Here is a 288,358-nt window from a genome sequence, read left to right as displayed (position 1 = left end):
ATTTCCTTTTGCATTCATCTTCTTAAACACCCATGTGTTGCCAATGGGTTTCCTTCCAGTCGATAAATCCACCAAATCCCACGCCTCATTTCTGTCTAAGGTTTCCATTTCTTCAACCATGTCCTTTTTCCAAAGTTTATCGTCCTCTGAATCCACTTCCATGACAGTTCTGAGATCATTATCAATAATAGATAAATGAAAATCTGAATAGAAAGAAAATGGACTATACCTCTTTGGCTACCTTCTCTCTCGAACTGATATCATCAAAATTGGAGTGTGTGGCTCATCCTCTTCTGATTCATGTTCTGTTATAGATTCTGATTCTTCCTCCTTCAATTCAAACTCTATCTTCTCTGGTTCCTTTTCCTTTGATAGGACTTAACGTTTAATAACATCTTTCACCTCTCTAGATACCACATCTCGGTTGTACACAAAATTCCTTATTTTTGGGTCCCAAAGCTTATAACCTTTTAAACCATCCTTATACCAAATAAAGATGCACCTTTTAAATTTACTATCCAACTTTGTTCTTTTTTCCTTTGGAACATGTACATATGCATCACAAACAAATACCCTGATATGTGAGAGAGAGGGTTTCTTAATAGTCGATACCTCATGTGGAGTCTTATCCTCCGACGTTGATGAAGGTGATCTATTAAACAATTAAAATGTAGTATCTACTACCTTTGCCTATAATTCCTATCCTAACCCGACACCACTAAGCATGCTTCTTTCATGTTCCATCAACGCCTTGTTCATTCTTTCTACAATTCCATTTTGCTAAGGTGTGTATGAAGTAATATTCTATCATTTTATACCACACTTCTTAAAAAAATCTTCAAATTCCTTCTTGTATAATGCTCCACCTTTATTTTTCCTTAACACCTTAATCTTCTTCTCTATCTAATTTTCCACTAGAGCCTTAAATTATTTAAACCTATCAAAGGCTTCATATTTATTCTTGAGGAAATGTATCCATGTATTCCTTGATAATTCATCTATAAATGAGACATACTAGGCAAACATACTCAATGATGGAACCAACATAGGTCCAAACACATCAATATGCACAAGCTCTAATATCCCTTTCGCCTTCTTAGTACCAGAAGGGAAACTCACCCAATTTTGCTTCCAATATACGAAATGTTCATAGAAATTGAAATCTAGAGATCAATCAGACATACCTTCTACCATACCATTACCATGCAATATTTAAAGGCCCTTCTCTCTAATGTGCATCGTATTTGATGCCACATCATAGTATTTTCACCAGAGACTATAACATTTTCTACTCCACTTTCAAGAATCACAAAAATATTGCACCCCTCAATAACAATGCTACCTAGAATCTTGTACAAAGTTCTAATTTGAACTCCCCACATCAATATCATTGCTCCTTGAACCATCTTTCAGGTATCTATCTCAAACACAATTTTTATACCTGCATCATCCATCTTGCTTATAGAAATTAGATTTTGGCCAATGCAGGAATGTGCATAACACTAGGAAGTGTTATAATCCTTCCACCTTGCAACTTCATCTTGAATTTTCTACATCCTATAATTCTCGTTTTCCTGTCATCCCCTAGGAAGACATCACCACCATCATATTTCTCGTACTCGCATAACCACTTCGTATGGGGAGTCATATGAAAGGATGCACCTGAGTCAATCAATAATGCCTTATGATCTACATGTTTACTTGAAGAAGAAACTAAGTACACATCCCTACCTTCATCTAAGGTGATTTTCAACTCTGCAGAAGGAGCATCATCAGATCCATTTCCTTTCTCAATGATTTTAGATCTACAGTCCTTTTTGTAGTGCCCTTCTTTTTTGCATTTCTAAATTACCTTTACATATTTTCCCAGAGATTTAAATCTCCCTCTAGATTTAGATCTCCCTCTAGATTTAGATCTCCCACTTTACGACTTATTACTATTTTGGTGATGGGATCATCCTATTACAAACAAGGCATATCCATTTTGGCTCTCCATATTTTTCCATATCATCTCCTCTAACAATAAGGATGAGACTATTTCATCAAAATTCAAGGTAGTTATAATGCTACCTGTAACAAAAACCAAGCTATCCCATGAGTCTGGTAGATAACACAAAATACTGATGCATTTATATTCATTTGGAATTTTAATATTAACATATAACAACTAACTTACCACAATATTGACAGAATTTATATGCTCCGTCACCAAGTCTTTGTCCTTCATCTTAATTTATATAGATTTTTTTGCAGGAATAGTTTGGTCACCAGAGACTTAGATTGATACAAAGTCCCTAAGTTGTCCCACAAATCCTTTGTTTTAGCTTCCCTTGACACATTCAACAATACTAAATATGAGAGACACAATCGTATTATTATCTTCGCCTTCCAATCTAACTTCACCCAATCTTTTATCAACATTCCCATTGGTGTAGTACTTAGATCTACAACAATCCACTAATCTATATCCACTAACAAATCCTCCTTCTCGAGCTTCCACAACTCAAACCTTTATCCATTAAATTTCTCGATCTTTATCTTTCCATTGTTCACCATCTTCTTTCACCACAATAATCAATCCCACATAACTCCCATTATAATAGGGTCTACCCCATGTCTAAGAAAAACCCATCAGCAATAAAGGGATCCCCTTGAAGCCGAAACAACTCTAATACCACATTAGGTTTTAACCCTTTCCAAAAATTACCTACAAAAATATTCTTAAAATATAAAATATACAATGACAATAACATAAAATATACATAGATATTTTCTTCCGGAACACAAATCAGGAAAGCCAGATTTATTTTTCATTATATTCCTTTCAATGTTACAGTACATTATATACATGTTGAAGAATTCATAAACCACAATCCATTAAACCTGGATTAGAACATAACTTTATTTTCCTTGACCATATCTACAAAATACCATGGGAAAAAACCATCATACCCAAAACCATGTGTGTAGAAATTTTGAATAATATGACACTTATTCACATAGATTATCCTGATTATACACTATTGCGGAATGCATGCATAATACATAACCTCCTCTACGTTGATCATCAATTTTGCGGAATTAAAAACAATGAAACATCAATCGCATGCGCACATTAACACAGTATGTAACCTGGGGAAAGCATACAGCTGAAAACCCCACACTATCTGTATATTATAATGATAGAGAAAATGCAACAATACATAGTACAATACTCCTCACAAGTACTCAGTACTATCTCCACCTGTTACACACAAACTAGCTCAGATCTGAATCAAGTCACAGGTTCAAATCTCCTCCGCTGTCTGCCTGCCTCTACTGCACAATCCAAAACAAGAATAGGAATGATCGAAGCTCATTTTCCTTGGCTTGTACTGCGCAATCCTAATTGGCAATCTCCATCAATGCATGTGCAAATCTCATGCACAACTATAGTCACAAATGATAGCAATCCCAACCTCTAACACCTGTCTCCACTAAACTGTCCATGCACTGAGTTAACTGATGTATTCTTTAGTTGCTTTATGAGTTAATAATTAGTGAATTAATTAACAATTAATTCACATCACTCATCACTAGTGTATTTGCAGTTAAACTAAATACAACTAGTTCAACCAGGTCAAACTGAACACAACTCCATCAACTCATCAATCAACTCCACCAAACTCAATCACTTGAGTTCTAACTGAAGTCCATCATGCAATAGCTCAACTGACCCATAAGAAAAGTGTATTTCCTTCTGGCAGTTGCATGTGCCACATCTGTAGCTCGAGCTAAAGTTCTCCAAGAGGATAAGATAATGTTTATAGTCCAAATATTATTATGAGCTAATAATATTCCACTCTTCTATTTTTAGCCTGGCAGTCTAAAAATAGACTCCGCCCATATGTCTAAAAATAGAAGTCCATCTATTTTTACCAACATGACCAATCATCCACAAATAACATCCTGCAACTCATAGACCATGATCCATATGTCTAAAAATAGACATAGTCTAAAAATAGACTTTGCGCCAAAAATAGCTTGCGGGCCCACTTAGTGAAGGCGACTCCTTTCCACTAAGCTCCATCATTTTGTTGCATTTTCAACACTCCCTCTCAACAAGATATGGATTATCTGCAACCCCTATCCTGCCTCGGTGGTATTCGAATTTTCTCCTGGCGAGCACCTTCGTCAAGATATCAGCATCCTGATCCTCCGTTGGAATGTATGAAAGTAACATGATTCTCTGCTGCACACAATCTCTGATATGATGGTACTTGATGTCAATGTGCTTGGTTCTATCATGAAATACTGGATTAGCCAAGAGTTTAATGCAACTCTGGTTATCACAATAAATCATAGTAGGCTCCAAGTGTGAACCGAACAACCTGACCAGGATATTCCTCATCCATATAGCCTCACATGTAGCCAAAATTGCTACCATATACTCGGCCTCTGCTGAAATGAGTACCACGGATCTCTGCTTCCTGCTATACCAAGAAACTGTTGTCGACCTGATATTGAAAATCCCTCCAGGTGTGCTCTTTCTGTCCATTGGGCTTCCTGCCCAATCTGCATCCATGAAGCCACATAGCTTCACCTCATCCTCCTGTCTGTACCACAATCCATATCCCGATGTGCCTCTGAGATAACGCAGTACATGCTTTCCTGCCTTCCAGAAGAGCTTGGTTGGCTTAACCATAGCTTGTGAAAGCTGGTTAACAACATAGCATATATCGGGTCGTGTATTGACTAGATACATAAGCGACCCCACCAACTGTCGATAAACAGTGGCATTCACTACCTCCACTGAAGTAGCATCCTCCTTCCTCCAACCTCCAGGAAGAGGAGTATCAACAGGCTTACAACCATGCATGTTGAACTTATCCAGTATCTCCCGAGCATACTTACCCTCAGAAACAAATAGTCCATCACTGCGCTGCCAAATTTCCAATCCCAGGAGATAATGAAGGAGGCCCAAGTCCTTCATCTCAAACTCCCTAGCAAGATCATCCTTGCATGAAAGTATCAACAACTCATCACCTGTCAGAATCAAATCATCTACATAAAGTACAATGATAAGCAACTTACCCTCCACCACAATCTGGTATAGGTTAGGATCCGCCTCACTCTTGGAGAATCCAAGTCCGGTGAAATAATTGTCTATCCGTGTGTACCAAGCACGTGGTGCTTGTTTCAACCCATACAATGCTCTCTTGAGCCTGCACACATGCGATTCGCTGCTGAAGATCTCGAAACCTTCGGGATGCTCTATGTACACCTCCTCCTCAATGACTCCGTTGCGGAACGCAGTCTTCACATCCATCTGATGAATGTGCCAACCCATCTGTGCTGAGAGAGCAAGAATCGTCCGTATGGAAGAATACCTTGCGACAGGTGGAAAAGGTCTCCTCATAATCGATCCCCTCTATCTGTGAGAAGCCTCGGGCAACAAATCTTTCCTTGTACTTCTCCACACTCCCGTTAGCTGCCTACTTCACTTTGTAGATCCATCTCGAACCCACCACTGTTTTCCCCTCCGGTCTTGGGACAATCTCCCATTCACTATTTTTGACAATCGAATCATACTCTTCCACCATGGCATCTACCCATGCGGGATCCTCCACAGCTTCCTCAAAAGAGGATGGCTCAGTCACGACACATTTTCTCACAATTTCCATGTATCCAATGTACCGATCAGGTGACTGTCTCTGTCTTCGTTGGCCTGTAGGTGGTCCTACAACCTTCTCTGCATCTTGAGCTAGTCGCTCAACTTCTGTAGTGTGCTTTCGCCCTCTAATGGTTGGTGCTGCATGAGTGGTCTCTTCCGCTCCATGAACTTCATCTTGTGGCTGATCCACGTCCTGAAGCTCATCCTTAGGAACTAATAGCTCCTCATCTGCATGCAAGTGTGGCTCCCTCTCAAGCGAACACTTCATGGCTTTCTCCTCCTGAAATTTGATATCCCGTCGCACAACAGTCTTGCGACTGTCTGGAAAATACACACGATAGTTATGGGGCGTATCAGTGTACCCCACAAATATCCCAACCTCTGCGGTCAGCTCCAGCTTCTTCCTGACATCCTTCGTCACATGCATGTAAACGTTAGAACCAAAAATCCTCAAATGAGAAATATCAGACCTCTTACCAAAATAAGCCTCCTCGGGTGTACTCATGCCAAGTATCCTATGAGGACAATGGTTCTGCACATATACTGCAGTATTGCATGCCTCTGCCCACAAGTGAAGGGGTAGGCTCTGATCATGCAACATTACCCGTGCAACACCCACGATCGTTCTGTTCTTCTGCTCAACAAACCCGTTCTGCTGTGGGTTATGGGGAGCTATGAGCTCTCTTCGAATCCCTTCTGCATTGCAGAAGTCCTTGAACTTGCCAGAGATGAATTCACCACCATTGTCACTCCTAAGGGCCTTCACCGTCTTCCCCGATTTTTTCTCGAATAGTGCTTTGAACTCACAGAACTTTGAGTATGTCTCGCTCTTCTTCTGCATGAAGAAGATCCAACACTTTCGAGAGAAATCATCAACAAAGATCACATAGTACCTGTGCTTTGCTGTCGAAGCTACTGAGAAAGGTCCACACATGTCTGTGTGAATTCTCTCAAGGATTGTCGTGGCACAACTATCCTTCTCGTGAAAGGTGGCTTTCAAAAATTTTCCCAAAGTACACCCCTTGCGCTGATCTGACTGCGCAAGAGTGCCTTTGGGAAGCCCAATAGTAATCTACTGCAGTATCTTCAGGGTTCCATGGTGAAGGTGGCCCAATCTCCTATTTCACAGCTCACCATCATCCCGGCTCACCAATCCTTTTTCCTTGAATGCCATTGCTGCGCAACCATCTACATGCAATTGATAAAGGTTCCTGACTCGAACCCCTATCTTCTGGGTTTCTCCAATTGTCTTACTGCGCAGGAAAGCCTTTCCTTCATTGAAAACAACATCATATCCCTTGTCTTCTAACATCGCCACAGAGATAAGATTCTTCTTCAATCCTGGAACATGCATCACTTCCTTCCATACGAAGGGTTTACCAGACTCCCTCTCGAAGGAAATGGTACCGATACCGGTTGCACTGTATCTACTATCATCGCCCATCTCGATGTGCACTCCAAGATCTTTCTCCTCCAGATCAGAAAACAAATCTCGATCTCCTGTCATGTGAAAAGATGCACCACTATCCAAGAACCATACCAATCCCATCACACTTGATACCAAGCATGCGATCAACGAAAAATCCAGCTCAAACTGCGAGGCTAAGGCCTCTCCCACTACATATCTAGTAGCTTGCTTATTTTTCTTCTTCTGCGGACAATTTGTGGCATAATGTCCGTGCTGGTGACAGTGAAAGCAATTCACCTTGGACATGTCCTGCTTCTTTCCTTTCGCACCGGAATGAGAAGCTTTCTTGTTCTTCCCTTTCTTTGCTTTGGCAGCCAAAGCACAATTTTCTTCATCAGGTGCCTTTGATGAAGATCCGTCCCTGGTATTCTGCCTGATCTCCTCTTGCACAAGATCTGACCAAAGTCTCTCCCATCCTGACAATTTCTCCCGACCATTGACAGAGTCCTGATAGGAATGCCAACTCTTCGGAAGACCAAGAAGAGCCAAGCTCACCAAGTCCTCATTGTTAGAAAATTATATATTACAGAGCAATGGAACACATAAAATATTGCAGAAATATAAACACAGAAAACACACAAAAACAAGAGAGACACAGATATACGTGGTTCACCCAGTTTGGGCTACGTCCACCCCGAACAGCCAGTCCTTCCTTTCTATTATCCAGCAAAATGAAGAGACACAACCTACAGCAAATCCGCTGTAATATCCTCTGTTTTCTCTCATAGTCTCACCTCTCTGTTTTTCACTCACAGAATACACATCTATTTCATAGCCTCAAATACAATACCCTCATACAAAGAGAGGGTTGCCTTCTAGGGCAAAAAACCCTAAACTAAACATAAGTTCTACCGTCAGACCATCTGCCTAATGAATGGCCCAGATTGACTAGAAATTACGATACTTTTACAAGGCAATTTTACATTTGTTTTTAGCTTCGAGGGCGCTGCCCTCGAGCCCCCGAACCCCCCAGCCAAGGGGGATCGGTCCCCCCGGACCCCCGCGGGGGGACAAGTCCCCCTCACACCCCCCCGCGTGGAGGGGTGTACAAACTTCCTGGGGTATACATCCGGCTGAAACAAAGACCTCTGAACAATCATGCTCCACACACAACAATCTCCCACTTGGAGAATGATTTGTTGAAACTCCACCGCTGCTTCATTTGCTGGACAATGACTCCTCTTTGGACCTGGCTATTTCTCATCTTCATCGTCATCCTTGAAGACCAATTGAAACTGAGCATATTCTCAGTTTCTCCATGGTTACAACTTTTGTTAGCATATCTGCAGGATTCTGGCTAGTGTGTATCTTTTCCAGCTTCAACTCTCCATCTTCCAACACTGATCGTATGAAATGGTACTTGAGCTGTATGTGTTTAGTCCTGGAATGAAACGCTGAGTTATTTGCAAGATGAATGACACTTTGGCTATCACTAGATAACGTGCCCATATCATGCTCCTTACCCAACTCACCCATAAACCTTTGCAACCAAATCATTTCTTTACTAGCCTCTGTAGCAACAACATACTCTACTTCTATTGTTGAAAGTGCAACAACACTTTGGATTTTTGAAACCCAACTGACAGTTGTTCCTCCAACAGTAAATACATATCCTGTAGTGCTCCTCCTGTTATCTCTGTCACCTGCCATATCTGCATAAACATATCCTTGTAGGGAGATGTTTGAACCACCAAAGCATAATGCTTGATTTGTGGTACCTTTCAAATATCTGAGAATCCATTTCACTGCCATCCAATGTTCCTTTCCTGGATTGTTCATGTACCTGCTTACAACTCCCACTGCATGTGCAATATCAGGCCTTGTGCAGACCATTACATACATTAAGCTTCCAACTGCTGATGCATATGGAACTTTAGAAATATAATCCATGTCTTCTTGGGTCTTTGGGCACATTTCCTTGCTAAGTTTGAAATGACTAGCAAAAGGTGTACTCACTGGTTTTGCATTGTGCATGTTAAATCTTTTCAACACCTTTTGTATGTACTCATTCTGGGACAATGTTAATTTATGATTTTTCCTGTCTCTAGTTATTCTCATACCAAGGATTTATTTTGCAGCTCCCAAATCCTTCATTGCAAATGAATTTGCCAATTTTCTTTTGAGCACATTTATTTCCTACATGTTAGATCCTGCAACAAGCATGTCATCTACATACAATAACAATATAATATAGCTGCGATCATTTTGCTTTTTCAAATAAACACAATGATCAAAGTGACATCTAGTATAACCTTGTTCAGACATAAACTTGTCAAATTTTAGATACCACTTCCTTGGAGCCTGTTTTAAGCCATACAAGCTCTTCTTCAACCTACACACTAGTTTCTCCTTCCCTTTCACCTCATATCCTTGTGGCTGCTGCATATATATATCTTCCTCCAAATCCCCATGGAGAAAGGCTGTCTTTACATCTAACTGCTCAAGATGTAAATCTTCAGCTGCTACAAGACTTAAAATAGTTCTGATTGAAGTCATTTTAACAACAGGAGAAAATATTTCATCAAAATCAATACCTTTCTTCTGTGCAAACCCCTTCACCACAAGTCTAGCTTTATACCTCTGTTTTCCTCAAATTTCTTCCTTCAACTTGTAAACCCATTTATTCTTCAATGTAGTTTTTCCTACAGGCAACCTGACTAAATCCCAAGTCTGGTTATGCATTAAGGAGTCCATCTCTTCTTCCATGGCTACCTCCCACTTCTTCCTGCTTTCAACCTGCATTGCTTCTTCATAACATTCGGGTTCACCGGAATCAGTCAACAATAAGTAATATAATGAAGGAGAGTATCGTTCAGGGGGTCTACTTATCCTGGTAGATCTTCTAACACCACTTTCAGGTGTTTGGGGTGCCTGTTGTTGTTGTGGTGGTTGCTGTTGTTGTGGTTGTTGATTATTATTATTTTCAGGCACCTTTCCTTTTTCAGTGATTTCATCAAGAACTGCGTATTCTTTGTTTTCCTTTTCCTGTTTCTTTTCCTGAAACTAATTCTTATACAAGACCTTTTCATTGAATATTACATCTCTGCTCCTAATGATTTTGTGATTTTCGTAATCATATAAGCGATAACCAAAATCATTAACACCATATCCAATAAAGGTACATTTCTTTGACTTTGCCTCAAGATTTGTTCTATTTTCTTTATCAATATGGACAAAGGCCTCACAACCAAAAGGCTTTAAAAAAGAGTAGTTTACCTTTTTACCTGTCCATGCTTCCTCCGGAACACCACCATCCAAGGAACTTGAAGGCCCTCTGTTTATTAGATAAACAACAATATCTACAACATCTTCCCAAAACTGTAAAGGCAATCCTGCATGCAATCTCATGCACCTTGCATGCTCCATGATTGTTCTGTTCATCCTTTCTGACACACCATTTTCTTGTGGTGTTCTTGGAACTGTCTTCTCTCTGCGAATTCCATGTTCTGAACAGTACCTATCAAACTCTTTGCTGCAATATTCACCTCCATTGTCTGACCTAAGACACTTCAATTTCTTTCCTGTCTCAATCTCAACCAAAGATTTCCATTTCTTGAAAGTATCAAATACATCAGATTTATTCTTAATACAATAAATCCAAGTTTTTCTAGTTGCATCATCAATAAAAGTAACATAATAACGAGAGCCACCGAGAGATGATACCTGAGCAGGTCCCCATACATCTGTATGCACAAGCTCTAATTTTTCGCTCTTCTTTTCTTTCCCAACTCTGAGAAATCTGACTCTCTTCCGTTTTCCATAAATGCAATTCTCACAGAAATCCAAATCAACATTCTTCAAACCCGGCAACAAATTCCTTGAGTGAAGAATCTTCATCCCCTTTTCACTCGTGTCCGAGCCTATGATGCCATAATGCTGCATCTGCTCCTTTGGAAGTTAAAGCATTAACAAAGTTAGAAATACCATTGCATAAATACAATGTACCAACGTTTTCGCCTTTTGCTATTACCAGGGCTCCTTTGGTGACCTTCCAAGCTTTATCTGTGAAAGTTGTCACACAACCTTCATCGCCTAACTGCCCTATTGAAATCATATTTTTCTTTAGATCTGGAACATGCCTTACCTCTTTTAATAGCCATTGGTTTCTATTCTGCTGTTTTACAAGAACCTTACCCATTCCAACGATTTTACAGGGTTTATCATCACCCGGACGAACTTGCCCAAAATCTCCTTGAACATAGTCATGAAAGTATTTCTTATCAGGTGTGGCATGGAATGAAGACCTGAATCTACCACCCAGGAATCAGTAATATTTTCGAAAGAAAGAATCAAAGCATCTTGTAACACCTCACCTATCACATTTGCTTCATGATTGTTTTCTTGCTGTGCATCTCCTTCTTTTCCCTTCCGAGATCTACAGTCTTTCTTTAGGTGTCCTTTCTTTCCACATTTCCAGCACACTATCCCCGATCTGGACTTGGATCTGCCTTTCCTTGATTTACTGCGATATCCTGAGCTCTTTCCTCTTTCCATTTTTCTTCCTCTAGACTCTGCACTCAAAGCATTTCCCGATGTCTCACCGAAGCTTTTCCATCACATTTCCTCGCTAAGGATAACATCGACAACATCATCAAACTTTAAAGTACTAGATCCAGAAACGGAGTTACTAATGGCCATTACCAAACCATTCCAACTTTCTCGTAATGAGCACAAGAATAGCAGAGCTCTAACTTCATCATCAAAGTTTACCCCTACAGAACTTAACTGACTTGTAACTGTATTAAAATCATTTAAATTTTGCAACAGATCCACCTTCCGACATATTCATATTAAATAACCGTTTCATAAGAAATACCTTGTTTGAGGCCGAGGGTTTTTCATATAGTTTCGACAACGTCTGCATCAAACCCTTTGTCGTGGTTTCCTTTGAAATGTTGAAGGCGATTGACGCAACAAGGCACAACCGTATTGTTCCAAGTTCCTTTCTATCGAGAAGGTTCCATTCTTCGTCTTTCATACGCGTCGGCATCTTTGTTTTTCCGCCCAATGGTAGGTATAGATATTTCTGATACAGATAATCTTTCATCTGCATCTTCCACAGCGAGAAGTTTTGGCCGTTAAATTTATCGACCCTAAACTTACCATCTTCTGCCATTGCTCCCACTCGAACCAGGAACCCTTCTTTCCTGCGAGTTTATCAGCCAAATAGACCTTCGGCTTTGATACCAGTTGTTAGAAAATTATATATTACGGAGCAATGGAACACATAAAATATTGCAGAAATATAAACACAGAAAACACACAAAACAAGAGAGACACAGATATACGTGGTTCACCCAGTTTGGGCTACGTCCACCCCAAACAACCAGTCCTTCCTTTCTATTATCCAACAAAATGAAGAGACACAACCTACAACAAATTTGCTGTAATATCCTCTGTTTTCTCTCACAGTCTCACCTCTCTGTTTCTCGCTCACAGAATACACATCTATTTCACAGCCTCAAATATAATACCCTCATACAAAGAGAGGGGTTTCCTTCTAGGGCAAAAAACCCTAAACTAAACATAAGTTCTACCGTCAGATCATCTGCCTAATGAACGGCCCAGATTGACTAGAAATTACTATACTTTTACAAGGCAATTTTACATTTGTTTTTAGCTTCGGGGGCGCTGCCCCCGAGCCCCCGAACACCCGCACCCCCCCGCGTGGAGGGGTGTACAAACTTCCTGGGGTATACATCCGGCTGAAACAAAGACCTCTGAACAATCATGCTCCACACACAACACTCATCATCGACAGTCACCCCCACACTTCCTAGCTCATCCCTGCATTGGGTGAACTTCGTGAGATACTTGGGCATATTGTCACCTTTCTCGCACTTAATGTTTCTGAGTTTATCCTTGAGCGCCAACTTCCTCTGGTCGCTCTTGCTTTGGAATAAATCTGTCAACGCTTTCCACATCAAGTATGGAGAAGCTTTTCCATGCAGGTTGGACACAATGTGATCCTTCACTCCCTCCAACAGAATCCTTCGACACTTTGTTGTCTTCTTTTGCCAAACCTCAACGTGAGCAGCATTAGTAGGCTTTGGGACCTCAGCCTCTATGAACTCCTTCAGCCCATTGTCATCTAACACTACCTCCATCCTGTCTTTCCATGCAATATAATTCAAGTTTCCTTCAAGGGCATACTCCAATTGCAATCCGTTGAAAGACATTTCAACTTTGACACCAAGAAAACACTACTGCAAATTCGAATTCCACCAGCTCAAAACTCAACCGCTTCTGATCTAAAATTCGTGAGAACAAAGTATTTCTCGTACAGAGATTGAATGTATGGGCTTTTACCGGATATCTTACCTTCCAAAGGAAGGATGAATCCAGAGGCTACCTGGCGCGATTACAAACTCTGCCTGAAGAAATAAAATGTAAACACTTTCTGAATAATAGATCTGATGATAAACTCTGCTTTGATAACACGTAGAAGTTTTGAATAATATGACACTTATTCACAGAGATTATCCTGATTATACACTATTGCGGAATGCATGCATAATACATAACCTCCTCTACGTTGATCATCAATTTTGCAGAATTAAAAACAATGAAACATCAATCGCATGCGCACATTAACACAGTATGTAACCCGGGGAAAGCATACAGCTGAAAACCCCGCACTATCTGTATATTATAATGATAGAGAACTTGTAACAATACATAGTACAATACTCCTCACAAGTACTCAGTACTATCTCCACCCGTTACACACAAACTAGCTCAGATCTGAATCAAGTCACAGGTTCAAATCTCCTCCGCTGTCTACCTGCCTCTACTGCGCAATCCAAAACATGAATAGGAATGATCCAAGCTCGTTTTCCTTGGCTTTTACTGCGCAATCCTCATTGGCAATCTCCATCAATGCATGTGCAAATCTCATGCACAACTATAGTCACAACTAATAGCAGTCTCAACCTCTAACACCTGTCTCCACTGAACTGTCCATGCACTGAGTTAACTGATGTATTCTTTAGTTGCTTTATGAGTTAATAATTAGTGAATTAATTAAAAATTAATTCACATCACTCATCACTAGTGTATTTGCAGTTAAACTAAATACAACTAGTTCAACCAGGTCAAACTAAACACAACTCCATCAACTCCTCAATCAACTCCACCAAACTCAATCACTTGAGTTCTAACTGAAGTCCATCATGCAATAGCTCAACTGACCCATAAGAAAAGCGTATTTCTTTCTGGCAGTTGCATGTGCCACATCTATAGCTCGAACTGAAGTGCTCCAAGAGGATAAGATAATGTTTATAGTCCAAATATTATTATGAGCTAATAATATTCCACTGTTCTATTTTTAGCCTGGCAGTCTAAAAATAGACTCCGCCCATATGTATAAAAATCTTAGTCCATCTATTTTTACCAACATGACCAATCATCCACAAATAGCTTCCTGTAACTCATAGACCATGATCCATATGTCTAAAAATAGACATAGTCTAAAAATAGTCTTTGCGCCAAAAATAGCCTGCGGGCCCACTTAGTGAATGCGACTCCTTTCCACTAAGCTCCATCATCTTGTTGCACTTTCAACAATGTGTAGGTCCATCCACCATCCTTGTGTGCACCCCACATCCTTAGGACCGCCTATCATGGAAATAATATAACGCACACCTAAAATTAAGTACCAATTGTCTACTTTTACTAATTAATTTTGAGACTCATCATATTAGCTACTTAACTGAAATAAGGAAAACCATATAATATGTGAAAACCTTTCACTTATTATTTTTCTTGAGGAACCAACTCATATTGAAGCCAATTTATGATGCATGCTATTGCTGATTGTGTAGATCCCCCTAAGCTTATGCACCAACCTTCTTTTTGATCTCATAACATACAAATTTCCTTAACACTACCTAACATATGTTATATTTCCTTTTCCCTATAATCCATTCCTACAGACTTGTCTCTTCAATTAATACTCGTTCATAGTTCTTCTTTGGTAGATCACCCTCAAATATTTGTATCTTCCTTCTATGTCTTGAGGTGTTGTTATCCCTTGCTTTTATTTTTTTGATAATATAAGAGAGATAATACTCTATTACTTCATTATTTGGGCTTGTCCTTATCAAGGACACATGAATTTCTTGTGGTCCTTATTGCTATTGCTACCAATCTTCTAGTTTATTCCTTCCTTATTTTTTAGCCTTTAGAAGAAAACATGACTTCATGTCCCCTATCCACCATTTGCATTATACTTCGAGTATTTTTATTCATACCTTCAACCAATAGGACACCTTTAACCTTAGCCTTTTTATTGTCAAGACCAACTGAACCTTTTCCAAATACTTTGATTGATGCAACATTTTCAAAAATATATTTTCCATGCTTAAATTCCTTTAGATGAGGAAACTTGTTCTTATCTATTTTCATGTGATGAGAGCTCCCAAAAATCAAACCCTTGTTATCTCATTAGAACCAACCAACATATTTGATCATGATTCTCCTCCATATTTCCAAGCTTGCAAAGTTTTTCATGAGGAAAATACTTGGTGCTGGATACTTATATGTAGTTGATAACAAATCAAATAATCAAAATAGAAAAAATACTTAGTTGTAATAGTATGTTTTAAGGGAGGAAATCTTACCCTTTTTCCCACTAAAATACCATGTCACAAGTCCCTAGGACATTATGAATGAGTTGGTTTTCTATGAATCTCTTAGAATCTATACCCTTCTACCAAATTCTACAACTTTGAAGGACAATATTAACATAATGTAGAAAATGAATTTTGATGGAATTCATTCTAGAACAGGGTTGGTGTGAGAATAGTTTTCATATTCCCTTAAAGAGTGTTTTTTTATACGATTTTATATTATAATTACAATGAGAAAATAGCGTATTAGAATATGAAGTCCTCCTTTTCGGTTTAAATTTGGCCACAAACATGAGAATTAGATTTATAAATATCATAAGTGATTTTGAATTAGTAATCAAACAAGTAAAGGAATGTTTCACTTGTAAGAATGATAGGTTAATAAGGTATAGGAATTTGGTTTGAGATACAATGAAACTTTTTGATGCCCCAAATCTAGAGGCTAAATAGAGATTTTAAAATGAGAAAGACAATGCCCTGGAAATTGCTTCCTAATCCCCCTAACTTTATAAGGAGCTATTAGGATGAGGAAGAATGTAAATTATCTTTAGGCTTTCTATCCCTTATAACATTGAGCATTGTAAAGTTTCCATAAATAACTCGAAAACTGTAAGATTTATGAATAACCTATATGAATTCATGGAATATTATAAATATTAGAGGGGGGAAGGGAAATAATATCCTCAAGAACCTAGATTAAAGGATAACAAATTTCCCATTAGACTTGTCCCTTAAAAAAAAAACTAAACAAATAAAAATCAATAGACATGACATGTACAAACAAAATAAAGAGGTAATCAAACCTAATGAGTATATGGATATCAATATCTTGAAGCACATAAATCTAAGTAAAGGCACTTCTAATGAAGAAAGAAGAGAGATTGAAAAGCTAATAAGAAAATACAAGGATGTCTTTGCCTGGACATATGATGATTTGAAAGGCTTACAATGGTGGTATTATCCAACATACCATTCCTTTAGTGTTTTCATTTAATAAAAGTTATTAAGCTCTTTTAATATAATGTTTTCCTCTACATTATCTATTTTATGAACTTTTGATGTTTTCTATTGTCAAAATTTAGTCTTGTTCCTTAGACAATTTGGATTAATGATATAAGAGAAATCTACTTCTTGTCATTTTCCAATGCATGTCCCTAATGAGGTCATGGTATGTAGAATTGAATCTCAAGCTAGTTTCATTTGAGAACAAACACTCTTGGTGAGAGCCAGTATTGACAGTGCTGTATACACAAGTAAAAGTGATGGTTCTGCCTGTTGTCACTGTTCATCTAGTGAGAGACCACTGGGGTTTTCAAGCCAGACATTTATGGATTCAGAAGAAGCTTGATTTATTGATGGAAGAAAGGAAAATATACTCTAAGAGAGAGCTACTCTACTGCAATAATGGAGAAGACCGAAATTCAACGCTAAATCACACCATTTCCTAATTAACCGCTAAGAAACTATGCTTTGTAAAAATGCTAAATTAACATGAACCTGTTGAGGGCCCCGAGGTTGGGTCAACAACAAGGGGGATACCCACCCGGTCCGGAACCTGGTTGGCGGCTCCTTGCCCGTTTGGAGTAGCGGGTCCGACTGGGGGTAATGGGACCAGTTTCCCAATGTGATGGGTGTGTGTGTGTGCGTAGAGTCTGATGGTATTAATCTAAGGAAGGGGGGAAGGATTCTTCTAATCTAGTCTAAATTCTAACTGCTAAATTAACTCTATGCTAATGTAATCTAATGAAGAAGGATACATCTAATCTACGCTAACCCGGGGTGTTTTTCTTTTGTTATGCGATCTAGAAAGATTTCTAACAGCAGCCGGTAATAAAGATCATTCAACTGATATCAGAATATAAATCAATAAAGATGAACCATTCTGCATAAGAAGTTAGGCAGAGTAGTTGTGAACAGCATATCACATAATCAGTTTTCTATATGTTAAACATAAATAAATTACCCCACCGTACAGAAGTGCCAAATGGTAATACAGACATTCATGCAATAACATACAAAGAACTCATCCACATATCACTTTAGGAATACTAGCAGAATCTAGCCAAGAGATAAAAGTACCATTTATGACTAAGTTCACTAATAAACTTCAAGTAACAATGATTTATTTCTACTTGTTCTAACATCTGCTAAGAGTACAGAAGTGCAACATCAGTAACAGATATTAAAATGCAAACATAAATAAATCTCGATCCATCCATTCATCAAAAACCTCCTCTGAGGGTGCAGAAGTGCATGTTCTGAGGATAAGTTTTTTGACAGATTTCCGGACCCTTCTCCAAAAACCATGAGAAGGGTTAAATACTACTAACTAATCAATATTAATTACATGAAATCAGGGAATCGGCCTCAAATGACCGCCCTTTTACTAAAAGCAACTTTATTTCTAAACTTAAAATCTAATTTCTGACCGTTTCTGTATATTCTCTTTAGTGCTGTCAACAATGTAATGCTGTCCTGGGAAGAGTCGGCTAGCCGCCTTCTTGTTTCGCTCGGGAGATAAAAGTGGAAATAGTAGGAGCTGGCACTTCCTTCCGGCAGACCAGAAGATATTTTCGAAAACCTTTCTCTAGCTGGGTGTATTCGCCGTGTGTATACTTAGCGTGTCCCAGTTTCTTCTCGAACTGATTTTGCTGTTGCCGTTTTCGGTTTTCGGTCGTGCGGTGGATTGAGTGGGTTAAGAGTCGTGCTGTATGGGCAACTCCCTGTGTCGAGAATTTCTTCCGTTCTTTGTTCCAGGTTTCCCTGAAGCGTTCTCCTTCTCATGCGCTTCTTTCTCTGCTTCACTAAGTCTTAGCTTCAGGATCTTTTCTGAATATGCTGCTTTTGTGCGCCTTTGACTCTGAGTCCCGGATAGTCTAATTTCATCAGTGCCGGTTGGCTAATAGCCTGGAATCCGCGGTTCTGCTGCATGCGGCATCCATTTTGCGAAAGCATTCTCTCTTTGCTGATTGGCGCTTTCCTCTTTCCTTCAGATGTTTCCTGCATATAAACTTATATCAGTTGCGTGTCTTGCAGTCTACGCAAAGGAGAAGTGAAATGAAAAGACTTGACGTGAAAGCATTAATCTCTAACGAACGCATAATTCTGACATCCATCATCACTTGACTCTTCGATAAATGTAACGCAATCATTTCTAGATACTTAAGCATGCGGTCATTAAATTCTTTCAAGGCGCGCGCTTAATGCATGGGTTTATCGTGTGGTAAGTCTTTTCAGATCGCAGGTCGCAGATCGCTGCCATCGCAGATCGCAAATCGCAAATATCGCAAATCGCAAATATCGCAAGTTCTCGTTTAATGGTTACGTCGTATAGCGTAATGCTTGCGATTTGCGATATCACATATCGGCGATCGCATTGCTCGAAGGTTTTTCTTTTAAGGGGCGCGTGTGAAGTATGCGATGCGATGAACTTCGCATCGCAATTTCGCAGTATTTGTTTTTCGCGCTCGAGTTATGCTTTGGCCTTTCCTTGCGATGCGATTTGAGCCTTAGGGAGAGAAATACAAAAACTTTAGAAAAAAAATATATTTTTTGGATTTTCGTTCAGGGTCCCCTCTTCACTTGACGTTATTGCTAATGTCAAGTGAAAAAAGGGGGGTTGTTGGTGACCACAACAATGGCGATTCACTGTGAAGAACCAGTTATCTCTGCTTGTTCTATTGCATTTTCACTTCCAAAACAGAAAAGTTTTCTTATGCCTAAATTTTGTTATGGACAGATAGAGTATTACCTTTTATCCTGTCAATAATGCTTCGTCACAACTTCTTATTTGATTTTGATTGTTTGTTTCCCCTGGGTTATTTTTTTGTATTCATACCTAGTCATTACTCAGTCTCCTCAAAGACAAAATAAGGTCTTCTCCGCGTACTGGCTTTGTAAAGTATGCTCATTTGTCGTAGGTAGAGCCTCTGCTGCCCGCAGGCGTCCATAGCCTCGACAGGGTTACCATGTTATCCAGCAATGATCCTTTTTCCTGCTTGAGGTCATTTACAATATTCCAGAGAAAAATCCTTTTGACACTTTTTCTTTCTTTTTTGATTTTTTATTCTCTAAAGAACAATGTCTTGGTTTGGTGGCCAAATTATGACACATTCATTCACTTGATTTATACTTTTTGCTGAACAAGCTGGCTCGTGATGAGACCCCTTGTCTTTCGATTGCACAATCTTGAGTCGTTGCCCTGTTTTGGTAGACAGTAGTGGCAAAGTCAGCAAGTTATAATATCTGTGATCATGATAAGCCGGCTCGTGATGAGACCTCTTATTCTTTGAGATATAGTGTTTTCTTGGATTGTCTCTCTGGATGCTGCGATTTTCCTTAGCAGGGAGGAAGTCATTGTTTTTCCTTAAGAAAGCTCTGGACGACAATAATAGAGTTTTAAGAACAGCAGTTTTGCAGAGAATACCTATTTTGTTATCGATGATACCTTTCATAGCATTGGCATAAAACAATTTTTTCCAAAAGTTACTCTCATCCCAGGTTTCTTTGTGAAGTTTGAAACTAACATCATATTCAGGTTAAAGCTGACTCTATTTGTCAATAATAAAAGTCAGATTTTTCGAAAAGTTTTGCTATTTATACAAGTGAAATCAAAATCTGATACAAAAATGGTATGTTTCTTCATGAATACTATTTATGATCATTTACAACCAGCCCTATCTATGAAAAATGAAAACTAACATGAAAATTTAAAACTATCCTACAAAAACAGAAGGATGACCTTCTATGGGAAATACATTTTGAGGATTTGTCCGTTTACAGGCAGAGAATCTCTTCTACCTGTCAAGTCCTGCAACACAAAAGTCGACGGGCCTATGACTTCTACGATTTGAAAAGGACCAAGCCATAGCTTCTGGAATTTCGTATGTTTGCCCTTTTCTTCGTGAGCCTTATCCCACTTCAAAACTAGATCACCCATCTGGAAGTTTTTTCTGGTCTTTATGTTCGAGTCAAAAGAGGATTTTATCAACACTTGGTGGTGAGCATGGGTTTGCTTGGCCTGTTCTCGTCGTTCTTCTAACTTGATTATCTCCATTTGCCTTAGTTGTAGGGGAGAAGTAGGTACTTCATCAATGTGTTGTACTAAGGACAAAGAGGGAATGATTAAGTGGGTAGGAAGAACTTCTTCTCTCCCGTAAACCAAATTAAAGGGAGAAGTCCCGATAGAGGCTTTCTTGGTAATTCTGTCTGCCCATAAGGCGTTTACCAGCGCTTTGTGCCAATTCTTTTGGTTTTGGTCAACTGTCTTTTTGATAATCCTGATTAGGTTCTTGTTTGTTGATTCAGCCAACCCATTACCTTGCGGATAGTAGTTGGCAGAATACATCAGTTTGAACCCTCTTTTGAGCGCGAACTCAGTCATGGTATTTCCAGAAAAATATGAAGCATTATCAAATATTAAGGCCGTCGGCAATCCAAACCTAGTAATGATAAATTGATCTATGAATTCAACAATGTTTTCAGAATTAGCTGTCTTGAGCGGAACTGCCTCTACCCATTTAGTAAAATAGTCGGTTGCAGTGAGGATATACCTATGCTGTTTAGAGGAGTGAGGAACGATCTCACCTATTATGTCCAGGCCCCATTGGCTGAACGGCTGTTCGATGTTAACCGGTTGCAGTGGCATGGATGACTTCTTTTGTTTTCCTGCAGCAGTTTGGCAGACTTGGAATTTTCTCACGTGATTGTACGAGTCTTTGAACAGCGTGGGCCAGTAGTATCCCGCACGTAAGATCTTGTGTGCGGTGGCTTCTCCAGCATAGTGTCCACCTGCTGGTCCATCGTGGAGCTCCTGCAAAACCTTTTCGGCTTCAGTTTTCTCAAGACATCTAAGAAGCACAAAATCATAGTTTCTTTTAAATAAGACATCATTTACGAGTTGGTATTGTTTAGCTTTTAACCTCAGGGCTCTCTTTTTTATGTGACCCAAGTGAAATGGAGCATATCCGTTCTTTAGGAAATAAATGATGTCGGCATAAAATGATTCTGCGTCGTTTAGGCTTACCTCATACGCGTGTACCTCTTCAGGTGACTCTTCGGGGATTTGCGATGCTACAGCTAACATCTTGCAGAAGCCTTGGCCTCTTACGATGTGTGCCGGCTTGATTTCCAGGTCGTATTCTTGCAAGGCGGTGATCCAATTCGCTCTCTTTTCACCCACTTATTTCTGAATCAGGAGGTTTCTTACCGCCGGGAATGGTACTATGACCTTGGTATGGGCCTTTAGCAAGAAGGGTCTGAAATATTTGACTGCTTTAAAGACGGCATATGCCTGTTTTTCTACGTCCGAATATTTCAGCTCAGCACCTTGTAAGTTTGAGCTAAAGAATACGATTGGGGCTTCTGCCTTTTCTTTGTTTGCCTGGGTCAGGATCGCAGCATAAGAATGCTCTGAGGCAAATGTGTATAAGACAAATGGTTCTGAAAAATTTGGGGTTGCTAGGGACGGAGCGTCGACGATGGCTTGTTTGATTAAGTTAAACGCTTCGTGCTCGTCTAGACCCCATTTAAAGTTTGAATTCTTTTTTATCATTTTTTGTAAAGGAGAAATAATACGTGAAAAATCTGGGACAAATTTTTTCACAAAATTGATCTGTCCTAGGAAAGATTGCATGGTCTTTTTGTTATGGGGCATGGATATCTCGGAAATTTCTTTGATTCTGGCAGATTCGATGTGAATGCCCGATTTGGACACTATGAATCCTAGCAATTTTCCTTCACTCAACGCGAAGAAAGATTTCTTCGGGTTAAGCGAGATTCCATACCTTAAACATCTTTGAAAGATTTGCTTCAAATCTCTGAGATGGTCGCTTCGTTTTTTGGAGTACACAGTTATATCATCCAGGTAAATCACTACTGATTTATTGATTAACCCTTTGAACGCAATATCCATAGCTCTTTGAAAAGTAGCGCCGGCGTTGATCAGACCGAACGGCATCTTTCGATACGCGTAGGTACCCCATTTAGTTCGAAAGGTGGTTTTTAGCTGATCGTCTGGGTGTACCAGCACTTGATTATATCCTGAAAATCCATCCAGGAAAGACATCAATTCTGAGCCTGCTACAGCCTGTAATATTTGCTCCATAGGTGGGAGGGGAAAATTGTCCTTCTGACAGGCTTTGTTGAGATTCCGGAAGTCAATGCAGATTCTAATATCTCTGTTTTTCTTCCTAACAGGTACCATATTGGATACCCATTTGGAATGTCTAACCGGGAAAATTATTTTGGCTCTCAACAACTTGTTCAGCTCAGTTTTTATCTGATTTTCCAGGTTGGGGTGGATTTTTCTGAGCTTTTGTTGGACGGGTTTCTCGTTGTCGATCATAGGGATAGTGTGCTGAATGATAGAAGTGTTATAAGTTTTCAGCTCATCGTAGTTCCAGGCAAAGACGTTCTTGTACTGTCGTAGAAGACGGATGTATGCTGATTTTTCTTCAGGAGCTAGGCCTTGGCCTAGATTGACATTTTGGGGTTTCTCGTTGGTTCCTAAGTTCACTGATTCGTAGTTCAGAGTTGAACTATAAAGTTTGGCATTAGCTGACCTTTTGAACCGACTTTTTAAGTCATACAAATCTTCTAATTTGACCACTGATTTGGGTATAGCGTTATCAGTGCTACTTTGTTGTATTTGGTGGTCATGACAGTCCTCGTCGATTATCTGGTTTGAGTAGGATCCTTCGGAGGTAAGGAAACTTACGATGTCTGGGTCGTCGTTGAATACTCTCCAGTTGGTGATGTTGTCAGGAATAGACGGTTTAAAAATTAATTCTATCGAAAACCTATCTGGACTAAAGTCTTCGGAGGGAATGAGTCTGGAGGCTACGTTTGCTAGCAGGTTTGCGCTTGCATTGTGAAGTCTTGGGATTGATGAAATATTAAATGCTGTAAAATGCGCAGTGAGATCTTGCACTAAAGATTGGTAGTGCTTTAAATGACTAGACAGGCAATGTATGGTGTTACGTACCTGTTTGACGACGATCTCGGAATCTCCAAAGACTTGAAGATATTTGACGTTGGAGCCGATTGCTTTGTATAGGCCTTGCACCAAGGCTTCGTATTCCGCTGTGTTGTTCATGCAATCGAACTCTAGTCTGCATGTGAGCATGGTCTTATTTCCATCTGGGCTAATCAAGACGCATCCTGCTCCCGCTCCCTCGTTGGACTTAGAGCCATCAAAATATAATTTCCAAAATAAAGAAGTATTTACAGGGTTATCTAAGAAACTAACACATTTTGAATCATCAGTCTGGGAAAAGTTTTCTACTTGGGACACGACTGAATTTTCTAAATATGGTGATATGTGAGCATTGAAATTTCCAAGGAAAGAGTCTACCGAATAGTTGCCTATGATGCTGCTGTTGTATGCTATGGCTTCGTTCTCTCCCTCCAGGTCCGTCACTATGTACTTTTGGTGCAGTTCTCGTTCAACCGTTATTTGATTTGGCTTCCCGTTGAAGGGTAACCACATGTGCGACCAGTCAATAGAAAAATATCCGTGGAGCTTCTCGGACCAATCCCTGCTAAGAATTAGACCATAAAATTCAGGGATGTCAGCAACTAGAATATCGATGACCTGGCACACCTTGGGTTTGGACGGTAGTCTTATATTCACTTGATTTAGTTCGCCTATCACTTCGACTTGTGATCGATCAAGTTGAACTATGCGTACTGCGGATTTTTGCGGTTGAACATTAAGTTTGGCACATATTGACTTGGGTAGAATATTGGTTGAAGCACTAGAATCAACCAAGTAGTTATGCACGTTTCTGTTAAAGATCTCGTAAGTGAGGAGGAAAGGGGGAGTGTGAGATCTAGACCTCCCTCCAATCAAGGCGATGTCATTTGGATCGATTTTATTGATCGCGTTGATTGGGGGTCTTCCTACATTATGAGAAGCTATAGCTGTAGGTAGAGGCGCAGTAGGTACGGCGTGTAACTCTTTCATCATGATCTTCTGTTGGTGTTTCAATTTGCTCAGCTCATACAGGGTGATATTAGCCCTAGTCTTCTTCATGTCGTCGATGATGTTATACTCCATTTCATCCGACACTATTAGTGTCTTTGATGGAGGCGATTGCTCTGATTGGACTGGGCTAAATGAGGTCGCTTTAGGGGTTGTCTTCTTTGTTGCGACCTTTTCTCTTGCTGGAGGGCTTGCGCCCTTCTGTTTTGGGGTAGCCTGGGGAGGATCAAGTTGATTTCTGCTTCTTGTACTAACCGGAAGTGCTTCTTGATCTTCCTCTTGTGGGAGGATGAAATCCCACATTCCTTGCAGTTCCACCACTTCTTCATCGTCGGTATGCGTTTCAGCGGTGTTCTCTTCTTCTTCTTCTTTAGATTCCACGTTAGATACCATGCTAGGTGGCCTCGTCTCCATTGGAGGATTTCTCTTAAAACTCCTAAAAGGCTTTCTTGGGGACGATTCTGCTACTTGTTTCCTGATATCAATCATCTCATTTGACATGGCCTTTAATACCTTTTGTAATCCTTCCATGTCGAAAGGATCTTTCGTTTGCTTCTTCTTGGTTTCTTCTTTGAAAGAGATTTTCTTAGATTTACGCTCTTCGATTGTAGATCTCTTTTCTAGGGCTACTACGTGTCTTTCGACTGCTAATGCTTCAGCCAAATTTTCGACTAAGGTTGTCTTGCTTGCCCTATCTACGAAGATGGCCAAGTTTGAAGGTAAGGCGGTGATGTACCATTCGCATCTTATTTCCTCGCTGGGTTGGGAAGCAGCGGGGATTTTATTGAGGATCTTGTTGAACCGCAAGTTAAAATCTTTAATGGGTTCCCGAACCTCAGCTTTAAGATTGGACAGATCATTGATCAGTGTCGCTGTCGATCTATCATCGCCGAATTTAGTGAGAAATTGATTTTGAAAAATATCCCAGCTGGTGATAGATCCGGAGGGTAACGAGAAGTACCATGACCCGGCCGTCCCTTGCATCGTATAGGGGAAGAGTCGGACCACGACTTCTACGTTGGTAACTCCGTTGAGATTAACAAAAAGCATGAAATTATTGATATGTTCTTCAGCTAGCATTCTAGTTTCTGGATTGAACTTTGGTAACCACTTCTCGGGATGGGCAGGTATTGGACTCAGGGGTGGAGGCATTAGAACCGCCCCAGGGTTGTTTCATGGAGATTTTGCCATCGCTGAGTTGCTGGTTAGTAAAAGTGTAGAAGATGATCTTTGAGGTTGAGAAGATAGAGATGTTATGATCTTTGACGATTGTGGAGGAAGAGTTGCGGAAGATGGATGAGTGATTTGAGGTGGAGATGTGGGTGGTCGACTTCGCAGAGAGGGAGTTGAAATGGATGAGGTGGATGAAAGAGTCTCTCTGTCAGACTCTTGAAATGTTTTCCTTGCTCTTTTCCTAGTGGGGAGAGGGATTTCAGTTGGCTGAATGCCAAACTTTTCACTCTTCAATCGGGTCAGGGGATGAGCAGGGTTGTATTGCGAAGTCAGGCTGCTTTTAGATTTATCAGATTTCTGATTAAAAATAGAGAATCCCTGGAGTTTACGGATCAAGGTTTGAACTTCAGGGGGATCGACAATAAGTTGTTCTGATGTATCGGGATGTATAGCAGCGGTGGATGTCCGAGCGACTTCCAGTTCCGAGTTTAGTCGTATTGGGGAAGTCGAGGAAGTTGGTGAGGGTGATTTGCTCTTAGAATGGTATTTGGGTTTTGAATTATGTGCCATTCATAGCTGTGCCCTCCTTCTAGCGCCAGAAATGTTGAGGGCCCCGAGGTCGGGTCAACAACAAGGGGGATACCCACCCGGTCCGGAACCTGATTGGCGGCTCCTTGCCCGTTTGGAGTAGCGGGTCCGACTGGGGGTAATGGGACTAGTTTCCCAATGTGATGGGTGTGTGTGTGTGCGTAGAGTCTGATGGTATTAATCTAAGGAAGGGGGGAAGGATTCTTCTAATCTAGTCTAAATTCTAACTGCTAAATTGACTCTATGCTAATGTAATCTAATGAAGAAGGATACATCTAATCTACGCTAACCCGGGGTGTTTTTCTTTTGTTATGCGATCTAGAAAGATTTCTAACAACAACCGGTAATAAAGATCATTCAACTGATATCAGAATATAAATCAATAAAGATGAACCATTCTGCATAAGAAGTTAGGCAGAGTAGTTGTGAACAGCATATCGCATAATCAGTTTTCTATATGTTAAACATAAATAAATGACCCTACCGTACAGAAGTGCCAAATGGTAATACAGACATTCATGCAATAACATACAAAGAACTCAGCCACATATCACTTTAGGAATACTAGCAGAATCTAGCCAAGAGATAAAAGTACCATTTATGACTAAGTTCACTAATAAACTTCAAGTAACAATGATTTATTTCTACTTGTTCTAACATCTGCTAAGAGTACAGAAGTGCAACATCAGTAACAGATATTAAAATGCAAACATAAATAAATCTCGATCCATCCATTCATCAAAAACCTCCTCTGAGGGTGCAGAAGTGCATGTTCTGAGGATAAGTTTTTTGACAGATTTCCGGACCCTTCTCCAAAAACCATGAGAAGGGTTAAATACTACTAACTAATCAATATTAATTACATGAAATTAGGGAATCGGCCTCAAATGACCGCCCTTTTACTAAAAGCAACTTTATTTCTAAACTTAAAATCTAATTTCTGACCGTTTCTGTATATTCTCTTTAGTGCTATCAACAGTGTAATGCTTTCCTGGGAAGAGTCGGCTAGCCGCCTTCTTGTTTCGCTCGGGAGATAAAAGTGGAAATAGTAGGAGCCGGCACTTCCTTCCGGCAGACCAGAAGATATTTTCGAAAACCTTTCTCTAGCTGGGTGTATTCGCCGTGTGTATACTTAGCGTGTCCCAGTTTCTTCTCGAACTGATTTTGCTGTTGCCGTTTTCGGTTTTCGATCGTGCGGTGGATTGAGTGGGTTAAGAGTCGTGCTGTATGGGCAACTCCTTGTGTCGAGAATTTCTTCCGTTCTTTGTTCCAGGTTTCCCTGAAGCGTTCTCCTTCTCATGCGCTTCTTTCTCTGCTTCACTAAGTCTTAGCTTCAGGATCTTTTCTGAATATGCTGCTTTTGTGTGCCTTTGACTCTGAGTCCCGGATAGTCTAATTTCGTCAGTGCCCGTTGGCTGATAGCCTAGAATCCGCGGTTCTTCTGCATGCGGCATCCATTTTGCGAAAGCATTCTCTCTTTGCTGATTGGCGCTTTCCTCTTTCCTTCAGATGTTTCCTGCATATAAACTTATATCAGTTGCGTGTCTTGCAGTCTACGCAAAGGAGAAGTGAAATGAAAAGACTTGACGTGAAAGCATTAATCTCTAACGAACGCATAATTCTGACATCCATCATCACTTGACTCTTCGATAAATGTAACACAATCATTTCTAGATACTTAAGCATGCGGTCATTAAATTCTTTCAAGGCGCGCGCTTAATGCATGGGTTTATCGTGTGTTAAGTCTTTTCAGATCGCAGGTCGCAGATCGCTGCTATCGCAAATCGCAAATATCGCAGATCGTAAATCGTAAATATCACAAGTTCTCGTTTAATGGTTACGTCGTATAGCGTAATGCTTGCGATTTGCGATATCGCATATCGGCGATCGCATTGCTCGAAGGTTTTTCTTTTAAGGGGCGCGTGTGAAGTATGCGATGCGATGAACTTCGCATCGCAATTTCGTAGTATTTGTTTTTCGCGCTCGAGTTATGCTTTGGCCTTTCCTTGCGATGCGATTTGAGCCTTAGGGAGAAAAATACAAAAACTTTAGAAAAAAAAATATATTTTTGGGATTTTCGTTCAGGGTCCCCTCTTCACTTGACGTTATTGCTAATGTCAAGTGAAAAAAGGGGGGTTGTTGGTGACCACAACAGAACCAAATGCCACTATCTAAGTATAGAAGTAATAAGCATCAAACATCACTAATGTGCAAGTAAAGAGACTAAAATAAATCTGTTTTTGTCTTTTTATCTTTTATGCAAAATCAAGTATGCAAACTAATTTCTTCTGATAATGTGGCAGGTGAATTAAGGATGTTTGAGGATGGATGGAAGGGTTAGGAGATGGTTGGATGGTGTGGGAGACCCTTGGGAGGCTTTTGGTGACTTACTAGAGGTTCTCCCTCAATTCGGCCTCAAAACAAGCCATTCCAGGAAAACCAACAGGATGTACTAGAAACCATATAATTATCCAATGATGAGGCTCATCATCACCCCCTACTGAAAGTTTTCTCATCCTCTGAGAAACTAAATCAATATCCATATCCTTCATAGATCTAGTGGCCTCCTTGACATCCCATGCCTCTGCTGTGGTTTCCTCTTCTTGTTCATAGAAGCCTGCTTTCCTTTCTACCTCCTCCCACTGCCTCTTTTCTTCTTCTTTCTTCCTTCCTGCCTTCCTTCTTTCTAGCATTCCTAAGAGTAGTGGTGGACTGAGTTTTAGGCCAATCCAATTGACTTTCAGCCTTTGCATAGATTGCTTGTACATGGGTGTCCTATTTAATGCTTCTCTCAATCTTTGAGGAGAGTGGTACACTCTTATCTTTAAGCTGTATGGTAATGTGTTCCATCTCCTTAGGCAATCATGTAAGCTATCATCCCCTAACAACCTAAACATGTCCTCAAAATGTGAAATTACTTGCTCTTGGGTAGCAAGATATCTAGGCACAAGATGAGGATCATTTGCAATCAAATTATGGGTACTGATGAGGGCCATGGGATCTGACTGTTCATCTCTGATCATAAGAGGTTCAATTTTCTCTCTTGCCAATATCTTCTTCATCTCTGTAGCCCTTGATTCCTCATGGTTCATCCATGATGCCAAAGGCATGAATTGTAAATCTCCTAGCTTGGAATTAGGGTCCTATACATTCATGTCTGTTAAGGCCATGTTGTGCAAATAAAACTCAGACATCTTGGCCCTATCTTCTAGTGTGCTATGATCACAAAGATCAATGAACTGCCTGTAGTCTTGAAATGGCAAGGTGCCTCTCTATGCTAGGGTCTTGATCTGGAACTGCAACCACTGTTCCTTGAGGTATAGGGCATAATATTTAGTTGGCATCATATGTGAGAGCTTTGATGTCTTCCTCTGCCTGCATGTCTCTAAAAACTGACCATTGTATAGGAATTCTAAGGTTTTGGAGGGCATCTTATATAAGGATTCTAATTAACCCATGGTGAGCTAACTTTTGGGAATTTCCCTCTTACGCTTTGATGCTTGAGTCTATTAGCGATTGCAGTAGAAAGTATGGTATGTTGAGCCTGTGGTGAGGGGGTGTTTCTTCTCCAAATCTCAATTCTTCAAGAATCCTAAAATGATAGCCATAGACCACACTATACCTACCCTCACATGAAATGTATTTGGTTAGTTGTAGCTTACCTCATTCCAGGGATATGGTAGAATTTCTCTCCTTACTACATTTTTTTCCTCTGTGGGTTCCTCACCTTCTAAAAATAATTTCCTTTTGGAAACCTAGCTATCTCCTTTGTCTTCCTTCCTCCATGGTACTCCTAGGGGAAGTGTGGTAACTCTGCTGATAAGTTTAGGGGTGAGTTCTATGGAGAGGCCTCTTACCACAACAACGGCATGGACTTTGGTGAGTGGAATGAGGGAGAGAGAAAGATCTCGGGCCATCTCATCATCATACCCCCTGAATTTTTTGAGAAACCCCATCCAATTATGCCTTGCGAATATTTCTACTACCTGAGGGTATTGTTGGATTCTCACAGTGTTTGTGGGCTCCCTCTTATTAAACCCTCTTGTCATCTTGGTTGGTGAGGTTTTGTGGAGATGAGATGGTTGATACAATTTTCAAATGCAGAAGTAAAAAACTGAGATGAATGTGTGGACAATTCTCTTGCACAGTTGCCAAATTCACTCAAACTAGAGGTTTTTTTGATCAATTTACTTGGAAAGAGGAATGTAATTACAAATCCTACCTCTTCATAATGTTTGCTATGGTCAACCCCCGAGATTTCCCCTCTGAAACTCCTCTCGACCTATCTTGTAGACTGTCTCTGTGTATCCTGTAGGAATGCCTGTGCACGATCCTACAGGAGTTCCTGTGAAATCTTGTAGGAATTCCTGTGCAGTGAAATGATGGAGTTTTGCTTTTGGTAAGTTTCCTAGGTATGAGAGCGACCTGTGAGAGTGAGCATCAAGGAAGTGAATGCATGAATGGATGGGGACGATGATTATTTCCGCTTATGGTCATTTGGGGTGAGGTGGTGTGCTGTCAGCCGAGGTACGTTTCCATTTTTGGACCATTGGTCCCCACTACCACCTCATCACTCCCCACTCCTTGTAATCATCTGCCACCTTATGCATCTGTAGCTTTAATTTCTTTTGTCGTTCTCCTTCTCTATTTTTGAGTTGAATGCTGCCACGTGTGAGAGGACACCCTATTTTGTCTTTGTTGACTAAGCGAAGGTGGCCAAGTTAACTGGCCACCTTTTCGCTTATAAACCAACTTACTCATAACCTTTACATTTTTTTGACTACATGATGCATATGAGAGAGTGAGCGGGATACTTACCTGTGGTTCCAATACCTTGCTGCAGTTGTTGAAGACAAAGGTGCTTGCTGTGTGTATTGGCTACATGCTATTCTTCTTCCCTTTCTTGTTGTTTTCTGATGATCCCTTTGTTTGTGTAGGTACCTGTTGTTGAAGATGGTGGTGGTGCTGCTGCTTTGGAGCTCCTTCTGCCCTTGGATCATCATGATGGAGGCTTGCTACTATTATGATTTGTATTCTGTGGGATAGGCTGCTATAGGATTTCCTACAGGATGTCCTGTAGCTGCTTCTCCCTCAGAACTCTTAATCATACACTTTTCTGGGGTTGTGAGGATGGTGACATGGATGGAGAGAGAGACTAGGAGTGTGGAGAATGAGGAATACTCAGGTGATGCTCTCTATTTCTCCCTGTTTCCCTTCTTTTTGAAGACTGTCATTTTTTTTTTGAAACTGATTTTGTTTTTAAGGGTGAATGCAGGGGTGATGGAATGATGGTGAGTAAGGTATGGTGATGGAATGATGATGAAGGGGGTGCTATTTCATTGACATAGCAGGTCATTTTTTCCTTTCGGGTTGCTTCCTGTAGGATTTCTGGGTCACTGTGATTCCTACAGGATCATCCTGTAGGTTTTCAGGGGATCCTGTAGGTTTACAGGGGATCTTGTAGAAAACACAGTCCCCTTGTAAACCGAAGGAAAGGAGTGGAAAAATGAGAGAAATGGTAGAGTGATGAATGAAAATGAGTGGAAAAATAAAATGTGAGTGAAATAGGTCTCTTGGTGATCCTCCTTTGCTTCTTTGACCGTCCTTCTTACTGACCTACAAAAATAGAAATTTTCATGATTTTTATCTTTCCTTTTTTCTTTCTTTTTCATTCTTTTTTGAAAAAAACTAGGCTTCCTCTGAGAGGTTTTCATCCTAGCTGTTTTCCCTGGGCACCTCAAGAGAGGTTTTCACCCGGGGATATTTTTATTCTCATTTTTTTCTCCTTTTTTTATTGACACCATTGGACCGCCCCAAGAGGTTTTCAACCCGATAGTGGGACTCAGGCGCCTCATGGAGGTTTTCACCTAAGTCCTTATTTTCTCTCTTTTTTTCTCAGTGATTTCATGAGGCAGGAGCTGAAACTTGCTCCACTATCATCATTGTTTTATTGATATCATCAATGAAATCTTGTTTTGACAAAGGTCTCTTGTAAATTTTCAATCGGTGTCCATTAATAAGTAAAGGAATGGCCTCTTCATATATGGTTTTGATCTACAATGAACCATTATCATGACATATTTCTACAACATAAGGTCCTAGCAATCTTGTCCTTAACTTGCCCTTGAAGTCTTTATACCTAGAATCATATAAAAAATCCCAATCACTTTCTTGAATTTGTTTTTTCCTTGATGTTCGTATCATGCCAAATATTCCTCTGAAGTTGAATTACCTCTGTATGTAGGAGGGCCTGCATTCTGAACTCATCTAAACCATTCAATTGGAACAATCTCTCTTTTTGTGCACTGTTGAGATCTAGATCTAGTTGGGCTGCCATCCTTAATGTGTTATACTCAAATTCAATGGAAAACATGTCATTTTTCCCATAGACCAGCTCATAAGGTGTGAACCTAGTGGTGGTCTTCCAGGTGGTATTGTAGGCCTAGGTGGCCTCAACTAGTCTATCTGCCCAATCCTTCCTGCTGCTTCTTACCACTTTGGTCAAGATGCCCTCCAACGCTCTGTTGGTCACCTCCACTTGCCCATTAGCTTGTGGATGATAGGGAGTGTAGGTTCTATGCTTGATCTTGTGCTGGCTGATCAAGTCTTTAATCATGTTGGAGGTAAACTGGCTGCCTTGGTCTGTGAGCAGCTCTCTAGGGTACCCAAATTTGTAGAATACATTCTCCCTTAGGAACTCAACTACCTTCTCTTATGTTGCTGCATTAATTGCCTTGGTTTCAGCCCACTTAGTCAAATAGTCAGTGCACACAATGATGTACTGTTTTTTCTTGGAAGGAGGGTCAATAGGCCCAATGAAATCCATGCCCCACTTGTCAAATGGATCGAAAGTCGCTTGAGGCTGCAGAGGCATTTCATCTCTTGGAGTAGGCCTTCCCATCCTTTGGCATCGATCACACTGACTAGTATATATTTTCACATCTCGATGAAGAGTGGGCCAATAATAGTCTGCTTGTAACACTTTGAATGCTGTCCTCTTTGCTGCAAAGTGACCTCCACAAGGCCCATCATGACAGGTCACAAGGATGTCAAAGACTTCCTCCTCCCTGAAACACCTTCTCAAGATTTGATCTGGGCCAAGTTTGAAGAGATTTCCCCCAATCCAAGTGAAGGGGGCGCTCTTCCTCATTATTTTCTCTTCTCTTTGGAGGACAAGTTCGATGGGAATTGTGCCGATACCAAATAGTTTTCTATATAAAAAAAACATGGAGAGAGAACTGAAATAGCAAATAAGTGCTCATCCGTTAATTGGTCATCAACCATTCCTTCTTCACCAACAGGCAAATTTAATCTGGACAAAAATTCTGCAACAACATTTTCCTTACCAGGCTTATCAACAATAGTTATATCAAATTGTTGTAATAAAAGTAACCATCTTATAATCCGAGCATTCACATATGGTTTATTCATTAAATATTTGATTGAAGCATGGTTAGTATGCACAAATGTTTGATAGCCTGTAATATAATGCCTAAATTTGTTCAATGAATGCAAAACAACCAGGAATTCCTTTTCGGTCACTGTGTAATTTAGTTCACCCTTTAACAAATTCTTACTGATAGAGTAGATAACATAAGGCAAGTTTTCATCTATCTGACCTAGGGCTTCTCCTATGGCTTTGTGTGAGGCATCAACATGAATATGAAAGTGGAGGGCCCAATTTGGGCCTCAGAGAATCGATGCAGTGGTTAACTTGTCCTTTAGGGTGTCTAAGGCCTCTTGACAACTTTTTGACCATATAAACACAAAGTCCTTGGACAACAAACCAAATAAAGGAGAGACCAACTTGCTGAGGTCCTTTATGAACCTTCGGAGTATCTAGCTAACCATAGGAAACTTCTAACATCTCTCTGCTTTTGAGGAGGTGGGACCCTTTGGATTATAGCTATTTTGTTTGGGTCCACTTGCAGTCCTTGCTGAGATATTGAATGACCTAGCACGGTCCCTGCAGTCGTCAAGAATTCACATCTTTCGAGACTGAGAGACAGGTTCATTTCAATGCATTTGTGCAGTAATTTGCCTAGGTTGGACAGAGCCTCTTGAAAATCATAGCCATAAGGTGTAAAATAATCCATATAAATTTCGACCGCATCATCGACCAACTCGACGAAAATACTCAGGACTGCTCTCTAGAAAGTGGCAGGAGCATTGCATAGGCCAAAAGGAAGGACCCTATAGGTAAAAGTACCCCAAGGACAAGTGAAGGTGGTTTTATCCTGGTCTTTCAGGCTGATCTGGATTTGGTTGTACCCACTGAAACCATCTAGGAAAGAGAAATTTTTTTTCCTTGCCAGGCCATCTAGCACTTGGTCGATGAAGGGTAGAGGGAAATGGTCCTTCTTTGTGGCTTTGTTCAACTACCTGTTGTTTAGTCAATTTAGTGTTGTCTAAATTTCTATCATAAATTGTCAACCCGGGGCTCGTAAGCTAATGAAGTGAAGGTGTACAGTATGTACTTAAGTAACCTCTTAGATCTTTTTGTCGTTTGGGGTGTTGTGGTCAATTTAACTTCCTAAGATGGAGTGATGATTTTATAAACAGATGAGTGATAGTGTGTGTAAGGTGATTTCTAAATGAGTGAGTGTGTGTTACTGGTGGTTTCTAACTGAGTGAGTGTGTGTTACTGGTGGTTTCTAACTACCTTCTAAACTTGCAAAAAGAAAAGAGATTGAAAGAAATAACTTGAAATGAACTGAAAGCAAAGAACCACTTTCTAATGGCACTAGTCACTACTCATGCTGCTGCAAATAAAAAGGTAAGAAAAACCACTTTAAAGACCAATGATAATGTTCATCTCTTCCTAACACTCTGCTTCCAACATATAGTACTATGTAAAACACGATTAAGAAGTAGTTAGAGATAAGTCTAAAAAGTGATAAAGCTCTAAATGACAAATTATAACACCACTGTGCCTTTCTCCAGCATTCTGCTTCCAACATACATTGTTATGTGTAACAAGTGAAGAAAGAGTTAGTGATATAAGTCAAAAGCTACTCAAAGCAAGCTGTAATTTATTAGTATTCTGATCTCTTAAAGATGAAAAACTTATGATAAGGAGACCATCAATGTGTTAGCATACAACTTGAGAAACTAAACTAGAAATTAAGCTAGAAAAACAGAGTAAAGGCAGCAACTATGAATATGACAACTGAAAATACCATCAGAGATAAAGCAAATACAACAAAGACACACAATCCTGGGCTAACACCTGCAGAAAACAATCCTGATCAGTTTAAAATAAATGCTGGAAATGAAAGTAAATCAAAACTGTACATGTGTTAAATAAAAGGAAAATTGCTGAATTCGAAAGAAGGAAATGGCAAGAACATAAAGGTAAATTTACTGTACAAAGGCTGTTATGAATGGGGGCCCTCCATCCACAAAACCCAAAGAAAGATCAGCTACTGGAAAGAGTCAAAACAACACAGTCTTCTATTAACTCATATGCAGAAATTACAGTAAAAAGTGCTGAAACAACAGCTTCAAAACAGAGTTTCTGAATACGCTAAAATTGCAGCAATTACATAAACAAAATAACTAAAGACTAATCCTTAAGCGTGCGCAGACGCTGGATTTTATAGGCGTATGATCAACTGCCTACTGCGTAAAACATGAAACTGGAAATTAACTGTCAATCATGCTAATTAAATGGTTCAGCAACACGTAAACAGGTCCGTGTGCGTTCTGGAGGGTACGGTCGTCATGGAGGTTGAATCCAAGGTTGGATCCTGTCTCCCATAACCTGCGTAGCGTGGAGGAATCGCCATCTGGAGTGACGTGACCTTTCAGCTTACGCAGCACCGTTTGAGCTGGCTCTGTTGACCGAAGTTTGATCCACGTTGACCGGAGGTGTGCGTGGCGTTGCTGACTGAACCAATAGCATAGGAACCTTTAACACCTTCATTCCCACGTGCCCATGTGATTCGTTTTGCAAAATGACACGTGGAACATAGAGATCAATGAAAAGGCTGCGGAATGACCAGATAGTTGCAGAATTGCTGAATGGCTGCGGAATTGCCAGACAACTGCGAAATCTCTGTGCATATGTCAAAAATCTAGACAAACAGTCAAACATTAGCAAAGTTAACCAATCATGCTTAAAGACATCAAATGTAATGATCTGGATAGGTTTATGAGGAAAATAGGGCAAAAGAGAGGGATAAGTGAGGAAAAGCTGTAGGTAATGATAGATAACTAGGTGCAAGTTAGAGGCTCTACACCTGTAATTGACACATATCCTCCACTTACCATTTTTCTTTGGAATTAACACCAAAGGAGATACCCACTCATTGTCAGAGATAGGGTAAATGAATCCTGCATCTAGCAATTTTTGTAGTTCTTCTTTGACTATATATTTAAGAGCTGGATTCATCCTCCTTTGGGGCTGTCGGACTAGATTGAAACCCTCTTTGATGTATATGTGGTAAGTACACACTAAGGGGTGTACTCCCTTCATTTCTTTATAACTCCAAGTGAAGGCATCTAGATGTTCCTTTATCATGCTGCATAACTTCTCTTCTTGGAGAGCAAAAAGAGATGGATTGATTTTCAAGGTTCTCTCAGGGCTGAATTCTATGGTTTTGACATGGAGGGGGTCGAAATCAGCAAAGAATAGGTTAATTGGATGATTGTTATGGGTTTCCTTTACTACATCTTCTAAGGGAAATGTACTGGGAGCTCGACTTTGGAGTAGGTGTTCAGTCAAATCATATTCATCTTACTATCCTCCTCCCATGTTTGTTTCTAAAGTATAAAGTTGGGTTGAATAAACTTCATCTTATTCCTCCTCCTGCAATCATAAAGGTAATCTAGAGATGGCTGAGCAGGAGGGTATAGGACTAACTTCTTGGACATATGCCCATTCTTGATGGTCATATTCCCAGCTCTGCAACTAATGTAAGCATCAACAGTGGCAAACCATGGTTTCCCAAGGATGAGAGGGTAACCAGTAAGATTAGCCTTAGGCTGGATAACTAGGAAATCTATAGGGTACTCCCAAGAGTCAATGGAGACCATCGCTTCCTCTACAATCCCCTCAGGGGTTACTGTGGAGCGGTCTACAAGTTGCAGAATTGTTGTGGTCTTCCTCAATGGACTTTGGAGCTTGAGCTTGAGCATGGTGTCCTTGGTCATCACATTAATGGCAACCCCAAGTCAATCAAAGTGTTTGGGACAATGGTGCCATTGATGTGCACATCTACTATAGGGCTTCCAGTGTCCAAATAATTTGGACAGGTTACCTGTCCCAGAATTAAGTTGGACAACTGTCTAGTAACATTAATGGTAGGGGGATCCCTTCTTCACCTCCATGGATGCTTGAAGCACTTCTCCTTAATCAACTTATTGTAAATAAGAACATCTTTTATTGCTTGGAGAAGTGGAATCTTTACACATATTTTTCAATTCTCCCAGAAGTTCAGTCCCTTCTGAGGTGGGCTGGAGTGGTTGGGTTAATCTCTTAAGAAAGGGTGGATTCACTTTAATAATGCTTTCCTCTCTTTCTTCCTCAACCTCCCTAGGTGGAGGTGGAGGTTGGTTATTTGGGAGAACTCTCCTAGATCTCAGGTTAATCCCCTGGATTTCCACAACATAACCTAGATATGATGTCTCTCCACTGTATATTTGCTGAGCCTGTTCGTTGTTCGGGTTCGGATTTGGTTGGGTAGGCATCTGGGGTTGCTTTGGTGGAGCAGTTGTGGTTGGGGTAGGTGGTGGAGGCAATAAATATGGAGCATTGATGTATTGGGGCCTCCGCCCCTGGGGCAGTGCATTCCACTAAGGTTGTGGTGGAGCATATGGTTGAAATGAGTGGATGACTTGCTGGGAGTGATACTGAAATGCAAAGGACCAAGGAGAGGGTGTAGACCAAGAAGGATGAGTAGGGGGTACCCAAGAAGGTATGGCTATGGTTTGGTTGGGGTTGTAATATGCATGGGATAACCCTTGCATGCCTTGCTAGTATGGTCTAGGCCCATGAGGTCTCCTTTGGTTTATGTAGCAGAGCCGCTCAGTGACCCCTTTAGCTCCTTGATATACAAATTTGAGTCCAAGAAAAGAAGGGCACTTATCTGTGGAGTGGTTTTCTTCATAGGCTGAGAAAATTTCAATAGAATTCAATGGACATTCATTCCTAGGATGCCTCCTGGTGCATCTAGGACAAAAAATGTCCAAGGCTCTCTCTGCTTCCTCCTGCTTTCTTTTAATGTGCATAGTGTCCATTTGCAAGGAAAGGGTTTGTAGCATCTCACTTTTGAAATCTTCTAGCATGTTTCCAATTTCACCCTTGATGGATGAGTTGGAAGAGGATGTACATACCATAGGTTGACTACCCCTACCCTTTTTCCTAGCTACCATAGAATGGTTTCTAAAGACAGTATTGGTATCCTCATAAGGTAATTGGTAGATATATCCTCTTGCTAACAAGTGTAGGGTATCTAGAAGATCTTCCCTTACTCCCCTAAGCAGGACCAACTTTAGTGACTCAAGGTCAAGTGTGCACCTGACCCTTTTGTAACTAAGCTGGAATATTTCTAAGTAATCCTCTAGGGAGTCATCGTTGCCTATGGTCATCCCGAAAATTTCCTCTTTAGTATCCTTTGACCGACAGTAGTCTCGATATTTGTTGTTAAAGGCTTGCTGCATCTGATTCCAAGTTGTGATGCTATCCCTAGGTAAACCCATGAACCAGCGCAATCCTGCATCCTTGAGGGTAGATGGAAATAGTTTTAACTTCTGCTTATCATCTGTATAGTCATAGGTTTGACATATAAGAACAAACTCAAATAGGGAAGTGTCGGGGTCTTCAGTGGTCAAGCCATGGAAATGAGGTGATCTAGGTGGATGTTGGAACCACCCACCTATCCCACTTAGACCCCCACAACTGTCTCTTTCATTCTTTTAGTTTCCGTAATTGTAGCACAATTTACTATTTTTAGCAGTTTTTCGGGTGCTGAACTTCCGGAGCCGTTTTGAGTCCCTAAACGACGTTTTTCGGAAAATCTGGGAGCAACAAGGGTCCATGGACCGATGTTTCTCTTCCCAAAGTTGTAGTGCTCGGATAGATCTTTCTAACGAGCTATTGTATGTGTCAAACGAAGATCGGGTGCCAAAGTTACGGCCCCGAGAAGTCGATGTACCAACTTACCCAAAACAGGGCCCACATTTGGCATTTCATCTTCTAGGGTTAGGTTTTTGGATGTTAAGGGTTTTCCATTATTTCTCAACAATAAATAGGCCTTCGAGCCTCATTATAACACAGTTCAGAGGCATTTAGCCGCCACATATCTTCTCAAAGATAAGCTACCATTGCCCTAGCTGGTTTATTTCCATTGCTATTTGTAAGCATATTTCAGTATTTTACATTAATGAAATGAAGTATTATTCCTGCTGCATCTCTGTGTTTATGGTTATCTCTATAATTTGTTGCGTTCCTGTTTAAAATCCAGATCAGTGGTATCTGAGCATTCTATTTTTCTCTGTTTTTGTTTGCATGTCCCCAACGGGGTTGGGATATAAGGAGTTAGGGCTTGAACTAGTCGAACCTTTGTAAGACCAGCCTTGCAATCCCGATGGCCTCCCATGGCAGATGAGAAGAAAGATGAGGGGGCAAGAGATCCTATCAAAATATTGCTCGAAGAAGCCCTCGAGCAACAAAGGAACGCGATGATGGACAACTTTGCGCAGATCCTTCAGTGGCTACCAAGAGGCGACGCATCGACTTCCAACAACTACTCTGGGAATGCCACACCATCTAAGGTACAAGTCAATTTTGAAATCCCCATCTTCGAGGGTCAAATAGACGCAAATGTTGTAGATAAATGGTTAAATTTGCTAGATGGGTATTTTTCTGTTCATGAATTTTCGAGTCGGGAAAAGATTGTTTTCACTCTTCTCAAAGCAGCCCTCCACGTTAAGGACTGGTGGGAAACCTACTGCGAGCAGAAGAATGAAAGTACGGGCTCACTATTTTCAGCTGCACCCACTTTGGATTCATTCCGGGATGCCGTCAAGGAGCAGTACTACCCTATCAAAAGATATGAGGACAAATACATCAAATGGACCACACTATGGCAGGGAAGGGACCAAGATGTGCCAGAGTTCACAAACATTTTTCATACCCTTCGCACACAGTTGGGTATTAAGGAATCTGAGCTGAATTTGGTACTCAAATACCATGGCTGCCTACACAGATACATCTAGGAAGAGATGGAGTTCCTGAATATCCCCTCGCTCGGCACGACATACCGATACGCTGTCAAAATCGAACAAAAGTTCAAACAGAAGAGGCGAGACTTTGGATCTGCAAATCCGAAGACCAAAGGACAAAGCCAAGGCGGGGTGACCCAAGACAACTTGTTGAAGCCGTAAGAAAAGAAAAACACCATGAAGTTGAAGAAGGACACATGAAAGTGGTGTGAGTTCCACAAGAGTCCCACTCACAACATAAGTGAGTGTCGGACCAAGCAGTCGTTGGTGGCTGAGTTAAAGGCTTCAGAATTAGATGCATGTTCCGACCCTAAGTCAGAACCCAACAAGGGGAATGGAAAAGGGAAGCAGATCATTGATGTGGAGCCCAACGTCACTGTTTCCACTGCCAAGATTTAGAAGAATAATCCTGAAGACCCAGATGAGGGGGAGCGCCTTTTCCACTCACAGATGTGGGTGAAGGGTTCACCGCTGCAATTCATTGTCGACAGTGGCAGCCAAAAGAACCTCATTTTATCAGAGATCGTGAAGCGGTTGGGCCTACCGACTACACCACACCCGCAACCATATAGTGTCGCTAGTGGCTTCAAGAAGGATGAGATCTCAAAGTTCACCAGCAGTGCCACCTTCCCTACAACATCAAGCCCTTCACAGATGAGGTATTGTGTGATGTTACACCTTTGGATGTTTGTGATGTATTATTAGGCTAGCCATACTTGTGGAGGCAACATGCTGTGTATGAGTCTCGCATTATCATTATTTCTTTGGTTAATTCATTACACAGGATACCGGAGGTAACCCCACCTACCGCCACCTCTTTGGTCACTACCAAGAAAGGCAGCAAGCTCATCTCATAGACTAAGAAATTTATTTTATGTCTGGTTCGCTCCCAAAGTAAGGGGAAGATCGTTGCTACATCCATGACCCCCGCGAAGGGTTCCTCCATGGAGCAGTAGCGACAAAGGGATACGGTCATGACAAAACACAGGAACAACTTCTCCTCACCCACAGGGGTACCACACAAGTTTCAGGTGGGCGAAAAATTTCGGTTACATTTGTAGAAAGAACGCCTTACAAGAGCCCATTAGAAGCTCAAACCACTCCGACATGGTCGTTACAGTAGTACCAAGCCTGTGGGGAACAATTCTTTGGAGCACAACATTCCTCCATTCCTTCGCCTGCACCAAGTGTTCAATGTGGACCGTCGTCGACCATGCTTCCCACCATTACTGGACACATCAGAGATTGCAGAACAAGTTCAACAAATGGAGGAACTCAACGCAATAGGGACCATTTCTTCCTAAGGGGGGAGGAATGATCCAGGTGGATGCCCCACAACTGTCTCTTTCAAATTTTCAGTTTCCGTAATTGTAGCACAATTTACTATTTTTAGTGGTTTGTCGGGTCCTGAACTTCCGGAGCTGTTTTGAGGCCCTAAACGACGTTTTTTGGGAAATCTGGGAGCAACATGGGTTTGTGGACTGATGTTGCTATTCCCAAATTTGTAATGCTCGGATAGATCTTTCTAACGAGCTATTGTATGCATCAAACGAAGATCGGGTGCCAAAGTTACAACCCCGGGAAGTTGATGTACCAACTTACCCAAAATGGGGCCCACAGTTTGGCGTTTCATCTTCTAGGGTTAGGTTTTTGGATGTTAAGAGTTTTCCATTGTTTCTCAACAATAAATAGGCCTTCAGGCCTCATTGTAACATAGTTCAGAGGCATGTATCCGCCACATCTCTTTTAAGAGATAAGCTACCATCGCCCTAGCTGGTTTATTTCCATTGCTGTTTGTAAGCATATTTCATTATTTTACATTAATGAAATGAAGTATTATTTCCACTGCATCTCTATGTTTATGGTTATCTCTGTAATTTTTTGCATTTCGGTTTAAAATCTGGATCATTAGGTAGGGCAGAGGGGCTTATATTTTTCATCTTAGTGTCCCCATTAGTTTCCGTGATGGGGAAGGCATCCTCAACTCTCTCTCTATTCCCTCTGTCATTTCCGTTTTCCGCCATTGGTTCAGTAGGAATGGGTTCTTATTCTTCTTATTCCTTGGAAGGTTCTTCAAATATGTTAGGATGCTCACCTAAGGGTTCCTCCAGTTCAAAACCACCAAAGAAGAGGGAAGGTTGGTTGTTTGATGTAGTGGGGGTATTTGGAAAAATTTTCCCTAAGTTATCCCTATTCCTACGAGGCATGAAAGGAAATGTTTTTGGTATGGTTATGTGCTTTTTTTTCAAACTTGGAAAGTACTTTGCAGAATTGAAATTTCTGATTGAATGAAAACTATTGACTGAATTAAAAAACTACTTGCTGAATTGAAATCTTGCTTGCAAAATGGAAAGGAAAGAAGAAAATGCAGAATGAAAAAAGGAAACAACTAAATTACTTTTGCAGAAATAAACTAATGGCAGAATATCGGAGACAAGAAATAGAAGAAAAGAAAGCAGTAAACAGATTTTACTTAGACACCTCCCCTCAAACGACGTCAAATAGTGGTGAGCACCAGTGTTGCTGCAAGAATGCTACAACTCCTGGGCTACCAACTTTACTTTATCAACCCAGGGTTCGTTTAAACTTGGAGGTGACAGTGCTGTATACACAAGTAAAAGTGATGGTTCTGTCTGTTGTCATTGTTCAGCTGGTGAGATACCACTAGGGTTTTCAAGCTAGACTTCTATGGAGTCAGAAGAAGCTTGATTTATTGATGGAAGAAAGGTAAATCTACTCGAAGAGAGAGCTACTCTACTGCAATAATGGAGAAGACTGAAATTTAATGCTAAATCACACCATTTCCTAAATAACTGATAAGAAACTATGCTTTGAAAAAATTCCAAATTAACGTGAACCAAATGCTACTATTTGAGTATATAACTAAGAAGCATCAAACATCATTGATGTGCAAGTAAAGAGATTAAAATAAATATGTTTTTGTCTTTTTTTCTTTTCATGCAAAATCAAGTATGCAAACTAATTTCTTCCGGTGATGTGGTAGGTGAATTAAGGATGTTTGAGGATGACTGGAAGGGTTAGGAGATGGTTGGATGGTGTGGGATACCCTTGGGAGGTTTGGTGACTTGCTATAGTTTTTCCCTCAATTCGGCCTCAAAACAGGCAATTTCAGGAAAACCTACAAGATGTACTAGAAACCTACTGGATTCCTTGTAAACCTACAGGATACAATCAGGAGAAAAATGGAAGGTGTTGGAGGTGATAGAAGGCTTAGGGAAGGTGGTAGGTGGGTGGAATTAAGTGAGTAAAGGTTTAGGATCACTCAGAAATCAACAACAAATATAGATGATGGTTGGATCCGCTCAATGTGCTTGGAATAATTTCTATGAAAAACGATGAAAACTAGTGAAGGCAATGGTGAAACAAGGAATGGTTATGGTGGATGAAGTGGAAGGTGGGGGCTGGCTATGAAGTCTTTTTCTACTCCTAGAGTACCTACTCTACACAAAACATGTATATTTTCTAAAAAGCTATGTAAACAAGAAACATTCTCATAAACTAGAAAAGCAAAATTAATGAACTAATTGCCTACATTATGCATGAGGAAAGTTGCTGAAAGGAATGAAAGCATGGATGAGATCTACTGCAAAAATGAAGATGAAAAATATGACAATGAAGTCCTACTTTGCAAAACTGACCAAATGCTAATTTAAAGACAACAAACTCCAAAGCTTATAAAAGAAATAGAAATCTGTGTTTTTGGGGCTGCATAAGGGTCCCTTCCTCAAGTCATGATCCTAGAGGGAGGAAGTGAGGCTGAGACACCTGCTGAAAACCTTGTGGTGCTCCTTTTATCCCTACTAACCTGCTACTGAAGTAAGGCACAAATGGAAGCAAACTAATAAACAACCAATCCAATCTACACTACTTGCAATGGAAATGCATCTAAAAGCAAATTAACAATGAAGCTATGAAACTAAAATAAACATACATATACAAGAAATATGAGCCTTGGCTACTAGGGTTGGTCCCTAACCCAAGATCTTCCGCCCTCTGAGTTAACTCAGTGTTGGCTCAAAACAAAACTCATTGTTATTACCAAAACAGAAAATTGCATCAATAAAACTTTCACAAGTTTGGAGCTTGAAAATAGCTTAGAGTTTTACAACAAAAATTCAAATCCTAATGAGGCTCTAGGCCTCTCTACTTATACAAATGAAGTCCCCAAGGACTTCCTTAAAATCAGGGAGGCTCGACTCTCGAACTCGAGATAAAGTAGCTCTTTGTCTCTCACTTGCTCGACTACTTTCTAATCCTCATGGCTTGGATCTTGCACTCCGAGCTGGTGTGATGGATGGAGGAATATTCGAATGGGGGATAAGTAAATGAGGAGGATTTACATCCTACAATCCCTCTCCCTTGTCCCATTCAAGTTTTAACCTTAGTATTTGCAAAAATTCCTTGATTTTCTCCTTCGATCACGCATTCAACGCATATTAGTCCACTAGGTATAATATCCAACTCTAACTCATCTCATAAAAAATACAATAAAAAACATGTAATAAGTTGTGAGAAAAGTTGGTTCGACTAAGCGAGGAGGTGAATTAAGGCCCATATAATTATCCAATGATGAGGCTCATCAACTCTCACTAGGCCAAGTAACCTCCCATGGGAAAACAAAAGAGAAATGATGGAGCAAGAGTGATATGACCTAAAAAATGATCACCTAGCCATTTCTTACTAGGTGGATCGAAATACACCATGTAGGATTACTTTTACCATAGTAAAATCACTTTCACCATAGGAAATGATTTAGTAAACTATTTTTATTAAATTATTTCTGATTAGAATTAGAAAACCCCATGAGAATAATTGAATAAATCATTATTTAATTTAATTTTCCCTAGGAATAATTATTAAATCGTTATTTGATAATCATTCCTTGTTACATTTGACTAAATCACCTTGGAATAATTAAATAAATCACTATTTATTTATTGTTACTTAATTTTATTTTTGGAACAATTGTTCAATCACTATTTAATAATTATTTTGAATTCACACCTTTCTTAATCCTCGCAAAGCGATTAATAAATCATTTTATTTGTTAATTATTTCTAAATAAAGATATTTGACCATTTTGAATATCTTTTCCCTCTCCAAAAAATATAATAAAGTATTCCTTATGGTTAGATCTTGATTTGGTCAATAATATTTTATTATTTTCCATTTTCGAGTTTAACCCAATGATTTGCTATAAATAAGAGGGCTTTCCATTCAGTCTTCACGATGATCACTATCATTGTCAATACTATCGTCTTCTCACATTTGAGCTCCCATTTTATTTCCACTTTTTCTTTGAGTTTTCCACAGATTGAGAGAGAAATGGATTACTGAAGCACAAGGACATCAAAGGACCCATCCCACGGAGAGGGATTTGTAGAACCATTTTGTAAATATCCTTCACCAAGTGTTTCAATAATAAAATTATTCATTCAAAAATTTCTATTGGGTTATTACGCTGGTTATTTCTTGTTGTTCTATGTTTTGGGTTGCATATGATCATTTTATTGCAAGTTTTTCTTCTTTTATCATTGCAGATCTGAAGTGTAAACAATGATATCTTATTGTTAGACTCACCTGTCACCAATTACTTAAGCGAAGCATTTTTTGTACGCAGACTAAGAATTTTCATACTAACAAAGAGATCCTACATAGTTGTTTCTTAAGGAAGCACTCATGCAATAGAGGAATGAGGGGATGGAATTTTTTTCCCAAATCCTTTGACGACTTCCAACAATGGTTAAAGAACCTTCAACAAGTGGAAATTTTAGAGGTGCAACACCCTCCAAGATATAGGTTAAATTTGATATCCCCTTATTCTAAGCCCAATAATATGCATGTGCTTTGGAAAAATGGTTCAATTTGTTAGAGGTATATTACTATGTCCAAAAATTTTCTAGTAATGAGAAGATCACCTTCACTCTTTTGGAATCCCTTCCCTATATTGAAGATTGATGGGAAGATTATTGGGAGGGTTGTGATGAAGACAAGTCTATAATGTTCAATTCAAGACCCACTTGGGATACTTTTGTTGATTCCCTTAAGGAGGAATTCTACCCTGAAGGGAACTATGATGACCAACACATGAGATGGAAAATTATGCAACAAGAGAGAGACTAGAGGGTGCCATAATACACTAATAATTTCCATACCTTGTAGTCAAAGTTCGGTATCAAATAATCTTAGCAAAAACTAGTTGTGAAGTACCATAGTGGCCTACATAGGTACATCCAAATAGACATGGGTTTCCTAAACATCCCCTTACTAGGATTTACTTATCATTATGGTTTTAAAATAGAGAAAAAATTTAAGCAAAGGAATAAGCAAGAGTTTGGGTATACAAATACACTACAATAAAATCCTGGAAAATGAGGTCCTTACTCATAAAACAAGGGACAAATCAAGGAGATCAAACCTCAATATAACCAACCCAAGTCACAGGAAAATAAGGGTAATGGGAAGTCGAAGAAGGACACAAAAAAGTGGTGTGAGTTCCACAAAATCCCTAACATGCACAACATTGATGAATGCAACTTGAAACAATCAGTTTTGGCTGAGATTAAAGAGATAAAAATAGACTTTGGATAGATTTTGATTTAGATGGGATGAACGAAAGTTGACCATTAATGCAAAATCCATTGCTACCATCGAAACAACAAATATCTAACCAAAGAGTTAGGGGAGCTTGATTAGGAGGGCTAACACCTATTCAATTCATAGCTGTCGGTGAAGGGGATGCCACTACATTTCATTGTTAATACTGGGAGTTAGAAGAACCTAATCTCAACCAAGATCATCAAGAGATTGAATTTTTCGATAGTGCCACACCTCCAACCACACATCATTGGTTGGTTGAGCCATGGATGAGACATTTGTTTTGGCCAAAAATGTTGTCTGATCTACGACATTAAGACCTTCAAATATGAGTTAGTATGTGATGTTGTCCCACTTGAAGTTTGTGATGTTCTTCTAGGAAAATCTTATATGTGGAAAATTTATGATGTTTATGAGTCTAAATCCCATAGTAAAATTGTTTCTTCGGGAGATCATCTCTACAAGATACTAGAGGTAGTTCCAACTACGAGAAATTCATTAATCTTGGAAAATTAATGTTAAAAAATAGTCTCTCATATTTCCAAGTTTGTCCTCTTCATGGTTTGACCATAAGGACAACAAAAGTTCACTACAACCACCACAAATTTAACACATGCTCTCTCTACAACATATCTCCAAGTGGAAAAGCTTGTAGAAGGTTCCAAATACATATTCACCTCACCTACAAGGGACCCTCTACACTTCCATGTCAAACATCCACATACATGGATTGATAAACTTCCATATTCTTAACATCGCTACAACATAGCTCTTCACAACTCTATTGGCCATATCACTTTTCAGACATGTTTGGGGATCCAACCAACAACCCCCATGGATGTCTCTCTTCTGACTACATTCACATCAACAAAGTCCTCCCATGCTTAGGTCAAAGTAGATCAAGCAACCAAATTTGTTGAATGGATCCAACACTTCCAACAATAGGTTCATGATGTCTTACAAAAATCCAATGCCAAGTATAAACACTGACAAGACTGACGCTAGGTTCCACACAAGTTTTAGGTTATAGTGCATTGAATGATGGAAAACAAGATGAAGGATATTTTTCAGCAAAGCATACAACTCTACTAGGTTGTCAAAGTAGGGAAACTTATTCACCAAGGAAAGTGTCACACCATGATCCAAGCTCAGTAGAACTTTCTCCATGTCATGAGAGAACTTGATGCAATGAAGACTATTTCTTCCTTGGGGTGGGGGTCAGGAGGGGGTGAGGGGTGGGGATTAATATAGGTGGATGTCGATGAATCACCACATTCAATAATTATTTTTGACTATTAGTGGTTTCCAAGCCCATTGTTTGCATAAACCATGGTATCCACCCATAAAATTTCAAAGGAAGAAGAAAACAAAATAAAAATCTAATCACACAATTAGCTTTTACCATATAGGACCATTCGTTAGTTTTCACCATAATGATTTATGATATTCACCCATAGTTTTTTTATAACCCATGATATTTGAAATATAATGAAAGTGCATGACTCTAGGTGAAAAGGCATCATAAATAATATAAACACAAGCCTTTGTCATTCTAAAAATCATTAAGTTTCTCATCATGTAGCCTTATGACATCTTTTACCATTTAATAAAAATTATTAAGATCTTTTCATATTATTTTTTCCTCTACATTATATATTTTGTGCACTTGAGATGTTTTCTATTATCAATATTTAGTATCATTCCTCATACAACCCAGATCAATGAGGTAGAATGGAAATTATCTTTATGCCCTCTATTCCTTATAAATTCGAGCATTGGGGGGTTTTAAAAAACGGCTCAAAAATTATAAGATTTATGAAAAATCTATATGAATTCATGGAATATGATATGGATTGGAGGGAGGGAGGGAAAGAATACCTTGAAGAACCTATAAGAAAGGATTAAAATTTCCCATCAGACTTTTCCCTTTAGAAAAAAATTCAATAGACATGACATGCAAAAAAGAAAGAAAGAGGTAAGCAAACCTAATGAGTACATGGAGATCAATTTAGGATCACATGAGAGCTTGAAGCTCATAAATATAAGTAAAGGAACTTCTCGTGAAGAAAGAAGAGAGATTTATAACCTAATAAGAAAATATAGGGATTTTTTTGCCTACTCATATGATGATTTGAAAATCCTACAAGGGTGACATTATCCAACATACCATTCCTTTAGAAGACGATGATAATTCCTTCAAGCAAAAGCTAATGGGTAAATCTTACATTGAAACCTCTTATTCAAAAGGAATTAAAAAAAATTCTCAAAGCGAGGATCATTGCTACCAGAAGACATTTGGCCTAGGTGGCAATTCTTAAGGTGATGAGAAATAACAATAGAGATATTTGACTATATGTCAACTTTAGGAACCTAAATACATTATAAAAAAATGATAGTTATCCATTTCCAAACATGGAACATCTGTTATAAAGGATCACTAGATCTATAATGATATCCATATTACATGGATTCTCTAACTTTAACAAAGTCTTGGTGAACAAATATGATTGACATAAGACAATATTCATCATACCTTGGGACACCTTCAAATATCTGATAATTCATTTTGGATTAATTAATGAAAATGCTAAAATTTAAAGAGCCATGGATTATACATTTAGGTGTCTCATGGCTAAAATAATTAGTATTCATCAAGATAATATCATTATGTTTCCAAAGGAAAGAAAACCCCATCTGACATATTAAGCAACTTCTCAAGAAATGCCACAAATACGAGATCTTGTTGAACCATACAAAATACATATTCAAGGTTCATGAGGGTAAGATCCTTGGACACTAGTCTCAATTTTAGGGGTAATGGTTGATCCTAAGAGAATAGAAGCGATTAATAAAATTCATTTACCCAAGAATAAGAAACGGTCTTAGTCATTATTTGGAAAAATAATTTTTAATAGAAAATTTACTCCTAATTTTGTCAAGATCACTAATCTTGTATGTTGGTTTCTTAAGAAACATATTTATTCAAATAGCATAACAAAAATGAAAAATCCTGTGGAATTATCAAAAAAGTAATGGTGAAAAACCCGAAATTAGTCCTAATCCCTGAAAGGTAAATTTTCCCATTCACTCCAGAAACACCATAGTCGATGCCTTACTAAAAAAAATGATTACGATAAAGATCAACCGATAGCATTTATGAGTAAATCCCACAAGGATGTTGAATTGAAATATGCTATTATGGTGAAACAAGATTATCCACTTTTTAAGTCCTTAAATCATTTTAGGGTGTATGTCGGATATTCTACAATAGTGGCCTACGTTCCCCACTTAGTAGTAAAGTATATGTTTCTCAGCAAGATTTCTTAGGAGTTAGAAGAAAATGGGTGGCGAAGATACAAGAACATGGCTGGAAATTAGGCCAAATAAGTTATTATAGGGGAATGGGTTAGCATAATGTATAATTAAAGGAAATTAAACTTCTTTGGTATGAATCGTGAGAATTTCATTATGTTTCTAACGTGTTGGATAAATTAAAGTACGATAAGCAATATGCCAATATCATTTACTATTAATATCCTCACATTTCCTGACCACCTAATAGATCATAAAATGAGATATTTAAGATTACGAGCCTCTAAGTTTTGCTTCATCCATCAAGTTTGTTGTGGGCCAATCCCAAAGAATTGGTTCAAGTAGGGTTTATATTCCAATCCTAAAATGCATATATATTGAAGGATCTAAGAAAGTCATGGATGATTTCGTAAGGAGCTATGTGAAGGAAATTCTAAGAGATAATTACTATTATCTCACCATATTCTTCAATTTCCACAACTTTGTGTAGTCTTGTAAACTTTGTAAAATTTTAGAGGTGGATAAAAATTAACATCTTTATCTTTGCAACTAGTCATAGTACAAGTGCACTTCCAACAAGGGGCCTTAAATTCATAACAAAGTTCAAAGATAACTCTATCAATGATCACTAATGGATTGTCACAACCACTAAATACATTACCAAATGGGTTGAAGTGATACTGATCAGTGAAATGTTGTGGATATTTGATTGGATAATTTGTCACAATAAATCTAATAAATTTGTATTTATATCCATAATATATGCTAGTAGGGCTTTTTTTTCTCTTTAGATTTCTGGATCTATATATTACTATTAATTGTGTATGCATGTAGATTATAATTATGCATAAAATAGAGAACAATGAAATAAAAAGAAAACTCACAAACTATGATTTGACATAAGATATAATTTGGGCAACCTTTTCAAGAGAAAACCCAACTAGAAGGTGAGGTTAATCTACTCTCTTTCTCTAAATAGAAAATGGTTGTGAATACAAAGAAGTATGGCATGTGTCTTATGGACTACTATAGTACACACACATTCTCTTTCTACTCTATCTTTTATCCCTCTTGGCAATTTTTGTCATATATGGAACACATTTACTTAAAAAGAAAGGAACCTCTTTCCCTCCTAGTGGTCTGATTACAACACAACTGGATAGCCTACTAGGGGCTTGGTTTGACTACCTCAACTCTTAACCACACTTACAATATGGACTCTTCTAGAGTCTTATTCATCATAATCACGTGGTTGTACCATTTTCCATGAATAATGGGGGTTAATGGGGCATCCTCTTGAATTATGGTGGTGAAAACAGGAAGGTCAACTTCTGAGTGGAAGGAATAACTTTTGCATACAAACTCCAATTGAGGTGATGTTTGCGTGGTTGGAAAGGTATTTGTGTGTTGAATATGAAAATAGGTGCCACACTATAACAACAAATTATCACCCCCAAAAAACATTGTTTGATTCCTAAAAATGCTCAAGGAAGGTTTCAAACCCCAATTTTCCAAACTGGGTCTCATCGGTAAAGATGGTCCTTTGAGCTTGTTGTCGCACAGATTGTCACGACAACGCTCAGACCGGGGGCTGTCACCCTAATCCCTGATCTCTCCGTTTAAGCCGTCTCCTAAGGCTAAGGGGGGTAGACCCTATGGGATGAAAGAAAACCAACTGTAGACCAGTTGGGTTGGGAGACACATCAAGCACCTGATTGATTTTAGAAATTATTGTACCAGTGCCTTATGGAGTTAATGATTAAATGATTATTTATTAGATGTTGCAGTAATATGAACTTTGTAAAACAATCATTTATCATCAAATAACCCGAGCAATGCAAGATAATCGATAAACGCACAATGCTTTAACAATGTTCCAACAATTAAACTTCAAGAAAAATCAAATGCTTTGAGTGATCATAAAATTTAAATGCTGACTAGTTACCACTTTCATATAGCTAACTTTAGACGAAAATTTAAGCACATCTAACTGTACAAAAGTGGAACATAGATACCACGAAATGCGCCCAAAAAAATGAATTTTCAATTTTTCAGCTAAGCTTTTCAATTTTTTTTTTTAATAATAAAATTTTAAGTCTAAAAATAAAACAAAACTAAAAGCCTAAATAGAAATGAAATCTAATCTAAACTAAAGTCTAATAAAAATAAAAATAAAAGGAACTTTTTAACTTTTTATGATTTTTTTTAATTTTTAACTTTTATTGATTTTTTGATTTATTTTAGAATAAAATAAAACTAAACTAAACTATAACAAAATGAAAATTAAATCTAAATTTTAAGAATAAAACTCAGACTTAAATATAAATCAAATAAAAATCTAAACTAGATCTAAAATTTAATTCTAAAAGAAAGCCTAAAAAAAGAAGAAGCCCTTTTTAGTTTTTTATGATATTTTTAAAATCAAACTTTAAAATTTTATCTAATTAAATCCTAAGAACTAACCCTTTTTAAACTTTTTGGTTTTTTGTTTTTAATGAAATTTTTATTTTTTTATGAATGAAAATAAAAAATAAAACAAAACTATGGTAAGCAGAAACTAAACTAAACTAAATTCTAAAAGAATTTTTTTATTTTTTAAATTTTAAACTTAAAGAAAATCAAAATAAAACTAAAATCAATTCTAAACTTAGACCTAGATTAAGAAAATCAAAATTCAAATAAATATATACAAAATCAGACCTATACGCAATACCTAACACATTAAAAAAATGTCTAAACTTAAAACCTAACAACTAATCTTAAAAAATGAAAATCGATTAAATTTAAAATCTAAAACTAAAAAAATTAATTCTAAAATCTAAAACTAAACTATACAAAAAAAATTGCATTACCCTAACCTATGTTAAACCATACAATCAAACCGCAACATATAGAAAATCGAATGTTTTGTTTATCGTTGTGCAGGTCGGATGACGAAAGAGAAAATGGAGTTTTGCCGAGGGAGGCTCGATGGATTTGTTGCAAGTTTGACGGAGCTCAAGCATGGAAACGCAACAACGATTGCATGAAGAGGGAGGGTAGATCTGCGGGTAAGGAAAGAGGAGCAAAGAGGTGTAGTAGAGAATGGAAATACACAGGTTGAAGATAACAAAGTTACTCGCTGTTGTATGTATGGAGGAGTTTGCAGCTGCGGTGAGGGTAGGATTGGGCAGCGTGAAAGAATGGAGTGAGGGTGTTGGCTTAAGGGCTGCGTATAGGCAACGAAATTACACGCAGCAAGGAGGACGCAACACACAGAGGAATGGCAATGGCAGAAGGGGATTTGCAGATTTTTGGCAGCGGTGAGTTGAAAGCTGATAGGATGGAGGGATGAGCTGAGCGTTAGGAGCTGCGTGAGGCAGCTTGGATAAAAGCAAACGCAGGTGGCTTGTGAGGGACGCAGGGAGACAGGCAGCGTGGGTTTGCTGGGCATCATAAGAAAGGCTGCGTTTGACAGAGTGAAGGATAGAATTAAGGGATCTGCTGATGATAAGAGTGCTGGGTAGATTTCGAGAGGGTATTAAAAAATTTGAAATTTCTCTACAACCAAAATGAAAACCCACGAACTCAGAAAATTCCACAAAAATTTCGAGATCTGAAGTAAATATTCCTGCCAGAGCTTATCCTGAGGCCAGATCTTACCCTCTAGGGCCTAGATCTAGGTTCAAACAAAAATTTCCTCTCAGACCTGCAACCTACAATGGCAAAAACAGAAAACCTAGAAGTAAAATGTGTCAGAAAAAAAATTGAAAACCCTAAAACCAGTTAAAAATTTACAATATTTACAGATTTTCGACTCTTAAGCAGCCAGATTTGTCAATAATCCACAGTAATATTTTCAGAATTTTAAACTTAATGTGAGATACTTCAGAAAACCCTTCATGCATTCATAAAAAAATTTCAAATGATAAGCCTGGGATTAAAACTTGCTGGGCTCTTTCAGAAAATTCAATCCGGGAGTTGGCTAGTTCAGCCGAGAACTTCCCCTAACGCCCGGTAAACTCAAAACTAAGATTTCTTGCACAACTTAAAATCAACCATTAACATAGAGGGAGAAAACAATAATGAAATTCAGATCAAATTGAGATAACTGCCATTATATTTCATAAATTAAACTATCATTCAAACCCCAGAGATCAGACAAGATACCTGTGCCTAAATCAATCTTCATCAAGCTATTATCAATGGCCGAAAAAAAATTTATGAAGAAAAATAAAACATCTTACAACATTTCTAGAAGAGTAACACCAACAAGATTTTCAACTCCAAATTCTTTCTTTATTGCACAAAAAATGACTACAAGAGAGCTTTCTTTAACATCAGACTCTAAGATCGAATCTGATCTCAAATGACCCTTGACACCCTATTTAAAGGAAAATTTCCTAACGGCTAGTTCGAGCGATCCATGTCAAAATGATCTCGACCATCGATGAGGATCAAAATCCCTTTTAATCTCATCCGTCGAATTTTTAAATATTAAAAAATTAAAATCTTGCATTTATTTTCTCAAAAATTTGACTTTTTATTATTTTATTTTTTTAGTTATTTTTAATTTTTAATTTTTTATTATTATTTTTTTTATTTTTGGATCCTCGAACTTAGCCTTTGGAAAAATCACCTAGGACCTAGGACTTAGGACTTATGAGGGGATTAAAACATTTTCTAACCCTCAAGACACTTTACATCATGACTTTTACAATTTTACATCTCAAGGGGGAAAACCCATTTGACATAGACCCTCATAGACCACCCAGTTCTGCGACACAAATATAATCTAGCAGATCAAGCAATTTGTAATAACCTAACCAAATAGTTAGAATTATTTCCAAATTACTTTTACATAGACTCGAAGCACACTAGGATTCCCCTAAGATTCTAATGACAAAATCCATTCCGGCTTTGGGGTTAGGCTGAAGGAAAACTCTGTCGATCATGGATCGGTGAGACAAAAAACCTTCTGGAACGTATATTATCACTAGAAAATTAGGTTTGCCTAGGCAATTTACATACATGACTAAGATCTGCTAAAATTATTTACAATTTACACATGCAGACTTGGTTTACAACATGACATAATCAGGCAGATGATGACAGTCGAATGGCACGGACACGTCGATCCAGCGCTATCCCTTTTGTGAAAAAGGGGGTGTACTGTTATGGGTAGTTGACACGTAGTGGTCAACATCTGGCTCTACTTGGGGACACGTTGCTGCACTGTAGGAATGTGAAAATCCAGAATCTGTATACATGCAACACACAACAAAACATAAGTAGCGTCCATCCAAAAATCATCATATAACATTAAGCACAGGAAAGATATAAGCTCTTCATTTATTAACTAGTCTAACAACATGAAAAAGTAAATCTAATCCTAAAACAGAAATGAAAATGTGGAAAAAACAAGGAGTAGGGTTAGAAATATAGAGGATGCCCCATGGCATCAGATGTGTTCAATATAGTGTATACTGAGCATTTTCTTGATTTCAGGCAAATCTGTCGGCTGCTTATCGGATGTGCCATGTCCAATTCTGCATATGGTAGGACTTTTTCCTATCCGAAAGTCAAGCTGCTCGCGGCCGTCTGATGCATCAAATCTTTTTCTCATTTTCTTTTTCTTGCTCTTTTTCTTTGTGGCAGGCTGTATCACTGATGATGTGGAACATTCTGCTTCAAAACCCTTAGATGAAGTATGTAAGATATGTGTGACATGTCTTTCTTCATTTTGCATCTGATCTTTATTGTTTTTAATTTTATCTGGATCACCTTCAATTAACCACTTTTCAATCAAACCAATGACCTCCTCATAGTAAGATGGAGCTTGTTGCAACAAATAAGGAGGCTTCTAATCTGTTGATGTTTCCTGGTTTCTTTCATCCTCTGACCGCTATTGAAATTTATGTACCTGTATTGTAATGGCATCTAATTGGCTAGAGTGTTCAACTTTCATAGTACTAATTTCCCTGGCATGGTCTTCTTCCATGGTCAATAACTTATTTTGCATAGAATTAATTTCTCTATCATGATTAGCTTTCATGGTCGTCATATTTTCCTCTAACCCTGATAACTTGCTTTGCATAAAAATAATTTCTATGTCATGATTAGTCTTCATGGCCTCAATTTCCTCAACATGCTGATTTTGCATGATCTCCATCTCCTTATTACGTTTTTCCAGGTGGGTGCATAAAGTTCTCACATCATTGGCGTAATTAGTTTGATTGATCTCCATATTTTTTACTAGCCGCATTAGTTCTTCTATAATTTGCTTCTGATCTTCCTTTTCATTGATTTCACAATTCGTCCCTGCTTTTCCATTCTCATGGATTTGATCTGCAATGGTACAGGTGGATGGCACATTCTGATATGAAGAATTGTCTTGAAATCTTTTATCGACAGTTGGACCTTTTATAAGATTACTTTCATTCTGTCACACAATTTTAGGGGCACAAGGCAAGCTATCTGGATCACCATATCTATCTTTAAAAGCATCAACAATGTCTTGTAAAGAAGTGAAAGAATCCTTAGGACAATTGTTAAACCAATTCAAAGCATCACCCTCTAAAGAAAGGACAAAAAGACACATCTTGACATCTTCATGATTATACTGAGGGGGTCTACAATATATTATCATTATAAGAGTAAACTTGCCTAGATGCTTTTTAACAACGACTGAATCACCACCTGAGAACAAAGGTAATTTAGAAATGGCCACTTCCGGTAAATCATGGAGAACATCAGTAAAATGACATGGTTTAAACGAATAATCCATGATGAATAACAAGGGACCAAATGGATGATAGAAAGAGATCTCTGCTCAAGAAAATCAAGAGATGAAAGAAGTGGAGTCGCCACTTGAACAATGAATCTAATTCTAGAATCCAAAAAGCAACCAACAAGCATATATGAGGGAGGCTTCTTGCCTGGGAAAAATAAAAGAAATAAAATGGAGTCACCACCCAAACAAGAAATGAACTGAAGAGAAGTTGCTGATATGACGAAAGATAAGGTGATGAAAATATCCAAATGATGCCAAAAAATGTTGAATCTGCCAGCTCAAACGAGAGATGAGAAAGATGAAAGAATGATGAGAAATAAGAAGATGAATGTCGTTGAAACGCCAGGGACAAAACTCTATCCCCGGCAACGGCGCCAAAAAATGTTGGCGTTTCTGGCTGAAATGAAAAGATGAGAAATGAGAGGAATGATGACGAAATGTCGTTGAAATGCTGAGAATCAAATATCCCCGGTAGCGGCGCCAAAAAATGTTGTTGCATAGATTGTCATGACAACACTCAGACCGGGGGCTGTCACCCTGATCCCCGATCTCTCCGTTTAAGCTGTCTCCTGAGGCTAAGGGGGGTAGACCTTATGGGATGAAAGAATACCAACTGTAGACCAGTTGGGTTGGGAGACACATCAAGCACCTGATTGATTTTAGAAATTATTGTACTAGTGCCTTATGGAGTTAATAATTAAATGATTATTTATTAGATGTTGCAGTAATATGAACTTTGTAAAAAAATCATTTATCATCAAATACCCCGAGCAATGCAAGGTAATCGATAAACGCACAATGCTTTAACAATGTTCCAACAATTAAATTTCAAGAAAAATAAAATGCTTTGAGTGATCATAAAATTTAAATGTTGACTAGTTACCACTTTCATATAGCTACTTTAGACGAACATTTAAGCACATTTAACTATATAAAAGTGGAACATAGATACCACGAAATGCGCCCAAAAAAAGGAATTTTCATTTTTTTTTTTTTTAAATAAAAAGGAGCTTTTCAGCCTTTTATGAATTTTTTTTTGAGTTTTTGATTTATTTTAAAATAAAATAAAACTAAACTAAACTATTACAAAAATGAATATTAAATCTAAATTTTAAGAATAAAACTCACACTTAAATATAAATCTAATAAAAATCTAAACTAGATCTAAAATTTAATTCTAAAAGAAAGCCTTCAAAAAAAAAGAAGAACCCTTTTAGTTTTTTTATGATATTTTTAAAATCAAACTTTAAAAATTTATCTAATTAAATCCTAAGAACTAACCCTTTTTAAATCTTTTTGTTTTTTTATGAATGAAAATAAAAAATAAAACAAAACTATTCTAAGCAGAAACTAAACTAAACTAAATCCTAAAAGAACTTTTTTATTTTTAAAATTTTAAACTTAAAGAAAATCAGAATAAAACTAAAATCAATTCTAAACATAGACCTAGATTAGTAAAATCAAAATTCAAATAAATATATACAAAATCAGACCTATACGCAATACCTAACACATTAAAAAAAATGTCTAAACTTAAAACCTAACATCTAATCTTAAAAAAAGAAAATCGATTAAATTTAAAATCTAAAACTAAAAAAATTAATTCTAAAATCTAAAACTAAACTATACAAAAAAAGTTGCATTACCCTAACCTACGTTAAACCATAAAATCAAACCGCAGCATATAGAAAATCAAATGTTTTGTTTATCGTTGTGCAGGTCAGATGGCAAAAGAGAAAATGGAGTTCTACCGAGGGAGGCTCGATGGATTTGTTGCAGGTTTGACGGAGCTCAAGCATGGAAGCGCAACAATGGCAGCGTGAAGAGGGAGGGCAGATCTGCGGGTAAGGAAATAGGAGCGAAGAGGTGTAGCAGAGAATGGAAATACGCAGGTTGAAGATAGCAAATTTACTCGCTGTCGTATGTATGGAGGCATTTGCAGCTGCGGTGAGGGTAGGATTGGGCAGCTTGGAAGAATGGAGTGAGGATGTTGGCTTAAGGGCTGCGTATAGGCAGCGGAATTACACACAGCAAGGTGGAGGCAACACACAGAGGAATGTCAATGGCAGAAGGGGATTTGTGGATTTTTGGCATTGGTGAGTTGAAAGCTGATAGGATGGAGGGATGAGTTGAGTGTTAGGAGCTGCGTGAGGCAGCTTGGATAAAAGCAAACGTAGGTGGCTTGTGAGGGATGTAGGGAGATAGACAGCGTGGGTTTGCTAGGCAGCATAAGAAAGGCTACGTTTGACAAAGTGAAGGATAGAATTAAGGGATCTGCTGATGATAAGAGTGCTGGGCAGATTTCGAGAGTGTATTAAAAAATTTGAAATTTCTCTACAACCAAAATGAAAACCCAGGTACTTAGAAAATTCCACAAAAATTTCCAGATCTGAAGTAAATATTCCTGCCAGAGCTGATCCTGAGGCTAGATCTTACCCTCCAGGGCGTAGATCTGGCTTCAAACAAAAATTTCCTCTTAGACCTGCAACCTGCAATGGCAAAAACAGAAAACCCAGAAGTAAAATGTGCCAGAAACAAAACTGAAAACCCTAAAACTAGTTAAAAATTTACAATATTTACAGATTTTCGACTCTTAAGCAGCCAGATTTGTCAATAATCCACAGTAATATTTTTAGAATTTTAAACTTAATGTGAGATACTTCAGAAAACCCTTCATGCATTCATAAAAAAATTTCAAAAGATAAGTCCGGGATTAAAACTGGCTGGGTTCTTTCAGAAAACGCAATCTGGGAGTTGGCTGGTTTAGCCGAGAACTTCCCCTAATGCCCGGTAAACTCAAAACTAAGATTTCCTGCACAACTTAAAATCAACGATTAACATAGAGGGAGAAAACAATAATGAAATTCAGATCAAATGGAGATACCTGCCATTATATTTCAAAAATTAAACTATCATTCAAACCCTAGAGATCAGCCAAGATACCTGTGCCTAAATCAATCTTCATCAAGCTGTTATTAATGGCTGAAAATAAAATTATGCAGAAAAATAAAACATCTTACAACATTTCCAGAAGAGTAACACCAACAAGATTTTCAACCCCAAAGTATTTCTTTATTGCACAAAAAATGAATACAAGAGAGCTTTCTTTAGCACCAGACTCTAAGATCGAATTTGATCTCAAATGACCCCTGACACCCTATTTAAAGGAAAATTTCCCAATGGCTAGTTTGAGTGATCCATGTCAAAATGATCTCAACCATCGACGAGGATCAAAATCCCTTTTAATCTCATCCGTCGAATTTTTAAATATTAAAAAATTAAAATCTTGCATTTATTTTTTCAAAACTTTGACTTTTTATTATTTTATTTTATTTTTCAATTTATTTTTTAAATTTTATTTTTTCAGTTATTTTTTTTTTTTAATTTTTTGGATCCTCGAACTTAGCCTTTGGAAAAATCACCTAGGACCTAGGACTTAGGACTTATGAGGGGATTAAAACATTTTCGAACCCTCAAGACACTTCACATCATGACTTTTACAATTTTACATTTCAAGGGGGAAAACCCATTTGATATAGACCCTCATAGACCACCTAGTTATGTGACACAAATATAATCTAGCAGATCAAGCAATTTGTAATAACCTAACCAAATAGTTAGAATTATTTCCAAATTACTTTTACATAGACTCGAAGCACACTAGGATTCCCCTAAGATTCTAATGACAAAATCCATTCCGGCTTTGGGGTTAGGCTGAAGGAAAACTCTGCCGATCATGGATCGATGAGACAAAAAACCTTCCGAAACGTAGATTATCACTAGAAAATTAGGTTTTCCTAGGCAATTTACATACATGACTAAGTTCTGCTAAGATTATTTACAATTTACACATGTAGACTGGGTTTACAACATCACATAATCGTGCAGATGATGACAGTCGAATGGCCCGGACACATTGATCCAGCGCTATCCCTTTTGCGAAAAAGGGGCTGTACTGTTATGGGTAGTTGACACGTATTGGTCAACAGAGCTAATTCCTCCATTTTTCCACCCTTAAAACATCAAGATGGATATAATGATCCAATAGTATCACAAATCCCCTTTTTGGGAGGCTTTTGGTCCCCAAAATATTCTATTTTATGAGGTGAGAAAAATCTTCCTCCACCTTCTCTTCAATGTACCATTTAGCTTTTCCTAGAAGTTGTCCTTTTCAACCCAATATTCCAAAGGTCATGCTGTCCATGTCATGTTGTTTTGGACCTGTTTAACAAAGTTGTATATTTGGTTATAACTTTGCTTGAGCATTTGGTGAAAAATCATTTACATTAGGAAGCGCTTATTCCTCTTCTTTGTATAACATGGAAGGCTCATAAAGATTCAGATTGTCCACATTCACAACTAAGTAAATTCACATGTATGGGAGTAGACCGACTCTGTAGGCATTATATCCCACCTTTTCTAGTATCTCAAAGTGACCATACTGCAAAGCCTTGATTTTCTTACCAAGACCATGCAACCTCTCCTTGTTCAATTATAACCATTCTCTATCTCCCACCTTGAACAACTTCTTTGTCTTATGCTATTCAAGTCTAGCCTTATATTTTTCATGTGAATTTTGTAGTGGCTCTTGTACCTGTTGATTAGGTGATCAATTTTTAGCTCAAAAATGAAAGTGCCCAAAAAATCTTGAAACTGGAGCCAAATCAAAGTTCTCATCATTTTGAATCCAATGACATTCGTTTCACCTCAATCCAACATCATATACTCCAGTTATCACATGCTAATCGTTTGGCCCAACAACTAAAATTTGAGGAGGGCAATTGACTAGGCAAGTAACAGGGATTCTGTATAGCTGAGTTAGCAAGGGTGACTGTGTAGGGTACAAACCATTCAAAGGCTGCCAAATTTCATCTATTAATTCGTCAATTTATTGTCAAATTTGATTGGTTGTGCTTGATTGAATGGACCTATGAATGGGAGCAACGTGGCCCAATGGGAGGCCGTCATGTGGCATCCCGGTTGGTTTAAAAATTTGGCATGGGTTAGTTGAAGGCCTTAACAGATTCGAACATGCAGCCTCCTATCTACTGAAGAAATGCCTTACCACTAGGATGTATGGTGGTTCTTATTATACATAGAACCGAAAAAAAAGTTAAGGTTTACCTTGGTGACCTTTCGAAGGAAGGGGTTGGGCTTCTAGCCCTGACCCCCAGTCACGTTGATTGACATATGACCCTCAGTGCAATAGGTAGAGGGGCTCAGAACCTTTAGCCTGACCCTAGGTCAAAAAGTTAGGCACATGACCACGACATTCAACGGAAGGCGTCAATGGTGGAGGTTTTCCAGTGGTGGCCCCGGGTCAAGGACACATTCCATCTCTTGAGACTGTGTCAGAGGCTAGGAAGGAGGAGCTTGCGGCAGGGGGCCATCCCTAGGGTCAGATGTGCGCTCGCATAACACTTCTTTGGCAATGTTTGAGAAACAAACCAAAGGCATATGTATGAAGTTGCTTTCGAAGATGAGTTATGAAGGTGTAGGGCTCAACATAAATGGCCAAAGTATTACCAATCCAATTATGGTTGAGGAGTGATCAAAGTATCAGGATTGTGATATGGTTGAAGGGAGTTTGGTGAATGATCCAAATGGCTTGAGGCACATCAACCATATGAGGGTGAGATGTCACCAACTTGTGAGAATGTTCATTCATCTCCCAAGAAAGATGAATGCTTGAAGGGACCTTGCATGACAACGTCCACTACACTTCGTCAAAGCTGCAACCCTAGAGACAAGTATAACTCTGAAGAATGTTTTCCAATGCACCAAAATTTTGAATACTTGTGGAATAAGTACCCTTGTACATTTTGTGATGAATTTGACCATTGTGTGGCTGTATGTGAGCAATGTATGATAATGGTTAAAAGAATGAATCAAATTCTAGGGATCAAGCATAATGACTCTCATTCGCATGAGAGAACTTCTATGTCAACAAACAAGATGAAGTTCTTTTGTACTCATTGCAAGATGCATGGACATGACATTGAACGATGTTGGAAGTTACATCCAGAGCTTCGTTCAAAGAAAGGTAAAGAGATTGTGCTACATAATTCAAGGGAACCAAGAGGTGGCAAGGACGAATTGAAGCAATCCTAAGTGACCTTCAAGACAAAGATGATGCAAGAAGAGAACCCATAAGCCTAGGAGAGGAAAAGTTTGGGTAGACTTATTGTAAAATTGTTTTGTAAATTTTGTAATTACTTGTTGTTGTTTACTTGTTTAGGTATTTTTGTAAAGTGAAAAATCATTGTCATTATGTTAAAAAAGTAGATGTTTTTCATTGATGTAGATATTGGCTTACTTAGTCCACATGTTCAAGGATTTTTGTGATGTACAAGATTTTCGTTCAAAGTTGTCTATAGGTTTGTCATGTATTCAATAATACAAGTATTCGATATGAAACTTGTGTGAATATAATCTTTTCTTTCAAGACTGTACAAGATGACAAGGCCAATTATATCATGGAAAATTTTGCAGCAATATACTTTTGATGTACAAGCTTAGCTTGAAGACGTTAAAGCAAGTTTATGTTGTTTCTGAATTCCAATATGGAATCAAGTTTGTCTTAAAAATTTTAACTTCAAGATGAATTATTGCCACCCACTCAGACTGGAGGAGCACGGGCACTGTGCTATAGGGTTTTAACGTTTTCTGCAACGACAGACAACTACAAACAACTGAAGACCTGAAAATACTGACGGAGTCTCAAATTTTTACTTCCGTCCAAAGAGTTCCGTACTCCATGGACCCTCCTCAGGGGGAGGACGTTGCACCTCCCCCACAAGGCGATGCTGGGCGGCAAAGGAATGATGGAAGTGACAAGCTAGCAAACCAGAGTGAGGACAGAGTGGATTTGGACTCACAACAGGCAAAACAAGACAACAAAAATCAACCTAAGGTCAGCTCGGCAACATGCAAACCCGTAGCCTCTATGCGTCCGCGGGTAGAACTTCCAGGCCACATAATCAATGCACAGATTCAGTATATGAGAGACCACGCTTTGATAGGAAATTTTATTGGGATTTGGCCAACTGAGAAGGCGCTGAGGAGCTAGATCGCTACGAAATGAAGCCCAAAGGGACATATAACCCTGCAACTGGGGCCAAAAGATTTCTTCATTGCCATTTTCAACTGCCTGGAGGATCAGAATAGAGTGTTGGATGGAGGGCCTTACTTATTTAACGCAACCGACCTATATATCAAAGGATGGGTAGAGCGTTTTAACCCTGACAAGGAGGATCTCAATTGGGCTCCAGTATGGATCCGACTATACTCACTTCCGTGGAGTATTGGGAGGAAGAATCCCTACAAGCGATTGGAAATGTGCTGGGAGAATTTATAAAGGTTGCAGAGAAAACAAAACTCCGCAGATATACCTCCTTTGCTCGAATATGCATCTACATGCACCTCAACCAGGCACTCTCGGACGCAGTAAGTGTTTCTCACGATGATATTAAATGGGTTCAGTTGATTGACTATGAACATGTACCATTTAGATGCCGAAGATGCCATCCCATGGACACTTATCCAGGGACTGTCCTTTAGTTCAAAAACCCTCTCCTGCATTTGGACCTGATTCATTTGGGGCAGATGGATTTACCAAAGTAGCCAATCGTAGGAAAGCCCACAAGAAACAGGCCTCAAATGCTAAAATGCCTCAAGCCAGTTCCTCCAAGCCTTCAACAAGTAAAAGATTTGAAGCTGTAGCTCACCAAAATGATCCAAGCTCCGAAACTCCTGCTCCCACAGAGATGGAGATATTGCAGGACAAACATCCGAAGCCGGCAGATCCCAAAGTGCCTCAAGCAGAACCTCTGTTTAAAGAAGCCTCTACCTCAGAAAAGCAAAAAGTCTCAGCATGGAATATTCAAGGAATGGACGTGGACAACCTACAATCAAACTCCAGACTAGCAGAAGAGCCATATGAGGAATTAAATGATTCTTTGAGCATGGAGGAGGAAACAGAGGCTATAGATATTGGGGATCTGGACATCCCAGGCCTAGAACAGGCTTGTACTACAAACTATTTTGACAATATTCCAGATAGACAACTTGAGAATTTGGCAGAGGTCCTACATCGGGCGCAACGACAAAAATCTTTAGGTATTCAGACTGGCGGCCCCTGGGATGGAAAATTCATTACTAAAGATATAAAAAAGCATGGAAGGAAAACAGACCTCCAACGAACAATTAGGATAGGCAAAATGCTAGTGGAGTCAGGCACGTACTCCAAGCTAACTAAGTACTACAACTCTGATCACAATCCTTTCCAATGAAGTTAATATCTTGGAACATAAGAGGGCTTAATGGCCCCGAGAAAAGAAGAATTCTTAAAAACATGATAGGGGCAAGAAAAACATCAAATCCTTTTCTTGCAAGAAACTAAATGCAATTCAACTGCTCTGGAAAGAATTGCAGAAAATTTTTGGCCAGGGAGTCTCAATGCGGCAGTGGATGATGATGGGGCGTCTGGAGGTCTGGCAATCTTATGGGACTCCCAAGCTATTAGACTAGACAATATCCATGAAAACAAGAACTTCATCCAAGCATTATTGCACATCATTGGGACAAATGTACACGGGCTCTTAACCAACGTATATTTTCCCCAAGAGGCATTACATAAAGCATAAATCCTAAATACACTCTCTGCTATCAATAATGACAGGCCGCACCCTCTATGGATTTCTGGAGCAGACTTTAACATGATTACTAGGATGGAAGAGAAGAGGGGTGGCAGGTGCAGAGGGAGTCAGGAAGGGAAACCTCTAAAAGACTTCATTCAGAATAACTGGCTCATGGACTTACCTTTCAATAATGGCTTATACACTTGGAGCAACAGAAGAGCAGGGTCACAACAGGTTGCATCTCGATTGGACAGATTCTTACTTTCAGATAATGCTATTCATATTGGCGGAGACTTTGCAGCTTCCATATTGCCTTTTCGGGATCTGATCACTGGCCCATCTCCCTTCAGTGGTCGCGTCCTGGCAACGTGACTAGGAGACCATTCTGATTTGAGGTGTTCTGGATGTCTCATCCGGATTTCCACAGTTTAATCAGCTTAGAATGGAACAATTTCTCCCCTCCAACAGGATCAAAGATGTTTCAATTTCAGCAGAAGCTAAAGCATCTTAAAAGCAAGATCAAACGAGGGAATCACAATTCTTTTGGTAATATTTTCCAGGCTCAGGGCGCCCTCAAGCTAGAAATGAAGCAATTGCAGTAGAGGATTATAGCTAAAGGCCGATCAGATGATATGTCAGAACAGGAAAAAGTACTCGAGGCGCAAATCACAGAAAGGGCTAAGTAGGAAGAAACGCTATGGAGACAAAAATCAAGAATAAGATGGCTCAAGGATGGAGAGAAAAACACAAAATTTTTTCATAGTACCACACTCCAATGCAGAATGAATAATAACATAACTCACATACATAATGAGTAGGAAGTCAAGATGGAGACGCACGAGGAAACAAAAAGCGAAGTCCTAAACTATTTCAAGCAAATGCATAGTGAGCCAAATGTAGACAGATCGCGTGCCATTGACAAAATTACTCGAGACATTCCTAAAATTATTTCAGAAGAGCATAACCAACTTCTACTCAAGCCTGTTGACTTACAGGAGGTGGAATTGGCAGTTTGTCAGTTGAAAGCAGGAAAAGCTCCAGGCTCGGATGGATTCACATCAAACTTTTTCCACAACTTCTGGGATTTGATCAAGTTGGAAGTTTCGCAGGTGGTTGAGGAGTCGTGATCCTTAAGATGGATGTTTCCGGGGGTGAACGCCACATTCATCGCTCTAGTTCCCAAGGTGGATATGCCTAGCAAGCCTGACAAATATAGACCTATTGCTATGTGTAATATAATCTACAAGATAGTCTCCAAGATCATTGCCTCCAGGCTCAAACTGCTGCTTCCTCTCATCATCTCGCCTGAGCAGTCCGGATATGTTGAAGGTAGGTAGATTACTGATGGTATCGTCCTAACTCATGAAATAATTCACTCCCTGAAGCACTCCAAGAAGCCAGGTATGCTCCTCAAACTAGATCTTTCAAAGGCTTTTGACAGCCTAAGTTGGACGTACATTAAAAAAGTTCTAATTGCTTTTGGCTTTGCTCCTCCTTGGGTTATATGGGTTATGAGCCTCATCTCCTCCTCTTTTTTTTTGGTCAATGGCATCCCCTCCTCTCCTTTTCATCCTTCCTGGGGAATTCGGCAGGGAGACCCTCTTTCCCCATTCTTGTTCGCCATAATGGCTGAAGGATTAGGCTAAATTATTAAGCTAGCTCAACAATCCCACCGTCTCAGAGGCTTGTCTTTTCACAACTCTTCAACCTTCACTCACCAGCATTTTGTTGATGACAACATGATTTTTAGGCATCCTTCGGTCCAGGAAGCTCACCAGCTCAAATCCCTTTTGTCGGACTTCTCCGAAGCCTCAGGCGCTTCTATCAATGAATCCAAATCTCAGATTTTGTTTTTCCATACCCGTGCTACCACTCAAGCTGCCATAGCCCGCATTCTGTGCTTCTCCATTGCTAAACTTCCATCCAAATATTTAGGTGCTCCTATGATTGCCTTGGCCCTAAAGCACTCCTCATGGAAGGTCCTCTTAGAAAAATTAGAGACTCGTCTTACCTCTTGGACGTACAGATCTCTAAATATGGCGAGTAGGATTTTCCTAATAAAAGCAGTTCTTCAGGCCATGCCACTTTACCTCTTCTCCATCCTAGCAACGCCCAAATGGGTTCTCAAAGAAATCAGGCTGCTCCAAAGATCTTTTCTATGGGGCAGCAATGGTCTCAGGCGCAAGTGGGCTCTTTTTAAATGGGAAACTACATGTATTCCAAAGAATGGGGGCGGTATTGGATTAAGGGATCCTTCTCATAGTAACGAAGTCATGGGAGCCCGAATTTGGTGGAAGTGGCTCACTGAACCTCTCACCCCTTGGGCTTCTCTATGGACAACGAAGTATGCAAGTAATTGCCCAGCGGAGGAACGAATAAGAATTTCAGAAGTTAGCATGGGCTCCCTTATATGGAACTCGGCCAAGCAGCATAGAAGTCTTATTCAGCAGCATAGCTTTTGGGAAGTGAAGAATGGCAACACTGCAAGGTTTTGGGAAGATTCATGGCAACAAATGCCCAAATTAAAGGATCAAATTTCTCATATGCAACCTCCAGAGCAGGACATGCAAGAAAACGATAGAGTTAAAAACTTTTGGAAGCTTTCAACGACCCAAGAGTACAGGGAATGGCTCAAGGCGAATCAGTTCTCAAGACAAGGAACGCCACAAGTTCAATGAATTCTAGATACAGAATTAATGAAAAGGAGAATACTGCCCTCCGATGAAAAGGATATCTTAAGATGGGGATATGAAGAAAGAGGTACCTTTAATACAAGAGAGGCTTATAATTTCATTATCAAGGAAAATTTGGTGAAAGATCCTATCTGGAGCAAAGTCTGGGACCCTTCCATATGGCCGAAAATCTCCACCTTTCTTTGGATTCTATGTCATAAAAAGATTCTCACGTGGGACAATCTTAGGAAGAGGAACTTTCATGGGCCCTCAATTTGCCCCAACTGCAAACAAGAGGAGGAAACCATAAAGCACCTCATGCATTCCTGTCAAATTGCGCAAAATCTATGGGAAAAGTTTAGTTTCAGATGCCAAAGGGAAGGAAGAATTCATGGAGATATCATCACTGTAGTGCGCAACTGGGAGCGGAATCCTTATCAAAGCAAGATTTTAAATTTCCTTTGGAAGCTCATTCTGGGCTTTCTCCTATGGGCCATATAAAAGGAGAGAAATAGTAGAATTTTCAAGGATCACTCAGTGCCTCTGGAGAATATCTGGAAAATAATTCGCCAAAATATTGAGGAAACTATTTCTATCAAAACCTGGTACGAGGACCTTCCAACTAACCCCAAAGAACAATCCATATGGGCTAATTGGAACCTTCATTTGAAGCAAGAACAGATCATCACAGGAGGTCGGCCTCTGAGAAATCATTCACCTGAGAAATGGTTACCTCCCCCAATGTATATGTACCAGCTAAACTTCGATGGAGCCTCGAAAGGTAACCCGGGCAATTCAGGCTTCGAAGGAATCTTCAGAGATCATAAGGGTGCACCTCTTTTAACCTTTTTAGGTTCAAGGGGATGGGATACCAATAACTCGGCAAAATTGGAAGGTCTTTGGCAGGGACTTATTCTTGCACAAGGTAAAGGATTCTTTCCGCTCATAATAGAGGGTGATTCTTAGATCATTATAAATATGATCTCCAAAATCCTGCAAGGAACTCCCTCTTGCAAAGTGAGTAATAGCTGGAGGACGACGAAAAGGCTTGAACTCATTGAATGCTGTCTTTCCTCTCACAGGGTGGTCACTCTGAAGCACATTCATAGGGAAGGAAATAAAGTCACGGAATTACTTGCTAACATTGGGGTTGAAAGTGGATTGAACCTCCATGCTGGATCATTTTCCAGGATAGCCTCCGAGGCACAACTCTTGGATTATAAAAACCTTGTGAATAATGAAATGTATCAGGAAGGAGGCGCACACCCGAAAGCGGGTGAAATAAATGAAATTTAATGTTAATCAGGATAGGCAGACGAGAGTGGTACTGCTAGATGTAGACTAGCGTGGCAACCCAGGATTTCATCTGGCTCATGTTGGATAAGCTGAAGCGTAGAAGATTTGGCATGATCTCTAAACTAAATGCTCACTTAGTCCAAGGCTGGCCTCCACAAACAAAGGACGCTCTTAGAGAGGCTGGCAGTCAAAGTAGTGAGAAATTTATGACAGAGGGAAGCCAGGAGACCGGGAAGGGGGAGAGGTTTGAAAAGGGCGGGGCTCACAGAGTCACTCTGCGTCCAGAAGCCTTAACCTTGAAGATCAGAAGGCCTGTACATCATCCTTGATATCAATTGAACGACTGGGATAGGTTTGAAGAAGGTGCGATATGCAATAGCTAACAGATCGCATCGCAACATCGCATCGGCGGGAGCAAAAGGGCGGAGCCTAAACATATGGGTGCGATATGCGATTTGCGATCGGATCGCATCACAACGTCGCATCGGCAGGAGCTAAAGGGCAGAGCCTAAACATATGGGTGCGATATGTGATTTGCGATCGGATCGCATCGAAACGTCGCGTCGGTGGAAGAGAAATGGTGGAGCTCTAACATATGGGTGCGATTTGCGATCGGATCGCATTGCAGAATCACAATCGGCAGAAATTAAAAGTATCGACAGAGGTAGCAGGCATGGAGGTGATTTGTGAGTAGTTCGCATCGCGAGAGAAAGAAAAACTGTTTGCAGTGGTGGTTATACCACCTCTTCTTCTTGTCATCTTGGTTAATTTCTGGTTTATATATATGTTCTCTTGCTTACTGTATTTGGTTTTCCCTGGGACAGTTTTGATGTGCTGAGTGCTCTCGGATGATGATACCCGAGGCCTCGAACCCTTGTATTATTATTTTGTTTTTTCAGTTAATAGAATTAGTCTTTGCCGAGAAAAAAAAAACATTTTAACTTCAAGATGAAGTGCTTTTGAGTCATATAAAGATTAGATTAAAATGAATGTTCAAATTCCACTCATCAGTATTTTATTCCTGCAACAACAATAAGAATGTTGGTTCAATTCTTAACATGATGGTAGGTCTTCAAGAAGAATAAAGGTGAAGTGCCTTGATTAGGGCTTGAAGGGCACTAATTGGAAAGAATGCATTTTGGATTGAGTTTTTGGGTCTTTTTTTGAGTTCCAACCTCTTTATATTAACTAGGGAAGTAAAATTTTCGAGTTCAAAAGTTCCTAGTGGGGAGGTGTGATTGATCAATTTTTAGCTCAAAAATTAAAGTTCCCAATAAAATCTTGAAATTGGCGCCAAAGAGAAGTGCTCGTCGTTTTGAATCCAACGACGTTTTTTTCACCTCAATCTGACACAGTATGCTCTAGTTATCGCGTGCTGACTGTTTGGCCCAACAACTAAAATTTGAGCAGGGCAGTTGACTAGCAGCTGACTGGGATTCCATATAGCTGACTGTGTAGTGTATAGACCATTCACATGTTTCCAAATGTTGTCTCCTGATTCATTGATTGATGGTCAAATTTGATTGGTTGTGCTTGATTGAAGTGGACCTATGAATGGGAGCCACATGGCCCAATGGGAGGTCGCCACATGGTATCCCAGGTTGGTTTAAAAATTTGGCATGGGGTGGTCGGAGGCCCAAACCGATTCAAAACTACAGCCTCATATCCACTAGTGCAACACCTTACCACTAGGATATATGGTGGTTCTTATTGTACATAGAATCGATAAGCCATTTAAAGTTTACCTTTGCACCCTTTCAGAGGAATGGGTCGGGCTGCCAACCCTAGCCCCTGATCATTTTGATTGACATATGACACTCACCACAATAGGCAGAGGGGCTCAGGATCTTTATCCTTGCTCCAGGTCATGGAGGTAGGCACATGACCACAATGTTCAACAGAAGGCGCCAATGGTGGAGGGAATTCGGTGGTGGCCCCAGGTCGAGGACACATGCCATCCCATGAGACCATGTTGGAGTCTAGAAAGGAGGAGCTTGTGGTAGGAGGCCATCCCCAAGGTCACATGTGTTCCCATAGGACCACAACTCCAGGTCAAAAAGCTAGATGGGAGAGCGCTTTGGAATAGACACTAGCCCAAGTCTTATGACACACTTATGTGACTGTGTGTCAAAGTTTGAGGGTCCCGACGAGAAGGACGGGCAATTAGCCAAATCCTTGGACCCATGGCACCCTAAGACCACGTCCCCGTGTTAAGGGGCTTAATTAGTGGGAGATGGCGTTAAGGCCTAGCCCTCGGCCCTATGTGGTCGATATGGCCATAATTTTTGGAGCTAAGGGGTTATTGGGAAATTTAATGATCCTACAAAATGCAGCAACGGAGGGTAAATTTTTCTCTTGGTTAGTAGAATTCGAGGTAGAATTATAGAACCATTAGACATACGGTCAAATTTGTAGGACGATTAACACTTAAATTCATATGGAGCTTGGAGAGCCATAACTTTTGGAGTTTTTGGCCAAATTGAGCTCAGAAAGAGTGCACTTAGGGGTTTTTGGATGTTATGAATCCATTGGTGACCTCTAATTTTTGATTTGAGCATATATAAGTAGTATTTTTGTAGGTTTTAGGCTAAGGGTGTATGGATCAATCAGGGTTTGTAAGTAGTTCTGGAAGGTGTTTGGGCATGGAGAAGTCCTTGTATGTGAATTCTCACCTTCAAAAGTCTACTACAACAATTGTAACTTGTGGGGTTCAGCTCAGTTTTGATTTTCTCATTATGTTGTGTTGAGAGAAGTTTTATTTATGTGCATCAATGTGGAATTGAAGTGCTCTCATGCTTATTTTAACTCATTTCAATTATAGTATGACATCTTTGTAGGAGATGATTTGAGTAGCTGATATTTGTGAGTGTTCTTTGTAGGAGAAGGTTACCTTGTAGGGGTAATAGCCACTTGTTTATCATCAACTAACTGTTTATGAAATCAATTTTCTACTAAAAATATGAGTGGTATAGCTATGTTGGTAGGCCTGGAGATGTAGCCTAGGAGGGGTGAACTCCATCAACAAATATTTTGTTATCTCTTCATTATACCTGCATGAGTTATGCTGTTATGTTTCTTATGTTAAGTTACATGTGAAGACTAATTATTGACTTGAAGAGACATTGGAAACCTATTTGTTGAAGATCCATTTTATGTTGCAAAGTGTCAACACAGTGCTATTTTTGTTTTTATTTGATTTGGGAAAAGAGGAATCAATCACCTACTCCAATTTTGAATCACATGTATATGGATGATGAGTTCCATCAATAGATATATCTTTCAGATCATTATGCCACCATCCAGCCTTAAAACTATCATTTTCTCACATTACTTCGCATTTTTTGTTACAATATGCTTAGTAATAAGAGTAAAATGTGTTTTTCATAGTATGTGGCCTAATATGGTATAATTGTAGGAAAAAGAAGCATTTTTTAGGAATTTACTATGCAGGGGCTTGATGGAGACAACCAAGAGAGAATCTAGGGGCTTTTCCCACCTCCTTAAATCCATAACTTGTCTTGGGATCACAACATCCTCTCTCACTAGTTTGAATTCATTGACAACCGAGTAACTCCTAGTACAAGTGAAGCTCAAGAGGGACTAGGACCACCATTTTTGAGATCAAGGAGGGAATCACTCCTATTTGTAAAGGAGCTGTTATCAAGTACCCTTTTGTATAAATAAAGAATATGAAAATCTCATTAGGATTCAAAGTTTTTATTCAGCTAGGTGTAGCTAATGAGCTTAGAGCTTGACATTGTTATTTTTACTTTCATGTAATGTATGATACTTTTACTTTATGATAAAAAGAAGTTGGTTATTCAACTACATATAAGTTAGTTTTAGAGAGCTAATAACCTTGGGTTTGGTCCTAACCCAGAGGCTTTGGTCCCTCTTTTGTAATTTTGTTTTCTTTGTACTTCCAAGCATTTCATATCTATATTTCATTGCTGTAGAGGTTAAGCTATAAAAACATGTGATTGTAAGCTTCTACATCACCTCTCTTGTGGGAGAATGGTTGAAAGGATTCACAATCTCAACACAAAAACATTTTGTTTATGATTATTTGGAAACAGATAGATGTTAGTTGTCCTTATTCATATTTACTTTCTTTAACTTAGGAGTTAGTTCAGTGATCAAAGTAGTGTTATAGCATGAAATATATGTTATTGAAATTCAACTCATCTTTTCCATCATAGTTTATATCACTGTGTTAATAATCAATGGATGTATGTATGTGGCTGGTTGTAGGGCTGTGTTGATATGTAAGGGAAATAACCTCTTTCACCTCCATTTTGGAATTCTCCAATCACCTCTTTCCATCCCTCAATTATGCCCCCAAAACTCTGTTTCCACAGTCACTTTTCCTAGGAAATTTAGGACACTGTGGGCATTCATCCTGGTGCAAGACAGACCTCTAAGAGGTCCTGGGCTGGGATAGGAGGCTTCCCTAACCTTATTTCATTCTCTCCAACCTTAATCTACCCATTCATGCCCTCAAGACATCATATCCACCCTAAAAAGGCTCTCAGAACCCCTCCTATAGCAATACAGGACCTCTTGTAGTAGGTATGTAGCACCACTTTTATTCACTTGATTTGTTCCCCACTTCAACCTTAACTCAATAAAGATGAATAATGACCCCAAGTTGTGATTTGATGATAAAGGGAAGCTCCTAGACCACTCCAACCATGCCTTTTCCCCACCGCAAAACAAAGTAGAATTAGTGTTTTTCCATCACAAGCATGATGCGAGTTATATTTCTGATTTTCAAGCAAGTGTGAAATAGATTAATGGTACATGAAATTATGTTGTTGATTTTATGAATTATGAAAGATAGATTAGCTTTTGTTCTGCACATAGATTATCCATTTTCCTTTCATGAAATGATTAATTAGCATCTACAAGTTGAGCAAATGGAATTTTCACATTCATATCTAAAATCAATTTTCAATTGTGCTTTCATCAACAAGCTTTCACTATAGTTCAGAAGGATGAATGGTCTCTGAACACCTTTATACCATGTCATGGTTGAGGGTGGCATGAGTAGAATCTAACCTATTTTTCATATAGTATTTCCACCTCTAAATTTGTACAAACCCCAGGTTGATAATTTTAGTTGAGGAGCCCTTGGGAGTTGCTACATTTTTGGTGCAATACTAGGAATCACCACTTTTTTGCGTCGTTGTCAGGGAGGTGTCTAAGTAGATGTTGTTTCTGCTTAAGCATTTTTTATTTTATTTTATTTTATATTTTATTATATATATATATATATATATATATATATATATATATATATTTATATATATATTTTAATTTTTAATTTTATTTATTTATTTATTTATTTTTCTTTTTGTATTGCATTCAATTTGGAAAAAGTGAAAAAAATAAATCTTTCATGCCTCGTAAGAGTAGTGATAATCAAGGAAAATTCTTACCAAAAACCCCCACACCCTCAAGCAGTCAACCTTCACTCTTCTTCCTTGATTGTGAACTTCCTTCTCTGACTGCAAGGGACTTAGAAGACCCTCTAGGTGAGCAACCCAAGATTTTTGAAGAACTTATTGGGGAAGAAGAAGAACCCACTTCACCTACCCAAACTACAGTTGAAAACATGAACAATGAGGTTTTCCCCATCAAAGAAACCAATGGAGAGGCTATAATGAATAATATAAGCCTTTCTGCCCTTCCACAATTCCATGGATTAACCTATGAAGATCTTGACAACTTCATTTGTTGTTTTTTGTAGGACCTATGACTATGCCTATGATGAGCATAAATTTAAGTTTTTCCTCTCTACCCTTAAAGATGCATCATTGTGCTAGTTTATGGGTCTTCCTGGGGGTAACATCACTACTCGGGCCCAAATGCAACAAGCCTTCAATAGAAAGTACAAGGACTACTATAGGTCCTGTTTTGGAGAATTTGGTATCTACGAATAAATACTAATTCCCTAGATAAGTAGCCATATCTAGAACAACAATTTGAATCACTTTAACCTTTTCCTATAAGCAATAGATAAGACAAAGAAGATGAGAAGACCTTCTTGTAGTTCTGCTTTTCTCTTATCTCCTTTGTATCGATCCTCTCACTCCTTACCCTACTTAACACACTTGACAAGTACTCGTAAACATCAATAGAAGACAAAGAAACGATCAAAGAAAAAGATATATTGAATACAAGTAAATGGAACTAGATACATTCACACATATAAGCATCATATAACAAGATAAGCATATGGGAAAAAGGTTCAAATACTTTATTGAATAGAAGAAGGAATTACAACCAACAAGTCTGATTCGAAGTCACTCCTCCAACTTGGATCCCATCCACATCACATCAAAAGCATGACAAACTTGTAGCATAACAATACTTGTCTAAAGTCAATTATCATAGCAACATTATCTCCTTACAATTCAACACAGTCCAGCCCCTTGATCACTTAGATGAGTGTTCAATTTATAGGAAGATGAAGGAGGTTATGTCATAAATGGGGGTATTGAATGGCCTTCCATACTTAGAATTAGTTCCATGGAGAAAGGGATGAGAGGATAGGATGCATCTTAACTCATTCCTCATCCATTTTCGAGCTCATAGGAGTTGATAAGTGAGGGAAACTTTTAGATGACTCCAAGAGATAAAAATATTCCCCAAACCCTATGTGAATTTCGCTCAATTTCACGTAGTGTAGGTGAAAGAGGGCCTAAGTGCTCTACAGAACACCCTGGAATGGACTCAACTGCTCTGCAACACACCCTTACATGGGCCTACCTGTGCTGGTCCCTTTAGAGGTCATTCCAGGATGTCTTCAAGTCATGAAACTGTCTAGGAAGGAGGCATTCAAAAGGGTGACTTGTTTAGGGAATGTAGAAACTAAAATTAGGGTTTGATGAGCCCTAAAACACTGATCTGGATGATGGGAGTGATGTGCCCAATTGGATCTATAACAGTTGCCCCCTAAAGCATGAAGTCAAAAAAATGTTAATGTCGAATGAAATGCTTTACGATGTGATGAGGAGGTTTCAAAGTGGAAGGTGACCTGCATCAATTACAATACATATATCATGATTTTTTGATTTTTTCATGAATTGCTGAGGGAAGGCATACCCATGCTTAGCATATAAACTTTCATTACATGTACACAGACAGTTGTCTATAGATATAGACCCATGATCGGAATGACCATCAATGTAAAGCCATTGTACATATGATTTAGTACTCCTGAAATTGTAGCCTGGATGGATGAAACTAGATCCGGGGTCTTTTATCTCGTTCAATCGTTCACTCAAGTACGAGTATAAGCATGTGAATATGTGATCTGAAGTTGAATATAGGAAGACACCGTCTGATTACCAGCCGATGATGTAAGATGTTAACAGATGCAAGAGAAATCATCGATAATGATAATGATCCTCAAGGTATTACAGTACATTCTGCATGGTGTGAATGAATTATTTGATGTCAAACACCATACAAAGTCTTTCGATCGAAGGCCATTGATGTCAACCTATAGCTGAAAGCGAGTAACCTGCCATTGATGTATGCAAGCCTCAAGGTACTGGAAAGGTGTTTCTATGTCAACTTCTTGGATAATGTACTGATGTTGACAAGAAGCGACTCGTCACAGGAGGGCCTTGATGTATCCCACATCAATGACATGAAACAAGTGTAATGATTTGGAGACAAAATTTAACTGACGACACAAGGTTTAGGAATGGTTGTCATGAAAATGAAGGTCTATGGTATTGCAAAGGATGAATTTAAACTGGATGACTTCTCTTGAACATGTTGGTGACACTGAAATGAATTGGTAGCATTGACCCAAAACAAAGTTATGGGTGGTATGATAGACCAATGGTATGATAACCATCTAGCTGATAACCCAACCCAAGTAGTCACAGCGATGAAGTGAAAGTGTCATGTTCAAGAGCGACTTGCTACCATAAAGTTGTTTTCCCCTTTTTCCCATTTTCCCCAGTCATTGCTGACTAATACCTCTTTATTTTTTAACAAGCTTGAGGAGGATAACATATGATTGTTGTATAATTCCACCCTTCATGTGAATCCATCGCTTTGTGATGTTTTAACAAGTCTAGTGAAGGTGAAACTCGGTCTTGTCTAGATGAACAAGTTTGTTGCTATTTGATGTTTTAACGAGTTTAACGACAAAGATAACTTGGTCCTTTTCATGTTTAGAAATTTTGAAAAGAGATAAAAAGAAAACTCCACAAGTTTTTTTTCGTAGATTTGTCTCTCAAGCCCGAAAAAGCATAAAAAATACGAGAGAGAACCTATTGACCATGTTCGGTCAACGTATTCCTTTTTCATAGTTAATCTATCTCAACCCGAAAAAGGGTTAAACTTATACTGAGTAGATGTCGTTTCCAATCCATTAATGAGCTGAAAAGGACAAGCACTTGACAATCTTTTCATGTTTAGAGAGTCTAAAAAGAGCTTAAAGAGGACTCCTAGGGGGTTCCTTTTTTGTTATTTAATAGAGCTCGAAAAAGAGATAAAAGTATGCTCTGTGGTCAAAGGTACAATTTACAATTGAGCACGTCAAATTCTATAAGTCAGCTGCAAAACCTGCTCAAAACATCACCAAATGGATTAAAAATACCTATTTCATAGGTAAAAATAGGCAAATACTAATGTTTACTCGATTAATGAACATGAAATAAACATAAAACAAGTTTTTACCATGAAATTTTTACCATTTGATACTTACCATTCAGTTTTGTGCTCTGGGCTAGTTTTTTACCTCGAACTTCATCAGTTGATTGTGAGAGATTCTGTGGACCATTTCTCATGCCGTCCGGACCAGGTAGGATATCTACCCCTCCTCTTTCTTTTTAGGTCATTCTTTTATTGTTTCATGCAAGTTTTAGGGTTTTTGGGGGCCTTTGGGGTTTGATTTTTTTTCCCTGGGATCAATGTAGGCTTTCACATCAAAAACTACACTAAAGAGAACCCTGATAGAAGGTTTCCTACTCTTAAACACACTATCTCTGTGCCTTGGTTGCGCTAGGTGTGTTTCCCAAACTAGATTTAGCTGTTTGATCCAAAATTTGTCCTATTTTTTGCATGGAAAGGATCCTAACTAAGCTTATGATTGGATTTCGGGATTTCATCGGATCAGAATGTCGATTACATGGTGGGAAAGAGAGCATGAAGAACAAGACATGGTTTCCCTAAACAATGCAGGTATAGCCGAGGCCCTCAAAAACTGTGGGTTACTCAAATACTTCAGATTGTTCAGAATGAGGCAACAAATAGAACTATTACAGTTCCTTGTTCATGCATGGGATTCGATAGATCAGAATTTTCACAAAATGGACAAAATGGTCCCTATTACCATTGATGATATTTAATTTCTTACTGGATTGTCGAGGTGAGGTTCCCCCATCTCACTTTCTGGATTTTCCTGTGGAGGTGAATTTGTGAGGGATTACATTAGACAGTGTTGTCAGCCAGGTACACAACCTAGCAAGGATGGGAAAATAAACATCAGGGATGTAGGTGATTTGCCTTTGAGAATGATCTTCTTCACAATCGCAAAGTTGGCTGGTAGTGTGACGCTTCATCTGGCGAACAAATCATATATGCAATATGCACTTGAGTTTCTAGAGCCAAAAGTATTCAACTCGTGTGAGGCCATGCTTTCTTCACTGAAAGAACAACTGACTAAGGTAAAAAGTGGTAAGATGAAGATTTTTTGCTATGGTTCGATCTTAATCCATTTTACCTTAGAGATAATCCCATTGATGCAACCACAACATGTATCACTGGGTGTCGCTGGTCCTAGAGATCCACGTATGCAAAGGTGGGTCGAACTGATGGCTCGAAATGCGGGTCAGCCAATAATCATTTTTTCCATTGCATTCTGCAGTTGGCTCGATCGATAATTCCTTATCATCGAGGAGCATCCATACTCAGGGATGGATTTTCATAGAGATCCAGACTTGATTCTACCAGTTGGAGCATAATGGGGTGCTATAGGTAAATTGTTTGACCAAAGTGTTTTTGATTTTTCAAGTTTCTACATGTTTTTGTGTTTTCTAATTTTTCCAAGACTAAACTAAAATCATTCTCATGCATGCAGATGTGGGTATTATTCGACTTGTGGGACACCAATAGGGTGCAGGTGGGTCAGCGCAGAGAAACATTAGGAGAACAGTTCTCGAGGACTTGGATTTGGCCGAGACCTTGGTAGAGTTGCAGGATCACATAGAGGGATTAACCCTTGGTATTCCAGATGTCTGGATCGAGGAGTTACCTATGCTACAGTGCCACACAATTGGTGTTCCTAGCCGTTGGATGAGGCTCTTACACATGATAGAATAGGCTGTGACTTGTTATCATGAGCATCACTAGGTCTACTTAGGATATTTTGCATGCATTTTGAGTTTTTGGGTCAGATGACCAAAATTGTCTTGGACACAAATTTTGTAAAAACTTTTAAAACATCTATATATTTTACTTTTAGAGTTTTCTATGGTTATGTGCATTCCTACTCAACTAATGACGTGAATTAAAAATGTTACTTTTACATGTGTCGCAAATGTCTATTGAACACATAATTCACTAGAGAATCAGTTAATGTGTTAAAGTTTATGGAAATATGTTGATATTGAATGTATTCAAAATTCATTTTCAAAATATGAACTCTAAGGAACATATGAATAATTGTTGGGTTTCAGATGGCATACACACTTATAAGATGTAGTACGATGAGTTGTGAATCTAGCCTACCAATGATTCAACGAATTCCAAGTGAAATGGCATCAGAGAGAAGTTCGATCAATGCGCTATACTCAGCGATATTGTTTTTTGAACGAATGATACTAATCCCTTGAAAACTCACTAACTCGCCACTTGGACCGAAAATAGCCCATGCTATAGAAGATAGGTTCTATGTACTATGACTAGCACCATCGACATAACGAACAAATGGTTCCGAAGATTCCGACATCTGCAACAAATGTAAAGCAGATTAATAACCAGATAAAAAAAACTCTAGAAGGTACACACTGACACACACACATGCAATGAAAGCATATATACAATGACTTTTACTACACTGAATTAAGCATAGTAACATTTGAGGTACAACCCATCTCGAGGCTGCGACAATGGAATCCTATCATAGTCTACTAACTCGTAGGCACATTTTTCCAAAACATGCTTGACAATATAAGGACCCATCCACATCGGTTCAAATTTCCCTTCTCCAAGTTTATCAACTTCCTGATCATAAAGCAAGACTAGGTCTCCTTCTGAGAAGGTACGAGGCTTGACATTTATATCATATTGTGCCTTGATTCATTTCTTATGCACTTCGTTAGCCAATGTGGCATCACGACAAGTTTCATCCAGATGGATAAGTTCCAAGAAATGCGCTTCTTCTTTAGAAGTGTCGGGTAACAGGTCAATCATGAGTTTGAGAGATGAAATTTCACATTGTATCGGTAAGATTGCTTCCAAACTGTACACCAACTGAAAGGGTGTGAATCTAGTTGCATTTCTCACCAAGTTTCGATATGCCCACAAGGAAGAGTACATGATTAAATTCCAGTTTTATTTATGAACCCCTATCATTATTTGAAGCATTCGCTTTAGGACTTTGTTGATGGCCTCAAATTTTCCATTCGCTTGTGGATAATAAGGGGTAGAACTATCATGTGACAGTGCTAACTTAGCAGTCAATTTAGCCATCATGTGATTGTGAAAAGGTGACCCATGATCTGTAACTATGGCCCATGGTACACCAAATCAGGCAACCACGTGGTTGAAAAAGAAAAGAGTAGCCGTTTCGCCACTGTTGTTTAATGTAGGCATCGCCTCGGCCCATTTGGTAAACTAGTCAACGACGACTATAATATACCATGCCCCCTGGCCGAGGTGGGGTTACATGTCATGAAGTCAATGCCCCATTTGGTGAATGGTCCAACAATAATGACTAGATGCAATGGTGCAGGTGGTAATGTAACTTTACGGTCATAGATCTGGCATGCATGACAACTTCTGATGGCAATTATGCAATCTTTGAATATACTATACCAGAAGTAACTGACACAGAGAATTCTCTGTGCAGTAGCATAATCAGATTAGTGTCCACCAAAATAACCTAAATGGAAATCATTCAATGCTTTCTCATATTCCTCATGTGTGAGGCACCTTCGTAAAACTGTATTGATACCACGATGGTAAAGAGTGTCGCCAATGATCAGATAACCTTTGGCTTGGTATCAGATACATCGTTGTTGCGAGTGAGAGGTATCAGGCTGAAAATTTTGGGTCTGGAGATAGATCAGTATATCTCCATACCACTGGTCAGATGACGATACCAGGAATAGAGACTCATCCAAAATCGATGGTTCAGATGTTGAATGAATGGAGGTCGAGGGAAGGTCACAAAGTAGCTCAACGAATACTATATATTTCTTTGATTTAGACTTGATGAATTATAGATCAAACTCTTGAAAATGACAATCCATTTTGAGTGTTTCCCCCCAGCAATTGACATGACAAAATATATGTCATAGGGTTGCAATCCAAAATGACAGTGGTCTTCCGGAGCAGGATGTATTGGCAAAATCTCTGAAGAGCTTGCACAACTACCAAAGTTAACTTTTCGACATAAGAATACTTACTTTCTATATCATTGATATTGCAACTCAAATAATATATTAGATGTTCAATTCCATATTCTTCTTGGACTAAAACCATGCCAATGGTTGTATCTGAAGCGGCGAGATACGGTAATAGTCGTTTTCATAATTCAGAGAAACATTAACGATGCTCTAATCAAGGTATATATTTAAGAACATCAAAGAAAGATTGCGCAACCTGATACCAATGGAAGGGTATCCCTTTTTTCAAAATATGTGTAAAACTTTTAGCCATTTCAGTGTAATTGGGAGTGAACCTCCTCAGAAAGTTAGCATTCCCTTGGAGTCTCTATAAATATAAAAGATTTGAAGGTGTAGGCAAATCAAGAATTGCCTGAACCTTTAGTGGATTGAGTCAATTTACATCTCAAGACACTACGAAGCCAAGAAATCGACCAGAACCAACGCAAAACACACATTTTTGTGGATTGATTCGTATCTTGTAGTGTCGGCACTGTAAAAATATTTCTCTCAAATGTTGCGTGTGATCAGTCCGCTTTCGTGAATGAGTAGGTAAATCGTCAAGGTAAGGTTGAATAATGTGCTTGATGTCATGGAAGGCATAGTTCATTGCCCTCTGGAATGTGGCCCCTACATTCTTCAAACCAAAAGGGAGTTTCCTATGCGCGAATGTGCCCCATGGACAAAATAAAAGCTATTTTAGAATGGTCCTATGGGAAGATATTGATTTGATTGTAACCGAAAAAACCATCCATAAATGAGAATATTTCGCATCTGACACATTCATCAATTATCTAGTTGATAAAAGGACACATTTTTGGACATGCCTGATTTACATCCCTATAATCGACGCACACTCGAATTATCCCTTGTTTTTTCATGACAGGAACAATGTTGGAAACCCAGCTAGTAAGAGGTACAGGGTAAATGAAACCAAAATGGAGAAGCTTTTCAACTTCTACTTTCATGGCAACAACTTTCTTTAGATGAACAGGTCAAAGCTACTATCGTACTAGTTTGACATCAGGATACATTTTGATTTCATGTTCAACAATACTAGAGTCAATGCCTGGCATCTCCTTGTATGACCATGCAAATATATCTTGAAATTCACGAAAGAGAGTATGGTAATTATCAAGTTCTGATGGAGAACAAGATTTTCCGACATTAATGTTTTCTACAACATTAGGTTTGGTCGAAATATTAATAGAAATCATTTCTTCAATATTTGATAGGTTTCATTCGGAATCTACTGTGTCTATGAAAACAAAATTTGAAAGGAAATCAACAACTGAAGGGTGGTTAAGTTCATTTGAATAATATTTGATGTCATATGGAAGATGGGAACGATGATGATAATCTTCCCAAGGTTTTTCTCCTATCATCACTGATTGGACGATTCCTTCATCTGTAGAAAATATATGTGAAAAAGGATCCAAGGAAGTACCATATTCTAATGAACAGTCTACCCATACAATTGGTGAAAGTGGATTTGGGTTTGCTACACAAGTTAGAAAAATTGATTGCTATGCAAGCTCAATGGGGCTTAGTGGCATAACTTCAGTATTACTATCAACTTCAGAATTGTTGGTAATCCTCCTTAAATCAGATGAGGTAGAGGAAATCATGTTGCAAGTCTCTACTCTTGCCACTTCCGCCAAATGAGATGGTGATGGTAGCGTAAAAGTACCCATTAGGGAAAGATCTTTAAAGAGACCTATACCAACACTTTGAAGTGACAACGAGGGTCTGTGTACCAATGGAATGCTTCTAGTAGCCTGAGAACTAGATGCAAAGAAGGAAAGCTGATCGATAACTGTGATTACACCTTTATGAGGGATTGTAATCGTACAAAAGTACATGGAAACCACAACAACCATAGCATATACCCATGGCCTTCCTAGTAAAATGTTGTATTCGATAGGTCTATCAACAACCTCAACTTCAACAGTAATTGTTTGCCCCCTAGTTTAATTTGAAGGTTACTCAAAATCCCGCAAGGCGTGTATGTGTGTCCGTCGAAAGCTTTTAACGTTGTTGGTGATCATGACAATGACAGTGAACCAAGTGTTTTCCAACAGCTCATTGACATAATGCTAGTAGATGTCCCCTCGTAAATAATACTTTGGTGAACATTTTTATTGAGAGCTTTTACTTGAATTAGGAAAGATAATTGTGCCAGTAACTGTGGTGTATATCCCGCATGGTTAAAAGCTACAAGATTGGAATCCATAGAGTTTATTCCACCAATTGCTGACAGTAAGGCCTGCTTCTGGGAGGGACAATTTTGTAACATCTCGAGCGTCAACACAGCAGAAGGTGATTGAGCAAGGTCTTCTACTATGTTATAATTCTAAGCTGCTCGAGCTCAAGGGTTAAATGTAGATTTATTCACAACTCCCTTTGGTGGTTTTATTGTTAATTCTAGTGCAATAGGTGGTGGAATATTTTCATATGAAGTTGAAGTCGAAGGATTAGGTTGATTAGTGGCCTGATTATTCGATGATGACAGTGGATTTCCATAATCTTTATTTCGTATCGATGCCAAAACTTCATTTTTAGGCTTTGCAACGGATAACATAAGTACTTGGGATATGGAAGCATGGTTTGTTGCAACTAAATGTGTGTCCGGGTTTGGAAACATATCAGTCAACACTACATATATGTTAGAAGTCTTTAAAATCTTAGAGACTTTCGAGCGGTGTGGACAATCTCTTGTAAAATGCTCGTCATTACAGATTAGACATGGATAACGAGGTTTCCTTGCTGAAGTAGAGGAATCAGATGATTATCTTGCTTCTTCTTATTTTTCTCCTTCTTCATGCCTCCTGGTTGCTTTTGATTCTTGCCTTTGTCAGATGACATGGCATTGACTTCGGAAGAAAGAGTGTTTTTTGATGCATTGGAAGTTTGATTGGAAATGGAAAGTGTTTGACCAGATGGTCTACCTGCCATTTGCATGCTCAAAGAACCAATCACACCGTCGCCAGCATGAGAGTCCTTAATCAATTGTGGAGGAGGAGGAATAGTGAAAGATGGTCGGGGTGCATTCAGAATCTTATCGTAGAGCGTGCCAGATTGTGTATAAATCAAATCCAAATATTGGGCACGAGAAATTACTTGATCTTTTGTGACAACTCCACCTTTCGCCACATACTCGGTGATTGATGGTAGCAAGGATTTTATAAACCACTTAGCCAAAAGGTGATCAGGAACATAAGTCTTAACCATTCAACGACGCCGCCACTACTCATGAATATGATTTGATATATGAGTAGCAATTGTCTGTTTAAAGTTGGTTAGGAGTTTTGTTCCAGTCTCATATTTGATAGGTAATTGGAAGTGTGTCAAAAATGTGGTGGTTAGAGTCGTAAAGCTATCGAAAGAAGCTTGTAGTAACTCAACGTACCACTTTGCAGCCAGACTAGTAAGCGTTCTTTGGAAAAGACAGAGTCTAATTGAGTCATCATTTAAGGAGTTTAATGAACACCACAAATGAAAAGTCATGACATGATTTGATGGGTCTTCTCCGGGATTTCCATTGAATTTCAGAATGTCAGAAGGTAACTTATGCAGAATCACCAACCACCAAGGTGCATATAAAATTCGATCATTAGTGAGCCAGTTAAAATATGGTAATCTAAGAGTTGCTAAAAATGTCAATTGTCGATTCAAGTCAGGTTGAGCATACCCAGGATATGATGGAATTTCCTGAGAAATTGGTCTTTGAATACTAGCATAGAGCTTCTGTATCTGGTAACCTTGATATTGTGGTTGTTGAACAAATCTAGTAAAAGGTGGTTGTTGATAACCAGGTTGAATTTGTGGTTGTCCATAACCAACAAATCCTTGTTGACCAGGACCTTGGTAAGCTTGATATTGTCCAAACCCAGGTTGAGCTTGTTGGGCAGGTCCAAATTGGGGTTCGAATTGTTGGAATTAGGGCTGTTGATATTGGGGCTTCCACGGTTGTTGAATCAAATGTTGTTGTTGGTACAATTGTTGTTGATTTAACGGTTGTTTTTGCCTAGCAATGTAAGGTTGACCAGGTTGTGAATAAACTATACTAGTGTAAGCTTGAGTCACTCTAGATAAAGGTACACTAACCGAAGGTTGTTGGACCCTAGACACAAGCGGTTGTTGTATAACAACCTAAGAAAATTGGGCCTCCTGACCTGAAACTTCTAGTTGTGGGGTAGAAGGACCATTTTTTACAGGTTAAGATACAACCATTTGAACTTGTGATTGCAGTACAATGGTAACAACAGGTGTAGTAGGAACAACTGAAACAGTTTTCATTGGTTGTGTTGGATACACAAGCCTTGGTTAAACTAGAATTGTTGGTTTCCATTGAAAAACTCACATTCCAGGCTAACCTGAATACGAAAGGATACTACCATATGATGGTCCTCCAAGATATAGAGGATAAGGTGAATAAGCATATTTCTCTCCATATGGTGGCAATATAGTATGTAATGGATACATAGGTCATTGTTGACGAGATTGCCTAGTTTGATATTGATATGCAGGATCAGAATGTTGAGTTCCCCTAAATAAAGAACCAGGTAAAATTCCAGTTGAGGACATGGATGACGACCATGGCGTAGAAGAAACCCCTGAGGGGATTCTTGATAAAGATTGGTAACCAACCGATATGGACGGTTCACCATATAGATGTGATTGAGGAGTAATAGAAAACATCGAAGAGGTTGTGACAGAAGATTCTACCGCAATTACATCAGATGATACAGTCTGGGATGTTGACGGTTGTTCAACCATAGTTAACTGACCCAATAGATGTCCTAAATAATCCACGGGTACTTGAAAAGAGGCAGGATCAAAAGGAGCAGCAAAATGAGGAGTATAAGGGTAAAGACAAAGCCGGGTTCCAAAATGGAATGGGGTTCCAGGTGTAGTATCTTCTTCAAATTCTTCCTCAACAAAAATTAAGCCAGGTGGAAGAAATTCACTGTCAGATCCGTAATAAACTTCTGGTGTTGGTAAATTGGAAGTTTCAATAGTTACTGATGTCTAAGGGTTAACCGGTTGATTGTCTTCCAATAAAGTAACAACTAAATGTTTAAATTCGAAGTCCAGATGTTCTGGTAAAATAAAAACAGTTTCAAGGAGAGGTTCCTGAACAACTTTAGGTTCAAAAGTAACTTCTGTTTGAACTGTGATAGGTTCTGGATTAACTTCTGGTTGAACTGATTCAAGTTCAGAAGTAATTTCTTGTTGAGAAATTTCAAGTTTAGGATCAACTTGATGTTGAACAACTTCAATTACTGTTTCACTAGTATTAGTTATAGTGTCCTCAGGTAATTGTGAAACTTCTTCTTCAGTAATAGATGTACCATAAATAGTTGGAGTAACTGGAGTCTCAGTACTTACTGAAATGGATGATTATGGTAATTTAGATGAAGAACCAGGAGTTCTTGATGTACTAGACTTAGTTAAACGAGACCGCTTTGACCGAATAGGTGTAGCTGCGGGTGGCAAAGGCGGTTTTCTCGCTGCTCTCTCTGAACGATGGGGTAAGGGTTGATGTTCCTACATGATTGCTGATTAATTTTATTACAAAAAAGAAATATAAAAAGGGGTAATCTAGGAAAAAAAGTTTACCAAGCAACTGTGAACTGCAGAATACCTCCCGACGAACCGAGAAGTATGGGTAGGCAATCTCCCCAAATGCTGTGTTTGGTGTATCACAATGGACAAGGTGGCTGACTCGATTACCTAAGGATGGATAGCAACCTAGTTTTTTCCTCCCATATATACCCGAAAGTACGTGGAGTCCCAATCCATATAAATGCTGTCTAATGCAAAACCGCACAGTGAGAGCATTCCCATATACTTTACGTACTGTAACACCACCCTATATACCCAAAGGTACATGGACAAGATACGATATACTCACGTACGTGGAATGAGGAATCACACTCGGGATGTATTACAGAAAAGTTAGCGACAATTGCTTTGTTTTACGACGTCGGAACACGTCTCTAGCCTAGAACCACTAAATGTTTTTCATTAGGTGACAATGCTCCATTAGGTAAATTGATGTTAATTTTAAGTTGATCTTGCATATGAATTTACCTTTCAAGTTCACCACGTGATATATTATGAAATTCCTAGGAATGAAACTATTATGATAAGCCTTCTTTCCATTCAATTTAACAATGAAAATCTTAGCTAATAGGGATAGAGCAATTAGATCTCTTTCGATCAAAGAGAAAAGAGCACAATCTCATGCAATTTCCCCAAACTATTCCTATGAGCACACACAAAATTTTTCAATGCAAAATGCATGTATTTCTTTTCGATTTCCTTAATGTGAATATGAACAAAAGTAAACTAATGCACATACAATCAATCAATCTTTAACAAGAACGAAGACTTTACAATAATTATGTTTCGAAGGAAAATAAGACTTTTACGACACTTTCTTTCGAACAAATATTAATTGACTATAATATAACTTTGACTATGGATCGATAATGACAAAGAAAACATTTAAGAAACATTAATCAACCAAGTCAAAGTAAGGCTAGCAAAGGAGATAAAAAATTGTTTTATGAGACATGACATTCATTGATTAGCCAACAAGCAATACAAGAGAGGAAATTCGGCAAAAGCTAAATCTAGAGGTGGGAATCTGACCCTAGGAGGATCAACACAACCCTGAATGGGAGACAGTGTGCTTCAGAGCACTGTCCCTAATCCAAGGTGCTCTACAGCACACTGTGTCCCTCACAAGCCTGCGTTGGTGACAGTAAGCATTTCAAGAGGCAATTTGACATAGTTTTGACCAAAATTCAATGCAAAAGAGCCGAAATACAGTCAATGAACACAAGTAGCATCTGCAAGAGTGTCCTAGGAGGTGGATAAGCTACTAGGAAGTATGATCTATCTCCTCTATGGTCACCAATTTGTTTTGGAGAATTTGGTATCTACAGATAAATATTAATTCCCTAGATAAGTAGCCATATCTGGAACAACAGTTTAAATCACTTTAACCTTTTTCTATAAGCAATATATAAGACAAAGAAGATGAAAAGACCTACTTGTAGTTCCACTTTCCTCTTGTCTCCTTTGTATCTATCCTGTCGCTCCTTCTTGTACTTAACATGCTTGAGAAGTACCTGTAAACATCAACATAAGAAAAAGAACCGATCAAAGCAAAAGATCTATTGAACACAAGTAAATGGAATCGGATACATTCACACATATAAGAATCATATAACAAGATAAACATATGGGAAAAAGGTTCAAATACTTTATTGAATAGAAGAAGGAATTACAACCATCAAGTCATATTCGAAGTCACTCCTCCAGCTTGGATCCCATCCACATCACATCAAAAGAATGACAAACTTGTAGCATAACAATACTTGTCTCAAAGTCAATTCTCATAGAAACATTATCTCCTTACAATTCAACATAGTCCAACCCCTTGATCACTTAGATGAGTGTTCAATTTATAGGAAGATGAAGGAGGTTATGTCATAAATGGGGGTATTGAATGGCCTTCCATACTTAGAATTAGTTCCATGGAGGAAGGGATGAGAGGATAAGATGCATCTTAACTCATTCCTCATCCATTTTCGAGCTCATAGGAGTTGATAAGTGAGGGAAACTTCTAGATGACTCCAAGGGATAAGAATATTCCCCAAATCCTATGTGAATTTCGCTCAATCTCGCCTAGAGTAGGTGAAAAAGGGCCTAAGTGCTCTATAGAGTACCCTGGCATGGAATCAACTTCTCCGCAACACACCCTTACATGGGCCTACATGCACTGGTCCCTTTAGAGGTCATTTCAAGATGTCTTCAAGTCATGAAACTGTATTGGAAGGAGGCATTCAAAAGGGTGACTTTTCTAGGGCATGTAGCAACTGAAATTAGGGTTTGATGAGACCTAAAATAATGATCTGGATGATGGGAGTGATGTGCCCAATTGGATATGTAAGAGTTCCAAAGAAACCAAGGAAGAAATATTTAGGATGACTCTTAGACCTGATGAATTCATAGAGGACTATGATGAGATATTTCAACTAAATTATAGGAGGGCCAATTGTACCCTTGATGCTAAGTCACCCAAGCTAGTTCTTGTTCGATGGATCAGGGAGGATATGTTGGAAACTATCAACATGTTGTTTGGAGAGGTCTATCAATTACCCTATGATGACATCAAAACTATATTCAGGAAACAATCTACGAATGTTAGAAAAAAGTGTAGGGCTAGTCAAGGCTTGGTCAGTTCCTCTCCCTCCACAACATCCATCAAGAATGAGTTAGGGAACATGCTGGAGGATTTCAAGAGTGAAATGATGCATACCTTTTCATTGCAAATGGATACCATGAAACACTAAAGAAAGTAGGAGGAAGCAGAGAGGGCACTAGATATTTTTTTGCCCTAGATGCACTAAAATACATCCTAGGAATGAATGCCCATTGAATGTCATAAAGGTATGCCTAGTCTATGAATAAAATCATGCAATAGACAAATGCCTCTCTTTACTAGGCATAAATGTTATATAACAAGGGGCATAAGGTGGATCAGAGAAATTTTTCTTCATTAGTCAAAGAAGGCCTCAAGGAACTTTACCATATAAACAAGGCATGCAAGGTGTACATTACTCTTATTTACAATCCAAACCAAAATGCACCTTTCTAGCCTTGGTACCCTTCCACTTATCTGTGATGGTCCTGTTGAAGCCTCAAAAATCGGGTCTACAACAAGGGGGATACCCACCCGATCCGGACCTTGGTTAGCAGCTCCTTTTCCGTTTGGTATAGTGGGTCCGACTGGGGACATGGGACCAGTTTCCCAATTTGTGTGTGTGTGTGTGTTGAGAATTGATATTTCCTTTCTAATAATTCCTAAGTAAAATGCTTTTATTCTAAATCTAATCTAACAACATGCAATTGTATTCTAATGAATAGAAATATCTAGTTCTAAAACTAACTCGGATGTAATCTTTTAGTTATGCGATCTAAAATAATTTCAAATAACAATTGGTAATAAAGATCATTCAATTTCTATGAGAAAAGAATTCAATAAAGATAAACCATTTCACATAAAAAGTTAGACGAAACAGTTGTGAAAAACATATCGCATAATAAGTTACTCATATATTAAGCATAAATAAATAGCTATCACTGTACAAAAGTGCCAAATGATAATTCAAGCATTCAAGCATTCATATATAAATAACTGAACATGAATATCACCTTAACACATAAGCAGAAATAGTTAAGATATAAAAGTACCATTTATAACTAGTTCTACTCATAAGCTCCAATAATAATGATTTATCTCTTCTTTATTCAACATCTATTAAAAGTACAAAAGTGCAACATCAGTAGTAGATATTAAACGCATATATCAATAAATCCTGTTCCATTCATTCATCAAAACCTCCTCGGAGGGTGAAAAAGTGCATGTTCTGAGGACAAGTTTTTGACAAATTTCAGGACCCTTCTCTAAATGCATGAGAAGGGTTTAAATACTACTATCTAAATCTAAAAATAATTTATTACAAAAATGTAGGATGCAGTTTAAATGCCCGTCCTCATTTTAGGAAAAAATAAAGCAAAATTAAAACTAAAACTAAATCTAAAACTAAAACTGGCAACTAACTATCTATGTATCTATTCCTTGTAGTCACAAGCGTTCAACATTTGCTTGAGGAGAGTTGGCTGGCCGACCTCCGACTTTAGCTGTCCTGCGAAAACGAAATCGGCAAGTGCTGGCGCCATCTTCTTGGCAGAATTAATGATACATTTGAAAGTCATGCATTGGCTGTGTGGTTTTACAAAGTACGTTCAGTAAGAATCTCAATTCAACTTGGTTAACCTTTTGTTGGACTCTGCCCTTTCTTGAGCCTTTCGTCTCCAGCTTGCTATAGAAGTTGTAAATTTGGTAGAAATTTACATACCACTTGAGGATATCCTTGATAAATACCACTGGTTTTAGAGTTCAAGTTTTTCCTTTCGCCTTTAGCACTTTTTCCTACAAATTTCCGGGCTTACAGGCGACTGATTGATTAAAGGCTTTCCTTCTCGAGGGGTTTTTCCCAGAGATCGGAAACTGCCTCCGTTTCTCGATCCAGGCTTCCCTGGTTCGATTTTCGCCTCTTGCGCGCTTTTTGTTAGAGGATAAAAACCTTAAATTTTTTGGAAAGAATGACTCCGTGAGTTCTTGGCCCTGAGTTTTAAATTCTCTATTCATGATATCAGCATTGTCTAGTACCTATTTGACCATGTCTGTGGATGGAAGAATTTTTGGCCTTGTCGCTATCCAGTGCAATGATCTGAATTTGAAACTACTTGAAATTTGTTTGCAATGTATTCAATTCAGAATTAAACATGTTTAAAAGATTTCCATGTCTTGCAGAAAGAAAACAAATGAAATTTTCAGCTGTTCATGACCCATTTAAGCATAGCAGAGTTATTTCCTTTTACTATTTAACACATTAAAATGAATTTGTTCTGCAAAATAAATCAACCACAAATACAAAAGAAGTTGATAAAGCAGTTCACCCCCTCCAGGGCTACGTCTGCTGGGTCCAAAGCTCCCAACCGAGCTTGTCCTTGTTTTTATTAAATGCTCAAATTGAAAATACAGCTGAATAGAAGCATCTACAGGAGAAATATATGGTAAAAATGGATTCATAACACTTGAATCCGTCAGGATTGACTATTGGATCACCTCCAATGGATACCTGCAACCCGATACAGTCTTCACAAAACTGGGCCCTAGTGGCTTCTAGAACTTTCACGGCTATAAAACCTCTTCAAATGACTTTATATGGATGTAAGACCTGCACCAATGGCTTCAAAAGGTAGAAAATACCCAAAATCAAAAAAAAAATCGTCCAAAACCGACTTTCCTAGCCAAAGTTATGGCCATTTAAAGTTTCTCCAGTTTGCCCCTAGAAAAACTCCAGCTAACTTTAGTTAACTCCAGATAGCTCCGCCAATTATGGAGGGTCCGCCAAATTTGGCGCTCCTGCCAAAATTCCGCCAACTTAATTACAGTTACATTTAATGTTTGGGTGGTTGCCTCGGATTTCGTGCTGGCGGAATATTCCTTTTTTAATTTTTTTTTTTGAAAAATTAAAATTTCTAATGTTATGGACAAATTCTTCTTTTTGCCATAACTTCCTCATACGGCGACCGTTTTTCGAACTGTTTACGGCGCCGGAATTTGGAAGACAAGAAATTTCCAGTCATTCAACTTTGAACTAGTTCTAAGCACTTTAAATTTTGAGAATTTTACGACACTTAGGACATGAGCACCTGATCACGCCTCCCCATTGGGAAGCTTTTGGACCCCAAAAGCCTTCAACTACCTGTTAAAGAGGTGAGGGTACATCTCCCTCACTCTGTCCACCTCCATCCACTTTGCCTTGTTCGGTTTGCTGCCTTTGAAACCAACCCGAACATAATCTACACTGCCCCTCCTTGAAGTGCGTGTCCTTCTGTCAAGGATTGTATCTTCTTTCAGCTCATCTAAGAATTCTGGCGAGAAATTTTCTATAGATGGCAGCTGAACAAAATTTAATGATTAGCAACCAAAGGAGGTTCATACAAATGTAAGTTCTCCACATTGACAACAGAATACATTTGCATGTAGGAAGGCAAATCTAATTGAAAAGCATTATTTCCAACCTTCTTGAGGATTTTGAATGGACCATAACGAATAGGCTTCAGCTTTTTACCTTCTCCTTGCATCCTTTCCTTACTAATGTACAACCATACCTCATCTCCTTCTTGAAACTTGTGATCGAATCTATGCTTGTCGTGTCTTTCCTTGCACTTGCCTTGACTCTTCTCAAGCTGTTCTTGAATTTGCTGATGTATTTGCTGAATTCTTTCAATAAATGAACGAGATTTGTCAATGTCACTATGTCGCTCAATGGCAACATCTTTCTCAAGAATGAAATCAAGAGGTGATTTTGGCAAGTAACCAAAACAAGCTTCAAACAGTGAGGTGTTTGTGGAAGAGTGCTTGGCACGATTGTAAGCATGTTGTATGTAGTGAAAATGTTCATCCCAAAGCTTGGGATGCTTGCTGCAATAACCTCTTAAGAGGTGCACAATGGTTCTGTTCACAACTTCGGTTTGTCCATCTGTTTGCGGATGGAAAGTAGTACTTTTCTTCAACTTTGTGTCCATCATCTCCTATAGGTTGGACCAAAAATTCCCCACAAATCTGGAATCCCTGTCACTAATAATGGAAGTGGGCAAACCAAAGTGAATCCATACATGATGAAAAAATAATTTAGCAGCTATAGTTTTCTTACAAGGCATAAGTATACACATTTTGCTGAAACGATCAACTACTACATATAAATAATCATGTTTCTTTCGAGATTTTGGCAAACCTCCTACAAAATCCATAGAGATGCTCTCCCATGGTCTAGAAGGTACCGGCAAAGGAGTATACAAACCAAGCTTCCTGTTGCTAGGCTTGCTTGCGGCACATAATGAACAACCTCTTATGAACCTAGAAACAAAATCTACCATGCGAGGCCAATAGCAATACCTCTGTAGATGTGCAACTGTTTTGCTCACACCAAAATGGCCAGCAATAAGAGAAGAATGAGCTTCTCTTATGACATTTATCCTCTCCCCCTGTGGTATACACAACTTGTCCAAATGAAACAGCAAATTGTTATGCATGTGATAGTCATTTTCCTCTACATGATTCCCTTGACTCAAGTTAGCATACACATCTTTAAAGTCATCATCAGATGCATATTGTTCTATGTAACTATCATGTACAATGGAATCATTCTTAAGTAAAGTAACAACACCAATAATAGGCCTTGAAAGCATATCAACAACCTTATTCAAAGTACCTTTCTTATACCTTATTACCAAATGGAACTGTTGCAAGAAGCCCATCCATCTGAAGTGGCGTGACTGTTGTAACTTGCTTTGTGATTGCAAGTACTGTAAGGGCTGATGGTCGGTATGTATAACAATTTCTTTGCCCATCAAGTAGTGTTTCCACTTTTTGATGCTTTGTACCAACGCATACAACTACTTATCATATGTAGGATAATTTACAACAGTACCATTAAAAGTTTCAGAATGAAAAGCAATAGGCTTACCATGTTGTAGAAGAACTGCACCCATAGCATAATCACTAGCATCAGTTTCTATCTCAAATGGCTGTCTCAAATCCGGTAATGCAAGGACTGGAGCTGAACTAATCTTCTCTTTCAAAGATTCGAAAGCGTTTTGCTGCTTGCCTCCCCATTGGAAAGCATGCTTCACACTTGTCACTGCATGCATAGGAACTGCTATAAAAGAGAATTTAGAGATAAACTTCCTCCAATATTGAGCTGCACCCAAAAAACTTCTTACCTCTGTTATGGATTTGGGAGTAGGCCACTTCACAATAGCCTCAATCTTAGCAGGATCAATTCTCAAAGCACCTCCTCCTACTATGTGTCCCAAATAAACCAAAGAAGTCTTGCCAAATTCACACTTTGACATTTTAAGAAATAACCGATTCTTCTTCAAAACATCAAGTACTTTCCTAACATGCATGACATGATCTTCTCTAGACTTGCTGAAAATTAAGATGTCATCTAAGTAGACAATAATGAAATCATCAAGAAAAGGACGCAAGACATCATCCATTACCCGCATGAAAGTTCCAGGTGCATTGCACAAACCAAACGACATCACAAGCCACTCAAAGAGTCATTGTTTGGTTTTAAAGGCTGTCTTCCAAAGGTCACTTTCTTCAATTCTTACTTGATGATATCCACTGTGCAAGTCTAGCTTAGTGAAATATCGAGCATCTTTCAGCTGGTCTAGCAAATCATCTATCCTTGGGAGTGGGTAACGATTCTTTACCGGTATCTTGTTCAAGGCCCTGAAATCAACACACATACGCCAAGTGCCATCTTTCTTTGGAATTAATACAATCGGTGACCCACATGGCGAAGTACTTGGCCTTATGAAACCCTTGTCTAACAAGTCCTTGATTTGCTTCTTTATTTCAGCATTCTCCATAATAGACATGCGGTACATGCCTATGTTTGGAAGAGGACAATCTGGATGCAAATGGATTTCATGCTGAATCTCCCTCTTAGGAGGCAAACCTGTTGGCTCCTGAAACATCTCATGATATGCATCAACTACATCATACAGATCTGATTTAAGTTTTGGATCACAATTGTCAAATGACTCATGATTCACATCAACCTTGGGCTTAATCATAAGAAGAACAAAATTCTTACTTGAATTGACCAGCCTTTTTACCTGTCCTGCATTCACCATCGCTATATTTGTCTTCTTGCGATGAGCTCTAACAATGAACTCCTTGCCATCTTTGAACCAATGATATTTGTTTTCATGGCAATGAAAGATAGCTTTCCTGTCAAACAAGTAAGGACTTCCCAAAACAATTCCTGCTATATCAAAAGGTACCACATCAAGTTCAACTGTGTCAATAAAATGTGCAGTAATTGCAAAGCGTAATGTGCACTTTCTTGAAACTTGTAAATTTGCATCCTTGCAAATCCATCCAAGTGGATATGGCTTCGGATGTGGAATGGTCTCAAGTTTAAGCTGCTTGACCAAGTCCTCTGATATAAGGTTTTCTTGTGACCCACTATCAAAAAGTGTGTCAATTTTAGTATGTTTTGAAATCACCCTCACATGAAACAATTCAATTCTTTCTTCCTCGTTAGGAGCTTGTACATGGCAGTTTGAGGTACTAGTGTTGGCTTGAGTTTCAATTTCTTTTCCCTTCAAGTTTTTCAAACCCATGGCTGTAATTTTGGTTTCATCACCTGAATCTTCCCCTAAATCTTGTGGTGTAGATGTAGCAGCAGCAGTTTTCTGTTTCCCTTTGGATTTGTTAAATTGAGGTCTTTTTTCAGGATATAATTTCCAACAGGTTTTCTCCTCATGACCTGGTTTAGAACAGTGTTTACAGATCACTTTCTCACTCTCCTATTTGACAGATGCATTCTTTTTTCCCTTTCCCTTGGAGGTTTTCTCTTTGTTTTTCCCCTTGGGGGGCTTGTTTCTACCCTCTTCAAATGTGTTTTTCCCCTTGCCTCTAAATGGGTAGATTGGACACAAACCTCGTCCAGGCTAGTAGGGTTAAACATCAAGATGGTGTGTCTAAGGTAGCTATGCAAGCCACCGATGTATTTCAGCAAGGTTTCTTGGATCTGTAAATCTACCCCTAACAAGAGAGCTCTTCTCCTGAATTCTTGGGTGTAGTCTTGGACACTCTGACCCTTAAGTTGTCTGAAATTTTGCCAATTCATAATGGCCTTCTGCATGTGAGCAAGAGGATAATTTTTTTTTTTAATGGCTAACAGAAATTCAGGCCATGTTAAGGTAACCTTACCAAATTTCTTGATCTCCTCTTTAGTCTTGGCCTCCCACCAGACCAATGCTGCTCCATCCATTCTCAAAGAAGCCAACTAAATCTTTGTGGCATCATCATGCATATTTTGGATCCTCAAGTAAACTTCCAACTTCCTAATCCAGTTTTCAAGCTTTTCTGCATTCACTTCACCATTAAACATAGGTAATTCGAATTTTACATGAAGCTTCAAAAAATGACTTTTTCTAGAGGATCTATGCTTATGAACAGAAGAAGACGAAGATGAAGAGGAAGAAGGTGAAGATGGGGGTGGTGGATCACCATTTCCTCCATGTCCTTTCTTGGAATGATCATCATCCTTCTTACCTCCTGAAGAGCCCTCTCCTTCATGTGGATGTTTGGACCCTTCTCCAGCCAATTTCTCATTTCTTTCTTGGTACAATATCCTCACCATTTTAGTGAGGTCCAAGAAAGCCTTTCTGAAGACTCTTTCTTCTTCTCTTGGATATGTCTCTGTAGGAATTTCTCCTTCATGTTCAGACATCCTTGAAGCTTCTGCTGAGACTCTTGAGGGTGAAATTGAAGGTGGAGGTGATGGCTCTTTGGCCTTCCTTGACTGAGGATTCTCTCGTTCTCTAGTCAACTGTCCTTCCCATCTTTTAAGTTTCAACCTGGTAAGCATCAATACTTTGCAAGACAGTTAGAAGATATTTGCACAAAACCCTGAGCTCTGATACCAACTTGATCTGAATTTGAAACTACTTGAAATTTGTTTGCAAGGTATTCAATTCAGAATTAAACATGTTTAAAAAATTTCCATGTCTTGCAGAAAGAAAACACATGAAATTTTCAGCTGTTCATGGCCCATTTAAGCATAACAGAGTTATTTCCTTTTACTATTTAACACATTAAAATGATTTTTTTTCTGCAAAATAAATCAACCACAAATGCAAAAGAAGTTGATAAAGCAGTTCACCCCCAACAGGGCTACGTCTGCTGGGTCCAAAGCTCCCAACCGGGCTTGTCCTTGTTTTTATTAAATGCTCAAATTGAAAATACAGCTAAATAGAATCATCTACAGGAGAAATATATGGTAAAAATGGATTTAGAACACTTGAATCCTTCAGGATTGACTATTGGATCACCTCCAATGGATACCTGCAACCCAATACAGTCTTCACAAAACTGGGCCCTGGTGGCTCCTAGAACTTTCACGGCTCTAAAACCTATGAAAATGACCTCATATGGCTGTAAGACCTACACCAATGGCTACAGAAGGTCGAAAATACCCAAAATCAAATTTTTTTTATCCAAAACCGACTTTCCTAGCCAAAGTTATGGCCATTTAAAGTTTCTCCAGTTTGCCCCTAGAAAAACTCCAGCTAACTTTAGTTAACTCCAGATAGCTCCGCCAATTATGGCGGGTCCGCCAAATTTGACGCTCCTGCCAAAATTCCGCCAACTTAACTGCAGTTACATTTAATGTTTGGGTGGTTGCCTCAGATTTTGTGCTGGCGGAATATTCCTTTTTAATTTTTTTTTTGAAAAAATAAAATTTCTAATGTTATGGACAAATTCTTCTTTTTGCCATAACTTCCTCATACGGCGACCGTTTTTCGAACCGTTTGCGGCGCCGGAATCGGGAAGACGAGCACTTTTCAGTCATTCGACTCTGAACCATTTCTAAGTACTTTAAATTTTGAGCATTTTACGACACTTAGGACATGAGCACCTGATCATGCAAGAACGAACATGCTAGTTCTGTAATTGACGCCTCAGACGACCCGCATGAATCTGCAGTCATTGTAACCTCCATTACTCTGGTATTTTCTTCCTCGAATAGGCTGTACATGCTTTCCCAAGTAGTAACACCAACATCTCTGTTGCAAGTGGTGTCTGTGTACAAGGGCGTCATTTCTTTATCTTCAGAACTCGGAGCTTTACCCTTCTTTCCCATGATATTCAGAACACTACTATTTATACTTTTCTGCACTTCGCTCCTGCAGTTTACAAATGAGGTAAGAGTAATGATAAGAAAAAAGGTGATGGGAAAGCTTTAAATGCCGAAAACATATAAAGTATATCACCCTACGTGAAATGGCTCTTCGATCAGATCAAAACCATATTTCATTAATGATTACCAACTAACTCATTAATTAACATTAACGCGCATAACTGGGCATCGGTTTATGGGAAATTTTTTTTCGAACGACAAGCCCTGTAGATCTGTGATAAGGTGATTTTGCGATTTGCTTCACAATATCGCAGATCACAGATTGCAATATCGCTAATCCATTGCATGTGTCAATCATCTATTAATGTGTTTTCTACGAAATGTGATTTGCGAGCTGCGCCATCGCATATTGGCAGTTTGAGGCATTTCAGCTTAAGTGATATTTGAGGCATGCGATGCAATGAGTGTCTTTTAGATGCTTGATTTCGCATCGTGATTTCACAATCTTAGGATTTCGCTTGTAGGAAGGCATCCATTACCTTTTTGCGATGCGACTCTCTTTATTAAGAGAGTGGTTTTATTCGAAATTTATCATAAAACTTAAGTTTTTTTATATTTTTCGGGTATTCTCCTAAGTTTATGATAGTAAGTTTTATTCAAAAAGGGAATACAAGCACTAATTTATTTCTTTAAATTTTTTGAATAAGGGTCCCCACTTATTTAGTATTGGTGATAAAACTAAATGAGAAGGGGGGTTGTTGCTGGCCACAATGATTGGCGATTCACTTGGAAGAACCAGTTATCTCTGCTTTTCTTTTGAATTTTCTAAACTTCCAAAACAGAAGATTTTCTAGAAAATCAAACTTTATTATGGAAAGATAAAGTACATCATGCTTTTAGCTATCTATGACAATTTGTTTTCTTCTATGTTAACTTTGGTTATTTACTTCCTAGAGCTAGTCATTGTATCTACATCAGTCACTACTTGGTTTATAAAGATAAAAACAAAGGCTTCTCTGTAAATCAGTTTTAAATATGCTCATTTGTCGTAGGTAGAGCCTCTGCTGCCAGCAGACGTTTATAGCCTCGATAGGGTTACCTATTACCCAGCAATGATCCTGTATCCTACTTTGAGAAATATACGATTTTCAAAGGGAAATCCATATCCACAATTATTGCTTTTGCTTTATTTTAATCCTTAAAGAACAATGCCTTGGTTTGGTAGCCAAATTATGACAGTGCCACTCACTTGATTTATAACTTTGCTGAACAAGCTGGCTCGTGATGAGACCCCTTGTCTTTTGATTGTAACAATCTCGAGTCATTGCCCTGTTGTGGTATGCAGTTTTGGCAAAGTCAGCAAGCTATAATATCTATGATCATGATAAGTCGGCTCGTGATGAGACCTCTTATTCTTTAAGTTAAAGTGTATCACTGGATTATTCCTTGAAGCTCGTAATTCCCTAGGTGGGGAGGAAGTCATTGTTTCCTTAAGAATAGCTCTGGACGACAATGGTAGAGTTTTTGGAAAGAGCTTTTCTACAGAGAATCTTCGTTTTGTTATTGATACCTTTCATTTGACTGATATAAAACAAATTCCCACTAAAGGTTGTTTTTTTTATCAAAATTTACAAAGTTGAAACTAGTATCATTTTCAGACTTATAGCCTTTGACTGTATCATTCAATAATAATGACCAATTTTCTAAATCAGTTCTATTTATACAAGTGAAAAAACAAAATATAAAAGAAATAATTGTCTTTTTTGTGAATTCCAAATGTAACCACTTACAACTGGTTTTATTATCAAAGTAAAGGAAAAAATAATTTACAAAAATAGAAGAATGATCTCCTATGGAAAGTATTTTTTGAGGATCTATCCGTTAACAGGTAAAGATTCTCTTTTTCTTGTTAAATCCTGTAACATAAAAGTAGATGGACCTAATATTTCTGTAATTTGGAAAGGGCCAAGCCACATTCGTTGAAATTTCGTATGTTTTCCCTTTTCCTCGTCAGCCTTATCCCATTTTAAAACTAGATCTCCAATCTGAAAGTCCTTTCTGGATATCATGTTTGAATCAAAAGAAGCTTTTACTAATGCTTGGTGATGAGCATGAGTTATTTTAGCCTGTTCTTGTCGTTCTTCTAGCTTAAGGATTTGCAACTGCCTTAGTTGTAAGGAAGAAGTTGGTGTTTCATCAATATATTGAACTAAGGCCAAAGAGGGAATCGCTAGATGAGTTGGAAGGACCACTTCTTTCCCATAAACTAAATTAAAGGGAGAAGTGCCAATGGAGGCTTTCTGCGTTATTCGGTCTGCCCATAGAGCATATATTAAGGATTTGTGCCAATTCTTATGAGTTTGATCAATGGTTCGCTTAATGATTCTGATTAGGTTTTTATTCATTGATTCAGCTTATCCTTTCCCCGGTGGGTAATAATTGGCAGAGTATTTAAGTTTAAAACCTCTTTTCAGTGCAAATTCAGTCATAGCATTGCCAAAAAAATACGATGCATTATCAAACATTAAAGCAGAGGGTAAACCAAACCTGGTGATTATGAACTGATCTATGAAATCAATGATGTGTTTGGCATTAGCTGTCTTGAGAGGAACTGCTTCTACCCATTTAGTAAAATAATCTGTAGCTGTAAGGATATACCTATGCTGTTTAGAAGAGTGAGGAACGATCTCACCTATTATATCCAATCCCCATTGATCAAAAGGTTGCTCAATATTGACTGGTTGTAAAGGCAACGATGGTTTCTTTTGTCTCCCAACAGCAGTTTGACAAACTTGACATTTCCTTACATAGCTATGTGCGTCTTTGAATAGTGTAGGCCAATAATAGCCTACACGCAGGATTTTATGTACTGTAACATCTCCAACATAATGTCCACCTGCTAGTCCATCGTGGAGTTCCTGCAACACCTTTTCAGCTTCAGATTTCTCAAGACAGCTAAGGAGAATAGAACCATAATTCATCCTAAAAAGTACATCGTTCACAAGCTGATATTGCTTAGCCTTCAACCTTAGAGCTCTTTTCTTTGTATAATCTAGGTTTGAAGGAGCATATCCATTCTTTAGATAAAATATGATATCAGCGTATAATGATTCAATATCATTTAGGCTTACCTCATACATTTGTACTTTTGAAGATGGTATTTCGGACATAAGCGATGCTCCAGACAACATTTTGCAAAAGCCTTGACCTTTTACAATATTTGTTGGTTTAATTTCTACGTCATATTCTTGTAAGGCAGTAACCCAATTGGCTCTTTTCTCAACCACGTCTTTCTGTACTAAGATATTTCTTACTGCTGGAAACAGTACTATGATTTTTGTATGGGTTTTAAGAAGAAAGGGTCTGAAATGTTTGATCGCTTTAAAAACAACATAAGCTTGTTTTTTGATGTTTGAGTAATTTAATTCAGCCCCTTGTAGATTTGAACTGAAAAAGGCAATTGGGGCTTCCGCCTTGTCTTGATTTGCTTGAGTGAGTATCGCAACATATGATCTATCAGAGGCAAATGTATACAAAATGAAAGGATCGGGAAAATTTGGGGTTGCTAGAGATGGAGCGTTAACAATCGCTTGTTTAATCAGATTGAATGCATCATATTCGTCTTGGCCCCATTTGAAGATTGAATTCTTTTTAATCATTTCTTGTAAGGGAGATACAATTCTTGAAAAATCTGGAACAAATCTCTTAACAAAATTAATCTGGCAAAGGAAGGATTGCATAGCTTTCTTGTTGTGAGGCAAGGGTATTTCAGAAATCTCCTTGATTCTGTTAGGATCAATATGGATTCCAGATTTTGACACTATAAATCCAAGAAGTTTTCCTTCACTTAATGCAAAAAAGGAATTTTTGGGTTAAGTGAAATTCCATATCTTTGGCAACGTTGGAAGATCTGTTTTAAATCTCTGAGATGATTACCTTGTTTTTTGGAATATACAATTATATCATCCAAGTAGATTACTACTGATTTGTTTACTAATCCCTTAAACGCGATGTCCACGACCCTTTGAAATGTGGGGCCAGCGTTGATCAGATCGAAAGGCATCTTTTGATATGCATAAGTACCCCATTTGGTTTTGAATGTGGTCTTTAATTGATCAGCAGGATGGACCAAAACTTGGTTGTAGCCAGAGAAACCATCCAAGAAAGACATTAATTCTGATCCTGCAACTGCCTGTAATATTTGCTCCATGGGAGGCAAAGGAAAATTATCCTTTTGGCAGGCTTTGTTAAGATTTCGAAAGTCAATGCAAATTCTAATGTCTCCGTTTTTCTTTCTAATAGGAACCATATTGGAAACCCATTTAGAATGTCGAACGGGAAAAATGATTTTGGCTTTCAATAATTTATTGAGCTCAGATTTGATTTAGTTTTCTAGATTAGGATGGATCTTTCCTAGCTTTTGCTGGACAATTTTTTCATCGTTTATCATTGGGATAGTATGCTGAATGATAGAAGTGTCGTAAGTCTTAAGTTCATCGTAGTTCTAGGAAAAGACATTTTTGTATTGTTTCAAGAGACAAACATACACTAATTTTTCTTCAGGGGCTAGGCCAAGACCTAGGTTGATATTTTGCGGCTTGGTATCAGTTCCTAGATTTACTAATTCATAGTTCAGAGTTGAACTTTGAAGTTTTGAATTGGTAGATCTTTTGAATCGATCTTTCAAATGATATAGGTCTTCCAATTTGACTACTGATTTTGGCATAGCATTATTAGTGCTACCTTGTTGCAATTGTCTGTCATTTTGGTCCTCATCAATTATTTTATTGGTGTAAGATCCCTCTAATGTGAGGAAGATTACAATATCAATATCATCGTTGAAAATTCTCTAATTGGTAATGTTATTAGGAATCGAAGGTCTAAAGATTAATTCGATTGAAAATCTATCAGGGCTATAGTCTTTTGAGGGAATGAGCTTGGAAGCTACGTTTGCCAAGAGGTCAGCACTAACATTCTGGAGTCTAGGAATTGATGAAATATTGAATGCTATAAAATGTTCAGTCAGATCTTGGACTAAAGATTGATAATGCTTTAAATGACCTGATAAACAATGTATAGTATTTCGTACCTGTCTGATTACAATTTCAAAATATCCGAAGACTTGTAGATACTTGATATCTAATCCAATTGCTTTGTATAGTCCTTGGACTAAAGCCTCGTACTTTGTTGTATTATTGGTGCAATCAAACTCGAGTCTACATGTTAGCATAGTTTTGTTTCCCTCTAGACTGATTAATATGCATCCTACTCCTGCTCCCTCGTTAGACTTAGAACCGTCAAAAAATAACTTCCAAAATAAAGATTTATTTATAGGACTATCTATAAAATTAATACATTTAGAATTATCTATTTGAGAAAAATTTTCTACTTGAGATAAAACAGAATGTTCTAAATAAGGTGAAGTATGAACATTAAAGTTTCCTAAGAAAGAGTCAATAGAATAGTTGCCAATTATATTGTTGCTGTATGCTACATGTTCATTTTCTCCTTCCAATTCTGTTACTATGTATTTTTGATGTCTTTCTCGCTCAACCTTTAGCTGATTTGGTTTACCATTATAAGGGAGCCACATATGTGACCAATCGGTTGCAAAGTATCCATGAAGTTTTTCAGACCAATCCCTGCTAAGAATTAAGCCATAAAATTCTGGAATATCTGAAACTAAAATATCGATAACTTGACATACCTTTGGATTAGATGATAGCCTTATGGTAACCTGATTTAGTTCGTCGATCACTTCAACCTGTGACCGATCCAATTGAACTATGCGCACTGCATATTTTTGAGGTTGAACATGCAACTTTGCACATATTGATTTAGGTAAGATAATAGATGAAGCTCCTGAATCTACTAAACAATTATGAAAATTTTTGTTGAAAACTTCATAAGTAAGAAGAAATGGGGGAGTATGAGATCTTGACCTTCCTCCAATTAAAGCAATATCATTTGGATCAACTTTATTAGTCACATTAGTTGGAGGTCTTCCCATCTTATGGGAAGCTTGAGAGATTATAAGGGCGGGCAGAGGTGCAACTGGAACTGCATGTAACTCTTTCAAAAGTACTTTTTGCTGATGTTTTAACTTGCTCAATTCGTAAAAAGTGATGTTAGCCCTAGCCTTATTCATGTCTTCTATGATATTATACTCCATCTCATCAGAAACAATCAACGTTTTAGATGGAGTTGGTGAATCTGTTTAGACTGGGCTTGTTTGAGTCGCTTTGCGTGATGTTTTCTTAGCTGCAACTTTATCCTTAGGTATTGAGCTTGCGCTCTTTGGCTTAGGAGTATGTTGAGGAGGATCGAGTTGATTTATACTTCTAGTACTAATCGGTGATGCCTCTTGATCCTCTTCGTCTGGGAGGATGAAATCCCACATACCTTGTACTTCTACAACTTCTTCTTCATCAGTAGGTTCTTCGGTAGCAATTTCCTCTTCTTCTTCTTTTGATTCAGCATTTGTAATAGCATTGGGAGGCTTTGAATCAGTCGAAGGATTTCTTCTATAAGTCTTGTATGGATTTTTAGAAGAAGTATCTGCTACTTGTTTCTTAATGTCAGCCATTTCGTTAGACATGGTTTTCAAAACTTTCTGCAATCCTTCTAAGTCGAATGGGTCTTTCAATTGTTTTTTCTTTGGATCTCCTTTAAAAGTAACCTTCTTAGATTTTCGTTCATTAACGACGTTTTTATTTTCTAAGGCTATGATACGTTTCTCTACTACTATTGCTTCCTTCATATTGTCAGCTAAAGTTGTTTTGTTAGCCCTATCGACGAAGATTGCTATGTTTGATGGTAGAGAAGATATGTACCATTCACTTCGAACTTCTTCGCTAGGCTTGGAAGCAGTAGGAATTTTGTTCAACATTTTATTGAAATGTGAGTTAAAATTCTTGATAGGTTCCTTTGACTCAGCCCTAAGGTTAGACAGGTCATTGATCAATGTCACAGTAGACCTGTCATCACCGAACTTAGTCAAGAATTTTTCTTGGAAAATATCCCAACTAGTGATAGACCCTGATGGTAATGAGAAATACCATGATCCGACTACTCCTTGCAAAGTGTAAGGAAGAGCCGGACAACAAAGTCTTCATTAGTAACCCCATTGAGATTTATAGATAACATAAAGTTGTTTATATGTTCTTCTGCTAGCATGCCTGCTTCAGGATTAAACTTAGGCAGCCATTTTCAGGATGGGCCGGTATTTGACTCAAGGGCGCAGGCATGAAGACTACCCCTGGATTATTCCATGGAGTTTGGGCCATCGTTGAACTAATAAAAGAGGAAAGCGCAGAATATGATCCTTGCGGTTGGGAAGATGAGGATATTGCAGTTCCAGATGATTGAGAAGGAGATGTGGAAGTTCCAGTGAACTGGTGGACAATAATTTGAAGTGGAGGGGTGGATGATTGACTTCACGGTGGAGAGGTTGAGATGGATGATGATGACAAAAGAGTCTCGCTATCAGACCCTTTCGGTGATTTCCTTGCTCTCTTCCTTGTAGATAGAGGTAACTCAGTTGGTTCAATACCAAACTTTTCGCTCTACAATCTAGTAAGAGGATGAGCAGGGTTATATTGCGAAGTCACACTACCTTGAGATTTTTCAAATCTTTGGGGTGATATAGAAAATCGTTGAAGTTTATGGATAAAATATTCAACTTCAGGAGGTTCTATAGTAGATTTATCTGAAATGTTCGGGTTTGTGGCAGTGGTTGTTTTTTTATCGAATTCTTGCTCAAGATTTAAAGATTCTAAATGCGATGCAGAAGTCGGGGGAGATGGTGAGGGTGATTTACTCTCAGAATGGTATTTAGATTTAGATTTACTTGCCATTCATAGTTCGGGGGCCCTCCTTCTAGCGCCAAATATGTTGAAGCCCTAAAAATCGGGTCTACAACAAGGGGGATACCCACCCAGTCCGGACCTTAGTTAGCAGCTCCTTTTCCGTTTGGTATAGTGGGTCTGACTGGGGATATGGGACCAGTTTCCCAATTTATGTGTGTGTGTGTTGAGAATTGATATTTCCTTTCTAATAATTCCTAAGTAAAATGATTTTATTCTAAATCTAATCTAACAACATGCAATTGTATTCTAATGAATAGAAATATCTAATTTGAAAACGAACCCAGGATGTAATCTTTTAGTTATGTGATCTAAAATAATTTCAAATAACAATTGGTAATAAAGATCATTCAATTTCTATGAGAAAAGAATTCAATAAAGATAAACCATTTCGCATAAAAAGTTAGATGAAACAGTTGCGAAAAACATATTGCATAATAAGTTACTCATATATTAAGCATAAATAAATAGCTATCACCATATAAAAGTTCCAAATAATAACTCAAGCATTCAAGCATTCATATATAAATAACTGAACATGAATATCACCTTAACACATAAGCAGAAATAGTTAAGAGATAAAAGTACCATTTATAACTAGTTCTACTCATGAGCTCCAGCAATAATGATCTATCTCTTCTTAATTCAACATCTACTAAGAGTACAAAAATGCAACACCAGTAGTAGATATTGAACACAGATATCAATAAATCATGTTCCATTCATTCATCAAAACCTCCTCGGAGGGTGCAAAGTGCATTTTCTGAGGACAAGTTTTTGACAAATTTCAGGACCATTCTCTAAATGCATGAGAAGAGTTTAATTGACCGTCCTCATTTTAGGCAAAAGTAAAGCAAAATTAAAACTAAAACTAAATCTAAAACTAAAACTAGCAACTAACTATCTATGTATCTGTTCCTTGTAGCCGCAAGAATTCAGCATTTGCTTGAGGAGAGTTGGCTGGCCGACCTCCGACTTTAGCTGTCCTGCGAAAACAGAATCGGCAAGTGTTGGTGCCATCTTCTTGGCAGAATTAATGATACATTTGAGAGTCATGCACTGGTTGTGTGGTTTTACCAAGTACGTCCAGTAAGAATCCTAATTCAACTTGGTTAACCTTTTGATGGACTCTGCCTTTTCTTGAGCCTTCTGTCTCTAGCTTGTCTATAGATGTTGTACATTTGGTAGAAATTTACATACCACTTGAAGATATCCCTGATAAATACCAGTGGTTTTAGAGTTCAAGTTTTGCCTTTCGCCTTTAGCACTTTTTCCTACAAATTTAGCACTTTTTCCTACAAATTTCTGGGCTTACAGGTGACTGGTAGATTAGAGGCTTTCCTTCTTGAGGGGTTTTTCCCAGCAATCGAGAAACAGAGGCAGTTTCCGGGCTTCCCTGGTGTGATTTTCGCCTCTTGCGCGCTTTTTGTTAGAGGATATAAACCGTAAATTTTGTGGAAAGAATGAATCCGTCAGTTCTTGGCCCTGAGTTTTAAATTCTCTATTCTTGATATCAGCACTATCCAGTACCCATTTGACCATGTCCGTGTATGGAAGAATTTTGGACCTTGCCGCTATCCGGTGCAAGAACGAACATGCTAGTTCTGTAATTGACGCCACAGATGATCAGCGTGAATCTGCAGTCGTTGTAACCTCCATTACTCTGGGATTTTCTTCCTCGAATAGGCTGTACATGCTTTCCCAAGTAGTAACACTGGCATCTTTGTTGCAGGTGGTGTCTGTGTACAAGGGCGTCATTTCTTTATCTTCAGAACTCAGAGCTTTACCCTTCTTTCCCATGATATTCTGAACACTGCTATGTATACTTTTCTGCTCTTCGCTCCTACAGTTTACAAATGAGGTAAGAGTAATGATAAGGAAAAAGGTGACGGGAAAGCTTTGAATGCCGAAAACATATAAAGTATATTACCCTACGTGAAATGGCTCTTCGATCAGATCAAAACCATATTTCATTAATGATTACCAACAAACTCATTAATTAACATTAATGCGCATAACTGGGCATTGATTTATGGGAAAAACTTTTTCGAACGACGAGCCCTGTAGATCTGCGATAAGGTGATTTTGCGATTTGCTTCGCAATATCGCATATCGCAATATCGCTAATCCGTTGCGTGTGGCAATCATCTATTAATGTATTTTCTGCGAAATGCGATTTGCGAGATGCGCCATCGCATATCGGTGGTTTGAGGCATTTCAGCTTAAGTGATATTTGAGGCATGCGATGTGATGAGTGTCTTTTAGATGCTTGATTTCACATTGCAATTTCACAATCATAGGATTCCACTTGTAGGAAGGCATCCATTACCTTTTTGCGATGCGACACTCTTTATTGAGAGAGTGGTTTTATTCGAATTTTATCATAAAACTTAAGTCTTTTTATATTTTTGGGTATTCTCCTAAGTTTATGATAGTAAGTTTTATTCAAAAAGGGAATACAAGCACTAATTTATTTTTAATTTTTTTTTTGAATAAGGGTCCCCACTTATTTAGTATTAGTGATAAAACTAAATAAGAAGGGGGGTTGTTGTTGGCCACAACAGGTCCACACCTCCTTTTACATATGCTTCTCCATACCCTCCTCATCCTGTCAACCATCCAGTTCATCCATATCCACCCCAATCTTCTCAAAGGGGAACCCATCATAGGGGTGGAAGCCTCAAGCCAACCATCCTCTTGATTTACTGCCTCCACCCAACCTCAGACATAACTCACTCATCCTACTCCACTTAAGCCACCTCAAATGCCTACTAAACCTAATCCAAACCTAAACAACAAGAATGTACAACATGTATGCAGTGGAGAGACATCTTATCCTGCTTATTCTATGGAAATATAGGATATCAACCTTCAGGCTGTGAGAGTGATCCCAGAAAATCATCCACCTTCTCCATCTGAAGATATTGAATAATAGAAGGAAGAAATTTCTTCTCAAGTCAATCCACCCCTATCCTGAAAGGTTGATCCACCCTAGCCAACAAACTTAGACGAGGTTGAACTTTTGGGAGAATTGAAGAATTTTTGTGATAAGATACCCCTTCTCTAGGACATTAAAGATGTTCCAATCTATAATAAGCTTATCAAGGAAAAATGTTTCAAAACTCCTTGGAGAAGAAAAAGAGACACCCCCACTATCAATGTTTTTGGGAAACTATCTAATCTGATTCTTGGGAGGGTGATCTTCCCGAAATACCTAGACCCTGGCAACCCAGTAGTGAATTTACACATTGATGGAATTATGGTCCCTAATAACCTTATTGATCTTGGGGTTGCAATCAATTTGATGACTAGGGAAACCATGCTAAAGCTCAATCTCCAAGGGGATTTTAGGAAGACCACCACAATGCTGCAACTTGTAGACAGATCCACAGTAGGTCCTGAGGGTAATGTTGAAGATTTTATGGTATCCATTGACTCCTAGGAGTATCCTAATGATTTCCTAGTTCTCTAGCCCAAAACAAAGTTTAATGGATATCCTCTCATCTTAGGAAGACCTTAGTTGGCCACTACTGATGCATACATCATTTGTAGGGTTGGGAACATGACTATCAAGAATGGAAATTTATCCAAAAAACTCGTGTTTCATCCTCCTACTCAACCTTATATTGAACATGATTGTTGGGCCGTTAATATGCCATTATTATGATCACTTTTGAACACTTATTCCACCCATTTCTACTATTCTTCATCATGTCATTTATTATAATGTATTATATAAATCCATTTTATGATGATTTATGCTTCTATGAATGAATATTATTTATTCTCCTTTATTTCTAATAAATTGATGATTATGCATGATTTTATCAATGATAGTTTTAATAAATCAGTTGTAACATTATTCACCATTTTTAGCCTCCAAGATAATTTCTAGATTGAAGATTTGATCATTAAAAGTGCCAACTCATAAATTCGCTGGAATAAGAAGTGACGGTTTTGCGGTTGAGATTCTGAGCAAATGAAGCAGAATCTGGAAAATCCGAAACATGGGTTTTGTCCAGAACGAACCCAATTAACTTAATCAAAGAACAGTTTGCCCAAATTTAGCTTGTACTGAGAGAAACATAGGGTTATTTGAGCACGATTTTCTCAGATTTGTTGTTGCGACCGTCCTCCAAATCTCAGCTGCAAAGCCAATTTCGTCTTGCTCTTGTTGAAAGCTGGATGGAAATATATATTCTTTTTGATCAATTGGTTAGAAGCAATCCAATTTTTAATAGAAATCATGTTGTAGTTATCTCTATTGTAACTGCTCTCTGATCTCTCTCTATTTAAATGAAAACAGAGATCAGAGAGGGGATGATTTGGGGGGATTCGAATGATGGAAAAATGATGGAATTGATGATTTAGAATTAGAGATTTAGAATTAAGGATTCATGATAGGATAGGAGGAAGAAAAAATTGTTTCAGGCTGTAAGTCTCAAAGCTACTGTTGTTGTAATGATTTTACCATTTAATGATTAATACCTGATTTGGGAGTTTTTGTTTATTCTTTTCATCTGAAGTAGCCCAGCAGCATCCGCTGGCGGCTAAGGGCCCAGCCTCTGGTGGAGTATGCTGCTGCTGTGTATCATATCTTTACAGTTGCTGCTGTGTGATGGTTTGATTTATTTCCTATTCTTTTGAATTGCATTATTTTACAGTTTCATGTTTTTATAGTGTGTTGTTAGAATATTTTATGGAATTGTTTTATTGCACAAGTTGAGATTGAATCGCGCGGCTGTTATTTTCCATCATAACAGAGATTATTATCATTTTCAACTTATATTTCTATGCTGTTAATTTCAAATGTAAAACTTCGCTGTTCATTTCAGATTGTTGGTTATTCGATTCCACTAATCAGAGTTTGTTGTTCAGACTTATTAAATATGATTCGTTGTTTAATTCCTTTAATTATAAGTTTGCTGTCCATTTACTTCGCTGTTCAGTTTGGTTGATTAATTGTAAGAGTTTGCTTTTAAAAGAGTTTTCCTAGTTTACTTTCAAAGGTAGCTTTAGTTCACTTTCTATTTCCTTTTAATTGCTTTAAAGCAGGACTATCAACTGTGGAGAACATTGGTTATTGCTTCCTCGTTCCCAGATTGATTGTCTTGTTCCGGTTTGATTTCGATTGCATCAATATCCATAGGAATGAGTTATTGCTACTGTATCCTCGATTGATGGTTGTTTGAGTGAATGATTTAGTTTAAGAACATTTCAGTTTCTTGCTATTCCATTTCTTAATTGTTGTTCCATTTCTTATCTGCCGTTCCATTTCCTGTTATTCGCATTATCTTTGCTTTGGTGTGAAGAACGATCTGAAACTGTAGTGGGCATTGGCATTTGCTGTCTAGTCCCCAGATTGATGATCTGTTCCTTGATTACTTTTGGTTACATCAGTTTCCAAAGGGATGAGTTATTGCTACCGGACCCTTGACTGATACATTGCTTATTTTTCCGAATGCGTGATTTAAGTCTTAAAGTGCTTTGTTGTAAGTAGATTTTATTTCTAGCTTTCATTTACTTTTGGATTTTGAGCACTATACTGCAAAACATTACTCTTGAGTAAATAACCGCCTCAGACTGAGTACACTCTTGAAATAAAAAGTCGTCCCTGGGTTGATAATTAATGTGAAGGTAATTAGGAGTTCAAAAGACACCTTTTTATCGCTCCACATTTTGGCGCCGTTGCCGAGGAGAGTGTAGCCATTTTTAAAAGAGTAGTGTGCATCTGATGAGTGCCTGTTAGGAAAGAGTTGGGTATTAAAAATGGAAGGTAAGAACTTGCGTACGGAGCATGTAAAAGCCCTGCTCCCCTGCCCGCTTTCCAACAGAATTGTTAACAAACATAGGGTAAATGTTTGAATTTTTGTGTGAATGACTAAAAAAAATAAAAAATAGAAATTTTGAAAAACAAATCTCATGATTTCATTCAAGTGGTGATGTAAGCACCACCCATTTCACTAACCAATTGACAGGAACATTTGAAGAAGGAGCCTCGAAGAAACACATGAAAAACATCTTATATTATGGTAAGAAATGGCTCACGTTTCTACTTTTGAATTTCCTATCAAAGATCTAGGAGGAGTGACACAAATGCACATAATTCCCCCATCTTCTCTACCAAATTTTCATGGCTTGACAAATGAAGATCCAGATACATTCTTATTTGAGTTTGAAATACTTTGTAGAGGATATGATTATTGTACTGATGATCAAAGATTGAAAGTGTTTCCTCTTACTCTAAAAGAAGCAGCTCTCCGATGGTTCATGAGCCTAGGTGGGAACTGCATCCAAACATGGGAGGACATGAAGAACATATTCTTGAAGAAGTACCAAGACTATTGCAAGGCCAATGAAGATATTTTCAATATGATACAAGGGGAAGATGAAAGCTTGGAAGACTATGTAGATTGATTTCAATACAACCTTCAAAAATCAAAACATAAGTATTTGGAAAAAGAGATCCTAAAAACACTCCTACTCAAAGGAATCAAAGATGAATTTTTAGAACTTTTAAATTTGATAGGAAAAGGTGATGTTTTTCAGTTATCATATGATGATGTTTGTGAGTTGTGCATAAGGTATTCAAGAGGAATCTTCAAGGCTGGTAAGAGTTCTAGAGATGTTTGTTCCTTATTTTCTAAATATGCTACAAGAATAGGAGACATAAGAGCTGAAATCAATGCTTTATTTGAAAATTTTAAAGTTGATTTTATTAGCTCTCTAAATGAAAAATTGGACGTTTTGCAGGTTCATAAAAATGAAGAATTTGATGAAGTGTTTTGCCCTCATGACCGAAAGGAGCATCTCATAGATACTAACTCTTCCTTATCTAGGATGGAAGTGGCATATCAAAGAGATGGGAAAGCTGAAACAAGGCCTACAGGTATGGTTCAAAACATTTTTTCTCCATTTTCATACTTGCATAATCCATTATGGAATAGTAATGTGTTAGGGTATCCATGTCAATTTCAATATAACAACCAATCTTATCTACAACTTTGGCATGGTTCACCTTATGATTGCATGACTACTCTCCCTCATCTTGTAGCACAAGCACATTCTCCATATTCTCCACCAGCTCTTCCACAACATCCTGCTTGCATATCAAATTTATCCACTCAACCCAATCAACCACATCATCACAATGCTCCATTCCTTACACATTTTCCTGCTCAACTAATTCCACACCCTCACCATAATAAACTAGTACAACATGCTTACAATGTTGAACTGCCAAATTTACCCACCCTTCCCACCCATTCTATCTCACATGCGCTATTAGAGAAAACTTATAATGAGATTCAAAATGTTTCAAATTCAAAAATTGTAGAAGCTATGGAAGAAAATGAGGTTTCTTATAGTATGTATCAACAAGCTATTTTAAAAGCTCAAGAACTTTATGATCTGATGGATATGAGAAATCAAGAAAGTAACGGATACATTGAACATTGGTTTCACTCCATCATTTGTTAGCAACATCACTTTATGCTTCAACAATTTTTGATACCATTTTTTGAAGGGAAGTTGGCTTCTCATACCCTAATATCCATTAACATGCAATTTTCAAATTTGGGTATGTGCATACATGAAGCCCTATTTCGAAAATGTTTCCATTGGAAGTACTCCTATACGTAGTCATATTCATTTTTCAAAACAAAATAGGTTAGTAGAAAATAAAATAAATAAGGGAATAAATAAATGCATTTTTTTTTTTTTTTTTTTTGTAAAACTAGTTGTTTCTTTTGTTGCAACACGCTATTGAAATCAACATCGATGATAAATGTTTCAATACATTTGTGTATGTAGATGATTTATAATAGAAATAACAATTCTACAAACACTTATATTCATCTTTATCATCAATATGAAAAAATGGTTGAATATCATTTTTTTGGCTTGCGGGCTTGATGAGATTTCTGGAAAAACAGTCGGGACAGTCATGTTTTGAGAGACCAAAAGTGAATATTTTTAAAACCTATTTCTACCCTAGGTAGCCCTTGATGTCTACTTTCTAACCCAATTTTAACCACTCAATTTGGATTTGAAAAGAAAAAGTGAGAGCCAAAACATTGACCGGATGTCTAGTGGGCAGCTCAGGAACAGAGTTGGGACAGTCCGTTTTTTGAGGCCTAAATGAATGAATTTTTAAAATTAGTTTCTATGGTATATTCCCCTATGAATCTAGTTTACAATGCAATTTGAATCACTCATTTTTGATATTGTATGGGGAAGTTATGATCAAAATACTGATTGTCTATCGAAAATCAGCACCCTTAAAACTATGTCTTTCTGGTTGTTCCTTAAAGTATTTGACCTATCAATTCTTCTTGTCTTCAAAACATGTTTCTATTGAAGATAAATAAATGAATATAATTTCATTTCCAATTTAAATCATTCGAATCTGACATCAAACGAAAAACCTATGCTTAAAACATTAACTGTTGGTCTGAGCTGGGTAATCGAAAATGACTCTGTTATGCAGGTTGTTCTAAGCAAAATTGACATATAATATCATTTAATTTTTAAAACCTGTTTTTATTGGAGATATACCTTTGAATTCTCTCTCATCTAGCTTTGAAATCACTCAATTTGGACGAAAAATAAAGAAGTTGTGATTAAAACACTGCTAGTTAGTATGGTCGACCACTGCTCTCGCAGGTGACAAATAAATTTTACTTTGTTATTTTCTCTGTGGATTTGTTATACAGAGTAACTACTTGTTATTTTTTTGCATAATTCTTGGATTAGGAGAGCCCGATCACCTCTCTTTCTCCATGATTTGATGTTTTATTACAGGTAGACACTCATTTTTTGCAGGTCTTGGGAAAATAAAGAAGGTCAATTTATGGACGAGTGATTTTTGAAAGAAATTTTAATGAAACAAAGGAATTTCATCCAAGTCATTACCCAAGGGATTCATAATAGAAGAAATGAAGAATTGATTTCGATTTGAAGATTCATGTCTTGTCACTGCTGCCAAAACATTTTTCAAAAAGATCATTTTTTTACATAATATTATAGCTGTTGTAACTTAATTTACATATTTTTTTTAAATAAAATGTTGTTTCTTTTCTAATTTCTCTTATATTTTGTGTTTCAGGTATTGCTTCATTCAAAGTGTAACTCATCCTCAGCATCAATGCCGTGAACAACTATTTTTTTTTTTGCATGTTTGCATTTTATGATTGTCCATTTTGTTGTTCCTTTATGAATGGAACAACACTTCTACACTTTCATGTTTTGCTGTTCCTTTCTGAATGGAACAACATTTCTGCACTTTCACGTTTTGCTGTTCCTTTTCGAATGGAACAACACTTCTGCACTTTTCATTTTTTCTATTCCTTTTCTAAATGAACGACACTTGCGTTTTTGCTGTTCTTTTTCCAAAGGAACGACACTTTTCATTTTTGTTGTTCCTTTTCCAAAGGAACGACACTTGCGTTTTTGCTGTTCCTTTTCCAAAGGAACGACACTTTTCATTTTTACTGTTCCTTTTCCAAAGGAACGACACTTGCGTTTTTGCTGTTCCTTTTCCAAAGGAACGACACTTTTCATTTTTGTTGTTCCTTTTCCAAAGGAACGACACTTGCGTTTTTGCTGTTCCTTTTCCAAAGGAACGACACTTTTCATTTTTGCTGTTCCTTTTCCAAAGGAACCGCACTTGCGTTTTTGCTGTTCCTTTTCCAACGGATTGACACTTTTCATTTTTGCTTGCGTTTTTGTTGTTCCTTTCCAAAGGAACGACACTTTTCATTTTTGTTGTTCCTTTTCCAAAGGAACGACACTTGCGTTTTTGTTGTTCCTTTTCCAAAGGAATGACACTTTTCATTTTTGTTATTCCTTTTCCAAAGGAACAACACTTTTCATTTTTGTTGTTCATTTTCCAAAGGAATGACACTTGCGTTTTTGCTGTTCCTTTTCCAAAGGAACGACACTTTTCATTTTTGCTGTTCCTTTTCCAAAGGAACGACACTTGCGTTTTTGCTGTTCCTTTTCCAAAGGAATGACACTTTTCATTTTTGTTGTTCATTTTCCAAAGGAACGACACTTGCGTTTTTGCTGTTCCTTTTCCAAAGGAACGACACTTTTCGTTTTTGCTGTTCCTTTTCCAAAGGAACGACACTTTTCATTTTTGCTGTTCCTTTTCCAAAGGAACGACACTGCGTTCCTTTTCCAAAGGAACGACACTTTTGATTTTTGTTGTTCATTTTCCAAAGGAATGACACTTGCGTTTTTGCTATTCCTTTTCTAAAGGAACGACACTTTTAGTTTTTGCTGTTCCTTTTTCCAAAGGAACGACATTCGCATTTTCACACTTTTTTTGTGTGTATTTTTGCTTTTTGGTGTGCATTTCCTTTGTTGTTCCCTACAAAGAACAACACTTTTTTGAGTGTCTTTGTTGTTCCTTCAAAAAAGCAACACTTTGGGAGTATTTTTGAGAGCAACCATTTTCTTCCTCTTGTGGGATTATTCCTAGTTCATCTCAACCACATTTTCTTGATTCTCTTTCATGGCATGAAGTACACTATTTTTATGAGGACAAAAATTATGGATTCTTTTGAAGCAAGTTAATGTCATTCACGTTATGATCTTTAACAGGACAACTCCTTGATGATAGCTTATTTTCAAAACGGACACAATTATTTATATACTACTTTACTGCATTGTTTTTTACTGTACATGATACTGATTGATCATCTTAATACCATGTTGGTTCCACCCTTCCTGGTTATAATCTTCTCTGTCTGTAATGAATGAGATTATGGGTATATTTTTTCTATTGACATGTTCAACTTCTTCCACCATCCCTGCTCTTAAGGAGTACTGAGCCTCCCTCTTTTTATCATAAAAAAATGTGTAATAACAACAAAATTTTGTTCGCAGATGGAGGATAGGGGGTCTCATTTCGAACCAGCCTACCATGTTCATAAGGCTGTAACAAAGTGACATTCCCATTATGGCCACCACACCAGGGTTATGATCCACTAGATAGCCAAATTATCCTTGGAACAGGAGGTCTCATCACGAGCCAGCCTGATCACTTTTGCTACATCTCAGTGAATGGCAGTGTGGTTATCTGGTTACCACGCCAACGCACTGGTCTCTTCTGTAAGAACAGCACTGAAACTCTCGAGTTATAAATTGAGGATTCTGGCTCATATGGGTTAAAAAGCAACCCTGTCGAGGCTATGGACACATGCTGACAACAGAGGCTCTGCTTATGGTATTGAAGTTATATCTTATCGTCAATTATTATTATAATACCCTTTTCTTATTTTTTTCTTTTTATCAGAGAAGTTATTTCCTTAACTTTTTCCCTGTTTTGAACCTTTATGCATGAGAAATTGTTTTATGATCAATCACATCATTTTCAGCTAGCATACTATCAGTAAAGCATCTTTTTGGCATTTTGTTGTTCTTTTTCTCTTTTTCATCACCTCTCATCAATTCAAAGCATCCTATCTCTTATTCATAACTATCTTTACATACTCTGCTCTCATTATAACCATAACTCTCGCTGTCCTATCATTGATAAGTGTACTCTGCTTCATTTACTGATATATTGTTCATTCCTGTGCCTTGCCGTCAACATAACCCCTCTCATACGCTTTATGGTCATGGAATCATTTTCCAATTGGAGGGGGGCGAATGTATGCATTATGGGATTGCATGCAATATGATTACTGCACTCTGCCATAACTTGTTGATTTGACAAAATATTAATATTGCATGTATACAAAAATTTTTATGACTGAAAGTTTTGCATGCATCTTATCTATTTCTCTTCAAAGCTAACACTATGGATTCAAGAACATTGTATGCAAAATAGTGATTTGTTTACAGGAGAACAACAAGTATGGGGGGAAACTCTATTTGCAGCATGACCACACCATTGCAACTAACAGAAGAGGCTCGAGTAACTCGCGAACGTGAATAATTCTTCAGACATGATGTGCTTACCTGGATTCCACCTTTTGTATCACTTTCAACACCAACTCTGCCTACATTAGCTTCAAGAAATGCCAGTCCATATATGTCATTCCACATTTTTCTTTTTGGAGGTAAAACTTGAGGTAAAATAGCATAATTTTCTGATTTATTAAGAATTTAGGAGAATTTAATGAAATCCATTTTGAGCATTATTTATCATCCTTCATTCCACATCTTTACCACTTCCCCTTTTTCAGCGGCATATCATCTTTCAGTTTAGGGGAGTGTTGCTTTCATTCATTTCTTCCTTATAACCATGTTATTCATATTCTTTATCATCCAGTGCTATTCTTATTCATTCTCAACACCTCCCTTATTCCATGTTGTTTTACACCAAGCATAGACTTCAACAGATAGTAGCAACCACCTCTATTTGTTTTCTAGCATCGCATGCGGGCATGCTAATTTTTCAAAGAGGGGGAGGAATTGCTACGCATGATGGATGTTTGAATTGCTACGCATGATGGATGTTTTCTATTTTCTTTCTCATTTAAGGCATACAATTTCAGTGTAGAAATTGGTTTCCATAATATTTTTAAAAGCTATGAACTCAATTCTTGTGATTTTTGGAAAACACAGACGTATCATTAATAAAAACCTAGACAATTTCAAGATAAATTGGTTCATAAAATTTTGGAAATCATGCACTCTCCCCTACAACCATTTTGTTTATATCTCATGATCCGTGCATCAAAACAGTCTGATTTTTTGGATCATAAAGGAATTCATATATTATAAATTTACTTGTCAAATTTCAACAAAAGTTGGTTTGTAGTTTTTGAGAAATTGGTTAATGAAGTTTGTTGTTACTTATATCATATTTTGTTGCAACTTCATATATACATATAGTTGAATGTCAATGTAAAAATTGTTATGCCTTCATCAAGATTACTAAAAGTGAATATTTATTAATTAAGGAAGAATTCATTTGTTCTATCCATTTCATGAGTTGAGATGAACATATTTTTTATTGCTTGGTTAACACATGGGTTTTTGTCTTTGGGTTGCATGAGGACATGCAACATATTGCAACATATTGAGTGTGGGGGTATGTTGGGCCGTTAATATGCCATTATTATGATCACTTTTGAACACTTATTCCACCCATTTCTACTATTCTTCATCATGTCATTTATTATAATTTATTATATAAATCCATTTTATGATGATTTATGCTTCTATGAATGAATATTATTTATTCTCCTTTATTTCTAATAAATTGATGATTATGCATGATTTTATCAATGATAGTTTTAATAAACCATTTGTAACATTATTCACCATTTTTAGCCTCCAAGATAATTTCCAGATTGAAGATTTGATCATTAAAAGTGCAAACTCAGAAATTCGCTGGAATAAGAAGTGACGGTTTTGCGGTTGATATTCTGAGCAAATGAAGCAGAATCTGAAAAATCCAGAACATGGGTTTTGTTCAGAACGGACCCAATTAACTTTAACATAGAACGGTTTGCCCAAATTCGGCTTGTACTGAGAGAAACACAGGGTTCTTTGAGCAAGATTTTCTCAGATTTGTTGTTGCGGCCGTCCTCCAAATCTCAGCTGCAAAGCCAAATTCGTCTTGCTCTTGTTGAAAGCTAGATGGAAATATATATTCTTGTTGATCAATTGGTTAGAAGCAATCCAATTTGTAATAGAAATCATGTTGTAGTTATCTCTATTGTAACTGCTCCCTGATCTCTCTCTATTTAAATGAAAACAGAGATCAGAGAGGGGATGATTTGGGGGGATTCGAATGATGGAAAAATGATGGAATTGATGATTTAGAATTAGAGATTTAGAATTAAGAATTCATGATAGGATAGGAGGAAGAAAAAATTGTTTCAGGCTGTAAGTCTCAAAGCTACTGCTGTTGTAATGATTTTACCATTTAATGATTAATACCTGATTTGGGAGTTGTTGTTTATTCTTTTCATCTGAAGTAGCCCAACAGCATCCGCTGGCGGCTAAGGGCCCAGCCTTTGGTGGAGTACGCTGCTGCTGTGTATCATATCTTTACAATTGCTGCTGTGTGATGGTTTGATTTATTTCCTATTCTTTTGAATTGCATTATTTTACAGTTTCATGTTTTTATAGTGTGCTGTTAGAATATTTTATGGAATTGTTTTATTGCACAAGTTGAGATTGAATCACGTGGCTGTTATTTTCCATCATAACAGAGATTATTATCCTTTTCAACTTATATTGTTATGCTGTTAATTTCAAATGTAAAGCTTCGCTGTTCATTTCAAATTGTTGGTTATTCGATTCCACTAATCAGAGTTTGCTATTCAGACTTATTAAATATGATTCGTTGTTTAATTCCTTTAATTATAAGTTTGTTGTCCATTTACTTCGCTGTTCAGTTTGGTTGATTAATTGCAAGAGTTTGCTTTTAAAAGAGTTTTCCTAGTTTACTTTCAAAGGTAGCTTTAGTTCACTTTCTATTTCCTATTAATTGCTTTAAAGCAGGACTGTCAACTGTAGAGAACATTGGTTATTGCTTCCTCATTCCCAGATTGATTGTCTTGTTCCGGTTTGATTTCAATTGCATCAATATCCAAAAGAATGAGTTATTTCTACTGTATCCTCGATTGATGGTTGTTTGAGTGAATGATTTAGTTTAAGAACATTTCAGTTTCTTGCTATTCCATTTCTTAATTGTTGTTCCATTTCTTATCTGCCGTTCCATTTCCTGTTATTCGCATTATCTTTGCTTTGGTGTGAAGAACGATCTGAAACTGTAGTGGGCATTGGCATTTGCTGTCTAGTCCCCAGATTGATGATCTGTTCCTTGATTACTTTTGGTTACATCAGTTTCCAAAGGGATGAGTTATTGCTACTGGACTCTTGACTGATACATTGCTTATTTTTCCGAATGCGTGATTTAAGTCTTAAAGTGCTTTGTTGTAAGTAGATTTTATTTCCAGCTTTCATTTACTTTTGGATTTTGACACTATACTGCAAAACATTACTCTTGAGTAAATAGCCGCCTCAGACTGAGTACACCCTTGAAATAAAAAGTCGTCCCTGGGTTGATAATTAATGTGAAGGTAATTAGGAGTTCAAAAGACACCGTTTTATCGCTCCACAATGATTTACCCATATGGTTAGAGGACGAGGATGAGGATGAATTGTATCATACAACCCCCTATCCAATCTTCACTCTAGACACTATTATAGGAGGGGGAAAACTTGATGAACATGACCTTATTGACTATATCATTTATAATAAACCTCCCACTCCCATAAAAATTGATGATTTTAAGAAAGAATCTGGGAGTAGTCCTTGGACTGAGTTATTCTCTGTTGACTCAATTTGAGAACATGTCAATATTGTAGAGTTTGGCCCATCCATAACTTTAAAGATCAACCCCTCTCTCTTGTCCAGATAGAAAGAGAAATTGTGCAATGTACTGAGGCAACGCCAGATTCTTTTGCTTGGGATTATAAGGAAACGAAAGGTGTGCATCCCTTAATTTGTACTCATCATATTTACATCAAGAAGGGATGTAAGCCTATGCCCCCACCCTAGAGAAGGATGAAACCAATGCTTAAGGACATTGTGAAAGAAGAATTACAAGAGCTATTGGATGCAGTGATCCAGATGTTGTGGGGAGGTCCCGAGGATCTAAAAAATTTAAATGGATCTTGGGGGGAAGGCCCCCAAGATCTGAAAAATTGCAATGCCAAAAAGAAAATGAGATTACACACAGTAAATAAAACCACAAAGACAATTTTTTATTAAAAAATATAATAACCGTAACGGCTACATTATGGTGGACAATTTGTCCTTTTACAAAATGTGACTTGTAACTTATAGCCTTTTTTGCTTACCATACCACAGGTAAATTCCATGGGTAGGTAAATAACATGGGCGAATGAATACCATGGGTTGATGTCACATAAAATACCATGGGTTGATGCTACTTACAATACCATGGGTGGATGAATACCATGGGTAGATTCCATTTTCCATTCAAATCATTCCTCCCTCCTTAAGAAGAAATGGTCCCCATTGCATGAATTTCCCTCTTGAGAAGCCTGTGTTGAATATGAAGAGACACTAAGGAGAAGGGTTTTATGTGGTTAACCCATAACCGTGATGAACGAAGATATGAGGATAGAGATACCTTGTAATGCTTATGACCAATTGTGATACTGAAAGTGTGCGACCTAGGAAATGGACTTCGATGAAGTGTGGGTTTGTGGATGACCAATAACCATGAAAAACAAAGATCAGAGGATAGAGATACCCTACAATGCTTGTGACCAACTGTGATACTGAAAATGTGCGGCCTAGCAAGTGGACTTCGATGAAGTGTGGATTTGTGGATGACCCATAACCATGAAAAATGAAGATCTGAGGATAGAGATACACTGTAATGCTTGTGACAAATTGTGATACTAATAGTGTGTGACCTAGAAAATGGACTTCGATGAAAAGGATTTTGTGCGGTTGACCCATAACCGTGATGTTGATTATTGATGAAGTAGCATGTGCCTACATAGCCTAGGGTGGGAGGGCACGTCTCCAAAGAACCCAAGCCGGATGCTACTATCCTGAAACTGATGAATGTGAAGTAGGTGCCTACTAAAGCAGGGTGGGAGGGCAAGTCTCCAAAGAGAACCTGCATTGAATGTTGCTCCAGATTTAAAATGGACATAAATCAGTCAAGATAACTTAGAATATTTATTATAACCTGTTTTTGGAAACAAAATGACCATTCTTCATATTCCCATGTGTTGGAAATCCTTTTATGGATACTCTGTAATCTCAGATTCACATTGCAACTATTCCGTCGTCACAAAAGTTCTGAAAAAATAGTTGATTTTAAATCAGCGATATCTCCCACACACAAACTCCGATTCGACCCATTTTTTTTTATAAATTGGGTGATTTATTAATAGGAGTTCAAATCTACAATCATTTTTTTGAAATTCTACACAAAAAACTGCAAAAAATGATAAGAGAGTTTCTATCCACGAATTTATGTTAGAAAAATTTCTGCAACACAACTGATTTTAAATCAATGATATCTCCCTAATTCGGACTCTGATTTGGCCGATTTTTTTTTTTTTTGAATTTGGGTATTTTTTGACAAGGAATCTAGATATGTTATTTGTTTTTGTAATTTTTTCACCAAATTTTTTAGATATTATTTGCAAACTCGTCGCCCAAAAAATTCCTGCAAAAAATGAGAAAAAGAAAATTCTTCCTGCTTTGCCCAAGAAAGTGCTTTGTGGAGGTCGTAGCACGTGCATGAATATTTTGGAGTATTTCTGTTTAACTTTGAAACTGAAATATGTATCAAACCCTCATTCCCATGGAGTCGTAACCTAAATCTGATACAATTGGTCTGGATCTTGGGGGGAGGCCCCCAAGATCTTAAAAATTGCAATGCCGAAAAGAAAATGAGAGAACATACAGTGAATAAAACTACAAAGATTTTTATTTTTATTAAAACAGATAATAACTATAAAGACTACATTGTGGTGGACAATCTATCTTTCTACAAAATGTGACTTGTTACTTATAACCTCTTTTGGTTGCAATACCACAGGTAAATTCCATGGGTGGGTAAATACCATGGGCGAATGAATACCATGGGTTGATGTCACATACAATACCATGGGAAAATACCAATGGTGAATGAATACCATGGGTGGATGCCACTTACAATACCATGGGTAAATTCCATGGGTGGATGAATACCATGGATAAATTTCATCGGTGGATGAATACCATGGGTAGATGCCATTTTCCATTCATATCATGTAGGGTTCATATACCCCATTTCATATAGTGAGTGGGTGTCACCTCTTGTTTTAGTTCCCAAGAAGAATGGGAAGTGGAGAATTTGTGTTGAATACCGAGAACTTAACAAGATTACAAAGAAGGACCATTTTCCTTTTACTTTCATTGACCAAGTCATAGATGCCCTCGTAGGGAAGAAAATATTCTATTTCTTGGATGGATTTAGTGGATACAACCAAATCTAGATCAACCTTGAAGACCAAAATAAGGCCACATTTACATGTCCTTGGGGTCACTTTTTGTTTAGAGTTCTTCCATTTTGTCTCTGCAGTGACCCTGCTACTTTCTAGAGGGAAGTTCTAAGTATTTTTGTTGAACTTGTTCATGTCTCTTTTGAAATATACATGGATGATTTCACTCTTTATGGATGTGACTTCCATGAATCTCTCTCCAATCTGTGCAAAGTCTTGAAGAAATGTATTGAAATGAATCTCTTATTAATCCCTGATAAATGTGAATTATTAATGAATTAAGGGATTGTCCTTGGCCATTCCATATCCAAGGAAGAGATACAAGTTGAACCAAATAAGATTACCATCATCAAAAGGGTTTCTACCCCTCAAAAGCAAAAATATTTTAGGAGTTTCCTTGGATTAGATGGGTATTATAGAAGATTCATCAAAGATTTTAGTAAAATCACCTCACCTTTGTTTGGATTACTGGCAAAGGATTCATATTTTTGTTGGACAAGAAACTGTCAAGAGGCCTTTGAAGTATTGAAAGACAAGTTGACCATTGCACCCATCCTTAGGGTTCCCAACTGGGCATTGCCTTTCCGTATCCACAATGCATCAAATAAAGCTGTGGGGGAAACCTTAGGAAAAGTAGAAGATAAATTGCATTATGTTATCTATTTCATTAGTAAGAATTTGTCTAAAGCTAAGTTGAATTACACTGTCACTGAAAAAGGAATTTTAGTTGTAGTACATTCTTTAAACAAATTAAGGCACTATATCACTGGGCATCACAATTTTGTTCATATTGATCATTCATCCATTAAGTATTTAATGAATAAGCTCGATGTTAATGCTAGGATAATTAGATGGTTATTATTGTTACAACAATTTAATTTGACTATTATTGACAAACTAGGGAAAGAAAATGTGGTTGCAGATTTCTTGTCGAGACTAACCTTTCCTACAGATAATGAGGAGATGGTGGATGATCAAATTCCATATGAAAACCTCTTTTCCATCTTAATGATTTATCCTTATTTTTATAACATATCCAACTACTTGGTTTCAGTGAGGTTCCCTCCTAATCTATCATCTAAGGAGAAAAGAAAGATTGTAAGGAAAAGTGCTCCTTTCACTTGGATTTGGGGAAATATTTTCAGGTTGGGACTAGATCAGATCTTGAGGAGATCTATAAGGGAAGAAGAGATCTTTGAAATCCTCTCAACATGCCATGATTGATCTTGTGGGGGTCATTTTGCTGCTAAGAGGACAACCTTTGAAGTTTTATAGGATGGTTACTATTGGCCCACTTTACATCAAGATGCAAGGAGAGACACCACTAGATGTGATCAGTGCCAAAGGATGGGCAAGCCCACACAAGGATGAAATGACCTTACAACCTCAAGTGGCCTTAGAACCATTTGAAAATTGGGGCATGGATTTCATTGGGCCAATTGATGCACCATTGGGACACAATAAGTACATCATTGTGTGCACTGATTACTTGAAAAAGTGGGCTAAGACCAAGGAAATTAAAGCAAAAATTGAGTAGAAGGTGGTTGAGTTTTTAAGAGAAAACATCTTCTACAAGTTTGGGTATCCAAGGGATGTAGTCATTGATCAAGGAGCACAATTCACATCGACTCTGATTGAATATCTCATGAGGCAACACCACATAAGGGAAAAATCATCTACTGCCTATCACCCTCAAGCAAATGGGTAGGTGGAAGTCACCAATAGAGCATTGGAGAACATTCTTACAAAGGTTGTTAGCAGCAACAAAAAGGATTGGGTAGACAAACTCATGGAAACTACTTGGACCTACAACACCACTTGGAAGACCACCACTAGATTCACTCCCTTTGAGTTGGTTTACGAGAAGAAGGCCCTATTTCCCATCGAATTTGAGTATAATACCTTCAGGATGGAATCTTAGTTAGAATTGGATCTCACTTCAGTAGAACAAGAAAGGCTTCTCCAACTCAGTGGTTTAGATGAATTCAAAATGAAAGATATCCTACACACTGAGATAATCCAAATACAAAGGACGATTTGGCATTACAAGCACATCAGGGAAAGGAATTTCCAAGAAGGATTTTGGGCCCTGTTATATGATTCCAGATTTAAGGATTTCAAGGGGAAGTTGATGACAAGATGGCTGGGTCCCTATCTAGTCGAGAAGTGTCATGAGAATAGTTATGTCCAAATCAGAACCATTGATGAGGAATGGATTCCCTTACTTGTCAATGGTCATAGGCTGAAATTGTACAGGAAGCCTTTGTCTAAAGAATAATTTTTTAGTTCAGTCAACAGAGAGTTAAATGTAATTTGGAGGCTCATAGACCTTAGTCCACCAAAATTATAAAAAAAGAAAAAAAACACAAAAAAAATCGTTAGGGGAATTTTGAAGTCTAAAATGGGCCTCCTAAGGAAATTATAAAATAACAGTGAAAATAATAAAATAAGATTATATTACATCATCAAATTTTAGAGGGGAAAAGAAAAAAACTATTTTTTCAACTCGTATTTTCAACTTATCTCCCTATGGGTTTGCTCAAATTTTGAGCAGAAACACTCGTTGGATGAAAAATTGGATTCCTAATCTAATGGGTGCCCATGTTGCATACTTTAGATGGATGCTACTACATGAAAAATTAGAAATACATGAAAAAAACGTGATTGCAATCACATTTTTTCATGTAATTCTCATTTTTCATGTAACAGGTCCATCGAAAGTATGCAACATGGGTACTCGTTGGAGGAGGAATTAAATTTTGCATCCAACGAGTACTCCCACTCAAAATTTGAGTAAACTTGTAGGGAGATAAGTTGAAAAAGTAGTTTTATTAGTTTTATTTTTTATTTTTTTACTCCAAAAATGGTGAATCATCCCCCATGGTTGACGTGATCATCTTGAATCCTATTGGTTCTTATAAAGTTTATTTTGGTTGTACATTTTTATTAGAAGGTCCATTTTAGACGTCAAAATTCCCCTAATGAATAATAATAATAATAAGAGGGCCTAGATGAAAACCTCCTTGAGGCATTTGAGGCCCACTTTTGAGTTGAAAAACCTCTCTAAGGCAACCTAGGAATAAAAAAATGGAAAAGAAAAATAAAATATCCCTAGGTGGAAACCTCCTCTGAGGCACCTAGTGTAGACATATAGGCTGAAAACCTCTACAGAGGCAACCTACTTGTCTAAAAACAAAAAAAACAAAATCTAAAAGAGAAACACATGGAAGGAGCTCTTACACATTTTCTGCTAACATTCTTCTTCTTTTGTAAGACTACACATAGTTAGCATATTTTATGGCTACAGGACTAAACCTACAAGTTTCCATCCATCCTCCCATCCACACACCTCATCTCCATACTTTCCACTCATATAACTATCTCTCTCCACCATCCAATCAACAAGAAACTAGAATTTCACCTCCTCACTGTGATGCTACAGGAGGGTCTTGTATTGCTACAGGAGGTCCTATAATGCTACAAGAGGATATTGTGAAGCTACATGAGTGGGATCCAATAAGAAGAACATACCAGAAGGCCATGATTCCTCTAGAAAATGATAAATGGGGGGTCATCCAATGATTCTTTCATCACCCATCCATTCCATTTACCTAAAACTTGTTTAAAATTTCCACTTTTTGCTACCTAAGAAAAACCACACAAACCCATATTTCCTATTCCTCCAACATCTACAACACTTCCTTATGAATCTAACCCTGTCCTCATGACCTGTCATCACTTCCCCTCAACACCAACATGTAATAGGAGGACTTCAAGGGAGGATTAAATGACCGCTACACAGAGAAAACTCCTAATGCAGTAGCCTGTGCAGTCACAACATAAATACATGAGATATTTTTTTCCACCCACAGGAAGCATGATGGAGCCATGTCTACAACTAGGAAGGGACACATCATCCTCATGAAGGAATTCCATAGCATTAGCAACTTGGACATAAGGGACGCACCTGCATACACAAAGCAAAGTCAGCAGTTAGGGTATCATCAAGTTATGAAGACATGCACAAGAAACAATCAAAAGATTCAAATCCATCTGAGATCATGATGTTATATGGCCCATCTCTAGCATGCAACCATCTCCAGCAATTCGATCCACATGTAGGCTCAGGTATGGAAACCCTCACCTCTTCCCTATGCATGAAATGACTAAAATGTATAATGGTCGAGAGAGGAGTTTTAATAGGCTGGAGGTGGCCAATGAACTTGACCACCCTCGGTTAGTGAACTTAAGTTATTATTAGTCACCCATGCAACGTGGAGATGTCAACTCAAAGTGAGGTGGTGTTCATGAAGAGTGGGGTGATAATCACAAGGAGAGAGGAAATGATCACAAGGAGTGGGGAAATGGTACAAAAAAGGAAACTCGTGAATATGACATGTTTCCAAAGCACTCCGAGCTTTTACCCCAAAGAGAATATTATGTGCTAGGCTCGACTTCATTTTCACCATCACTCATTCCAAAAATAGGTAGAGGAAGGATGAGATATTATATTAGACAACCTAGGGAGCCACCGAGAAGTTTCGAACCCTGTTTGCAGATGCTACAGGAGGAAGCTACAGGCAGGTCTGAGATGCTATAGGAGGAAGCTACAGGCAGGTCTGAGATGCTACAGGAGGGATAAGAAGGAACTATATGAGAAATTTAAAGGTGAAAAAGGATCCACATTGGCTTGAATTTTTCTCAAAAACATCATACACACAAAGGTGTTTTGACAATAATAAGGAGCAAAAATAGAGGAAGAGGAGGCAAAAAAAACATAAGAAGAGGAAAGAAAAGCAGAGGAAGAGGAGGCAACAAAAACAAAAGAAGAGGAAAGAAAAATAGAGGAAGAGGAGGCAATAGAGACAGAAGCAAGAGAAGCATAAATTAAAGGAGGAGAGGGGAAGAAACAAGTAGAAGGAACAATAAGCCCTAAGGAGACTTCTAAACCCCAAGAAGTAGAGAAACAACCACATCAAACAAGTCTATCTCTAGGGGATATTGAACAAGAAGTAGCTGCAACATTGGCTACATTGGGCACACCTGTCAAGCCCAAGAAGAGGAAACCAAGACAAGGTCCCCTAAATTTCAAAACCAAGAAAATCACTAGAATTAGATAGGGGGAACCACAAACTCCCACAAGGGTCCCTATCATTATTGATGAATCACCAAGTAAAAATAATAAGTATGACTCAATGAGGGAAATATTGAGGAGCTTACTTATCTTAAAACAAAAACCAAGTCATTTGTAGCATCTGTGGGTAGGACCACCACTAGGTCAGTGACCTTCAAGAAACCGAGGACACAAGCTACCTTTGAGCAAGATGAAGAAGAGAAGCTACAAGAGGGACAAGGTTTGTTACAGTGGATGCTATAAGAGTAGAAAAATGAGCTACAAAAAGAAGTAGCCACCTCAAATTCAGTTTGAAAGGACCTCCAAGAGCCTGATCCACAACCTAGCTTGAGGTCCTATGAGTTGGAGATAGAGAGAGGTAGAACCCATAGGTGAATGAAAATTACCAAATCCAAGAATGTGGAAGATGTGGGCCTCATGGAGGAGAAAGTCACTGAAATGGGAAAGGAATTAAGTGATTTGAGACCAAGGGAGTCTATAATGAAGGAGAATCTATAGGTAGAAAAAAACAAGGTTGAGAGAGAGGTTGCATGAGAAAGAAACACAACTTTCCACCATGGAAAGTCTCTCTATGGAAGCCCTGCAATTCAAATAGCCAACAAAATATTATGATCTCTTCCTCAAAGAACAATGGATGTAGTTCCAAATAAAAGCTCTAGCACAATATGGGTCTTTGACTTTTAAAGGCAACAGTTTATTGACTTTTGCAAACAAAAGAGTATGGAAGGCAGGGAAAATTTAGCTGAATTCTACATGCACAATTTCATTTTAACAGATCTGAATTTCTAGGATCCCAATTCAAGATTGGGAGACATGCAACTAATGGCTTTAGCATCTTGGTTGACTCATGAAGAGACAAGGGTTGAGGAGGTGAAAAAGGTAATGACAAAAGAGGATAAGGAACCCTTGTACATCAGAGCAGAGCTAGTGAGCCCTAAGGTTGTCATCAATGATCATAACCTCATCTCCTATGATGTTTCTTGCACCCAAATACATTGCAACCCAGGAGAAAGGCATTTTTCACTTTGAAGAAACCTTTAGAATGTTAGGAATAGAAAGTCTACAAGCTTTCTAGAGAAGATGGCATGCCTTACCCCACAATATACAAGTTAGATAATATCACTCTCCTGAAAGGCTAAGGAATGACTTGGAGAGAACACCATTGTACAAGAGAGTCATGTAGAGGATGAAGATCAGATGGATAGGACTCAAACTCTGCCCTTGCTGCTAGGATTACAAAAAGGAAGGAACCAAATAGAAGAGTAGAAGGAAGGGAATGGTATAGAAATAAATGTAGGATTTTACCCACAAGAAGGCACGCCATCTCAAGTTCCTTGGGGATGTTAGAGAGGCCACCAAGGCCATGAAAGAACTCACATGGATGTCTGAGTTTCTTAGAGTATGAGCAACACCTTTAGTAGTGGGGTGATGATGACTCCCATCAATAGGTATATCTTGAAAGTGGGGTGATGATGACTCCCACCAATAGGTATATCTTGAAAGTGGGGTGATGATGACTCCCATCAATAGGTATATCTTGAAGGTCATTATGTCATCCTACAACCTTAAAACTATCATTTTCTTACATTTATTCACATTCTTTGTTATAATAGGCTTAGTAAGAAGAGTAAAACGTGTTTGTCATAGTATGTGGCCTATTATGATTTAATTGCAGGAAAAAGAAGCATTTTTGAGACATTTCTATGCAGGGGCTTGATGGAGACAACCAGGAGAGAATCTAGGGGGTTTGTCCACCTCCTTAACTCCCTAACTCGGCTTGGGATCACAACATCCTCTCTCACCAGTTCAAATTCATTGACAATTGAGTAATGCCTAGTACAAGTAAATCTCAAGAGGGACTAGATCCAACATTTTCGAGATCAAGGAGGGAATCACTCCTATGTTCAAGGGACCTGCTATCAACTACTCTTTTGTATAAATCAACAAGATTAAAAGCTCATTAGGATTCAATTTTTTGATTCAGCTAGTGTAGCTACTGAGCTCAAAGCTTGAAATTGTTATTTCAACCTTCATTTCATGTATCTGATAATGAGAAGTTGGTTATTCAGCTGCATCTGAGTTAGTTTTAGAGGGTTGAGACCCTTGGGTTTGGGCCCAACCTAGAGGGTTTGGTCCCTCTTCTGTACTTTTGTTTGTTCTTAGTTCCAAGCATTTCATAGCTTTCTTTCATGACAATAGAGGCTAATCTATAAAAACCTATGATTGCAGGCTTCTACATCACCTCTCTTGTGGGAGAATGGTTAGAAGGATTCACAATCTCAACCCAAAAACATTGTGTTTATGATTTATTGGAAATAGATAAATGATATTTTTCCTTCTTCATATTTACTTTTTATAACTCAGGAGTCAATTCAGTGATCAAAGTAGTGTTATAGCATGAAATACATGTTATTCAAATTCAACTCATATTTTCCATCATGGTTTATATCATAATGTTAATTATCAATGGATGTATGTATGTGGTTGGTTGCAATGCTATGTTGATTTGTAGTAGAGAGAACCACTTTCACCTCCATTTTGGACTTCTCCATCTTCTCTTTCCATCCCTCAATTCTTCTCCCAAAAATCTGTTTCCACAGTCACTTTGCCTAGGAAATTTAGGACACCATGGGCTTTCATCCTGGTGCAAGACAAACCTATGAGAGGTCTCAGACTTGGTTGGGAAATATTACGTGTATCTTCTTCTATGGCTCAAACCTGGTGATATCCAAACTCTAATTCCATCTTGGTGAAGTATTTGACTTGTTGCAACTTATCTTGCATATCATATATTATGGGTAGGGAGTACTTGTTCTTTAATGTAATTATGTTCAACACCATGTAATTAATACATATCTACCAAGTCCAATATTTCTTTGGCACAATGATGATGGGTGACCCACATGGTGATGTACTTGGTCAAATGACACCATATTCTAGTATATGTTGCAACTATTTATTCACCTCACTCGCTTCTATAACAGGTTGCCTATACAACACAATGTTTGGAAATGGGGAGTCTAGAAATAGTTGGATCTCATACTCCACTTCCATCTTGGATGGTCACCCTTTAGGCTCCTGGAACACATCCCTATATTCCTATAGAAACTCTTAGCACCCTTGAGAGATTAACATCATGTTAAAATAGCTAGGGCATTTTATCTAATAAACCATCAAACTAACCCATCAACACAAACCAATAGGATGTGTGCAATAAGGTCCATATAGGTACTATACATCCTCAGAAAAATGGAGTGGTCTCAATCCACGTGCCAAGGTGGTTAAATGAACATATACCAATATATCTCCTCTGACAAATATTATAATTAATTTTCCCTAGGAGATCGTGCTTGTAGGTTTTAACCCCGTACATAAATCACATACGAATTCTAAAAACATAAAATAAACAATGGCAAGAGCATAACACATAAAATAAATATACACAGATATTTTCCCCTAGATCAAAAAACTAGGACTACCAGATTGATTTTTCATTATATTCCTTTATGTTACAATACATATATATATATATATATATATATATATATATATATATAGATATAGATAGATAGATAGATAGATACCCAAAGTATCCATTAACCCTGGATTAGAACATAACCATAGTTCCCTTGATTGGATCTAAAAGATACCATGGACCGAAAAACCATCGGGCCCAAAACCATGTGCGAAATCCATGCACAAAACCATAGGTAGGTCCTCCCACCTAACATAGGTTCCAAAAAAAATTTCCCCTGGGTGTTGCCCCAGACCCTGTAGAGGGGGGCTACCACCCCCCTCAAAGCCCCCGACAAGGGGGGCTGCCACCCCCTATGACTAAGGCTAGTCATGGAAAGAATATAACACAACCCAATTGTGCTATGAGATGATGAATCTCTCCAATGTTATGCTTCCCAAAACCTAGAGAAATTGTTTGAAGAAATGCACATTACTACAACCAATTATCCAAAGCCATAAGTATACATGTGGAGCAACATTAATTTTTTTTTCCAATAGGTATCCATGCCTCTAAATTTATGTTGTTTCAAATAAGAGAAGCACTCAACATCGTCAAGTACCAACCTCTCCAAGAATGCCACATCAATGCCAATATTAAGGTTCAATAATCAAAATAATGAAGCAATAGTCCAAGTGAAACATTAGGAATCAATGAAAACATGACAAGTAATTAAATCACCATGTCAAGGAGAAACAATTTATGAATAGTACTTCAAGAAATCAATATGTGATGGGTATCTCTCTCAATAAATGGGCTCAAGATTTTTCAAATGTGTTCGCAATGTTATGCAAAACCCTCAAACACAACATGTGCAAACACACAAGTATCCAAACAAGATACAATAATCCCAACCAAGTGTTTGCGAAGATATTCACCTACATGAGTAGACTACTTTATTCCAACAAGCTTGGCTAGGGCCTATCTGGACAGTGTTACAGTCAAGAAATTCCACATATATGCATGCAAATAAGGAAATAAAAAAGGGAAGGAATGAGGCACACCTTCTATTGAGAGAAGTTGATGTTTGTTGCAGTCAGTTTGAAAAAATTCCTAAAATATTTGCTCCTCACTTTCCTAGACTGAAGATTTGTACACAAATAGTACATTTACCAAATCCAATACTATGCAATGATCATTTGTGTTAGTGCATAATCAAAATCAAATATATTAGTGTAAAAACCAATAAAGAGATAATGATATAATGGGGAAAATCATCAACTGATTATATTATACCATAGTTGAGAGGTACATCATCACTCCTTCGCAATCCATATATCTAGTCTCCCTCATGTATTTTCATTTTGTTTTTGATGCGGATCTAATCAAAAGTATGCAAAGTGGGTACTCGTTAGATGTGTAATTTAATTCTACATCCAACGGGTGTCTACAATTTCTATTTGAGTAAACCTATAAGGAGATAATTCAAAAATACAAATAAAAAAAATAATTTCCTTTCTTTTTCTTTAAAAATTCATAAATTTTATTTTATTATTTATTATGATTTTATTATTTTCCTTAGGAGACCCATTTTAGACCTCAAACTTCTTCTCATGGAATTGCAAGTTCTAATGTACTAGATTGTTTCTAGATCTATATCCTAGACAAGTTGTTGGCATCGATGGGAATAGACCCATTGAAGAAGGGCCTTGGGTATCCTTCATGCTTCGACATGAAAATGACACCAAGAAGAAGTCTCTCATGATAGTAACTAAAGAACTGATGCACACTTTATACAGGGATGGTTGGCACAAATAGGTATAACGATACTTGCAGATGGTCAAATCTAGCTAGGCCTTCCCTTGAACATATAAGGACACAACACAAATGTGAAATTCACATCTTGGACTAAAGAATACCAAACAAACATAATGGAAAGATATGAGGCATAACTAGAGCACATAGACTAGAATGGTAACCAATCGGGTGAGATATTAGATCTATAACATAGTGATTTGAGTCAAGTTGATGGTGTGGCTCTAAAGACTGACAAAGACCAATTGTAAGAGAATGAGTAAAACAGGTGCCATGATCAAGGGAGACAAATGACTGCCATCACTTGGATATAGGAGTTCACACCCTTGAGAGAATAACATCATGATAAAAATATATAGGGCATTTTGTCCATTAAACCATCAAATTCATCCATCAAGAAAAACCATGGGGATGTGTGTGATAAGGTCCATAGAGCTACTATACATACTCAAAAAAGTGGAGTGGCCTCAATCCACTAACCAAGATGGTTAAATGAATATCTACCAAAATATATTCTCTAAGAAATAACATAATTTTTTTCCCTACGAGATCATTCCATGAGATGAGGAATCTCTCTAATATTATGCTTCCCAAAACCAAGAGAAACCTCTATTGAAGAATGTAACTAAGTTTGGTCTTCATTATTGTATAATATAATTTATTTTTCAATTATTATTATTATTATTAATAAAAATGACTTATTAGAGCATGGGTTTCATGCTTGGACCATCATGTTTATAGGTAAAAGCCTCCATTGTAGGTTTTTAGGTTTTATATCGTGTCAATAGAATCATTGTCAATTTTATTAGACCCTTCTTGGGCTTTTGTATCATGTAAAAATAATTATTTTGTAGTAAAATAGGTGATTTAACACCTCCACACCAAGTTGGATCTATCCTCATGAAGTCAAACTATATTAGGGAAATTCGACCCACATAAGAGGCTATATATAGAGAGGCAGTTCGATCCATTTTCACACTCACTCAAAAAGTTCGATACACAATAAAGAGAAGTAGTAAAAAAGTGTGAAATTCCAAGAGAAGGAATGAGATTGTAGGAGAAGACAAAGTTGAAGTTTTATTCCATATTTCTCTCACATGTGCGAAGTTACTGGGCTATATCTAGGGCCGAAATTTTGAATTCTACTGTAGGTCAAATTTCTGCTGCTGGGGTCGAAGTACTACTGCTGGGGAGGCCAAAATTTTGTTGTTACTAGGTCGAAATTATAGGTCAAATTTGTTGTTGTAAGAACATCACTTGGAGAAGAAGGAAGGGTTGACTTGGGAATTTGAGGAAGTCTATGTCTAGGTCAAAAGAGTCTTGGACTATCTCATCTTGTCTTTGAATTTACTGAAGGAAGAGTTATGACCGTGTTTTCCCCTTATATGGGGTTTTCCTTGACTATCTGCTTACATATTGTGTCTCTTGTTATTGTGATCTTCATATACACATACATTGGTAATTTCTTGATGAAACATAATATAATAAAGAAGTAATAGAAGCCAACATAATTCACAAGTAATTTTCAAAGAAGAGGAATCAAACTTTAAATTGCTACTAGCATTGATTTCTCAACATGGTGTCAGAGCTAAGGTCAAAGAAGGTTGACGAAAACTTTATTTGAAATTACTTGAAGAAAGGAAAAGAAGTTTTGGAAGAATAGGTTACTCCCTCTATGGAAAGTTACTTGAATATGAGAATCAACATCAAGAGAATTGCAGGAAGCTGGATTTGAAGGATCACCTACAATCTATTTAGTAGAGTCAAGAGAGAAGGATTCTTAGAGGCACTTATAGGTAATCTTGATGATTAAAACACATGTATCATTGATAGTGGATCATTAAGATATATTATGGGAGAAAATGGACAACTTCATACTCTATCAAAGGATCCATAATCTCATGCAATGGATCTAGGAGACAACAATAGTTATGCAGTCAAAGGACTTGGATCTACACCAGTGAAGTTGGAAAGTGGAGCAAAGATACACCTCAACAACATAATCTATGTCCCATGTTTGAAAAATAATTTACTTTCCATTTCTTGTTTAGAAGATAACAGAGATAGGTTTGCCTTTATAGATGGTAAATCTTTGATTTTGGGAAAGGATTCAAGTATTGAAAAGGAAAAGATTATTGAAGTTCATGAAGGAAGACTATATAGATTTATAACACCATCTCCTCAAGATCTAGTTCACATGGAGATAATTCCTATCAAAATTTGGCATGTAAGATATGGGAATATCCATTACAAGATAATACCCTCACTCAGTCAAATGGTAAAGGGCATCCCCAACATTGAGGAAGATCATGAAGGAGTATGGAAGGGATGTTATTTGGGAAATAATATAAGGAATAGAAGCAATAATACAAGGAGATATTAGATCTCATTTATTCAAATATGTGTGGGTCAATGTCTAACAAATCTCTTGGAGGCCATGTTTATTATGTGACCTTCATTGATGATCACTCTAGAAGGAAATGGCTCCATTTGAAAAGTTCAAGGAATTTAGATCCGAAGTGGAGACCTTAACCAAAAGAAGGATAAAAACTTTGATATCTGACAATGGAAGGGAATACACTTCAAAATAATTGATTGCATATTGTAAAGAAGCAGGTAGTAAGAGGGATCTCATTATGCCCTACAACTCTGAGAAAAATGGAATTGCAAAAAGAAATAATAGAACCATTAAAGAATGGATAAAGACCAAATTAGGAGGGAACCTCCACCATTTTACCAAAAAGATAAGTATCTTGTTCCTTGTTTCCTTTTTTATGTTTGGTTTCCCTCTCATATCAAGATTTGTTTGTATTATATGCTAATAAACTTCTCTTTGTATTGTCCTTAGTAGGAAAGATTACATAATACACAAATTTTGTGGAGGAAACTTCAATGGATAGACTTGAAGCATGGAAGAAGTTATGTTGAAAAGGAAATCTTTCAAGAATTGATATCCTACAAGGTTTTTTAAAGAAAAGCTCAAGGTATGTATTAAACTACAAATTTTGTTACAAGGTTCTCTCCATAGAAAAGGTATGTTCATTCTCTTTTGAAATTTTCTTTATATTACTGACATCATTATGTCTAGGGTTTTGAATCGTAAAGATTATTGTTAGGGTGATTAATCATTAGATTGAATCTACCCTGATTATATTATCATTTGATCATTATTGTGGAACTCTAACTCTTAGGATTCACTGTAAAACCCTAACCTAAGGGTATATAGATGCTAATATTGAAACCCTTGTCTACTTAAGGGTTGTTGATAAAGTCTAGAACATATAGTGAAATCCTATTCTTTTAAAATTTTAGGGTTTTGATAATGTCTTGGTAAAAACCCTAGTCCTTTAAGGTTTGTTGTTAATGTCTAGGTTATATAATGAAACCCTATATTTTTAGGTTTTGGTGATTTAAGGTTCATGAACAAAACCTTTAGAGTAATATCCTAGGAATGAAACCTTAGGTATATATTCAAAACCCTAATATGAATAAAAATTGTTTTATATCTAAATTTGATGTGTTGATGTTTGTGTCATGGGTTTACATAGTTCGTATGAATGTTGATATGAGATGTTATTTCATGAAATCCTAGATATGTATATGTGACTATGATAAGCTAATTGTTGATACTCATATTTTAGTTTGTAAAACTCTAGTAGAGATTGATATTCTAGGAGATGATGATGTTGTTTTTAATTTTTGATATGATTTAGTTTTTATGATAAGATATAGGGTTTGCAACGAACCCTAGTATAAGTCTCACATGTAAAAGAATAATGTTGAAACCTTAGATGTATAGTAGTATTTTCATTTGATTGAATTACCAATATCTAAGGCTTTGTGTGTCAAAGATGGAGTCTAGGATTTATGACAAAACCCTAGCAAGAAGTTGAAGTTTAGTATGTAAAAGATGTGTCTCTTATCAATTATGAACCTAACTCGGTTTACATATTTGGTGTTTAAAGTGAAAATTATTCCATTATAGTAATATGAATTTGATATAGTTAATTTCATGCTTCTGTATGTTTGTATTTGGTTGCACTTGTTGTTAAAAGTGTTGCAGGTACACAATCTTCAAGATGTTGAAGATGTTTGTGATTGAAGATGTTTATAATAATGAGCATGATGAAAGGAAGCTATAAGAATGGTGATGATAAAGATAACATTGATGCCATAAGAATGGTGAAGCTTTGAAAGAATGAATTTTCTCCGATGTCATGAAGTTGTTGATCTGCCTAAGTTGAGAGGGAGCCTAGATAAAAGAAAGAGTACATATCCTAGTTGAGAGGGAGGGCATATTATGATAGTAACGATGGATACCTTGAATAAAAAATCAAAGAATGAATGAAAGGACTAAAAAATATATTTGCAATGTACCAAGGATGTATTTGATGTTGCTGAAGAAGTGAAAGAAGAAGAAAGATTCCAACAATTTGTATATGAATAAGTGGCATGAGGATGATAGAGGACCCCAAAAGGTTTGCGTTTACTTATATGTATATTTGAAAGTTTATTTTGGATTGGGATTTGTGTTTGTATAAGTAAATATCTCCACAAGAAGGTTAAATACTTTGGAATAATGCATGGACAAATGGATATATCTAGTTTATTAGGGAGATATGAAGCATCTAATGGCAGATGCTTGGGAGGAAATATGGTCGAATTATGTTTGTTTGATGTCAGGGTGGAGTGGTCTTGGAGCTTTGACCTTGGATACACACCTAGATACCTATGTTGATGGTTAGTTAGTAAGCTTGATGGTACCTAGACTGGTTGAAAGCTTTAGTCCATCTTATTCCCACCCGGATAGATAACCTTGGTTGTCAGGTATATAGTCCATCGCAATGAGTGTGCCTTAACTCTTTGTAGTTCATGTGTTTTTTAGATCTTCAATGTACTTGTATATATATATGAATACCTCCCTAGTTAATAGGGAGTGTTGAAGAATGTAACTAGGTTTGGTCTTCATTATTGTATAATATAATTCATTTGTCAAAATAATTGTTATTATTAATAAAAATGACTTATTAAAGCATGGCTTTCATGCTTGGATCATCATGTTTATATGTCAAAGCCTCCATTGTTGGATTCTAGGCTTTATATTCTATCAATAGAGTCATTGCCAATTTTATTAGGCCCTTCTTGGGCTTTTGTATCATGTACAAATAATTATTTTTTAGTCAAATAGGTCATTTGATACCTCCACACCAAGTCGGCCCTATCCTGATGAATTTGACCTAAATTAGGGAAATTCGACGCACAGAAGAGGCTACACCAATGGTCACCTTCCAAGTTCGAACACCTCCTTTTGAAACATGACATAACCATCTATATATGTTGCAACAACCTTGTCAACTTATTTAGTGGGCCAGACATGTATTTCACATTTCTTCTTCATCTTGCAAAATGGTTGTGCCAAGGAGAGGGTATCAACATTGATAAAGGAATGTTCACTTAGTACCAGTGCCAAGTTGCCTTCATGCAACTTGTCAAATGTCTTAAGTTTTCTTCACAACTATTCCACGTCTCATCCCTTGTTAGAGTCTTCCTAGACATGCACTCTTTCCTCAATTATAACATAACACTAGCATCCCAAGTGTGCATGTTCGTTTCATCTGTTAATGCCTCGTTGAAATTGTATTATCACACTGCTTAAAGTGAAATGTTCACATCTTAAGGCAAATCGCCTATTTTTCTTATGACAACTTAAAATATGCAAGTGACTAGGAGAGGACTCCATTTTCTCAAGATGAAAACAAAGGGTTTTACAACGCCATTCACACAAAAATTTGAATTTATTTAACAAAGAGAAGGATACATACCCTACCCCTTCCAAATTTGTCCTATGACTTTTAAGAAACCAGCACTTGTTTTTAACTATTAAATCCACTTATTATATACTCTATTTTGTTTGCACATACCTAATATGCAAGAATACATAAATATTTTTAGTACAACCAAATTAAAAGCACTTGTTTCCTTTGAGGAATTTCAAATTCTTACTAGTAAACTTTAACAAAACCATTGCATATAAATCTCAATCTTAGAATTAAATAATTATTTTTATTATGATAAATACCACTATATGATAAATGTTTTCCAACTGAGAAAAAAAAATTAAAAAATTAAACAATAATAATAAAAAAAATAAAAAAATAAAAATTAAAATAAATAAATAAATAAATAAAAATAAATTTCCAACTTAAAATTAAAAAAATAGGTGTTTTCCAACCGAAAAGAAAAAAATAAATGTTTTCCAACCTAAAAGAAAAAAATAGGTAAGAGTAAGAGTAGTTAGTTGATCAAATACAACTAAAATTGTATCTATTATTTTTTGGCAAGGGAAATTTCAACATTTTTTAAAAAACTAAGCACCAATTTATTTACGTTCGAGGACTAGGGAGGATTTGTTCATTTTTCAAAAGGAAAGAGCCAAACTACATTGTTTTGTAGCTATCATAGATCTGTATGAGTTATACATGGTAGTAATGCACTATGGATTTGCAGCTTGACCAGTTACCTTAATTCGTAGATTTAATGCACGTGACAATGATTTGAAGAGGGTTTTCAAGAAAATAGCCAAACGGGATTGCAGAGAGTTACAGATGGGGGTTTTACCAGTAGTAGACCCAGTATCAAACCCCGCCATCAGATCTTCAATCTATTGATAGGTAAGCAAGCTAATTGTATGGATCGCCATCACCCTCTTGTTCATCAGAAAATCATGATATAATTTTGATATATTATTACTAACATTTTTAGATTTCTTACCAAATATTAAACTCACTTCATTTCCTAGAAACTGACTGCAAATGGATGAGATTGTAGAGTGGTTCAACCCAAGGAGAGGTTGGCTCTTGTACAAAGTGCAAGTAATGCTTACGAGGTGGAAAATTTCTCCTACAGTTTCCCACACTGCAATCGCTCCTCCCTCTTAGCTGGACTTCGCTATCATTTAAATATATAGAGTTACATGTTACATGTTGGTCGGCTTGTGTTTCATATCTAAATACTCAGCTTTCCTTTCATAAATTTTTTGTTACGTGTGGCTGGATGTGCTTAGTATTTACAAATATTCTCCTGCTCAACGTCCTTGCTATTTAAATACACATATGATACTGCAACATGCAATAATGATAGGGAACAAAAAAATCACATGCAATAACCTGTGTCTGTAATGTTTTTTAATAAATATTGTTGTATGTTTTTCCATGTGTTTACTATTCTTAAATATTCTTTTGGTTGATGCATAAGGTAGAAGCCGATCATGGTCCGTTCTTAAATCTTGGCTGCAAGGGAGGAGACCAGATCTGTAGCTCTCACTTGCAAACATAATAACCTACTGAGAGGGGTCTCAAATCGAAATAATTGAATCTATTATTACAACTTGGGGAAAGGTGGATTCGACTTCATACAGCTCCCCAAAACTATCTGCCACTCACGATGAATGGAGAGAGGGCGGGCCTACACCAAGCCTTTTAAAAGAGGGCACTTGACCGCTACGCTACCGTTAGGACAAAGGTCAGTCCAACTTATATCGCAGACGATTTTAGAATTCTTAGCGAAGTGTTTTTCTTTGTTTGAGTCGTCGTGGATGAAACAAATCATGTGCAAAATCATATTTGAATCGGGGTTTTTAGGAAACTTGGTGCATTATATGTTGCAACTGGTCTCATTTTTTTCTAAGATTCTACAAATGCCTATGTATGTTCTTTTTAGCATCTACAGGATTAAGTGCAATTTTGGTTTGCCCATTCAAAATTAAAGTTTGATTGGATGCATATTTTTTTCTTTATTCGGGCTAGCAGGTTTTTAGGTGTCAACGAATCTTAAATTTCTGGAACTTCGAAGATACAGATATCAGAAAATGTTGCACACACTTGCTTGTTTATGTTCTTAAAGTTAACGGACCCTCCAAAAGAAAAGACTTCCCAGTTCCAGGACATCCACATAAATACATGCTTCCAACTTTCTTTTTTTCTATGCACATCTTACAAACTCAAGGAAATTTTTGAGCTCTTGTTCACAGCATATTACAGTTGTTGGTACTGCAGACAAATGCAAGGCTACCTTAACTGCAAGAATTTGAGAGAAATCTACAAAGAAAATTGGAAATCCCTTCATGAGCGTAGTTTGAGCAACTAAAAGTAATATGCAAACTTCAACATCAAGAGAAGTAAATCAAAACCATAGAACTAGTTAAGATTCCCACATCTACAAGGAAGTGAGTCTACCATTTGGATTCCACTTCTATATCTGGTTTGCCAAATTGTTTGCCTTCTTCCTCAAGGACTTTGGTGTTCAAAGAGAAACAGGTTCCCTGCATTCTCCCTGTCAGTCAAGATTCTACAAATATTATTTCAAATCAGGTTGAAAAAGCTGCTAACATATATTTTTCCTGTCTCTTATAGACATTTATTGGATAAGGTACCCTAAAAATTGAAGTTGTTGAATGTGGAAATGGAGATATCCCAGCAAGTTTATTTGATTATAAGTAACAGATTGAAATATGAACACAGGATATCAAAGCCAACACTTTCAACTGCCCTGAGGCAACTTTAAAGGTAAAAGTAAAATGAGCATTCATGTCAACGAGAAAATTTGGTGTTAACATCATGTTCCCCTTATGAACCCTGTCAGTCAAACATCCATCTATTAAACACCAAAAATATTATTTGATATCGGGGTGCAGAAACCAACTTGTGTATATTCCATTCTCATTCATGCTTTAATCAGACAATCTAATTGTTATCGGGAAAACTAGTGTCCATTCAGAGCTGCTAGTCCCACTAAGATGGGTAGCTATCTTAGAAACAAACAAACTAAAGTCACTTGTGTTTTCCTTTACGAGAGATAGATGAGAAAGAAGCAGATAGTACCAACCTCAGTCTTTCACTTGGCTCCTTGCTTGTTTCCTTTCCCCTTTGACAGAATTTCGTCACTCCTTCCTTACTTGTCCAGCTTCAAAGAATGCCTGTAGAGTCAAAGCAGCATAATACCATCAAAGCATAGAGATCTATAACCATAAACAATATAGGATCAGATGTATATTAACCATACGAATGCATATATCAATACAAGATTCAGAGATATACAAGAATATGGAGGAAAACTCAAATAGCTTTATTGATAGAAGTAGTAGAAGAAAGGATTACAACCCATTGGTCTGATTCAACGCCATCCTCCCAGCATGAAAGCCCTCTTCACCTCATGAAAAGCTTAGATCACCCAACAATACATTGTTGCACAGAGAAACCAACAACACTTCCTTACAAAATACCAAATTCCAGCCTTTGGATCTCTAGGATGAGGGATCCATATATAGATGTTTGTAGGTGGTTGAGTCAACTTCTGGGATTTTGATTAGTGTCATCTCTCTGATATTTCTTGGTTCTGCTTGGAGATTTCATTATCTCTTACTCATCCCTGAGCGAATTCAGAGAGGCAAGTGTCAAATGGGCAGTTTCTAGAAGATTCTCTGGGTTTCCATCTATCCAACTGCCTCTGCCATTTGTCTTCTCTTGCTCATCGCACCCTACAGAAGGGATTTTCAATATGCATCACACTTTTTGCATGTGGCAGGTGAGATGCATCACACCCTTAGCACTGAGTAGTCTGTATGGTCCAGTTTTGAGTTTTGAGTAGTTTTTCATGGAGAACTTTTGGGAGATGATGTAATCAACTAACCTTGCTCCTTTAGGGTATGAAACAACACTTTTAGGGACTTAGAAGCCCTTGGTTTTATGGACATATATGATTGGGGTTGCAGTGCCCAAATATGTCTATAACAGTTGCCCCCTAAAGCATGAGGTCGTAAATCTTTTTTGATGTCGAGTGAAATGCTTTATCATGAGGATCCAAGGTTTTTCAAACTGGAAGGTGACCTATAATAAGATACAATACAATACATTATCTTCATAATATTTTCATGATCTAGCTGAGGCGGGCATTCCCATGCTCAACTTTATAAATTCATTTTCATGTACATAGGACAGACAACCGTCTATGTGGCAGACTGATGATTCTGGTAGAGCCATCATCCTTTGGCTTGGATGATTATCATTTGATGTCTTTATTTTCCTAAATATATCGTAGCCGGGATGGATGAAACTAGATCCGGGGTCTTCAAAACTCATTCAATCTTCGCCTGAAGTACAAGTCGATCCATGTGAAAAGATGTTCTGGTGTCGAACATGGAAAGACATCGCCTGATTACCAGCCAATGATGTAAGTTGTTAACATGCGCGAGAGGAATCACCGATAATGATAATGACCCTCAAGGTACTGCAGTAAAATTCACATGGTGTGAATACATGAGTCGATGTCGAACACCACACAAAATCTTTCGGTCGAAGGCCATTAATGTAAACCTATCGCTGGAAGTGAGAAACTTGCCATTGAGGCATGCAAGCTTCAAAGTACTGAAAGGGTTGTTCCTAGGTCGACTTCTTGGATAATGAGCTGATGTCGACAAGAAGTGACCCGTCGTAGGAGGGCCTTAATGAATCCCACATCTACGACACAAAACAGAGCAAATGATTTTGTGGAGGTGAAAACGATCTGATGATACAAGGTTCAGGGTGGCGGTCATGAAATAATGAAGCATGAAGGTATTGCAGCAGATGAGACATAAGCTGGGTTGGTGAATTCTCTGAGTGACTGCTCTTGAACATATCGATGACATTGAAATGGATTGGTAGCGTAAACCCCAAATATGGATGGTACAGAGGACCAATGGTGATATGACCGATGAATGGAATAACCCAACCCAACTCGATCATGGTGATGGAGTGGAAGTGTCATGTTCAAGAGCAACCTGCTACCAATAAAGTTTCTTCAAGTTTTCTTCCCAATTTTTCCCTAGTCATTTCTGACCAGTACCTCTTTATTTTTGTCAAGCTTAAGGAGGATAACATATGCTTGTTCTATAATTTTCCCTTCGGGAAAACTTGTCGCTATGTTTTAACGAGCCTAGCGACAGTGAAACTCGCTCTTGTCTGCATGGACAAGTTTGTCGCTATTGTTTTAACGATTTTAACGACAAAGATAACTCAGTTCTTTTAAATTTTATAGAGTCTGAAAAGAGACAGAAAGGAAACTCTAGTATTCCTTTTTCGTAATATAATCCCTTAAGTCCGAAAAAGTATAAAACAATGCGAAAGGGATGACTTTTTGATAGTTTTAACGAGCCGAACAAGACAAACGCTTGATCTTTTTGTGTAATAATCCCTCAGGTCCAAAAATATTAAAATATAGGGGAGAGATGGCACTTCCAATCACTTTAACGAGCTGGAGAGGCCAATTTCTTGGCAATCTTTTCATATTTTACGAGTCAGATGAAAAGAGCTTAAAGGAGACTCGTTTTTTAAGGAACAAGTGATGTTTTCAGATAGCAGCTGGTTCTAGATAAGGTTTGGAACTTTTCAATCACGTCAGTGTAAAGAAGGTGGCTAATAGGATCACTCGTCACAGTTGTTCCTCAAAAGGGGTAAACAATCAAATGGAGGCGTATGATCGGCTAAAAAAGAGTGGAGGTGATGGTAAGAACACGACCAAGGTTAAGTGCTGATAATTATGCGATCGCAATGGTTATTTACCGAAGGTGGGTTCATTTTTTAATGAGATTAAACTCTGGTGGAACATATGCTCATTGCTAGGTTTATTTTTTAACGAGCTTGAACTTCGCGTAAAACTTCTCGTTTTCGATTTCATGTTTACACAAGCTTCAAATGAAAAACTATGCTTGTTATAAGTTTTCATGCCCCCAGCATAATGACGCAAATCGAGGTGCATGCCCCCCAAGATTCATTGCATTCAACGCGGTGGTTGGAATGAAGGTTTACCTTCGATATCTTTGAAAGACTCGACTTGGATTTTACGAGATCGTAATCAAAGACTCGATCTGGAAAGGGAGTTGTTTCATTTTTTAATGAGGTTGACACAGTAAAAGAACTATCCTCATAACCCTTGTTTCATTTTGTAATGAGGTCGACACAAGATAAGAAACGTCCTCGGAATTCACCATATTTACAGTATTTGATAGAAAATAAAAAACTGAAGGATGATTAAGGTCGCTGGAATAATCTTCGTGGTAATCCGGAAGATGGGAACGATGGTGGTAATCTTCCCATGGTGCCTCTCCTATCATCATTCACTGAATGATTCCTTTGTCTGTAGAATGTACATGCGACCTGTTGGAAATAATACTGAGAGGGGAGTGAATCAGTATTATCAGATCAAATTTTTCATTTTACAATCAGATTTGTATACACTACTTTAGTTAGTAAAAACCGCGTATGTACGCAACTGCAGTTAAGGAAACTAGCGTATAACCAACAAACTTGTAATTTAAATTATTCTTTAGATGTTGATCATTAATCTGTGCATCAAACCATATAAACAGTAACCAAAACAGTAAAACAGAATAGGCAATCACACATGAGAACACAAGATATAAGGTGGAAACCCAATGTGGGTGAAATCCACCTGCTGCAATTCGTCTCTATCTTCCTTTAATTAGAAACTTTTTTTTACAATGTTTATGTACTGGTGCAGTCTTATACCAGTACGTAGGTTGCACCTGCAGAAGGCTACAACTTCTCTCGTTCTCCAGCTTCTCCTGGAAGGGAGCTACAACCTCCTTTGCTCTTTACTAGTTGATGTACTAGTATGTAGGTGCTGACCTACAGAAGGCTACAACCTTCTCTTTTCTTCCAGGGACCATGTTTCATACATTTTCAGACTGGATCCATATGAATCAAACATCGAATATATCTGCATTAACCAATCTCCTTTTCTTCAATCAAAACTGAATCAAACAATTACTTCTCTGAATGCTATAACCAGAATACATTAACAGTAACTAGAAACCAATCCTGAACCCAAAACACTGCAGCAATAAACAGAAGCATCTAAAACATACTTCATGAGACGTACGCTACTTCAATATGTAGAAACCTGTGTGCATACGCTTATGTATTAAGGCCAACCAGCATATACGCTGTTTTGACTTATTGAACCAGCGTGTATACGCGCCTCTGATGTGTCGAACCTGTGTACATATCTATAAAAGATGATTTACCCTTTTCACTTATTCAAACATCAGTTATACCGAGATTATCAAATTTATAGATCAAATCATGCGCTTAATATAACAGATCAAAATCACACAAAGATACTACTGTTCAAATCTTAAGATCTTGACCCATCAATAGAACTTATCCATATTTTAGCGCTCAGGTTCCTCCTTGGTTTAGATCCAGCAATGCATCATAACCCAATTCTAGATCTTGCTCTTCATAAGATATTCAATGCTTGAGTGAATGCATTTGCCTAATGATCTCCTTCCCCTTTTATAGTCTTAGGCCTTACTCAATACCATAGTCCAAAACCATTTAGAACCAATACTATGGACCTAATACGTGGGTTCAACACTTCGGACACAATACCAAGGTCCAACACCATAGGTCCAAATACAAAGGACCAAATACCATGGACTAAAAATAAGTTTTCCCACATCTACTCACTTTTACGTGCTTGAAGGTGCATGCATACGTATACGCACCTTTTGATCGTCGAAATCACGTGAATGCGCGACTTGGTTAAGAGGAACCGATGTATATCTCTTTTTCTTTCATTCTAAGAGCCTGAACTGAGATCTTCCATCTGAGTGAGTTGCCATCAAGGAAAACACCTGTGCCATAGTGCCAAACCTGTTGTCATAATGCCAACAATATCCCCCTTTGGACTTGATGGCAACCCCAAGTCACTCAATATCATTCTCCCCCTTTGTCATCAAGTGCAAAGGATTATGCTCCCCCTGAGTACATGTTGAAATCTCTGCTTTGTTGTGTTGTCCATGCTCCCCCTAACTGTAGGCAAGGTCTGCAAGAAGATGTTCTACAAGTAGAAACATGACTTTATACATCATAAATGACCTCGCTATCATCAAAGAATCATACATACATCCATCTCCCAACCAAGTAGGGATATACCAAAATTGACTCACCCACCCAACCAAGTGGGGATACACCAAAAGTTTACACAAGATAAAACAAGAACAACATCCATCCCAGGCATACGGGGGAAACCAAGGTAGGCTGTTACATGACCTTGATAAGAAAATAAATAGAGACGAAATATCTAAAACAATACTATGATAGTTATTAACAACTACCATCAGCAGCATCTGTCAATCATCATTCAAACCAGCAACCATGTTCTCCTTTTGCACCTGTTCCACCTAAAACCAAAACATTGTGAACTTGAACCAATATCTTCTAAGATAATGCCAACAATGCATTATTAGAAGTATATATGATCCCCTTGAACTTGTGCCAGATGGTCTCTGTCAGACCCATATTAGACTCTTTTCATCCTGAGCCTGGCTCACTGTTTGTCTTCAAACCAACATATATGCGACTGTATCCACATAAACCGACGTATGTACACGGATTCTCTTCATTAAACTTGCGTACAACCACTTTTCTCTAAAATAGACAAGTTTCAACAGTAAGATGATGCATCAACTACTCCTAGCTTCTGTCTGAGGTATTCAAATGTCTCCCTAGGCAGTGGTTTGGTGAGTATATCAACAACTTGTTCCTTGGAGGGAACATACTCCAATTTGACCTTTTGTTCAAGAACTTGTTCTCGGAGAAAATGATATTTGATAGGTATGTGCTTGGTATTTGAATGCATGACTGGATTTTTTGAAATACTGATTGCACTTGTATTATCAAATAAAATGGAGATAGGTGGAGTACAAGTGAATTGAAAATCTTGCAAAATTTGCATCATCCAAAGGAGTTGTGTGCAGCAAGATGAAACAGCCACATATTCCGCTTCAACTGTAGATAAAGCAATTGAAATTTGTTTCTTGCTGAACCAAGATACTAATCTGGGACCCACAAAGAAGGCTCCATCACTAGTGCTTTTTCTGTCATCCACGCTTCTTGCCCAATCTGCATCTATATATGCATGAAGTGTGAGATCTACATATCTAGGATACCATAAGCCATAGTTTTATGTTCCTTGAAGATATTTGAAAATTCTTTTAACCTCCTGAAGGTGTGCTTCTTTTGGATTTGCCTGGAATCTTCCAACTATTCGCACTGCATGCATGATGTCTGGTCAATTACTTGTCAGATAGAGCAGACTACCAATCATGGATCTATAGGTTGGTTGATGTACTGTTGCATCCTATTACCATAGGGGTACATACTGGTTTTGAATCTTCCATTCCATATTTCTTCAAGATCTCCTTGAGGTACTTGGTTTGTGATAAAAAGATACCATCTTTATTTTGTTGGACTTGTAGACCAAGAAAATATGTCAGCTCACCAAGCAAGGACATTTCAAATTCTTTCTGCATCACCAAAGCAAAGTTTTGACTCATGGCTTCTTCATTGCTACCAAAGTTGATATCATCAACATACACGGCAACTATTAGCAATTTATCATTATCAATTTTTACATATAGATTGCTATTTGCTGATCCTTTTGTAAAACCTTGTTGATGGAGGTATTTGTCTAGATGATAATACCAAGCCCTTGGAGCCTGTTTAAGACCATAGAGTTCCTTCTTAAGTTTGCATACAAGTTTGGTATCATTTCCAAGGATGAATCCATCTGGTTTCTCAATATACACTTCTTCTTCCAAGTGTCCATTTAAAAAGGAAGATTTCACATCCAATTGAAATACTTTGAACTTCTTAAAGCTAGAAAGAGCAAGGAACATTCTTATGGCTTCAAGTCTAGCAACCGATGCAAACGTTTCTTCAAATTCCATACCTTCTTGTTGAGCATACCCTTTACAAACAAGTCTGGCCTTGTTTCTAATAACATCTCCATTTTCATTCAACTTAGTTTTGAATATACATTTTGTCCCTATGACATTCTTATCATTTGGTCTAGGAATCAACTCCCAAGTGTTATTCTTTTCAATCTTCTCAAGTTCTTCATTCATGGCCTTGACCCAACATTCATCTTTTCATGCTTCACTTACAGTTTGTGGTTTAGTGGAGGAGAGAAATGATAGATAGCTTGAAGCTTCTAAAATAGTTCTTCTTGTTTGTACACTAGCCTCTTTCTGTCCCAAAATTTGAGTTTCTGGATGATTCTTCTGAATGTACCTGGATGGAGTCTTTTCTTCTATCCTTATTTGTTCTTTTGGTGCCTCATGGGTTTCTTCTTCATCATAAGTCTGATTTGATGTTGAAGGATAGTCCTCATCATCTTCAAAATCTTTGGATTTTACCTACCTAGGAATATTTCCTTCTTCATCAACCACTACATCAATACTTTCAAAAAATTTTCCAAGTAAGTCTTTTCTTGTAACACTTATATCCTTTGCTGTGGGGAGAGTAACCAAGGAGAATGCATTCATCTGCTCTAGGTTCAAACTTGCCAAGGTTTTCATTAGTCCTTTCGATGTAACATTTGCTTCCAAAAATTTTGAAGTATTTTACTGTAGGAGTCTTACCATACCAAAGTTCATGAGGAGTCTAAGTGTTGTTTACCCGAACGTTTGTCTTGTTGAGAATAGTAACAACAGCAAATGCAACTTCACCCCAAAAGGTTGCAAGAGTTCCATATTCATCAAGCATAGCACGAGCCATTTGTTGAACCGTTCTATTCATCCTTTCTACAACTCCATTTTGCTGAGGAGTCCTTGCAGTAGAGAATTCCCTTCTTATTCCATGTTCTTCACAAAAATCGAAAAATTCATCCGAGGTAAATTCCCCTCCTTGGTCAGACCTGAGGCATTTTATTCTGCGATCTAACTCGTTTTCAACCAATGCTTTGAACTTTTCAAAAGCTTCATCTTTATGCTTTAGGAGTCCTATCCAACACATCCTTGAAAAGTCGTCAATGAATAATATGAAGTATTCTTCTCCTTGAGGTGACCTTTTCCTGGATGGACCACATACATCAGTATGGAAAAGTTCAAGTGGCTTACTAGTTGATCCTTCCTTCTCAGGGAAATTAGTTCTGGTTCGCTTGCCAAACTGACATGATTTGCATATTGTATTGTCTGGAATTCTAATGTTAGGGAGATCACGAATCGCCTGATATTTGCATGCTTTCCTTAACTGAGAGAAGCTTAGATGCCCCAATATTTTGTGCCATAGCCAGTGTTCATCATTCTTGTTGTTGTCCTCCCTTGAGTATGTATAAATTATTTGGAGTTCTTATGCCTTTGATCATTGTTTCTCCTGTATCAAGCTCACGGACAATACATCCATTTGATCGAAATATTACCTCATTTCCTTGATGACACATTTGACTGACACTCAATAGATTATGCTTTAAGCCATCAACATACATAACATTTGCAGCTTTGACCTTTTCTTTCAAAAGAACAAAACCTTTACCTTTTATGAGTTCAGGGGTGTCATTTCCAAACAAGACCTTCCTTTCCTTTTCTAAGGCACTATATGACTGAATTTTTTCTTTATCACCTGTCATATGTTTCGAGCATCCATTGTCGATGTACCACTGATTTTCTTGTCCTTCCGTATATAAGGCTATACCACATCTTTCTGGTTGCAGTTCTTTCTTTCTCCATGTTTTGGGACTCAATGAAACTTGCTCCTTCTGAGTTGTTTGCCGAAACCTGCTTCTGCATTCAGAGTCTTTATGCCTGAAGTTGTTACAAATAGAACATTCTATTTCATTTTCAAGGGCAAAAAATTTATTGTAAGTCCTTTTCATGATCCCAGTCACACTCCTTTGATTTCGTGCTTCTCTAGTCATGATGGTCTTGTAGGAAACACATTGAGTAGCTTTGTGTCCAAAGTTATGACAAGAGAAACATTGACCATTGAAAAAATTCCTGCGATTATCAAACCTACCGTCCAGGTGATTGTATTTTCCATAGGCAAATTGAGAGTGATTTACCTGCGGTTGGTTGTAACTTCTATTCATCCTTGAAGTAGATTGCCCCCGATTTACTTGGTGATCTTTGTTCATCCTTGAAGTAGATTGACCTTGATTTACTTGGTGACCTACTTTATGCCTTTGTTGTCGATTGTGAGCCTGTTCACTTCTCCTTGCTGCATCTAGATAACTTTTGGAGGTGGATGGATTCTGTGCTTGAGATGCTTCTTCAGAATATCAAAGACCTGTCTTGATTAGAGGAGAACACTGCACTTTGATAATCTCATCTAAAGTTTCAGATCCTTTAGCAAATCTTAGATTAAGAGCTTTTGTTTTCTCAATATCTTTCCTTAGTCCCACAATTTCACATTCTAACTTTTCATTGTGTTTTTCCTTTTCAGCAAGTTGGAATGTCAGAGTATCTATGATCATACTCTTTTCTTCTAAACAGATTTTAAGTTTAGAAATTTCTTCATAGAGAACATGTTCATCCATAGCATCTAAGAAATCATCATCTTCAAAAGCCATCAAAAGTCTATAATCATTACATTGTTCATCTTCATCACTAATTGAAAATCCATCACTGTCTTCATGTGTATAATAGCTCTTCTTACTTACATTTTGTTTTATGTTCCATCTAACTGGTTCCTTATCTTTGTCAAGCTTATCTTTATGAGGACACTTGGCTACATAATGACCGACTCTTCCACAAGCAAAGCATTTGAAAGGTAGCTTACCTCTGAATCTTCCAGAACCCCATTGAAGGTTCTTGACAAAGTTTGATTCTTCCTCTTCTTCTGACATATGTCCTGACTCATTGTAATCTCCTTTTCCTGAAGCTTTGAATGCAACTTCTCTCATGTCTGATGGTCCCCCTTTTCTCATTTCGAAAGCAATTAGGATTCCATGCAGCTGTGACATGGTAATGCTCTGTAGATTCTCCTTTTCTTCTATGGCAGAAACTTTTGATTCAAACTTAGAAGACAAAGATCTTAGAACATTTTCAACCAAGGTAACTTCTTTTATTTCTTCACCCAAGTTTTTCATACAATTAACAATCTCATCTATACGTAAGAAATGATTAGCCACACTTTCATCATTGTGCATTCCGAGATTTTCGTATTGAATTCTAAGAGTTTGTAGTTTTGCATGTTTTACCTTATCTTCTCCTTCATAGCTCAGAACAATCTTTTCCCATATCTCTTTTGCGGTTTTGAGCTGCATAACCTTGATGAATTCTGATTGAGATAAACTCGCTAATAGAGTATTGACAGCCTTTGCATTTGTTTCATACTGCTTCTTACCAGCCGTATTTGTAGGAGTTGCTGATGGAAATGTGTATCCTACTTCCACGATATCCCAAAATTCTGTACCAACAGATTGAAGATAGGTTGTGATTCTTACCTTCCAATAGACGAAGTTTCTCCCATCAAAAATTGGTGGCATGATAGATGCCTCTTTTTTGTAGTTTCTCATGATGATAGATCTTCCTCCAAGCGATCAAGCTTCTTCTGAAGGACCTGCTCTGATACCAATTGTTGGAAATAATACTGAGAGGGGGGTGAATCAGTATTATCAAGTCAATTATTTTTCATTTTAAAATCAGATTTGTATATGCTACTTCAGTTAGTAAAAATCGTGTATGTACGCAACTGCAGTTAAGGAAACTAGCATATAACCAACAAATTTGTACTTTAAATTATTCTTCAGATGTTGATCATTAATCTGTGCATCAAACCATATAAACAGTAACCAAGAACAGTAAAACGGAACAGGCAATCACACATGAGAACACAAGATATAAGGTGGAAACCCAATGTGGGTGAAAAGCACTTGCTACAATTCGTCTCTATCTTCCTTTAATTAGAAACTTATTTTTACAATGTTTCTGTACTGGTGCAGTCTTATACTAGTACGCAGGCTGCTACCTGCAGAAGGCTACAACCTTCTCTCATTCTCCAGCTTCTCCTGGAAGGGAGATACAACCCCCTTTGCTCTTGTACTAGTATGTAAGTGCTGACCTACAGAAGGCTACAACCTTCTCTTTTCTTCCAGGGACCACGTTTCATACATTTTCATACTGGATCCATATTAATTAAACATCAAATATATCTGCATTAACCAATCTCCTTTTCTTCAATCAAAACTGAATCAAACAATTACTTCTCTGAATGTTGTAACGAGAATACATTAACAGTAACCAAAAACCAATCCTGAACCCAGAACACTGCAGCAATAAACAGAAGCAGCTAAAACATATTTCATGAGATGTACGCTACTTCAATATGTAGAAACATATGTGCATACGCTTCTGTATTAAGGCCAACCAACGTATACACTGTTTTGACTTACTAAACAAACTTGTATACATGCCTCTGATGTGCCGAACCTGCATACAGATCTATAAAAGATAATTTACCCTTTTCACTTATTCAGACATCAGTTATACCCAGATTATCAGATTTATAGATCAAAATATGCGCCAAATATAAGAGATCAAAATCACACAAAGATACTACTGTTCAAGTCTTAAGATCTTGACCCATCAATAGAACTTATCCATCTTTTAGCGCTCAAGTTCCTCCTTGGTTCAGATCTAGCAATGCATCATAACCAAATTCTAGATCTTGCTCTTCATAAGATATTCAATGCTTGAGTGAATGCATTTGCCTAATGATCTCCTTCCCCTTTTATAGTCTTAGGCCTTACTCAATACCATGGTCCAAAACCATTTAGAACCAGTACTAGGGACCCAATACCTGGGTTCAACACTTCGGACGCAATACCAAGGTCCAACACCATAGGCCCAAATACCATGGACTAAAAATAAGTTTTCCCACATGTACGTGCATGAAAGTGCGTGCATACGTATACGCACCTTTTGATCATCGAAATCGCGTGTATACGCAACTTGGTTAAGAGGAACCGGCGTATATCTCTTTTTCTTTCATTCTGAGAGCTTGAACTGAGATCTTCCATCTGAGTGAGTTGCCATCAACGACAACACTTGTGCCGTAGTGCCAAACCTGTTGTCATAATGCAAACACGACCAAGGATCTGAAGAGGTGCCATATTCCTTAGACCTATCTATCCAAACACTCGATGAGCGTTGATTTGGGTTTGCCCCCCAGGCCAAGAAAATTGATTGCTACAATATTTCTATTGGGCTTGGGGGCAATACCTGGTGATGATCCATGTTGACAAAATGTTCGGGAATCTTCTGAATCTTTTAGATATAGAAGATATCATATTGTAGGTTTCCACCGTGGCCACTTCCGCCAGATTACTCGAAGGCGGTAGGGCAAAAGTACCCATTAAGGTAGGGTCTTTTAGGAGGCCTACTCTGACATTTTGAAGTGAATGAGAGCTTCCATGGATCATTGGAATGCTTCCTGTAACTTGTGAACTATTGGGGAGGAAGGTTTGTTGATCAATGATTGTAATTCCTCCTTGAAAAGGAAATGCAATCTTTCTAAAGTATGTTGACACAACAGCGGCCATAGCATAAATCCAGGGCCTTCCCAGTAGGATGTTGTAATCGAGGCTTCCAGCGATAACTTCAACATCAATTTCTATTGTTTTGCCCCCCAGTTCAACTTGTAAGTTGCTTAAAATCCCATACGGAGTGTATTTTCATCCATCAAATGCTTTTAATGTCATTGATGATCTTGACAAGGGTGGTGATCTTAAAGTTTTCCAGCAACTCATCGACATAATGCAGGTAGATGCCCCCTCATCAATAATTGTTCGATGAACAGTTTTGCTGAGGGCTTTCACTTGAATGAGGAAAGCGAGTTGAGCTGGTAGCTGAGGTTCATATCCTTTATGATTAAAGGCCACGAGATTGGAATCCGTTGGGTCAATCCCACCTATTGCTGATAATAGAGCCTACTTTTGGGAGGGGAAATTTTGCAGTACTTCAAGTGTCGATATAGCGGACGACAATTGGGCCAGATCCTCTACTATATTATAATTCTGTGTTGCTCAGACATGAGGATTAAATTTCAATTTGTGTACTACTCCCTTTGGTGGCTTTATTGTTAGCTCAGGAATGATGGGTGGAACAACTTCGGTTGAAGTTGTTGTCGAACTACTAGGTTGATCTGTAGCCTTGTTGTTCGATACCTGTGGGTTCCCATAATATTTATTTCTTGTCGATATCAAAGCATCGTTTTGCTGTTTCGAAATGGAAAACATAAGCACTTGGGATGGGGAAGCATTTTCGCTAGCAACTAGATTGGTTTCTGGGTTTGGAAACGGATCAGTCAATACTGTTGAAGTTTTTGAACTCTTAAAGAATTTCTTAACCTCAACTTTATATGGACAATCTCTCATCCAATGGTCCTTATCGCATATGAGACAAGGCCTAGGAGGTTTCTTTTGCCCAGAAGGGTTCGCAGAAGATTTTTCAGGAGACTAATCATCCTGTTTCTTCATTTTTGTTTCCCCTTTCTTATTGCCCCTTGGATGCTTCGGTTCTTTTCCTTTTTCAGTCGACACGACATTAACCTCCGAGGCAAGAAGTTCTTCATTTGCATTTTGACCAGAAACCTTATGGGCTTTATTAAATGTAGCCTTTGTGGATTTTGTGCTGATCGTACCTATCACGCCATCGCTGGCATGAGAGTCTTTTTTTAATTTAGGAGGAGGAGGAACGGAAAACTCTGGTCTAGGAGCATCAGGGATTTTGTCATAGAGCATGCCAGACTGAGTACTATAGATCAAGTCTAGATATTTCACACGAGCAATGACTTGCTCTTCAGTGACAACCCCCCCTTTAGCCACATCTTTTGTAATAGAAGGTAACAATGACTTAATAAACCATTCAGCTAGCAGCTGATCAAGGACATATGTTTTTACCATTCGATGACGACATCGCCACTCATAAATATGATTAGATATGTGAGTGGCTGTCGTCTGCTTAAAATTGGTAAGAAGATCTGTTCCTGTTTCGTACCTTATGGGTAACTGAAAATGGGTTAAAAAGGTCATGGCAAGGGCACTGAAGTTATTGAATGAAGCTCTAGGCAATTCGATGTACCATTTTGCTGCCGGACCAGTTAACGTTCGCTGGAAAAGGTGAAGCCTAATCGAATCATCATTTAGAGTGTTGGACGAACACCACAGGTGAAAGGTCATCACGGATTCGACGAATCTTCACCCGGATTTCCATTAAATTTAGGAGTATCTGACGGAAGTCTATGAGGAATCACTGGCCACTGAGGAGCGTAAGCAATTGGATCATTTGTTAGCCGATTCAGATCTGGTAATTCTAAAGTTGCAACGAAAGGCAACTGTTGATTCAGGTTTGGCGAAGCATACCCAGGATAAGATGGGATCGCCTGAGCAGTGGGTCTTTTCATACCAGCATAATGTATTTGATGTTGATAACTTTGATAAGGTTGATGGGCATAACCATTATGATATGATGGATGGTGACCGTTTTGAATATACGGCTGCCCATTACCCGCAAAGCTTTGTTGCTCAGGTCCTTGGTAAGCTTGCTGGAATTGTGGTTGTTGATATTGCACCAGCCATGGCTGTGAAACCATTTTTTGTTGCCCAATACTGGATGTTTGACCAAGATGAGGGGTTATAGTACCCGTTTGAGCCTGGGTTGCTTTAGTTAAGGATCCACTAATCGACGATTGTGATTGAGTCGCGAAGACAAGAGGTTGTTGTATTACGACCTGAGAGACTGGAGGTTGACATACAACAGGCAGTGCTTGTACTTGTGACACCGTCACAATAGCCGGTGTAGTGGGAATATTCGACACAGGTTGATTAGGTTTTATAGAATATACATCCCTTGGTTGTTGAGGCAATATTAGTATCCAACCACTGGATGTGATTCCAGCCTGACCTGAATTCTGTTATGAACTCTCATATGGTTGTTCTCCCGGAGGGAACAACAAAAAGGCATACTGCCCCCCATATGGTTGCAATCCAGTGTTCAAAGGGAAAATTGGCCTCTGGAGACTGGACTGCCCAAATTGATACTATTGCGAAGGATCAATTTGCTGAGACTCAACATAAGAGATTTCAGATAAGGTTCGCGACGAACAAATGGAACAGACCATACTGTCGAAATAGTCCCTAGGTGGACTCCATCTAGTGGTTGAGAACTAGTTGGGATAGATGATACACCATCGAACATTGTTGGAGTAGCAGCAGTAGGTTCTTTTTTTGTTGTTGTGTCGGATGACATAGTCCTAGATGTCGACGGTTGTTTAGACATATCGAGTCTATCCAAAATATTTCCTAACGATTCTACAAGAACTTGCGATGAAGGATGACAAAGTTCTGTAGTAGAAGGATATAGGTGGATCCTAGTTCCAAAATGCAATGGAGTACTGGATGGAAGCTCCTCCACAATCTCTTCTATAGCAATTAATCTAGGTGGAAGAGGTAGACCGTCAGGTTCGTAAAATATTTCTGGTGCCAAAGAAGGTAAATATTCTATAGTGACAGATGCTGGAGGGGTGACACCTTCCAAATCAGTCCTAGATGGAGCAGGTTCAGGAATATGAGTGTTTACTGTTACACTAGGATCAGTTCTAATGTCCTCTTGTGACTGCAGAACTTCTTCTGTAGAGGCTGGGATACCAGAAATGGTTGGAGTAACTGGAGTCTCTGAGGATGTTGAAACACAAGTTTCAAACAAACCAGGAGACTTTGACCCAGTTAAATGAGTTCGCTTGGCCCGAAATGGCTTCGTTTCCGAAGTCAAAGACAGTTGACTCATTAGTCTCCGCGAACGACGGGGTTTTGACTAAATTTCTTCCACGATTGCGGATTCCTTGATCAACTCAAAATAAAAAGGGAAAATGTTATTCCGAATTAAATCAATTTTTTGACGCTTTGACACAACTTTCTTTTTCAATTTTTAAGAGTTGAGAAAAAGCTAAAGATGACTCTAGTTGCCTTCAATTTTTAATGAGCCTGAAGTGACAAGTGCTTAGATGGACCTTTTCTTTTAAGGAGTCTGAAAAGGAACGAAAGTGACTACTCTGGAAATCTAGACAGAGGGATTACCAAACCAATCGCAAAACTGCAGAATACTTTTTACGGTACGGCAGTCAATCTTCCTGAATGTTGTGTTCAGTGCATTGTGATCGATAGGGTAGTAGACACGACTTCCTAAGGATAAAGGATATTGCCTATTGTGGCCTCCCAATATATACTCGACGGTACGTGGGAGCACAAGTTCGTACTGGCACTTGTCGTCTCAAAGAGGAGAAATCACCCAACCTACGATGAAAGCGACAGTTACCAGGCTTTACGACGTCGGAATATGTATCTAGCATAGACTTCTAAATGTTGTGTGTTAGGTTCCAAAGCATTTTAATTTTTTATGTTCATTGAATTTATTTTACAGTTTATATTTCTTAAGAAGTTTTCCTTTAAGGTTCACCGCGTGATGTAGATATACAAATCCTAAATATGCAATCTAAGATGATAAACAATCATTTACTTTCTTTTTGCAATGAAAATCGTAGCTACTAAGGAAAGAGAAGCAAAATTATTTCAACATAGAGCAGAGAGCACACACTAAGATGCACTGTCCTAAATCAATCTCCACAAGCAGTCTAAATGCAAATGCACATGCATGTATTTGTTTTCCGCTTTCTTAATGTGTGAATGAAAAAAAGAATGCTAAGTATAGATTTGAACTATTTTTATTTCAAAGCAACAGTACTAACAATTTTCTTTACGAAAACGAAAGGAAGACGAAGATGACACTTTGCGATTTCAAATTCAAAAAACGAAAGGAAGACTAAGATGATAATTTGCGATTTCGAATTCAAAAAATGAAAGGAAGACTACTTTGCAATTTCGAATTCAAAAAATGAAAGGAAGGGTAAGACGACACTTTGCGATTTCGAATTTAAAAAACGAAAGGGAGACTAAGAGCTACACTTTCAATTTAAACATGAAAACTGCTTTTGACACTTCAAATAATTGATGATTCAAATAAAAAACAATGGCAAAAGTGTAATCGACTATCAGAAAGAGGAAGACTCTTTTCTTTGATGGAAAACAACACTTGCGACATTTTCAAATCAAAAGATGACAGTTTGATTAAGCTACTGTTTGCCAAAATAGAATTGTAAATGGCGAAAAATACATAAAAACATTCACAATTCTTTATACAATGGCGATTGAATAATGCAAAGGAAGGGATTTTCAATAGTGATATACTGATCACAGACAACAAAACTACTGAATAAAGCTGAAGACAATGAAGAAAAAACCAAAATCTGGAGGCAGAAACAGTCTTATCTGATCATCGCACCTGTAACACAGGGAAACAAGGATGCATCTCACCTACAGCACACGGGAGGTGCGATGCATCCAGACTGTCAAAGGGAGACAGTGCGATGGTCCAGGGACGAGACTGGGCTTGGTTTTTGCTCACAATTTGCAGCTTAGTTCAGGGATTTAAGCTGAGCTAATGATAGTCAATAAATACAAAGTACAGGGGCTGATCTAATGAGGTTACTTGAGCTACCACTAGGGCACTTAGGATGTTTACAAGTTAGTTGTTTAGTTCATAAACAAACCTGAAGATTGACTGGAGCAACGTTGATCTACTTTGCACTTGCATAGCAAATGCAGTTTGAAGGCTAGCTAGCTTAACTTCAGGCTCCGTCTGTAGTTTATGAAACAAACAAATTGAGACAAGCAATCAAACTATTCCTCGCCAGCGGAGTCGCCATTTTGTTATTGGGAAAACTAGTGTCCATTCAGAGCTGCTAGTCTCACTAAGACGGGTAGCTATCATAGAAATAAACAAACTAAAGTCACTTGTGTTTTCCTTTATAAAGATAGATGAGAAGGAAGCAGAGAGTACCAACCTCAGTCTTTCACTTGGATCCTTGCTTGTTTCCTTTCCCTTATGACAGAATTCCACCACTCCTTCCTTACTTGTCTAGCTTCAAAGAATGCCTGTAGAGTCAAAGCAGCATAATAACATCAAATTATAAAGATCTATAACCATAAAAAATATAGGATCATGTGTATATTAACCATACAAATGCATATATCAATACAAGATTCAAAGATATACAAGAATATGGAGGAAAACTCAAATAGTTTTATTGATAGAAGTAGTAGAAGAGAGGATTACAACCCATTGGTTTGACCCAGCGCCATCCTCCCAGCATGAAAGCCCTCTTCACCTCATGAAAAGCTTAGATCACCCAACAATACAATGTTGTACAGAGAAACCAACAGCACTTCCTTGCAAAATACAAAATTCCAGCCTTTGGATCTCTAGGATGAGGGATCCATATATAAATGTTTGCAGGTGGGTGAGTTAGCTTCTGGGATTTTGATTAGTGTCATCTCTCTGATAGTTCTTGGTTCCACTTAGATATTTCATGATATCTTACTCATCCCTGAGCGAATTCAGAGAGGCAAGTGTCAAATGGGCAGTTTCTAGAAGATTCTCTGGGTTTCCACCTAGCCAACTACCTCTGCCATTTTTCTGCTCTCGCTCATCGCACCCTACAGAAGGGCTTTTCAGTATGCATCACACTTTTTGCATGTGGTAGGTGAGATGCATCGCACCCTTAGCACTGAGAAATCTGTATGGTCCAGTTTTGACCAGTTCTAAGTAGTTTTTCTTGGAGAACTTCTAGGAGATGATGTAATCAGTTGACCTTGCTCCTTTAGGGTATGAAACAACACTTTTAGGCACTTAGAAGCCCCTGGTTTTATGGACATATGTGATTGGGGTTGCAGTGTTCAAATATGTCTATAACACTAATGTAAAAAATGAAGCTACAGCATGGGAAAACATAGCTCAGTCCATTCAAATTCTCTGGAAATGTCCAATCGATCAAATATATGCACAGGATATAGGGTGGACACTTGTAAGGGCACAAAGGCAACTCCTTTTAACTTTCATTTTTTATTTTATTTTTGGGGGTAATTGGGGAAAATCCATTTGAAGATAAGACATAGGTGCTTGAGGAACAACAAATCCCCAAATGCACCCTACCAGTCTAGAGTTCATCTTTATAAAGAAAAAAGACATCATTTAACAATGGGGGACAAAAGATCGACTTATGTGTATTTTCATTCTCTTTCAAGCCTTCACTGGAAGAGCTAATTTAAAATTTCAAGCTGCAATATGTGAACATGGAGATCAGTTGGTTCAAATTTTCATGTGACATCAAAATCTAGGAATAGAATATCAGAGAAAACATTTGTAAGGGTCCAAAAGAAACTCTCTAGTTAAAAGGAGGAAAACATTCATGACAATAACCAAATTTGGTGTTGACAGAGAATCAAGATCTCACATGCTCCATTCTATTGTTGGAAAAATGTTCGATGCCACTCAAGGATTCTATCTATTAAACACCCAAGAATACCATTTGAAAGTTATGTGCAAATATCCCACTTGTTTATGTTTCAAATTCATTTGAGAAATCATTAAAAAAGCACAAGGGTGTCAAAGATGTTAATAAATACAAGCCCAAATACAACTCTTTGACTAAATGAGGAAAGGCCATTCAAATCACTGTGCAATACCTCTTCAAGGAACGAAGGGGCAGATTAATAGGCTTTGACTTATTACAACTCTATTTTGGAACACTATCTCAAGGAATTTGACAGTGCCATGGGTCACCAAGACCAATATGGGAAAATCATAAACAAGTAGACCATGCTAATCCAAAATTCACAAGTTGCAGATGCATACTTCTTGATGAGAAAGGCATTGCTTGATAAGCATGGAGTTACTTTTGAACCTTGAGTTTGAGCAGCTCAAAATCAAAATCACAAAAATGAAATAATGATAAATACAATCACTACTGCGATGTAGCTTGAATGGTTGGTATTTGGGGCTTCTCAAGGCAAATATAAAGTTTAGAATATCTGACTCAAGACTCATTTAGATATTCCTGCATGGACAATTTTTTCTATTCAATAGACAAAAATTTGACTTTCTCCAAAAGCAAATACTTCCCAGTTCCAAGACATCCACATACATGCATGCTTCCAACTTTATTTTTTTCTATGCACATCTTACAAACTCAAGGACTTTTTTGAGCTCTTGTTCACAGCATATTATAGTTGTCGGTACTGCAAACAAATGAAAGGCTACCTTAACTGCAAGAATTTGAGAGGAATTTGTAGAAAAAAAGTGCAAATCCCTTCATGAGCGTAGTTTGAGCAACTAAAAGCAATATGCAAACTTCAACATCAAGAGAAGTAAATCAAAACCACAAACTAGTTAAGATTCCTACATCTACAAGGAAGTGAGTCAACCCTTTGGATTCCACTTCTGTATCTGGTTTGACAAATTGTTTGCCTTCTTCCTAGAGGAATTTGGTGTTCGAAGAGTAACAGGTTCCCTGCATTCTCCCTTTCAGTCAAGAGTCCACAAATATTATTTCAAATTTGGTGCAAAAAGTTGTTATTGTGTATTTTTCATTTCTCTTACAGACATTTATTGGATAAGGTACCCTAAAAATTGAAGTTGTTGCATGTGGAAATGGAGATATACCAGCAATTTTATTTGATTATAAGTAATAGATTGAAATATGAACATAGGATATCAAAGCCAACACTTTCAACTGCCCTAAGGCAAATCTCAAGGTAAAAATAAAATGGGCATTCATGTCAACTAGCAAATTTGGTGTTAACATCATGTTCCCCTTATGAACCCTCTCAGTCAAACATCCATCTATTAAACACCAAAAATATTATTTGATATCGGGGTGCAGAAACCAACTTGTGTATATTCCATTCTCATTCATGCTTTAATCAGACAATCTAATGTAAAAAATGAAGCTACAACATGGGAAAACAGAGCTCAGTCCATTCAAATTCTCTGGCAATGTGCAATCAATCAAATATATGCACAAGATATAGGGTGGACACTTGTAAGGGCCCAAAGGCAACTCCTTTTAATTTTCATTTTTTATTTTATTTTTGGGGGTAATTGGGGAAAATCCATTTGAAGATAAGACATAGGTGCTTGAGGAACAACAGATCCCCAGATGCACCCTGCCAGTCTAGAGTTCATCTTTATAAAGAACAAAGACGTCATTTAACAATGGGGCACAAAAAATTGACTTGTGTGTATTTTCATTCTCTTTCAAGCCTTCATTGGAAGAGCTAATTTAAAATTTCAAGCTACAGTATGTGAACATGGAGATCAGTCGGTTCAAATTTTCATGTGACATCGAAATATAGGAACAGAATATCAGAGAAAACATTTGTAAGGGCCCAAAAGAAACTCTCTAGTTAAAAGGAGGAAAACATTCATGACAATAAGCCAAATTTGGTGTTGACAGAGAATCAGGTTCTCATGTGCTCCATTCTATTGTTGGAAAAATGTTCGTTGTCACTGAAGGATTCTATCTATTAAACACTGAGAATACCATTTGAAAGTTATGTGCAAATATCCCACTTGTTTATGTTTCAAATTCATTTGGGCAATCATAAAAAAAGCACAAGGGTGTCAAAGATGTTAATTAATACGAGCCCAAATACAACTCTTTGACTAAAAGAGGAAAGGACATTCAAATCAATGAGCAATACCTCTTCAAGGAACGAAGGGGTAGATTAATAGGCTTTGACTTCTTACCACTCTATTTTGGAACATTATCTCAAGGAATTTGACAGTGCCATGGGTCACCAAGACCGCTATGGGAAAAATCATAAACAAATAGACCATGCTAATCCAAAATTCACAAGCTGTAGATGCAGACTTCTTGATGAGAAAGGCATTGCTTGATAAGCATGGAGTTACTTTTGAACCTTGAGTTTGAGCAACTCAAAATCAAAATAACAGAAATGAAATAATGATAAATACGATCACTACTGCAGTGTAGCTTGAATGGTTGGTATTTGGGGCTTCTCAAGAAAAATATAAAGTTCAGAATATCTGACTCAAGACTCATTTAGATATTCCTGCATGGACATTTTTTTCTATTCAATAGACAAAATTTTAAATTTCTCCAAAAGTAAAGACTTCCCAGTTCCAGGACATCCACATACAAACATGCTTCCAACTTTCTTTTTTTCTATGCACATATTACAAACTCAAGGACTTTTTTGAGCTCTTCTTCACGACATATTACAGTTGTCAGTACTGCAGATAAATACAAGGTTGCCTTAACTGTAATAATTTGAGAGGAATTTGTAGAGAAAAAGTGCAAATCCCTTCATCAACGTAGTTTGAGCAACTAAAAGCAATATGAAAACTTCAACATCAAGAGAAATAAATCAAAACCACAAAACTAGTTAAGATTCCTACATCTACAAGGAAGTGAGTCTACCCTTTGGATTCCACTTCTGTATCTGGTTTGACAAATTGTTTGCCTTCTTCCTCGAGGAATTTGGTGTTCGAAGAGCAAAAAGTTCCCTGCATTCTCCCTTTTAGTCAAGAGTCCACAAATATTATTTCAAATTTGGTGCAAAAGTTGTTATTGTATATTTTTCCTTTCTCTTACAAACCTTTATTGGATAAGGTACCCTAAAAATTGAAGTTTTTGCATGTGGAAATGGAGATATGCTAGCAAGTTTATTTGATTATAACTAAAAGATTAAAATATGAGCATTAGATATCAAAGCCAACACTTTCAACTGCCCTAAGGCAACTCTCAAGGTAAAAGTAAAATGGGCATTGATGTCAGCGAGCAATTTTGGTGTTAACATCAGGTTCCGTTTATAAACCTTATCAGTCAAACATCCATCTATTAAACACCAAAAATATTATTTGATATCGGGGTGCAGAAACCAACTTGTATATATTCCATTCTCATTCAGGCTTTAATCAAAAATCTAATGTAAAAACTGAAGCTACAACATGGGAAAACAAAGCTTAGTCCATTCAAATTCTTTGGAAATGTCCAATTGATCAAATATATGCACAGTATATAGTGTGGACACTTGTAAGGGCCCAAAGGCAACTCCTTTTAATTTTAATTTTTTATTTTATTTTGGGGTAATTAGGGAAAATCCATTTGAAGACAAGACATAGGTGCTTGAGGAACAACAGATCCCCAGATGCACCCTGCCAGTCTAGAGTTCATCTTTATAAAGAACAAAGTCGTCATTTAACAATGGGGCACTAAAAATCGACTTGTGTGTATTTTCATTCTCTTTCAAGCCTTCATTTGAAGAGTTAATTTAAAATTTCAAGTTACATTATGTGAACATGGAGATCAGTCAGTTCAAATTTTCATGTGACATCGAAATCTAGGAACAAAATATCAAAGAAAACATTTGTAAGGGCCCAAAAGAAACTCTCTAGGTAAAAGGAGGAAAACATTCATGAAAATAAGCCAACTTTGGTGTTGACAGAGAATCAGGTTCTCACGTGCTCCATTCTATTGTTGGAAAAATGTTGGTTGCCAGTCGAGGATTCTATCTATTAAACACCAAGAATACCATTTGAAAATTATGTGCAAATATCCCACTTGTTTATGTTTCAAATTCATTCAGGTAATCATTAAAAAAGCACAAGGGTGTCAAAGATGTTAATTAATACGAGCCCAAATACAACTCTTTGACTAAAAGAGGAAAGGGCATTCAAATCAATGAGAAATACCTCTTCAAGGAATGGAGGGGCAGATTAATAGGATTTGACTTATTACCACTCTATTTTGGAATGTTATCTCAAGGAATTTGACAGTGCCATGGGTCACCAAGACCGCTATGGGAAAAATCATAAACAAATAGACCATGCTAATCCAAAATTCACAAGCTGCAGATGAAGACTTCTTGATGAGAAAGGCATTGCTTGATAAGCATGGAGTTACTTTTGAACCTTGAGTTTGAGCAGCTCAAAATCAAAATCACAAAAATGAAATAATGACAAATACGATCACTACTATGGTGTAGCTTGAATGGTTGTTATTTGGGGCCTCTCAAGGCAAATATAAAGTTCAAAATATCTAACTCAAGACTCATTTAGATATTCTTACCTTGACATTTTTTTTCTATTCAATAGACAAAATCTGACTTTCTCCAAAAGCAAAGACTTCCCAGTTCCAGGACATCCACATACATACATGCTTCCAACTTTCTTTTTTTCTACGGACATCTTACAAACTCAAGTACTTTTTTGAGCTCTTCTTCACGGCATATTACAGTTGTCGGTATTGTAGACAAATGCAAGGCTTCCTTAACTACAAGAATTTGAGAGGAATCTGCAGAGAAAAATAGCAAATCACTTCATGAGCATAGTTTGAGCAACTAAAAGCAATATGCAAACTTCAACGTGAAGAGAAGTAAATCAAAACCACAAAACTAGTTAAGATTCTTACATCTACAATGAAGTGAGTCTACCCTTTGGATTCCACTTTTGTATCTGGTTTGACAAATTGTTTGCCTTCTTCCTCGAGGACATTGGTGTTCGAAGAGCATTAGGTTCCCTGCATTCTCCCTGTCAGTCAAGAGTCCACAAATATTATTTCAAGTCAGGTGCAAAAAGCTGCTATTGTATATGTTTCCTTTCTTTTGTAGACCTTTATTGGATAAGGTACCCTATAAATTGAAGTTTTTGCATGTGGAAATGGAGATATGCCAGCAAGTTTATTTGATTAAGTAACATATTGAAATGTGTGAACAGGATATCAAAGCCAACACTTTCAACTACCCCAATGCAACTCTCAAGGCAAAAGTAAAATGGGCATTCATGTCAGCGAGCAAATTTGGTGTTAACATCAGGTTCCCCTTATGAACCCTGCTAGTCAAACATCCATCTATTAAACACCAAAAATATTATTTGAAATCGGGGTGCAGAAATGAACTTGCGTATATTCCATTCTAATTCATGCTTTAATTAGACAAACTAATGTAAAAACCAAAGTTACAACATGGGTGAACTGATCTCAGTCCATTCAAATTCTCTAACAATGTGCAATCGATCAAATATATGCACAGGATATAGGGTGGACACTTGTAAGGGCCCAAAGGCAACTCATTTTAATTTTCAATTTTTGAATTTTTTTTTTGGGGGTAATTGGGGAAAATCCATTTGAAGATAAGACATAGGTGCTTGAGGAACAACAGATCCCCAGATGCACCCTGCCAGTATAGAGTTCATATTTATAAAGAACAAAGACATCATTTAACAATGGGGCATAGAAAATCAACTTGTGTGTATTTTCATTCTCTTTCAAGCCTTCATTGGAAGAGCTAATTTAAAATTTCAAGCTGCAGTATGTGAACATGGAGATTAGTTGGTTCAAATTTTAATGTGACATTGAAATCTAGGAACAAAATATCAGAGAAAACATTTGTAAGGGCCCAAAAGCAACTCTCTAGGTAAAAGGAGGAAAACATTCATGACAATAAGCCAACTTTGGTCTTGATAGAGAATCAAGTTCTCACGTGCTCCATTCCATTGTTGGAAAAATGTTGGCTGCCAGACGAGGATTCTATCCATTAAACACCAATAATACCATTTGAAAATTATGTGCAAATATCCCAATTGTTTATGTTTCAAATTCATTTCAGGTAGTCATTAAAAAAGCACAAGGGTGTCAAATATGTTAATTAATATGAGCCCAAGTACAACTCTTTGACTAAAAGAGGAAAGGACATTCAAATCGATGAGCAATACCTCTTCAAGCATCAGAGGGGCAGATTAATAGGCTTTGACTTCTTACCACTCTATTTTGGAACGTTATCTCAAGGAATTTGACAGTGCCATGGGTCACCAAGACCGTTATGGCAAAATCATAAACAAATAGACCATGCTAATCCAAACTTCACAAGCTGAAGATGCAGACTTCTTGATGAGAAAGCATTGCTTGATAAGCATAGAGTTACTTTTGAACCTTGAGTTTGAGCAACTAAAAATCAAAATCACAGAAATTAATAATGACAAATACGATCACTACTGTGGTGTAGCTTGAATGGTTGGTATTTGGGGTTTCTCAAGACAAATATAAAGTTCAGAATATCTGACTCAAGACTCATTTAGATATTCCTGCCTGGATATTTTTTTCATGTAGAAATATCTTTATATTTCATATAGGAATCTATATATTTAGATTCTTTGGTATGAATTTAGATTCTTTATATTTCATATCATCATTATAAAGGAGTATAAATTCTTCTTCAGAAATTCAACTGTCCATCCATTGGGTACATGATTTTTAGTTTTTTGGAGTTTAAAACTACTTTTATCTCCTCTTTGGACACCTATGCCTCCAAGTCTATGCTCATTTTATCACTGATAAAGTTGGGAAATAGCTTGATAATTTTCATGATTTCACAAATATTTGTTGCCATTAGACTTTTAAAATGTTGCTTTCTCACTTCAGTTATCTCCTTAAAAGACTTATTAACCCTAGAGCTATCTTGCTTACTGTTTTCCCAAATAATGTTAATGTTTCTTGTATGACTTGCATACTTGTGAAAAAGTTTAGTATTCCTGACACTTTCGCAGAACAATATGGTTCTCCTTTTTAGCTTTGTTTCTTTTTTGTATTTGGAAAGTTGGTTTGTTTTCCCTTCTAGCTCTTTGAGAGGATTGATTTCATCTTTCAAAAACACCCCTGCTTGATTATTATAAGAGGTTTTTAATTCATTTTTTGACATCCTTTGAATCTTTTTGAACAAAGCTTTGAGCTCAGTCTGCAGATTCACCCTTTACCCTTTTCAGATTGTCTATGAACTGCTTCATGTCTCTTTCCTCACTATTACTATCATAATGTCTTCAATTCTTGATGACCACAGCCTTCGAATCCTTTTTATTTAGCCAGTAAGTGATTAAACTTAAAGGGGGTTGGAGGCTTCTTACTCTCTCATTCAATTTGCAGCAATATAGGGCGAGCTTCCCTAAACAATTTATGATCTCACTCTCTGAATCTAACATCAACTGAGTAGAAACAAAGGATTTATCTAGCCTTTTTGAAATTCCACTTCTGCCTTTTTAGTTATTTCTCTAGGTAGGTGCTTATTTAATTGGTTCTACATCAATCAAATTTTGAAATTCAAAGAAATCACTGAAAAATCATTTAGAAATGAGGTTTTTCTTGCTGCAAGGGCCCCACTAATTGTCAACAGTGCCCTTTCCCTCCTCTTTTTTGGAAACCATGACTTTGCTTTAGAGTTATTAGATTTTCTTCCAATGGAACTTGGTGGTGATCCTGATCAAGTGCTAAACCCCTTCCAGACCCCAAAATCACCCACAACATTCTTTCTTTGATCTTGGATGGTAAGATGACTTGAACATCTCATCACCTTTATTTTGCAAGGCCCCTTTAACTGGCTCACCACCCAAACATGAAAAATAATGAATCCCTACATCATCTGATGAAGCTTCTGAATACTAGATTGCATGGTCTAAAGAATGGATAACTGGCATGAAGAGAATGCCACAATTTCTTGAAGCAAAAGATGGACCCAAATTCTAGTGGGGGTCCTTAAAGTCCCCTAAACCTTCCTTAAAGTTACAAACAATTTTGGAACACCCAATAATGGAAGGGGATTCTTTTAGTACTATTTGATAGCATGAAGAATTGATAAAAGGGGACCTACCTTGAAAAGTCACAGGAAAATCATGTGTTCCTTCAACCACTTTAGGACCACATACCTCATACTAGCACTTATCACCTTCCAAAGCTGGAAGTTGGAACAACATCTGAATCAACAATCTTGAGATTTGCCTGCCCTTTTTCTTCTACCTTGTCCAGACTTCAAACTGGCCTCCAAATTAGAATTTGTAGACACCACCATTCATACTTTTTTCTCTCTCTACAATCTTCCCACAGAATTGTATGAGAGCCAACCCAATGAAATGGGACTTTTCACTGTTCAAAATCCAACTTCTAGTTTAAAATCCATTTTCCTTGGGAAATCTCAGTGTCTGCAGGCAATCTCAGTATTTTCATGAGGAGCAGTTTCTGCGAACATTTTAACCACTCTCCTATCTTTGAAACTGAAAATTTTCTCGAAGGAGATAAAATTGACCTATAACATTACTGACCCTTCCAAAATTTCTGAATTCCTCCACATCTCTAAAGGGAGCTTGAATCTATTGCAAAGATGTTTGTTCCTCCTTTGGGTCAAAACCTAGTTTCCACTTTTTAGGCATAGTCTAGAGGCCCCCCACATCCAATCTTGCTTGAGAAGCAGGTTCTCATCCTCCTAGCTTTTCATCATAAAAAAAATCCAACCCCGGACTAAAATATGTAATTCATGTTGAGTTTTGTAGCTCGAAAGGTACTTCTAGTCTTGTGTCTTGACTAGAAATACCTTGATTTGCCTTGTTATGACCTTGAAAAATGATGAGCCATGTCTGTTATAATGGGTTCTCAGACATTTCTCAGAACAACCCCTATAATGTTTTCCATCTTCCATGTTGAGAAAATGCAACTGAGAAGAATGCAACTTAAAGAAAATTTCCAAACTTGAAATCTGCACCAGAATATTCACACTACTTTTCCATGTATGCAAAGCCAAAATGAAAATCAGGCAAACCCTCGAGAGCTGCTCTCACCATTAATAATGTCCAATTACGTATAGCAGGGAAACGACCAATGATAGTGGGCATTAACTCTCGCGAAGGGGATCGAATAGTTCTCCATTCCCATAAACTTAACACCTTTCACTCGACCAACAAATGAGTCACATATGGAGGTGAGAGGTATCTAAGAGTTCATCCCTACATATTTATTTCTTATCGTGTCTCTATTTTTTTGAATTATATTCCCCTTCTTATAGTTAGAGATTTACTTATAAAAAGTTAGTTGTTCATGTTTCATTCTTTTAGTTTACCACATGATATTTGATGGTGAAGGCACTACGATATAACATTGGTGTAAATATTTGAACAACAAATCTACAAAATCGTAAATGAAACTAGACAATATGAAAGGGAAAAAATTAAGAAAACAGGTGCCAAACTATGTACAGACTATGTGGTTAAATTATAGCAAAAATAATTGAATTACTCAATCCAAAACCAATTCCCTATCTACTTGTGACTTTAAAATGTATGTACAATAGCTTCACATTCTCAACTTGTCACTTTGGAACAAACTAGTTGAGCTACTTATAGTCAAATAAATTGCTATGGCACATGGTACTTTTATAAATAGATTTCACAGAGCGGGAATTGTCAATGTAATAGAGTGTGTAACAAAGTGTCAAAAGAAGAATATCTCAAGTAAAAAATGAAGTAAAGATATCTGAAATCCGAAAGGATAAGTCACAAAATTTTGAAAGTTATTAATGTTAAGTAACAGATTGATAGAGGTCACTGAAGTTGCAGTATTTATAGATGGATTAAAGGACACTATTAAAGGTATGTCAATGACTCAAGGCCAGTTTTCCAAATCCGCATAAATCGTTTTTCAAACTATGCATCTAATTCTTGAGATCAAATGAATGTTAATCTACTCCTTGTCAAGCGTGAGGCTGGATTTACATGCAAAGGTTTCTGTCCTTGTTCAATTGTTTACAAGTTGATGTGTATTTTTATGTAGAAATACTCCTTGTCTGGTGATTTCATCCTTCAGACAGATGTTTATTATGGTTAGTATGGCTTCAACAGAAAGTTTTGTTTACTATTTGGCTGATAATTTAATTATTCAGACATAGATGATTATTATGCTTAATATGCCTTCAACAAAAATGTTTGTTTACTAGTTGGCTGATGATTTAATTCTTCAAACATATAATTATGCTTAATATGCCTTCAACATAAAGGTTTCTTGAACTTGCTAACTCTTATGCTCTAAATTATTTTGAAATTTATTACAAAGTTGTGGTTTATACAAGTTGTTTCAAGACTTTATGGGCTTCTAATTGGTTGATTGTGGTCCTGCATGACATGTTTGGTCTTTTTTCTTGCAGATGTTGTGGAAAATTTGCGCAGTCAAAGGAAAATGGATGCTTTATGGTTTGTCTTTGCATTTGGACTTGTAGAAAAATTTCCACTTGTGCCTTTGTTGAAGGCATATCTCGAGCATCAAAGGAAAGCATCAGAAGAAATAGCAAAAAAAGGAAGAGATCATGTTGGGTCACTGGTATGTTTATTCTTATTGGTGTGGTTCATGCTCCCTTGTCAGTATAAACTATCAAAATATTAACTTGTCATTAGACATATTCTCTGAACACTTCCATGTCTTATTGCAAAATTCAACAACCTCAAATTCATTCATTCATTGAACAATGTAATAAAGTGCATTGAAGTGCTTCACATCTATAAACTTTACCAGAGTTGTTATTGAGTCTTTGGATGTGGTTATCTTTTCAAAGCACACACGTACAAGAAGACAAGAAATAATATGCCCCACTAATTTCAAGTTATCTTTCTGCGAATAGGGTGTTCCCTTCCATAAACCTAACGACTCACTCTGCTTCTTTCTAGTGAACAAATTTTGGACTTTAATGAATTGTGAGACAATTCTAACCCCATAACTATCTGTTTCTTATTTAAAGTTATACCCACTATATTAGAACCCGCACAAGGAGAATTCCATTCCCATTTAAAAAGAACCCGCAATCGACTTATACCATGCTATTTAATATTTTATGTATTTCTTTACATCCTTGGCCTGTGACATAAAAATGCAACATGCTACCTTGTATTTTCTATACGAGCACTCCTAAACAATAATAAAGTTTGCCCAAATATGTCATTTCAAATGATCTATGCTGCTCAACCTTTTGGTTTTTCAATAATTGAAGTTGTTACCTATATTGATGAGATCATCTACAACCAAGGCCATAGTGACAATATCTGTTAGAGTTTTATCTGTGTTGCACTAAAGGTTTTTTTTCTTCAGCATCACTACAATACATTGTAGTTTCTATTTAGCGGAGAAGTGTACCCAATAGCAAACTTGTTCTGTGTGCAAATGGGTTGAATTCATTGTAGACTTTATCTATTGTTTTGAAGGTGTTTCTCTTTCAATAGTACTTCATCTCAACAGATCCTTTCAATCTACACCTTCAGTAGATGCATACAACCTTGGGGTACATGCTACAAATTCCAATTTTGCTATGAGGTGATAGCAACAATGAAAGAAGCGCATTGATTTTAGGCATTTTATGGTTGTTGTATGAAAGCATGTTTGTCTAGTTTTTCCCAAACTTATATAGAGCCATATTTAGTATAATTTTATATTTTGACTTAGATGCTCACTTTTCTTAATTTAGGTGCTTTTCTTAGTACTATTTTATGCACAGATTTATCTTTAAGAAAAGTGCACAGTAGAGAAGGGTTCCATATTTTGAGCAGGGGACACTCCTCTAGGTAGGAGGTACTCTATTTTAGGGAGATTCTATCATGCATGTTAGGTGCTTTATCCTAGATAGAGTTCCAAGTCCCTGCCAGACAAGACACTAGTGGACAGAGTTCCAAGTCCCTAAATTTTCCAAAAACCCACCTAAGCCAACCTATCTAGCCTAAAATCCTTTACATTCCAGTCATCTCTTGGTTGTGATTTCATAGAAAAAGCCATCTCTTGTTTTGTGGGGCTAGCTACCAAACTAAAAGCTTGGTCTATTGTTATCTCCATCGATCTCCTCATCGGCCTGGGAAATTGTGGAGGATAACAGAGGGCATGAAAACTAGGGAGTGCCAAGGTGTTCTAGTGAATGTAAGGTTTCCAAGTCATGGAAAAATGTAATGCTATTTGTGAGGTTATGACTACCAAGGTGTGTTAATGAATGTTAGGGCATACTAACATGTGCCAGATAGTACGAAGGCATGCCAAAGAAGCTAAGATGTGCCAAGTGCTAAGGCATGCCAAGATTTACAAGGCTTCCAAACACCTGCCTCATCTTCTTCCATATGCTATCCACTTATGACATTTCCTTTTCAATATTTGGTGCATTTGCTAGTTATAGGTCATTTATAGGTTATAAATGTCTTTAGAGTTTCACTTCTAATTGATTATTCAACTAAACATATTGATTCTCTTATACATAACTATTTTTCCCTCCACCCACTTTTCATAACTTCAAGAACCATTAGGTAGGGACCTGCAACTTTGATGATTTTTTTCTTGTTTAGTAAAATATTGCCAGGAATTTATTTGAAAGTTGTAGAATTTACAATTTATGAATTTTCAAGGTCTAATTTTTAAAAAGTATAATTCTTTAAAGGGTGCTAGCTCAATGGAAGAGCACCTGATTTATAAGCAGGAGGTTGGTGGTTCGATTCCATCGTGCCCTGACATCCATATGGAATGGAAACAATCAATTTTTGGTGACAGAGGCTCTTTTGACCATCACCAATGAGTTTTGATGACATTTTTTGACCCTCACCAAAAATATGAATGGTGATGGTCAATGAACGCTACCATATATACGCATCAATAGTGACGACCCTCAAAAGTCCATAACCATACATCGTTGTTGTTGATATGAAATGGTGACGGTCGTTGTCCGTCATTATAGCCATTATTCGTGACGGACCTTGAATGTCATCACAACACCTATACTTCTGGCAATGTGGCTTTTGGTGACGGTCAACAAACACCACCATATATATGCACCAATAGTGACGACCATTAAGGATCCATCACAATAAATCATTGTTTTTCATATGAAATGGTGACAGTCACTATCTATCATTATAACCAATATTCATGACGGACCATGAATGTCACCATAACACCTATACTTTTGGTGACGCCACCTTTGGTGACGTTCAATTTTCGGTGATCGAGGCTATGGTATATCACCATTACTCATATGCAATGGTGATGGTCGTTATCCATCATTATAAATCATTATTGGTAATGTACTTTGAATGTCACTACAACACCTATACTTTTGGCGACGCCGCCTTTGGTGAAATTTAGTTTTTGGTGATGGAGGCTATGGTTCATCACCATTGGTCATATTAAATGGCGACGGTTGCTATCCATCATTATAAATCATTATTGGTGACGGACTTTGTATGTCACTACAACACCTATACTTTTGGTGACGTCACCTTTGGTGATGTTCAATTTTTTGTGACGAATGCTCTTTTGACCATCACCAATGAGCTTATGGTGACATTTTTAGCCCCTCACCAATGTCCTTTTTTTCTTGTAATGCCTCTTCTCTCTCACACAATCTCCGCTCTCTTTCACGCTCAGAATAAAGATCTACATAGACGCAATACAATTCCCTCATATATAGGAAGGGGTTTCATTCAAGGGAAAAAAAACCCTAAATTAAAAATAACTTCTACCATCAGATCTCTGCCTAATGAACGACCTAGATTGACTATGAAATTACAACATTTTAGAAGGTAATTTTACATCAATTTTTAGCTTCGGGGGCACCATTTGGACCCCCTTGGCGACACACATTTACAGGCGGTGTTTCCGCCACATTACGAACTGGGGTCCAATGCGATGATACCTCTAAATAAAGAAGATAATCAGGCTCCTCACCCAACACCCTTTTCTTTCTTACCCTTGTCTTTACTTGCAAGAGAAAAATTATCCTCATCATCTATCTTAATTGATCTCCCTCCTCCGACTCCTCTTTTTGGGTGTGGAGCATGATTATTTAGAGGTCTTTGTTTCAACCGGATGTATACCCTAGGAATTTTGTACACCCCTCCATGCGGGGGGGACTTGTCCCCCCCGCGGGGGTCTAGGGGGGCTAATCCCCCCCAGCTGGGGGGTCCAGGGGCCAGCGGTCCCACGGTGGGGGTTTTGAGGGCAGTGCCCCCAAAGCTAAAAACATATGTAAAATTGCCTTGTAAAAGTATAGTAATTTCTAGTCAATCTGCGCCGTTCATTAGGCGGATGATCTGACGGTAGAATTTATGTTTAGTTTACGGTTTTTTGCCCTAGAAGGCAACCCCTCTCTTTGTATGAGAGCATTGTATTGAGGCTATGTAATAGATGTGCATTCTCTAAGCGAGAAACAGAGAGGTGAGACTGTGAGAGAAAATAGAGGATATTACAGCGGATCTGTTGTAGGTTGTGTCTCTTCATTTTGCTGGATAATAGAAAGGAGGACTGGCTGTTCGGGGTGGACGTAGCCCAAACTGGGTGAACCATGTATATCTGTGTCTCTCTGGTTTTATGTGTTTTCTGTGTTTATATTTATGCAATATTCTATGTGTTCCATTGCTCCGTAAATATAATTTTCTAACAACTGGTATCAGAGCCGAAGGTCTATTTGGCTTATAAACTCACAGGAAAGAAGGGTTCCTCGTTCGAGTCGGAGCAATGGTGGAAGATGGTAAGTTTAGGGTCGACAAATTTAACGGCCAAAACTTCTTGCTGTGTAAGATGTAGATGGACGATTATCTGTATCAGAAATATATGAACCTACCATTGGGCGGAAAAACAAAGATGCCGATGGGTATGACAGATTAAGAATGGCACCTTCTCGATAGAAAGGTACTCGGAACAGTACGGTTGTGCCTCATAGCGTCGGTCGCCTTCAACATTTCAAAGGAAACAATGACAGAGGGTTTGATTAATGCATTGGCAAAACTATATGAAAAACCCTCGACCTCAAACAAGGTATTTCTTATGAAACGATTATTTAATATGAATTTTTGGAAGTTGGATCTGTTGCAGACCATTTAAATGATTTTAATACTGTTACAAGTTAGTTAAGTTCTGTAGGGCTAAACTTTGATGATGAAGTTAGAGCTTTGTTATTCTTGTGCTCATTGCCAGAAAGCTGGAATGGTTTAGTAATGGCCATTAGTAACTCTGTTTCTGGAACTAGTACTTTAAATTTTGATGATGTTTTTGGTGCTATCATTAGCAAGGAAATGCGACGGAAAAGCTCCGGTGAGACATCGGGTAATGCTTTGAGTGCAGAGTCTAGGGGAAGAAAAATGGAAAGAGATAAGAGCTCAGGATATCGCAGTAAATCAAGGAAAGGTAGATCCAAGTCCAGATCGGGGATAGTGTGCTGGAAATGTGGAAAGAAAAGACACCTAAAGAAAGACTGTAGATCTCGGAAGGGAAAAGAAGGAGATGCACAGTAAGAAAACAATCATGAAGAAAATGTGACAGGTGAGGTGTTACAAGATGCTTTGATTCTTTCTTTCAAAAATATTACTGATTCCTGGGTGGTAGATTCAGGGGCTTCATTCCATGCCATACCTAATAAGAAATATTTTCATGACAATGTTCAAGGAGATTTTGGACAAGTCTGTTTGGGTGATGATAAACCCTGTAAAATTGTTGGAATGGGTAAGGTTCTTGTAAAATAACAGAATGGAAACCAATGGCTACTAAAGGAGGTAAGGCATGTTCCAGATCTGAAGAAAAATCTGATTTCAACAGGGCAGTTAGGCAGTGAAGGTTGTGTGAAAACTTTCACAGATAAATCTTGGAAGGTCACCAAAGGAGCCCTAGTAACAACAAAAGGCAAAAAGGTTGGTACATTGTATTTATGCAATGGTATTTCTAACTCTATTAATGTTTTAACTTCCAAAGGATCAGATGTAGCATATGGCATCATAGGCTCGGACACATGAGTGAAAAGAGGATGAAGATTCTTCACTCAAGGAATTTGTTATCGGGTTTGAAGAATGTTGATTTGGACTTCTGTGAGAATTGAATTTATGGAAAACAGAAGAGAGTCATATTTCTCAGAGTTGGGAAAGAAAAGAAGAGCGAAAAATTAGAGCTTGTGCATACAAATGTATGGGAACCTGCTCAAGTATCATCTCTCAGTGGCTCTCATTATTATGTTACTTTTATTGATGATGCAACTAGAAAAACTTGGATTTATTGTATTAAGAGTAAATCTGATGTATTTGATACTTTCAAGAAATGGAAAGCTTTGGTTGAGATTGAGATAGGAAAGAAATTGAAGTGTCTCAGATCAGACAATGGAGGTGAATATTGCAGCAAAGAGTTTGATAGGTACTGTTTAGAGCATGGAATTCGCAAAGAGAAGACAGTTCCAAGAACACCAAAAGAAAATGGTGTGTCAGAAAGGATGAACAGAACAATCATGGAGCGTGCAAGGTGCATGAGATTGCATGTAGGATTGCCTTTACAGTTTTGGGCAGATGCTATAGATATCGATTTTTATCTAATAAACATAGGGCCTTCAAGTTCCTTGGATGGTGGTGTTCCAGAGGAAGCATGCACAGGTAAAAAGGTAAACTACTCTTTTTTAAAGCCTTTTGGTTGTGAGGCCTTTGTCCATATTAATAAATAAAATAGAACAAAGCTTGAGGCAAAGTCAAAGAAATGTACCTTTATTGGATATGGTGTTAATGATTTTGGTTATCGCTTATATGATTATGAAAATCACAAAGTAATTAGGAGCATAGATTTAATATTCAATGAAAAGGTCTTGTATAAGAATCAGTTGAAGAAAAAGAAACAGGAAAAAAAAAACAAGGAATACACAGTTCTTGATGAGATCACTGAAAAAGTAAAGGTGCCTGAAAATAATAATAAAAAAAAACCACAACAACAACAACAAGCACCCCAAACACCTGAAAGTGGTGTTAGAAGATCTACCAGGATAAGTATACCCCCAAACAATACTCTCCTTCATTATATTATTTATTGTTGACTGATTCTGGTGAACCGGAATATTATGAAGAAGCAATGCAGGTTGAAAGCAGGAAGAAGTGGGAGGTAGCCATGGAAGAAGAGATGGACTCCTTAATGCATAACCAGACTTGGGACTTAGTCAGGTTTCCTGCAGGAAAAACTACATTGAAGAATAAATGGATTTACAGGCTAAAGGAAGAAGATGGAGGAAAACAATGGTACAAAGCTAGACTTGTGGTGAAGGGGTTTGCGCAGAAGAAAATTATTGATTTTGATGAAATATTTTCTCTTGTTGTTAAAATGACTTCAATCAGAACTATCTTAAGTCTAGTAGCAGTTGAAGATTTGCATCTTGAGCAGTTAGATGTAAAGACAGCCTTTCTCCATGGGGATTTGGAGGAAGAGATATATATGCAGCAGCCACAAGGATATGAGGTAAAAGGGAACGAGAAACTAGTGTGCAGGTTGAAGAAGAGTTTGTATGGCTTAAAATAGGCTCCATGGCAATGGTATCTAAAATTTGACAAGTTTATGTCTAAACAAGGTTATACTAGATGTCACTCTGATCAGTGTGTTTATCTGAAAAATAAAAATGATGGCAGCTATATTATATTGTTATTGTATGTAGATGACATGCTTGTTGCAGGGTATAACATGCAGGAAATAATGTGCTCAAAAGAAAATTGGAAAATTCATTTGCAATGAAGGATTTGGGAGCTGCAAAACAAATCCTTGGTATGAGAATAACTAGAGACAGGAAAAATCACAAATTAACACTGTCTCAGAATGAGTACATACAAAAGGTGTTGAAAAGATTTAATATGCACAATGCAAAACTAGTCAGTACACCTTTTTCTAGCCATTTCAAACTTAGTAAGGAAATGTGCCCAAAGACCCAAGAAGACATGGATTATATGTCTAAAGTTCCATATGCATTAGCAATTTGAAGCTTAATGTATGCAATGGTCTGCACAAGGCCTGATATTGCACATGCAGTGGGAGTTGTAAGCAGGTACATGAACAATCCAGGAAAGGAACATTGGATGGCAGTGAAATGGATTCTTAGATATTTGAAAGGTACCACAAATCAAGCATTATGCTTTGGTGGTTCAAACATTTCTCTACAGGAATATGTTGATGCAGTTATGGCAAGTGACAGAGATAATAAGAGGAGCACTACAGGATATGTATTTACTGTATGTGGAACAGCTGTCAGTTGGGTTTCAAAAATCCAAAGTGTTGTTGCTCTTTCAACAACAGAAGCAGAGTATGCTGTTGCTACAGAGGCTAGTAAATAAATGATTTGGTTACAAAGGTTTATGGGTGAATTGGGTAAGAAGCATGATATGGGCACGTTACACACTAATAGCCAAAGTTTCATTCATCTTGCAAAGAACTCAGCATTTCATTCTAGGACTAAACACATATAGCTCAAGTACCATTTCATATGATCAGTGTTGGAAGATGGAGAGTTGAAGCTCCAAAAGATACACACTAGCCAAAATCCTACAGATATGCTAACAAAAGTTGTAACCAGGGAGAAAGTGAGAATATGCTTAGTTTCAATTGATCTTCAAGGATGACGATGAAGATGAGAAACAGCCAGGTCCAAAGAGTATTCATTGTCCAACAAATGAAGTAACGATAGAGTTGCTACAATCATTCTCCAAGTGGGAGATTGTTGGGTGTGGAGCATGATTATTTAGAGGTCTTTGTTTCAGCCGGATGTATACCCCAGGAATTTTGTACACCCCTCCACGCAAGGGGGTACAAGGGGGACTTTTCCCCCCCACGAGGGTCCGAGAGGGCAAATCCCCCTCTGCTGGGGGGTCCAGGGGCTAGCAGTACCCCGGCAGGGGTTTCGGGGGTAGTGCCCCCAAAGCTAAAAACAAATGTAAAATTTCCTTGTAAAAGTATAGTAATTTCTAGTCAATCTGGGTCGTTCATTAGGCTGATGATCTAACGGTAGAAATTATGTTTAGTTTAGGGTTTTTTTCCCTAGAAGGCAACCCCTCTCTTTGTATGAGGGCATTGTATTGAGGTTGTGTAATAGATGTGTATTCTCTGAGCGAGAAACAGAGAGGTGAGAATGTGAGAGAAAATAGAGGATATTACAACGGATCTGCTGTAGGTTGTCTCTTCATTTTGATGGATAGTAAAAAGGAAGGACTGGATGTTCGGGGTGGAAGTAGCCCAAACTGGGTGAACCATGTATATCTGTGTCTCTCTAGTTTTATGCATTTTCTGTGTTTATATTCATGCAATATTCTATGTGTTCCATTGATCCGTAATATATAATTTTCTAACACCTCCTCAAACCACTTCCTGTATATAGTCAGTCCATAACCTCTCCCAATTGGGAAAGTTCTCTCTCGCACTAACAACATCTTGGAAGCCTTGTCAAGACTTGTGAAGTCAAAGTAAGGCAAAACTCACAAGGTCATGATCAAATACAATTTTACCCACACCACCTGGCTCATATTGAACCTTAGCAAACCTAGTAAGGTATGTGGCGATGTACTCTCATTTTTTCATCCAAATACTCCAGAGCGTCCCCTTAATAGTAAGCTTCCTAGTACACTAGTAATCTGTTGTAGTGGCTACAACCACCCTCCAAAATTTTACCTTAGCCTATTTTGGAGCGTCCCTGCCATCCTTACACAGCAATTTGTCTTTCTTCATCAAGTACTCAAGCTTTAAGTGTTTTCATCACACAAAGGCAGTCTGTCGATCACAGTTGATCCATTCCCCTCACAGGTTTCTCACCCAGACTTGGTCCAGCTACAGGCTGAGAAAATTCCCCTTGAAAATTGTGCATTTCTGGAGGGAAACTAGCCTTCCCTATAGGCATTGTGCAATCCTCTCTGACAGCCTGTTGGGCTCCCAGCCAACCCTCCTAGCAGGATTTGCACAAATCTTCCCAGAAGCAGGCTGTTCAACCCAAGATTTGTGAAAATATGGCAGAAGTTAGTTGCTCTACCTAGAAATTGCATAAATCTCTTGGGAAGTTAGCCTAGCTCCAAGCCAGAAATGTGCATTTTTCTCCAGCAGTCGATTAGTTTCTTGCATGTTCAGCTGAGTTGACCGTTTCCCTCCGGGACTGAGCAAAACAAACTTGCATGCATGGGTTGTTTCTCCTAAGGCAGCATGCAAAGGAATCCCTTGTTTCAGGTATCTATGTTTAGCAGTTAGAGGTTACATGCAAGGAGCAATTTTGAAACCTCCCACCAAGTGTCGCTTCCCTTGGATTTGTGGCATGTGCGTCACAACCACGATGTTATCAAAACTCATCAACCGGACGTTGCAGATCTCATTCCTCACATCAACCTTGCAGCTTTGACATCCCAAATCACATCTAGGAGCAATCGGCACATTCAGCTCAGTTGTTTTGGGGTAAGCCCTCTTCCCATGGCTTGTGTTGTATTTCTATTGCTTTTTTTGTTTTCACTTGTAGGAGTATTGTTTGCTTGATTTGTTTGAACTCTTGCTGTCGTTTACATATATACTAGCTTGTCCTAGTTCTATTTCAGTTTTCATTGCTATCTCACTGTTGTCGCATGCATGAAACTGTTTTACATGGACGTTCGCCCAACCGGAAAACTGCCTCACCCACATGCATGTTGATCTGTTTGCTGAATATTTCATTCATGTTTTGCATTCACTGTCAATCACTTAGTGTCACCATGCATTCACTGACTTACTTGCTTTCAGCTGCTCGTCGGCGAGTCGGGCCAACCTTGGCCCGGGCTCTAACTTCACTAAGGCTGCATTGTGCAATATGGGAAAGGAAGGCTCACCTCTCTAGATTTGTGCATTCCTGCCCAACACTGGCCTCAAGGACTATTTTGCGCATTTCTGGAGTACAGTGGTTGCTTGGCCCAAGAAATTGTACATATCTATCCCTAGGCCAGCAATCCTTCACAGTTGGAATTGCACATTACGCAATCCTAGCAGTCAGCAGCCGTACTGGACTGTGCATTGCACAGTTCTAGCAGTCAACCAGTCTCTCAGCATCCCATATTGTGCCTTGAGAATTCTTGGTAGTCAGTCTCTCGACCTCTTGACCGAAATTGTGCAACCTTCATGATCATTCACCTAGGTATATTGCAAGTCAGTTCTCATGTTCATTTTGGTTTTCGACTAACAGATTGCTTGATATGAGTGTTTCCATGTCTCCGGGTATCACAGGTGTTCATTTGCCTCTTAGCAGTACAGATACAATGGTTTCAAGGAGAGCAGGGATGAGAACACCATTCAGAGCATGCTTGGGGATGCATTTGATCAAATGTCTATTAGCTTGCCTACTCACGAAGACATGAAGTTGTCCGTAGACAAGGACATCAAGCGATAGCATCACAGTAAGTAGAATCATGAACAACAGCTGAAGACATCATACCAAATGCAACGAATGCAAGAGGATGGTTTTTGACAACACGGAGGTGGAACAAGGTTGCAAATTCAAGCAGGTCCATTGATGATGAAAGAAACTTTGAAGACTCCACCTATGGAGTGATGGCGTGACATGAAGATCGCGCGAAGACAGAAGATGTAACTAAGAATGAGTTACATGTGCTTAATGAGCAACTCAGGAAGAACATGAAGCTGGACAGACAGACGAATGAGTTACAGTCAGATCAGGAACAGTAGTGGGCGTGCTGTGTGCTCACGAATGAAATTGCGTCGGGAGAAGTTAAATATCCATCCCAAAAACTAACAAAATGTAGACATGGTGAGCAATGTGGTTGATCCAATGCAATGGATTCAACAACATGTATATCATTGTGTGCATGCATGTAATCCAACCCATTCAACACACCCACCAAGGCGAAAACAAGAAGCAAGTCCAACTCGAGTCGAACGAGTACTTTGGCAAGTTAATGCACATGACAACCAGCACAAACATCATGTATCAATGTGTTTTCAGTTCAGCTGCACCCAAGAAGACCATGCGCATGTTAGCAGATGAGTTAGATGAAGGGGTCGAACCAATGCACCGGTTGCAATGAAAGCAAGAGTTCGCTTCAGGAAGATGTCACCATGAGGTGTAGGCACACCATCACGGACAACTAAGCTTGGCATCAGCTCACCAGCTTCACAATCACAAGCATGTCAAAGAGTTAGTCTCACCATCGTAGACTGAGTGTCAGTGATGTCTTACAAGGCTTGTTTAAGCCATGTTGTCCCACATGAGTACATGTGCATTGTAATGTTGAGTCATGTCAAGTGTAAGTCAAGTATCAGTAAATGGATGTAACAATCATAGAGTAGGTGAAGAGTCATGAGGGTAGTTGAAATATCACAAAGGGGAATGTCAAGGGTCGCCCCACCCTTTGCTATAAATAGTCCCTCATAACTCATTGTATAGGCTTTTGGTCAGGAAAGCTTCTACTAAGACTATCTTGAGAAGGCTTGGATAGTATTGTGACGTGCCTTGGCTTCTCCACTACATGAAGTTAATACATCTCTTTGGAGGAGCAGGCAGATATGGTTATAATGTTCCACCGTTGGGGCTAGCAGGTTTACATGGATTTATTGTATCAATGTGACTTACACTTCTTTATATAATAAGAGCGAGCACATTTTCATGCATATGTTTTTATTGTAGTTGGACTGCTCTGATTGCTTTAATGATGTGTGTTGTTTAACTTACGTACTTGTGTATGAACCGATTTGTATGCAATTATATGAATCTTGTTGTTAATGTGTTGCACATGTTGTTAATGTTGTCACTGTCTGTTTCGACTGCTCTATCAGACATCAGATAGACCTTTCACTTTAACCTTGCTATAACAAATGTCACACTCATCTCGGACTGATCTGTGAGTGTTGTACGTTTTACCTTTCCTTGTATGATGTGATTGTCGCATCCGGGTGGACTGCTCCGCCGGAAGCTGTGCATGTCCTTTGTGTTGCGTGTTCCTAGCCGAGTTGGAACTGATCCCTTTCAACATGGAACTCATCTTCGCCTCCTTCCCCCTTCAAAGTGTTGGAACCTCTCATACACCTTCCTTGACTCACTGCACCAAAGAGTTATTCTACTTGCCTCTGTGCAACACCAAAGTCAAGGCATTACCTTACAACCCACTGTTGGGACTCCTACACCAAATGGTCTGAGGTATAATTGGGACTTCTTACTGGGGAGATCCCCTTGACATGTTGGCAGGTCCAGCACCATCAACATTTCTCGCACTAGAAGGAGGGTCTGATGACAAGTTGTGTCCTCTCATCTAGTTTTGAACCTTTGCATATCTTTCATGGAGTCTTGCACTCTTCTTCCCCCGAGGTGTTTTCCAAATCGTGAAGATGTCTCCATATCGAGGAAGCTTTTTGATCTCTTTTCCACTCACACGTATGATGGTGAAGGCGAAGTAGCCTAGCCTGAGCACTTATATAACTTTTTTTTCATGATTTATGAGGAAGGTGAGTTTTCTGATGAATAGGTCGATTTGCTGCTTGCATACACACTTCACGAATCTCCATTTCATTGGGTGATCAGCCTACCGGCTGAAACCGTGCACTCATGTTATGAAACCAGCTCACAAAAAGATATAAAAGATAGATCAAAACCTTATAAAATAAGCCTCTTCGAGGGGGCAACCTCCTTTACATTACACAAATGAAAAACTCTTAGATGATTCAAATGACAAAACCTCGTTTCTATATAGGAGTCTAAGGGGTCACAATATAACCAAATTTGACCTAACAATAATAATATAAATGCACAAAAATAATAATAATGGGATTCTATGGGGCACAATAATAAAAATATGGGGACAATAGGGGCACAACAATAACAATAAGGGATACAATGACAATAGTAATGGGGGAATCACTAATATTATAGGGACCTAACATGCCCCTCTCCTTTAAAAAAGTGTTGTCCTCAATGCTTAAGTAATTTTGGATGCTTCTGTATAAAATTCTCATCCTCCCATGTGGAATCTTCAATGGGTAAGTTCTTCTACTTGACGAGATACTCTGAAATTGATTGATTTTGTAGTTGTTGAGTTCTTGTTTCTTTGACTGCTTCAGGTTCCAATATGATTTTTCCTTCATCATCAAGTTATGGAAATATTGTTTGAACTGGAAGCTTGTCACCTATACCCTTCTTTGAGCATGAAACATGGAAAATTAGGTGCACTCGGGAAGCTGCAGGAAGCTCCAATTTGTACGCCATAGTACCTATCTTTTTCAACACCTTGTACAGACCATAATACTTTGGTGATAATTTATTATCCTTCTAAACTTGCTTGAGGGACATTTGTTTATATGGTTGTAATCGTAGGAATACCTAATCATCTACATCAAAAATTCTTCCACTGTGATGTTGATCTGCCTACTGTTTCATTCTATTTTGCGCCAAGGTGAGATTATCCTTTAAGAGTTGGAGAACTTGTTGCTGATGCTCGATGTGATCTTCCACTGCTTGAACCTTAGAGTTTTCTCTTAAATATGATGTGATGGATGGTGGATGATATCCATAAAGTGCCATAAATGGGATCATTTTTTTTGCAGTATAGAAGGAAGTGTTATACCACCATTCAGCCAGAGGCAACCATTTGACCCATTATGTCTGTTTATTAGATACAAAGCAATGAAGATATCCTCCCAAACATTTGTTTACTATCTTAGTTTTCCCATTAGATTGAGGATGATAAGATGAGCTATGAGCTAATTGAGTACCAAGACAAGAAAATAATTATATCCAAAAATTTCCAGTGAAAGTGGGATCTCTATCACTTATAATAATCTTTGGGTTTCCATGTAGCTTTTGAATTGTTTCCATAAATGAAATAGAAATTGTACTCGCTTTAAATGGATGAGATAATGCACAAAATTGTGCATACTTGGTAATTTTGTCAATTACCACCATGATAACACTCCTTCCTTCGGACTTGGGTAAACCTATGATAAAATCCATTGAAACCTCCTCCCAACGTTGGCTTGGAATGGATAAAGGTTGTAATAGTCCTGGGGTCATAATTGTTTCAACTTTATTTTCTTGGCAAACCAAACATTCCGCCACAAACTTTTGAATATTCGATTTAAGGCCATCCAAAAAAAATCCTTCTTAACCTTGTGGTAGGTTTTTAGAAATCCTGAGTGCCCTCCTAAGGGAGAAGTGTGCAATTCCCTAAGAATCCTTTGTTTGAGTTGTGAATTCTTACATAGGTATAACCGATCCTTGTACCATAACGAATCATTTTTCTAGTTAAATGTATCATATGTACTAGGATCTTGTTGTATCTTTTGAATGAGTGCCCTCACTTCCTCGTCATTCTTCCATTCATCCCTTGCTTTGTTTATCCAAACTGATTGGATAATAGAAATGGCACAAATAAATGCTTCCACATCCTCATCCTTTCTTGAGAGTGCATCTGCGACAACATTTTGCTTCCCTTTTTTGTAGATGATTTCAAAGTCATAACCCAACATCTTTGTGACCCATTTTTGATGTTCTTCTGAAGATAATATTTGTTCTAAAATTATTTAAGACTATCATGATATGTTTTTACCTTGAAGTTTCTTCCCATTATGTAGGGTCGCCATTTCTTAAGTGCATGTCGTATTGCCAACATTTCCTTCTCATAAATAGATTTGTGTAAATACTTTCCTTTGATTGGATGACTTTCCTAAGAAATGGGTCTTGCATTAAAACAACACCAATTCCATTTCTTGAGGCATCAAATTCCACAATAAAGGTTTTTTTGAAGTCCGGTGTAGCTAAGACTAGTGCTTGGCACATTGCCTCTTTAATATATTCAAAGGCCTTTGTTGCTCCTAGAGTCCATGAAAATGCATCTTTCTTCAATAATGTTGCTAGAGGTGCTGCTATTCTCCCATAATTCTTAACAAACTTGCGATAATACCCTGTCAACTTGAGAAATCCTCGTAGATACTTTATGGATACGGGGATTTTCCATTCCTTAATGGTTTTAATTTTTCCAGGGTCTACCTTAACGCCTTCATGAGATATAATATGACCTCGATATTCCACCTCTTGTACTCCAAATAAACATTTGGATATTTTTGCATATAATTTTTTCTCCTCCAACAGTTTGAGAACCATGTCAACATGTTGGACATTATCCTTCCAAGACTTATTCTAGATTAGTATATCATCAAAAAATACTAACACAAATTTTCTAAGGAAGGGTTTGAAAATTGAATTCATCAAACCTTGAAATGTAGAAGGTGCATTAGTAAGGCCAAAAGGCATGACCAAAAACTCATAATGACCCTCATGAGTTCTAAATGTTGTTTTAGAATGTCTTCAGTCTTCATTCTAATTTGATGATATCCTGAACGAAGATCCAACTTGGTGAAGTAAATTGATCCATGCAATTCATCCAATAATTCATCAATGACAGGAATGGGAAATTTATCTTTAATAGTGAGCTTGTTGAGCTCCCTATAATCTGGACACATGTGCCATGATCCATCTTTCTTGTGAACCAATACTACTGGAGCAGAGAAATAACTTTGACTAGGTTGAATTATACCAGCCTCTAGCATTTCTGCAACCATACATTCAATTTCACTCTTTTGGACATAGGGATATTTGTAAGGCCTGATGTTTGGAGGAACACTTCCTGGAATCAAATTAATAGCATGATCATGATCACGAATAGGTGGGAGGCCTTTGGGAGTCTCAAATACCTTGGAATGATTGTCCAAGGATTTTTGGAGATCTGGAGAAATGGATGATTTCAATGTGGGAACCTCTAGTGAACATAATTGTGCAATTATGCCTCATTGTTATTTCTTTATAAGCTTTTTCATTCCGTTAGAGCTGATTATCTTTCCTGGTTTCCTTGCGATACCCCTTAATTCAACTTCCTTTCCTTCTGAAGAGAATTTCATGAAAATTTCTTGAAAATTAAAAGCTATTGTACCTAAGGATTGTATCCATTGGACTCCTAGTACAAAATCAACACCACCCATAGGAATGGAAAGCATTAGGCTATTCAATACATATTCTCCCATGGATAGCTTAATATTATGGCCCTTTCCTAAGAAATTTATGGTTCCTCTACTTGCAACCATTACTTAACATTCTCGTGCTGGATATAGGAAGCAATTCAATTCCTTGGCTATCTTACAATGAATAAAATTATGGGTACTTCCCGAATCAATCAACACTATTACCTTTTTATTCTTGATATGCCCTTCTATCTTGATAGTTTGAGGAGTGGTAATTCCAGCCAATGCATTACAAGATATGATCAGATTTATTTCTTATTTTTCTAGGGTTTGTTCCTAGTGTATATCCTCTTCTTTTGACACTTCTTGTTCCTTTTCTTCCTCCTCTTCACAATCTATGTAAAATAATTTCTTCTCGGCACACTTATTACCTTTAGTGTATTTGCTATCACAACTGTACCAAAACCATTTTTCTCTTTTTCTACCAATTATTATGGTGTCAAACTTGTAGGTTGTGGATGGCTAGGGGAAGCAACACTTCCATATTTATGATTGTGAGTGGTAGGCTTCCTTGTTGCCGCAATTTTTCTTTCCATTTTTCTTGCCAACCTGAATGCCTTCTCCAATGAATCTGGTCCCCAAAGGCGAACCTCATGTTTGATGTTATTTTTAAAGTACCTATGAACACATCAATCATATGCTCCTCTAGAATATATTTTACCCTTATATTCAATTTTGGAAGTCCTCAATGTGCTCCATCATTGTACCCTTTTGTTTGAGATTTATCAATTGGATTAAAAAAGTGTTGCTTTTTGTATCTTCATAATGTGCTACCATTTCACCCATAAAAATATCCCAAGTGACAATTTTTTTACGAGAGCAAAGAGATCGATACCATACAAACTGAATTGGTTCCAAATATAAAGTTGCAATGTGTACCTTTTGTTTGTTTTTCACATTATGGAGATTGCAAAATTGCTCCATCTGTAGTATCCATGTTTTGGGATCCTTGCCATCAAACTTACTCATATCGATCTTTGGAACATGGTGGTTCTTCGATCCAACGTTAGAGTCTATGAAATCATGATTAACATTTATTTTGTTCTCATCATGAGTTTCCTTTACTACCCTTTCGCCATTAGTAAGCATTTCTGGTAGAAACTTTGTCAAATCTGTCTTCTAATCTATCTTCAAATCTTCCATGCCTTTCTATAAATCATCCAGCTTAGCTTCCATGCCATCCATATTAGCTTCCACGTTGTCCATCTTAGCTTCCACGTCATTCATCTTAGCTTCTATGCATTTCTTTAAACCATCCATCTTAGCTTCCACGCCATACATATTAGCTTCTACGTCTTTCTTTAAACCATCCATCTTAGCTTCTCTTACTTTTTGTGTGAGTGAAATTTGTTGCACTTGGTCTCGTAATTTTGATATATCATGTTGCATTTCCTCCTCTTCTTCATGAATCATGTTAGAGATTTCAGGCTGCTTACTAGGTGTTTCCATTTTCTTTCTTCGGGGCATCAATTATCAATAATAATGCTTCATTATGCCCTTTGAATTCCTTCAAACTAATTTTTCAAACCAAGCTTATGCAATAATTAAAAAAAAAACTACACACTGTTTTTCACTTTGTAGGAGCTTGATATTGAATCAGATGTATCTCTGTAATTGTGGATCTGCAAGGTTTGAAATTCCTTCCTGCAGTAGCCCTCTAAGTATTCTTTGTAACCCCGCAAGTCTGATCAAGATTGGATTCTACAATGAAGAGTTATGCCAAATCTCCCACAATGACCTGAGTATAGACTAGTTCAGTAGAGCAAACTTGTATGACGTGCCGTGGGTCACCGTTTCAACCTTAGGTTCTGACAATGATACCCAAAAACACTACAGTTCGTCCTCTTTTTGTAGCTTCTTATGAAAATTCAATTTGATGCACAGAGCGAAGGTTATGATGATTTTCCAAAGGTCACCTGGTTGGAATGTAATTCGGGCGTCTGGAAAAACCCTAACTTCCTCAGATTATATCTCGGAAAATATAGTGAGACAATATATAAGTTCGAGCCCGAGGTTCTGCGAGATTTTGTCTCAAATGAGTTTTTTTTAGATTCTGAAACATCACATAAAAAAATTATAGAGAAAATGCCATGATGACCTATTTGGAGCAATGGAACCCTAGAATCCAAAGCTCTAATACCAAATGTTATGAAACCAGCTCATAAAAAGATAGAAAAGATAGATCAATGCCTTAGAAATAAGCCTCTTCGAGGGGGAAACCTCCTTTACATTACAAAAATGAAAAATTCTTAGATGATTCAAATGAAAAAACCTCCTTTCTATATATAGGAGTCTAAGGGATCACAATATAACCAAAGTCGGCCTAACAATAATAATATAAAGGCACAAAAATAATAATAGTGGGATTCTATGGGGCACAATAATAACAATATAGGGACAATAGGGGCACAACAATAACCATAAGGGATACAACAACAACAGTAATGGGTGAATCACTAGTATTATAGGGACCTAACAACTCATTTGAGCACTTTTGTGATCTCATTGAAGACATGTTCTATCATTTTGATCCAAACTATATTGACCGGAAATTGTTACAACAACGAAGGGTTCCGCATGTGATGTAGGAGGATCCGGACTTAGCCAGCAATGTGAAATTTTGTTCACATGTTGTGGCTAAACAAGTTGAATTTCATTGACCTAATTGGTCAAAAGTCAATTTTATTGAGAGGTTGGATCTCTCAAGAAATGAGTTGTATTTCATTATTGTAATAGTTAGAAATTGTCTTATTTTAGGTTCAAAGATAAGTTGTTAGCATAGGTGTGTGGTAGAGCTAGGAATTAGAGATTTATTATTAGATAGATTAAAAATAGAGATTGAGTTGTTAAGCACAGTTAGAGTAATCTTAGATAGATAAAAGGAAGGGAAAAAATGGAATGAGCAAAGAGAGGATTAAGTCGAGCGAGAGTCAAGAGTAGCATGTGGATTTCCTTTTGAAATAGAGGTCTTTTATTTGTTGTAATCGGGCCAAGGCCAAGACTCTGTAATCTCTTTTATTATGAAGAATTGATGTTGTGTGTGTGATTAATTATCAAGCATGTGGAAACCCTCGTTGTGCTTTTGTTTTCTTTGTATTTGGGATAGAATTGATGATTTCTCTGTTTTCACGCTTCGTAATAGAAAACACAGTTTACATAAAATTGTGGGCCTTTGTACTTCTAACAGTGTTGAGTCGGATAAGATCTCAGCCATTGATTCTAGTTTGAACCAACAGATCAAACCTTTCCCGACCGTTGGATTACCATATATTTCATCGCAAGATTAATTAAGAGAAGAGCGGGTTTTAAACAGTGAAAGTGGTATATTGACCAAACAAAAAGAGGTAAGCAGTATTTCAAGGAAGGCCTCTGATTCCACTCACTACCAGACATGTAGCACTCGGGTGGAGAGAGAAAACCGCTTTTTCAGGCGGTTACTCTCCATGCAAGTTGTGCCTCTGAAATTCTTGTGAATTGTTGGATCTGTCGCGAGTTAATCGACAATGGAGGATTAGCAATTAGTTTCATTGATCGGGTGTAACGTGAACCGTTGGATCGGTGGATGTAATGGACGGCGGAGATCCTTGCGACTTGCGATGATGTGATTTAATCTAGACCGTCGGTTCAGTTAGATCATGATCTCCAGTGAATCGTGAACATTTATGTTTATAAAGCACAAATGCATTGTGTTTTCCTTGTTCCAAAGGCATTCTGATTCTAAAGGAAAAAGGAAGAATTGTGTAAAAATGGTGAACAACAGGTGATTGTTGGAGTTTCTTAAGCCGTTGTTTCCGCTTGCGTCATTTTTGGTTTAAGAGCACAGAGATTAAGGTTGATTGCCGAAAAATGTCGCTGTCAGGCTAGGCAGTAACTCCACAAAACAAAAACTGATTCGTATATTCATTCAATCAGGTAGGTCTGTTATATACATGAGGGAGAGACTATTCAGTTCATCTCCCGATGACTGTTCACATTTCTCAATTATTTATTTACAATAATTCACCCAATCACAAGGATTAGGTGTCAACATTCCCCCCCTTAATCTGAAGGGATGTTGGTGAGTCCAAGCATCGTTCTGAATCTTTCAAGCTTTTCTCTTCCAAGCGCTTTGGTGAAGATGTCTGCAATTTTCTCATTTGTGGAACAATGACGGAGATGGATTGTTTTGGCCTCAACATGATGTCGAATCAGATGATATTTAGTATTGATGTGCTTGGTTCGATCATGGAACTTTGGGTTCTTGGCCAACTTTATTGCAGAGGTATTTTCAATCATGAGTGGGGTTGATTGTACTTGTTTTACCTGCAAATCTTCAAGAATTTTCCTGAGCCACACAATTTCTTTTGTTGCTTCAGCTGCTGCCACGTATTCTGCTTTTGTTGTGGAATCTGCCGGAACTGATTGTTTGCGTGATCTCCAGGAGACAGCTCCTGATCCAAGACTCATATCATATCCTGAAGTAGATACCCCAGTTTCTTTGTCTCCATCGAAGTCTGAATCAGAGTATCCAATCAAGCTGAAGTCGTCCACCCGTGTATACTTGATTCCAAGGTCTTGAGTTCTTTTCAAGTACCTTAGAACCCTTTTTGCAGCAGACCAATGTCCCTCACAAGGCTTTTGCATAAACCTGGAGAGGATTCCAACAGCAAATGAAATGTCTGGTCTGGTAGTAGTGAGGTAGATGAGACTTCCTACAAGCTGTCTATACTTTGTTGCATCCTCAAATTCCTTTCCTTCAATAGATGTGAGCTTTAAGTTTTGTTCCATTGGAGTAGTAAGAGGATTGCACTCTGTCATGCCAAATTTGTTTAACAAATCTCCAATGTATTTCTTTTGAGAAAGAAATATGGACTTTGGATGTTGGGTTACTTCAATGCCAAGATAGTAATGAACATAGCCCAAATCAGTCATTTCAAAACTTTTCCCCAATTCCTTCTTTATGGATGCAATGTAGCTTTCATTGTTCCCTGTCATTAAAAGATCATCTACATATACCACAAGATATACAACTGTTTTTCCAACTTTCTTGACAAATAAAGTTGCATCATCAAGATCAAAATGATTGAAGTTGAGTTTCAGAAGATGCTCAGTTAGTTTTTCATACCAGGCTCGCGGTGCTTGTTTGAGGCCATACAAGGACTTCACAAGTTTTCATACTTTATGTTCATGTCCTTTCACAGGAAATCCTTCAGGTTGGGACATAAAAACATTCTCTTTTAGATCTCCATTCAAGAAGGTAGTTTTTATAACCATTTGATGGACTTTCCAACCGTTCTGAGCTGCTAGTGCAAAGAGTGTCCGGATGGTGGCCCATTTTGCTGTGGGGGCAAAAGTTTCCTCATAATCGACCCCTTCCTTCTGTGCAAAACCTTTTTCCACAAGCCTAGCTTTGTTCTTGTCAAGTGAGCCGTCATCTTTGTACTTGTTCTTGTATACCCACTTGCAGCCAATTGGTTTGGTTCCAAATGGAGGATCAACCAGCTTCCAAGTGTCGTTCTTTATGAGAGCATCATACTCATTTTGCATCGCTTCTTTCCATTCATCATGAGAAGCAGCTTCTTTAAAGGAAGTTGGTTCAAAATCTGTAGACAAGTTCAATTCACAATCATAAGAAACATCCATATCAACAGGTGAATTAGAGTCATCTACATCACCTCCATTTTGGCGGTTTGAATTTCTGGTTCCTGTTTTTTCGATTTCATCAGGATGAACACTTTCAAGTGTCTTTGTCAGCCACTTTGGGGGACCTTTCTGAGATGGTCCAGGATGCTCTGTTGATTGAGTTGGGACTTAATCAAGATTGAGTCTCCCAATTCTATCAATTACATCACTTAAAGCATCATCCGTTGTTGGAGTTTCATTCGGGGGAGAGTGTTCTTCAGAAGAAGATTCCACATGTTGATCTAGAATAGGAATCCCCCCTTCAAGATGTGGAATCTAATTATCAAATTCTTGAAATGATTTTTTTTTGCGAATCTATCCAAGCGATCAAGTTGTCGCTCAACAACATTGTCAGATTTGGATGATTCAAGAAAAATTACATCTCTAGATACAACAAACTTTGTATTTACTTCATCATAGAGACGATATGCTTTGGAGGTATTTGAATACCCCAGGAAGATACACTTACGACTTCTAGCACCAAGTTTGTTTCTATGTACCTTTGGTATCAAAGCATAACAGGTGGAACCAAAGACCCTGAGATGTTTTTCCGAAGGAACATGTCCATACCACAATTCATAAGGAGTCTTATTTCTTATAGCATTAGATGGACATCTATTCTTTATATATGCAGCACATAGAACAGCATCAGCCCAAAACATTATCTTTACATTTTTGAAGAAAAGCATGGATTGTACCATATTCAAGATTGTTCTATTCATTCTTTCAGCTACACCATTTTGTTGGGAATTATAAGGCACAGTTGTTTGATGTTTGATCCCATGTTGTCGAAGATAGTTTTCAAATTCATTTGATGTATATTCTTTTCCATTATCAGTGCGAATAGACCCAATACGAGATTGTGCGTCATTTTCAATCCATTTATGAAAATTCTTGAATGTTTGGAAAGTATCAAATTTGTTCTTCAATAAATAAACCCAACACATTCTGGTGTAGTCATCAATAAACGTCATGATATATTTATTTCCATTTGCAGAAGAAACAGGCATTGGACCACATAAATCTGAATGAATGAGTTCAAGCTTCCTATGTGCTCTTGAATGTGAATCATGAAAATACTGTTTGTTATGCTTTCCTAGAATGCAAGCATCACATTGCTTATGTTTCCTAGGAATTGTAGGCAAACCAGCAACACCATTTTTCTTCAATAAGCGGAGACTGTCATAGTTTAAATGTCCAAATCTAGCATGCCATAATAAACTTGATGGAAGTGTACCTTCTTCATGATGAGAAATATATGAGAAATGTTGTGCATGAGCAGAGGTTCCTTGCAGTTTGAGAAGCCTTTCTTCTTCTATTCCCCTCATGACAAGTGAGCGGTCAGATGCTTTTCTTACCTCAAGCTTGCCATCAAACATATGAATGGAGTGACCTTGCTGGCGGATGTGGACCAAGGACAACAAGTTTCTCTTGAGCTGTGGGAGATATAGAACATGATCCAGAAGAAAGTCTGGAAGACCAGGCAGTTTAAGCCTGATTGTGCCAAGCCCTGATGGCTTGATTTTTGACTGATCTGCAAAGTATACTGCTCCAACAACATTGTCAGTGAAATCTTCAAAAAAATCTTTTCTATGAGTCATGTGACAGGTTGCTCCTGAATCAAGCAACCAATCATTTTTCGAAGAAGCAAGTGAAGCATTAAACAAATCTTCATTTACTCCAATGTTACATTGTGCCTCAATATAGTGAGCGGATTCAGGTGCTTTACCTTTGTCTGTTTCATCAGTTTTACCTTTATGTTGGTTTCTTTTCTGCTCAATTTTGTCCCAAGGTAGCTTGCATGTAGAGGCATCATGTGATCCATTTCTTTTGCAGCGAATGCAGTGCAGATCTGCCTTTTCTCCTTGAGAATGTCTGCCCCCCCTGCCTCTGAAATATCTTCCTCTTCCTCTTCATCCACCTCTTCCTCTTGTAGAATCTTGAGTGGGATGCTTTTCTTTATGAGCAAGGCACACAGTTTCTTCAGAAGATTCAGGGCTGTCTTCTTTTCGAAAGCTTTCTCTCTTTCAACAAACTTTTTCATAAGAGAGTCAAAGGTTATATCTTTAATATTTCCATTTGCTTGCAAAGACTCAAGATAATTGGAGTAAGTAGGATAGAGTGCCTTGAGAAAAGCAATAAGAGGGATATCCAGCTCAACCTTAGTGGAATTGATATCATGCATTATATACTTTACTTCAGATGCAAGAGCAAGAGGATCATTATTTTTCAGTTCAAGAGTGAAGAGTTTAATCATGAGCTGAACAACTTCAAGTGCAGAATGTGAGTCATAGAGTTCTTTCAGCTTTTGTAAGGCTTCAAAGGCAATTGAATATGACGAAATATGGCGACTCACCTCTTCATTTACAGATGATGCGATTAATGCATAGGCTTTGTTTTTCTTGTTTTCCCAAATGACGAGCTCTTTGTCTGAGGTAGGTTGTACTGGGTCTTTGTCTCCTTCTCCGACACACACTCCTTTCAACAACTCATTGAAGATGAGGGTGTGTTTTATCATCCGAGACCATTCAGGATAGTTCTCCTTGCCAGTGAGAACTATTCCTACCATAGAGATGATTGAATGCATTCTTTAAAAAAAATACTTCTGCTGATAGAAAAAATACTTCTGCTGATATACAGTGAAATTGTACTCAAAAGGGCATTCTCAAAAGATTTCAAATCTCTTCCTTACACTACAACTTTATGCACTATATTTTCTTCAAACTTATTTTCTTCAAATCCCTCCAATGTTTGATAAAAGCATCCAGCATTTCATTGATATATCACTTCAATGTTTTAAAATGTAATATATTTATATATTACATATCACTTCAAACGCATTCAACATATAAAATTTTGAACAACGCATATACCAAGTGAATGCAGGTGTTGTATACACCAAATTAGTTCAACGCATACACCACTTTTGTATTCACCAAAACTCTTCTCAGCCAAAACAAAAGAATACCAATGAGCGCCTGAAAACTGCCAAAGCTTACCATTCAAATGATTTTAAATGATTTTTAAAAAAACCGCAGAGCGTTGTATAGTTCAACGCATATACAGATTTTGGACGGGCGCCATTGCTTCAACAACACAGGCATATGTATAAACCCACAGAAACAGATTAAAGACTGACAACGATAACGAACTTGATCTTTAAAGAAGTTCCAAATATTACATGTCTGAAACAATAGTTATCATCAATCCGTCTAAAAAGACCTGTAACAGTAGCAAAGAAGGGCATATGTACAAACCCTCCGTGGAACTTCAGAGTCAAGATGCCTACAAAATTTAAACCGTATAGCCTTACTCCGTCGCTCGTATTCTTTCAAATTACGAGTTCGGCCGGAGAAGAGTCAAGAAAAAAGGTTAGACGCAAAATACGCAGAAGTTAAGCCTATGCTTAAGCTTGCGCGTGGTCCTTAGCTACGGCAGGCTCTGATACCACTTTCAGCAAAAGGATGACTGATACAGCATTTTCGTGTTGCGCCCATGGCTCATGGTGACTCATGAATGGCAGTTGGGGAGGAGGACCAGTGGCTTATTCAAATGTTATTATTCAGCAAACGCATTCAAATAGAAATGCAACGTTAATATGGTTCAACAGATATGGACAACGTTCAAATGGAAATGCATTCAACTGTAAACGTATTCAATACCACAACATTAATACCATTCAATAACGCATACCAGGAGCTGGAAAACTTCGGACCTTCATCAATGGTGGTGTATCTCTGCAGTGGCACGGTCAGGGCTCAGCGCTAAAACAGGAAATGACAGCGCTATAAAAAATTGACAGTATGGACAGATGTGCAGCGCTGGCAGAGGCAGGTTATTTTAGGACAGAAGGGAATAAGGCAGAGGCAGAGGCCAGGACAGAGGAGTTACAGGAGCATAATAGCTAAAACAAGGAGCTGGCTCTGATACCATGTCAGGCCAGGCAGTAACTCCACAAAACAAAAACTGATTCGTATATTCATTCAATCAGGTAGGTCTGTTATATACATGAGGGAGAGACTGTTCAGTTCATCTCGCGATGACTTTTCACATTTCTCAATTATTTATTTACAATAATTCACCCAATCACAAGGATTAGGTGTCAACAGTCGCCAAGGAGAGGAGCTGGCATTGGTCGAGGAAGACCTGAAGCAAATGCAGTTCTACTAGAAGAGATCCGAAGTCTGCGTACGAGAATGGAAACAATTGAGACTGCTTAGAGGAGAACACCTGATGAAGGAAGTGATAGTACTAAAGAAGAATCTTCTAAGGAAGAAGAAGATGAGGAAAATAAAACTACCAAAGTTATCAAGATGTTGGCGAAAATAGGAGGAAAACCAAAGATGGAAATTCCTACATATGAAGGGAGTCTCAATGCAGAAGAGCTAATGGATTGGATCAATTCATTGGACAAATATTTTGACTATGAAGAGGAAGATGACGACAAAAAGAAGGTGAAATTTTCAGTTACAAGATTGAAGGGTCATGCAGCTATTTGGTGGGATGAATTACAAACATCCAGAACAAGGAAAGGAAAGTCCAAGATCAAGCAATGGGATAAAATGGTGAGTAAAATGAAAGCTAAATTTATGCCTAAAGATTATCAGTTAAATATTTTCAAACAATTGCAGAATTTAAGGCAAAAAGGAATGTTTCTTAAAGAATACACAAAAGAGTTTTACAGATTGAGTATTAGAGTAGGACATGCAGAATATGACATGGAGAAGGTAGCTAGATATATCAATGGCTTAAGGTATGACATCCAGGATGAGATCAACTTGTTGAGTTTGAAGACTATTGAAGATGCCTATCAAGCAGGTTTGAAGGCAAAAGAGAAGATGTTGAGAAAACAGAATCAAAGGAATAGAGGAAGAAGCTCAGTAAGAGGTAGAGGAACTACCAGACCAAGGGGACAACAACATCAGCATGAAGCAGTTGTTAGAAAATTATATATTACATAAAATATTGTAGAAATATAAACACATGAAACACATAAAACAAAAGAGACACAGATATACATGGTTCACCCAATTTGGGCTACGTCCACGGAGAAACAGCCAGTCCTTCCCTTTATATTATCCAACAAACTGAAGAGATACAACTTACAGTAGATCCACTGTAACTCCCTCTTCACTATCAATCTCCTCTCTCTTCCTCACTCAGAATGTAGATATATATAGACGCAATACAATTCCCTCATATATAGCGAGGGGGTTGCCTTCTAGGGCAAAAAACCATAAATTAAACATAACTTCTACCGTCAGCTCTCCGCCTAATGGATGGCCCAGATTGACTACGAAATTTCAAAATTTTACAAGGCAATTTTACATCTATTCTTAGCTTCGGGGGCGCTTGCCCCCGATCCCCCCACTAGGGGGGGGCTCCCAAAAGGTCGCAGCCGCCCCCCTGGACCCCCCCTACAGCAAATATTTTACAGGCGGCGTTGCCACCCCATTACGAACTGGGGTCCAATGCAGTGATACCTTTGAATACATAAGATAATTAGGCTCCACACCCAACAGTAGGAAGTTCAAGTAGTAGAACACCACAGAGGGGAGAATTTAACAAAGGAAGATTTGCGCCCAGAGGAAGAGGTCGAGGAAGAGATGTTGAGTGTTATACATGTGGAGAGTGGGGACATGTGTTGTGGGACTATCCTCATAATAAACCAGCAAGTCAGAGGAATGCGAATGTGGCTGAGGCAAAGCCATAACCACCTCGACTTATGGAAAAGGAAGAATCCCCTGAAGTAGGAGAATCCTTGTTATTGAGGACTTTGCTTAAGACAGAGAATGAGATTGAAGAACCAGCACAGAGGAAGAATTTATTTAGAACTACATGCAAATCTAAAGGTAAGTATTGTAAAGTGATAATTGACAGTGGAAGCACTGACAATCTTGTTTCTACAGAGATAGTGGACAAGCTCGAACTAGCAAAGACAATACACCCTACTCCTTACAGAGTGTCATGGTTACAGAAAGGACATCAGATTATTGTGATAGAATAATGCAAGGTTGAGATACAAATTGGTACATACAAAGATGTGATATTATGTGATGTAATGCCCATGGATGTATGCCATGTATTACTGGGAAGACTGTGGCAATTTGATCGAAAATCTATTCGTGATGGGAGGAGAAACACTTATACTCTATAGAAGGATGGAACTAAACATACATTGTTGCCATTGAAGGACAACACTGACAAAGGAACACCTGTGAGTAGTGTTATGCTGATGAGTGGGAATGAGTTGTTACAAGAGGTTGAAAAAGGTGAAGAAATGTATTTTGTTGTCATAGGGAGACCTAAGGTAATTTTGTCTTCCACAAACCTAGACGATTTACCTGAGGAAATCAAAACTTTGTTGAATTATTTTACTGATATTGTTGTGGATGAGTTGCCAAATGCATTGCCACCGATTAGGAGTATTAGTCATCATATTGATCCAATACCAGGAGAAATTTTACCAAACAAAGCAACATACAGATTTACTCCTCAAGGGAATGCAAAAGTTGGAAGACAAGTGCAGGAGTTGATGGATAAGGGGCTAACCAGAGAAAGTCTTAGTCCATGTGTTGTACCAACAGTACTCAGTCCAAAGAAAGGAGGAGAATGGTGTATGTGTGTAAAGAAATTTACTGCATAACATAAATAAATACTGAGAGGAATAAATATAAAATTAACCAGCAATAACCATAAACACATAAACACACATGTTTATCCGGGAAAACCCCAAATCCGGGGAAAAACCAAATCATAATGAAATTTCATTATCCTTGGCCAAAACCCAGGCCAATCCGGCCAAGTGAGCCTTCACCGCTCACCTCCAGTCCTTTTTATTACAATGAAGTCCTTCCAGCCTTTTATACGCTCCATTACATATAATACCACGGGCATAATACCATGGGTGAACAATACCATGTGCCCCAAAACCATCACTGTTTACCCTGGTCAACTTTTGACTCTATCCTGAGTCAAGTTTACCTAACAATTCCCCCCTTAAACTTGACTTGGGGTTCCTTGACTAACTCCAGCCAAACCTGGTCAACTTTTGACTCTATCTTGAGTCAAGTTTACCTAACAATTCCCCCTTTAAACTTGACTTGGGGTTCCTTGACTAACTCCAGCCAAACCTGCTAAGTGAGCCAATCTCGCTCACTCTAGCTCTTACCCCCCTCAGAGTTTTTACCCGGGGTATTGTTAACTCGACATCCCCCTATCACCTAGGTCTAACCCAGACTTTACTGGTGATCACCAAGGGGTACACATGCCTTACCAGGTCTTACAGTAGTATGCCCATTTACATGCAATAATTTTGACTTCATTAATTTTTATTTTTTTCCTTGCTGTTGCGATTCTGATCCATCCTCTCTCAATTTTATTTGCTCAAAAACTTCTATCAAACCGCTCCAACTGCGAGCCTGATGAGAACCTCGTAGATTCCAGCACCAGTGGCCTCACGTAGCAGAAAATGAATAATTTTTGAAGCTGCATGAACCCTGAACAATTCGTCAGAATGTTCCAAACCGGTAAATATCGCAAATGCACTGCGATCCCTGGCAGTTAAGGCACTATCTTCCGCACATTCTCCTCGAGGTTCTTCCACGTACGATTGTTCCACCATTATTTTCCAGACCCAGATTTGGAAAAACGCTGCATTGATATCACTATAAACCCCTGGCATCAAAGAATCCCTTTGAAGCCAATATCTGGCTCTAATACCAGTTGTTAAGAAATTTACTGCATAACATAAATAAATACTGAGAGGAATAAATATAAAATTAACCATAAATAACCATAAACACATAAACACACATGTTTATCCAGGAAAACCCCAAATCCGGGGAAAAACCCAATCATAATGAAATTTCATTATCCTTGGCCAAAACCCAGGCTAATCCGGCCAAGTGAGCCTTCACTGCTCACCTCCAGGCCTTTTTTATTACAATGAAGTCCTTCCAGCCTTTTATAGGCTCCATTACATATAATACCATGGGCATAATACCATGGGTGCACAATACCATGTGCCCCAAAACCATCACTCTTTACCCTGGTCAACTTTTGACTCTATCTCGAGTCAAGTTTACCTAACAATGTGTACAAATTCTAGAGCTATAAACAAGATCACTATCAGGTATAGATTTCCTTTACCACGTATGGATAATTTGATGGATTGTTTGAGTGGATCCAAATATTTTACTAAAATAGATTTGAAGAGTGGATATCATCAAATAATAATTCGAGAAGGCAATGAATGGAAGACTACATTTAAAACAAATAGTGGGTTGTATGAGTGGTTAGTGATGCCTTTTGGACTCACTAATGCACCTAGCACATTCATGAGATTGATGAATGAAGTTTTGAAGGAATATGCAGGCAAGTTTGTTATTGTTTATCTTGATGATATTCTAGTCTTTAGTAGAAGTAAAGAAGAACATCTAGAGCATCTTAAGTTGGTTCTAAGAACTCTGCAAAAAGAGAAACTACTGATAAATTTGAAGAAATGTAGTTTCATGAAGGAAGAATTAATTTACTTGGGATTTGTAGTTTCTAAAGAAGGATTGAAAATGGAACCAAGAAATTCTAAGTAATTTGGAACTGGCCTATTCCCATAAATATATTTGAGGTAAGGAGCTTCCATGGTCTTACAAGTTTTTACAGAAAGTTTATCAAATGGTTTAGTCAGATTTGTGCATCAATTCTTGAAACAATCAAGGAGACTAATCAACCAATCAAGTTGATAGAAGTAGCAGACAAGAATTTTAAGTTGTTGAAGGAGAAAATCACAGAGAAACCAGTTTTGGCTTTACCTGATTTTGAAAAGGTATTTCAAGTTGAAACAGATGCTAGTGGAGTTGCAATTGGAGCAGTTCTGAGTCAGGAACAAAGAATGATAGTGTACTTCAGTGAGAAATTGAATAAAGCAAAGAAGAAATATTCTTCTTACAATAAATAGTTTTACGCTATTGTACAAGCCTTGAAGAAATGGAGACATTATTTGCTGCCAAAAAAATTCATATTGTATTCGAAAATCATGCCTTACAGTTCATCAATAACAAGCCGAAACTAAACCAAAAACATGCCAAGTGGGTAGAATTTTTGCAAAGCTTTACTTTTGTGATAAAACACAAGAGTGGTAAGTCAAATAAAGTCGCTAATTCATTGAGCAGGGTAAGTTTTACTGTGCAAGAATTCAAAGTTGGTGTTGTAGGATTTGAAGAAATGGTTGAAATGTATAAATATGATGTAGATTTCAAGGATATCTATATAGCAATTCAAAATCCAATAGTTCATAATAGAATTCAGTGATTATATTATCTTATCCAAGGAGTGTTATTGTTTAAAGGTAACAAGTTGTGCATTCCCAAATGTTCTATGAGGGAAAACATAATAAAGGAGAAACATAGTGGAGGATTATCTGGTCACTTTGGACAAGATAAAACCTTTGCTCGAGATGAATGCTTTTTATTATTGGCCAAAAATGTAGACTGATGTTAACAAATTTGTTGAGAAGTGCAGGATATGTCAGCATGCAAAAGGAAGAAGCTAGAATACAGGATTGTACCAGCCATTGGCAATACCAAACCGACCATGGGATGTATTTAGCATGGATTTTGTTTTGGGATTACCTAAAACTCAAAGGGGGAATGATTCCATTTATGTTGTAATAGATAGATTTTCCAAGATGGCACATTTCATTTCTTGTAAGAAGACTAGTGATGCAACAGATATAGCTAATCTATTTTTTTCAGAAATTGTAAGACTACATGGATTGCCTGTAAGTATTGTGTCTGATCGAGATAAAAAGTTTGTATGGAATTTTTGGAGAACTCTTTGGAAGAAACTGGGAGCTGACCTCAGTTTTAGTTTAGCATACCATCCTCAAATAAATGGACATACTGAATTAGTAAACATGAGCTTGGGGAACATATTGAGAAGTTTAGTGTATCAAAATCCTAAGCAATGGGATTTAGCACTAACTCAGGTTGAGTTTTCTTATAATGATACTCCAAACCGAAGTACTATAATGAGTCCATTTCATATTTTTTTGGGGATGAATCCAAGAGGTGTGTATGAGCTCAGAGATTTGGGTAAACAGGAGATCAGAAGTGAAAAAGTTGAAGAGTTTGCAGAGCAGATGCAGAGACTACAAGAAGATGTCAAAGGCAGATTGTAGGAAAGCAACGTAAAATACAAATAAAGGGAAGATATGAAAAGAGGAGAAAGAATTCCAAGTGGGAGATTTAGTGATGATGTATTTGAGAAAAGAAATATTTCCTACTAAGACTTATAGTAAACTAAAGATGAAAAAGATAGGACCATGTAGAATTAAAAAAAAAAAAAAAGTTTTCAAGTAATGCCTATGAAATTGAATTGCCAGAAAGGATTGGGATATCACCTATATTCAATGTTATAGATTTGTATCCATACAAAGAGACAGGGATAGAGCTATAGGAGGAGACTAAAGAAGATGAAGTTCAAACTGTGAACTGGGAAGAGAAAATGCCAAAGACAGCTAAGAAAGAAGTGGAAGTTGTTTTGGAGAAAAGAGTACCCAAAAGAACCAGAGGAAAAACTTATTTCCAATATCTAGTCAAATGGAAAGGAAAGTCGGTGGAGGATGCTAGCTGTTTGACAACAACATAATTGCAGAAGTATGGAGTAAGTCTTGAAAGTTTGAAGGACGATTCTTTTCTTCCCCGGGAGTCTGATGCAGGAGCATCCGGACTTAGCCATCAATGTGAATGTTTGTTCACATGTTGTGGATAAACAAGTTGAATTTCATTAACCTGATTGGTCAAAACTTAGTTTTACTGAGAGGGTTGGATCTCTCAAGAAATGAGTTGTATTTCATTATTGTAATAGTTAGAAATTGTCTTATTTTAGGTTCAAATATAAGTTGTTAGCATAGGTGTGTGGTAGAGCTAGGAATTAGAGATTTACTGTTAGATTGATTAAAAATAGAGATTGAGTTGTTAAACACAATTAGAGTAATCTTCGATTAATAAAAGGAATGAAAAAATGTAATGAGGAGAGAGAGGATTGAGTGGAGAAAGAGTCAAGAGTAGCGTGTGGATTTCCTTTTGAAACAGAGGTCTTTTATTTGTTGTAATCGGGCCAAGGCTGAGACTCTGTAATCTCTTTTATTATGAATAATTGATGTTGTGTGTATGATTAATTATCAATCCTGTGGAAACCCTCGTTGTGCTTTGTTTTCTTTGTATTCGAGATAGAATGTGATGTTTTCTCTGTTTTCACGCTTCGTAATAGAAAACATAGAGTTAATAGAAAATCGCGGGTCTTTGTACTTTTAATAGTGTTGAGTCAGATAAGATCTCAACCATTGATTCCAGTTTGAACCAACGGAGCAAACCTTTCCCAACCGTTGGATTACCATATATTGCATTGCAAGATTAACTAAGAGAAGAGCGTGTTTTAAATAGTGAAAGTGGTATATTGAGCGGAAAAAAAGTGGTAAGCGGTATTTCTAGGAAGGCCTCCAATTCCACTCACTACCGGACACGTACCATTCAGGTGGAGAGAGAAAACTGCTTTTTCGGGTGGTTACTCTCGGTGCAAGTTGTGCCTTCGAAATTCTTGTGAACCGTTGGATCTGTCGTGAGTTAATTGATGGTGGAGGATCAATGATTAGTTTCATTGATCGAATGTAACGTCAACCATTGGATCGGTGGATGTAATGGACGGCGGAGATCCTTGCAACTTGCAATGATGTGATTTAATTTGGACCGTCGGTTCAGTTAGATTGTGATCTCTGGTGAATCACGAACATTTCTATTTATAAAGCACAAATGCATTGTGTTGGCCTTGTTCCAAAGGCATTCCGGTTCTAAAGGAAAAAGGTAGAATTGTGTAAAAAGGGTGAACAGCGGATGATTGTTGGGGTTTCTTAAGTCACTGTTTCTTCCTGTGTCAGCATGAATCCATTATTGATTTTTGGTAGTGCTTCTGTGACTTGCAGTTTCAAGCTCCATAGAGCCAAATGAAATTTTCTTATCTTTGGGACTGGATCGAGTATTACCTTATGAAATCTACCCATCCCAAGAGGAAGCTTGATATCAAGCCTCACTCAACATTCTTCATTGATGGAATTGCGCAATCTCATGTGGGAGTGGGAACTGTCTCAACTGACTGTTTACCTCCCTCTCATTTAGCAGCTCCACCACTGCCCAATGATGTTGAGGATCATGCTCACACACCTATTCATCCTTCACACTCTCCCAACATCACTCCTCTTGATTTTCGCGTAGATTTGGTTATGAGTCCTTCGAGTTTTCATATGCATTCTTTTCTTCGACCTCTATCTTCGCACTCAGGTGTTCCTTCGGATGATGTTGTCTTGTGTTCATTCATTCTGAACTCTCCACTCGTTGTGAACGAGTAACAACCCACTGATGGAGTCAGTGTTTCACAACCAACATATGATGTCATTCATGAAGAGTATGATTGGGAGCTTGAACATCAACACTCAGTGAAGGATGACTCCCTTTTGTCTGAATCCCCTCTGTTCTTTCCTAACCTCTTTGGTGAACCTGCCATCCATGATTTTTCATGTGTATCTTCATCCATGGATGCACCCATTGTTAATCACTCGCATGACTCATCGGATGTTAGTTCATCAGTCGACAACGGAGAGGATAAGTTACTAGTTGAAAATCCACTTGATCCTTCATCTGTCTTTTTCGGAAACCCAAGGGATGAGTTTGTTCACTTTTCATCTACCCCTCTGTGTGATTCATCCAACCATGAGGATGTCAACCAACATCCTGAATATTCTGATCTTGGTTGTCGTGATCTCTTCACCTCATCATCTGATCATGATGTTGATTCACTCATTTTTAATCCATATAAGCCACTAGTCTATGAAGATCCATCTATCAACGAATTCGAAACCCCACAGACCATCGAGGCACTTCAGCCCGAGCTGATGGTTATGTTAGGCCCTCGTTGTCTTGAGGTTGGTTTCGCTTCTGATCAGGAAATTGTTCAAACACTCAAGGCTCCTCATCACTCATATGTATGCACTCAAGATCAATCCAACACTCAGATTTTACTTCCTCCACTCGAACTACACGATCCCATTACTCATGCATTGGAGGACTCTTACATTGCAAACACTCGTGCATGATGCAAGTTATCTTTGTTTCTTTCGTTTGCTTGCATGTCACAATCAAGAGCATGCTTATACTTTAAATTTGCACGTAGTGTCACCCAGCACCATGATAAGTCCGCACACTACCCGTCATGCACATGCACTCACTTATATCATGTGGGCACTTTGAATCACAAAGTGTGGTTGTCTTCATTGTTATATCTTTTTTTCCTGTTGGTTTGCACAACTGGGTTGCTCGCGGACCAACCCTTCACCAACACGGGTCTACCAATGCGTTAGTGGCTACATTGGAAGTATCACTTCACGTGATCAAGCCCAAGTACCGTTAGTGTAGGAGTATGAGTAGTCTTTTCTTTTAGTTGTTTGCTTTCATGCTTGTCTGCTTACGTGCTTTGTTTGCATGTTTGTTTACTTGCTTCACTTTCATTTTTTCTTCTGCTCTTGCTTTGCTTTATTGATTGTTAGTTTTTTCACTTGTTTCATTCATAGGTTAGTTTTGCATGAAACCATGTATGACTCTTGAAGCGATATGGGTAAAGTACAAGAGGGCTTGTACAGCTATCACTACTTGGTTATCTATCATCTTGCCTCTGTATGATGAGCTTGTTACTTTTAGTCCATGATACGTCGAAGGAAAATACATATTGTTCGAAGTGAACCTTGGTGTAAACACAACGCTTGCGTGCTAACTAGTGTCACCTTCTCTAGTCGATTGCTTTTGGGTTAACCTTTGTCATCTCAATCAAGTAGAGTAAGATGAGGAGGAAAACCTTAATAGGCACGTCAAAGATATAATAAACTACTTCTCTACTAAAACAACCTCTTCTGCTCTCAATAAGTCAGGATCCCTCTTCCACCTCTGAAATGAATAAGTGTTATGCACAGTGAAAATGAAAGAAATGAAAAGTCAAAAAAAATGAAAAATGAATAAGGTGAAAGTAGAGAAAGCCTTCCTGTGTAGGGAGGTGATGCAAGTAACTTCGTTGGGGCACTGACCAAGCTCATTGGCAATGTAGCGATGCTTTTGTTCCTATATGACTCCACTGGGGTACTATCCAGGCTTGCTGGCAGTGGAGCAACACCAGAGATGAAACTAAGACTCTGATGACTATATTACTTGTGCACCTATATACCCCTCAACCCCAATCGAAACAATTGTGTTTCCTTAGCTTGGGATGTGTGTCAATCGACAAAGATTCTGGCAGATGCTACATCTTACAATCAAACTAGTGTGAAGCCAAGGTGAGCTAAGAACTGAACAATACTTCTGGAGGTGTTAGACTTTCATTTCACGAACAAGGTCCATTAAGAGAATTGGAGTTCTACCAGTGTGTCACCAAGTGTTGTAGCGGCTACAACCACCCTCCAAAATTTTGTAGGTTTTTAACCCCGTACAAAAATTACCTGCATACGAATTCTAAAACATAGAAAATAAACAATGCGAGAGCATAACACATAAAACACATATACACAGAGATTTTCCCTTGGATCCCAAAACCAGGACTACCAGCTTGATTTTTCATTATATTCATTTCAATGTTACAATACATATTTATACATGTCGAAGCATCCAATACCATGGACCGAAAACAATCGCGTCCAATACCATGGACCAAAAACCATCGCATCCAAAAAACATGTGCAAAAATCATGCCCAAAACCATAGGTGGGTCCGCCCAACCTAACATAGGGTCCAAAACCAAAATTTTCTGAGGCACTGCCCCGAACCCCATAAAGTGGGGTTACGGGTACTCCTCAAACCCCCTGTGACCCCCCCTCTAACCCCCCAGTTAACTATGTGGGCTAGTTGTGGAAAGAATATAACGCAACTCAACATTCTCCCACTTGTTGTTTTCTTTCCACAGGGGCCATAAGAGAGCTTAGTCATTTTTCCAGCCCTGAAATGCCCAATGTTTCTCTACACCAAGAGAACTTCTCAGAGCTCACATATTTTTTTAATGCATCTACAGTATTCTTCAAAGTGTCCACCTTTACCAACAACACCTTTTTGTCTTCTATCATATCCCTCACAAAGTGATACTGAATATCAATGTGCTTTGTCTTTGAATGATATGCGGTGTTCTTTGCCAAGAAATTACACTTTGGCTGTCACTGTCTATCCTTATAGCTCCCTGTACTAATCCCATACTTGAACACAATCTTTGCAACCAAACTGCTTCCTTGCTTGCATGATTGGCTGCCATGTATTCTGCCTCTGTATTTGATAGTGCCACTACAAATTGTTTCTTACTCATCCAACTGACTACACCTACAAATAGCTTAAACACATACCCACTTGTAGATCTTCTCTGATCCAGATCTCTAGCCCAGTGTGCATCAACAAAGCCATGAATATCCAACATTCTGTCCAATCTTGGTCTTCCTTAGTAGCACAAACCATAATCACTAGTGCCATGCAAACACCTAAAAACCCGCTTCACCGTTGTCCAGTGCTCCTTCCCTGGTTTTGACATAAAAATTCTCAATACTCCCACTGCATGTGCAATGTCTGGTCTAGTACAGACCATTGCACACATTAGGCTACCGAATGCATTTGCATATGGAACATGGGACATGTCCTCTTCCTCTTCTTGTGTCTTGGGACACTGTTCAACAGATAACCTCACACCTATAGGAACAAGAACCTTCACCAGTTTATTATCCTGCATATTAAACCTTTGCAGTATTGTCTCGACATACTTCCTCTGGTTTAACCAGAGCTTCCTCTTTTCCCGATCTCTTTTAATTTCCATGCCCAAAATATAGTTTGCGGCACCAAGATCTTTCATGTCGAATTTGGAGGACAATTGGGTCTTCAAATCCTGGATAATTTCTTTGTCATTTCCAACCAGCAACATATCATCCACATACAAGACCAGATAAATAACACAGTCACCAATTAATTTGAAATACACACAGTGATTTGCTTTGCTTCTGGTGAAGCCAAGTCCCCGTATAAACGTATCAAATTTCTGATACCACATCCTTGGTGACTGTTTTAACTCATACAGAGACTTCTTTAACTTGCATACCAATTCTTTCTTACCCATCACCGCAAATCCTTTAGGTTGCTTCATGTAGATCTCCTCTTCCAAATCCCCGTGAAGAAATGTTGTCTTCACATCCATTTGTTCTACCTCAAAATCAAAAACAGCAGCAACAGATCAAAGTAATCTATTAGAAGCTACCTTGGCAACAGGAGAAAAAATATCACCAAAATCAATTCCCGGCACCTGGGAATAACCTTTTGCTACCAACCAAGCTTTGTATTTCTCCACCTTTCCTTCCACATTTGTCTTCTTCTTGAACACCCATTTGTTGCCAATGGGTTTCCTTCCAGCCGGCAACTCCACCAGATCCCAAGCCTCATTTTTGTGCAAAGATGTCATTCATCAACCATGGCCTCTTTCCAGAGTTTACCATCCTCTGAATCTGCTACTTCCTTCACAGTTCTGGGATCATCATCAGTAATAAATAAAGCAAAATTTGAATAGAAAGCAGATGGACTATACCTTTAGGTTGCCTTCTTTCTCGAACTAATCTTCTCACACCCAGAAATTATGGCTCTTCATCTTCTGATTCCTCCTCTGTTGTAGAGTCTGATTCTTCCTCCTTAAGCTCAAACTCTATCTTCTCAAGTTCCTTTAGTTGGACTTCATGTTTAATAACATCCTTCACCTCTCTGAACACCATATCTCGGTTGTACAAAACATTCCTTGTTACTGGATTCCAAATCTTATAACCCTTTAAACCATCCTTATACCCAATAAATATGCACTTTTCATATTTACTATCCAACTTGGTTCGTTTCTCCTTTGGAACATGTACACTCAGATGTGAAAAAGAGGGTTTCTTACTAGTCCATACCTGTTAGGCCCCTATACTACTAGTGTAACCCCTTATTATATTGTTGTACCCATGTAGTCCCCATATTGTTACTATTGTGCCCCATAGAAGCCCACTATTGTTATTATTGTGCCCTTACATTATTATTGTTATGTCGGCTCTAATTATATTATGACTCCTTAGACTCCTATATATAGAAATGAGGTCTTGTCATTTGTATCATCAAAGAATCATTCATTTGTGTAATGTTAAGGAGTTTGCCCCCTCGAAGAGGCTGAATTCTAAGGCATTGATCTATCTTTTCTATCTTTTTGTGAGCTTTGGATTCTAGGGTTTCACTGCTCCAAATAGGTCATCGTGGTATTTTCACTATAACTTTTTTTCTATGACGTTTAGGAAGCTAAACAAAAAAACCATTTGAGATGAAATCGCACTGAACCTCGGGTCCAAATTTCAGAGCTTTTCGCACTATATTTGCAGAGATATGATCTGAGGAAGTTTGTCTTTTTGCAAACTCCTGAATTACATTCCAAATAGGTGACCTGGGAAAATCATCATAACTTTCTCTCTAAGAATCGGATTGAAATTTCGTAAGAAGGTATAGAAATAGGACGGATTGTAGTTTCTTGTATATATTTTTTAGAGTCAAAGGTCGAAACAGTGACTCGTGGCACGTCGTACAAGTTCGCTCTACTGAACTAGTCTATAATCAGGTCACTGTGGGAGATTTGGCATAACTCTTCCTTGGAGAATCCAATTTGGATCAGACTGGTGGCATTGGAAAGAGGACATAAAGGGCTACAGCAAGTTGCAATTTTAGAACTAGAAGAACTGAAATTACAGAGTTATAGTCGTTTCAAGATCGAGCTCCTAAAATCAATAAAAGGCGATATGAGGAATTTTGATGGCAAGGATCTGGTAAATTGGATACTTCAGATGAAGAAATATTTTTATCTACATGGTGTACCACTATTACAAAAGGTATGTATTGCATCTTCATATTTAGAACCGGATCAATTTTTATGATATAAAGGGCTTTGTTCTCGTAAACAACTTGTTACGTGGTCAATTTTCACGGAGGAAATGATAGCACATTATGAGGATAAAAAGAGCAACACCTTCTTTAGAGCAACACCACAACAATTGGAAAGAGTAAAAGAGTTTTGTTACATAATGGAAAGTAAAATTATGGCAACAAGGAAGTCTACCCCTCACAACTATAATATGGAAGTGTTGTTTCTCCTAGCCTTCCACACTCTACAAGGGTTACACCACAACAATTGGAAGAGAAAAGAGAAAAAGGGCCTTGTTACAATTGTGATAGAAAATGCACTAAAGGTCATAAGTGTGCTGAGAAGAAATTATTTTACATAGATTATGAAGAGGAGGAAGAAAAGGATCAAGAAACATCAAAAGAAGAGTATATACACCAGGAACCAACCACAGAGAAAGAAGAAATGAATCATACCATATCTTGTAAAGCATTAGCAAGAATTACCACTCCTTAAACTCTCAAGATAGAAGGACATATCAAGAAGAAAAAGGTTCAAGAAGTGAAAGATCACATCGAGAAAGAATAAATGAATCCAACCATATCTTGTAAGGCATTCGCCAGAATTACCACTCCTCAAATTATCAAGATAGAAGGACATATCAAGAAGAAAAATGTTCAAGAAGTGAAAGATCACATCGAGCATCAAGAAATGAATCTGGCCATATCTTGTAAAGCATTGGAAGAAATTACCACTCCTCAAACTCTCAAGATAGAAGGATATATCAAGAAGAAAAAGGTTCAAGCAGTGAAAGATCACATTGAGCATCAACAACAAGTTCTCCAAATTTTAAAGGATAACGCCACTTTGGTGCAAAATCGAATGAAACAACAAATAGATCAACATTGTAGTGAAAAATGTTTTGATGTAGGTGATTGGGTATTTTTACTGCTACATCTCAAGCAAGCTATTTATGAGAAGGATATGTTGGAAATACTACATGCACTTAAGAAATGGCAACCTTACCAAATGGGAAGACACTTCAAGGTAAAAATTGATCATGATAGTCTTAAATACTTTTTAGAACAAATATTATCTATAGAAGAACAAAAAAAATGGGTCACAAATATATTGGGTTATGAGTTTGACATCATCTATAGAAAAGGGAAGCAAAATTTTGTTGCAGATGCACTCTCAAGAAAGGATGAGGATGTGGAAGCATTGTTTTGTGCTATTTCTATTATCCAACCAGATTAGATAAACGAAGCAAGGGATGAATGGACGAAGGACGAAGAAGTGTGGCCACTCATTCAAAAGTTACAGAAGATCCCAATTCAAACAATATTGCCAGAACTTGAAAAGAAAGGAAAAATCATATTGGAACCTGGATGTAACGACCCATCTAAACTAATCCACTAATATTTTTAAACTTTATATTAAAACAGATATGATAAACTTTAAAACAAATATGAGTTAAACTTTAAAATAAATATGATTAAACTTTATAAATATAAATTTTAAACCTTATAAAATATATAAATTAAACTTTATAAAATTAAACATTATAATAAAAATAAAATCAGAAAAAGAAACACCCTTATATAAAAGGGGACGCATAAACCAAACGGGATATATATAACAAAGTACATATGACAGCAGAGGCAGAAATATCTAAGGGCCGCAGAATGCATGGAAGGCGTGTCGGAAGGAGGGAAGGCGGTGGCTGCAGGTAGGAGGGCGGCCGCCGCCAAGCCCGTAGTTAAAAACCGGAGGTCTGAACCGAGAGGGGGGGCTGGAACAACGGAGTTAGAAACCAGGAGGAGGAATTCAGCAGTGAGAGAGGTCTGCCATTGGAAGAGCTTTAATCCGTCTGAGGTTCTGGGCACAGGGGACAGTGAGCTTCTGTGAGAAGCTTACTGGATTGAGCAGCCAGTCTCTGCTCAGTCTGGCTGGGTGGAATTGGTCTCCCGGGTAATTGGAGCAAAGCAGCAGCAGCATCATCAACTTCACCAGATCAGATAGCAGTTCAGGTAAGTACAAAATCAAAATTTTTACGGTTCTTGTTTTCTAGTTTTGATTACTAAACTGGAGCAGTCACAGAAACAAGAACCCGATAGCCATGAAATCGATCAATTTCAGAGTATCTCATCAAGTGGAAGAACTTACCCATTGAAGATTCCACATGGGAGGACAAGAATATTATACAGAAGCATCAAGAACTACTCAAGCGTTGAGGACAACACTTTTTGAAGGAGAGAGGCATGTTAGGCCCCTATACTACTAGTGTAACCCCTTATTGTTATTAGTACAGCCCGCTTATTATATTGTTGTACCCATGTAGTCCCCATATTGCTACTATTGTGCCCCATAGAAGCCCACTATTGTTATTATTGTGCCCTTACATTATTATTGTTATGTCGGCTCTGATTATATTATGACTCCTTAGACTCCTATATATAGAAAGTAGGTCTTGTCATTTGTATCATCAAAGAATCATTCATTTGTGTAATGTAAAGGAGGTTGCCCCCTCAAAGAGGCTGAATTTTAAGGCGTTGATCTATCTTTTCTATCTTTTTGTTAGATGGTTTCATAAAAATACCTCTTGTGGAGTCTTATCCTCCAACGCTGATGAAGGTGATCTGTTGACCAGCTAACATGCTGTCTCCACTGCCTCTGCCCAGAATTCATGTCCTAACCCTGCACCACTAAGCATGCTTCTTGCCCTTTCCATCAACGTCTTGTTCATTCTTTCTGCAACTCCATTTTGCTGAGGTGTATATGGAGTAGTCTTCTGCCATGCTATACCACACTTCTTACAAAATTCTTAAAATCCCTTACTACAAAACCCTCCACCGTTATCTGCCCTCAGCACCTTTATCTTCTTTTATGTCTGGTTTTCCACTAGACCCTTAAATTCTTTAAACCTGCCAAAGACTTCAGATTTCTTCTTAAGGAAATATATCCATGTATTCCTTGAGAAGTTATCTATAAATGATACATAGTACATAGACTTACCCAGTGGTGGAACCTTCACAGGTCCAAACACATCACTGTGCACAAGCTCTAATATTTGTTTCGCCCTCTTACTTCCAGAGGGGAAACTCACCCAATTCTGCTTCTCATATACACAATTTTCACAGAAATAAAAATCCATAGAGATATTACTCATACCTTCTACTATACCTTTACCATGAAGTATTCGAAGGCCCTTCTCCCCAGTATGTCCAAGCCTTTGATGCCACAACATGGTCTTCTCTCCAGAGACCACTAGATTTTCTGCTCCACTTTCAGGAACCATAGAACTATTGCACCCATCAACAACAATGCTACCTTCAGCTTGTACAAAATTCCAATCCAACTCCTTGGATCAATACCAGAGCTCCCTGGATCATCTTGTAGGTATCCTTCTCAAACACTGTTTTTACACCTGCATCATCCAGCTTGCTTACATAAATCAGATTTCTGGCCAATGCAGGAATATGTAGAACACCCAAAAGTGTTCTAACCCTTCCTCCTTGCAACTTCAACTTCACTTTTCCATGACCAACGATTATAGCCTTCCTATCATCCCCTAAGAAGACATCACCACGATCGTATTTCTCATACTCACAGAACCACTCTCTATGGGGAGTGAAGTGAAAGGATGCACCTGAGTCAATCAACCATGCCTCATGATCTACGTGTGTACTTGAAGAAGCCAAGTACACATCCACGCCTTCATTTTAGGTGGTTTTCACCTCTGCAGAAGGAGAATCATTAGATCCCTTTCCTTTGTCAGGAGCTTTAGATTTACATTCATTTTTGTAATGCCTTTCCTTTCCGCATTTCCACCACACCACCTTTATAGGTTTTCTTGGAGATTTAGATCTCCCTCTAGATTTATATCTCCCACTCAATGACTTATTTTTGTTTTTGTTCTAGGACCATCCTCGTACAAACAAGGCATCACCATTTTGGCTCTCCATATTTTTCTGTCTCATCTCCTCCGTCAACAAGGATGAGACTATTTCATCAAAATGCAAGGTATTTGCATTGCTACCTATTGCAATAACCAAACTATCCCACGAATCTGGTAGAGAACACAACAAACTGATGCACTTATCTTCATCTGAAATTTTAATATCAACAGATGATAATTGACTTACCAGAGTATTAAATGCATTCAGATGCTCTGTCACCGAGTCTCCATCTTTCATCCTCAGGTTATACAACTTTTTCCATCGGAACATTTTATTCACCAGAGACTTAGATTGGTACAAATTCCCTAACTTGTCCCACAAAGCCTTTGATGTAGCTTCCCCTGAGACATTCAGTAATACTGAATCTGAGACACACAATCGTATTGTGCTCTTTGCCTTCTGATCCAACTTCTTCCATTCTTCATTGATCACTCCCATTGGTTTAGTACCTAGATCTACCGTGATCCACTAATCTTTATCCACCAACAGATCCTCCATCTTGAGTTTCCACAACTGAAAACTCTGACCATTAAATTTCTCGATCTCTATCTTTCCACTGCTCGCCATCTTCTTTCACCACCAAAATCGATCTTGCAGATCTCCCACTAAACAGGGTCTACCATAAGCCCGAGCGAAACACCTCAGCAACAAAGGTGTCCCCTTGAAGACAAAACAACTCCTATACCAAATGTAAGCTTTTAACCCCGTACAGAAATTACCTGCATACAATTCTAAAACACAGAAAATAAAAAATGTGAGAGCATAACACATAAAACACATATACACAGAGATTTTCCCCTGGATCCCAAAACCGGGACTACCAGCTTGATTTTTCATTATATTCCTTTCAATGTTACAATACATATTTATACATGCCAAATCATCCAATACCATGGACCGAAAACAATCGCGTCCAATACCATGGACCGAAAACCATCGCATCCAAAAAACATGTGCGAAAATCATGCACAAAACCATAGGTGGGTCTGCCCAACCTAACATAGGGTCCAAAACCAAAATTTTCCAGGGCGCTACCCTGGACCCCATAAAGTGGGGTTACGGGTACCCCTCAAACCCCCTGTGACCCCCCTCTAACCCCCCAGTTAACTACGTGGGCTAGTCGTGGAAAGAATATAACACAACCCAACAAATTTTGTCTTAGCCTATTTGGAGCCTCCCTACCAACCTTACACAACAATTTGTCTTGCTTCATCAAGTACTCAAGCTTCAAGTGCTTTCCTCGCACACAGGCAGCCTGTTGATCACAATTGATCCATTCCCCTCACAGGCTGCTCACCGAGACTTGGTCTAGTTGCAGGCTAAGCAGCTTCCCCTTGAAAATTGCACATTTCTGGAGGGAAACTAGCCTTAACTCTAGGAATTGCACAATCCTCTCTGATAGCCTACTCGGCTCCAAGATTGTGCAATCCTCACTGACTTATTCGAATTGGATCCTAAAGAACTCTCTAAGTTTTCATAACTCTGTAAAATTCATGCCAATGTTTCAAAGCCTTACAAAGGTCGAGCTTATTAGGAATATCCTCAAACAGTTGTAATTTGTGAGCAATGCCAAGCAACAAGGACCCACGATCAAGCACGCCGACCTTTGGCCCATGGAAATGGCAAAACAGGAAGCATTTTTGAGAAATGGGAGAGGTTTCTGATATGCGATTAGCAACAAACCCCTCAGAGAAGAAAAAGCCCCGAGCGACTTAGACCCGAAAAGTCAAAAACCGTACGGAATTCACCGATTCTGTCAGAGGTTAGTCCCACACAAAAAACTAACAAGATATCGAAAGGGCTTCGAGTGGTAAGTGGTTTCAACCGAGTCCCGCCCAATGCCACACACTGGGTGCCACGCGTCCAGCGGAAGAGAGAGAAAACCGCTCACATCGGACGGGTGAACGTCATGCAACTTACGCGCCTGATATGGACGGAGACCATAGGATCTGGAGGCTCCAAATCAATGACGGACATGCAATCCGACGGATGACTAGATTCAATGGGGTAACTAGACCGAGTTGTATAAAGTTTGAATTCCGGCATGAACAATGAGTTGGCAAAGGAATCATGTTCACGGACAATCTAGGAGTTAAACAGAAATAACGACTGTTCAAACATTTTCAAGAGAACTGACACTCATTTCGTTATGAAACAAGTGGCCACCTCCCTATGAGGCGTTACAAAGTGATGATGACACAGAACAGAGGAATTCAAACGGATAGAGTCAGGAGAACTAGAGCACCGGAAAGCAGAAACGAACAATCAAAAAGCATATTGGCTTTAAAGCCATGAAATGACAAAAACAAAGTAAGCAAGGAGTGTTAGTCAAGGCAGAGAGCCAAGAGCAGAGAACAGAGAGAAGAATTCGAGCTGACCTAAAGACAGCATTGAGCCAGAAAAAGCCAGAGAGAGTCAGAGAGTCTGTGTACTCCAGAAAAGGCTTAAGAGGTTCAAGCGAACTCCTCGGCATAGGCCTGTCATGTATGAGTCTCAGATTGGGCTCATACTACTGTGACCAATAGAGGTCGAGTTTCAGTAAGGAGAGTCTGTGTACTCCAAAGACTTGGGGGATCCAAGTCCAATCCTACTGATTTATATCTATTGAGTGAGCCTCAAATTGAGCTCATTGTTGTAAAACTTTGCTTTGAAAACATAATAGAGAGGCCACCACTGAAGGCTGGACCAAGAGACGTAGCCCAAGAGCATTGGGTGAACTCCTTATTAAACTTGTTGTATTTACATGTTTTACTATTGTGTTTTATCTAATTGCTTCAGTGTCTATGTATTTCACAATCTTATCGATCTGTTGCATAAAGTAACGTAGGCACATCCATGCACATGAGTCTGTAATATATTTAATTCTTTGTCCTGGATAAATTCCAGATCAAGTGGTATCAGAATTGTAGGTTACTAAGGTTAGACAAGCTTGTGCTGGATTTTGTTGTTGAATGCTAACTAGACCAAAGCTTAAATTAGGAGAAGGAGAGTTGGTTGAAACTAACCCTGAAATTGGAAGAGTCTATCCTAAGGGGAAAATGTCAGAAGAAAGCCTCTTGGAATCAGACCCTCAGTTCATGGATAGTTTCCTGACCATGAGAACCATGGTAGAGGAAATGTATAGAGAATTTAAGAAAGGTAAAGAGGAAGATGCATCAAACTCCAAACGAGATAAAGGAGCAGAAGCATCTCTCCTCCATGACCACTCTAAAGGCAAAGGGAAAGAAGAAAAACTTCCCACACCTACTAGTAGCCCTGAAAACAAAAAGAAGACATCTTTGATTAAATTAGATGTTAAATTTGATTTACCAATATATGATGGAGAGTTGAATGCAAAGAAGTTGGATAGTTGGATTAGACAGATTGATGTTTATTGCAGGGTGCAGAGCATTGATTCAAACAGTAGTAAGATTCAACTGGCCAGCCTACGCCTTGGAGGCATTGCCTTGGTATGAAGGGAAGGCAGGACACAAGCTGACATGAAGAAGCATGGTAAAATTCTTTTTGTCTGGAGTGAATTCGTTTCTGCAATTAAAAAGAAATTCTATCCACTAGCTTATATGCAACAAGCCATGATAAGTTGGCAAACTCTTCGACAATTAAAAGGGCAAAGTGTACAAAGTTACACTCAAGAATTTAGGAAAAGGGCTTTGATTCTAGGAATTTCTTTAGACTCACCTAAAACTCTGCTGAAGTATTTTGGTGGTCTACACATCTACTTAAGGCACACAATTCTCATGTTTAATCCCACTAGCATAGATGAGGTATCTTTTCAAGCTACACATCTAGAGGCTAGAGACAAGAATGTGAACCCAGAAGTTGGGGGATCATCAAAACCCATTGCAAGCAAGAATAAGGAGAAAATAAAATAGAAATAGAAAGAGAGGAAGACAAATATTGTACAAAAGACCAAATCTTCATGCACTCATTTTAAGAAGGATGGGCATGATGATGAACACTGATGGATTCTGCATCCGGAGCTGAAACCCAATAAGTACGATGGCAAGAAGAAGAAGATTGTTGTAGCTATTCAAAAGGATTTGGGGTCGGACTCAGGAGATGAAACAACAATTGTAGCCACAGGTATAAAAGATTGTCCACTTTAGAGAATGCAGAAATCAAGAAGTAGGTGCAGGAGCTGCTCGAGAAAGGGTTCATAAGACCTAGCACATCGCCTTGTGGATCTCCAATTGCCTTGGTGAGAAAGAAAGATGGCTGATGGAGAATTTGCATTGATTACCAAGCACTAAATAAGATAACGATCAAAAATCATTATCCCCTTCCTCACATAGATGATCGATTAGATCAGTTGAAAGAAGTTGTTTACTTTTCCAAGTTGGACTTGCATAGTGGCTATCATCAGGTCAGAGTTGCAGAGTAAGATGCATGGAAGACTGCTTTCAAAACAAAGCAGGGATTATATGAGTGGTTGGTTATGCCTTTTGGCTTAACTAATGCTCCGCTACTTTCATGAGAATAATGAATGATGTACTCAGACCTTTTATTGATGATTTTGTTTGCATGACATTCTTATATTTATTAAAACATGGGAAGAACATTTAAAGCATGTCAAGCAGACTCTAAATGTTTTGAAAAAAGAGAATCTTTATGTTAAGCTCTCAAAATGTGAATTTGGCAAAACATCTTTGAATTATTTCGGTCATATTGTAGGGGGTGGTGAATTGAAGATAAATCCCTCTAAGGTTGTAGTCATTGTAAATTGGCCTATACCCAAATCTGCTACAGAAGTTAGAAGCTTCTTAGGAGCAACACAGTATTGGAAAAAGTTTATTTCTAAATTTTCCTTGATTGCAACTCCCTTACATGTTTTAACAGGATTGAACAAGGTGTTTCAGTGGGGAGGCAAACAGCAGAAAGCCTTCGACACCTTAAAAGAAAAGATTAGTACATCACTAGTACTAGCACTACCCAATATTCAAAGACCATTTGAGATTGAAATGGATGCCAATGACTATGCCATGGGAGCAGTGTTGATGCAGCACGGTAAACCCATATGTTATCATTCTGAGACATTTAATTCTGCAGTAGTTAATTATCCCACATATGATAAAGAATTGTATGCATTAGTACAAAGTGTGAAAAAGTGGAAACATTATTTAATGGGCAAAGAGACAGTTATACATACTAATCATCAACCACTTCAATATTTGCACTCACAAACTAAGTTACAGCAATCAAGACACTATAGGTGGATGGGTTTTCTACAACAGTTTCATCTTGTCATCAGATATAAAAAGAGCACACACAATAAATTTGCAGATATGTTGTCCATACCAATCATAAATGCATCTACTATACTTGAGCATAATTCAGTATTGCATGAAAGCTACATTGAATAGTATGCTCAAGATATAGATTTTAAAAATGTATATGCAACTTTAAGTCATGGCAAACGAGTAGAAGAATTGGATTATCATGTTAAGGACCGAATCTTGTGTCATTTGGGAAAGTTATGCATTCCTCAAAAGAGAAAAATCAGGGAGGCGATTGAAATTATGAAGCTTCCTTAGAAACTCAACAGGGACAATGGGAGTGAGATTAGTGGAAATTGGCTCCCCCTGATTAGACAGAAAAATCCCTCCAAACCTTTAGAAGCTTAGTTCCAACAAAAAAAAATAACAATAATAATAATTAAATATATGTAATAATAAATAAAATTAAAATTAAATAAGATTAATTAATTAATTAATCAAACAAAATATAATTAATTAATTTGTTAATTAATTATATTAATTAATTAATTAATTTTATTAATTTATTAATTAATTATATAAATTAATTTATTATTTTATTATATGAATTAATTTATTGATTAATTATATTAAGTAATAAATTAATTTATTATATTAATTTAGTATATTAATTAATGCCTATTAATTAATTTATGAATTACTTATATTAATCAATAAAAATTAATAATAAATAAAATTAAAATTAAATAAGATTAATTAATTAATCAATTAATTAATCAAATAAAATATAATTAATTAATTTGTTATATTAATTTATTAATTTATTATATAACTTAATTTATTATATGAATTAATTTATTGATTAATTATATTAAGTAATAAATTAATTTACTATATTAATTAATTTATTAATTTAGTATATTAATTAATTTATGAATAATTTATGAATTACTTATATTAATTAATAAATTAATTTATTAGATTAATTAATTAATTAATTATATTAATTAATTAATTGATATAATTGATTAATTAATTAATTGAATTAATTTATTAATTAATTATATTAATAAAAAAATTTAAAATATTTAATTAAAATAATTAGATCATTTACTTCTCAGATTATTAGGTTTAAAAGTAATAATGGAATAATAAAATTAATTAAAAACAATAAAACTATAATTAATGGAATAAAATAAAATAGATTATATAAACTTATCTCATTAATTTAATTAGTTATAAGGGATTAATGATTAAATTAACAATTAATCAAAACAAATAATTAAAATAATTAAAATTAGAATAATTAATAAACAAAAATAATTAAAATTAGAATAAAATGAAATAAATAAATAAAAATTAAAATAAAAAATACATAGGTCGGCTTATATATATAAAAAATAAAAAATAAAAAATCTAGGTTTTGTATTTATACTCTGGTCGAAAGATTCTTCTCTGAAAATAACTGTCATATTCTATAAAATTTGGTCCTGAGGATGGACCCCCTTTGGGGTTCGAAACGTCGACATAAGAAACATAAGATTGTGGATAATCTGAATCATGCTACTCCAAAAAACTACCACAGAAGCTTAAAATCTAACAAAGAGTAAAGATAATTCGAGAAGCACACACTTCTCTAATATCAGGTCACTTTGGTATAAGTAAAACAGTTGCACAACTACAAAGATTTTGTTATTGGCCAAAAATGAATGAGACGGTTTCTAGATATGTAAGAGGGTGTACCATGTGTGGTAAAAGCAAACCCAACAATAGAAAACTAAGCTTGTACACTCCACTACCAGTTCCTTCTCATCCTTGGGAAAGTGTTTCTATGGACTTCGTTGGGGGACTACCTAAATCTAGAAAAGGTCATGACTAGTTATATGTTGTTGTGCATAGGTTCAGCAAAATGTGTATTTTAATACCTTGTAACAAACAGATTACAGCTAAAAAAACTGCAAATTTGTTCTTTCAGCATGTATGGGTTCATTTTGGATTACCCACTTCCATTATATCTGATCGAGATACCTGATTAGTTGGTCAATTTTGTGGGAATTGATGGACACCAGACTAAAGAAGAGCACAACTTTTCATCTGCAAACAGATGGCCAAACAGAAGTGGTCAACAGGATAGTGATCCAGTTGCTCAGAGGCTATTACAGCAAGCATCCCAAGCTTTGGGATGAACATTTATGTTATGTGCAGCATGCTCACAACTGAGCTAAACATTCTTCTACACAGAGATCTCATTTTGAGACTTGTTTTGGTTTCACACCAAGGTCTCCCTTGGATTTTGTCTTTGGTAAAGACATAGCAGTTGATGGACACAATGATGTGGACAAGGCAACCAAGTTCATCAAACAAATCCAAGAGATTCACCAGATAGTATAGGAATAGCTGGAAAAGAGCCAAGTCAAGTACAAGGCAAGGCATGATAAGCATTGGACTGAGCATAGTTTCCAAGTTGGTGATCAAATCTGGTTGTATATCAACAAAGACAGAATGCAAGGTGAAGGTAAGAAGTTGAAGCCAGTAAGGTATGGACCTTTCAAGATACTTGAGAAAATTGGTGAGAATGCTTTTCGCCTTAATTTACCAGCTTACATGCACATCTTCTCAGTTGTTAATGTAGATAGTTTAAGACTATTTGAACCTTTATTCATTGAAGATCCCGAAGAGCAGAGTCAATTGCCTTCTATTGATGATCTGTTACCTGAATATCTCAATGAGTTGCAGGAAGATACAGTTCTGGTCAGGAAGGTGAGAACCCTCAAGGGGGATGTTGATTACCTGAGGATTGGAATCAAAGGTTCAAAACCAAGCAGTGTGAAATGGATAGAAGTTAGGCAAGCAAGCAATATGAACCCTCACTTGATTGATGCTTAAAAACCAACTTTTGGTGGTCCAAAATATTTTTTAGTGGGAAGGCCGTGATCCGAATTGGATCCTAAAGAACTCTCTAAGTTTTCATAACTCTATAAAATTCATGCCAAAGTTTCAAAGCCTTACAAAGGTCGAGCTTATCAGAAATATCCTCGAACAGTTGTAATTTGTGAGCAGTGCCAAGCAACGAGGACTCTCGGTCAAGAGTGCTGACCATTAGCCCTTGGTAATGCGTGCTACCACGAAATGGCAAAATGGGAATCCTTTTTGAGAAATGGGGGAGGTTTCTGATATGCGATTAGCGACAAGTTGCTAATCACATATCATTGGGAAAACCCCTTAGAGAAGAAAAAGCCCCGAGCGACCTGGACCCGAAAAGTCAAAAACCGTACGAAATTCGTTGATTCCGTCAGAGGTAGGTCCCACACGAAAAACGAGCAGGATATCAGTAGGGCTTCAAGCGGTAAGTGGTTTCAACCGAGTCTCGCCCAATGCCACACAATGGGTGCCACGCATCCGGCAAAAGAGAGAGAAAACCGCTCACATTGGACGGGTAAATTCATGCAACTTACCTGCCCAATATGGAGGGAGACCGTAGGATCTGGAGGCTCCAGATCGACGGTGGACATGCAATCCGACGGATGACCGGATTCAACGGGGTAACCAAGCTGAGTTGTATAAAGTTTGAAGTCTGGCATGAACGATGAGTTGGCAGAGGAATCATGTTCGCGGTTAATATGGGAGTTAAATGGAAATAATGACCGTTCAAACATTTTCAAGAGAACTGACAGTCAGTTTGTTATGAAATAAGTGGCCACCTCCCTATGAGGCGTTACAAAGTGATGATGACGTCGAACAAAGGAATTCAAACGGATAGAGGCAGGAGAACCATAGTGCCAGGAAGCGGAAACGAAAAGTAAGAAAGAAGATTGGCTTTAAACCCACGAACTGACAGAAACAAAGCAAGCAAGGAGAGTTAGTCAAGGCAGAAAGCCAAGAGTAGAGAACAGAGAGAAGGAGCCGAGCTGACCTAATGGCAGCATCGAGCCAGACAGAGCTAGAGAGAGTCAGAGAGTCTGTGTACTCCAGAAAAGGCTTAAGAGGTTCAAGCGAACTCCTCGACATAGGCCTGTCATGTATGAGTCTCAGATTGGGCTCATACTACTGTGACCAATAGAGGTCGAGTTTCAGTAAGGAGATTCTGTGTACTCCAGAGACTTGGGGGATCCAAGTCCAGTCCTACTGATTTATATCTATAGAGTGAGACTCAAATTGAGCTCACTATTGTAAAACTCCTCTTTGAAAACATAATAGAGAGGCCACCACTGAAGGTTGGACCAGGAGACGTAGCCCAGGAGCATTGGGTGAACTCCTTATTAAACTTGGTGTATTTACATGTTTTACTCTTGTGTTTTCTCTAACTGCTTCAATGTTTATGTATTTCGCAATCTTATCGATCCGTTACATAAAGTAACATAGGCACATCCATGCACATGAGTCTGTAATACCTTTAATTCTTTGTCCTGGATAAATTCCATATCACTGATAGCCTACTCAGCTCTAGGATTGTGCAATCCTGCCAGCGAACCCTCCTAGTAGGATTTCCATAAATTTTCCCAGTAGTAGGCTGTTCAGCCCAAGATTTACGCAAATATGGGCAGAAGTTAGTTGTTTTGCCCAGAATTTATGCAAATCTCCTGGGCAGCAAACCCAACTCCCAGCCATAAATGCACATTTTTCTCCAGCAGTCGAGCAGTCTCTTGCATGTGTAGCTGAGTTGACCAGTTCCCTCCAGGACTGAGCAAAAAAAACTTACATGCATGGGTTGTTTCTCCCAAGGTAGCATGCAAAGGAATCCCTTGTTTCAGGGATCTATGTTTAGTAGTTGGAGGTTACATGCGAGGAGAAATTCTGAAATATCCCACCAAGTGTCGCTTCCCCTAGTTTCGTGGCATGCGCGTCACAACCTCAATGTTATAAAAAATCATCAACCGGACACTGTAGAGCTCATTCCTCACATCAACCTTGTAGCTCTGACATCCCACATTGCATCTAGGAGCAGTCGGCACATTCAGCTCAATTGTTTTTGGGTAAGCTCGCTTCCCATGCCTTGTTTTGAATTTCTATCACTTTCGTCGTTTTCGCTTGTAGGGGTATTGCTTGCTTGATTTCTTTGAACGCTTTTTTTCGCTTACATATATACTAGCTTTTCCTAGATTTGTTTCAGTTTTCGTTGCTATCTCACTGTTGTCACATGCATGAAACTGTTTTGCAGGGATGTTCGCCCAACCGACGAACTACCTCACCCAAATGCATGTTGATCTATTTGTTGAATATTTCATTCATGTTTTGCATGCACTGTCAATCACTTATGCTATCACTTAGTGTCTCCATGCATTCACTTACTTACTTGCTTTTAGCCGCCTGTCGGAGAGTCGGGCCAACCTTGGCCTGGGCTCTGCCTTCACCAAGGCTGCATTGCACAATATAGGAAATGAATGCTCTCCTTCCTCTCCAGATTTGTGCATTCCTTCCTGGCACTGGCCGCTAGGACTGTTTTGTGCATTTCTAGAGGATAGTGGCTGCTTGGCCCAAGAAATTGTGCAGATATGTCCCTATGCCAGTAGTCCTTCCCAGTTGGAATTGTGCATTACGCAATCCCAGCAGTCAGCAGCCATAGTGGATTGTGCATTGCACAGTTCCAGTAGTCAACTAGTCTCCCAACAGCCTATATTGTGCCTTGAGCAATCTTGCCAGTCTGTCTCCCGCCCGAAATTGCGCAACCTTCATGATCATTCACCCAGGTATGTTGCAAGTCAGTTCTCATGTTCATTTTGGTTTTTGACTGATGGATTACTTGTTATGCCTTGTCTCCAGGTATCACAGGCTTTCATCTACCTCTCAGCAATACATGTACAATGGTTTCCAAGAGAGCAGAGACGAGGACACCATTCAGAGCACGCTTGGGGATGCAGTCGATCAAGTGTCTATGAGCTTTCCTACTCATGAAGACATCAAGTTGTTTGTAGACAAGGACATCAAGCGACAACATCACAGTGAGCAGCATCATGAACAACAGTTGAAGATAGCATACCAAATGCAACGAATGCAAGAGGAGGGTTGTTGACAACACGGAGGCAGAACAAGGTTGCAATCTCAAGCAGGTCCATTGATGATGAAAGCAACTTTTGAGACTTTGGCTATGGAGTGACGACGTGACATGAAGATCGTGTGAAGGCAGAAGATGTAACAAAGAAAGAGTTGCATGTGATGAAGCAACAACTCAGGAAGAAGATGAAGCTATGCAGATAGACGAATGAGTTGCAACAGGATTAGGTACAGCAGTGGGCGCAACATGCGCTCACGGATGAAACTGTGCCTAGACAAGTTAAAGATCCATCCCAACAGCTAACATGGAGCAAATATGGTGAAAAATTTGGTTGATCTCATGCAAGGGATTCAGCAGCATGCATGTCATTGTGTGCACACATGCAATCCAACCCATTCAACACACTCACCAAGGCGAAGACAAGAAGCAAGTCCAACTAAAGTCGGACGGGTACTTCGGCAAGCTGATGCGCATGACCACCAGCACACACTTGAAGATCAGCATGGACACTATGCATCAATGTGCCGCCAGTTCATCAGCACCCAAGAATACCATGCACATGTTAGCAGACGAGTTGGATGAAGGGGTCGAACCAATGCACGGTTGCAATGAAAGCAAGAGTTCGCTTCAGCAAGATGTCACCATGAGGTACATGCACACCATCACAAATGACCAAGCTTAGCATCAGCTCACCAGCTTCACCATCACAATCATGTCAAAGAGTTGGTCTCACCACAGCAGACCAAGTGTTAGTGATGTCTTGCAAGGCTTGCTCAAGCCATGTTGTCCCACATGAGTACATGTGCATTGTAATGTTGAGTCATGTCAAGTGTAAGTCAAGTGTCAACAGTTGGATGTAACAGTCATAGAGTAGGTGAAGAGCCATGAGGGTAGTTGAATTGTCACAAAGGGGAATGTCAAGGGTCACCCCACCCTTTGCTATAAATAGTCCCTCATAACTCATTGTATAGGATTTTGGTAAACCAAGCTTCTACTAAGACTATCTTGAAGAAGGCTTGGACAGTATTGTGATGCGCCTTAGCTTCTCCATTGGATGGAGCTAGTACATCTCTTTGGAGGAGAAGGCAGATGCGACTGTAACGTTACATTGTTGGGGCTAGCAGGTTTACATGGATGTATTGTATGATTGTGACTTACACTTCTTTATATAACAAGAGCCAGAACATTTTCATGCATATGTTTTTATTGTAGTTGGACTGCTCTGGTTCCTTTAATGATATGTTGTTTAACTTACTTACTTGTGTATGAACTAATTCACATGAAATTGTATGAATCTTGGTGTTAATGTGTTGCATATGTTGTTAATGCTATCACTGTCCATGTCGACTACTCTATCTGACATCAGATAGACATTTCACTTGAACCTTGCTATAGAAACCATCGCACTCGTCTCAGACCAATCTGTGAGTGTTGTACATGTTATCTTACCTTGTATGATTTGATTGTCGCATCCGAGTGGACTGCTCCATCGGAAGTTGTGCATGTCCTTTGTGTTTTATGTTCCTAGCTAAGTTGGGATTGATCCCTTTCAACCTGGAACTCACTTCACCTCCTTCCCCCTTCGAAGTGTTGTAACCTATCATACACATTCCTTGACTTACTGCATCAGTCACACCCTTGATGCTGATAGAGTTATTTTACTTGCCTATGTGCGACACCACGGTCAAGGCATTACCTTACGACACACTACTGGGACTCCTACACCAAATGGTCTGAGGTCTAATTGGGACTTCTTACTGAGGAAATCCCCTTGACATGTTGGTGGGTCCAGCACCGTCAACATACTCTGATATAATTTTAAGATGGCTTTGAACATCTCATATGTTTTCTTCTTCTCATGGATGTGTGGAACTATGTGATATTTGACCCCTTATAGAATAATCCTCCTTGCCTTGATATGGTTCTTATTATTTTGGGCCAATTGTTGGGGAGCTTGAGGTGATTTTATTGCTTATTGGCTAAATTTTCCCACCCCATTATCTTCCAACATTATTGTGATCCTTCTTTGCAAGGGATTAATTTTGATGCCCCCTCTAAACAATGATCAATTATCAGTCCTTGGTACACCATTCTTCCTGTCCAAGGAACTTCTCTTCAAAATTTTGCTCGTTTTTCTTCTCAAATCTGAACTTTGTGTGGTAACTACATATTGTTCTATAGCTCTAATACCATGTATAATTCCCTTGAAATTCTAAAACTACTTCAACGAACAATTTTGAAAACTTGTTTGTACTCATAAAGACATAGAATCTCCCTACTTATTTGCAGTGGAATAGAACATAAATGAAGCACAATATCGTGATAGAAAATCACAATTATTTTCTAGGGAACCCAACTGGGAAAAACTTCTGCTTGTTTGAGAATTGTATTCATAGAAATTTTGAGCAATATATCTCCTACAATACATTCGTTTTTTAATACAAAACACTCTTTTCTTCCCCACTTGTTATAAGCTTGAAACACTTGCAAGAAATTTGATCCTGATCCTCAATTTCCTTGCGTCATTTAGCTCCTAAATCCTTGCGCGGATCCTAGAATTAGATCCTATTTTCTAGCACATGAGGAGCTCCTATTATTTAGGAAATACCTCCTAAATCATAGCACATTCCTCAAGGAAATTTCCCTATATCAAATTCACACAAGACTCTCCTTATCTCATCTTTCTCTCACAAGATCTTCACACAAATCCATGCTCAATAATAATGAATATAAATTGTGCCCTCATCCTCCTTATAAGCAATTCAAATTAGCTAATTCTGGCAAGTTTTAGTTATTCTTCTTGTCACTCCTCTTCAATTATAGTGGCTTCCTCTCCTGCTTTAGCTTTGACCTAGGCCTTCCTTTCCCCTTCTCTTTGGACTTCATCATCAAGATTCTTCTTTTCTAAGGCTTCATCCTTTATTATTTCCTCTTCTTCTTTGGATTTTCGGATTTCATCAATCTCTAAAAAGTTATTTTCCCCTTCCTTTTCATGTTTTTGACATTTTTTCAATTTTTTACAATATCAGCACCTACATGCAATAAACGAATATGAGCTTCAAAACATGTGTGTAATTCCCAATTAGAATAGTAACACAGAGATAAAGCTTATTACTCTAACAAAATTGCAATTAATCACAAGTAAACTATCAGATCGGAGGATAGCTCTATTACTACATGGAGACAAGGCAAAGAGAGAATTATGCAAATAAAAAGTGAGGATGAGAAAAATAGGGTTTAAAAACCTCATTTATAGCATTTAATGGAAACTATGGAAGAGCTTTAACGTGATACAGGTAAGAAAACGCATTATTTTCCATCATAAATATTGGTTCATGTGACAATCACGATAACACAGTCAGAGAGTTCAAGTAATAGAGCAACATGTCTGCATCAATAGTTTATGTTTGATGGTGTTACGTCGAAGGAAAATCATCAGAGGAGATTAAAGAGAGTGAAAGAGAAATAAATCTAATGATATGGGTCCAAAAATGATTAAGAGAAGGTGGGAACATCGGGGTTGAAGATTTGGGAGGTAATGGGTTACTCCTTATATGGAAGTGTCCTATGGGAAACATCTAAGAAGGGAAAGGTTGAGATTTTTATCGGAAACCATGAACAACATCCAATAGGTTCATCTATCAGTGTCAAAAATGATTGGTTTATGAAATCACACAAACAATCATTGAGAATCATCCAACAAGAGTTTTCATATAAAGCATAAACATCCAAATATTAAGAAGGATGAGGATTCAAAAGTTATTACAATGATTTCCTTCTAATTTCCATTGTCCAATACGAGCCATCGCAAAGGCATGGGAAGAATCTCTGATATGGCATGGGCGTGTGGAAGTTGAGGAAAATAGGGTTCAATGATTGTTATAATAGTTTATTTTTCGATCTTTGGTATCTGATATAAGGCATCACAATTTTTTGGAATTGTTCTCTAATAAGTGCTTTTATGGCTTTAAAACCTATCATGGAATTCTTCAAGGGAATCTTTAGTAGCACACTTTGAACTTATAGGACAAAGGTGGAGGGGGGACTCATAATTATTTAGCCTTTGCTAATTTTTAGGGGAAGGTTGTTGGGCACAACAAATGCATTGCATAAAGGTATCTACTGGAACCTAGAGAAGGAATATATACTACACTATCCATGTTAAGGTTTGTCTGGTCCATCTTCCTCTACATTGTTGGAATGAATACACTATGTGATATATAATGGGGATTCTTTGGGTCACCACATATATTTGAACCAAAAACCACATGTTTTCTTGCACCATAATATGTGTGGAGGTTGATCCTGAAAAGAGGCTTCTTGAAGCAATTCTCCTCATTTTAAACCACTAGAGTCGCATTCCACACTTGGAATATGAACAATTACCTTTCAAAAGAAAAACCTATCATGGATAAATCTATTTTGAAAAATATTTCCAAAATAATCAATAAGCTTCAAAAATTGTGCAATTCATTAAGCTCCCACAGACAAATTTGAAACAAAAGACAACATGTTTTCCTACACCAAAATGTGTGTGGAAGTTGATCTTGAAAAGGGTCTTCTGGAAGTAATTCTCCTTAATCTTAACCACTAGATTTATGTTTAATCCTTCTACTAGGAACAATTACTTTTCAAGTGTAAAATGTGTCATGAATAAAACCATTTTACAAAGGATTTCCAAAAAAATCAGCAAGATTTGTTGAGATTGGTATCTTGGGAGGTACTGCAAACCCTAGGGTACAGGGTTGTTGAGGAATTGGCATCACAAGATCACTTGTGGGCTAAGAACCCAAGCGTGGCATTTTTTACCCAAAGGATTTGGGTCAAAACCAAGATCACTTTTGTTAATTTGACCCTTGAAGATGGAAGAGTGCCCTTAGAGGAGCAATGGGCAGCTTCAAGCACCAAGAGGGGAGGTTTAGATTGTGAGAAAATATTTTTTATTTATGCATGTGGGAAAAAGTGGCACAAAACGTACAGTCGGATTGACTTAAGGTCCAAGGATGGGCTAGATGTTTCCACTAGAAAACATATGAATAAGACACATGTGAGACCTCAAATCACACATCCAAAGTGCAACATCATCACAACGAATAGCTCTGAGGCAGCCACAAATCTAAGATGCCTGGTGAAGGTGAAAAACGAAATGTGCTTTGGGTCTATTTCTCATGATTTATTAGGCCGAGCTAGAGCAGTAGTAGCCAGCGAGAACGAGGGTGGTTTTTGTGCTATTTTAAGTGTTGGTTCTCGGATCTTGTAGGTCGAGTTTCCTCTGATCACCCAACCATAGGACTGAGTTGATGTAGGTGTCTTCTAGAGGGCTGAAAGGAGCAGTGGGAGGTTGGAAAGGGTGTTAGAGTATAGCGCAGGAAGGAGCTTGGAAATTAAGGACAATGGCAGCCATTGAAGGAAGTTTTGGCAAAAGTTCATAGGGCTATAACAATTGTTACAAAATCCCTAGATAGAGGGATGAATACTTCAAGAAGAAAGCATGAAACCATGGACAAGAAGGGGAAAATAAATCTGCATAAAAAGGTATGTGAGCCTTATTGTTGTGATGTGTTGTTGCTAGAGGATAGAAGGTCCATATTTGGACAATTTGTGTTGGGTATCTAAAGGTTGTTGGAGGGAAGCAAGTAAGTTTCTATGGAAGCCCTAAGTATAACCTCTTGAAGGATAAAGAGATTTTTTAGAAGAGGTGGAAAGAAGGTGCTCATGACTAATATTTGAAGGACTAAAGAAGGAATTCAAAGGGAGTAGTTTGACTAACCCAAGTTAGCTGTTGAAGGACTTTTGACAGTGATAGGTGGCAGGCCTCCATGCCCTAATTTTGTCTTTATCGAGTAGCATGGGAAGGAAATAGTGGGAATAAGTCCCTGAAATTTGTATCCGTTAAGGACTAAGTGGGAAAGAAGTCCCAAAGGAGCTGAGGAGAAGCAGTAAGCAGTCTAGAGTTGTTCACAAACGGTGTTGTGAATGAATCGCAAGAAGACGCTATGTGTTGAGGGTTGGTTCTCTAATTTTGTAGGTCGAGCTTCCTCTGATCATTAGCCACAGGATCGCGTTGTTGTAGATGTCTTCTAGAACCAAGAAGGAACTTGCAAATAAAGGACAATCACAGTCATTAAAAGCAGTTTTGGCACAAGTTCATAGGGTTGTAACATTTGTTACAAAAACCCTAGATAGAGAGTTGAATACTTCGAGAAGAAAGAATAGAACCATGGACAAGGAGGGTAGAAGGAATTTTCAATACAATGTATGTTAGCCTTATTGTTTTCATGTCTTGTGGCTAGAGGATAGAAGGCCCAAATTTGGACAATCTGTGTTTTGTATCTTAAGGTTGTTGGAGGGCAGCAAGCAGGTGCCCAAGGAGGCCCCAAGTACGGCCTCTTGAAGGACAAAGAGATTTTTTATAAGAGGCAAAAAGGAGACACTCATGATTGATCTTTGAAGGACTAAAGAAGGAAGTCAAAGGGAGTAGTTTGACTAGCCCAAGTTTTTTGTTGAAGAAGGACTTTTGATAGTGATAAGTGGATTTCATCCATGCCCTAAGATTGTCTTCATCGAGCAGCATAGGAATGAAATAGTGGGAAGGTCCATAAGATTTCTGTCCTTGAAGGACTAAGGGATAGCTAGTGGGCAAGAAGTCCCAAAGGATATGGGGAGCAGCGGTGAGCAGTCTAGAGTTGTTCACAAACGATGTTGTGAATAAATCACAAGAAGACCACATGGGTTGAGACATTGATGGGCGAATGATCAGCTAGAGGGAAGATTGGAGCCATGTTCAATGATCTGAAGGAGCAAGATTATTGATACAGGAAGATTGGTGTTGTTGCACATTGGGAGCCAAAGGACCAGACAAATGTGTTCAAGGTAAGACCAGTGGAAATATGAAGTGCAATAGATCAGTGAGGAGGTCAGATTGTATCTTGTTCAGGGTATATTGGTTGTCAAAGGATAGACACCAACCCTAGTTTGTATTCATTGTATTAGTGATTGTATGAGGGCCATCATCCCTAGTACGAGAGCCCTAGATATTTGTATTATAGGTTGTTAATATAACAAATTTGGGTTATTGAAAAATTGTAAAAATTTATATATTTGTGCACATGTTGATTCAATATTATTTATATTCCATTGTGCAAAGTAGTTTTTTGAGGAATTTGAGTTAGTAGTGTCAGAGGTTCTAAGAGCCTAACTTAGATTCTCTAGTGCCATGAAAAAAACACGGTATTAGAGCTACTTTGAAGGGCCAATGAATCAGAGTGTGCACAACAACGCAGTTCAGAGGGAGATGAGGTTGTTTAGATCATGGAGCAAAGGTTTAATTTGAATACATGGAGATGTGATCTTGACTGGCTTGGCTGGGAGATAGGTTGGGAGTTCATGTGGATTGGTGGTGAACCTAGTGATAAACATTTTATTGTAGGACATGTTGTTTATCATGGAATTCCTTTGAATTTTATGCATCGTTGGGACAATTCAAGGATTGCTTTGGCGTAGACGAGATTGGCATGATTAAGATTTCTTCATGTAATGGACTGCATGTTAGCGGGCTAGTTTCTTCATTGGATTACGATTTTGCATATATGAAATTGGAGGGATGTGAATGTGTTGTGTTTGACTCAAGGGGATGAGTGCTTGTAGGGATAGGTTGCGGTGAGGATGGCACGTGTTTGACCACATCTCGGACTAACCTTGTAAGACATGAGATCAGTCGCAGGTTGAGTTAGTGGAGATCATGTAGACTCATAGGGAGTCTAATGTCAGAGGGAACATCCATGTGGGAGTGTTGAGGTCTTTAGGAAGAATTGAGATGAAGGAGAGGAATTACCAAGATAGTGTCGTTCATCCCACAAAGTATGTTGTAGTGGTGGACGTCAAATGGGCTAGTCTCGTTGATGATGATGATAGAGGCTTCCTAGTGTTATGTGTACCTCCCTCGCTATGAGGGATTATTGAGATTGGTAGCTTGGGAGGTACTCCAAACCCTCGGGTACAAGTTTGTGGAGGAATTGGCATCACAAGGTCACTTTTGGGCTAAGAAACCAAGTGTAGTGGTCTTGCACCCAAAGGAGTTGGGGAAAAACCAAGATGGCCTTTGTTAATTTGACCCTTGGAGATGGAAGAGCACTCTTAGAGGAGAAAGGGGTAGATTCAAGCACCAAGAGAATAGGACTAGATTGTGAGAAAATATTTTTTATTTATGTGTGTGGGAAAAAGTGGCACAAAATGTAGGGTAGGCTTGACTTAAGGAAGGCCCAAGGATGGGCTAGATGTTGCCACAAGAAAACATATAAATAAGACACAGGGGAGACCTCAAGTAACACATCCAAAGTGAAACATCATCACATGGAATACCTATGAGGCAACCATCGATATAAGAGGCCTAACAAAGGTGAGAAAATAAGTGTTTTTTGGGTATGTTTCTCATGATTGATTAGGCCTAGTTGGAGCAGTAGTAGCCAATAAGGAAGAGGGTGGTTTCTATGCTAGTCTAAGGGTTGGTTCTCTGATTTTGTAAGCCAAGTTTCCTCTGATCACTCAACCACAGGATATAGCTATTGTAGGTGTCTTCTAGAGGGACAAAATGAGTAGTAAGAGGGTGGTAAGGGTGTTGAAGTATAGCGCAGGAAGGAGCTTGCAAAAAAAGGACAATCGCAGTCATTGAAGGAAATTTTGGCACAAGTTTGTAGGTTTGTAACAACGGTTATGGAAGCCATTGATAGAGGGATGAATACTTTAGGAATAAATCACATAATCGTGGAAAAGGAGGGTAGAAGGAATCTGCATAACAAGGTATGTTATCCTTCTTGTTGTGATGTCTTGTTTTTAGATGATAGAAGGTCTAGATTTGGATAGTTTGTGTTGGGTATCTTAAGGTTGTTGGAGGGAAGCAAGTAGGTTCTCAAGGAGGCCCTAAGTACAGCCTCTTGAAGGACAAAGAGATTTGTTAGAAAAGGAAGAAAGGATATGCTTAGGGATGATCTTTAAAGGAGTAAAGAAGCAAGTCAAAGGGAGTAGTTTGACTAGCCCAAGTTCGTTGTCGAAGAACTTTTGACAATGATAGGTGGCAACCCTCCATGTCTTAAGTTTACCTTCATTGGGCAACACAGGAAGGAAATGGTTGGAAGAATTCCCTAAGATTTGTGTCCTTGGAGGACTAAGGAACAACTAGTGGGAAAGAAGTCCCAAAGGAGCTGAGGAACAACAATGGGTGGTCTAGAGTTGTTCACAAACAGAGTTATAAAAAACTCGCAAGAAGACCCTATGTGTTGAGTCATTGATTGACGAATGATCATCTAGATGGAAGATTAGAGCTGTGTTCAGTGACCTGAAGGAGTAGGGTTATTGATAGAGGCATATCGGTGTTGTTACAGATCGATAGCCAAAGGACAAGGCAGATGTGTTTAGGGTACAACTAGTGAAGTTCTGAAGTGCACTAGATCAGCCAATAGGTCAGATTGTATCTCATTTGGGGTAGATTAGTTGTCGAAGGTGTTAGGTCCCTATAATACTAGTGTATCCCCATTATTGTTATTATTGCACCCATGTAACCCCAATATTGTTATTTGTGTGCCCCATAGAAGCCCATTATTGTTATTGGTGTGCCCTTACATTATTATTGTTGTGTAGGCTCTCATTATATTGTGACCCCTTAGACTCTTATATATACAAAGGAGGTCTTGTCATTTGTATAGTCCAAGAATTGTTAATTTATGTAATGTAAAGGAGGTTTACCCCTCAAAGAGGATATTTTCTAAGATGTTGATCTATCTTTTCTATGAGTTGCTATCATAACATTTGGTATCAGAACTTTGGATTATAGGTTTTTGCTACTTCAAATAGCTCATCGTGGAATTTTCGCTATAAATATTTCTTTACGAAGATTCAGAAGTTGAAATTGCAACCATGTGGAACCAAAATCTTGGTGAAATTCGTGTATGAATTTCAGATCTTGTCTCGTTATATTTCGAAGATATGATCCGAGGAAGTTAGGGTTTTGTAGGCTCTAGAATTCCATCTCAAACAAGTGACCTAGGGAAAACGTCATAACTTTCTCTCTGAGCATTGGATTTGAATTTCATAAAAAAATTAACAGAAAAAGAATGGACTTTAGTTTTCGGGGTATCATTTTCAGGGACAAAGGTAGAAATAGTGACACATGGCACTCCGTACAATTTCACTCTACCGAACCAATCTATAATTAGGTCATTATGGAATATTGAACATAACTATTTCTTGAAGAATCCAATTTTGGTCTGACTTGTTGGGCTGGAAAGAAGACTCAGAGAGCTACCATAGGAATGAATTTCAAACCTTGGAGATCCTAAATTACAGAGTTACAACCATTTCAAGATCCAACTCCTAAATAAACAAGAAAAATGTGTGTATTTTTTAATTTTGCATAGCTTTTATTTGAAACATAATTTTGAAGTGATTTAAGGGGCATATTGAAGCATAGATATCAATATTTGGTTCTAAAATTCCTCCGAAACAAAATAATTCTACACCCATTAAGCCCTTATAAATCTCTACTATGACACATGAAGAACAAGAATTGCAACATGATAAATCAAACTTACGAGACCAAGTAAAACAAATTTATCTCCCACAAAGAGAAACCAAATATGACATGGTTGGCTTAAAAGGGGACATGGATGGTATAAAAGACAACATGGATGTTTTTTAAGTAGACATGGATGTGATGAATGTCAAGTTGGAAGGGTTGACAAAGTTGTTGCAAGAAAGGTTTCCCGGTGGTGACAAGGTAATCCATGAAGGACGGAATTAATATGAATTATGATTTGAGAGACTAAAATTTGTGGTTTAAGAACCACCACATTCCAAATATAGATATGAGGAATTTTTATGGCAAGGATCCAGTAACATGGATACTACAGATGGAGCAATATTTTGATCTACAAGATGTGCAACCCTCACAAAAGGTATGTATTGCATCTTTATATTTATAACCCAATCAGTTTGTATGGTATAGATGGATGTGTTCTCATAAACCACTTTTCACCTAGTCGATTTTTACAGAAGAAATGATAGCACATTATGAATATACAAAGAGAAACACCTTCTTTAGCCAATTGATAAATCTCAAACAAAAGGGTTCAATGGCGGAGCACATTGAAGACTTCCAAAAATTGAATATTAGGGTAACCGATATTCTAGAGGAGCATAGGATTGATGCCTTCATAGGGACTTTAAAATATAAAACCCAACATGAGGTTCACCTTTGGAACCTGATCCATTGGAGAAGGCATTCAGGGTGGCAAGAAAAGTTGAAAGCAAAATTATGGCAACAAAGAAGTCTACCACTCAAAACTATAAAGATGGAAGTGTTGTTGCTCCTATTATTACATAACCTACAACGTTGACATCACAAAAATTGGAGGAAAAAAGAGCAAAACGGATTTGTTATAGTTGTGATAGAAAATACACCAAAGGTCATAAGTGTGCTGAGAAGAAATTATTCTACATAGATTGTGAATAAGAGGAAGAAAATGAACAAGAAACATCAAAAGAGGAGGATATGCACCAAGAACCAGCCCCAGATAAAGAAGAAATGAATCTGACCATATATTGTAATGCATTGGCAAGAATTACCACTCCTCAAACTCTCAATATAGAAGGATATATCAAGAAGAAAAAGGTAATAGTGTTGATTGATTCTGGTAGTACCCATAATTTTATTCACTGTAAGATAGTCAAGGAATTGAATTACTTCTTATATCCAACACCAAAGTGTCAAGTGATGGTTGTAAATGGAGGAAAACTATAAATTGCTCTAGAAAGTGCCATAATATCAAGCTAACCATGGGGGAATATGTATTGAATAGTCCAATGATTTTCATTCCAATGGATGGTGTTGATGTTGTATTGGAATTACAATGGTTACAATCTTTGGGGACAATAGCTTTCAATATTTAAGAACTTTTCTTGAATTTTTTTGGGAAGGAAAGGAAGTTGAATTAAGGGGTATTGCAAGGAAACTAGGAAAGATGATCATCTCTAATGGCATGACAAATCTTCTGAAGAAATAACAATGGGCATAATTTCACAATTATGCTCACTAGGGGTTCAAACTTCGAAATCATCTATTTCTCCATATCCCTAAAAAGTCTTGGACAAACATTCCAAGGTGTTTGAGACTCCCAAAGTCCTCCCACCTATTTATGATCATGATCAAGTGATTCATTTGATTCTAGGAAGTGTTCCTCCAAACATTAGGCCTTACAAATATACTTATGCACAAAAGAGTGAAATTGAACTTATGGTTGCAGAAATGTTAGAGGTTGGCATAATTCAACCTAGTCAAAGTTCTTTCTCTTCTCTAGTAGTATTGATGCACAAAAAGGATAGATCATGGCGTATGTGTCCATATTATAGGGAGATCAAAAATATCACCATTAAATATAAATTTCCCATTCATGTCATTGATCAATTGTTGGATGAATTTCATGGAGCAATTTACTTCAACAAGTTGGATCTTCTTTCAAGATATCATCAAATTAGAATCAAGACTGAAGACATTCTGAAAATAGCATTCAAAACTCATGAGGGTCATTATGAATTTTCGGTCATGCCTTTTGGCCTTATTAATCCACCTTCCACATTTCAAGGTTTGATGAATTCCATTTCAAACCCTTCCTTAGCAAATTTGTTTTAGTATTTTTTGATGATATATTATCTACAGAAGTCTTGCAAGGATCATGTTCAACATGTTGAAAGGGTGCTAAAACTATTAGAGGAGAAACAATTATATGAAATAACCTCCAAATGTTTCTTTGGAGTACAAGAGGTGGAATATTTGGGTCATATTCTATCTCATGATGGTGTTAAAGTAGACTCTAACAAAATTAAATCCATTAAGGAATGGAAAATCCCCACAACCATAAAGCATCTTCGAGGATTTCTCGGGTTGACAAGGTATTATCGCAAGTTTGTTAAGAATTATGGGAGAATAGTTGTGCCTCTAACATTATTAAATAAAGATGCATCTTCTTGGAGTCCAGAAGCAACGAAGGCCTTTGAACATCTTAAAGAGGCAATGTTCCAAGCACTGGTCTTAGCTAATCCAGACTTCACAAAAAAAATTATTGTGGAATATGATGCTTTAGAAAATGGAATTGTTGTTGTTTTAATGCAAGAAGAAAGACTCATTGCTTTTGAAAGTCATCCAATCAAAGGAAAGTATTTGCACAAAGCTATTTATGAGAAGGAAATGTTGTAAATACTACATGCACTAAAGCAATGGCAACCTTACCTAATGGAAAGACACTTCAAGGTAAAAAAAAATCATAATAGTCTTAAATACTTTTTGGAATAAAGATTATCTTCAGAAGAGCAACAAAAATGGGTGAAAAAGATTTTGGGTTATGAATTTGAAATCATCTACAAAAAAAGGAAGCAAAATGTTGTTGCATATGCACTCTTAAGAAAGGATGAGGATGTGGAAGCATTGCTTTGTGTCATTTCTATTATCCAACCTGAGTGGATAACCAAAGCAAGGGATGAATGGAAGAATGATGAAGAGGTGCGGTCACTTATTCAAAAGATGCAACAAGATCCCAGTAAAAATGGAACATTTAGCTGGAAAAATGATTCATTATAGTATAAATATCACTTATATCTTTGTAATAATTCTAACCTAAAATAAAATATTCATTTGGAATTGCACACCTCTCCCTTAGGAGGGCACTCAGGATTTTTAAAAACTTACCATATGGTTAAGAAGGATTTTTTTGGGATGGCCTTAAATCTGATATTTAGAAGTTTGTGGTAGGATGTTTGGTTTGTCAACAAAATAAAGTTGAGACAATTAAGACCCCGATATATCACATTCTTTATCCATTCCAAGTCAACATGGGAAGGAGGTATCAACGGATTTTATCACAGGTTTACCCAAGTTTGAAGGAAAGAGTGTCATCATGTTGGTAGTTTATAGACTTAAGTATGCAAACTTTTGTGCATTATTTAATCCTTTTAAAGCCAACACAGTTTCTACTGCATTTATGGAAATAATTCAGAAGATTCATGGAAATCCAAAGATTATAGTAAGTGAGAAAGATCCCGTTTTCACTAGAAATTTTTGGACATACTTATTCTCTTGTCTTGGTACTCAATTACCTCATAGCTCATCTTATCATCCTCAATATAATGTGCAAACTGAGATAGTGAACAAATGTTTGGAAGCATATAATCGTTGCTTTGTAGCTGATAAACTAAGACAATGGGTATAGTGGTTACCTCTAGCTAAATGGTGGTATAACACTTCCTTCCATACTCCATCACAAATGACCCCATTTATGACACTTTATGGATATCATTCACCATCCATCACATCATATTTAAGAGAAAATTCTAAGGTTCAAGCAGTGGAAGATCACATCGAGTATCAAAAACAAGTTCTCCAACTCTTAAAGGATAACCTCACTCTCGCGCGGGATCGAATGAAACAACAGGAAGATTAGCATCACAGTGAAAGAAGTTTTGATGTAGGTGACTCGGTGCTTTTATGGCTATAGCCATACAACAAATGTCTCTCAAGCAATCTAAGAAGGATAATAAATTATTGCTTAAGTACTATAGTCCTTACAAGGTATTGCAAAATATTGGTACTATGGAATACAAATTGGAGTTGCTTGCATCATCACGAGTGTTAGCGCTTGAGATTTCAACCTAGGCTGAGGAAGGTAAACCTTCAAGGCAACATCAAACCATTTCACCTCGTAGCTAGCCCTACGGGGTATGAGAAGGCTCTCTCCGGTCAATCTCAGTAAAATATTCAATGGACAGAGATGACCAATATAGGATCAAAGATATTAGGCTAGTAAACTGACAAGGAGGGTTGATTTAAAGTTTTTGGGGTTTTTGGTGGCAATTGGAGGGAGTGCAATTCAGGGTGTGGGGATTGAGCTCAGTTTTTGCAGGTGGGTCTTTGGGGCTAGGTAGGAGTTTGTGCTGATGCCTTAAGCTGAGATGGATGATCAAGGAAGAAAGAGAGGGAGCTAAAGAGGGCAAACAATGACTTTGAATCCTCTTTAGACAGTGGAAAACATAAATATTAAACAAAATTGAAAGCTGAGCATGGCATGCATGAATTCAAACTTTATCACTTCTTTTGTTTAATTAGCAGCAATAGAATAAGAGATGGAAACATAAACACACTTACAATGACAAGTAGGAAACATACCATCAACACAATAATCCACAAGAATCCACAATGATGTCTGCAAAACCCTGGCCTTCCTTTTCCTCAAATTGCAGAGATACAAGTAAAATATACAATAGAGCTTCTCCCTCAAGAGTCCAACCATGAAAATGAGAAAGAGAAGGCATAATATAGACCATCTAACTCCTTTCCCCACCTCTAGGGGTCGAGCTCAGCTTCCTAGGAGCAGTTTGAACTAATTCTAAACTTAGCACTAGATAATAGGCAGTCAAAACAACTTGCCTCTAAAACTTAGCTAACTCATCCATGCATTAAATATTCACTATTTACATCAAGGAAGCTTCTAGAAGGTTTAAGAGAGATTAAATCTATCAATGTGCCATGAAAATTATCCATACATCCATCATTTACAAGTACAAATGATCAACCAAGGTAAAAAAACAGAGTTTGCAGGCCTGAAAAGTCAAAACTGGCAATTTTAGCTCGAGTGGTCGCGCCCCCTGCTCGAGTGGTCGCGCTCCTTTGCAGCCCTTTTTGAGTGGGTTATAGTTGTCCAAATCAAGTGCAAGATGGCTCATTGGAAAGCTCTGTGTGTCTACTTTCCATCCCAAGTAGAATTTCTGGATTTGGAGTTGATTTGACCCCTCAAAAGTCAATTCTCCCAAGGTCACTTTCTGCAACTCAAAAAGTGGGCAGAAACTCAAAATTTTGATGTATTTTGAGCTTTTGGAGGCCCAAATTTCAAAATCAAGTTGACCCCAAGTATAGGTAATTCTAGTTTTTGCATGCCCTTTCCAAAAATGTCAACTTTTTGTGATTCTGAGCAGTCCTCCCGAGTGGTCGCGCGGGGGGTGAGACCACTCCAATGGCCAAAACCTGTAAAATTGTACAAAAAATTCACAAATGACAAAATTTTCTCCAAATTTCTTGAAATTTGGGCTGGGAGTCCCCAATCAAGTACCATGCTCATTCAAAGAGGCTTTGGCCAAAATTTGGAGTGGATCGGGCGTTTTCCTTCGTTTTTGTGCTTTGGCCAACCGTCCTTGGAGCACCTTCGTTCTCGCCGGTATTTTTGACATTTCTCTCAAACCATGACACCTGTGTAAAACGTGAAAGAGGTTTTTCTTCCTTGGCATGTTGTGGACAAAAACCTCTCTCAGTTTTGCAAAATTCATCTTTGATTGCTCAGAAACAGCTTTTGAGTGAAACTTGTCCCGATGTGTGAAACAAGGGATTTTGTCGAAATGGAGCGAAATGAAGGGAATAGGGGGCTTCTAAATTCTTGGGGAAATTTTTGGGAGTGGGGAGGGATGTTAGGAGGTAGGGGAAAGTGGAATCTCAGAGATTGAGTGAGGGGAAGGGGTCGAAAAGGGCAAAACACAGGTCAAACCTAGAAAATTGCCAGATTGTAGCTAGAAACTAGGGTTTGTGCAAAAATGAGGAATTTGGCGGATCTAAGGGATGGGAAGTGTTTTATAAGGTACTTTAAGGATAGGGGAAGGTGTATGAACATCAGGAAACAAGTTTTGCCGGTGATTTGACCATCCAAGAGAAATTGCCTTCAAAACCCTAGGAGAGGGAAATGACCTTGCCTGGGTGGCAACTGAAGCATGGACAAGGTGTGAAATGACTCATTAGACACTGACATGATAATGACAACCCTCTGAATGATGATACACTCAGCTGAATGATGACATGGACTGACATTTGGGCAACTTTAGAAGGAGTAAAAGCAAACCCTAGACCTAATGCCTAGTGACCAAATTTTGCTTGAAAACTCTTTGAAATGACAAAATTTGACTTGGAAACTCTGAGACCACTTTGTAAGAGCATATTTGATCACTGTAGGAAGGCTGGAAAGACTAACACTAACATTGGCTCCAATGGGGATGGTAGCTCCTTGGAGGTGCCAAGAACCTCAGACCTCTGGGAGAGCAGACCAGTGCTTTTGACCATTGGGCAATGGAGTCATAAACTCAAGCTGAAATGCAAGACTGAAAAATGACACAAACTAACTTAACCACAAGGCTAAAAATTGACTCATAAAGGACTCGTGACTCAACACTTAAACACAACCGACAAACTGAAAATTATGCTCAAAGTGGAGCTTATTCATCAAAACCTACTCTAACAGTTTCATTCATCACCTGATCAAGTGAAATGAAACAACCAATGCAACCAAGTAAGTATCTCATCTGCTGTTTGAAATCTCCGCAAGTTCTCACTTATGACCAACAAGAGAGAACTACTGAAAGGCAACTCCCATGACAACTTAGGAACAGATCCGCTGAATGATATGAATTCTCTATCCGCCTCCAAAAACACTGCATAAGGATCTTGAAATTCAAGCACACTGGAACTTAACTCATCGAATGGATTACTTCTCTTTTCCTCATACCATGAATGCAAACCTTGTGATGAGACCTCTGCTGAAAATGACAAAGAAACCGGCTGCTGGATCAAATTCATATCAGCACATGTTTCAAGCTCACATGTGGTCAATGGAGAAAGACTTTGACTGCAAACCTCATCCAAAACATCAGCTATTGGATCATGAAAAACTTGAAAAGACTGCTGCAATGTATCCATTGAAAATGTATGACATCCTTCTAGCTGTTCATTTTGTTCTTGAGAGATTTTATAAAGATTCTGTCTCATAAACTGAAATGCTTCAAAACAAAAGGGTATAGAATCTTCCTGTATCATCAAATCATGTATTTCGGCTGCCATACCTTCATCTGTAATCTGCCCTTCAATTTCATTTGGTGGCTGCAAATCTGATGCTACAGGCTGCTCAAGAATTTTGTCATCTGTCTCATCCTCAACATTAAATGATTTACTATGCAATCTACCCTTCAAAAACTGAATTGATTCAAAACAAAATGGTACAGAGTCACCTTGAATCATTAAATCATGTGTGTGCACTTCCAAGTCTTCAGCTGCATCTTGATAATCAATTGCTTTCGAAGGTTGCAAATCTGAATATGAGAAGTCTTGAACAAAATTTTCATTGCCCTCAAGATGGTCTAGATCAAGACTTGTTGAAAATTGATTTCTGATTGCATGGAAGTTGTCTCTGATGAACTGACATGAATCAAAACAAAAAGGCAAAGATCCTTCACTTACTTCAAAATTTGCTGCACTTTCCTCGTCAATGTCATAGCTGATATGTGATGGCTGAACATTGTATTCAAGCTGCTGAAAATGAACTTTTTCCTCCCACAAACTAGCTGTTGATTTGATTGCAAGATTGGCTTCTTTTTGGAGAACATAATCATCATCATACTGATGATAATGAGGCAAATCATCATCAAACATACACATCATATCAACAGCTCTCTCTTCTTCACAATTATCTATAAAACAATCACTACGACAACTAGGGTAAGAAACAAAATGTTTTGGATCAACAACTTGTTCTTCTTCAATCAGCGAGCCATGATCTTGAACATCATAAGCATTTCTTGTGTTGATCTTGTCCATCATCTTTTCCATGGCACTTACCAAAATGTCAAGCTTCACCTCTAGAGATGTTGATTCGGCCGGATCTATGTTTTTCATCTCTTCTTCCTTCATCCTTGCCCTTCGGATCAACAAATGAGCCTCTACATTTACTGCACTATTTTGCATCTCGTGAAGTGTTGCAATATTCTTTTCTCTCAGCTGAAACTCCATCTCCGGATCAAAGGCACCCGGATAGTGCAAGAGAGCAGATCTAGGAGAAGGTCTTATATCAATTGGCATCGAATAATAAACTTGATTAAATCTGGCCGAAAACTGTTGTACTGTCTCCCCTGGTAATCTTTTCAGCTGGTTATACTCTTCTACAATCAATAAAAGGTTCTGCCTGATCATCCACCTGTCGAGAAAAACTTTGACAAACTGCTGGAAATCTGAGATGCTTGCATCAGGCAAGGCTTTGAACCAACTCTTCACTTTGGCTTGCAAAGAAAGAGCAAAAAGCCTCATACTAACATCTTCTTCATCAACTTCAAAAAGATCTAGAAAATTCTCAAAATTCTGGACATGTTGCTCAGCGTTGACATTCTTACATTCACCATCAAACCTCGGCAAGTATAGATCATAGTTTTTGGGGAAAGCATGAAGAATAGAAGGTAAAACAAGAGGTTTATACCGATCTGGAATTTTACAAGGTATAGGGGTATGTACAGCAGGTATAGAATCAGACTTGGTCGCTTGAGGTTCATCACAAAATTCGGAAAAAGGATCTTGATCAAGCTCAAAGGCATGCAAATCTTTGGTATTCACAATCTTCAAAGGGAAAGAATCAACTGCAGGCCGAGGATCTCTTCTCAAGCATAGTATACTTTGCAAAGCCTTCTTTACATTCTTGGGAAAAGAGAAGAAATAATTTAGAACAAAGAACAAAATGTCTTGGATGAAATTCCAACTTGAATACCTGATATGTCCATGTTCTCCTTTCATGTTTTTGCTGGTCGGGATCATCCTCCAGTGGAGTCTTTGGATCTGATCTCGAAACTGATTTAGAGTCGCCAAGTGAATGATTTCAGCCTTTCAAGTGTCTGATCGTTGTTCACCATCAACAATCAGATCTGAACTTGATACATGTACTGGGGTAAAATGCAAATGAAGTGGTCGTATTCACAAGCTCACGGAGATTGACTGAAGCAGCGTTTATCTACTAACGCTGATGTAAAACAAGAGCGTTTTCGAAGGCTCCTGGCGTGACTTCAGGCTCTGTCTAAGACTTATGAAACAAACACATCAATGAGCAAACGATCAATTTGTTCTCTCCAGTATGGTCGCCACTATGTTAGCGCTTGAGATTTCACCCTAGGCTGAGGAAGGTAAACCTTCAAGGCAACATCAAACCATTTCACCTCGTAGCTAGCCCTACGGGGTATGAGAAGGCTCTCTCCGGTCAATCTCAGTAAAATATTCAATGGACAGAGATGACCAATATAGGATCAAAGATATTAGGCTAGTAAACTGACAAGGAGGGTTGATTTAAAGTTTTTGGGGTTTTTGGTGGCAATTGGAGGGAGTGCAATTCAGGGTGTGGGGATTGAGCTCAGTTTTTGCAGGTGGGTCTTTGGGGCTAGGTAGGAGTTTGTGCTGATGCCTTAAGCTGAGATGGATGATCAAGGAAGAAAGAGAGGGAGCTAAATAGGGCAAACAATGACTTTGAATCCTCTTTAGACAGTGGAAAACATAAATATTAAACAAAATTGAAAGCTGAGCATGGCATGCATGAATTCAAACTTTATCACTTCTTTTGTTTAATTAGCAGCAATAGAATAAGAGATGGAAACATAAACACACTTACAATGACAAGTAGGAAACACACCATCAACACAATAATCCACAAGAATCCACAATGATGTCTGCAAAACCCTGGCCTTCCTTTTCCTCAAATTGCAGAGATACAAGTAAAATATACAATAGAGCTTCTCCCTCAAGAGTCCAACCATGAAAATGAGAAAGAGAAGGCATAATATAGACCATCTAACTCCTTTCCCCACCTCTAGGGGTCGAGCTCAGCTTCCTAGGAGCAGTTTGAACTAATTCTAAACTTAGCACTAGATAATAGGCAGTCAAAACAACTTGCCTCTAAAACTTAGCTAACTCATCCATGCATTAAATATTCACTATTTACATCAAGGAAGCTTCTAGAAGGTTTAAGAGAGATTAAATCTATCAATGTGCCATGAAAATTATCCATACATCCATCATTTACAAGTACAAATGATCAACCAAGGTAAAAAACAGAGTTTGCAGGCCTGAAAAGTCAAAACTGGCAATTTTAGCTCGAGTGGTCGCGCCCCCTGCTCGAGTGGTCGCGCTCCTTTGCAGCCCTTTTTGAGTGGGTTCTAGTTGTCCAAATCAAGTGCAAGATGGCTCATTGGAAAGCCCTGTGTGTCTACTTTCCATCCCAAGTAGAATTTCTGGATTTGGAGTTGATTTGACCCCTCAAAAGTCAATTCTCCCAAGGTCACTTTCAGCAACTCAAAAAGTGGGCAGAAACTCAAAATTTTGATGTATTTTGAGCTTTTGGAGGCCCAAATTTAAAAATCAAGTTGACCCCAAGTATAGGTAATTCTAGTTTTTGCATGCCCTTTCCAAAAATGTCAACTTTTTGTGATTCTGAGCAGTCCTCCCGAGTGGTCGCGCGGGGGGTGAGACCACTCCAATGGCCAAAACCTGTAAAATTGTACAAAAAATTCACAAATGACAAAATTTTCTCCAAATTTCTTGAAATTTGGGCTGGGAGTCCCCAATCAAGCACCATGCTCATTCAAAGAGGCTTTGGCCAAAATTTGGAGTGGATCGGGCGTTTTCCTTCGTTTTTGTGCTTTGGCCAACCGTCCTTGGAGCACCTTCGTTCTCGCCGGTATTTTTGACATTTCTCTCAAACCATGACACCTGTGTAAAACGTGAAAGAGGTTTTTCTTCCTTGGCATGTTGTGGACAAAAACCTCTCTCAGTTTTGCAAAATTCATCTTTGATTGCTCAGAAACAGCTTTTGAGTGAAACTTGTCTCGATGTGTGAAACAAGGGATTTTGTCGAAATGGAGCGAAATGAAGGGGATAGGGGGCTTCTAAATTCTTGGGGAAATTTTTGGGAGTGGGGAGGGATGTTAGGAAGTAGGGGAAAGTGGAATCTCAGAGATTGAGTGAGGGGAAGGGGTTGAAAAGGGCAAAACACAGGTCAAACCTAGAAAATTGCCAGATTGTAGCTAGAAACTAGGGTTTGTGCAAAAATGAGGAATTTGGCGGATCTAAGGGATGGCAAGTGTTTTATAAGGTACTTTAAGGATAGGGGAAGGTGTATGAACATCAGGAAACAAGTTTTGCCGGTGATTTGACCATCCAAGAGAAATTGCCTTCAAAACCCTAGGAGAGGGAAATGACCTTGCCTGGGTGGCAACTGAAGCATGGACAAGGTGTGAAATGACTCATTAGACACTGACATGATAATGACAACCCTCTGAATGATGATACACTCAGCTGAATGATGACATGGACTGACATTTGGGCAACTTTAGAAGGAGTAAAAGCAAACCCTAGACCTAATGCCTAGTGACCAAATTTTGCTTGAAAACTCTTTGAAATGACAAAATTTGACTTGGAAACTCTGAGACCACTTTGTAAGAGCATATTTGATCACTGTAGGAAGGCTGGAAAGACTGACACTAACATTGGCTCCAATGGGGATGGTAGCTCCTTGGAGGTGCCAAGAACCTCAGACCTCTGGGAGAGCAGACCAGTGCTTTTGACCATTGGGCAATGGAGTCATAAACTCAAGCTGAAATGCAAGACTGAAAACTGACACAAACTAACTTAACCACAAGGCTAAAAATTGACTCATAAAGGACTCGTGACTCAACACTTAAACACAACCGACAAACTGAAAATTATGCTCAAAGTGGAGCTTATTCATCAAAACCTACTCTACCAGTTTCATTCATCACCTGATCAAGTGAAATGAAACAACCAATGCAACCAAGTAAGTATCTCATCTGCTGTTTGAAATCTCCGCAAGTTCTCACTTATGACCAACAAGAGAGAACTACTGAAAGGCAACTCCCATGACAACTTAGGAACAGATCCGCTGAATGATATGAATTCTCTATCCGCCTCCAAAAACACTGCATAAGGATCTTGAAATTCAAGCACACTAGAACTTAACTCATCGAATGGATTACTTCTCTTTTCCTCATACCATGAATGCAAACCTTGTGATGAGACCTCTGCTGAAAATGACAAAGAAACCGGCTGCTGGATCAAATTCATATCAGCACATGTTTCAAGCTCACATGTGGTCAATGGAGAAAGACTTTGACTGCAAACCTCATCCAAAACATCAGCTATTGGATCATGAAAAACTTGAAAAGACTGCTGCAATGTATCCATTGAAAATGTATGACATCCTTCTAGCTGTTCATTTTGTTCTTGAGAGATTTTATAAAGATTCTCTCTCATAAACTGAAATGCTTCAAAACAAAAGGGTATAGAATCTTCCTGTATCATCAAATCATGTATTTCAGCTGCCATACCTTCATCTGTAATCTGCCCTTCAATTTCATTTGGTGGCTGCAAATCTGATGCTACAGGCTGCTCAAGAATTTTGTCATCTATCTCATCCTCAACATTAAATGATTTACTATGCAATCTACCCTTCAAAAACTGAATTGATTCAAAACAAAATGGTACAGAGTCACCTTGAATCATTAAATCATGTGTGTGCACTTCCAAGTCTTCAGCTGCATCTTGATAATCAATGGCTTTCGAAGGTTGCAAATCTGAATATGAGAAGTCTTGAACAAAATTTTCATTGCCCTCAAGATGGTCTAGATCAAGACTTGTTGAAAATTGATTTCTGATTGCATGGAAGTTGTCTCTGATGAACTGACATGAATCAAAACAAAAAGGCAAAGATCCTTCACTTACTTCAAAATTTGCTGCACTTTCCTCGTCAATGTCATAGCTGATATGTGATGGCTGAACATTGTATTCAAGCTGCTGAAAATGAACTTTTTCCTCCCACAAACTAGCTGCTGATTTGATTGCAAGATTGGCTTCTTTTTGGAGAACATAATCATCATCATACTGATCATAATGAGGCAAATCATCATCAAACATACACATCATATCAACAGCTCTCTCTTCTTCACAATTATCTATAAAACAATCACTACGACAACTAGGGTAAGAAACAAAATGTTTTGGATCAAAAACTTGTTCTTCTTCAATCAGCGAGCCATGATCTTGAACATCATAAGCATTTCTTGTGTTGATCTTGTCCATCATCTTTTCCATGGCACTTACCAAAATGTCAAGCTTCACCTCTAGAGATGTTGATTCGGCCGGATCTATGTTTTTCATCTCTTCTTCCTTCATCCTTGCCCTTCGGATCAACAAATGAGCCTCTACATTTACTGCACTATTTTGCATCTCGTGAAGTGTTGCAATATTCTTTTCTCTCAGCTGAAACTCCATCTCCGGATCAAAGGCACCCGGATAGTGCAAGAGAGCAGATCTAGGAGAAGGTCTTATATCAATTGGCATCGAATAATAAACTTGATTAAATCTGGCCGAAAACTGTTGTACTGTCTCCCCTGGTAATCTTTTCAACTGGTTATACTCTTCTACAATCAAGAAAAGGTTCTGCCCGATCATCCACCTGTCGAGAAAAACTTTGACAAACTGCTGGAAATCTGAGATGCTTGCATCAGGCAAGGCTTTGAACCAACTCTTCACTTTGGCTTGCAAAGAAAGAGCAAAAAGCCTCATACTAACATCTTCTTCATCAACTTCAAAAAGATCTAGAAAATTCTCAAAATTCTGGACATGTTGCTCAGCGTTGACATTCTTACATTCACCATCAAACCTCGGCAAGTATAGATCATAGTTTTTGGGGAAAGCATGAAGAATAGAAGGTAAAACAAGAGGTTTATACCGATCTGGAATTTTACAAGGTATAGGGGTATGTACAGCAGGTATAGAATCAGACTTGGTCGCTTGAGGTTCATCACAAAATTCGGAAAAAGGATCTTGATCAAGCTCAAAGGCATGCAAATCTTTGGTATTCACAATCTTCAAAGGGAAAGAATCAACTGCAGGCTGAGGATCTCTTCTCAAGCATAGTATACTTTGCAAAGCCTTCTTTACATTCTTGGGAAAAGAGAAGAAATAATTTAGAACAAAGAACAAAATGTCTTGGATGAAATTCCAACTTGAATACCTGATATGTCCATGTTCTCCTTTCATGTTTTTGCTGGTCGGGATCATCCTCCAGTGGAGTCTTTGGATCTGATCTCGAAACTGATTTAGAGTCGCCAAGTGAATGATTTCAGCCTTTCAAGTGTCTGATTGATGTTCACCATCAACAATCAGATCTGAACTTGATACATGTACTGGGGTAAAATGCAAATGAAGTGGTCGTATTCGCAAGCTCACGGAGATTGACTGAAGCAGCGTTTATCTACTAACGCTGATGTAAAACAAGAGCGTTTTCGAAGGCTCCTGGCGTGACTTCAGGCTCTGTCTAAGACTTATGAAACAAACACATCAATGAGCAAACGATCAATTTGTTCTCCCCAGTATGGTCGCCACTATGTTAGCGCTTGAGATTTCACCCTAGGCTGAGGAAGGTAAACCTTCAAGGCAACATCAAACCATTTCACCTCGTAGCTAGCCCTACGGGGTATGAGAAGGCTCTCTCCGGTCAATCTCAGTAAAATATTCAATGGACAGAGATGACCAATATAGGATCAAAGATATTAGGCTAGTAAACTGATAAGGAGGGTTGATTTAAAGTTTTTGGGGTTTTTGGTGGCAATTGGAGGGAGTGCGATTCAGGGTGTGGGGATTGAGCTCAGTTTTTGCAGGTGGGTCTTTGGGGCTAGGTAGGAGTTTGTGCTGATGCCTTAAGCTGAGATGGATGATCAAGGAAGAAAGAGAGGGAGCTAAAGAAGGCAAACAATGACTTTGAATCCTCTTTAGACAGTGGAAAACATAAATATTAAACAAAATTGAAAGCTGAGCATGGCATGCATGAATTCAAACTTTATCACTTCTTTTTTTTAATTAGCAGCAATAGAATAAGAGATGGAAACATAAACACACTTACAATGACAAGTAGGAAACACACCATCAACACAATAATCCACAAGAATCCACAATGATGTCTGCAAAACCCTGGCCTTCCTTTTCCTCAAATTGCAGAGATACAAGTAAAATATACAATAGAGCTTCTCCCTCAAGAGTCCAACCATGAAAATGAGCAAGAGAAGGCATAATATAGACCATCTAACTCCTTTCCCCACCTCTAGGGGTCGAGCTCAGCTTCCTAGGAGCAGTTTGAACTAATTCTAAACTTAGCACTAGATAATAGGCAGTCAAAACAACTTGCCTCTAAAACTTAGCTAACTCATCCATGCATTAAATATTCACTATTTACATCAAGGAAGCTTCTAGAAGGGTTAAGAGAGATTAAATCTATAAATGTGCCATGAAAATTATCCATGCATCCATCATTTACAAGTACAAATGATCAACCAAGGTAAAAAACAGAGTTTGCAGGCCTGAAAAGTCAAAACTGGCAATTTTAGCTCGAGTGGTCGCGCCCCCTGCTCGAGTGTTCACGCTCCTTTGCAGCCCTTTTTGAGTGGGTTTCAGTTGTCCAAATCAAGTGCAAGATGGCTCATTGGAAAGCTCTGTGTGTCTACTTTCCATCCCAAGTGGAATTTCTGGATTTGGAGTTGATTTGTCCCCTCAAAAGTCAATTCTCCCATGGTCACTTTCTGCAACTCAAAAAGTGGGCAGAAAGTCAAAATTTTGATGTATTTTGAGCTTTTGGAGGCCCAAATTTCAAAATCAAGTTGACCGCAAGTATAGGTAATTCTAGTTTTTGCATGCCCTTTCCAAAAATTTCAACTTTTTGTGATTCTGAGCAGTCCTCCCGAGTGGTCGCGCGGGGGGTGAGACCACTCCAATGGCCAAAACCTGTAAAATTGTACAAAAAATTCACAAATGACAAAATTTTCTCCAAATTTCTTGAAATTTGGGCTGGGAGTCCCCAATCAAGTACCATGCTCATTCAAAGAGGCTTTGGCCAAAATTTGGAGTGGATCGGGCGTTTTCCTTCGTTTTTGTGCTTTGGCCAACCGTCCTTGGAGCACCTTCGTTCTCGCCGGTATTTTTGACATTTCTCTCAAACCATGACACCTGTGTAAAAATTGAAAGATTTTTTTCTTCCTTGGAATGTTGTGGACAAAAACCTCTCTCAGTTTTTCAAAATTCATCTTTGATTGCTCAGAAACATCTTTTGAGTGAAACTTGTCCCGATGTGTGAAACAAGGGATTTTGTCGAAATGGAGCGAAATGAAGGGGATAGGGGGCTTCTAAATTCTTGGGGAAATTTTTGGGAGTGGGGAGGGATGTTAGGAAGCAGGGGAAAGTGGAATCTCAGAGATTGAGTGAGGGGAAGGGGTCGAAAAGGGAAAAACACAGGTCAAACCTAGAAAATTGTCAGATTGTAGCTAGAAACTAGGGTTTGTGCAAAAATGAGGAATTTGGCGGATCTAAGGGATGGGAAGTGTTTGATAAGGTACTTTAAGGATAGGGGAAGGTGTATGAACATCAGGAAATAAGTTTTGCCGGTGATTTGACCATCCAAGAGAAATTGCCTTTAAAACCCTAGGAGAGGGAAATGACCTTGCCTGGGTGGCAACTGAAGCATGGACAAGGTGTGAAATGACTCATTAGACACTGACATGATAATGACAACCCTCTGAATGATGATACACTCATCTGAATGATGACATGGACTGACATTTGGGCAACTTTAGAAGGAGTAAAAGCAAACCCTAGACCTAATGCCTAGTGACCAAATTTTGCTTGAAAACTCTTTGAAATGACAAAATTTGACTTGGAAACTCTGAGACCACTTTGTAAGAGCATATTTGATCACTGTAGGAAGGCTGGAAAGACTGACACTAACAACGAGTACATCCAGTTTTCCATGTTTCATGCTTAAAGAAGGTTATCGGTGACAAGCTTCCAGTTCAAATAGTGTTTCCAAAACTTGATGAAGAAGGAAAAATCATATTTGAGCCTAAAGAAACTACGAAATCGATCAATTTCATATTATCCCATTAAATGGAATAATTTACCCACTGAAGATTCCACATGTGAGGATGAGAATTTTATACAAAAGCATCCAGAATTACTCAAGCATTGAGGAAAACACTTTTTGAAGGAGAGGGGCACGTTAGGTCCCTATAATACTACTCTCCCCCTTATTATTATTGTTGTGCCCATGTAGCACCCATATTGTTATTGGTTTATCCCATAGAAGACCACTGTAGTTATTGTTGTGCTCTTACATTATTATTGTTATGTAGGCTCTAATTATATTGTGGCCCCTTCGACTCATATATATACAAAGGAGTTTTTGTCATTTGTGTTAACACCAGAAAATTGTACACATGTTTTCACAATCTAGAAGACACTAAAAGGCATCCAACAGAATGCACAGGTGAAGATTTTCCAGCTGAATACATCACGAAGTTTAAAACATTTTAATTTCTCCTAAGGTCTAAAGTTTACAAAGATAAAAAACTGATGTCCACGTGGTTATTTATTCTATATCCGCACCCGTGGAATATCCTCCAAAAGTCGTGCAGTCACAGAAATGGATGACTCAGTGATTCAGGACCACTCCACACACTTGGAGTCGATTCTCTGACATGATCTCAGTCCAGGACAACCGAATTCGAGTCGCCCTGAAGATATGCAACCCTCAATGGAATCATCTTTTCTTTCTCATGTGTCATTATCATGCATGAACCAAGAGAGGGAAGATGGATTCAAAAATTCTATATAAACGGGCCATGGGAGAGCCAAAATATGAAACATTGTTATGGTAGCCAAATTTCTATCAAAGCAAACCACCATTCCATTATTGAAGCCAAAGAAGGGAAGAAGACTAACATGTTGACCATATTGCTTATAAGAAATCCATCATCTTAGTGAGAAAAGTAGAATCCACCATCGAAGATTCTTCATACTTATTTGAGAGAGATGAGAAACTTGCAAAGATATTAAGTAAAAGCACTCCCTTGCTGAGGATTTTTTAGCAGCATAGCTCAAATAATTATCTTCAAGTGTCTAATATTCATCTATTGTATTCAACCTCTACTACCACCAGTTAATAAAGGGATATTTTTCCATTGTTTTATTGACTTGTTTGCTCCATTGAGAATTGTTTGTGTATTTACCTCTTTGTTTTAGTTTATGTTTATGCATGGATTATTTCCACTATTTACAATGTTGTGTTTATCTAAGTCTGTCCACTAACAACAACAATTTTGTCTGTGATCCTTTGCAGGGAACAATCAACCGTTAAGGAGGTGTATTTTGGTACACCATTGTCACAAAAACACTACCACAGGAATGGCGACCATACTATTTGCTTTTCATTAATCTAAAGATTGTGTTTTCAGGACCTTCTCTCTGCATAACCATTCTACAAGGCGCTCAACACCTCTCTGGAATTTTTTCAGGACCTCAGGGACCTATTCTGAGCCCACAAAATTGAAATTTTCATTTTCTTTGCTCACCTATGTGGATTTTTCTCTAACATACGCGCACGTCTGTGTGTGGATAAACCCATGAAATCACCAGAAAGGAAAAAGAGCCTTGTATTTTCTCTTTTCTTAGGTGATTGGCAGCCTTTAGTAAATTGCCTTCACCTATGCATTTTGTATTTTATGTTTATTATGCTCGATTGTTTTACTAACCTCAAGTGGTGGAGAAATTAGACTATTTTTCATTTGTATTTTCAATACACACATAGCTTAATTAAGGAGAGAAGTAAGTGGCCAAATTCCACATATGTTTTTCAAACTATTTTGCTAAAATTTTCTGCAAATCACATAGCTTAATTAGTAAATAAGTGGCCCATCATCCACAAATATTACTACTAACCAAAGCATTCATTTTTTTCATTTTTGGGACTCATAGGAAGTGTTATTCGAGAAAGTAAGTAATCTTTGCTTCCCTTGCGTCTCTTAGATGAACCTAGGTCTGCATATGAAAACATTCTTAAAAGCATTTGAATTTCCATCTCCCTTCTTGAAATTCACATTATTTAATAGGAAAAGAGTAAGTAGCCCATAATCCACAACATATTTATTTTTCAAATGCAAGGAACAATCAACACTTAGTGTAATTAGAAAAACATTGTAAAGGATCAACGCATATCCACATCTTACCACACTTTGTATGCTCACTTGCATCACACATTAAGCTTCCATAAGATTTGTACTAGAAGGCATCCAATTTCCATAGCTTTGGGTACTTAGTTTATTTTGGCTTACAAAATCACTCCATAAGTGAATTAATACCCCTTAAAAACAACCATAACTTGAACCAAATAAGTTTACACACAAGAGCCACCAAAAAATTTAGAGTTCAGTTCGGGACCATTGGGGGTGTTGATATGTGGTAGCATCGGATGTGATCTGGCCACGAAATTTGGTGGAGAGGTTGGGGCGCATGAGATCTCCAATACCCAGAAACGGTTTGGGCAGATTCTAAACAGTTCAGGAGATATTAAAATAATTAATATTTTTGATGAACTCACTAAGTCTAAACTTAGGGAAATTAAAATATTAATGTGGATTAATATAAAACTGTGTTTGAATGGTCCAAAAGACATGGATCAAGTCAGATATAATCTTAGTCATTGATTAGGGACTTAATCTTGGCCAATAATATGTCAATGAGAAAATTATAAGAGGAGGCTTGAGGGTCACTTGGAGGATACACTAGTTGATCAGTCATTCTATTCTCTAGAGCGGGGTTTGCTAAGAGAGATAGAATCAGTTATCAGAGTTGTAGCTGAGGGGCATTGAGTACAGAGGGACATAGAGGCATAGATAGTGTCGTGAGCGCAGCACAGAAGCCAAAGAGAGTGACACGGTAGCAGCCAGAGCTCACGCAGGGCCACGCAGAGGCATTCAGGAGCTGCGCAGTGCTTCAGAGAGGCCAGCGTTGTTGATGCAGAGGGCTAGAAGGCTGTCGTAGGTCCTCCTGAGGCTGATGCAGACCCATTCAGGGTGACACAGGGCCAGCACTGGGTAGAGAGAGGCTGACGCAGTCTAGAAAGGCAAACGTTGGTGTTTCTGGGGCAGAATGGAGCTGAGGAGCTGCCGGAAGGTTTATCCGGGGTTTCAGCCAGGACATTTGTCTCAAACTGAGAGGTATTACTACAAAGGAAATTCTTTGTTGGGTAAGTCAGATCTGGCACCTAGATTTTACTCTAAAATTGCTTAATAAGAAAACCCTCTGATAGTTGCACCAGTTTTACCACATTGGGTTTTTCCGGGGACAATGGTTCAAAAATAACGGTGTCATTTGGTGTGATTGTTTCTATTTCCTTGAGTTGATGATATGTAATATGTTGAGCATGCACTAGTGTTTATTTTCAGTATTTACATTGTAAATAACTTGTTAAGTAAAAAAACAAGTAGGTAGGAATAAATGAGTAAAGTGCATGGATGTTTTCTAACTAGTAGACTTAGAAACTTCAACATGGTATCAGAGCGTAGTTGCAAATCATAGGAGAACTGAGGACATCAACCGAGCGGAGCAATAGCAGCACAAAAAAATGTCTCGAGTGACAGAAGTTGTTTCTAGTAGAGCACCAACAAGGGAAGGGTGACGCATTGCCTGCATCATTAAGGGTGAGCCAAGAAGAGGCAGTGCAGAGGCTAAGGCAGGCAAAGGGAGCCTCACGCAGAGCCACACAGAAGCTAGGAGGGCTAACGCAGTTGACTGACGAGGCCAGGTTGTTGTTGTTGGGATTGCGCATAGCCTAAGAGCTCTCACCTTCAGGTTGTTGGGGTTTAGAAGGCTGGGAACGTTGCTGAAAAGAGTTGGTGAGGTACTATAGTCAGAACAGTACCTGACAGGGCAAGGCTAAGAGGAGGGAGTTTCTACCGAGGGTTTCTAGCTGAGAAATCCGGATCAGTGGTGCAGTTGCACAAACGATCAGAGTAGGGGGCATCTTGACATCGACAGAAGGATTTCCAAGAGGGAAATCAAGACTTAGAGGGAGTCAGATTGAGAACCTCTAGGAGGGAAGTAGAAGAGCATCATGGCACTACACGGAGTAAGAGACTAAGACAGGCTGGACAGAGTATCAAACTTTGTAGTCTGGAAGGCCAAAATCTTATCTGTACTTGACAGAAATCGTGTCAAGCACTTCGCCTTAAAGATGATAGTTATCCCAGTCAACCCAAATGATAACGAAAAGTACGAGGAGGCAATGGCGAGGCCCAAGAACATCATCCTTGATGGCGTCAAGGATCATGTAGTACCACACATTGCGAGAAGGAAACGGCATATGAGATGTGGGAGGCCCTAAAGAAATTGTACCATCATACTTCTATGCAAAGAAGAATGTTACTAGAAAATCAGCTGAGGTCGTATCAGATTAAGAAGGAAGAACCGATTGACACCTTCCTCAGAGGACTGAATGACATCCGAGATCAGTTGACTACTATAGAAGCCATGTCGGATCAAAAATTGATCATGAAGACAGCCCTAAATGCTATCTCAGAAGACAGGGAGGTATTTTTCCAGAGTATACTAGGCATAGGGACACTTCCACCTTGGGATGAGATGTGGGCGGCTCTTCACCAAGAAGAGATCAGATGGCAGTCAAAGGCGGGTAGCAGCGGTAAGGGGATCAGAGTCAAAAAGGAAGAGGAGGAAGATGTTGCCCTAGCATCTGAGGGAAAGAAATAAAAGTGGAAGAAGAAGGATCTCTCCAAGATTAAGTGCTCCCACTATGGGGAGTTGGGTCATTATGCAACCCATTTTCCAAGGAAGAAGAATAAGGGAGAGTCTTCCGAGACTAAGTCAGCGCCAGCAAGAAAAGAGAAGTGGAGACAGACGATGATTGTGCCATGAGTGCACATGCACCACTTGAGTGGAAGTGGGGAGACACCGAGCTGTAGTCAGGCAGACTATAGGCGATGAGGAGTAGGATCCTCGAGGTACCCAGCCTCTTGGTTCAGACCTTGCTAAGGGAGCCCCGAAGAGGAGTAGAAGGACTAGCTGATGTGGGTAGATATGGATATGGATAGAGCGGCAGAGAGAGCTATAGTGCAGGAGTCCCGAGACAGCGTGAGGCTTGCAGGTTGTAGCAATGCGAGAGGCACGGGAGTGTTGCACCAGTGCGGGATGGCATAGAGAGGTGTGCAATAGTGCAAGATGCAGGGAGTTATTGCAGCAGCACAGAGGTCAGAGAGGGAGAACTTGTTAGCGGCAAAGGGAGCTTCAGCATCAGGAGGGTCTCTAGCCAACCCGAGAGGTCAGAGTTGGGAGATTAGTTACTTCTCAGTAACTAAGTTGCAGTGCAATAGTGGGCACCACGATGCAGCATGATGAGAGGAGTTGTAGTGTGGATTTAGTGTCGAGAGAAAGGACCAACAACAACACGAATGCAGAGGGAGTTGTCGTACAGATGCAGCAGTGGCAGTGGAAGAGCCATGGACAGTAGTACAAGATACAGCAGTGCAAAGGATGGTGGACAGCAGGCCTAGCATCAGCGCAACGACTGATTCCAGATGATCAGAATAATACTTAGTGAGGAGTATTGCTACAGCACAATCCTTGCTAAGAGGGAGTGTTGATTTTTGGTAGCATCAGATGTTCTCTAGCCATGAAATTCGGTGGAGAGGTTGGAGCACATGAGATATCCAATACTCAGAAAGGGTTTTGGCAGATTCTAAATAGTTTAGGAGATATTAAAATAATTAGTATTTTTAATGAAGTCCCTAAGTCTAAACTTAGGGAAATTAAAATATTAATGTGGATTAATATAAAATTGTGTTAGAATGGTCCAAAAGAAATGTATCAAGCCAGATCTAATCTTATCTTTTGATTAGGGACTTAATCTTGGGCGTTGATATGTCAACGAGAAAAGTATAAGAGGAGGCTTGAGGGTCACTTGGAGGATACACCAATTGATGAGTCATTCTATTCTCTAGAGTGAGGTTTGCTAAGAGAGATAGAATCAGTGATCAGAGTTGCAGCTGAGGGGCATTGATTATAGAGAGACAGATAGGCAGAGATAGTGTCGGGAGAGCAGCGCAGGAGACAAAGAGAGTGACGCAGTAACATCCATAGCTCACGCAGGGCCACATAGAAGCAGCCAAGAGCTGCGCAGTGCTTCAGAGAGGCCAGCGTTGCTGACGCAGAGGGCCAGAAGGCTAATGCATGGCCTCTTGAGGCTAATGCAGACCCATTCAAGGTGATGTAGGGCCAGCTCTGGGCAGAGAGAGGCTGACACAATCCAGAAAGGCAGACATTGGGGTTTCTGGGGAAGGTTGGAGTTGAGGAGCTGCCGGAAGGTTTATCCGGGCTTTCAGCCAGAACATTTGTCTCAAACTGAGAGGTATTACTGCCAAGGAAATTCTATGTTGGGTAAGCCAGATTTAACACCCAGATTGTTCTATGGAATTTATTAATAAGAAAACCTCAAATACTGCACCGTTTTCCCACATTGGGTTTTTGCGGGGGCATTGGTCCAAAAATAATAGTGTCATTTGGTGTGATTGTTTCTATTTCCTTTAGTTGATGATCTGCAATATATTGAGCATGCACTAGTGTTTATTTTCAGTATTTACATTGTAAATAACTTGTTAAGTAACAAAAAAAGTAGGTAGGCATAAATCAGTAAAGTGCATGGAGGGTTTCTAACTAGTAGACTTAGAAACTTCAACAGGGGGTAGGCATCCCATAAGCCGCCATGGTCATGTTACACCTTTGAAACATATTTGTTGACTTTTTAGGGAGCTTAAATTCCTTCAATCATCCCATGGAGAAGAATACCCAAGCATGGAAGAGACCCAATTTAGAGGGGGATCGGCTTAGGTCTAGTGCGTGGTGGTACTCTTTGGGGCTACCTGACGCATCTAGTGCTCAGTATTGGTAACTAGCTACCGAGAAGCTAAAGACTTTAATGCTCACATGGGATGAAGGTACTTTAGCGGCCAAAATCTTGGGCATCCTTTCACTATAGGTGACGGTGCATGCAACACTTGAACCTCATTTCCATTATCTTGGTTGATTCTTCGGTTATTGGAAGGCGTCACCAGTTCTTTCAGGACATTCCCAAGGACCCATCAAAACATATCTTCGCAAGGCCTATTTACTTTGAGAGTGGTAAGGACAAGTAGGTCTACACATAATTTTTTATCATACACAACAAACAAAAACTCTTTTCATGTTTGCTTTATCACATAGCTTAATTGTAAAAGGAAAGTAACCATTTATATTTTCACTTATGTTTTATGTATGTGATATTATTGCATTGATATTTATCTCCTTCTCTCACCATACACAAAGTGTCACATAATATAATTGACACCATAGGGTACCCCACAGCTCCCTGTCGATCTAGATGTTTTTTTAAACCTCCCCTATTATCAAGAGGTATGACAGGTTTCCCTCCATTTAGGCGTAGAGGACGTCACACAACCACCATTATTGGATCTTCCTTTATTGGTGCATCTTTTGTCAGGACTCATCTCGTCAAATTACACCCTTCACCACCTCATAAGGGTCCCCACGTGCTACCCCTTTGGGTAGCCCACACACCACTCCTCTATATAGTTCGTGAGACACCCATCGAGGTAGTTCTCTTGATACTTCCCCACAGAAGACCCCTTTGCATATATCTATCCAAAATCATTTTGCGATGGTAGATAACTCGCATATCCCATCCTTAGCTTCTTTAAACCTACCAGTTTTAAGTAAGCTAACCAACAACCTAATCGTCCATGCCCAAAATTGGCCAGCTATGCCCACCATGCTCCATTCGAACATTCCAAAGTTTGAAGGGAAACAGGGCGAAGACCCAAGAAACCATGTCATGACTTTTCACCTATGGTGTTCATCTAATAGTATCACCGATGATACTATTAGATTATGAATATTTCAATGCAACCTTACTAGACTTGCAGCAAAACTTTATCTCCCTAGCTACAACTTTCCTCACCTTCTTTCAGCTCTCGGTTCGCCATGATTCAAGCTTGGAACTCTTTGCCAACTTCAAACAAAAAACTACTACCCTACTCAGATCATATACATGAATGGTGGAAATGTCGTAGATCCCTCACATCGTAAATCTATAAAGACGTGGAAAATTCATCCCCGAATAATGAGGAAGAAGCCATTAGTAAATCTCAACAGCTGGAGCTTATCTACACCCAATCTGGGTACATTTATCATTTGCTTCCAAATGCCCTACGTATGCAAACTTATAAAGAGACACCAGGCATATTCAATTTTGATAATGGATCGAATGGGTCCATAACCCAAAACCAACTAAGCAATAGCTACTAGTACCTTGGATACTTGTTCAATGGCCAATCATTTGGTGCCACACAAAATGCACCACCATTGCAACATGCAGGATATTACTGTAGAAAAACATGTAGATTCACAAGCTAATGCAATTTGCTAAAGCAAGAGACAAGAATCTACTACTCTTTACAATAGAAGCCCACATCGAGCAAACAATAATCAATAGAGAAAGAGAATCAAAGGTGCATAACACAATAAATATCCGGGGAAAGCCATGGCTCAAAACCCCACTATCTATTTTGTATTAATTAGGAATATCAAGATAAAATTACAATGCTTTTTCTCTCTAGAACAATCCCAGCACTCATCAAATTCAATCTCCAACTCATAATAAATCTCAAGGCCAATTCTTAGCCCCTTCACAAGCTCTCCAAGTCTCTATTCCAATGTGTAATTCCTATGGAGAATAGCTTGTATTTAAAGGAAAATAAAGCCTCTAAAAATAGTGCAATCCCTCAAGGATCAATTCCTGATTGCATGCACTATCAGTGCAACTCAGAAAAATCTAAAACAAATAGTACGTTGTCCCTACACTCTAGTATCAACTGGGTCTTTCTCATAATCAACATGCATGAGTTTCTGATGGTGGAATCTTCAGTTAACTAGAGTAGCACTAATTATGTCACCACTATCCTAACTAACTGTTTACTCACTATTAGTTCTTGAAACTGATTGGAACTAATTTAATTAGACTTAACTCAATAAACTAAGTTAACTAATTACAACTCATTCATAACTCATCCTTAACTCCTATAAGTTAGGGATAACATATACATGTCTTCTAAAAGACTTCCAATTTGAATTTCCTAAATTAATTAAGTTAATTAAACTTAATTAAATATTTTCAAATTTCAATGAGAAAATAATTCTATTTTAATTCACAGTTTAATTCAAGGACAAATTAAACTGGAATTTCTTGTTTCCATTTCTCAACACTCCCTCTCAACAAGAAAGGGATTATCCACTACTCTGATCCTATCTCTGTGAAACTCGAATTTACATCTTGGCAATCCCTTTGTCAAGATGTCATCATCTTGCTCCTCCATGGGAATGTAATCTAACAACATGATCTGCCTCAATACACAATCTTTGAGATGATGATACCAGATATCTATATGCTTTGACCGATCATGAAAAAATGGATTTTCAGAGAGTTTGTTACAACTCTGATTATCACAATAAATCACTTTTAGATCCATCTGTTGGCAAAACAAACCAACCAAGATCTTCCTCATCCAAATAGCCTTGCATGCTTCTTGACTTGCATCCATGCACTCTGCCTCTGCCTCTGTCGAACTGAGTGAAACCAATCTCTGTTTCTTGTTGTACCAAGAAACTACAACTGACCCAATACTAAAGATCCCTCTTGATGTGCCCTTCCTGTCAGATGGACTCCACGCCCAACACGCCCAATCTGCATTGATGAAGCCTTAAATCTTCACTCCCTCTCTCCGTATGTACCATAACCCAAACTGAGTAGTGCCTCTGAGGTATCTCAATACATGTTTTTTCGCCTTCCAATGTGGCTTGGTAGGCCTAACCATCGCTTGACTAAGCTCATTAACTGAATAACACATATTTGGTCGTGTGTTCACCAAATACATGAGTGAACCCACAAGATGCCTGTAAATAGTAGCTTCCACTACTTCCCCTGAAGTAGCATCCTCCTTCCTCCAGTTACTAGCTAGAGGAGTCTCCATGGGTTTACTTCTCTCCATGTGGAATCTCCTGAGTATCTCATTAGAATACTCGCCCTGAGAAACAAACAACTCCCTATATCCTTGCCATACATCCATGCCAAGAAAGTAATGTATGAGCCCTATGTCCTTCATCTCAAACTCTCTTGCAATATCTTCCTTGCAAGATTTGATTAGCTTCTCATCACCTATCAATATGAGATCATCTACATAAAGTACAATGATCAAAAGCTTACCTTCCACCACTATGTGGTACAGGTTCGAATCCGCTTCACTCTTTGTGAAGCCCAACCAAATGAAGTAGCTATCTATCCTACTGTACCAAGCAAGTGGTGCTTGCTTCAGCCCATACAATGCTCTCTTGAGTCAGCACACATGCGACTCACGGTCCAAGGTTTCAAAACCTTTGGGTTGCTCTATGTACACCTCTTCCTTAATCATTTCCATTGAGGAAGTCAGTCTTCACATCCATCTAATGGATCTTCCAACCCATCTGTGCTAATAGTGCCAAAATAGATCTAATTGAGGCATACCTTGCAACATGAGCAAAGGTCTCATCATAGTCAATCCCCTCTACCTGTGAAAAGACACGGGCCACAAATATGGCCTTATGCTTCTCCACACTACCATTTGCATCTTGCTTTACCTTGTAAATCCAACGGGAACTCACAACTGACTTGTACTCCAGCCTTGAGACCACATCCCAAACACTGTTTCGAACTATGGAGTCATACTCCTCCACCATCACATCAACCCAAACTCGCTGTTGCACTGCTTCCTGAAAGGAAGATGGCTCTGTTACAACACATGCACCCATAAGTGCCATGTATCCTGTTAATCTCTCTGGTGACCGCATCTATCTGCGCTGAGAAGAGGGTGCTCTGACATTCTCCCGTGCATCATCCAACAATCTGTTAGCCTCTCTAGTGCACTGTCTTCCCTCTCTGGAAGACTTTGCCTGAATGGATGTTTCCAGTCCTGGAATCTCTACATGTGGCTGCTCCACATCAATATGAGGCTCCTACACCTTAGGAACTAAAAGTTCCTCCTTCACATGTAGCTCAAGCTCCCTCTCAAGGTATACTCGCATGGCCTTCTCCTCATCAAACTTGACATCCCTACAAACCACTGCCATCTGACTAGTTTGCATGTACACCTGATAGTTGTGGGGAGTATCAGTGTACCCCACAAAGATTCCCAACTTTGTTTGTGCCTACTATGCTCCTGTTCTTCCTCTCGACAACCCCATTCTGTTGGGGGTTATGAGGTGTCGACAACTCGTTTAATCCCTTCCGCTTCAAAAAAGTTCTTAAACTCATTGGAGACATATTCTCCACCGTTATCACTTCGTAGAGCTTTAACCTTCTTGCCTAAATCTTTCTCGACCAATGCTTTGAATTCACAAAACTTTGTGAACGCCTTATCCTTTCTCTACATGAAAAATATCCAGCAATTACGAGAATGGTCATCTACAAATATAACATAGTACCTGTGTTTGGTAGTGGATATTGTCAAGAATGGTCCACACACATCTGAATGGACTCTCTCCAGAATAGACTATGCTCGACTATCTCTATCTCCAAAGGAAGACTTGGTGTATTTTCCCAAAGTACAACCCTTGCACGTATAAACTTGCTCAGGCGTACCTTTGGGAAGACCAGTAGAGATTTGTTGCAATATATTCAAAGCCCCATGACACAAGTGGCCCAATCGCATGTGCCACAACTCACCAATGTCTCGGCTCAACATATTTTCCGCTTTTGAACTCAAAGCAACACAATCCTCTACCTCTATCTTATAGAGATTTTGAACTCGAATCCCTATCTTCTTTACTTGACCCGTGGCTATGTGTCAAAGGAATGTCTTTCCTTTCAAAAATATCACATCATAGCCTCTAGCCTCAAGCATGGCAACGAATATCAAGTTCTTCGTTAGTCCAGGTACATGCATAACATTCTTCAAGGTGAGTGGAGCTGCATGCTCCCTCTAAAAAGTAATAGTGCCCACACCAGTAACACTATACTTACCATCATCACCCATCTCGATATGCATCTTGAGATCTTTCTCCTCCAGTTCACTGAATAACTCTTTGTTGCCAGTCATGTGGAAAGAATCTCCACTGTCTAAGTACCAGACACTTCCCATCATTGAAGACACCATGCATGTAATGAGGGAAAAGTCCAATTCGAATTGGGAGGCCAAAGCCTCACCCGCCGCTCCTCCTGAGGACTTCTCCTTGGACTTCTTCAATGGAAAATTTGTAGCAAAGTGACCCATCTTGTGATAATGAAAGCATTTAACTTTTTTCATGTCCTTCTTACCTCCATGATAAGAATCTGATTTGGAACGAGAAATTTTACCTTTCCCTTTCCCTGCCTTAATCGCTAAGGCACAGTTCTCTTCATCATCAGTCTTTGATGAAGATCCATCCCTGGTGTTCCTCCCGATCTCATCCTACATCAAATCCGACCATAGTCGTTCCCAATCTAGTAGCTTCTCTTGACCATTGACAGAGTCCTGATACCTATGCCAAAGCTTCGGGAGTCCAAGAAGAGAAAGACTTACCATATCCTCCTCGACAACTATGATTCCAACACTTACAATTTCATCCCGACATTGAGTGAACTTGGTCAAGTACTTTGGAATCATCTCCCATTTCTCCATCTTGATTTTACGAAGTTTATCCTTCAGTGCCAACTTCCTTTGATCACTGTTACTCTGATATAAGTCTGTCAATGTTTTCCACATGGCATGCGGAGTTTCCTTTCCATGGAGACATGAGACAATGTGGTCTCGAACTCCCTCAAGGATTATCCACCTTGCCTTCGCCACACACTTCTTCCATTCAGCCAAGTTTTGTGCATCCCTAGATGCTGGCTTGGGGACTTCTTGATCAATGAATTCCTTCAAGACATTATCTTCTAGCACAACCTCCATCATGTCCCTTCACGCTATAAAATTCAAGCTGCCTTCCAAGGCATACTCAAGCCTCAACCCATGGAATTTCATTTGTGAATCTTGAAGTATGTATGCAAATTCGACTTTCGCCTGTAATCCAAAAACTCAAAACTTCGAAATCTCCTCTAGAGAGTTGATTTTAAATTAACGATATCTCCCTCGTTTGAACTCCGATTCAGACGTAATGTCCTCTTCCCACAATCCATATATCAATCAAGAACAAGGAAACTAGTATTCTCCTTTCCTCACACAACAAGAATAACCCACCAATGCAAAATAAATTAAGGGTTAATCTAGTGTAACATTCTCTCGCTTCACAACAAAAATTAGAGGAGCATCTTAATCCATCTAACCCCCTAATATTGCTAAGAAAAAACCTAAAATTAAACCAAAGAGAGAACTCGAACAAGGGGGAAACAACCACCAACAAACCCCACAGGCACCGGGAAGGGGTAACCCTAATCATAATCAAAACCACAGATCGACCAACAATAACCCACATAAACAAAGCAAGAACACAAGTCTATGGACTAATCATTCATGTTCTATCTGTGGGGAATACGGTCATTATACCCATCATTGTCCTCAACTCCATGACTTAAAAAGGATACAAAACAATAGAGAGAAAGGAGGTCAAAAAATTGCAGTAATGCAAGACCCTTTCCCCCATCAGGGAGTGGTTAACACTCAACAACCATTGGGGAAATTTTGAGGTCTAAAATGAGTCTCCTAAGGAAATTATAAAATAATAGTGGAAATAATAAAATAATATTATATTACATAATCAAATTAAGAGAAAAAAACTATTTTTTTCAACTCGTATTTTCAACTTATCTCCCTATGGGTTTACTCAAATTTTGAGCAGAAACACTCATTGGATGCAGAATGTTATTCCTCATCCAAGTACCCATGTTTCATACTTTTTATGGACCCTACTACACGAAAAATGAAATACATGAAAAACGTTATTGCAATAATGTTTTCTCATGTATTTCTCATTTTTTGTGTAGCAGGGTCCATCAAAAGTATGAAACATGGGTACTTCTTTGATGAGGAACTAAATTTTGCATCCAAAGGTTATACTCAAATTTCGAGCGGGAGTATTCGTTGGAGTAAAACCACTGCAATAAAATTTATTATTTTTTAATCTTTTTACTAATTTACTCCAAAAATGGTGAATCATCCCCCATGGTTGACATCATCATCTTGAATCCTATTTGTTCTTATAAATTTTATTTTAGACCTCAAAATTCTCCTAATGAATCACCCCACTCTCATCCATCTAAAAGGAACCCCCATAACAATTCTACTCGTGACATTTTTCATGACAGGATAAGATATCCTCTTGCAAACATGAAATAGAAGTTATGAATCTACCCCAGAGCCCAATCCATCCACCTAGACCATGGACAAACCTATAGGGTCGTTGACCATCCCTCAACCTTCGATAAAACATATGCCTAAAATGGTCAAAGGACCTTTACGACACGCAATACATAACTCAAAATTTATTCATAGCAATAGCATAGTCGATGAATTAGCACAATCATCGTCATCTATGTCAACATTAGAGGTCCTGCAAACATGCCCAACCCAACGAAAAGTCTTACTTTCCGCCCTAGGCACAATTGACCCAAATGATTCTCGCCTAATGGTCTTCAACTTGGATAAAGCTACCCCATGACTACCATCAGTCGTCGCTTTCCAAATTCCAACCTCAATCCAAAACATTAAAATTCATCTTTGCATTATCGAAAAAGGGGCCTCCACATGTATCATGTCCAAATTTGTTTGGCAAAAACTAGGATCCCTCGAACTCAAGCCTTCTCACATCACGCTTAGAGCGTACGACGGGTGACCTTCTGCTCTCGTTGGCATGTATCCAGGCATGCCAGTTAAGTTGGCTAAGAAAATTTTGTTAATATATATCAAAGTACTAAACGCCCAGTTGGATTACAATATCCTAATAGGTTGAATTTACATGTACAAGATGTTAATCATTACAATTGATCAGCTTGCATACTATGAGAAGACGAACTTACCCACACCTGACGGTGTGTTACCCTTAGTCTCATCTTCTTACGAATTGATCACTACTTACACTGAGCTCAGCCATGTCCAGTTTAAGCCACCAACACTCCTAGGGATATTCCTAGGAGACCCTCAGGTGATAGAGGACATTTCCCCAAACAATGGAGCATATGTGTGCTTGAAGAGTTCATCAAACACCCCCCAAGCTCAAGAACTAGTTCCAGACACACACGCAATCTACAACTACTGATTCCATGTCCCTGCCTCACACCATTACGCAGACACCCTTTTTCTGCCTTCCGCCCGCCTTTGTCTCACACCAAGTCATGGCAATGCTCACATTACCAAATATGGCTCTCGTAATACCGATCCAGTATCTAGTCCCAATGACCATGTCGAATGATCCAGGAAATACCCCAACAGGTAGTCTCCATGTACCTCCACCTTAGGAAGTCATCCCTACTCAAAAATTTCCTGCACTGACACTAGTCGAAGCCAGAAAAAAGGCCAAACAAAAAGGTTAAAGAGGGGAGACCTTGTGCGTTATGTGAATACTTTGGGAACCCTACTAACACATGCACAATCCCCTCTTATTGTCCCCTCTCCCACATCTAATGACACCTCCTTTAGAGCCATTCCAGCACCCCCTCCCGACATCACTCCTATTCCTGTAGTTAGTCCTCCTTCCCCTTGGTACCGGACCCGATCCAAGGCCAAGCAGAAGATAATGTCCCAGGATTGTATTGGGCTTGATCTCTCTTTAACCCTTTTTCCTCCCAAACTTCCTCGAGGTCGACCCTCCTCCCTCTCAAAGGCTCAAATACGGGTCGGAGGCAAAATTGCCTTGGGTAGGCAATCAACCATTCACGGGGCACTTAGAGCTTTGAACCCCTCATCTGACCCCCCTCATGAAGATTGCCTCCTTCAATTGCAGAGGGTTGGCTAGACCCAAAAAAAAACTAGCCCTCCGCACACTGTTTCTTACCTCTCCCGTTGATATCATCCTCCTCCAAGAAACTCTAGGACCTACTGACACCATTACTCACCTCCTCGAGGCTATGCTCCCTAGTTGGAGTTTCATAGGAATAGATGCTAATGGAAGATTCGGAGGACTTGCCCTGGGATACAACACCCACACCTCAAATCTCTGTAACTGTTGGGGAGGTCTTGGGTACATAGCAGCAAACCTCTTCTCATCTGATTTGGGCTTGGAGGTACGAGTCATTAATGTTTATGGGCCCTGCCAACACAGTTCTACCTTCTAGGACCATCTCCTCTGCTCAGAAGTTTTTCAGAATGATTATTTAATCATGGGAGGGGACTTAAACTTCTCCATTGGACACTCTGAGTCATGGGGGCATCATGCACAAGAGGACCCCTTATCTACCTATTTCGATAATCTGCTGGACTCCCACAATTTGCTCGACATCCCTCTGCCAAGCTCTCACCTACCTAGAGGAACAATAGGGCTGGTGAGGACTGTCTTTCTTGAAGACTCGATCGTTTCCTTATTAAGGAAGGACTTTTGACCTTGGGTCTTCTCCACAGACAATGGGTGGGATCGGGAGGAGTCTCTGATCACCTACCCATCTTCATGGAATTCAGTGGGGGACCTCGAAAACCGAAGGGACCTTTCAAGTTCAGCTCCTCTTGGCTAAAGGACCCCACCTATAATCAGATGATCAAGGAATACTGGAAGGCGCATCCCCCAGGTGCTGGTGGGAACATAACAGAGGGTTTCGCTCACAACCTCATGGCGCTGAAGAGACTATCAAAAACCTAGGCCCACAACAAGAGAATAAAAGACTATCAATCTCTATTGAAAGCCGAGGAGGAAATCGCTGAGACTAAAAAATACCAAGCAGGGGCATACATAGTGAGCGATCAAAGAAATAGACTCACTAAGCTATATACCACCAGAAGGAAATTGTTAAGGATCGTGAGGAAGTTTGGCGACTGAGAAGTAGAGCGATCTCGCTGCTAGAGGAGATGACAATACAAATTTCTATCACAAGTTTGCAAATGACAGGAAAGTCATCAATACCATTTGGAAACTCTCGAACGAGCAAGGTCACATTGGCAATACTTTCCCTCAGCTAGCTTCCTTAGCAAACTCACACTTTAAACAGACCTACAGGGCCCCCCTGATGCTAGTCTAGCAAAAATTATTCAAGTAGCTCAATTATTCCCTCGATTTGTGGATCAGGGGGCAGGCAAGGAACTAACAAAGGAGATTACTATCGGGGAATTAGAAGCCACGATCAAATGGTTTAAGAGGGACAAGAGCCCAAGGCCGGACAACTGGACGATCGAGTTCTACTCAACGTTCTTTGATACTCTGGGGGAGGATCTTCTAAAAGTCATTGAACACTCCAAAACTAGTGGAAAGATTCTTGAATCCTTCACCTCCACTTTCATCGCCCTCATTCCAAAATCTGACAACCCTTCTACCTTCGATGACTATAAACCTATATCTTTATGTAACTGCATCTATAAGATCATGGCAAATATTGTTGCAAATCGGATGTGGCCCATACTATCCAAGTATATTTCGCTAGAGCAATTTGCCTTCCTAAAAGATCGACAAATTCATGAAGCAGTGGGAACTGCCCAGGAAGTGCTACACTCTCTGCACTCCAAGGAAATCAAAGGTATGATCCTAAAGGTAAACCTCTCAAAAGTCTTTGATAGAGCAAATTGGTTATATATTAGAATGCTCTTAACCCACCTGGGATTCCCTTTTGATTTCATAAAATGGATCATGCGCTGCATCATTAAAATAACTTTCAATGTGTTGATCAACGGGGCAACTTCCCCCTTCTTTTTACTCTGAAAGAGGTCTCCGTCAGGGTTGTCCCCTATCCCCTTTGTTGTTCCTACTGATAATGGAAGGTCTCAACATGTTGGTCAAAGAAGAATTTAGAAGAGGCAGACTAAAGGGAATAAAAATTACAGATGATTTCACTTTGACTCATTTACTATTTGTAGACGATGTTCTTCTATTCCTCAATGTAAGCATTGGAGACTTAACAATCATGAAGAACACAATTGATTTATTCCAAACAACCACAAGTATGATTGTAAACTGCAACAATTCGACCCTCACAGAGGTTGGATGTTCCCCCCATGAAAACAAGCGCATGCCCACAAAAAACTAAGAAATCTGCCTTTACTTATATGTTGGGGACCGTGGATAGCCCGCAACAACGTCATCTTCCAAAACTCCCTGCTGCACTGGCCCTCCATTACTTCTCATATCATCTCTAACTATTCCATCATACCCGATGACGAGGAGAAAACCCAAACCAAAACCATCATTCCCGAATCCATAAATCATTCAAAGCCATGGGCTTACTTCGACTGGTCTGCCGAGGAGGACGGATGCGGGAGAGGGGCCATACTTAACCTCTCTGATTCTCATTCCCTCCATATACAGATGGGTTTGGGGGGAGGGAGTAATAATTTCGCAGAGCTATCCTCTGCAAAATTTCTCATCCAACATGCTCTTGCAAATCCAATGTCGAGACCTTCAACTCTTTGGTGACTCAAAAATTGTTTGTGATTGGATAAACAAAAAACCTAGATGCTCAGCATACACTTTGTTACACATTCTCGAAGAGGCCCACCGTCTTATTACTGCTTTTGACTCATTTACATGTCATCACATTTTCATGGAGCGAAATACAGATGTTGACAGATTATCCAAAGAAGCTACGCACAAGCCATCCTGCACTTGGATGATCCAAGAACATAAAGAGGGAAATTTCTACCAGTACTACCACCGGCCCCTCATGGACATAGATGCTACAGCAAGCTCACAGGGAGCTTAGATCATGGATTTTTTTGCTTACCACGTGTAAATATTTATATGTTTTATTTATTTTTTAGTTTCCAGCAAGAACTATGGACAGGTTATATAACTATGAGCCTGTCTATGCTACTCTTTTTTTGGTAAAAACAATGTGATGATCATATCAAAAAAGGATGCCTCCCTATGTGGATAAAAGGCATCAAATTTTTGGATTTCTTTTTGAAACTAATAAGCACTACCTCTTACAGCATATGCTTATGCATATACAGCAAGCATATGATTTTTATATATCAATGAAAATTACGTTTTTTCCAAAGGAAAAAAAAGTAACCTTGTATGTTTTTTGTTATATACACACACACATATAATACATCACAACACAACATAAATGAATATATAAATTTTGAAGCCTTATTAATTTTTAAATAAATCTGTAAATTTAAAGTGGTATTAAGTCTCTTTAAAGTTTAAATTTTCAATAATTTTTACAAAATAACATTATTTTGTAAAGTGTAGTTTGTGGATATATACAATATCGTATGAATATAAAAACAATGAGATGTGATGAATCAAAGTTTTGAATAGAAAATGTGAGATGAAATCTTTAGTTTTTAAATCACAAATTTAAAATAAAACTAGTTTTATATTTTAAACAAATAGAAAATCAAATATCATTACTATGTCACTTACATAAATCCAACTTCATTATTAAAATATTATTTGGAAAATTAAAAATTAAAACATTTGAAAAAAAATGCTGAAAGACACTCACTTCCCACCTCCCACCTTTTCGCAGTTGTGCGATGATATACATATTAAAATTTTTAATATTTCAATTATTGCTATTAAAAATACTGGGAGATTTTATATGTACAATTTTAAAATATAAAGCTAAAAATTATACATGTGTTTATAAAAATACAAATCTATGAAGAATTAAGTAATGCAACTATATATGAGATCACACAAATTTAAATGTACAATTTTAAAATGTAAAGTTGAGAATTATATATATGTTTATAAAAATACAAATTTATGAAGAATTAATTATTTGTAACTACATGAGATCACACAAAGTTCAATGTACAATTTTAAAATGTAAAGTTGAAAACCATATATGTGTTTATAAAAAAATACAAATTTATGCACATGAGATAACACAAGATAATACAATTGTACAAATATTTTTGAAACTAATATTTATTAAATCTTCATAACTATAAAATACAAAATACATCATATTAAGCACAATGTCGTGTGTATAATCATATATACACAAACAACACATAACACAACACAACACATCACATAACACATTACATTACAATACAATACAACACATCACATAATACAACACAACATAAATAAATATAAAAATTTAGTCACTTATTTGTATAAATTTTAAATATTATTTTTTATTAGATAACAAAATTTTAAATATGTAAGTTAATCTTGAATCAGAATTTTAAAATGTAGTTTATTTTTATGAAAGAATTGTGAATGTGAAAAAATGTGAAAATGTAATTTTATGAGTTCAATTTTACTAAATCATACAAATTTATGAAGAATTAAGTATTTGTAGCTATATGAAATCACACAAATTTAAATGTACAATTTTAAAATGTAAAATTGAAAACTATGTATGTGTTTATAAAAATACAAAAATATGAAAAATTAATTATTTGTAACTATATGAAATCACACAAATTTCAATATACAAATTTAAAATGTAAAGTTGAAAACCATATGTATTTATAAAAAATACACATTTATGCATATGAGATATACAATTGTACAAATATTTTTGAAACTAATATTTATTAAATCTTCATAACTTTAAAATACAAAATACATCATATTAAGCACAATGTCGTGTGTATAATGTGTAACACAACACATCACATAATACAACACAACATAAATAAATATAAAAATTTAGTCTCTTATTTGTATAAATTTTAAATATTATTTTTTTATTAGATAACAAAATTTTAAATATGGAAGTTAATCTTGAATTTTAAATGTAGTTTATTGGGAAAAAAAAAAACCTTGTATGCTTTTTGTCATATACACACAAACATATAATACATCACAACACAACATAAATAAATATATAAATTTTGAAGCCTTGTTAATTTTTAAATAAATCTGTAAATTTAAAGTGGTATTAAGTTTCTTTAATTTTTAAATTTTTAATTATATTTTTTATAAATCAACATTATTTTGTAAAGTGTGGTTTGTGGATATATATAATATCATATGAATATAAAAACAATGAGATGTGATGAATCAAAGTTTTGAATACAAAATGTGAGTTGAAATCTTTAGTTTTTAAATCACAAATTTAAAATAAAACTAGTTTTACATTATAAACAAATAGAAAATCAAATATTATAAATATGTCACTTACATGCATCCAACTTTATTATTAAAATATTATTTGGAAAATTAAAATAAATAAAATTAAAATATGTCACTTACATGCCTCCAACTTTATTATTAAAATATTATTTGGAAAATTAAAATAAATAAAATTAAAATATGTCACTTACATTCATCCAACTTTATTATTAAAATATTATTTGGAAAATTAAAATAAATAAAATTAAAACACCAAAAAAAATGCTTAAAGACGCTCACTTCCCACCTCCCACATTTTGGCAATAGTGTGATGATATACATATTAAAATTTTTTATATTTCAATTATTGCTATAAAAAATACTAGGAGATTTAAACGTACAATTTTAAAATATAAAGTTAAAAACTATATGTTTATAAAAATACAAATTTATGAACTATATGAGATCACACAAATTCAAATGTACAATTTTAAAATGTAAATTTGAAAACCATATATGTGTTTATAAAAATACAAATTTATGAAGAATTAATTATTTGTAACTACATGAGATGACACAAATTTCACTGTACAATTTTAAAATGTAAAGTTTAAAAGCATATATGATATGTTTATAAAAAATACAAATTTATAAACAAATATTTTTGAAACAAATATTTATTAAATCTTCATAACTTTAAAATACAAAATACATCATATTAAGCACAATGTCATGTGTGTATAATCATATATACACAAACAACACATAACACAACACAACCCATCACATAACACAACACATCACATAACACATTAACAACACAGTACAATACAACACAACATAAATAAATCTAAAAATTTAGTCACTTATTTGTATAAATTTTAAATATAATTTTTTATTAGATAACAAAATTTTAAATATTTAAGTTCATCTTGAATCAGAATTTTTAGATGTGGTTTATTTTTATGAAGGAATTGTGAATGTAGTTTATTTTTAATTTTATGAGTTCAGTTTTACTAAATCATACAAATTTATGAAGAATGAATTGTGCATGTGAAAAAAGGTGAAAATGTAAAGTTGAAAAGTATAAGTATTTATAAAAATACAAATTTATGCATATGAGATAACACAAGATAATACAAATTGTACAAATATTTTTGGAACTAATATTTATTAAATATTCATAATGGAACTAATATTTATTAAATATTCATAACTTTAAAATACAAAATACATCATATTAAGCACAATGTCATGTGTATAATCATATATAAAGTTGAAAACTATACGTATTTATAAAAATACAAATTTATGCATATGAGATAACACAAGATGATACAAATTGTACAAATATTTTTGGAACTAATATTTATTAAATATTCATAATGGAACTAATATTTATTAAATATTCATAACTTTAAAATACAAAATACATCATATTAAGCACAATGTCGTGTGTATAATCATATATACACAAATAACACATAACACAACACAACACATCACATCACAATACAATAAAATACAACAGGTCACATCACATCATACATCACAACATAAATAAATATAAAAATTTAGTCTCTTATTTTGTATAAATTTTAAATATTATTTTTTATTAGATAACAAAAATTGATCTTGAATCAGAATTTTTAAATGTAGTTTATTTTTATGAAAAAATTGTGAATGTGGAAAAATGTGAGAATGTAATTTTATGAGTTGATTTTAATAAATCATACACATTTATAAAGAACTAAGTATTTGCAACTATATCAGATCACATAAATTTAAATGTACAATTTTAAAATGTAAAGTTGAAAACTATACATGTGTTTATAAAAATACAAATTTATGAATTAATTATTTGTAACTATATGAGATCACACAAATTTCAATGTACAATTTTAAAATGTAAAGTTGAAAACCATATATGTTTGTAACTATATGAGATCACACAAATTTCCATGTACAGTTTTAAAATGTAAAGTTGAAAACCATATATGTTTGTAACTATATGAGATCACACAAATTTCCATGTACAATTTTAAAATGTAAAGTTGAAAACCATATATGTGTTTATAAAAAATACACATTTATGCATATGAGATAACACAAGATAATACAATTGTACAAATATTTTTGAAACCAATATTTATTAAATCTTCATAACTTTAAAATACAAAATACATCATATTAAGCACAATGTCGTGTGTATAATCATATATACACAAACAACACATAACACAACACAACACATTAACACAATACAACACAACACATTAACACAATACAACACAACACAACATAAATAAATATAAAAATTTAGTCTCTTATTTGTATAAATTTTAAATATTATTTTTTATTAGATAACAAAATTTTAAATATAGCAGTTTATCTTGAATCAGAATTTTTAAATGTAGTTTATTTTTATAAAAGAATTGTGAATGTGAAAAAATGTGAGAATGTACAAATTTCAATGTACAATTTTAAAATGTAAAGTTGAAAACCATATATGTTTGTAACTATATGAGATCACACAAATTTCCATGTACAGTTTTAAAATGTAAAGTTGAAAACCATATATGTTTGTAACTATATGAGATCACACAAATTTCCATGTACAATTTTAAAATGTAAAGTTGAAAACCATATATGTGTTTATAAAAAATACACATTTATGCATATGAGATAACACAAGATAATACAATTGTACAAATATTTTTGAAACCAATATTTATTAAATCTTCATAACTTTAAAATACAAAATACATCATATTAAGCACAATGTCGTGTGTATAATCATATATACACAAACAACACATAACACAACACAACACATTAACACAATACAACACAACACATAACACAATACAACACAACACAACATAAATAAATATAAAAATTTAGTCTCTTATTTGTATAAATTTTAAATATTATTTTTTATTAGATAACAAAATTTTAAATATAGCAGTTTATCTTGAATCAGAATTTTTAAATGTAGTTTATTTTTATAAAAGAATTGTGAATGTGAAAAAATGTGAGAATGTACAAATTTCAATGTACAATTTTAAAATGTAAAGTTGAAAACCATATATGTTTGTAACTATATGAGATCACACAAATTTCCATGTACAGTTTTAAAATGTAAAGTTGAAAACCATATATGTTTGTAACTATATGAGATCACACAAATTTCCATGTACAATTTTAAAATGTAAAGTTGAAAACCATATATGTGTTTATAAAAAATACACATTTATGCATATGAGATAACACAAGATAATACAATTGTACAAATATTTTTGAAACCAATATTTATTAAATCTTCATAACTTTAAAATACAAAATACATCATATTAAGCACAATGTCATGTGTGTATAATCATATATACACAAACAACACATAACACAACACAACACATTAACACAATACAACACAACACATAACACAATACAACACAACACAACATAAATAAATATAAAAATTTAGTCTCTTATTTGTATAAATTTTAAATATTATTTTTTATTAGATAACAAAATTTTAAATATAGCAGTTTATCTTGAATCAGAATTTTTAAATGTAGTTTATTTTTATAAAAGAATTGTGAATGTGAAAAAATGTGAGAATGTAATGTTATTTTTATGAAAGAATTGTGAATGTGAAAAAATGTGAGAATGTAATTTTATGAGTTCAATTTTACTAAATCATTTATGGTTGTCATATAGGGATATCAAGTGAAAGAATTGTGCAATATAATTTTGAGTTCATTTCTACTGAATTATCTGTTTTCTTATATAGAGGTATCAAGTGAAAGGATTGTAAACATGAAACAAAATTAGAAATAATATAATTCGAGTTCAGTTTTTAATAAATCATTTGAGGTTATTATATGTAAGTGTCATGTGAAAGCAATGTGAATGTGAAAAAAAATGAGTATGCTCAATAAAATTTAAAATATGAAGTTTGATTTTTTTTCCTTTTAAAAATATTAATTAATTAAATAATTATAAACAAAAACATATTTTATTAAAAAAATTATAATTATAAATAAAACAAAAAGAAAATCGAAAAGGAAAAAAATATTACAAACAAAAAAAAACAACTCCAGCAAGAGACTCCTCCAAGATAGCTTTGGCCATGCTATCTTTGAAGGTTGTGAGAAGGGTCTAGCCCCTCTCAAAAAAAAACTGATTATATATTAAAGTATAGTTTGTGAGAGTACATCAAAAATCATAATACAATTTACAATTACACCTAATATGTGATTATTTGACAGAGTTTGAGCCTTTGTGAAGCACTTCCCATCTTGCTGCTGTGCCCGCTCTTCTTGTATTGATCTCTGTTTCATACCATCAGAAAATTAAAGTTTTAATAATATTTCTATTTTAAAATAATAAATAACAAAAACAATAAAAAAATAGTTTTCACTCCCTTAAAATTGCAGGAAAAAAAATCTCACAAAATTGGGAGAAAATTTAATCTACCTTCTCATATATTGCTTTCTGTCACAACAGTCTGCATTGCATCTGCTTAACAAACTAAAAAAAACAACTAATTAGATATTTTTCAACATCTATTTCAAAATAAATAAATATTATAAATAATAAAAATTAATCTATTATAAATATGATAATAATCTCATATGAGATTGGGAAGACAATTCCATCATCTTCTATGATTTCTGGTCAAAAACCCTCTTCGCATCCAATTGTTTAACACCGGTTTCATAAGAAGATGGGAAGACAAATTTTTGATTACAAATTTACTAAAAATAATAATAAAAACAAAAAACAATAATTAACTATCATTCCCAGTCAAATAACTATTATATATAATAAAAATTAATACATTGTAAATTTCAGATATGAAGTAAATAGTCATAAATTACAAAAACAATATCTAGGGTACCCTAAGGTAAACTAAATAGAAAACCTAAGCAACCCATCCCATCTCTTCTTCTTAAAGCATTTCAAGTTTCAAGAAAGACCTGTAAATGTAAATGTTGTAAATGTTATTATCATTTTATTTTGTATCGAGATATTGAAATTGCCATCAAATGAAAATCCTTGCCTAATGATATTACTATCTTGCCTAATGATATTACTATCTTAAGAAATCATGACCAGAATTCCTGTCTACGGGAAAATCCAATTGGCTGAGAGTTCTTAATGAAGACCGAAACGAATCCCGTCGACATCAATGGAGGAAGCCACCGCCTTAAACCCTATTCGGGGGTTAATGTGGCCATTTAAGCGGTTTACACATCTCTGTATCTGGATAAAGATTCACTAATTCAAAATCAAGGTAAACAATAGAATCCACGCGAAGAGCAACTGTGTATATATATACCGATCTAGATAGGCACAATGAATTGGTTTTAAAAACATAAACTATCAAAAAGGTATTCAGACTTCTCCGACTGGGTATATATATCGATCTGGATAGGTATAATGAATTGGTTTTAAAAACATAAACTATCAAAAAGGTAGTCCAGACTCTCCGATGAGAGGTCATCACTCTCACAGAAGTCACTCAGGGAAGTAACTCTTCGAATCATTAGGGTAGTGACACATAAACTGATGGGACAGTGATCGAGGCCCCACATCGCAAGACATGCTGAAATCAGTCTCTTTTTAATTAATAGCGATGTACATCCATTCAATTGACAACAATTGAATAGCGATGTACATCTGGTACATCAGGGTCCAATACTGTTTCTAAACCAACTGATACCGGTCATGAAGGGTTTCAACATCTGTGATGTGTTTCAATCGCTTTCCTCCATGACCATCCCACAAGCTATCAATGTCCAGAGGAGTTGCTTTATGCATGATGAATTTGCTTACATGAAAAGCAACCACATTCAAATATATACTCGTTTGATTTATACAGGATGAATATAGTGAATATGCATCAGAAGATATGTGCAATTTACCAACCACGTTCAAAGATATACTCATTGTTGATTTATACAGGATGAATATGCAGATATACTCATTGTTGATTTATATAGGATGAATATAGTGAATGTGCGTCAGAAGACGTGCAATTTTTACCATGAAGAACAGTAGAAGTTTTTGGGTCCCTGGAACAGTATCTTTAAGTTATAGATGACAGAGAAAGGGCAGTAAAAGAATTACTTGACATGGGCATATATCATATACATATATCATATAGTGCCTAGTAAAAAGCCCATTTGCCTATCCAGTAGTGTGATAGCTCAGTTTGGAGAGCATCAGACTGAAGATCTGAAGAATCCAAGGAATTACTATGACCAAAAAGAGAGTTCATTTTACATGGCAAACTGTAACACTTAAGCAGGCATCTGTCAAATACTTTTAACAGAAGGTGAAGTGGAATGACTTCATTGTATTTCCATTTATCCCATCATCGTTGTGGCAAAGGACACAAAATATTTAGAATGAAAAACTGTTAGTTTTGCTTCCTATCCAATTGTGATAAAAGAACCTGAAGCCTGAGAACTTTCTGTCATCCAGGGCTGGTTCTGTTTCATCACTCTCACAGAACTCACTCAGTGAAGTAACTCTTTACTTACGGTGCAACAATTGACCTATTTTTATTTGATCAGGATCCAATACTTTTTCTAAACTAACCGATACTGGTCATGACGGGTTTCAACAACTGTGATGATGGGTCTCAATTGCTTTCCTCCGTGACCATCCCACAAGCTATCAAAGTCCAAAGGAGTTGATTATGCATGATGAATTTGCTTATATGAAAAGCAAACACATTCAAATATATACTCATTGTTCATTTATAAAGGATGAATACGGTGAATATGCATCAGAAGACATGTGCAATTGGTATTACCAACCACATTCAAAGATATACTCATTGTTGAACTATACAGGATGAATAAAGTGAATATGCATCAGAGGAGATGTGCTATTTAGCATGAAGAACAGTAGAAATATATTTTTGGGTCCCTGGAACAGTAGAATGTTCACCCTACATGTATCTTAAGTTAAAGATGACAGAGAAAGAGCAGTAAAAGAATTATTGGACATGCACCATATAGTGCCTAGTAAAATCCCCCCTTAGTGTGATAGCTCAGTTTGGAGAGCATCAGACTGAAGATCTAAATAATCAAAGGAATTACTATGAAAAAAAAAAGGCCCATTCTACACGGAAAACTCTAACACTCAAGCAGGCATTAACAGAAGGTGAAGCTAAATGACTTCATTAGTAACTCAAGTTTATCTACAATTGATTCCCTGTGTGGATTTCCACTTATCCCAACATCATTGTGACAAAGGACACAAGATATTTAGAATGAAAAACTGTTAGTTTTGCTTCCTATTAAATTGTGATGAAGGTCCCTCAAGCCTGACAATTTTCTGTCATCCAGGGCTGGTTCGGTTTCACTCCTTATTTCCTGAATTTTACTCCTTACTTGACTGGCCAACTCCCAAGAATGTGACTCACTTGAGAGAACTTAATAGAATATGCAATAAATTGCAATTTATACTGTCAGGGGTTTTGGAAGCATCATAGCACACCTCACTGACCAATAAGGATCTCAATTAATGGATGGCCGCTGCAAAGGGACTACCGTTTTATCAATGCAAACTGTAACACTCAAGCAAGCATCTTTCAAATACTTGTAACAAAAGGTGAAAACGAATGACTTCATTAGTAACTTAAGTTCGTCTAAAATTGATTCTCCCAAAATATTTCCATTTATCCCAACATTATTGTGGCAAGAGACGCAAGATACTTAGAAAAGAAAACCATTAGCTTTGCTTCCTATCAAATTATGATTAAGGAACCTGAAGCCTGACAATTTTCTCAACCATCCAGAGCGGGCTCTGTTTCACTCCTTATTTCTTGAATTTCACTCCTTCCTTGACTGGCCAACTTCCAAGAATGTGACTCAGTTGAGAGAACTTTACAGAATATGCAATTTATATAGCATTGAGCTTTTTGGCTACACCCACGGAGATGAGACTGTTGATTTGACGCGGGTCTTTAATCCAGATGGAGACAAACCTGTTCACATGTATAAGAACTCCAATCCGGTCGGTGGAGTACCCCTGCCCTTGCTACTTTTTATGAATGCAGGAGTTGATGACCTTTCTTTACCGTTAAGGTTCGTATGTGGCCAAGAAGAAAGAGGGACTATATATGTCGAAGACATAGTACATATCATGTGTGTTACTTAATTGTATCTCTGTCTAGTTCATAGCTCTCAGTTTCATCTAGGTTTTAGCACTCAAATATGAATTACAGTTTAGTGAGGTTCACAGTTACAGATTTCTTCTCCAGATCTAGTTCACAGCTCTCAGTTTCATCTACTAGGTTTTAGCACTCAAATTTGAATTACAGTTCATTGAGGTTCACAGTTATAGATTTCTTCTCCAAATCTGGTTTATTTCGTTAAGGCTAGTATGTGTCCAAGAAGAAAGAGGGGCTATGATGTTATGTTACTTGATTCTATCTCGGTCTAGTTCATAGCTCTCAGTTTTTTCATCAAGGTTTTAGTACTCAAATTTGAATTACAGTTCATCGAGGTTCACAGTTACAGATTTCTTCTCCAGATCTAGTTTATGTAAGGCGAAATTATTTAAGTAATAGAAAGTGGCAAGTTAGGTCTTCATTTTCAGTGATTGTGTTTTGGCTTCAAAGTTCTGAATTTACTTGACATCTTGTGTTAATGTGGTTTAAGTTTTAACCAATGTCCATTTAATTGGAATAATTGTCCTGCCTTTAAAATTTCATTTTTGTGGATGCCAAAATGGTCACTGATTTTGTCAAGGGTTTTGGAAGCATCATGGCACACCTCACTGATTTTACCAACAAGGATCAACTTAAATAGGTGGACCCTTCAAAGGGGCTACCTTCTTATCTATGCAAACTGCAACACTCAAGCAGGCATCTATCAAATACTTGTAACAGAAAGTGAAACTGAATGACTTTATTAGTAACTTAAGTTCGTCTGCAATTGATTCTCTCAGTATCTTTCCATTTATCCCAACATTATTGTGGCAGCGGACACACGATACTTGTG

General features: G+C 37.9%; 1 long non-coding RNA gene across 3 annotated transcripts in view; it reads right to left on the bottom strand.

Annotated features, from left to right (window-relative positions):
* Window positions 1-283,426: 283,426 nt before the first annotated feature.
* Window positions 283,427-288,358, bottom strand: part of LOC149209876 (uncharacterized) — a 12,103-nt gene continuing 7,171 nt past the window's right edge. The window contains exons 5-6 of one of the 3 annotated variants that reach the window (XR_016252259.1): window positions 283,815-283,868; window positions 283,427-283,669 (exon numbers count right to left, since the gene is read on the bottom strand). This is a non-coding gene — a long non-coding RNA (uncharacterized LOC149209876). The remainder of the gene's footprint in view (window positions 283,670-283,814; window positions 283,869-288,358) is intronic. The other 2 variants (XR_016252257.1, XR_016252258.1) reach the window with 2 other exon arrangements.

The sequence above is a fragment of the Pinus tabuliformis genome, chromosome 1_2 (genome assembly GCF_031772625.1).
Source record: "Pinus tabuliformis cultivar Carrire ecotype Pingquan chromosome 1_2, CPIR1, whole genome shotgun sequence".
NCBI lineage: Eukaryota > Viridiplantae > Streptophyta > Pinopsida > Pinales > Pinaceae > Pinus > Pinus tabuliformis.
The sequence above is the reverse complement of the archived record's forward strand: the minus strand, read 5'-3'. Positions and strand labels throughout refer to the sequence as shown.